The sequence below is a fragment of the Motacilla alba genome, chromosome 2, assembly GCF_015832195.1.
Source record: "Motacilla alba alba isolate MOTALB_02 chromosome 2, Motacilla_alba_V1.0_pri, whole genome shotgun sequence".
Classification (NCBI taxonomy): Eukaryota; Metazoa; Chordata; class Aves; order Passeriformes; family Motacillidae; genus Motacilla; species Motacilla alba.
The window spans coordinates 69,671,709-69,944,320 of NC_052017.1; the positions used below are offsets into that span (position 1 = coordinate 69,671,709).

At 42.0% G+C, this 272,612-nt stretch overlaps 8 protein-coding genes across 11 annotated transcripts in view; 4 read left to right on the plus strand and 4 right to left on the minus strand.

Annotated features, from left to right (window-relative positions):
• LOC119697058 (ovalbumin-like) overlaps nt 1-1,641 on the minus strand; it is a 6,780-nt gene extending 5,139 nt beyond the window's left edge. The window contains exons 1-2 of the mRNA XM_038127139.1: nt 1,507-1,641; nt 268-452 (exon numbers count right to left, since the gene is read on the minus strand). Coding sequence (XP_037983067.1) covers nt 268-435 — 168 coding nt within the window. The 5' untranslated portion in view covers nt 436-452; nt 1,507-1,641. The remainder of the gene's footprint in view (nt 1-267; nt 453-1,506) is intronic.
• Nucleotides 1,642-6,093: 4,452 nt separating this feature from the next.
• Nucleotides 6,094-10,087, minus strand: LOC119696950 (leukocyte elastase inhibitor A-like). The gene is made up of 6 exons (XM_038126910.1): nt 9,920-10,087; nt 8,612-8,779; nt 8,285-8,402; nt 7,832-7,974; nt 6,937-7,104; nt 6,094-6,787 (listed from the first exon to the last, which is right to left on the minus strand). The coding sequence occupies exons 1-6, from the start codon at nt 10,085-10,087 to the stop codon at nt 6,383-6,385; spliced, it is 1,170 nt and encodes a 389-aa protein (XP_037982838.1). The 3' UTR covers nt 6,094-6,382.
• Nucleotides 10,088-23,057: 12,970 nt separating this feature from the next.
• LOC119697055 (serpin B12-like) lies at nt 23,058-34,088 on the minus strand. 2 transcript variants are annotated; one of them, XM_038127136.1, is made up of 8 exons: nt 33,816-34,088; nt 28,576-28,753; nt 26,356-26,469; nt 25,879-26,010; nt 24,903-25,020; nt 24,221-24,363; nt 23,855-24,025; nt 23,058-23,731 (listed from the first exon to the last, which is right to left on the minus strand). In XM_038127136.1, the coding sequence occupies exons 2-8, from the start codon at nt 28,741-28,743 to the stop codon at nt 23,327-23,329; spliced, it is 1,251 nt and encodes a 416-aa protein (XP_037983064.1). In that variant the 5' UTR covers nt 28,744-28,753; nt 33,816-34,088; the 3' UTR covers nt 23,058-23,326. The 2 variants fall into 2 exon arrangements, with proteins under 2 accessions (XP_037983064.1, XP_037983063.1); XM_038127135.1 differs by having other exon boundaries at nt 28,576-28,756.
• Nucleotides 34,089-36,964: 2,876 nt separating this feature from the next.
• Nucleotides 36,965-52,370, minus strand: SERPINB5 (serpin family B member 5). Its single transcript, XM_038128009.1, has 7 exons — nt 52,215-52,370; nt 46,822-46,996; nt 44,136-44,273; nt 43,016-43,133; nt 41,710-41,852; nt 40,150-40,317; nt 36,965-38,911 (listed from the first exon to the last, which is right to left on the minus strand). Exons 2-7 carry the CDS (start codon nt 46,993-46,995, stop codon nt 38,519-38,521), a joined length of 1,134 nt encoding a protein of 377 aa, XP_037983937.1. The 5' UTR covers nt 46,996; nt 52,215-52,370; the 3' UTR covers nt 36,965-38,518.
• Nucleotides 52,371-63,624: 11,254 nt separating this feature from the next.
• VPS4B (vacuolar protein sorting 4 homolog B) lies at nt 63,625-82,910 on the plus strand. The gene is made up of 11 exons (XM_038128530.1): nt 63,625-63,807; nt 66,642-66,753; nt 68,141-68,291; nt 69,555-69,622; nt 71,295-71,414; nt 71,638-71,794; nt 72,991-73,139; nt 73,315-73,396; nt 75,385-75,604; nt 78,221-78,358; nt 80,213-82,910. Exons 1-11 carry the CDS (start codon nt 63,781-63,783, stop codon nt 80,312-80,314), a joined length of 1,326 nt encoding a protein of 441 aa, XP_037984458.1. The 5' UTR covers nt 63,625-63,780; the 3' UTR covers nt 80,315-82,910.
• Nucleotides 82,911-94,006: 11,096 nt separating this feature from the next.
• KDSR (3-ketodihydrosphingosine reductase) lies at nt 94,007-118,896 on the plus strand. The gene is made up of 10 exons (XM_038128377.1): nt 94,007-94,333; nt 101,348-101,437; nt 102,540-102,596; nt 107,449-107,514; nt 107,643-107,738; nt 108,692-108,883; nt 110,620-110,703; nt 113,054-113,137; nt 114,936-115,037; nt 115,399-118,896. The coding sequence occupies exons 1-10, from the start codon at nt 94,226-94,228 to the stop codon at nt 115,516-115,518; spliced, it is 999 nt and encodes a 332-aa protein (XP_037984305.1). The 5' UTR covers nt 94,007-94,225; the 3' UTR covers nt 115,519-118,896.
• A 7,366-nt stretch (nt 118,897-126,262) lies between these two features.
• BCL2 (BCL2 apoptosis regulator) lies at nt 126,263-223,052 on the plus strand. Of its 2 annotated transcripts, XM_038124904.1 has the most exons (3): nt 126,263-127,053; nt 127,609-128,198; nt 218,324-223,052. In XM_038124904.1, the coding sequence occupies exons 1-3, from the start codon at nt 126,984-126,986 to the stop codon at nt 218,456-218,458; spliced, it is 795 nt and encodes a 264-aa protein (XP_037980832.1). In that variant the 5' UTR covers nt 126,263-126,983; the 3' UTR covers nt 218,459-223,052. The 2 variants fall into 2 exon arrangements, with proteins under 2 accessions (XP_037980832.1, XP_037980840.1); XM_038124912.1 differs by having other exon boundaries at nt 126,263-128,198.
• A 20,400-nt stretch (nt 223,053-243,452) lies between these two features.
• LOC119695773 (MARVEL domain-containing protein 3-like) lies at nt 243,453-264,185 on the plus strand. Of its 2 annotated transcripts, none has more exons than XM_038124881.1 (4): nt 243,453-243,801; nt 244,917-245,072; nt 248,485-248,645; nt 262,175-264,184. In XM_038124881.1, the coding sequence occupies exons 2-4, from the start codon at nt 244,957-244,959 to the stop codon at nt 262,873-262,875; spliced, it is 978 nt and encodes a 325-aa protein (XP_037980809.1). In that variant the 5' UTR covers nt 243,453-243,801; nt 244,917-244,956; the 3' UTR covers nt 262,876-264,184. The 2 variants fall into 2 exon arrangements, with proteins under 2 accessions (XP_037980809.1, XP_037980818.1); XM_038124890.1 differs by lacking the exon at nt 243,453-243,801 and adding an exon at nt 243,843-244,737 and having other exon boundaries at nt 262,175-264,185.
• The last annotated feature ends 8,427 nt before the right edge of the window (nt 264,186-272,612 follow it).

Here is a 272,612-nt window from a genome sequence, read left to right on the forward strand (position 1 = left end):
TTGTCCCTTCCACCTGGAAGGAATCAGGTCTCTGAGATAATATAAGCTGAAGCAAGAGACCTGCCTTAACCATCCTCCAAAACTGCTCTTTCTTAATGAAAACCAAAGGTTGTTCTTGCCCTTCATGGGGAAATGTAATAACTGAAAAGTAGCTCCAGATTTTGGAAAGCCATTTTTTTGCTAGGCAGGTTTGGAAGATATAAATGGATAATCTGCTGCCTCTTTGAATAGGATCAAAGAGAGTTTGTACCCATTTATGTATCTTACCTTCTCCATCTGATGCTCGGTGTTATTTCTTGCTCCCAGATAGACCATGGCCAAGGCTGCGATCATGCTCAGAGGACAATAAAAGATGTTATCATGGGGATGGTGAAGTTTCACCTCTTTGAATACATCAAAACAAAATTCTGCATTTGCTGCACTGATGGAGCCCATTGTGAAATCAGCGTTTCCTAAAGCAAACAGAAATACAACTTTAGTCACAATGTGTAGTGATTGTTTTAAAGAGCATTGCCAATAGCCCAGAAACTGCCAGTTTATTGCTGGTTTTGTGATGCTGAACCCGTGAATGATGTGAAGCCTTACAAATTCTGTGATCATTAGAAATATTGAAACTCTTGATCCATTTACATATGGACATGTGTTTGTTTTCTTTCAACAAGATCCTCTCAGCAAGATAGTACCTTGTACTTGCCTTTTAGGAAATAGAAAATTTCATCCACCCTTCAATATGATAAATATAACATTGAATGAGTTTCCCTATGGCCATCCAGAGGGCTCTGAATGGTGTTTGAGGCAATGCAAATGTAATATTTCATTTCTTCTGTGGCTGCTCTCTGTCTTTAAATCAAATGTAGTTACTTACTACACTCTTTGTATACTTCTCACTGTTGCTTAGTACAACCAGACACAAATTTGGAGGTTGCTTTTCTGTAGTTTATAGCAATAATATGAGCTGTAAGACAGCTGCTTAGATGCTGGCATATAAATTTAGGGTTTTCCTGTGGTCCTGTTTCAGACATTCAATTGCTGCTGATGTCTTTTGGCACAATCATTCATGCATATATATGTGTGTCTGTGTGTGTGTGTGTGTGTGTGTGTGTATCTACACATAAATAAATAAATTAAATAAATAAATATATAAATAAATAAAATATAATATAATACATGGGTTTTGTCAGGGAGTGAGATTGAGAAAAAAGAAATACCTTTATTCCAAATTATCAGAATTATAAAAGGATAGTTTTAATGTGACAACAGGTTTTAAATGAAAAAGAACTACTTCTATTCAAGGCTGTGGTGCACAAGCCACATATTTTGCACACGCAAAAGTATTTGGCAGTCAAACAGTATAAGATATAATGAGAAGGCAAGGCAAAATTACTGTATATGCTGTCTTTTTACATACCTGTCTTATACTTACCTTAAGGTTCTTAAACATAATGCAATTTTTTCCATTTTAAAGAATACAAATTAAAAATTACATTTTCTTGGAAAAATACTTACCCCGCAAACTTCAAAGAGGCATGTAATAATAATCCAGCTTGCCAGCTGAAGCTAAACAGCAACCTGAGCTCTTGGTGATATATAGAGCATGATTTTGAGACACTCCCACTGTTGCCTTCAAGAAGTCATCTTCAAACACTGCCTTTTGTCACGATTCAGTGCACCTTGAAACATCGAGCAGGCCTATGTATTCTATCTGCAACAAGTCAATTTTATTTATTACGTAAAACCTGATTTAAAAATGAATGATTTAAGTTTTCGCTGTAACATTCTCTTGTCCTCAGAGGTGAGGCACTCTCAGTGCTGAAAGCACTCTAACACAGTATTCCCACCAATCAGGAAGGGAAAGGTGGATGCTGGGCTAACTGCTGAACATCTGATAGACTTGCAACAACTCACTGCAACATCTGTGCAGTGGAACAGAGGGAAGTTCCTCAAGAACAGTGGCCATCTGACCTTGCTAAAATAATATAATCCCAACTAAAGCCAGCTGCAGGATGGTCATTCTATTGAGAGAGGTTTGAAATGGATTTTTTTCCATATTAGAGCAAACTCAAAACTTTCTGTTTAGTTTTCAAGACTGAAAGGTTTTTGGTCTGACAAAATGCAGAAATATATTCCTGGAGTGTAGACTGGTGTGGTGTATGGCTTGTACTTGTTAAAAGCACAGCCACATCCATTTCCCTGCCTAGGTGAGCCTACAGTATTTTACCTGAGGTTGGACTATGAGGGTCTACAGCATGGGCATGCAGGAAGAGGGGAGAAAGGCTCTGAGGAGAAAGCACATTTTGCTAAAACCTCATTTTGATGAAAACATTTAGAGCAACAATGTTGAGATGACTTAAGGGCCTGAAGATGGGCATGGAAGAGGAAAAGATTTGAGGAACAGTCAGGAATTACATATTCCCTGGGCTGTAAGCCTGACCCCAGAGTGTTCAGGTATTCAGAAATTTATTTAAACTAGCCAGTGGTATTTAAAGAATGACTAAGAGTCAGCTTTTAATTTTCATTCTGTGCAGGTCATGGCAGCAAGGCCCATGGTACTTGCACAGGCCATTCCCATAGATCTTCCATACCTTGTAACTATGGCAGGTGAATAAACTACAGAATCTGTCTGCAGGAACATTCATGGTCTGTTAGACAACCATAATGCACAATATAAAATATAATTCAATTGTAACAAGCTATTACTCTTTATTAAATAATAGACTTGACTTGACGAGCAGTACAGAAACAAATCTGGCATCTGCAAAGGCCATAGAGGTGGATAATAAAATCCAAATTTGTACATGTTGAGTCACAGAGCGCACAGCAGTAAGTGCACCCTCTGTGAAAAGGAAAGGGAGCTGCTTTACCCTCAACAGTGTTCTTTGCCTTGCTGAAACGCAGGGATGTATGTGCAGAGCCTGCTAATTGGAGTGGATTTTAGTTTCCCCATTCAGAATGAGGATGGAAAAATCTGAAGCTAAGAAGGCGCTTTCCTCTGGTGCTGGCACAAACAAGGAGACCAAGGAGCTGGAAAAGCAGCTCTTTCCAATATTTCTCTGTTCTTATTTTCACGTGTAATTTCTTCTGGTTGCTCAGGAACTACTGAACAGTGTTTGAGAGTAATGTTTGTGCTTTCGGATGGCCTGTCTGTCTGTATTACACATTCTGTGTACACTGTGCCTGAGTATCTTTCTGACTGAGACCATAAGGAACCAGGACTTCCAACTATAAAACCTACTACCAGCTATATTTTGAGAAAAATAAACATTAATCTTCTTCATGGTGGGGGGGAGGGAGGAAGGTGAGGGAGAGGGTGGAGTGTGACTCAAGGCTGCCCTCTTTGGCTTTTTCAGTGACAATCCAAAAATCTTCCTTTGCCCTTCTTGCCTATCCACTGCAAAGCTTTTGAAGACATAATAAAAATTATGTTATACATAGGTACTAAGAAACTGTTTAAAGGAAAGCACAATTTCAGAGAAAACTGAGGAGAACTGAAACCATCAGAGGGAATCGAGTTCAGCAGAAATGTGAATATGTAAAGAGTTAGTTAGTAATCAGACTGTGGGAAGACACAGATGTTTCTATTGTGGGACAAATGTGTGTTACCTTACCATGGATCCCATGCAAATACTATTTGACATCTTTTGCTTTGCTTTTCGCCAGCCTACACTTTTGTAGGCTGTCATGTGTGCTGGTGTGGTTCAACACCTGGCACGGAGCATGTCCCTGGGGAGGGGGCAGTGGAATGCCCTTCAGGGCTACATCTGCTCCAGGCACCGTTTGGAGTTTCCAGCTTTTCTCTGCTTTGAGAGCTCTATTGCTTGGCATTGAACTTTTACAAACTACAGTTTCCCACAGGAGAAGCATTTGCTGTCAGAGTGGAGGGTTTACGGTCTATTTTTAAGTAAACACCCATGATTTTGTGGGAGCACTGTCCTCCACAGTAGGAGCTGCTGCCACTACACTAGCAGCAGGAGGCTACTTTCCAGCATCTGGTGTTTTTCACCACATTTTTTTCCTGTCTTGTAGATTAAAATGGCAATAAGGAAAACAGATTGCATAAGGAGAAGAGAAGAGTTTTTTAATTATAATTTATACTGTATTTTGTTGCAGGCTCTGAATTATCTAGATATCTCTGAAGTAACTTTTGGGGTTTTTTTTAAATAACAATATGAAGTTACTTCTGCTGTAGTAAAGTAAATGACATCCTTGTTTCAGCCACACCTTCCCCTTTCCTCACACATAAAATTCCTGTTGTAAGATTTGTGCTTTTTGGGATAATATCTTAAAGCACTTGCCTTTATCACATGAATGCTTTTTCTTTTACATTTTATCTGAAAATATCTAGGCCTGATTGTGCAAGCTAATAAATTCTAAATACTGTTAATTTCACTTTTTTTTTCTTTTAACCTAAGTAATTTTAATTGGAGACAAACCGGATATACACAGAATTCCAATGGCAGTTGTTGAAAAACATGTATAGCTGTTCTTTGAATACATTTTTTATCAAAGAGCTAACACCCTGTGTTTTGTGTTCTCTTACCAGCTAATTGGTATGAAAACTGTGTAATTTTACTAGTATATTTACTATATTTTACTATATTTACTATATTTTAATAATATATACTATATTTTATATATTATATAAATGTTATATAATACTTACTATATTTTAATAGTAATTTTACTATTTCAGGCTGTATTTCATACTGCAATTGCAGCCATTATGAGGTATCTCCAGACTACAATGGGTCTGCTTTATGCAGCAGTTCAATTTGTGTTGAGTACTGTAATTTACTATAATTTTTCCTGCATATCTCAGCATTTGGAAGAGTCCTTTGAGTCATCAGTTCTACAATGGTACCAGTATGCTCCCAAGTAACAGGGAAAGGAGAAATGAGTCATCAAAGGCTGGAATATTTTTCCCATAAAAGCAAGTATTCTTCATGTATCTGTGGATTTTGGATGTTACCTACTGCCAGACTGGGCAGGCTGCTCCCTTTTTGTGACCCTGTGCTATTCTTTCCTACCACCTACTCCACAACATCCAGGAGGTAGTTTTGGGAACTAGAGCATAATCAAGAAAATTAACTTTACCAGAAATTTTCCTCCTGATTTGCTTCCCAGAGAACTGCTCACCCCCAAGTCAGGCAACTAATAGTGGTCATGTAAAAGAGGGAGAAGATTCAGAGTTTATGTACCCTAATGGTGAATTGTCCAGTGCCTAAACTCAGCATGGTGAATATTTAAAAGTGGGAGATAGACTTCAGACTCATTTACATTTTTGGAAAGGATTGCCATTATTTTTACTTACTATATTAGACTATTCTCCTGTTTGCTTAATTCTGCAGACTACTACATTTACTATTTAGTTTGCAGTAGGTTTATCATGATAAATAGTAATAATAATAAATAATATACACGGAGTACCCATTTAAAAAACATCACTATAGATTTTTTTAATTTTAATGATTAATAAACTAGTTTGAACAAGAAACTCATGCTGTCTGAGGCCCAAACAGTCTGAGGCTCTTAGAAAACAGTCTGAGTCTGAGGCTCTTAGAAGTGAGAATGGCTGATCATTACTCAAAGTTTAATGTGGGAATTATGTGTCTCATTCCCAGCCATCACAGAGCAGGCCTTGTCAGAAAATTGTTCCATTATTCTGAAACCCTGCTTCTGTTATGTGGGAGTTTATGAGGAAGTTGAAGAACTTGGTCACACATACAGAGTTTTTCACCAAAAAAAAAAATTAAGTCTGCCCTTCTTGAGAGCAAGAAAAATTACACCAGAAAATCTTCTGTCTTCTCTGCTCTCTGAGAATAACCCCTGAGAGCTCCAGTTTGAAACGCTGCCCCCAATCAGTATTTAATAGGAAGCTCCAGGGGAATATTGTGATGCTGCCCTATAAAGTGGTATTTCCCTTGAAACCTTAGGTAGGTAAGGCTAAAAGAGACCAAGTACCTGAGGTTATGCTTTTAATGCAGATCCCTATCCTGTCTGCTTCTTGTGAGAGAAGGCATCACTTATCTTCAGGGCACTAAACTCATGGGTTTATTGGATCCCTACTGCATTAGGAAAGGCTCAAAGTAAAATTTTCTTCGCAAATATCTCTAGAGGACTACAGCTTTTTGGCAAATACCTCATAGTGTATTTTAAGGTAGATGTCATTTTCATGAGACCTCCTAAAAATAAAATATGCCTAAGATTCATGGGGTTTAGGGTTTTATCTTTAATTTGGGTCTTCTCAGATGGTCTTTTTATATCCTAAAGTCTGCTTTGCTGTAAAAAGTCCAGAGAAATGTCTTTTCTTTTGTCTTTTATCCTTATTGCTTGCCAGTTGGGATGTAAGTGGGGAGAAAGATCTAATTTCCAATATAACCTCCACTTAAGGAGAGGAATATCTTCCAAAGAAGAGAAGGGTGTTGGTTTGGTTGTGTCTGATGAAGAAGAGGAATGGATGGTCAGCTCTGAACTCACAAGTTACTGGGCAGCACAGAGGCATTGCAAGAAGCCCCGTGGAACAACCTGCTTCAGTGCCCTCTTCATTGACTTCCACGATTGTCTTCTGGATGGCCTTGGACACAACCAAGCCACCTTTCATAGAGATTCCTGACAAATCAGCTTTTCCCCAGTCAAAAACATTCATTACCCCCATCTCCTGGAGAGTGTTGTTGAGAACATAACTTTCCTCCATCTTGAACTGGGGCAGGTACACCTTCACTCTCAGTGGTTGCAGCGTAGCCGAGCTGGTCCATTCTGTGAGTTTTTCGTAGGTGAGGGCACATTCAAGCTGTAAGGTGGTATTGGGAGTAATGAGTGGCACCGTAATCAATGCAAGGAAGGGAAGTTCAGTTTTTCCCACTTGTCTTCTGACCACACTGGAGCAATGCTAAAGCATTGCTCTCTGTGTATGTTACTAGAGAGAAAATGAAGTGTTACCTGTTCTAGGCCAGTAAAGTCCTCACAGTCATCTTCAGGAAGAAGAATGAACATGCTCAGTTCATTATTGAAGTATTGGAGCTCTAAGACTTTTGTTTTCAGTTCCTCTATGATGGCCATGTTAAAATATCCTTCTTGAAACATCATCTGCACTTTCCTTCTCTCATTCTGGAATAAACACATTAAATGGAAAATACAGAAATTATCACCCTTTTAATTGGTTTCATCACTGAGGTTAGAGTTCAGCTCAAAAGCATAATTTAAACTGGTCATGGGTTTAGTATACTTGTAGTATTGATATGTTCCTCTCAACTGTAGTCCCAATGAAGTTATCCATTTTAGAAGCATAAAAACTAAATTTCCCTTTCAAATGGTGCCAAATTACTTTACTCACATCTTCATATTTCTTTGTTCTGGTGTGTCAGATGAGGAAACTGATACATCTTATGCAACCATAAATTAAATTCTTCATGAATAATGTATACATTCCCCTGAGATAATTTGTCTTTAATACTTTTTTCTCCCAGAAGCACACACTGTTCTGTTCATAAATAGTAGCAGAGAAGCAGAATCCTCACTTTCAATCTCAACAGCAGACTATTTTTGAAATAGCACCCTTAGTTGCAAAATCCCCAACAAAGTTAGTGCATGTACTCAGTGGATTTGGTCCAATGAGGATCTCAGCTGCACAAGAACCACTTCTGATATGAACTGGTACAAACATTTACATATCTGGTTAGGAAAACAGAGAGAAATACAGCCTTCTATTGTTCTCACTTAAGACCACTGTTTTTTCTTGGGATAACAGAGAGGAGAAAAGCCCCGATCTGTCATTAGAGGAGACAGATATCTGACCTCCATCCCCCAGCTGCTTCAGTTCCTGCCCGTACTGTACCTTGTTGAGGTGGAAATATGCTTCCTTAGTGTCTTCTTTCTTAAATTCTACTGCCCACTTTCCTTTAAAATATATAGCATTGACCAGGACAAGTACAGTAGAGGGATCAATAAAACCAGCAGCAAATAGGTCCTTGATTTTACCTTTAAAAATAATGAATTAAGACAAATTATTACTTTATTCCAGCAATCAGCTGACTTTGACTATTAATAGTGATTTCTTTTAAATTGACAAGTGGTATAATGTGTCAGACAAATATTTATGAACAGCTTTGGAACCAAGGAACTCAAGGCATTTTTGTTCCCCTTACTACATTTATTTCCTATTGAAAAGAAAAAAATTAGTGCTGGTGTTTAATATATAAAAATCTTGCTATCTTTGGGAAAAAAGTAGAGAGTGATATTCATAAGTGGTTCAATTGCAAACCAAAAAACCTGCACATTATTTCTTTACCTTTTGTTTCATTTTCAACCCAAAAGTTAATTTTGTCTCTGACTTCTTCTTCAGTGTATTTAAAATTTACTGGTTCCAGTTCTGCTCGATAGAATTTCTTTGTGGAATCCAAGTATTGCTGGAAAGTACAAATTGCAGAAGTTTATTGCAATGTGATCATTTTTATTAGATAGATAATTTCATGGCTTCAGGATAGTTCCATGTTGTAGATCAGCAAGAAAGATATTGGTAAAAAAGGCATATGACCCTCTGTGCTTCATGATGGAAAACATTCTGCTGAGCTCCCCACTTCCAGGAGCTGTAACAAGGGAGACCATGGTCACTCACCTGGAAGAATGGATAAGTAATTTCTCCAAAGAGCCTGTTGGCAATGGTGAGACAACAGCCTGGTCCAGGTTCACTGACTTCAGCCAACAGAGCCTGGAACTGGGAATGGACTCCTTCATCTTCTTCACACTTCAAACAGGAAAACAGATATTTCATGGTAGGCTTGAGCTTTCCTATGCAAAGTTGGACTTAAGGGTGAATTGCAGCCTCTCTCTGCATGCAAAACCCTACTCCACCCAGCTGATTCAGGCTCTGGAATAAATGCACCAGGACACCACCTCCTATTCCCCCTGTGCCACACATACGGAATGACAAAACAGTTTCCCTTCAGGCCCACACCTGTTCACCTCCAAACCACACCATATCCTACAGTGGTGTCCCTGTGCACACTAAGCAAAAGGCTGCTGGCTTAGAGACTGGGAGAAGCAAGCTCCAAGCTGTCTTTGGCATGCTCTGTAGGCAAACCTTTGCAGGTGGCAATTGAAGCACTTATCACATTTTAGATTGGCACTGCTGTTTTGATTAGAAACCCATAATGAGAAGGCTCAGCTGTTGAAATGTGTGATCTCACAAGGCCCCTTAAATAACTAATAAAGGAACAGAAATAAACAGGTCGGCAAATCTAGATGGAGAGGCTGATCAGCCCTGCTGTGCTTTCTGATTAAGTGATTGCCTTCAAGGAAAAAGGCTGACAAACTGGCTCCTGTTGATTCAGCTCAGAGCTGCAATTGTGTCTTACCTGCTCAGAAGTGTATCTGTTTTCCTGTCTCGTACTGCTCAAAACTTCTCTGAAATGAAAGACCTGCAATGTAAGTGTTGGGTGAATGCAGATGAGTGAAGGTACTTCAAAGCTAAAGCAGTGTTGCAAGCCTATCCCAAAACACAGCCAGACATAGGCCCTGTGGAAAGACCCCTTTGCTCTTTACCATAAAATCCTTGCAAGCGAACAAATAGTTTTAGGAGATGGTGAGTGCAAGAAATCTTTGAACTCTTTCTATATGAGAAAGGAGGCTTTGGGTGTCCACAGAAGGCAAAAAAACACATTAACGGTAAGGAACTCTTCTGAGCCATAAGAGTGCAGGGATACCTCCAAAACACTTTCTTTAGCACTGATGTGTTCGTTGAACAGTCAATTCAATGATAATGTGTAGTCTGAAGAAGTTTGGTATTATGTAAATACATAATGTATTTTTAAAAGGGCTTTCTGTGTGCATCAGCCCTTTGGATGTTTAGGAGCTGTATCAGATGGCACAATCAGCCTCTTGGCTCATATCTTGCCAGCCTTCCCTTTTCAGAGCAAAGCCCTACCTTCTCAATCTGCTCGAGTGTGCTGCCCCTGGCTCCAAGGACAACCATTCCAAAGGCAGCTGACAGACTTAGTGGGGAGAAGAAGATATTTTCATTTCTTTTTCTTTTGTTCAGCTCTCTGAAAAAGTCAAGACAGAACTTGGCGTTGGCTGCACTGAGAGAGCACATCGTGGCACTGTGATCACCTGAAATAAGGGTAAAAATAATTTAGGTTTCTCATCTTTACACCTGCTATGTTTAGACGCCCTGGTAAGGTTTTTTCCAATAGCTTGGCTGAATTATTCAGTACTTCGTGAAAATTCCCTGTTCATTACATTTGGGATTTCACAGTGAATCTGAAAACCAGCATCCTGAATAGCAGAAGAAACATATTTGCAGAAACAGTACTCGGAGTTGAGCTGCTTCTCCAGCTCAATCAATAGCTATATGGCCGCTTAGCCCTAACTTTGTCCTAACCAAATTTCCAGCTCAGTTTATATCCTGATCTTTGTGCCTGGAGTCCTCTAGGCATAGCACTTATTAATTACACCCTTGATCACATCTGACTCTTTGTTTCTCTCTGAAAACTTTATGTGTATTACTCAGCTGTGCCTCACGTACGTGTCCTTCTAAGGCTGGTTGCTTAACAAATGTTTGACAGGAAATGGAACTACAGACAGGCTCACTTAGTAAGATTTTGAGCAGAAACACATTGTGCATTAGTAGAAAATTCCAGACATATTTTTTTATCTGAAGCTTAAACTCTTTTTCCTGCAGCTTGAACTCTTTTTCCCAGATACCCTTCAGCTACAATCACAATTATTACTAGCAGATCATCTTGAATGTTCTGCAAAACTCTTCATATCTTAGACCTAGAACAGAGTTCCTTTCTCATTAAAGACTTCAAGTGCCTGCATCCAGTGAAGGGTTGTAGAAATATCTGATCATAAGTTCAGTATTTTAGAAGTTCCACTATTTTAAGTCATGCTTGGTTTGATTCTTACTGAGTCTGAATAATTTTCTTCACTCATGTAGTAAGCATATTTCCCCTATTACTCAAGAAGAATTAAATTATCCATATAAACATTTGAAAGATAGAGCACTATAGAAAGACTATGCTCTTATAAATTACCAGTCTGGGTCATACAGAAAAAGTGGCAAATGGTTTTAATCTTTAGAAGCACACTTGAAAAGCAGAAGTTTAGAATCACCACTGTACAAGTTAAGCACAGATTCATTACACAGCTCAACATTTTAATGTAATCCAAAACATTGTCACTTCCCCAAAATATGTCACATGCCATGTATATGTGCAGAGGAGGTATGTATATTAATGATGCACATATTGATCCTTAGATCCTAGTTCTGTCATTTAGAATTAAAGATCATGGAGATATTTACCTTCTCCTCGGTACTGACGGTGTCAACTTCACACTCGAGCTTCTTGATGGAGCTTCTGGAGCAATGGGATATAAAACCATTGCCACTCCCAGTGGCAGCATAAATTTCACTCATGATGAATCACATTCCTGTCTGTTGCAACCAGTTAGTATAATTAGAGGACCTGTTGTGGAATCTTGAATTTTTCTATATCCCTAGGAGTTCAGAAAGAAGTCACAATTTGAAATGCATACTAAGATGTAAAAAAAAAAAAAAAATCTTAGTTATAAAAAAGAAAGCAAACTCCTAGAACCAAAGGTGATTTCAGAGGGGTTTTCCACCTGTAAAAAAAATTACTTCTAAGAATTTTGTTGTGTTTTCACATCAGAAGTGGCACCAATGAATGCAACATACAGGTTTTGTAGTAGGAACAATTACACTGCTAAAACTAGCCCGCTGATTTAGTCCTGGGCTAAACTATACCTTAAGTTTAGCTCAGAACTTTCCATTACTCCTCATTTTGTCAGTGTCTCTGAGGACACTTGACCATTGTCTTATATTGCTTCAGCAAGGAAAAAAGGCTGCAGGGACAGAGCAACCTACTTGTAAGAAGTAGTATATTTCTGGTGTTATTTTCCTGAGATATTATCTTTCTTCACATTCAGGTTGATATGGTGTGTGGGTGGGCAAATGTTTGTATGAGTGTGTGCAAGCACTAACAACATTGTTTTGTAACAAGTACTTAGTTATCAGTACTAAGATACATTTACACGTCAACCCAACCAGATATTGGGCTTCTCTGGTATTTAGGAAACTCTGAAGGCAGTTTCCTATCAGTCATAAAGTACTCATGGGGTTTAATTCCCTTTCAGTTTGAATTTTCCCATAGCTATTTCTTGGGAGGAAATAGAAATTAAAAGCACACTGTTCATTCAAGCCCTGAGAACAAGAGAGTCAGACCTGCACAGATTTTGCCTGAAGCAATGAAAGTCGTGGAGTCTGGTTTAACTTGCTTAACACTGGGACAAGAAAATTTCCCAAAGAAGCATCTGGCTTGCTTTCCTGGTTTCTGGCTGCTCTCCACACAGTCACCTAAAAACCCACCTGCTGAGCCTGTTCCTCAGGGCTGAGCCCTGTCTGACCATCCAGGAGCCACTCCAGCAGTTATATCTGCACCTACCAAGCCGGGATCAAGGTCCGGCTGCATCCCCCACACCCACAGTCACACCAGATTTCCTTACCATCACAGAGCCTCAGACATCTCAATCCTTGAAATAATTTAATCATGGTGCAATAACAAAATATCAGCTCTAGCTGGTGCTTCCAAGGAGGGACCCCAAAGAAAGGACACGTTGGGCTTTTATACCCTCACAACCTAAGTGTGGGAAAGTCGAAGGTCCTTGGCTCCTGCTGCGTCTCTGAGTGCCTGGTTCCCTGGCCAGGCCACAGCTCCCAGGGCCCTTTGTTCTGCACTGGTTGGGCATTTCATGGCCCCTTGCCTGGGACTCCCACCCAGAGTCCAACTTGCAGCTGCACCCCGAGCTACCTGCACTGCATGGATTCCCTAACACTCAGCATTGTCATCAACAGGGAATTACAAACCAGAACTGGGCAGATGCTGTTCCCTTTCTTGTGGTGATGGGCTGTTCTCTGCAGTCTTATTTTGGGCACTAGGCACAGCTGGAGGAAAAATGTTGTGGATATAGGAGGGGGTAAGTATACAGGTAGGAGCTACAAGATGTAACTGTTCTAAATCAGTGTAGCATCCAGGTGTCTCCCAGAACAGAAATTAGATTTTTTTTGAGCAGCAAGACACAACCAAGTATTTGTCTTTCAGGAACCCTGGCAATTTTTAATCCAAATTATTGCAGTGAATGGAAAATTGTGATCCTGAAGCACAACGATTTATGGCCTTTGGACACAGGGTTATGTGCTGAAAGCCACAAGTACCCTTAAAATGCATTCTTCTGTGTAGGAATCTGTTAAAGCAAAGTTCAAGTTATCTAATATGCTTGCAGATTGAAACACTACTCTCTTAGCCCCTGCTTAGTTTACTAATACTTTTAACTGTCTTAAGTAAACAGGTTTCTCCAGGTTTCTTCATCATTGTTTGTTATTTCTCTGGTTTTGTAGATACTTTTTAATTCACTTTGAATTAATCTGAAGGATAACTATGGCTCCATTTTCCCATTTGGTGGATATTTATTTCACACAAATCATTTTTTGTTAGTGATCAAATTACAGACAATGGAGTTGGACAGGCCTTTCTTCCCAGAAAGGAGCACTCTCTGCTATTCTTCTAGTCTTCTGCTTTGCTGTTTTGCTCTCTTCTAGATTAGTTTAGTGTAGTTTACAGTGTGGCTTAGACAGAGATAGTGTTTTAATAGGAATGTCTGAGAAATCCAGGAGTTTTTGTTCAAGCAGATTGAAGGATCTTCTGAATTGTAGGTTTTGAGGAGACCCACTATGGAAATGCTTGCTGGGAAAGGCAAAGCTATAGCTCATCCTGCTGTTGAACAGAGGGCTGCATTTTCCAGATGTGACTGGGAGTCCCATTTTCTGTGACTCCCTTCTTGCTCTTTGAATAATGCAGAGGTTCATTGCAGGCCAGAGAAAAACAATGAGGATTGAAGAGGGTCACAGTAGTCTCAGAATCAGGAGACTCACTTTTATTCCTTTCCATTGATAACTTTGCTAAAAGGAAAGGATAAATAGCAGGAGGACTTTTTCTAAAGGTTACAGAGAACTAGTTGTTGTTGTGAAGTTGTGTGGAAAGGAAGATGAACATGTAAAAGCACTGCAAGTACAGAGGCACTGAGATAATTTGTTTCAGATAGTTAAACTACACTTTCAAGAATGCAAATTTCTGCCCTTTTAGCTAGTGGGCAGATGCTTGTCATAGTAAAGCTGCTTTAAGGCACAGAGGAATAGATTGCAGACTGACCTGCTTTCTACACCTAAAATTCCACAGATTTGCATAAGACTGTAAGTAGCACTACATCCTTACAGATAAGTTTTGCCCAGCACCATTTATCTGTGTGCAGTTATTTTGGCTGAAAGTCTCAAAATTTTACTTCACTTTCCAGGAACATTTTTTAATGTTTCTGATGGCCCTAGAGCCAGGACTAAGGGAATGAAGACTTCTCTATATGATTTTTAAACTACAAAGAGTTCTGATTACATGGATGAGATAAGCATTGGAAGGCCAAAGCAAGGAACAAAGATCCAGCTTGTCATGTCAGTCAGCAGAACACAACCTCACAGCAAAAAGCAATGACTCACTCTGTAAGCAGAACAGACCACCAGCATATTCCTTGTGATTATTCTTTGCTTCAAGAGAATGCAAGAAACTTGGATGCGTCTAGTTCTCCCTTGGCTTTTTCCTCACTGTTTGCAGCCATATGCTTCCCTTGCTATCAGCGTCTGCAGGACGTAGCAGGGAAGCAGATTCTTGTCAAGGAACCAGAGGCTGATCTCAAGTTTGACAGCAAAGGCTTTTCTTGTCCCTTTCATCTTACAAAATGCACATTCTGCTACCACCCTGCTCAGGTGGTAATTACAGAGTACCTGATTTGTCTGAGGTTGCCTGTGAGTAAAGGTACCATTAGATAAGTGGAGGTGCTGAATAGCAAGAGTAAAACAAGGACTCCTTTGATTTTCACTGGCCAAGAGGGACCCCCTCCCTGTTTGTCAGACATCTGCTACAACAAATAACAAGTCTTCTACAATATATCAGAGCAATTAGGGTGATAAAGTATCTGTGGTGATCCACAGAAACTTTAGCATGACAGAAAACATAGCTCTTGAAGTTGAGGAAATTGGAGATACTTCAGATGTTGCCGATGGTCTCTGTTCATTTGGGAAGCACCATATTAGCAGATTCTGATATTTATTTCTGTGATCCTCAGGTTGTGTGAGTCAAGTACCTATTGAAAACCAAGTGTCAGCTTATAAATAGCACTGCTGTCTGCTGACTCTCCATTACTGAATTTACTGGCAACAAGGTGCAAGAATTGATGAGTGTGAACTTTGCGGAGACCTGAGCCACCTCATGCTGGTCATTCAACTTACCGGGGAGAAGGTGAGCCCTGCACTGATGCTTTTCCAACTGAACTTCTTTGTGCACCAGAAGCTTTTCCACAAATGCAATAAATCTCATTTACTCCCCAGGGAAACTTAGACATGACACAAAATAGTCTTCATCTTTGTTTCACTTATCAGCATCCAAAAATAGCTCTAGCAATACAGCCAGTTCTGCCTGTTGCACCCTCTCTGCTCACACCCTTTCTCACTTGTTCATGAGCTTTGACTAACATTTGTAGGCAGGGATGTGTGCATGAGTCTTATTAACAGACTTCATACTGTAAGGTGATATGACTACACAGATAAATATTTCTGCATGATGACCCAGTTTTATAATACTGATTCAGGATTTGTGAGTGATCTTGTTTATAGTATTTCTGGATATCATTTCCTTGTGGCAATTTAAGTCATTTTATGAGCCAGATTTCTTTACTTGAATAGCAAGTGCAGCATTTTTTTAAGCTGTGTGATACAGAATGTCTGTAAGTATTCCTCTCTCTGCTCTGCCTCAGTGCATACTTTTTCTTGTCATTCATCATTGTGGGATGCAGTAGAAAGTAGGAAATTTCCTTTGCATTTTAAAAAACAGGCTGTTTTTCTATATTGCTTAGACAGTGAAATACTATCTGAAGTAATATCTGAAAGCAGATACTTTCATGCAATGGAGCTGTTGTTGTTGACTTTGGTTAGAAATGACAGAACTATGGCTGGAAGGATCTCTGTGATTCCTGGTGCACCAGCTGCCCTAAGGGGGGATGAAAGGTCTAGATTACAGTTGATCGGTGTTTGTTGAACCTGTTTTTGAAGCTTCTGGACAAAGTGTTTTCAAATCTCTGTTGCATTTCTGTTCTTCCTTATTCCTGAAGTTTTAACTCAACTTTGTCCTAAGTTGTCCTGACTGTAAATTAAAACAGTTGCATTCAGTTATACTTAAACTTCGATATGTGCTACTGGCTAAGTTGTTCAAATACTTATTAGTTAATTTATCCTTTGTACAAGATGTAGTATTTGGGAGTGTCTCCCTGGTCATAAAATGTAATTATTGTAGTTGTACTCATAACCAGGAACTTAACATTACACTAATCACACTACCCAAAACCTGTGGGTATTGTTAGCTACAGAGCTACTTTACCAAATTATGGACTTGGAAACCTGAAACATCCTTCAGGGCTGCTCAGCCCTGTAGCATATTGTATAATTTTCACCATTCTGAGGAGAAAGGTATTGCTTTTGGCCATCAGTCTGGATGTTAAAAAAAAAATTGTTCTTCCTCTTTCCTGTGACAATCCTTGTGGTATGATTTCCATAGCTAGTCAAATTATGCTGTGGTTCAGTAGTCCCATATATTATTTGCATAAATGTTAGTGCAGAAATTCTTTCCAGTCCTTACAGCTAGTTAAGTCAGATGTATCATAGGTCCAGAAATGAAGATTGTTTGCCAATATTGTGCGCAAATTTTTTTAGTGAATGAGTTTTGAAAACAAAATAAGATTTGAAAATACCCTTCCTAAGCTGCCAAGCACTGTGAAGCACAGGCAGGTGAATAATTTGAAAACACAGAGTCAAATTTTCAGTCAATGTAAAGTGACTCAGCTCCAACTGAGGTGTGAAAAGAGAATTTGTTTCCATGGAAAAAGGTTCCTCTTCAGGCCACAGAATAATACAGATGTGTAAATGCTATGTTTTCCACATACTGCCATGGAATTTGTACAATATATCATTTCTTCATTCTGCCATTCAAACTCCTACCTGCCTGGGGTAAACAAGGACTACTGAATTGTCCTGAAAATAAATTCTCTATATCTCTTCACATTTCTGCTTTCCCTCAGTTCCACTGATTTTTACCATTGATAAAGTTTTTGCTCTCATATTATCCTGGATAAAATTTGACAGCCCTTTTCTCTTCTGGCCTGCCTGTAACCCAGACACATCAGCTTGTGATTCCCAGATACTTGTGTATAATCTAATGGGGAACCTGTGACCAGCATCACTTACCAACACCCTTCATAAAACAAGGTACTCTTATTGCATAGATATTTAAGAAAACTTGACTTAAACACATTATGCATCCAAGAACCACTATGTCGTGCAGAACATGTAAAGTAGTCCCTGCTGCTGTGTTATTGAGTAACCACTGGATGCAAACAAGAATGTCTTGACAGAACATGATGTTCAATAGTTTTGGTGTTTGGCCTGGGACACCTGAGTGAAATTCACACACAGAAGAGCCTCACATTGTTCCAGATGAATGCAGTTATCTAACTACAACATGCTGATGAAGGGGCATAAAGGGTGGGTGAGAAATCATGACACAACACCTTCCCTTGCAACTCTGTGTGCCAGTGGAACAGAGATCCCTTGGTACAGAGGCACACACAGCCAGTGTTGCTGCTGGGGCAAAGTGCCATTTGGCCCTTTTCCTAAATCTCTTTCTTTTTTTTTTTTCTTTTTTTTTTTTGTACAAAGTAAACATTACTTTGTAAGTAAGCCATGGGAGGTAAACAGGATCTGGAACACCATCAAATGCCTGTGGGGTGACTTCAAAGCTCTGACCCTGCCAGCAAGCCTTCTCATTTTAGATTTGGGAAAGCTTCCCATATCTTCATGCACAGAACTGAAATTTACTGTATATTTAAGATGTAGTTAATTTTTTTCCTCCTGTATTTGTAAACCAGTAACAGGATGTACCCAGAAATATATTCTCCCTTTGTCTGCTTTTGTGCTACGTGGAGAAACAAAACTCTGTGTATTCATTTCTAAACTGAGACTTCAAGATGGCCCTTTTTTCTTCCTGCTCAGCTAGAGAACTGGGACTGATTCTAAGACACGAGTGTAAATCTATCCTAACTCCACCAATACCTGTTCACTGATGTTTTAATAGCTTATAAACACATTTTGTATAATTGAAAAAAATTGTGTAGGCACAATTAAACCAGAATTAGACCAGAATTGCTTCTGCAGTACAGTTCAGCACTGGCCAAAATATATCAACACTGTTTTAGCCAGAAATTCCAAAAGACCGCCATATAGGCTGCTATGAACACAGTCAGCTCCATCCCAGTCACACTCAGTGCACCCCAGTGCAGACATGAGACATCTGTATTAATGTATTCTGAAATTAATACTGTACTTTAGAGGGGCTTTCATCCATTATGGAATTCTGGATTGAGAAATACTTTCCCTTCAGCAGTCGTGTCTGTATTGTCCAGTAGGATTGTTTCCCACTCATCAGGCAGAGGGTCATAGAACTGGAAGGGTGAGAAATTATAGACTGACAACAATCTTCCTCCAAGGCCAGACACCTCGTAGTCTCCAAGGAGCACAGTTTTTCAGGCACATGGCAAACACCAGAGCACTGGAGAAGAATTTTCTTAGAAAGCTTCATGGTGATACCAAATATGCATTCATTATTATTTTCAGAATGACAGGTCAGAGAAATGAAGGTGAAAGACATTCAAGTTCTTGGTGGTGGTAAATTACACCTACTGTGCTTGTAGCTCATGGATGAAATACAACAGGCAAGAGACAAGATGTGGTAGAGGTTCAAAAGCATGGAGTGCCTAAGGCAACCTTCAAATCAAGGTTCAAAAAGCCATACCAAGTAAATGCTTTGAATATTTTTACTGCTGCCACACTTTACTGCTTCCAAAGGGAGGGCTTGGAGAGAGTGTCTGAGGAGAAGAGTGTGGGACAAATCTCTAGATATCTCCATGCCCAACATCTGCATGGAGACTTGCTCAGGACATGAACATGACCTGTGGGTTTCACTGCCTTCATGGTGGCCAAGAGCCTTCCCTCATGGTGGTGTTTAGGCACTGGAGATGGAATTTTTGGAGACATGTGGTAGGAAAGTGGGGGATTCAGCACTGAGCTGTCTGTGGCTTTGGACCTGGTGGCTGGGGACAGAGGCCTGTGACACCTCCTGGAGTGTGGCCCCACCGTCAGCCTTCTCATGTGGCTGAGGAGGGAAGGCATCATGCTGGACTTCTGATTTACACAGCACATCATCCAACTCTTTAGACAACCCCACTGCAATGGGAGATTTCATGGCTAAGAGTGAAATAAGAATTAAATAAGAATTAAATAAGCTCCGTTAAGTGTCTTCACTGGTTTGAGAAGAGCTCTAAACAGGAAAGGCCCATTATCATTTTTCCAGTTGTCTTGCTGAAGCAATATGGTTTTTTTTCTTGACTTCAAGAACATAGATATCTGGAAATGTCAGTGGAACTTGATAGCAACATGTTATTTAGGCCTTACTCCTTTCTACCACAGTATTGTGCTCTCTCTGTGCAGAAAGAAGCAGAACCTGCTCTACCGTTAGGGAGAACAACATCAGCCAAAGTAGAGACCGTTCTTGCTCGGATTGTGTTTGATCAACAAGAGGAACAGGTGGTCAGCTCTGAATTCATAAGGAATTATGGAGGAAAAACATTCTTTTGGTCACCCCTATAGCAGCAGCTGCCTCACTTCCTTCTTCATTAACTTCCCAAAGAAAACTCTTCCCCTATCTGCTCCAGCTAGCTCCACAGTCACTTTAATCTCCTCCATTTTTTTTTTTTCTAAAAGCTCTATTCTGTGTAAACACTGTCATGCAGTCAACATCCTGGGTTTTTTGCAAGAACTGCTACATGGCTTAGCAGGACTGACCAAGCTTCAGACACTGTGGTTCACTGAAGTACATCATACTGGATGTGGATTTTTCCCACAACACCACAGAAGTTAGACACTGGTATGGGAGCATAGCTGATGTTCTCAGTTCTGGATATTTGCTGCTGTACTCCAGCTATGGGTCTGATTTCCTGTACCCTAGGCCTAGACCACATTTTTCAGCAGAACAGTGCAGGGAACTTGAGGCATTGATGGTTATGGCTTGAAATGTATGTTGGCCTCCTGAGGCTTTTGTTGAGCTTCACAGTCATTGTCAGTCTGCACCTCTGGAAGGTTTGCACCGAGCAAACCAACAAGCAAATAAGGCAGCCAGGTGGAGTTGTTCCTGTCTGGGGTACAAGAGATACACCAAAGGCCCCTGGGCGTGACTTCCAGGATCCTTCATATTCATCACCATTCATGAGCAAGGAAATGGCTCCACGCTGCAAAATCACTCATCCTTCAACCCTGGAGGCTGCTCTGCATCACAAGCAGCAGTCAGTTTTTCCACAGTGTTTCCTCCTGGTGTCTGGAGGGTGGCTGTGGGCTGAGCAATGCCTATATTTTAGTCCAACAGGCACTGTGCTCAGCATTGCTCTGGGCAGAATATCGCATTTCTCACAGAGGACCAGCAGCTGAACCCATTGAGCAAAATGCAGCTGAGTCCCCACTAGATAACATGCAGTGATTGCATGAAAATATCACTGAGGGGACTTTTCTTGTTATGAAACTCTGGTTTGAGAAAACCTTTCCCCACAGTGGTCATCCCACTAAAATTTAGTATGATTCCTCACTGGGCAAGCTGAGGGCTGTGGAAAAGGCAGGACTGGTCATTGGTGGCCCACTTTAGGGAGAGCTTTGTGCTGACAGATTGCAGGGGAGAGAATTGAGAGGCAGCAGAGTGAGCTGTAGTGGGGGTCTCTTGGAAAAGGAGCTGTCAGGGTGTGAGTGGAGGCAGAGCAGCAGCTGGTCCTGTGAGGTTGCAGGCTGCAATTAGGTCTGTGCCAGAAGCTACCTGCCTCATGAGGCATTGCACAAGAAAATAAGGCATCCATCAGGATTGGCGAGAGAGGTCCTTTGGGGGTGCTTTTCCAGAGTGTTTAAAACTGTCAGTAAGTGTGTGGAAAAGCTGGACTCTGTTTCCAAACTGTAGCACTCAAGTGAGGCAGGATTGCAAAATAATCTTGGAGATGTGTAGGTGGCAGTGTTCTTACACAAAAGCTGTGACTTGCCATCCCATAACTAAGAATATCTAATTTCATGCCCGAGGATTCGGATGAAAAAGCTGCACAGCAGCACTCTCTGAAGAGCTGAGAGGAAGCTCACAGCTGACCTACTTCATTCACTATGTTCTTTTCTAAGCAAATATTTAAAAAGTGAAGAAAAATTCATGCTATCAGAAAAATATAGACAAAAATTCTTCCATAGCATTCTAGTTAGGATAGACACCTACATACAGACAATTTTTTCCTGTTACTGGACTAAAACAGGAATGGCACCAGACCCTGGAAACCAGAACTCATGTATAATGCAGTTATTGAACTGCAAAATTATCAGTTCTGGAATTCTCTTCTTGTGCCTTTAAGCTGCACTACTTCATGTAAGGACTTCAAAACGAAGGTGGGCAGTTTTGCCCTGCAGCCTATGCTAAAGCCTAGAGCCTGAGAGCACTTGGTGCATTCTCTTGAGAGCTGCAGGCTTGAATTCCAGCAAGGTTATGGGATACAGGCTCTTCACCTCCTGAGCCACATGAATTTCTCCACTACACAAGTTAGGTACTATTTTGAATTTAAAAAAACCAAACCAAACAAACAAAAAAAACCACAATAAAAAAAAACAAAACAAAAAGCCCAAACAAACAAAAAAGAAACAAAAACCCAAGCAAACAAAAACAAAAAAATAAAACAAAAAAAACCCACCCAAAAATAAAAACAGAAAAAAAAAGGAGTCATTTTAATGGCATTTTTCAGGAGCCCTATTTGAACAGCTTTCCCAAGGTCTGCTTTGACCTAGATGTTCTCCAGGAACTTACACCTCATCTTACTTTGCTCCTGAATTTCAACATGGGCAAAGCATCTAATTGCTCACATCAAGATAGTTCAGAGCAAGCAAAGGAAAATGCTAGCTGCTAGAAAATTTACAAAAAGAGAAAACAAAATGCCTACAAATTTTGGATGAGGGAATTTTTCTTTCAGATGACTTTTTGAATGTACAAGTTTAAAGCCAGCCTATGTTCTGTTTAATTAAATAATTTTTAATGTGTCTTCTCCTTTCTGAAGCCATATTTAATTCTGTGCATTAAATGTGTTATTCACTCATTCTCCATTATATATAAATTTAAAAAGCACATTACAAATGTTAATCTGTAAAACCTCATCCCTCTGAGGAAAACATCACTTATGTTAAACCAGTAAATTATCAGTAATGTTTCCCTATCAGCTGGAAAGAAGTTTAATTTTTTTCCCACAAACATTCCCAGGTAATATTTAACTGTGATTTCCATGATTTATACTTCACTTTAAAAAAACCCTTCCTCATTCTTCAAAGTATGGAGAGAGCTCTGTCACTCAGATTTGCATCTCAGAACTTCCAAATTCACCACTCAGCAACATGGGAAAAGTAAAACACATTTCTTGGAAATTCATTGCTACAGTGTTCCATATTGGTAACTTCAGTGGGATGCTTTGGACCATTTTTTTCCTATTCTTTGAAACCTTGAGATAAATAGCTTGATTAATCCCCAGATAAAAGATAGCTTTCTATACTATGCAAATAATTAACCATTTTTACAAATACAGGGGTTTTGTATCCTGTTCCTGCAGACACCATGCATACAAAATTCTCTTTGGAGTTGTTTGAGAACTTAACACAGACTTAGGAGAGGTTGTCCGGACAGGTGGTGGAGTCTCCATCTTTGGAGATATTCAAAAGGAATCTGAACTTGCTTTTGGGCAGCCAGCTGTAGATGGCCCTGCTCGTGCAGGGGAGGGAGATGGACCATATGACCTCCAGAGGTCCCTTCCCACTTCAACCCTATTGTCACCATGAGCCCATGTGCACATCAAGGAAACAAAGTGTTCTTTACATCCAGTGAGCTTAAGGTAAAATTTACTCATATTATGGATTCAGATCAATATTTACAATTCAAGGAGCCTAGTGTCACACCATTTGATTCATAGGTTCTAAACAAAACTGGCTGCAGTGATTATTTTGAAGAACAAACTAGCCATCAAAAGATTAAGAAAGCATTTGGGAGAAAAACACAATTTCCGCTTTTCATCCAGGTGCTCCTCACAGTATTAGAAAATGGTCCTGATTTTAAGGTGAACAGAGTTTGCCAAAGAAAACAATAGTATTGGTAGGATTGTGTCTAATAAAGAATAGGAAAGGGTGATTAGCCATGAACACCTCTGTGAGAGGCAGAGACCTCCTCACAATGGAAGCTCCTGTGCCAGCTGCCGCCACAGTGCCTTCCTCATTGACTTCCACATACGCCTTGTGGACAACGTTTGACAGCACCAGAGATTTTGCAAATGTCATTGCAGAAAGGTCAACTTTTGATTCAGTGAAGATGTCGGTCATCCCCATCTCTTGTAAAACCTCGTTGAGGTTAAAGGTGCCTTCCAGCTTGAATCGGGGCAGGTAAACCTCCACCGTTGTCTCAAACATGTTCTCTGAGGAGGCCCACAGCATTATATTTTCATAGGTGATTGCGCTTTCAATCTGTAAGATGAAGGGGAGAAGGAGACTAAAATAGGTGGGAAGCTTTGAAAAATTGAGATCTTTACCCAGTGTTTATTCAGACAACTGGCTTCCAGCCCTAGTCCGTGACATGTACTGCCTTACCTGCTCCAGCCCACTGACAGATCCATCAGCCACATCCCCTGGCAGCAGGATGATCATGCTCAGTGACTCCTGAGCATAAGGGAGTTCAAGGATCTGAGCACCCACCTCCTCAATGTAGCCCAGTTTAAATTTGCCTTTCTGATACATCATCTGCACAGGTTTCTTTCTGTTCTATTGAAAAGAAAATTACACAGTTAGGCAATACAACAACACCAACACCTCTACCCAACAAGGGAGGCAAGTTAAGTTCCCAACACACCCACAGCTTACACACAGGGCAGCTCAGCCCTGGACGTTGTTATGCTTGCTGCAACGCTCACAGTATCTAAGGTCAATAGTGTTAAGATTTACAGAAGGCAGATGTACCTGATTCAGTTTAAAATCCCTCTGAACTGTTTTTTCTTCCTCAAACTTGTGTTCCCAGGATGCTTTAAAGTAGATTACATTCACAAGCACCAGCAATGCATGTCCATCAATCACACCAGGTGCAAAGAGTTCCTTGATTTTACCTAAAGGGAATTTTGAAACACAGAAGTATTTGTTAGCTGTCATTAAAACTCTGGACTGAGACTCTGTTATTGGTCTATGAACTTAGATTTGGAAAAACTTAGAAACATAGTTCTCAGTTTATTCAAAGGACAAAAACAATATAGGTAAACAAATGGTAGATTCCTCTGCCCTGTAACCAGCCAGGGAGAATGGGGATAACCAAATTATCCCCTGGTGTTCTGAATCTGCATTTATGGCTGTTTGCAGGAGCAGTTTGTCTGGTCAAGGCTTGTAGTTTTTACTGCAATTATCAGGCCAGGTATAAGGGTGGGAATAAAAAATATTTTACAGCAAACATATCTTTAAGTCATAAATAATTTAGCTCGCGACTTACTCTAATATTTCAAGAGCAGATGGGAAGAAAAACTACCCTTAAACAGCCTAAGAGTGAACACACAGAAATGTGAACAAGTCTTTGCTTTTCCTACCCTGGAATTTCATTTGTTGAACCTATGTAGGAAGGCAGGAATACAATGGCTATAGTTTTGCTTTATTTTACCTTGTGTCTCACTTTCAACCCAAGCATTAATTTTTCTTCTGGCAGCTTCAACAGCACCATGAAAGTCCACTGTTTGCAGCATTGCTCCATACAGTTCTTTGCTACACATTAAAAATTGCTGCAAATCAAAATAAAGATTGTGAATTGGTCAAATCTATTAAGCACTTACTGCCTTTTGAAAGAAATCAATCTCTTGATAGTATTTTAGAAATAGTGAGGGACCTGTTGAATCTGTAAGGTAAAATTTCATTGTGGAAATATTAATTATCTGAAGTTTATTCAGAGGATCTTTGAAAAAGAGATTCTAATGCATAGGTCAAAAATGTAAATAAGTAAAAAGAAAACCAAAAGAATGAGTCTTGTCATGGAGGACTGCATAACTGAGGTTCGGATAAAAAAATCAAAGAAACAAAAAATTCAAGATGAGTTGTTTGATGCTTAAGTATCGAAATAATTGACAGAAAAGCGAAGATGTGACTAACAAGTTAGCCATGCCAAGTAGTCTCAAGACCACTCAGTCATTCAGTAGGAAAGGAGCAAGAAGTTCAGCAGAGCAGTCCTGTGCATGAACCTGTACAACCTTCCTGAAGATAAACCCTCTCCAAGCTTACTGCTGCCTCAGCTGTCTCACTTGCAAAACCTGAAGTAGGTAGTTTACAGACAGCTTGAATAGGATATTTTTGGCTGTAGGTTCTCCTCTGGCTGAGTGCACACATATGAATAATGTGCCAAAAATGAACATTATAATGTGCCTGCTTTATTTTTGCTCTATAGCCTTTCATATCCACAGGGTTGTTTGTTCCTGTTTGAGTTTTTTTGCTTTTTTAATGAAAGCATGGAAAGTTGACAGCCTCAAGAGCTATAGCTCCATGTAGCACATCACGTGCTCCAAAACACACACAAGAGGGACAACAGTGAGGCTCACAGTTACAGGGAAGCTTGAGGTCATGGCCACAGCAGTTAGCAGGTGACTTACCTGCTGGAGCTCAAATCCTTGTTGTATAAAGAGATTGTTGGCCAAGGTTAAAACGTATTTTTCACCAAGGTTTTGTAGTTGCAAAAGCAGCTCCTGGAACACTTTGTGGTTAAGGTCTCCCTCCTTGTTACACTGGGAATAGCACAAGCACAATAATTTAAATTATTCCTCTGTACAGCTTTGGTTGCTAATTTGCATCTTAATTAGATAACATTATATGGCTAGTTCCCGCTGTACTGAATTTAAATCCAACTTGTCCAAGCTTTGTAGCCGGATCCTCCTTCAGATGAGATCACTGAAGACTTTGGTATTGACTTACTGGCCCTTAATAAAATAAAACCTTGTATCAGTAATTTCCTAGAGGATTAGGCAGACTCTGAGCATGTGATCTTGACTCCCTCCAGTGGCAAACCCGAGAGTTTTACCCGCACTAACCTACCACGCAGTGAAGGCAGGGCTCTCCACCCAAGGACACACCTTAGAGAAAGAAGGCTGACTCCCCAGGCTTCCTTCTGGCCCCATTTCTGGGGCTGCACTCTCGTGATCAGATCCAAGACTCATTCTTCCTGCAGCTTTCCTGACATGGAGCACCTGCAGGTGAAGATGTCAAGTTATGTCAATTGTAACTGGGAAAAACCACATTCCTTGTTTAAAAGCTTTGCTGTCCCCTATTGGATAAGTAGTGTTGATTCATGAAAGATGTTTTAGCAGCTTCACTTATCAGCTGAAATGACAGACTTGAACTTGTTCATACATTCATGTTCAGACTCACTTTTCTATATTAACAAACCAAGAAGAACTTGCACTTAATCCCTCAAAATGTTACTCTTCCCTACCTCAAAATGTTTATATTTGATTTGTGTTTTTTATTGCTATATTTGATTTGTGTTTTCATTGCTACTGTTATCTTAAATTTCAAAACAAAAAGTTGCCCCAAGTAAAGAGACGAAAATTAATTTTCTTTAAAAACATCAAAACTGGCTTCTTGCAATCATTCTTAACATAAGCATCAGCTTAAGAAATAGATTAAAACCACAATGCTCTTGCTTCTCTTGTTTCATTCCTTGTTTCTACTATGCAAATACATCACTGAAAAATTTTCAGCAGTTTTTTTATTATAATAATAGATAGGTACATAGACTTACTCTCATTTTCTAGAGGATACTGATATTGAGCAATTCCCACTGCTTTCCTAAAATAAGCAGGAGTGCCTGTCTAAAGTAGTGATGTGGCAGGGTTATAGTAGCCAGGGGGCTGTAGGGGTGGTCTCTGCACAAAGAGAACAGACTCAGAGTGTCTGGGTGGGCACCTGGCAGCCACAGCAAAGGTGAACCCATCATACCCTGGTGAGAAGCTCTGCCTTAGGATTATTAGTCTTCTACCACTCATGGCAGAGAAGAAGAAAGAAAAAAAGAAAAGAGAAGAAAAGAAAGCAGAACTTGCACTGCAGGAAGTAAAGGCACAGTGACTGGAGGAGTGGTCTTCTCCATCCCCTCCTTGCCCAGCTGGGTCTCTGTGGGGTGACACATTTTGATTCTTCAATGTCCTAAGGAACAAGTGAGCTAATGCTTTCAGCCACCCAGGTGCAACCCCTTCAGGGGTCTGCAGCTCTCCCCACTGCCCACCCAGACTCTCAGTCTCAGGATTCTCGTAGCAACCACAAGAGGAAATGCAGGCCCATAATTCTGAAATAAAGCCTGACGTTCTGCCACAGGCTTGGGGAAAGCCAGAGCACCCCACTGTGCTGTATTGTGGGGTTTCCAGCCCCCGGATTGGGGTGACCCCAAAAGATGGAAAAGTCTGTCCTCCAACCCATGCCTTCAAAGAAAGACTCAATAGTCCTCTGTTGTCTGGTCTCAAGGTAGTTTATTGTTGGTTATCTAAAAGATCTTTTTCCTGAACTGCTGCGGCCCGTTCAGCAGATCAAAGGCACACTGCCCTCCCAGGGGGCTGGTGCCATCTTTTATATCATACATTACGTACTACATGTTTATACTTTTCCCCAATGCCTACTATCTATATTGAATGGTGACTTTCTACTCTAAACCAATCTGTGAGTGCCAACATCACCAAAGACATGGAGGCTAGGAAGGAGAAAGAAAGAGGACAGGGCACACTCAAATGCCTCCATCTTAAAACTCTTGACCCCCCATGTACAAAACTTGGACCCCTGCGTACAAGGCTTAAAACCCCCCTGTACGGCACTCAAAAATTCTTCCTTTCACTTTGAAACTACTTCTACTACAATACCTAAACTTGTGTGTGTGGCTTGTAATTCTTCATACAGAGTTAGTAATTTGCTCCATGGGCTAAGATCAAAACCCCACATGTGTCTTTGGCTGCATGCCAGGGTCTCAGAGCCCTCTGCCAGCGGCTCTGGCCATCCAGGACACCCAGAGGGATGTCCTGGGTTCCCACACTGTATCACCTCCCCTCAGTCACCCCTTGCTCTGTTCTCTTGCAGGGGGTACGATGAGACTCACACCAGCAGAGGCCAGGGATCATAGTGCTCCAAGCACAGCTGTGAAGGCAGCACCTGTGCCCGCGCTCATGCAGGTTTCCTGTGAGACGCTCACACGTGGGCCATGCTGGGATGCCCAACATTTCCTTTGAGGGAACAGCAAGCATTGTGGAAGCACCTCATAGCTTCATGGTTCATTCATACTCACCTCAAGCACATGGTTCATTCATACTCACTTTTTCTATCTGAGCAGCAGTGTTGTTTTTTGCACCAAGATGGATGAGGGCCAGGGCAACAGAGATGCTCATAGGAGAGAAGACAATATTTGTGCCCTCTGCACTTCTGTTGAGCTTTTTGTAGAGATCAAGGCAAAACTCAGTAACTGGTCTAGAAATGGAGTCCATCAGGAAGCTGCTGCTGAGTGGGAGCACAAAAGAATTAAGAAATTTAGTGCCGCTGGCCTAGCTAGACCACACTGTAAAGCATCTGTCTGCCCTGAGATTGTCCCATAGCTGGTTGTTGAACATAACATGTTCAACAACCTTCTATATCCTGATAGTTTTCTATATCCTGATAGTTTTGCTCAGCCTTGCACAGATCAGTCTATGATGCACAGCAGGAGCAAAGGAACAGAGGGTCTGCAAAAGGGACCCATGCTCACAGCATATGTACATTCCTCAGAAAGGACCTCAGAAAAAGTTCTGCCTTAGCCCATGCTGTGTCTTATTTCAACTTATGGTATTGAAATTAGACAGGTATGGATTAACATTTTCCTTCTCCACACTGGTTTGATGCACACACCTGCATCAACTCTTTCCTCTTAACAACATACATTAGTGATAGAGACCTGGTGACAGAAACTAAGCCTGCATACAACCATCTGTGGTAACCAGAGCTGTGGCAAGGGGGTTCCAAACAACAGATTTCTAAAAATAAAATCACTATTAATTAAATATCTTCATACATGAAAAAGGCTCATTAACAGCTATGAAGACTGAACTACATATGGAAACACTAACAGTTTGAAATACACTTTTAACTTCTAATAAGTTTTCCAGGCTTCAGAGATTGAGGCAGGATGCACAATTAAAAATTCCAAAAAAGCAATAGCCCAAGAGCCCTGAAGAGAAATCTGTGAGTTCCTGCTTAGTGATATGACAAGATGTGTGTCACTCTCTACTTTTGTACTAGAAACATGACAGTCTGATACCCCTCCCACAGGTCATTTATGTTCAATCCACTCCACTAAGAACAAGTAAGGACCAAGTTCAGCTTGGCCCTTTCAAGGAGGAGGCCATCTAAAAAACGGGTGATTAGAAACTCCTTTCCTGAATCTTAAGAGAATTGTAAAGGTGTTGTGTAGGTACCAGTGGGATCACACAAAATTTTCTGGATTCATTATACCAAAAAAAAATACACAAACCCCACATCACTTTCAGAATCAAACAAACATTTTGCACAACTAGCACTGGTCTGTGATCCAGAAAGATTATTTCTTTGGGGGAAAATACACAGCCACTGTATGGAGACAAGTCCTTCACGTCTCCTGTGACACAGATCTTGCTGGCTCTACCTTTCAGCCTGCACGGGGACCAGAATGGGTCAAGTCCAGAGAAAGCTGCCAGAGTTCCTCTCTTTTGGAAAAAGGAGTGAGTGCACACCTAAGTGGTTCTCCCCAGTGCCCAGAGATGGCCACAGCACAGCAGGCACTCTTCTGCAGCCCTGTCTGCCCTGAAACTGCAGCCTGCAAGGTGAGGTTATATGAGGAGCTCCAGTCTGTGTCACCAGAGGTTAAAGGTGGGAAGAGGCTAGTTCAAAGCTGAACTTCAGGATTTTTTATCAGCAGGACACTTGTACAGCCTGTCCTGGGCTGCTGATGCTCCTTTGAGACTTGGCTTGAGCCCTCTGGAGAAGGGGTTGCCTGGTGCTGGGGACCTGCAACCCATTCCAGCCAAAACTCTCCTGTCAGCCTCCTATTGAGGCCCCAGTTCTTCTACCACAGCCACAGCTCCCTCCCTTCACAGAGAGTCTGACCCCCACAGAGGTCTCTTTATGCAAAGAGCTGCTCAAATGCATTGCACTGTTCTCAAGATACAGCATGCATACTGTCTCCAGCTCAGCCATGAGCCAGGCATGACTTTGCATGGAAAGCTGGGACTCAGGTGCCAGAAGTTACCAGGGCATTAGGGGTTGATATGGCTCAGCCAAGGTACAACATTTATCTGTGGAACCATCTTCACTGCAGCAAGTGCCAGACAATGGGAATGAACTCAACTCACAGGAAAACAGACTGAGCCTAAAACAAACTGGCGCAGAGGCTTGGAAGAGATGAAAAAGTAAAGTTTCTAAATATATAAAGGTAAAACATTTGGCAAATGCTGACATTTCTTTCCATTTGACTAACAACTTAACAGCAACAATCAATGCTTCATCCTGTTTTTGAATGTGGAAAGAACCTGTCATGCTGAAAGAAAATTCATAGATGTTTCATACTGAGACTTTTGTTTTGCTCTGAAGTCCAGAAGTACTTCACATAAAGGCCCAATGCAAATGGACAAAACAGATGAGAAATATCCAAAGGGTTCTTTGCACAGACAAATCAAAGGTGAGTTTTATCTCATTAATTCTGAACACAGCTGGTTTAGCTCCTCTATTAGTGTATTTTTATGTAATATGGTTTTAATTTTCCTTTTAACGATGCAGTAATCTTACCACAAGACATTGCACTAAGTAATTTCTCTTTTTTTCCACCTTCATATCCTACTATCCACAACCTTCCAAAAACAAAACAGTGCATCTTTGGTGCTGAAGTTTATAGTGCTATACTTCCACGTCTCTTGAAAGATCTGAAATGGAGCTGTGAAATCGGACACAGTGAATGTAGGGCATGAAGCACTTTGTAGGTGTGTGCCACCTTCAGACAAAGTCAAGGAGCAAAAAAAAAAGAGTTAATAATCTTACTCAGTAGGAAGAAGGGAAAGGCTGAGTGCCTCCACCCCACCCTGCAGGGAAAGGCTTAGTGCCAAGAATGGAGGGAGAGCCCAGGATCTGGGAACAGGTTCTAAAGCGAGTGTCTGGCACACTGATGTGGCCACTCCTTCAGAAAAGCAGCAGGCTGTCACCAGGGAGACATCCTGGTGCAAACACTACAGCCAGCTCCATGGTTTTGTGAGTAGGAACTACTTAGAGAGCTGCCCTGGAAATCCAGAGAAAGGGGGGGCAGGTATAGGCTGGTGAAGGAACTTTCTTACTGCACAATGAAAGGATTTAGTGAACTTCCTTAATCTAAAATGGGGTGGTAACAAGTGTATGAATGATTTCACACCACAAAGCCTTCTGTGTAATGTGTGCAATAATTCAATCAGACTTTTGGAGCTACTGCAAGGTTCACAGCGTTTGGAGAACATCTACATGGTGGACAGCAAATGGTAATGTCACTTTTAAATAATCTTGGAGTGGTAAGGAGGGGTGATACAGGATCAAAAGCAGTGTTCCAGGAAGTTCCTACCTGCTGATCCACACTAGCCAAAGCACCTGTGCTGAGCATTATACGTAGTGCAGAGCCCCTGATGACAGGAGATCCTTTGCATGATGGTTCAGCAGTGTTTAACATAGTCTGGCAAATGAAATTACTGGCACTGCAATATGTGAGCAAGAAGGTACCCAGGAAAATAGCTTCCTTCAGAAGAAAGCACTGCATACCACAGACCTCGTAAAAATTACAAACTTCCTCCATGGCTGTGTGAAATGATGAACACCCCTTTTCTATAACTATTCATGATCTGTTCTCTCTTTATAGTTTGTTTCTGGCTAAGGTTAGATGAAATCAAAACAAAAACTATCAAAGAATAAAGAAACCTGTGCTGAAAGCCATCGTAATTAATGGTTGTGTTAGATTATATTATTCAGTCAACAGGAGGAGGCAGTAAATTGGGTGGAGAAGGTAAGAGACCTGTAGCCTTGCTGTTAAGGTAATTCTGTATTTCATACAAGTTAAGTAAGAAGGAACCTGTTTTGCCTGATGCCACATGACAATTCCCATTGCATGTTTGACTTATTCAATCTGCATCCCATAAAGGTGCCTTAATATACATTCATTTCTCATACACACAGGGAAATAGAATTGGCAGGAATTACATGGTCTATCCTAGAAAAAGACAATGTGACAGATAGTGCTGTCCCCTCACATGAAAATTGGTAGAAGTGACTTTCTTATTTTTCATGACCAAACAAAATAATATACAAAAATAAGTTTCGATGTGTTTCTGTGCTTATTTGGAATAAAATGGACAAACAGCACATAAGAAAAATTACATTTCCAATAACACAGCAATTCTGATCATCCCTAAATGGCACAACACATGCTTTAAATTAAAAACCAATGCATTTCAGTACAAAGCAGTTTTTCAAGGGAAATGGTGCCAAGTTCATTTTCCAAACAACCTAGCCTCTCAGTATGCTACTTTTATGCCAGAAAGCTTTTTCCTGACTGCTTTTATTAGTTTGCATCAGCCCCTCTGGTATCTTCTGCAACTCTTTCTAGCCCAGTTATTTCTGCATAAACAGGCATGGATGTGCATTGGCCTGTTACAGGCTGTAAGGTGGCAAGTTATTTGCTGTGCCTGTGAGCAGCTGCACAGGCTCCTCTTCAAGCTTCTAATCAGCATTGCCAAACCCAGGAGCTCATATTTTAATATTAAAGATTAGCACCCCCACTAGCAAAACAAAATCTGAATGCCACTCCACCCTTTCTCTTTTATAGCGTCATTGTTTAAGAACATAAACAACTTCCCTGGTAGTGGGGATCAGTGTAAAGGGGAAATGCCTTAGAACTCAGCCAAAAAATTGCCTGCCCTCTCTCTCATCTAGAGAACATTTAAAGGCTTTTGCATGTGCCATGGAAATGTGAGTAAAGAAGGAAAATTTAACTGCATTTATCATGCACCGGGTCAGGTTGCCCAGGTCACCAGCACCATCAATTTACATGAAGCCTGTTTCTACCAGAGTGAGTAGAGGTGCTCTGAAAGTGCCTGTACTTCAGCCCTTCCGGAGAGACAGGCAGAAAAATATCTACCTTCTCATACAACCCACTGAACTCATCAGTCTCATGGCAATTAGACTTTACTGGGTGGACAGAGAGGTTTTTGGGGAAATTTCAGATTCAGAAGCCTGTGAAATTTAGGCAAGAATTTTTAGATGTATCCCTAAAATCCTCATTCATGTCCCACTGAAGACCAGCTCCTTTTATGTGAGCTCTTGAGCCACCTGAATTTTAGCAGTGTGTTTTGCTGCCTGCAGCCTTTAAAGGTATCTCTCTGCCCAATATGTAAAAATGATGTTTACTTTACCAGCCTGTAGAGTACTTTGGATCAGGGAAAAAAAAAAAAAAGAAAAAAAAGAAAAAAAACCCCACAATTATTTTGGAAAAAAAAAAAAAAAGAGAGAAGAAAACAACAAAACAACATAGAATTTTTACCTTCTTGCCTGAAGAGGTTAAATGAAGAAGTGAACAGCTGAGTTCTGGAGCACGTTCCTGTGAATACTGTATTAAAAAAATTATCCCACTCTCTTGTGGGAAAGTTCAGCCTCTAACCAACGATTGCTGATAGCAGCATCTTGCTGTTAAATGCAAATGCCATTACCATGAAGTTTCCCCATAGAAGAATAGGAAACCTATATCTAGCAATATGCTATTAGCATTTCTCTCAAGCTGCCCAACAAGTCTGGCAGGCAATATCTGCTGGCAACATCTCCTGATGGCAATGCCAAGCCACTCTCGCTGGAAAACTGGTCATTAACCCTAAGAAGGCCATGACTGCACTGCTGTGCTTAGCCCCTTTCAAATTTTGATGGGGTCTGGCCTGGACAAAGGTGTGTGCAGGGTTCATGCCAAGATTGTTTGGAGCTGAGCTTGCTTGCAGAGATAGAGCAAATGAATGGGAAATGCATGAACTTTATATTGCCTACAGTCATCTCTCCCTCTCAGGTAAGGAGCTGGCGTTATGTGCGTGGAAGGAGCTTAATTAGAGAAGGGAAGAAATATTTCCTTGAACTGTAACAGGAATCCCCAGCCAGGGGGTATTCTTTTAAATCTTAAATCACTGGAGTTAAGAATAAAAGGTCAGGAGTGGTTGATCACTGAGGTTAAGTCTCCAGCATAAAGTGAGAACAAAGTAAAGAGATGGGAAGCACGGAGCTGCAGTAGCACAGTGTTTGATCTCTAATCACTACCACTGAACTCAGCTGCAGCACTGGATTATGGCACCTGGGCTCAGAGATCAGAGCTAAACTAGGGTTGTATGTGGCTTTGCAACACCAAAAATTTTATGTCTTTTCTCTCTCACCTCTTCTTTCTTCCCACAAAGCATAAAACTGGCTTTGGTTTGATAGGATACTTATGGTATCAAACATGGAAAGAGGAAGAAGGCCCTCGGCACCATCTTGCCCTGCCCATGCTTTCCTTCTAGGGCAGAAGCTAGACCATCCTCTTCTTTAGGCACAGCAGCATCCAGCTTTGCTGTTCCCCACTCCTCTGCCAAGGTCTCAGCCCAGCTGGCCAGGCTCCAGTGCTCCAGTACCCATCTGAAAACAGGAATCCATAAGCAATGGAAGATACAATCTCATTACTTCAGTTCTTTTCCTTTTTTGCTTCCATTTGCCATTCACTTTCTTGTTTCTGTTTTTTCTTCCTGCATGTTTCTGTAGCGCTCCTTAGTCTTCTTTCTCAGTTCTTTCTTTCTCTATTTTTAAATTTATTTATGAATGTTGCCTTACCATGTATCTTCTGATGCTTTTCTAGTCCATGCATCTTTTCAGTGACAACCTAAGTATTTTGAGTATCTTGCAAGATTTTCCTTCTTCCAATTTCTGTGTTTTCTCCCTTCCTTCTATATTGACATCATTCTTCCACTGAGTTATTTTGTTTGCTCTCTTATATATTCCCTCAGAGCTTCTGTGGCATCTGCTTAGTTGCTTTGCCTCAGGAAATGTCAATGTAGGTGCAAAATCTGTCTTTTCTGGTTCCTTAGGACAGCATATTCACAAAAATGTACTGCTTTTCCAGTGGGGCCAATTTGCCCTAAGTCGCAACTTCCCCACAAACCACTTTTGCTACCACAAGACATTGAGACATGTCCCTTCTCAACCAACTGCTGGGAGTAAGGAGCAGGCAGTGACTGTGCAGGTGAGCAAGTGATGAGGTGAGCAGGCACACAGCCCTGCAGTTTGCAACCATCTGCCAAAGCCAGCCACAGCTTGCTGTTTTCCACCAGGAGCATCATCCATCACTGGATAGTAATGGCCTGTTGAAAGGTGAGGTGGAACACCCTGTCAATGTGAGCAAGCCCTCAGCTATGCTCTCTTTCTCCATTGTGACCAACACCTTCCAGCACGTAAGAGCTCCTGCACACAAACTCCCACACGCGTTTTCCCATGTCCTCCCAGGTACTTTCTTGCCCAAGGACCAGAGGCCAGCAAAGGGTAGAATGAAAATAGTAGACTGTAACATGGTTTCTCACAGCAGCAGGACCCTCACGGATACTTCTCCCTCACAATGCTGCAAGGTGGAAAAGCTTCACACTGGGATTGGCAGAGAGAAGAGGCAGAAGTGAAAAATGAACCCGAGGCTTTAATGAGTAAGCCACCCTCTTCATAAATAACCAATAAGTGAGTTTGCTTTGTGTGGGCCAAGACAGCTTTGTATCTCTAACATCTGCTTGCCTAGCACAGGCTGGGATACCTTGGAATTAGTCAGGAGGTGAAGAAAGACGAGCCCCACCCTGAAGCAGTGTTTCTCTCTGCTCTCATGGGATAACCCTTCCTGGCCAAGCTATCACTAGGAAAAGAATGCTGTCATAAATTTGTGGGGATATGCCAAATCCTCTGATCAGCATTTAAACAGACTACAGCTTCCATTAAATGAGAAACTTGCTCCTGAACTGGAATGTTTTCAGAACCTGAAAAAAATGAGAAAGCAATGTCTGAGCTTTTCTGCTTTAGGAAATCTCATCCAGGAAGGAAAAGAGGGTTGGGACAATCTGCCAGAGGTTTTCATCAGTCTAGCAGACCAGCAGAGCTGTAGCAGTAAGTGTGAAATGGCCTGCTGGACAACTGGAACCACCTGACAAAGAGTCAGAGCCCAAGCACAAACTGTACAGTCCCTCTTCTCTATGCATGGACTACCTGTGCAGCTGCTTAGTCACCAACCCCATGCACAATGTACTGACCCACCTCCTACAGGAAAACCAGTAGAAGCCACAGTGACAACAGCCCTGGATACATCTAATCCCAGCCTCCAGAGCAGATCAGACAAGGATCGGGTGTATCAATCATTACCAGTCTTTCAGTAGCACTGAAGTTGAGCCAGTAAAGATCTTAGCAGCTAAGTCCTTCTCAGACAGGATGGGCTCACATAAATTGTTGTATTTTTTATTTTTCTGACCACTATCCTTGTGTCAGAACATCTGATGCATATCAGCAAAGACCCCCAGAGATCTGCAGGGTCTCACCTCCCATTGGTTCTGAGCCAAGTTAGTCTCCTCAGTACCCTCAAAGATATGGGCCAGAGACCTCAGTTAACCCTCTGGCACTAAAATGCCTTAGAAAACATTAAAGGTCTTCCAAGGGAACTACTGAATTATTGTGACTAAAGGCTTCTCATGGGTTGTTAAGTTCAAGAATCAAAACAGAGCTCCTGTCTCTAAATTCACAATAAGCAGTGCTCCGATGTTGAAAGTATGCATATTAGAGGTTGCTGAGTGTTCTCATTTAGAGATCTCTTTCCAGTTTCTTTCAGACCTGAGGCACCAAGAGGATTTCTCAAGTAGAATGCTTCCATCTTTTGAGGATACATAATTGAATTCTGCACAGATCCTTACCACCTAGTAACATAGTCCTGATTGGGAACTATCATCATGTGGCTCAGAAGGGCAATCCAGACATTCACTTAGTTGCTTTTTTTGGTTTTTTGACTTTGTGGCCTAAGTGAATCTGCTTATTTCCATTCCTGTAATTTATTGGAAGTCAGGCGTGAACACTGACACTGTCAATGAACACACAAGCTGACACTAGAGGTATTGTACATTTGACACAGGTTTTATAGTGCTTTATTCTGAACAGTATTTAGGTAAACGAGTACTGAACATATGCAGCAGGCAGGCTTTAGATAGAAATGAAATCTGATTACCATAATCTCTTGTGGAATTTGAAGACTAGTAATTACAATGTTAATTTCAGTCAAGTTGAAGTCCTTATTTCTTTCTCATGCCTTAGACATTGAGTAACTGTAAGGAGTTTCCTTAATGCTGAATCCAGATCTAGAAATGGCAGATAATCTGTGCATAAGAAGTGTGGTACTTCCAGTATTATTCCAAGTGTGTTCTATCCTTGATTTGCATAATGGTTTTTTCCTTAGGATATATACAAGATTCCTCTTATCCCATCTTCCATGTCTGAAGGGAATGAGTCAAAAAAGGCCACACAGCAGAGTTCAACTTCCCCAGTCTGGGAACTTCATGCTGAAGAGTCTTCTGGGGACACATATTGTCCCCATGATTTTTGCCTCTGGTGTCCACAGGCCTTGGTGTGGCTGCTGTTTCACAGATGCAAATCCTGATGCCAGCCTGAACTGTTGTAGCTATGCTGCAGAACTTGTCCACTTCTTCACGGGGTGCTGGCAGGGTCCAGTAGGGCACCCTGGACCACCAGAGTTTGGCCAGGTACAGAGGAAGAGCTATCATACCACATGTCCACGTTTCCCCTTTTAGGCATTAGGAATCCAGAGAGTGTGAGTCACAAGAGAGAGAGAGGTTTCACTAGGGAGTAGGAATACAGCTCTTCCTCCTAGAGCCATTTCCAGCTCCTGAGCTATCTTAAATCAGGCTCTCACTTCATTTGGGAAAAAAAATGTCACAGAGAAACAAAATGTTCTTGTTGCTGAAGCTGGGATACTTCTCAATAAAATATGGTGTGCTCTTCACAGTGGAAATTATTCCGCTAAAGGGGAGGAAACAAACGGAGAGAAACTACTTCTGCTGCATATGTAGAGTACATTGTATTACTCAGCCAATATATGAACCTCTTAGATTTCCTTTCAACGGTAATAGTCAGGAAGAAAAGCTTTACAGGAGTGTGCACCACCACAAATGTAATGGTGCTTTTTTTGTAATGAACATGCCCCGCTTAAGGAGAACAGAATCGGCCTGAAAGAATCACGTTGCGAGTTTTGTTGTGTCTAAACAAAAAGATAAATGGATGGTCAGCTTTAAATTCATCTTTGTGTTGCAGAATCCGATATCCAGGTACCTCTCGGGAGTCGCCACCTTGTTCATTAACTTCCAAGGAGACTTTATGGATGATCTTTGACACAACAACACCTTTTGTCTCACACATCTCAGAGAAATCTGATGTGCTCTCGTTGAAGATATTTGTCATTCCCAGGCTTTCCAGAAGTGGCTTCAGGTCATAGTCACCTTCCACACTAAACTTTGGAAGAAATACATTCACTTTGGTGTTGGCCATCATGCTGGGATTCGTCCACTGCAATAATGTCTCAGGGGTCAGTGCCTTTTCCAGCTGAAAACGTAAATGAACAAAGGAAATTAGTGAGCAGCCTGAGGAAAGTGAAAGGAGAAAAAAAAAGACCATTCCTGAACTTCTCACTCCTATCAAACCTCCAAAAAATAAAGTCCACAGGCAATTTTTTTTTGTTTTTGAATTCACAGCCATAGCATTTGGGCATAACATACTCCTAGTTATATTGATTCAAGTATGATTTAATCCATAGGACAGGCCTCTGGAGCAACTCTTCTGCATGTGCATGCTCTGGCAAGCTTTTGATAAGCAATCACCTCAACAGCCATATGAAGGAACCTGAGGAAGACAGTCCCTACCCAGGTTAAACCTGGCCAACTGGCAGAGATCCAAAAGCCTTTATTCCTGACCCTACAGAGAAATGAAATTGCTGGTATTTAGGACACAAAATCCAAACCCAGAGCCTGATCTCAATCAAACATGCAGCTGTTCAAACATTTTTTTTGTTTTTAAAATGAAAAGGGAGGAGGCAGAATGTGGGGCCACAACAAATTGGTACCACGAAAGGCCTCACTTGCATTTTATGATAGGTGTGTTCTGTAATTTACTCCAACATATAAAAGCATCTTACAGTTGCAAAAACAGATTCTTCCTGCCTTTAAAATTTGTGGCCAATTGCAGCAAATTAAAAAGGAGACTTGAGTAATCATCAGTCTTTTAATCCTTAAATAACTTTACTATTAATTAATATTATTAATTACTTATTCCTTAATAAACTTTGAATAGGGGTGAAAATATGTCATAACATTTTCATAGAGAAATGACTTAAGAAATTGTTGATCTTGAAAAAATGCCTCATTATTTTTCACATTTATATGCAATTGGTAATAAAAAACAGTCCATTTGCAGGCACCTCTGCTCAAAATTAAAACTTGGAGAAGTGTAAGACCTTAGTAAAATAAATCATGGACACATGTCAATTGAAAAACAATAAGGATACCAGAAATAAGAGCACTCCTGCACTTAACACTGTTTTCTGTGCATTCCCTATCTCGAGCAAAGCCTCATGTACAACCTCTCACTGGACACAGGGAAAACGATGATGCCACAAATATGAGAGGAGGAACAGAGAAGCATAATGAGATGGTGAATTCACAGGAAAGTCACTTTGTGTTTCCTTACGCATTGCTTCTAAAAATCAGAAACCTTCCATAAACATATGGCATTATATGGGCTGTTTCCAAGGGAAGTATCATAGCAATTCTATTTTTTTCTCTCACCTTCTCCAAGCCAGTGGTCTCGTCTTCAATCTCTTTGGGCAGGAGAATGAGCATGCTTAAATGTTTGTTAAGGCATGGGAGCTCAAGGATGGCAACGTTTAAATCTTTTACATAGCCCAGGCAAAAAGTAGCTTCCAGATTCATCATCTGCACTGGTTTAGTTTCAGTCTGCAAAACACAGAGGAAACACTCTATCATTCCTTTTAATTCACAGATAAGATGGTGACAGAGGAAAGTTTGTAGGCTAGCATGGAAGGGATACATTGAGTTACCACCAGAGAATTTGTTGGCTTTCACAGGTAATGAAAGCAACAGCAAGAGTTGGCTTTTTACAGTAGGCAACTTTCCAAACAAAAGTGGAACAGAATTCTACTTAATACAATAGCAACTTATGGGGACTATGCCTTAAAAGAGCAATTTATCTAACATTGGTGGCCCTTCATGCCTTTTCACTGAGTACTACCAACTACACTGTCTACAGGGCGTTGTAATGCTAGCAAGTGTCAAGCACTGAGCACAGCTCAATATTGAAGGTCAAGCTGTTCATTCCAATAATTGATATTTTGGTTCAGGAGTTGAAACAGAATCAGAAGAAATTTCAGGCTTACCTAAATCTCTAAGTTTTTGCTTTTGAATGAAATGAAACAGAACAAAAGAAAACATTTTACTTGATAGGGAAGACTTTAAAACTGTTCTGTCCACATGAAAGTGTTCAAAATTCAAATTCAGTGGAAAAAGTGTTACTTAGGGGGAAAAAAATCTTGAGATTTCACTTTAAAATTTTAGTGTTGATTGTGTGACTTTAAAAACTTTTTTAGCTGGAACTATTGGCTGATGAGGTAATTTAGGAATATTTTCAGTGAACCTGAAACTCTGACTTTGCTTATTCATCTCTATATGTGTGTCTGTGTATATTTGGAATATAATCTCTTTATCTCACAAATGTTGTGCAGCTTTATATCTTGGCTGTAAGTTTTCTGATTACAATGCTCATCACTGGTCACAGACTCCTGAATGCACCAGCCAGAGGTGCTGCTCTCACATGGACCTCATGGCTCAGCAGGACTGACATGCAGGAGCTGCAGGCCTGAGTCTGACTGGAAAGAGGGAAACTGATGAGATGACATCTCTGGAGAGGAAACCACAGGGCCAGGCACCTAAAGGTTGTACTCAAAGAGGTGACATATCTGTACATATTTCACCAGCTCAAGAAATGCAATGTGCTTCACCTCTGCTGGTTTTTGGATGCAGCCTCTGGTAACTGCAACCTTCCAATCTCTTGGAAAAAAGCGACCCATGAGAATTTGCATCTCCCTGCAGACAACAGCTGCTTCTGACCACTTGTACTCAGCTCATGTTGTCTTAACAGACTCCCAGGACAGTCTGGGACCCTTGAAACACTGTGTAAGATCAGATAGAGTCTAAGAATGCCATGGTAACACATATTTCTCATTTCTTTTTATTGGGATTTCCTTAGCTTTAGCTCAAAGTTTGCATTTTCATGAGAGAAAACCTTTCTTTTCTTTTTTTTTTTTTTTTTTTTTTCCCCCCGGAACATACCTTGTTGACTTTAAAAGGACATTCTTTGATCTCTGCCTCTGGGAACTTCTTCATCCAGTTTGTGACAAAATAAGCTGCATTAACTAGAAGGATCTGAGTCTGGTCACTTACACTGTCCTCATTCAAAACGTTCTCCATTTTTCCTGTGAACAGATTTACAATGGTTGTTAATACAACAATACATAAACAGTACATCAATTGTTTTGAGTGAATATGGTAACATTTCACTGAACTAAACACATTTGTGTCCTGCATCTCACTGATAAAATATTTTCTTTCTAATGGAATATTACAAAAAGGAGCACTTACTTAAAATTGCAGCTTAATTTTTGATGTGGGGTTTGGGATCAAGGCGGATCTTCTAAATGACATTTTTTGTTGGTTTATGCCGCATGTGATCAAAACTACATCTCCTGCTTTTGTTCAATACCTTAAAGAAGGCACTGAGTTTTCAGTGAAATTCAACAGGTTTAAGTGAAAAAATACTTTTGAGAGCAAGACTTGAAGGGAAGTTTCAAATTAGCAGCTACTCTTTTCTAGACTGACACATGAGAATAAAATAACCAGGATAACAAAAAAATGTCGCTCTGATTACAGTCGATATCCAAATACGACTTCAAAAGAGGATGTAAATGTCATGACCCACTCTCTCTGTTTTAGACCGGTTCAAGCACTGCCCTAAATGACCCTGAATTCAGAGCACTGGGAAGGCAAGTCCTGTCTTGGAGCTGCACAGGCAGGGCCAGGTGCATCCCCGTGGGCACCTGTGCCAGCCGGGAAGGACCGGACTCGTGCCCGCTGTTTCCATACTTGCACCACACGAGGGCAACAGGCGGCAACCAACGCCAGGGCCGCCTCTGCCGGGGCTTCCACAAGGTGGCAAATGAGAGACCCACCTCTGCCTGTGGCACCCTTGCTGGCAAAAGCATCTGAGATATTAATTACCAGCCTAAAACTCAGAGTCCAACGAGTACTTCCCATTACAATGAAGCTTTTAAAGGAATTAGAGGGTTCGATGTTTTGGTTTTACATGTTGTGATGCTCCACAGCCAGGACCCGTCATTCTCCCAGCCCATCCTGCTGCAGTCAAATGTGAGCAGCTTTCCCCAAGGCTAATGCAAGGTCAATCTCACATTTCCACCTTCAGAAGTGCTGCAGCAGTGAAGTCAGTGCTGCTAATCCTCATGAATCCAAATAGTAGGCCTAGTCTTCTTTCACTATGTATCTACTCCTAAAGAGGTGTCACAAGGATAAAGACCTTTCTCCAAAGAGGCAAACAGCATTCCCGAGGTTAAGCTGTACCCACCATCAGTCAGCTCTGAAAGGGATTTGTTGATTTTTTCTCGGGTTTCCTCAGTTTTTTCTTTGAACTCCACTAATTCCAGTTCAGATGGAAAAGGTCTCTTTGTGGAGTTGACAAAGTCCTGAAAGACACAAGAAACCGGTCATTCTTAGTGAAGTGCCATTGGGTAGTTGAGAAGTGCATTATTATTTGAGAAAAGGTATTAACTGCAGGAGACAACAAGGACATACACCTGCATCCAGTGCATCACTCCCAAGGTCGTTTTCAGACCAGTGGTGCTACATCAGCAGTAAAGTAACTTTGGTATTGCAGGAGTGACCGTGTTGCCAGAGTTTACAGGATAGAACAACCCTCAGTCCAGGCCTGAGCAAGACTGAAATAGAGGCCACCAGTCTGCTCCAGGCCATCATGTCTGTCCTCACCAGGGAAAACACTTATTGCTCTGGGTCCTGGCCTTGCTGTAGCAGAGGCTGAACAGCAGGTGATCTGATCACAGCATCACTGCAGCATGCTGAGTTTTCTGAAACACCTCCCTTAGGCTGATGTTTTCCTTGCTTGGGACTCTACTCAGAGACAACTTTGGGGGGAAAAACCCAACACACACAGCATTCTCGTCATTTTTTTGCAAAGTTCATAAGTTAAAAGGCCAAACACCACCTTCTCCACTTGTGTTGCTTCAATAGTCAGGCTTCTGCCTTCTCAGGGAGATTAGGAAAACTGAAGCTTATGCAGTAATTACTTGGGTGTGTGAACTGGACATACACTTGCACCACAAATTTTTTTTGTACTCATTTTCACTCATACTTGCAATGCAAAGACTTTGATGTGGCATAGAAGTTATGTTGCATTCAAAACTAAACTTGCTACTGACCTAAAGCATATTAATGAAAGAATTAAAAGTGTTGTAAGAGTTGCACAGCTTGGGGTCAAGCAGCAGACTCATCTATCCTCCTACAAACCTTTATGGCAGCAGACAATATTATGCTGTTTATCATTTGAGTCCAGTCAACCAACAACCAAAAGTATAAAAATTAATTTTAAATAACATTGCAGTCTGACACCATAATCCATCAACATGGTGGCCAAGTAATTCATAACACCAGGGTTTTCCTGCAGTACTTACTGTGGTAGGATTGAGAGACTTGTCTACAAAGAGCCGCTTAACCATTTTCAGTGCAAAGAAAGAGCTGAGTTTGGAAACATCTGAAGTTATTGTTTGAAACCCAAAAGAAACATCTTTGACATCTTGTAAATGGAGCACCTATTAAATGAAAATGATAAAACACTAAGCATCTTTTTTTATTAGTATTGTCTAAACATTCCTAACAGCTAAGCAAAAAATGTTACTTTGTGACCAGAGCTGTTGCTTTTTGTATTTAAGCTAATGACAGAGCCTCTCACTGTTGTTACTCAAAAATCATTTATGTATTTGATATGCTCACATAAATCTAAAAACCTGATCCTAACAGAACTTTCACCAAATGCATTTCTTTCCTATGAGCAATACAAAGAAACGAATAGAGCTGTTCATGCTGCTGATGTGACTTAGTCAACTAAAGCTCCATAGTATGGAGTCACAATGTTTTTGTCAAACTTACGTTCCCACCCAAAATTCTGAAGCTTTTAAAACAGACACATGAGGGTCCCAGATAATCTCCTTTCTAGAACTGGGCTATACCTTTAAAAATGCTTGACAGATCATCAAGTTTTCTGACTGCTGTGACTAATACGTGACATCACATGACATTTCAGCAAAAACTGATCAGATAAAGATAACTGTGTTTGGTTTTGTAGACAGAGTATATCCATGGGTAGGGCTGCTGACCCACACATGGCTACCTCCCAACTCCTGGGAATGACAAGTCCAGCTCTAGGAAATACTGGGATAATGATGCCTTTGTTTGAAAATAACCCTATAAATATGAATTCAACTTTTAATGCCTACTTATTACAGGCCCTTTGATGGTGGCTATTTCATTAAAGGAAGCCTGTCCACCCTCCTCACCTGCCTCAAATTGCCTTATGAAGCACAGCAGGCACTTGGGACCTTCTTTTCCTTTTGTACATCACTACTGCTCTTTCTCCCAGAACACATCACCTCTTCACAGGCAAAATTGCTGCTCTGCCTTAGTCACCCTTCCATACCCTCCCCTGTCCTTGCTCAGTGGGAGTAGAAGCAAATAAACTCCCATCACAGCAGCAGCACAGCTGTCATAGCTAACTCCAAGTCCATCTCCTTAGAAACAACTTTTTCAACTTATTTCCTTTTCCTCCAACAGTTTTATTTCTTTGCATGTTAAGTGCAGAAAACTTCTGTGCCTGGGAACGAGGCTGGAGGAGAAAGCTACTGCAGCTTCTCTACCTGGAAGAACTTTTGGGAGAGATTATATTCCAAATATACACAGACACAAGTTTGTTGACTGGTGTTCCAGAGTACAGCCGCCGATCTGGCTCCTTTTGTATCTAGTATTTAAAACCCAAGCACAAACTCAGGGGAAGGCAGAAGCTAGAATAGACATGGAAAATAGGAGATACTACACTTAAAAGCATACCAAGCACTCCTTAGCATCTGTAGTCAGCACTTTTTAAATACCACTAGAGAAATATGAAGCACAAGTGAGCTTGTGTAACAGAGCTCCACTTGCGGAGGTGCAGGTTAACTTGTTATTATGGAATGGTTCAAAGCAAATTGCAGACACAAGTGAAAGCAAAATAAGGGCAGGGTAATATTTTTAACTTTCTCACCAGAAAGACAACGCTTGAATTTTGAAATGGTAAGGGAGCTTCAGGGTACCATTTAAATTTAAATTTTAATTTTTTTCTTAATACTGTTTGGAAAAATGTGCAGGGCTTAGAAGATCCATTCCTGAAAGTCTTCAGTGCCAGGTTGGGTAAGGTCTAGGGCAACCTGATCTAGTGGAAGATGTTCCTGCCTGTGGCAAGGAGATTTAAGGTCCCTTCCCACAGAAATCATTCCATGATTCCATGACTTTCATGGACATATTGCTGTGCAGCTCTGTGAACAGCACAAGACTCCCTGTAATCTGTGGCATAAGCAGGGGCACAGAAGGCTGTGCTCAGGGGTACTTTCAGGGAATGAGAAACTACATGGAGGAATTTCCAAAGGAGGGAAAATACATTCAAATATGTAGAGAGTCTTTCAGAGGCAGGTGATAATCAGCATACAAATGCATACTTAATTTGCATTTTATGCACCTTTAGGTAACTGCAGAAACTGTGGGGACCCTCACAGGGATTAAAAGGATCCAGCTCAATCTCTGCTTACACAGAGGCAGCAGACAAGGCTGGAGGGTTGACTCCCTGCATCACAGGGTGAGCTCCATAAACTGATTGAATCATGACTGCCATGCTGGATCATGATGCTGGAAACCCCTTGAACATCATGAGCTGCTTGAAAGGAGAAACATGGACGAAATTGTGCCCCTCCTACTTTACCCACCTCCTCTTTACAGTATTGTGGGAGAAGGGGGGAAAGTCAGTGACAGGCCTGCTACACATACTTGCTGCTGACAGCAATGGCAAAATCATTTTCAATTCTATAAAGCTTAAGCATTCTTGAATAATGAAAAAACAGCGATCTAGAAAAATGCAGTGATCAAAGACAGAGTTTCACCCTTTTGTTGTGCAGGGCCATGGAGTGTGGAACCATTCAAGAAATTTGGATGGATGATTTCAAGTCTGTCTTACAAGGCAACCAGACATCCAGGAGAATGTTAATAAGAGTTAATAAGACCCCTACAACAAGCCATATAATTTTGCAGCCACAGAACAGGTTGCCGACAGCTTACCTGTTTCATCTGCTCTGCAGTATCACCTTTCGTAGCTTTATATGCCAGAGCCAGAGACGTTGAGGTACACAGTGGGGAAAAAATAATGTTGGCTGTTTTGTCCTTCTCACATAGCTTTTTGAACATATCAACTGCAAAGGCAGTGTTTGCTAGTTGCAGAGCGTCCATTGTCATCCTGAAATGGAAAAGGGAAAAGAGAGATGACTCAGGTTGTAAATCTAGTTCCTGCTGTGGTGGGGTTGGGTCAGAGCACTGAAAGAGGCTGGCACCAGTATCTGGACTGGATATCTTGAATTTTCAGAATGAAAGAGGAGAGGAGAGGAGAGGAGAGGAGAGGAGAGGAGAGGAGAGGAGAGGAGAGGAGAGGAGAGGAGAGGAGAGGAGAGGAGAGGAGAGGAGAGGAGAGGAGAGGAGAGGAGAGGAGAGGAGAGGAGAGGTTTAGTAATAGCCATCATCTTCAAGTGACAGCGGGCAATGCCACGTGTTATGTAGAGCCAGTATTATCAGAAGCACTTGAGAAAATCTGTGTGGGTCAGGGTGACCCACACACACTGAGTCAAACTGGATCACATATGAATTTAATCTGGTTTTAATTGATACTCTTAAAATGTGCCCACTCAGAAGGTAATTCACCTATGCTCTGGGCTCTCCTGGTTCTCAGACAGGTCTTTAATGGTCTCATAACTTCTCCATCTTGCTTCATGGCTAATTGTCCATTAAACCTTTAGCTTTGGTACATGTCCCTCCTTTCAGGGTTGATTATCCCTGGCCTCGCTAGAAGTCTCCAGAAAGCTGTCAGGTCCTGTACGTTGAGATTATTTTAGAAACCTAAAGGAGGCCCTCTAAAAATACTGCTGTGTGCCCACCCATCACTGTTTTAACTCAAAGGTTTCCCTAGCCACTCTCAGTACCTGCAGTTGCCACAAGGCTATTACATGACCATGTTACATGTTACATGTTACATGACCTGTGCAGTCAGGAAAGGCAAGGCACAGTTGCTGCTGTCCATGCTCTGGGAAAGCCAGAGACTATTCCCATCTTCCGGGCTGCTTTCACATACCCAGAGTTGCACTTTTGTATAAGCACATTTCTGTACATTTAAGCCAAGAAGGGTGAACCCCAGAATTTCAGTCAATAGCACAATTCTGGCTAGCACAATTCTGGCCAGCAATCACGCAGAAGATGACCCCTTTGGCATGGTGAATTTGACAGTACCATGCCCCCAATACCACATATCCTTAAAAAATGGAAACTGTTAAAACAGGTGCTAAATGGCTCCATCAAAGCTATTGACAGAGACAGAAAGGAAATGGAAGTTTTTGCATGTGTTATGCTGCCCAAATGTAGCTGAACATCTGACACCATTGTACAGAAACACTCTAGAGCAGCTGTGGTACTTGACAGTAGTAATGACTTCCAAATAATTTGTGGTAGTTATAAATTTTTATAACTTTTTTTTTTTTTTTTGTGGGAGTAACAGAATGGGCACGTAATTTGCCTGCAACACGGTAGAGAAAGAACTTTGATTTACTTGTAAGACCTGTTTGACTACAGAAGGCCTTTCACAAAATAAATGTCTTTATTTTTATTTTAATTAACTTATACATGTTCTTGGATCTTTTAGGGAGGGCAATTGTTTTACTTGACAACTAGTTTGTTTTGGGCTAAAACATGCAGCATAAAAGGTTAGTGAAATGCACAGCATTTAATCAAATTTTTAAAAAGCTACAGTAGCATTAAACCAAGGCTTTTTAAGTCAGAGTTTGAAAAGCACACCTAACCAGCCCTGCACTCTTGCAAAATGTTCAGACTGTTGGTGTTAGCAACAAACTGTTTGCTGACAAATCCCCTCCCACTGGGGGAAGAAAAAAAAAACCAAACAAGAAAAAGAATTTGTGTTGAAGACGGCAAACATTGAACATATTTCACTGGAGAAACTTATCCCCACATGAAAATACAGAGGAGTGTGCTTTGCAACATCCTGAGAGTTTGTCAGACTTGGAATTCGGAATGGGTCTGACTGGACTTGTCTCCCTCTTCCAGTACTCAGGCAGTCTCTGGCAGCTGCTTGGTAAAGAGGAATTTTCCATGAGAGATTCTATTTTACAGCATCAGCAGGCATGGAGCTGATGTCACAACGAGGTTCAGGAAACATCTCAGAGATCTCATGGGTGTAAAGAGAAGACCAAGCGCCAGCCTAGCACTGCAACCACCCACCTTGCTTACGCAGACACAATTTCTCAGGCATGAAAGCAACTAATTACCAGAAAAGTCAAACCTGCCAGCAACCATGGGCTCAGCACACACCTAAAGCAGAGAGAGCTTTAGGCAGGACAGTGGCAAAAGACAGAACAAGTTCGAAGGACTGAGAGTGCTGATGAGGGAGTAACTTGGAACAACGGGGCAAAGAGGCAAACATAAAATCATTCCTTTAAATGCCTCCTTGCAATTGCTCATCACAAATGCGCTCTTTTGTGCCTGTGCATGTCTTAAATAAATTCCCCTGCATAGGCTACCTACCTCATCTTTGCTATTAACTGAAACATTCTCACACTAACACACAATGCACTCCTATACTGTGTCTGTCAGCTTCTCAACCTCTCTCTCTCTGCCCCACCCCACTCCACCCCCCAAAACTGAAGATTTGGGGCAAGTACTAACTTCACAGGTATTTCTTACTGAGGAACTGGTGGAAAATTACCCAGAGAACCAAGAATGCGTCATTCAGTAAACATCTACCACCCTCAAAAAGACAAGTAATACAAAAAAATCTCATGAGTCATGCAGTACACCTGATAAACATTCAATTTGGAGTTTAATTTAATTTTAATGGAGTATATTATTTAGTATTAGCTGGCATGATATTGTTCTATTCAGGCCTCTAGATCTTCCTTACAGGGTCAAAATCAATATGACATCATACCCAATTAATATACCCCTTGTTCCTTTCTGGCTTAATGTTGACTTTGAGATGTAGATGCACTACCTGTGTTTCACTTCCTTAGGTTGCAAGACATTCAGAGTAAGAAAATAAAACAGGAAATTTTACATAATTGAATTAAATTCTTCCTTATGCCAGTTAAAAGCTGTACCATAGCTTAAAAACTCATCTGGACTCATGAGTAACTCATACTATTCATGCTGGATCATTTATTATAAAGTTTTCATGTTTCTTTTCAGTGAGAAAAACAGGAGTTACTTCATGGTGAACCTTTTATGTACCTTTGTTCATCCAGTAACTGCTGATACTCTCAAAGCTTCTTTGGAGGAGAGTGAAATTGTTTCTGGTAGTGGCAAAGCTCTCCCTTCTAATTTCTTACTTTCAATGCTACTATTGAAATAAGGACCATTCAGGGCATTTTGTTGGGGAAAAAAGCTCAATTGCACCCTTGACCTTGAATCATTGGCTGGATAGCAAAGAATAATCTCTATTCCACCATCTTTTTCAACTGGTCAGCCTGGTTTTTATTCTCCATTTATTAATGACTATTGTATTATATTACATTATATTATATTTAAGAGCTTACAACATTCATATTACTGAAAAGAATTTATAGTATTAAATATTAAAAAATCTTAAATCTCTTTAAAGCCTTGAGCACCCCAAGCCTTGCAAGTCCAGTAAAGCCAGTTCCAGCAAGGTGAGAAGGGCTGAGGCTCCTAGTGAGAGGAAAGCCCATTAGCTGCCCATTAACAGTCTCAGAAATCAGACATAGCTCCTGAGTCAGTAATGACAGGGAACCCCCAAACAGGGAGGAGTCAAAAAACTGAAAATGAAATTTTACAAAGGCCTTCTGCATGGATTCTTATTGGGTCCCTCCTTTCCCAGGAAAGCAGACTATCAGCATTTCCAGAAAGGCCAGCAGCACTGGGGCATCTTCTAAGCCCTTGGAGCTTGCGATCCACCCAACGTTATTTAAAACTGTGACTGTCACAGCATGAAAGAAACATTTTCAGATACAGAAGGGAGCTGTAAGGCTACAGAACCAGTTCAGAAAAACCTGATTTAAACTTGTTTATTGGTATAAGACACCATTTTTGCAACTACAACAACCCCCACTCAAAAAAAAAAAAAAAAAAAAAAAAACAAAAAAAGAACAGGGAGACTTTTTTAACCATCCGCTTACTAAGGGAAAATCTAAATATAACTTATATTCAAAAATATAATCACATAAATAGCAACATCTGTGTGCAAATGTCTGACAAGCCAAGTTAGTTGCATGGCAGGAATAATCCAATACAGCAGAACCAAGTATTTATTTTATTCTTCTCTTGGTTAAGCAGTCTTTCCAGGAGAAGACACCTGTAGCAGATAAAGCATAGACAGTGCTGGCTATCCAGTCCTGGGGGATATATTTGGTTTATATCTCAGGAGCTGTGAGTGCCAGTGCTGTAGTCTCTCCAGTCCAAACAAAATTCCAAGAGGATGCATTATATAAAACAACCCACATGCAAATTTCACAAGTGAGCCATTAATATTGAAAGTAAAGTAGATCAAGAGTTTAACATGACCCTACTTCAGCTCTTACTCAGCATACAGGGTACAAAGGAAATAAAAGATTTATCTGAGCCTTTTCTTCTTCTACAGAAATGACAACTCTCCACCTGGCAAATTACCTGGATAAAAACCAAGGACAAAATTTTGTCTGAAAAGACATCGAGGAGTGCAAGATAGCAGACTGATGTGGGACCAGAGTGTCTCATATGGTTGAGGAAAAAGCACTGTCAGCAACAGAGCGGGGAAAGTCACTCCAGGAAAGAAAGAAACAGAAACAAGGCACTGCAATATGCTTTGTTGTACTTCAATAGCCAATGAACTGTTCAAACTAAATGGTCACACTGAAAGTAAATTTGTAATTACTAGGCCTAAGCTCCTGTCCTTCACTTTAAACAAGTGCAGATTAGTCACTTGGTTAATAACTCGGAGCAAACAGAGCAGAGTGTACACACCTCTTCAGAAAACCAGGGGAATATTCCTTTCTAGCAGGGAGCTTACAAACCAACCTAAATCCTACTTTGGCATATGGAGGATTTTCATGGCATCATACACAACCTGCTTTTTCTAATATGGGAATAGCCATTTGCAATAAACCACCATATTTTAATAATTCCTAATGCCCTTGCTGTCTCACCTGCCAGATCTTATTCATGGCTTCCAATGAATCTTTCCAAAAAGAAAGAAACCTAGCATAGCAATTGCAGCAGTTTTGAAATTACACCAAAACAGTGTTGTTTGGGAAGGCAAAAAAGCTTCTTTGATTCCACATGTACATTTTTGGCACAAATTTCCTTATCCCACTCCCTCCATGCAATTACGTTTCACAGCCAAGATTTGTTAACTATTAGCTCAGCATAAATTAAAGTATCAGAGAAAGAAAAAAAGCTGTACTTACTTTGCAAGGCTATAATCCTGGTAAACGAATCAATGAAGTGAGCACAGCACGAAGAACCAGCTGCCCGTGCTGAAACCTTGCTGAGCAGAAGACTCTGTTACCTGCCTACTCATTGACACCACTCCCACTTTCCCAGCCTCAATTTGTGCACACACACACTCCCTCTCACTCTCGCTTTTTTTTCCCCTCCCTTAATCATTCTTCGCGGCAACTCCTACATTGGAGGAGCAAAATGATTCACACCAGAGTTGTCTTTGCCTGCCCAGCCGCTGAAGACAACAACAAGCTCTGGCAGGAAAGAGCAGCCCTGTGTGTTGCCTTCAGCAAGCGCAGTACAAAAGGCAGCAGACAAGAACCAACGAAGGAGCGAATGCAGGAGTTGATGAGCAATTTAAAGATCTTCTCAGCAAAACCAGCACTCCAAGAAACTCCAGTTGGGATTACCACTATTTGCAGAAAAATTGCAATCGTGAAAAAGAGACCCAGAAGAAAACCAAAACACTTAGAAGTGTGTGGCTAGGCACTTTGTATCTGTATATGCATTAAGACAGGATCTTAACTCTGCCCACGAGGCATATGTGTGTGTTTGGCTGCCTAAAAAGCCCAAGGTCAAACTGGAGTTAATGCTCAAGGGAAAACATCTTATTGCTGCAAAGCAAAGCTCCGTCCCATAAGCAGGCAGGTCTTCTGCAGGGGAGCAGCCTTCTCTGCTGCCAGCTGTCCCCAGAGGTGGTAGGGGAACAAAAAATCCCACCCCTTCCCTTCCAGAACGGACACCACTAGGTTCGTGTAAATACAGCCCACATTAGTACTGATGAACATGACAGGGTGGAAAAAGAAAGGGCCAGGGAGAGGTGCTGGTGCAACCCACCAGGTGTATTTTCTGTAATTTGAAATACATATGCTGCCCTTACCAAGTCCTGCCCCTGCTCCACACAATTCCCTGACTGGGCTGCCAAGCTGTCTGCAGTGGACAACACCAGCAAGTACCCCCGGGGAGGCCATGGCTGCCCCTCAGTGCCCATCAGGAAATGGCCCCACACCACAGGCACAGCTCGAGTTCACACCTCAGTAACCCCAGGAGGCCCTGCATATTTTTAGACTACAAAAAGCATAAGCAAGATAATTGAATCTGCTTTCAGGTTTGAAGTGCTGGTGTGCCCAGCTGCCCAAATGAAAGGGGTAGGACACCAAAGGATGCATTTTCACCTTGGTGACAGTGGGAATTGGGGAGATGGTATCTCCTTCTGGAACAACATGTTTCTATGTTGCTTTGAGCATAAATCAGGCCACACCACAGCATCCTGATTGGGTCCTACCCACGTTTCCTTCCAAGAGGCTCCTAAGCTCTTATTACCCAAATATTTTTTTTTTTTTTCTGTGATGAAGATGGAGTTCACCTTCCATCACTGCCAGACAGCAAATTTAATATTCATATCCTTTTCCATAACTGAATTCATAACAAAGACAGGGTGTGGATATGTTTAGGCAATTAAAATAAGATACAAGCCAGCTGGCTAAACTGTGCCATCTGGGACGTCGTTGTTATGTATCTAATTAAGCTTTCTGTAACAGAAATGTTTATGAAAATACACAATAATTTTGGCTGCCAGACTCTTCTCAGATGTCTGCAGGTAATCTAAAGCCAAGTGTTGACATCTCTGCAGAAGCAAGCCTTTTTTCAGACCCAGGTCCAACAAGTATAGTCACTGTGAAATGGCTCAGGAGCTCCTGGATAAGCTGAAAGGAGGTGGACAACAGGCAGACTGCCTTCAAAGAGACAGCACAACTCACCAGATCCATTTCCTTCTTACTGATAGGCAGGAAATACAGATATAAGTATGTGCCTCAAAGGGCTGGACAGTGGAAAAGGGAAAGGGCTCTGCATTGCCAAGATGGAGGTGTGTAAACATCACTTACACTTCACAGGGTAACTGCTCTGCGATGGCAGAGATCTGGCACCACGTAGCAGTACAGAATCCTTCAGTCTGACCTAGTTAGTGCTGAGAAATTAATTAATTCTGATCATGGTGCCATGAAACTAGTAATTACTGCTGCAATTGTTATGCTTCAAGTGAAGAAGTACACCGGCTCTGGTGTGAGTGACTCACGGGGCAGTTTTGCTTCCCCTAAGAATGGACAGTTTGGGCTCACTTGCTCTTGGAGGCGGTGTTAAAATTACTATAGTGACTTCCTGCTAGCTACTTATTCAGATTTATGGGAATTGCTGGTATATAACTGGGTGCTAGTTACAGCCCGACAAGAAAGATGTGTAAAAGCAGAAGATGCTAACTTGAAGAGTAAGAAGATGCTGAATCTCAGGTAGTTGAAGTTTGCACAGTACAAAAGTGAAGCAGTTGTCCCTGTGTCTGCATACACTCTTCCTCAGTCTGACTGAATAACAACCACATGTATCAGCATCCCCATGTCTTTCATTTACCTTTCACTAAATTAGTTCTGTTCAGTTTAATCTCAAAGTATTTTCAATTCCCACCTATTATGATTTATTTTTCTACCACCACAATAAAAAAATAGAACCAATAACAGGATTTTTCGTTATGAAAAAATAAAAATTATTTTTAAGCCCCCTGTGAATTGGACATCTCCTATCAAAAAATAGGTTAAAAGAATAAGGTAGAAACAATGGGCATGTGACATGGAACACTTTGAATCTTAGTGCGAAGCCTTTAGCACAGCCAAGTTACAGTCTACTGGCAAAGTAATAAAGGAGCTACTGTCCTCTTCCAGGTCTCAAGGAAAAGTCCAAAGTGTTGCTGGATGCTAGGATCCAGCAGTTACATTTGTGTGCCTGCATCTCTGAACTGGCATGCCAGACACACTTCATTGCAGAAGGGATGCAACCCACCAGGTGACTCTCCTGTTACTCAGCCTGCTCTCAGTCCTCACTCCCCTGGCTCTCCCTGCCACTCCCTCCTAGGAACACTGTTCCTACATGCTGCTGGAAAGGAAAAAAACACAGCTGCCTTCTTCCCACTCTTGCTGCTGGGAGGGAAAACTCTTGCTGCTCAATACAGCATGAAGAACTATTTCAATTACTTCAGAGGCTCAAAGCATCCACTGTAGTCTTTATCTTTCCTTCCCCCAATCACTAGCTCTTAGTGCATGTCTGATTGCAATTAATGCCCACATATTTAGAAGACCACATGGGGAATCAGTGACAAGTGGGACTGAATAATGAATAGACTAAAACTGGTGCACTCTTCCTATGCTTTCAGTCAAGAAAGACCTTCTAATCGAATTACAGCTTTCACAATAAGCTTTGGATCTTGCAAGGAAACCAGTGATAGGAGGTTATTTGTACACTTTTGTTTTGATTTAGTGGCCTACAGCTTTATTACAATTAGAAATATTCAAAGGGTGAGAAAGACTGCAGTAAACTGTAAACAAGTACACACAGCAGAGCTTTTCACAGTTTTCACATAGCATGGGTCTATATTACTATTCAATAACAGGAATAAGCCATAGCCAAAGTATTTTTCATTTCATAAGAAATGTGGGTAAAAGATCACATAGACCACAAGCTAATTTGAAATTAAAATAACATTATAATAACAAAGCATTACTCTATGTTTCCATTGAGAGAGACATAAACTGAACAGCAACAAACAGCCTATTTTTTTTTCCCTCCCAAGGCATCTTCACCAATACGTGTAAAGGATGGTGTCACATAGCTACACACTGAACCAACACATATGGTAGCAAAACAGTTTTCTTCAGACATCTCTGATGATGTAGAAGTATTACTCACCAGTGGTTACTTCTAATAACAGACAGGAAATTAATTTCTCATACTTCAATGTTTTCACTTTTGTGTTGGGTTTTTTGGGTATTTTTTTGTTTTGTTTTGTTTTGTTGTTTGTTTTTTTTTTGTGAGACTCTTCTGAACTCTTCTGAACGGGTATATGTTTCATTGGGGGAAAAAAAATGGAAACAGGCAATCAAACAGCTGACAGATTTCAGTGAGAACAAAGCCTTTAATTTGCTCGGTAGGAACTTAATGATTCTGTGTGCTGAGATAAGGTTGTTGAAGATTTGACTAATTTTCCCTAAAGGTGTTGCTTCCAACACTTAGTACCAGGCATAATGCTTAGTGTAAATCAACTTAATAAAAACACAGATTTGACTGACTACTTGGAATAGCCTCGCAATATAACTAGGAAATTGAAACACAGGGGGAAATTAATATATGCAAACCAGACTAAAAACTCTGACACATTACTCTGAAACTGTACGAAGATCAACTGCCGTGAAACAAAAGCAGAGACAATGCTTTGGATTAATTACTTCTCACCAAACACCTGTGATCCACTCCTTACATGAAAAAAAGTCAACTTTGAACCCATCCCTGTGTGCACTGCTGGTTCAGGGTGCCATCTCATGGGGACAAACATAATAGTCCTTTTCCTTTGTCACCAGTGCCTATTGTTACTGCATCACCTTCCTTTGCCAGGCTGAATCTGTGATTCAAAATCACCTGCCCTATTTTTGTCCCAGAAAAAATGCAAACGCACTCACATTTGTTATGTTTTCTCAGTATTTTTTTTCAATTTAGTGACATTTTCAACTGTTTGAAGTGTCACTCTCTAGTATTGTTTAGATGAAATCACTTAACCACAGGAGTGCTGCTATTAGGAATGCTTTCCCTACATATCCACAATTTCTTGTGCTTGATTACGGATTTGTGGAAAACCTCACTAGTGAATTATTGGCAGCATAATAATCCATCAGTAAATTCCAAACTGAGCATACGAGCAATTTTAGAATTATCTGCCTTCAAACAGCAAAATAAAATCCGTATGTGGATAAGATTGCTCTTGTCTATGTGGAAACTCTAGAGAGGGAGGAGATCACATTGACATAAGGTAAATTAGCTGAAGTATCCTTCCCTAAAGAAATAAAGGGACCAAGCAGCTCCCTCCCTCAGACACCAAACCAGTTTTAACTCAAGATTCAGCAGATTCTGGAAGGGATTACATGACCTTCATTGCTCACCCTAGAAGACCTGACTCTGACACAGTTTCTCTTTGAGCTCTGTGTTTTTTGTTCTACTCCCTTAGGTGCCTCCTTATCAGTATAGAGGAAGGGGGAATGAGACTTAGGGAATTTTCCCCCCCTTTTTTATCATCCATTGTCATCTGTAGATGAGTCACTTTCTTCTGTAATCCAAGTAGTTAACTCTGTGTGATTAATCTTGGTGAAGGCACATATTTTCCCAGGCTTGCTTAGTGCCTGTTCGCAGTCTGAATTTATGCACATTAAAGGAAAATAAAAGCTTAGAATTAATATTTGCTGAATATTTCATCGGAAATGGGCGTGACTTCACAGGCTAAATTTACTCCTCTTTTGTGTTTTTAGGGTAGGACAAAGGTCTTTGTTTATCCCAACATGCAGCTGAGACAAGGGGTGAACATGTTAATTCTTGCTTCTCCAGGTGAAAGGCAACCAAACCACTGTGTGGATTCTTATGCACAATCTGGAGAAACACACCCTGCACATTGTCTGTGCGACCAGTAGATTACAGAAGTTACACCTGCAAGCCTATCTTGACTCCCGGTTTTAAAATTCACAAATAACAGTCCAAAACTCCAGCTAATGCAAAATGCAAAGCTAGTGCCCCTGAAAGTGAGACAGCTATTCCCACAGTCAGTTGATTCAGCTCCTATGACCACTGACCTAGGACTGCAAGACTTGCACTACAAAACATGAAGAAAAGAATATTTTATTAGCCCATGATAGGAAAAGTATAAAAATGCTGTAAATTGTGAGACTCGGTTATATTTTACAAAAGAAAGTTCTAGGACTTGATAATAGACTTCCTCCATCTTACTTTCCCACTTACATTTACCCAGGCAATAGGTAGTCCACTGAAAACTAGTTTTCCTCAATCCTTCTGAGATCTAATGGTCCCACTAAGCTCTATGGGAAAACTTCAGAGGATACTGCATGTATATTACAAGCTAATAAACTTACTAGCACAATAACATTTACATTTATATAACAGGAGTAGGGCATTAAATTTCACAACACAAAAATGTAATAAGGAAAGATGTAATTACTTGTGGTAATGCAAATACTTACCTATTTGTCTATCTAAGGCCAACATTCAAAGTCCACTACAAATGTGGCTACTGACTTTAGTGGGTTTTGGGTAAAAAAAGGTCAACAGACTTCCTAGAGACAATTGTATTGAAAGGTGTGGAAGCACTGTACATGTGGAAGCACTATAGACAGGTTATGGTAGAATAATAGCCTGGTTCCAAGAGCTTCCTGCTTAAAATGAAAATGATTCTGCTAAGAGTGGCTTGGATCAAGAGAAAGTTAAATGACCTCTCTATCCAGTTTTTGCTCCTTTCCATACTTAATTAAAAGGCTTAGGGATTAATAAACAGGGATCCAGTAGGGAAATTCTAGCCCAGGAATCTCATGCAGACTACACTGCAGTAGCTCACAGCTAGTCTAGTCCCAGACCAGCTCTCTTTCTTCCCTTTATCACCTTAATCATTCAGACCACAAGCCACTCAGTTATGTTGGAAACACTGCTCTCTACAGTCACATAGGCAAAAGCCACTTTGAATTTAGCATGAAAATTAAGTCTGGAAGCATCAGAGACAGCCCATCAGTCTTAAAACTCACACAGATGAATCTCTGTTTTGCAACAGCCAAGTTCAGCTATTCTGCTGTATTTTGGAATGGCAAAAGTTATTCCTCTGTCATCTGTTTAGAGGAGGCTGGTAATACTTTAAAAAGGACCCACTGGAGCAGAACTGCTTTTATGCTTCTCCCTGCCTAACACAATTCAGATTTCTGGTACTCTGGCAACAGTAAACTCCATAGACTTTCTATTGCATAGGAGATTCATTGAAAGAAAATCTGGGTCAACTCACAGATTTGTGTCTTTTTTAAGACAGTGAGACACATGCTGTGACAACCAGCTGGCTTGAACTCTTTCATAACACAGGTTGTAGAAACTGATCTACCAATTTTATGAGACCCATGGTTTCTCTTTGGGTTACAGCATGTATTTTTGAAAAATCTGGCAGTGATCAAAACAGACCCCCAGCTGATGAGAGCATCTAGAATATCCTTAGGAGTTGTTCCAATTATTCTACAGGTCATCAAAATTTTAAATGAAGGCAGTATGAAGCAATATAAAGTGCACAGTCCAAACGTGAACATTTCTAAACTCAAAGAAACATTGGCTGGGGAACACTTTTTAAACTTTTAACAATAAAATCTCTGGGTGAATAGGGCTATATAAGGCTGTTAAGTCCTGTGACTACGAAAACGTTTCAGAAAGAAATGCTGCTGCACCAAACTCAACAATGCATAGCACAAAATCCCTGAACTCATATATGTGTAAAAGAGCTGGCAGATTCCAGCTGGCAAGATTGTGTATTTTAAATAAAAATGAGTCAACCAATACAGCCCTGAGGCCACATCTGCTCAACTGTACAAAAAGCCATCATCGAAGAGATTTTATTCCGTTCAATCTCAAAAAGTTATCAAGACCTAACAAATGAAATGATATGCAGAAAAGACCTAGGTGAAATGTTTGCCCTTGATCTCTCTACAGAATGCCCATGAGAGTCCCTGTCTGCTGAGTTCAAGACGAGAAAAACCTCAGAAATCTCCAGACTTATGCTCATAGAGGGCAAATATTGCCCTTGAAAATAACACATGAAAAGTTAAGAAAAATACTATTTCAGATTTCATTTTTATTCATGACAATTTCTGCTGTACTCATGTAACAGTAGGAAAAAAGTCCTGAAATTTACTATGCTAAATGTCATTCAAAAACACCGTAGTAGCAGTGGACTGTATATTTCACAGCTTGAGAAAACAAGCAACATTTTTATTTCTATACTCTGACAAAAGATCAAATTAACAACTTCAAAATGTGCCCTGAGTTATACCTGCAATCATTGCCATAGGCTATTTTCATACTGTGCTGGATTAATCTCAATATGAACTATAGGAATATACATCCTAAGTCATTCCATTGCCTGGAATAAACTAACTTAGTCCAGGAAACAACACATTTTGTATATACGCACACCTGATTTGAAATCAGTGTGCCTTCAAGGATTTACATATTTTGAATTTCCAAGTTTAAAAACTAAACCAGAAGTAGAGTGAAAATTAACATAACTAAGAAATATGAAGTGTATAGCTCAAAAGTGACAAATTTAAGTTTTCTTTTCCAGGTAGGTACAACCACACCCATTACTGTACAATGGCAGGAAATATTGTCACCATCCACCTCAGACCCAAAAGATTGGGTGGAGTTGGACGACCACGAACTCCTCAAAAACCAGGGCTTCAAGTCTTGCCCCAAAGCTCATTCTTGTCTCAAATGCCATAAAAGTAACATGGCTTTATTTTGTTGTTAGTCTTTCTGGTCCTGAATACAGCTTTAATTCTTTCCCTCCTAGACTCCATAGCTACACAACACCCTCTCTGCACCCAGAGCACTGAGTGCTTTAGGAATAAGAGCTCTTAGGACACAGCTCTCCTCCATAAGGCTGCTGTGGTTTCAGTGCTCTTGAAAGGGGTTATGTATGGCAGCCATCCACCTGGGAATACCACAGCAGCAGGACTCCCACAGGCCAGGCACTACCTAACAGGTAGAAAGGTTCCCAAAGACATCTGGTGGCTTGAAGTGCTCCTGCTTTTCAGTCCAGCATGGTTCAAGGTAGGGACGCAGCTGTACCAGGAGTGCATTGCAGGTCCTGTCCCAAGTGCATGAGCTCATTATGTGTACACCAAACTGGATTGAGGTGCTGCAAAGGAATTTGGACAACCTAAATTTTATTTGCTAGTGTTGCTACTGACAGCCTTTGTTACCTAGGTCAGATTGATCTGACCAGATTCAGCATCATTTCATCAGCTAGACAAATACAAAAAAAACAGAGGCTATATTTTCCTGCCTTCTCTATCTTGTCTGTCTGCACTGTAAAGGTCTCTAAGGCAGTGACTTCCCTTACCTGCATGGCTCTCACGTCATTTAGCTGATGCCAATCTCACTCTGATGGTAACATGAGTCATCCCTAGCCATCCCTCAGCTGCCACGGCAGAGGAGAATCATAGACACGACACCTGGCTGTGCTGTAGGCATGACTTGTTTTATTGATGTATCCATCTACTCTTGGCCCAAGGTATCCAGGCAACATGCAGTGTGCACCCCTTCCCTCCAAACAAAGGCATGGCAGCAGGAAGCATTCTCCACAACAGCTTACTCAGCCTTAGGAAACACAGATCATCAGTGCCTGTGCCACGTAATGCCATAGCAGTGTAAGCAATAATGCCCCAGGCAGTTATGGGATGGACTTAGATGAGGCCAGTAGGTACCCATATTAACACCTTTAATACGTTTTATTTTCATTACACTTGGTTGTACACAATCATTCTTAGAATATGGTAACACAGGAACTTCAGCAGTGGGAAGTATTAGATAATGCAGCTGTACTTGTCCCTCAAATTGAAGTAATGCCCTTAACATGACACTTCATTACCTTCTCAAGAAATAATCTTGATGTCATTACTCAGCATTCATCTAGTCTTTCCTCAGGCAAAACTAGCTGCGAAGTCAAATTATAGCAGGAATATTGTATGAGTAAGACTTAAGTAAGGAGTGCAAGATTTAGGCTGTCATCTGTAAATGACAGAGGTGCCTTTTCTGATTTACTTTCTTTAATCACATTTGCAGAAACCAGTCATTTTTTTCCGGAATTCCTTCTGGAAGCCAGTTCAGTGTGACTGGAGAGGCATACTTACACTCTTGTGAGGTACATATTATTTTAGACCTCAGTCTAAAACCTAAATATAACATTAAAGAATTAAAAATCATAGGCACAGATGACACAGAATTACTAGTAACAGGAACGAATCTGAGAATAGTCTGTTACACTAAGCAGAATGAGAAGGTAAAGCCAAAAAGGAAATTATACCCCAAGGAAGTAGCCTGTTTTAAATAAAAAGGAGGTTAAAAGTAGCCCAAAGGCTTCATGATGGCATAATCAACCATGAAAGAGCAAAAGGGATGGTTTTGCCTCATCCTTTGAAGATGGAATAAGAAAGAAATGGATATACGATTTTTAACCCAGTTTTCTTGACCCCCTCCCACCATTGGTGCTATGCTTGAATCCTGATGGCCACTCTGCTATTAGGTTCCTTTAGAAATCGTCTCTCCTTTCACTTTGGCCAATTTCAGTTGTCTTTAGCGGCAAATTCTCTTTACCGTCTCATTTCCCAAAGCCCGATTACATGACTTGGTCTTTCCTACATCATGTCTTCACACATTTGCAGTTGATCCAAGGAGAACAGCTGTTATTGACCATGTCTAAAAATCAACCAAAGCATCCCCAACTCGTGAGGACACTTAACCAAAATCAACTGCCAACCAGATGATTTAATGACTTAATGACTTAATTCACCACGACCTTCCCTGGTACAGGGGAAACTGTGGATGTGCCTTTTCCCCTTGTGCCCAGAGTACACAGCCTACTGACCATAGCAAAAAGGTTCAGAGGATTTTTATTCTTTTACAACAAAACGAAATAAAAAAAGTTACACTGGAATTATTAAGTCAAAGCTGCACTGTGGTAACTTGGAGGTCCTTGGAAGAATGGGGTTTATTACTGTTAAATTTGCCAGATACTTTTCTTTGCCCCAAAGGAATTAATGTACCAGAGGGGAAGATATGGCACTTATTTAGCAGATATCCCTACACCCATACAGCAAGCTGGAGCAGACGTCCCTACATCCATACAGCAAGCTGGCTTTCTTGAACTGGTTTGTAATTGCTTGTGTGCCGAGTCACTTCCTCCTCCCCACTCCGTAAGCATCGCGCGTCACCTGATCCTCGTCACTAACCCACGGGTGAGTGACACTTGCCCATGACTCTGTCATGATTGATTAAACAGGATCGGGCCTGTTTAATCCGGAGAAAAGAGGACTGAGAGGGGATCTTATTTAATGCATATAAATATCCCCATGGCAGGTGCCCAGAGGACGGTGCCAGACTCTTCTTGAGGGTGCCCAGCGACAGGACGGGGAGCAGTGGCCACCAAAAAAAAAAAAAAAAAAGAAAAAAAAAAAGAAAAAAAAGCACAAGTAGCCCCACTTCAACATGAAAAAGAACTTTACGAGGAGGGTGGCAGAGCAGTGGGACCGGCCGCCCAGGGAGGTCGTGGGCTCTCCTGTGGAGAGATTCCAAACCCCACCTGGGTGCGTTCCTGTGTCACCTGCTCCACGTGACTCTGGCTTGCCAGGGAGATCGCACCTGACGTTCCCCAGAGTTCCCTTCCCAGCCCGAGCACCCAGCGGGTGAGCGCGGGCCGGGGCGCACCCGCGGCCGGGGCGGGCGGGGCGCTCGGGGCGTGCCCGGAAGCGGAGGCGGAAGCGGCGCTGGGCGCTCGGTGCGGAAGCGGCGGCGGAGGCCGCGCTTTGGGTTCCGCGGGCGGCGGGGCAGGGGCGCTGCGCCACCGGCAGCCGGGCCCGCTCCCCGCGCCACTCTCCTCCCGCTCCCTCCCCTCGCCGCTCCGCCATGGCGGCCAACACCGGCAACCTGCAGGTACAGCGACGCCGGCCCTGCCCGGCGCGGGGCGGACCCGGCAAGCGGCGGCGGGCGGGGGGCGGTGCCAGGAAGGAGCGGGGCCGGGGGTGTCCCGGGCCGGGGCTACGGGCGGAGCCGGGGCACGGGGAGAGCGAACGCCCCCTGCTCAGCGGGCCGGGGCCACCGCCGGGAGGGCCGCGGGCACCGCAGCCGAGGGGGCGTGGGGGGGACTCGGCTTGGGCTCGGGGTGGCAGAGCCCGCGGCGTCAGCCCTCATCGCCCCGGGCCCTGAGACCCTGCGGAGGGGGTCCCGGGAAGGGGGCCCCTGGGGGCACCAGCCCTGCGGGACGCGGGCAGCGGGGCCTAGTGCCCGCCCGGGAAGCGCTGTTGCCGCTTCTGCTCTGGACGCGTGGTTTGGCTTGTGTTGCCGTAAGGCTGCTGGCGGCTGTAGGAAGCTCTTGCCTGCTCTGCTGTTCCGCTTGTGTTAACCCTCGGCTGCGGGGGTGTAATCGGTGCTGCGGCTGGCCGGCAAAACAGACCCCGCAGTGAAATAAGTGCGGTCCGAACAGCCCTTTTTTCTCTTCGGATGTTTGAACCGTGATCATTTTTGTACGCAGTGTTTACACTGCCGGTGTGATGTTTGCATTGGCAAAGCTAGAGGAGATGTTATAAGGTTCATAAGAAGCCGGAGAAGAATGACACCTCTTTAAGCTGACATTCTTTCCTTGGGTGATGTTCATCAAACTTTCCTTGGGTGATGTTTTATCAAACCCGTGGCCTGATAAAATATAGTTTGTGCCTCAGGGATAGTTAGAGCTGGTCATCTATGCCCTAGTTCATACAACTTTCTAATAATGTTTTCTGTTTGATAGCAGTGGTGTTCTTCACAGTAACAGGCTAAGATGCAGCTGATGTAATGAAGTGTTAGAGTTGAGAATCTAATAGCCAGGTAATAGTCTTTGGTTGTTTACAAAAAGAGAGTATAGCAAAACCAGGCAATACCTGATGCAGACTATTGCCTGTTTCAGAGGAGCAGGTCTGTGACGTGCCCTGTTTTCACACAGTTCTGTTTTAGCAGGTGATCTTTGCCATTTATTCTTGGGAATTAATGTCACATGCATCACTGTCTTTGTTGTACTGGATCCAGGGGGTTGCCCTGGATATTGGGCAGTAATACAGCTACTGGGCTGCCCTGTGGTAACTAAAATCACAGGCAGGACTTAAGAACTTTAATATGAAAATAACTGTTTGGGGGGTTAATTTTTGCTCTGTTGCTAGATTTGAATGGTGCACAGAGGTGCGTAAGGGAGTCAGCATAAAATGGGCAGCAAGGAGGCAGCTGTCCATTCATACCTGGGAAACTGCTCTTGAGCTCCCAGCCTCTCCAACAAGGAAAGACTTTGGTTCTGTTCCGAAGAAACAGATGCTTACAGTGCTCCAGCACTTGCCACAATAGAGCCATAGTCTGTTTAATTAGTTCATTGTTTTTAAATACCTTTGATTTCAAGTAGACCTGTTGAGATGATCTTTGCTTCCAAGACAGCAACACAAAGCAATATAACGCGATATTTTGCTGTTTCTTTCATGGCTGCTGTTAACTAGCTGTTTTCTGCCTGAAACACAGAAGAGTGTGGGTAGTGTATCTGTACACGTACAGTACAGTACAAGAGTATCTGTACTGGAATGTCCAGTGGAAGCTCCTTGCTGCAGTTAAAACTCTCAGCCTTGCTCCCTGACATTACATAATCATCCTGAGCATACTAGCAATGCTTAGGAAAGGGAAACACATGGGAAAAAATAGGTGAGGGACTGTAGAATATTTAGTTGGTGTTGGTTAATTCTGGCTGACTGCTTATTTTCAGCTTACATGAACTGGTGGTCAAAATGACAGTTTTAATTGTCTGGAAGTGGTATGGGCATTCCAAGAAGGAAAGTGTAATAAAAAGTAATAAGCACTTAAAAAGCGAGCAACGGAATAGTGGTGATACAATAAATCCACAGGGCAGTGTGTGCAATACAGTGGCTTAGATCTCAGTCGGATTTATTTGAAACTAGCTGAACAAATAAAGTAAAAATCCATTCATAGCTTTTCATAGAACTCTTTGATGCTTAAGATTTGGGTATGTTCTCTGTCAGTTTGGGGTTTTTTTTTTCTCCTTTCCCACCAGAGTGATAATTGGAATTTCTCACTAGGATATCAAGAATCTAAATTGTCCTAGAGAAGCTAAGCAACTGGTCTTTGAAGATGTCTCCAAGCATAATGTTTGAAGAGTGGTAGTGCTAGTTTCAGTGATTGTAATCAAGTACTTCCTATATTGACTTTGCTGTTTACAGGGTTTACTGATGTCATCAGTCATAGAATCATAGAATTGTTTAGGCTGGAAAAGATTGAGTCCAACCATTAACCCAGCACTGTCAAGTGCACCCCTAAACCACGCCTTAAACAGCATATCTGTATCATAGTTCAAAGTTTCGATGTCTGTGATAAAAAAACCCCAAGCCTTATAATGGATTTCCAAATCTTTCCATAAGAAATGCAAGAGATTGGTAAGACAGACTGCATAGACAAAATAGTAGTAGTTCCAGCTTAGTACACAGAAACTTGTCCCTCTGCCTTGCACTTCTCTGTGCGCTAGTAAATTTCAGCAGTTTGTAAATCCTACTGTTTGTAAAAGGATGGAAATATTGTGTTTTGTACAAAACACCATCTATGACAATCAATTGCCTTCAACTTTGACGGAGTGAATGTGGAGGAGCAGAAAAACTGGCCATCAAAGAACAGTAACAGTTTAAATGGTCTCTGATCACGCAAAATGCTCTTGTACAGCAATTAATTATTTGTTTGTGTTACAGAAAGCAATAGACCTTGCTAGCAAGGCAGCACAAGAAGATAAAGCAGGAAACTATGAGGAAGCCTTCCGCTTGTACCAACATGCCGTGCAGTATTTTCTCCATGTTGTTAAATGTAAGTGTGATGTGTTGGATGATTAAGTAGAGTTTAGTCGTCAGATTGCACAAGAGTAATCTCCTATGTTGACATCAGTATTTAAATTTTTGCTCTCATCAACAGTTGATACTTGCTAATTGTAGTTTGACTGAGGTCATATATTTTGCAGCTTTTACCTTTACTGTGTTGTGTGCTTGCTCCATTCTTGTAAGAAGTTAGATTATTTTTTACTTGTGTTTTGTTTTAGGTTTTTTTAAGACAGGAGGCAGGTGTTTGCTGTCTCTCCTCTGGACTTTTGTAGCAGTGTTTCAAGCTGGCCACTGCACGAGGAAATATGACAATAAGTACAGGGATCCCTGTATTTCTGTTGTGCTGAAAACCATGTTACACATGAAGTCTTTGCTGTATCTGCAGAGTGCTTTTTGCTCCTTTAATTCATGCCGCTTGCCCTTCTAAAGCCTCTCTGCTGACATTTTTTGCTCCTTAATGTCATAGTCTTGCTGTTTATCTTGGCCGAGAAAATGTATGAGATGGATTTGTATGTAACAATTTTTCTTCAGTTTCCATATTCTCGTTACTTTATGCCTTTTCACACTTCTGTGTCCCTTTTGTGCCACATTCAGTGTTTGTATGCAAGGAGTGGGCTTTCTTAATGTGGGTCGAGCCCTAATGTAGGTGGGCTAGGGTTGCTTGCCTGGCAAAAATACACTTACAGATCTTCATGATTTGAAAAAAATAGTTTTCTTTATAGTCCTTTATTATTAGGATAATCTGTGTTTATCACTTCCTGTCCATTTAAATCTTACAGACTTTCTCAGAATATCACTTTCTATGCTTTTAACAATATTGGTGTATTTTGGAAACTTAGCTGAAAAACCTGACTTGTCAAATTTTGATCGTTGGTTTGAAATACTGTAATAGTGATTATGAGAACAGTGTGGCTGTTGAAACACAGTTTTTTTCAGATGTTTTATGTAATGTTTCTTTATCTTTTAAAATTAGCAGGCTATGGAAGAGTCAAGTATGGTTCTAAATAAAAATTGCCTAGCACAAGCAGCTTCTTGATTAGCTATTTTAGAAAAGCAGTTATTAAGACAATGTCTAGCAGCTTGAAAGGCTGACAGAAAAGCTTCCAGTGCTGATGTCCTTAATCCTTTATAGTCAAATTCTAAGCCAAGGCAATGTTCAGGTGAATATTTGATATCTGTTACATGATGACATCCTTCTGGTCAGTTCTTTCCAAGGTGTAGTGAAAAAATAAGTAGTTGAGATGTTTGGTTATGTCATGAGCCCTGAGAGAGGTATGTTGATAAGAGATAAAGAAGTCAAACCTTTAGTCTTGTTTTTTGATTAATGCGCATGTGTTTTGCTGTTAACAAAGAATTGTTTATCTTCAAACTCTTAGATGAAGCACAGGGTGATAAAGCAAAACAAAGCATTAGAGCAAAATGTACAGAATACTTGGATCGAGCAGAAAAGCTGAAAGAATATCTGAAAAAGAGAGAAAAAACTGCACCAAAACCAGTTAAAGAGTCTGGTCCTGCTGAAGGAAAAGGGTATGTTTTTGGAGAAGGTAAAGCAAAATACTTCCTGAACTCAGCTTATTCTAAACTTCAACTATTCAAAGATCATTTTAACTTGTGTTTCTGAAATGCTTCAGATGACTACTAATGCTGAAGTACAGTGGGCTAATAAAAATAACTTGAATTAAAATTACAAGCATTTCTGTGCTTGTTTACTAAAATGTGAACGTTTGCATAGGAAATTCACTGAAGAATGAAAACTGCTTCCGTTGAATCCAATGATTATTGTATTTAATGGCAAGGACCCTGAGGACCTTTAAAGGCTTTCTGCATTTAAATACTTAGTAACTAAAATATAATTTCAGACTGGTCATTACTGGGGTTACTGAGTTTGATCTGTCTCACACTTGACAACAGATGAAAAGCCCTGTGTAGGGTAAAGTTCTGTAAGGTGGACTGAATCCTTCCAATGTGCTGCTGCTGCCTGGTCTCTCCACTGCTTCCCTTCTCTTAGATTTGTTTCTCACTTTGCATATCAGAGAGTTGAACAAGCAGAGCCACCCAAACAAGCCCAGCCTCCTTTGCCTTTGCTACTCCCTATATTGGGATAGGAGAGAGGAAGGATTCAGGATTATACCTTCTGGTGGGACTGCCCTTTCTAGGAGTCCTGAACAGCTAAAGTTGCTCAGTTGTCTCTTAAAACTTCACATGATCAGTCTTTTTCAGTGTCTGCTCATCTCATCAGCCTTATTTTTTTGAGCTGTACCATCTTCTGCTTATTTATAATAGAAGGAAATGGTAATACCACAAAGGCTACATGTATTTTCATGACCTCCACTCCAGCTGTTCCCTCTCTAGTCTCTTTTGCTTTAATTTCCAGTCTCTTTTGCTCTGATGAGAGTTTTGTAGTGCTAGATGGAATTGGCCAAGTCCTGTTGCATGTCCAGATAGTGGAAAAGTGCCAATGTCTACAAACAAACCATTCCAGCACCTCTGTGTTGCTGGATATAAGGGCTTGTATTTCCTAAAAGCTGGCTCAAAACAGATGAGAAGTGTGTTAAGAGGGCTCAGACCCTTAAGAGGAAGTCAAAATGGCAAAGGAGGGTGAATTGGAAAGCAATCGTAGAAAAGTGTGCTTCTGCTTTTCTACAGTCATGTAAACCTCTAGAGGTCTGAAAGCATCTCAATGTTTCTTTAATTCCTCAGCCTGGTGGGTTTTCTGCTTTTTGCATTCTGATTTTTATCCTAAGACAGAAGTCTGTCTTACTGTATTTCAACATTTTGTTTCCAAAACAGGAATGACAGTGATGGGGAAGGGGAATCAGAGGACCCTGAAAAAAAGAAGCTACAGAATCAACTTCAAGGTAATTTGAAGCATCCTGTTCTTTAAATAGGGATTACTTCAGTTAAGCAAGTTCCTATATTTTTGCCATCTAAATTTTATGGATTAACTTAATGTCTGTTAGTGGCTCAGCTAGTATGTAATCTTCACATGCAAAAGCATAGTCTTTATGGAAGTAAAGGGACTTGTGTGCCATGAACTTATACAGTGACTACATTGAACTGTATCTCCTGCACCCTGTACTTTATGTTAAAATTGTGTCACCTATCAAGCCAGCATTTTCCAACAGAAGTTGCAAAATCCCAGGTAGCTGTTGGCTAAACATTTAGTGGTTTTTTTTGCTCTGAAGTGCACTAGCATGTCGCCTAGAGGCTAAGGAAATGATGATACAAATACGTAGTGTAAGCAGAACTGTTTTCACAAAAAGACTGGAATCCATGTTTAGGAGTAAGAAACATGGATTCTTGCCCATTTATAATAACAGGCAGCATTTTCTCATATGCAGTGATGATGCTGTCCCAGTTCAGTAGCACAGTTTGGGTTTTTGAACGCTATTTTTATTTTGAACGTTTTTACAGAACACAGTCAGTGAAACAATGTATAGCAGCTACCAGCAGTTTGGTGTGCAGTAAAAAAGGAGGCTTTTTTACATTTATTTCCCTTTAATAATGAAGAACTGTTCAGAACTTCCCTACCAGAACATGCTTATGGATCTGAAGAAACCTCATTGTTCTCCTGTTTTTCACTGTGACAAAGATCAAATGCATTTACCAGATCTTGTGCCTGTGTAATTTCAGGAGCTGTTGTATCACCGCTGGAAACTGTGCTGTGCTTTTTCTACTTCTCTGCACATTATTTAATCCTATGCACAGTTGTAAGAGACAGTTTCCTGTTTTTTTAAAAAGTGACAGAAAATTGATGAGCATTGAACTCCTCTCCTGTCTCTCACTATACAGACTTCGTTTCTTACCACATAAATCTGACCTCAGATAGAAGTAGTGGCTAGGATTACAAGATCTAATATTATAGGTCTAATAACCTATTACTACCTGAGTTCCAAGTTTTCCCATCTAGAAGTAGTCGAGACAAAATTTTTACCATGCTAGACTAACCAATCTGAAGAGAAGGCTGAATTACAGTTTAATTGGCTGAACTCATTGACTGAGGAAGATGAGACTTGGTGCAAAACTTTGAATGTGCCTTAAGTAAGAAAATACTTCTACAGCTAAGCAGGATCCATATAACCTTTCTGATGCTTTTAGCCCTAGCTCTCAAACCTCTTTTCCATTAGATGATCCATTTGTTTTCTGCATCTCTGGAGATACCAACCAGTTACTTCATCTGCTGGAGAAACTTTAAAAAATCCTGAGCTAGTGCAGCTACATTGTTTAAAATTAAATTTCATTTTTTTTGGGAAGTGCAATGGTGGTTGAGTTATGAGATGGTGCCAGGACTTCGACTAACTCACAAATGCTCTTGTTACCCATGGTTTATTTTGGTAAAAAAAAAAGTGACAGATTTCTCTAAAAATAACATCCATTTGACTTACGGAATTCAGTGTTCCTATCATCTTAGAAATGCCTTGTTTTTATTCAGTATAGACATGGGTGTAGATTTCTTTTTTCACCAAATGGAATTTATTGTAATTGTAAAAAGATACGTACATCACTAACTTAGACAATCTTTTCTTACAGGAGCAATTGTTATGGAGAGACCAAATGTCAAATGGAGTGATGTTGCTGGCCTTGAAGGTGCCAAAGAGGCCCTTAAAGAAGCAGTCATCCTTCCCATTAAATTTCCACACCTGTTTACAGGTCAGGATTACAGCATTTATTTACTATTGGCCAGTCAGGACTGGCACTGGGGCCTGTGAAGTGTGTTGTGCTAATGTGTCACAGACTCAAGCTGATCTCTTAACAAAGAGATTTTGATCCATCTGACAGAAGTTTCATGGGTAGATGCTGAAAACCTCTGAGCACCCTAGAGGAGGATAATCAGAAAATAGTATTTTGAAAACTGCTGGTTTCTCTCTTGCAGGCAAGAGAACACCCTGGAGAGGGATTCTTCTATTTGGACCACCAGGAACAGGAAAGTCTTATTTAGCAAAAGCTGTGGCAACAGAAGCAAACAACTCTACCTTCTTCTCAGTATCTTCATCTGACCTTGTCTCAAAATGGTTAGGTGAAAGTGAAAAGTAAGTTGGAGTTGCCAGAGGTCCAGGAAAACATTGTCGAGAGGAAGTTATTATAGAGATAAGTTGCCATAAAGAATTTAAGAGAATGGTCTTGTCTTTTTAAAAACCATCTAGGCGTTTCTGTGCTTCATGCTGCAGTGCCATGTAAAGATACCATTATATGCTGCATTTTGAGAAACTCTTTTCAGTGCTCAAAAAGATTTTGGGAGCACTACAGAGCTCATGCTAACTCTCTCTTTGTTACTGTGTGATGTATGAAGAAGACCAAGAAGCTGGTGTGACATGGCTGCAGTCTAGAAGTCCAGGAATTAGTCCATCTAGTCTTCCAAAAGAGACTTCCTGAATTAATAAAAAGCTCTGGGTTTATAGGGAAAGGATTTTCATAGAATGATAAGCATACTTGTCATAACCATCACTTAATAGTTTGAAGTGTGGGACAACTGAGCAATACTGTTTAAAGCTGATAGAATGAGAAAGAAAGGTTAGTAGATCAAGTGAGTTATTTTTTTCCCCAGAAAGCTGGAAACCTTAAGCTGCTTTTCTTCTGTTGCAAAAGGAATACAGAAGTGGAGACTAGCTTGGCATTAGATTTTATGTTTGACTTCAGTTGATACTGTTGCCTGAGATTTAGTGCTGTAATATGAAGAATTTCCCAGCATGTTCCTATTTATTTTTCTTTTCTAAACTAGTAAATTGTGTTCATGAGAGAAGGCTAGGACTATATGGGGGTTGGTTTAGGTTGTTTTGTTTATTTGATTTGAAACCAATATTTCTTGTCATACAAAAATTATTTAGTAAGTGAAATTGTATAAAGTAAAGATACATGTTATTTCTTACAAAATCTCTGGAATTAATTTAAGTTAGAAATACTTAGAGAAAGATTCAAAAGAAAAAAGCTTTCTTAATTGGTGATTTTGTGTAGTCCAGGCTGTCATGTAGAAGTGTAAACCAAAAAAGGGCTTTATCTTGCAAAATCATGCCTGGAGCACTCTTAATTTTTTTTCATTATTCTGGGCTCTCTCATTCAGTGTAGTTTTGAGTCATGGAGCTGGAACAATGTTATGTCTTTGAGTAACTTTATGTTAATGCTTTTTCCCCCTTGCATTCTCTAAAGGAAATGACTGTATCACAATCTGAAGTTATGTGTTTCTGCTGTTGTAATTATTAATATAGCTGAAGCTGTTTCCTTCTTTAAGATTAGTGAAAAACTTGTTCCAGCTTGCCAGAGAAAACAAACCTTCTATCATCTTCATTGATGAGATAGATTCCCTCTGTGGGTCAAGAAGTGAAAACGAAAGCGAGGCTGCTAGACGGATAAAAACGGAATTTCTAGTCCAGATGCAAGGTAAGTTTATTTGGTTTTCAAAATCAGACAGAGAAATCGATGCATGTATTTTTAAGTGTAACTTGCATTAAAATACTAAAAATATCTGCAGTTCCACCCCATTAAATTTTGCTGGCTTTTTAAAGCAATCTCTGTTTATCATCTAAACTGTGAAATTATTTCTGCCCTGATACAGGGGTTGGTGTTGACAATGAAGGAATCTTGGTCTTAGGAGCAACAAACATACCTTGGGTTTTGGATTCTGCTATCAGGAGAAGGTATGATGGCATTTTTTTTCATGGTGTGCAATTCACAATGGGTGTGAGCTTTCAGCCAGAGTGCTTAAGGTGTTAATCCAGCTCGTGTTTGCAAACATGGTTAATGTTCTGCAACTCAATTCCATGAAGCAGACAGCTAAACTGATAGTCACTTGCCCCTTTAGAGAGAGGTAGGTTGTTTTGTCCTGTAGTTTATCTGTTTTTTTGGTTAGATGATTATGCTTGAAAAAACAGGAGTTTTCTGGTTGCTTTCTGGTTTTCTGAGGGGCTTAGGGGACAAGTTAGGAAGTACATGCCTCAGAAGGGCAAGAGAGGGTAGAGCTTTCCTTTTTGGCTAGTAACAAACTGGTGAGTAGCTTGAGTTTTTTCATGGAAGTGTAATCTTACAGAGAAATGCTGTTTTTCTGCCAGTCAGGCTTAACTTGTGATTTTTAACTGCTGTTTTGCAGATAAAGGACTTTTGCAGATACAGGACTGCCTGTACCTGATTATTTGGATTTGTCTCTGAGCTGCAGAGCAAGCACAGGACAGATACAGTTATGTGACAAATAGGATTATGTTGTGATGAGGACACAGCTTGGATAATGGCCATTTTTGTTGACTAAAGAATCATTGATTTTTCTTTGTGACTGACACTGACTTTTATTTATATACTGAATTCAAGCTGGCCATACTTCAGTTTGATTTGGGGTTGGACCAGGTCACCTTCAGATGTCACTTCTCATCTGCATGACTCTAGGGTTGTATGAGCCAGATTTAGAAGTGAAGGTATTGCTGAGAATTTCAAGTCATTATTGAAATTCCAGCTTTGGTTGGGATCCACAGTAAAAGACACACATGGACCTGATAGAGTGTGTTCAGAAGGGGGCCATGACAATGATCGGGACACCTTTCTTCTGAAGGCAGGTTGCAAGAGTGGGGCTGTTCAGCCTGGAGAAGAGAAGGATCCAGAGAGACCTTATTGTGGCCTTTCAGTATATAAAGGGAACTTACTAGAAGGGTGGAGAGATGTTCCTTGGTTTTTTTCCCAGGCTTGTTAATGCCAGGACAAGGGGCAGTTGTTCATACTGAAAGAGGATGGGTTTAGATTGGGCACAAGGAAGAAATTTTTTATGATGAGGGTGGTGAGACACTGGCATGGGTTGCCCAGAGAAGCTGTGGATCATTGGAAGTGTTCAAGGCCAGGCTGGATGGAGTATTGAGTAAGTTGGTCTAGGGGAAGGTCTAGGGGAGGGGGGGTTGGAAGCAGGGTTGGAACTAGACAATTTTCAAGGTCTCTCTCAACCCAAACCATTTTCTCATTCTCAGGAAAATTAAAGAGAAATTCCCTAGCTCTTTCCCACAAGACTTAAAGGAACTTGTACAACAATGGCTGTAATAAAATTAATTTTTCATGGATTTGAGCCACTTTGTCATGTATATCAGATTTATTGTCTTCAGCAGGATTTGGAGTTGCTCTTACTTTGTTGGTAAGAGGTAATCTCCACTCTGAGAACAGATGATGCTTCAAAGCAGGAACTGCTGTTACCAATATTTTCTTGAGAATGACTTCAAATTTACTTCCATCTATGGTGTTTTCTTAATTTAGTTTGGAGACTGTAGAAAGTTGTTGCATAAACTTGTTATCAGGCATTTCTTTCTTTGAGTGTGAAATCTGTTCAAATACACTTTAACATTTAAATACTTCTTCCTCTCAGTTTTTTCTTTTAAGACTCAAACTCTGCTGGAAAAGTGTCAGTCTGGAGAGAAGGATTTTGTAATGGAAAGGAAGCAGTTGTTATATTCTGGCTATTAGCTTATACTAACTAAAGTATTATTTATGAGAACAGGTTGCTGAATATTTGCATCAGATTTTTTTAAAGGTTTATTGTACTGAAACTGCTTTTTAATATTGCTAGAAGCAAGCTCATTTGCATGAGCTCTTTCCATTGTGCACCTGCATGAGTTGGCATCTTGGGAACGCTTTGTTTTTGTCTTTTTTAAACCAGGTTTGAGAAGCGTATTTATATTCCTTTACCTGAAGACCACGCCAGGGCTGCAATGTTCAAACTTCACCTTGGGTCAACTCCAAATGACCTAAAAGACTCAGATTATCGAGAGCTTGGGAAGAGAACTGATGGCTATTCTGGTGCAGATATAAGCATCATTGTCCGTGATGCATTGATGCAGCCTGTTAGAAAAGTGCAATCAGCGACTCACTTTAAAAAAGTAAGTAGGAATCAAAATTTTTCAAGTTACTTCATTTATGAAAACAGTCTTAATTTGAAAATTCCTTACAAATAAACTGAATTTGGTTTTGGGTAATACTGCGTGCTTATGAATGTCCCTTTTATTGACTGGGGAGAACTGTTCTTCCTTTTCCCGTACCCCCTCTAGTCCTGCCATAAGTCTGGTGGAGCTAATTTCTGAATATTCATGCTTTGACTCTTAATGTCTCCAGAGAGCGTTAAAAGCATTCCGTTTGCCATTTAAATGGCAATGTTACAGAAGTGCTTTTTTTCTATTTCAAGTTAAGTGGTTCTTAACATGCTGGGAAAAAAAAGAAAAGTATCCCTCATCCACTTGAGAACAGATGAATTGTACTTAAGCACATTCTATTTACTTGGCATATTTTTTAAACTGAAAAATTAAGGTTCTTGTAGAGTTCTGGTAGAAACATTGAATCAGTTACAGTAGTAAAGATGCAACACAACTGAGCAAGGTCTGTGTTTCATTTACACTGCTGTAATGTAAAAAACAGTTTACTTTTACATAGGTACACACCAAAGAGCCTATTCAAACTATATTGTTTGGCTTATCTTCCAGTTACCTCTACATGCTATGTATTGACTTAAGTAAGGTTTCTTCACAAAATTAGAATCTCAGAAACTTTATCTGTAAAACTTTACAGATAAAATCTCAGAAACTTTATCTGTATCAACCAGTTGGCATTCTTTACCACTGGTCTAAATGCATTACATCTGAGAATGTCTTTCCCCTGGAGAATTTGCACAGATGGGCCTTGTTCAGTCAAATTTATTGTTCCCTGAAAACTGTAAACTCTTAAATGGAAAAAAAGGAGTGTTAGTATCAATGGTTCTAAACAGAGGTTAAAATATATTCAATGTGTATCAGTTGCATATAATTTTATTTTGCTGTGTAGCCTATTTTAAAGTAGGCCCACAATAAAGGTACTTTTTGTTAACATTTTTAGTGCAAAGTTTGATTTTTACAGAAATTCATGGGTTTTGGGTGAAGGTGGGTCAGGATATTCTGCAGAAGTGCTAACTGCTGTAAAAGGAAACCTTAATTTGTTGCTTCTTAAAAGAGCCGGTGTGGTAGGAAAAACTTTAGATCCTAAGATGTCGAGTACCATGTATGTTGTGTTGGCAGCGGTTCTTTGTCATCTCAGTTACAATTACAGTTTTTTTACCAGTAACTCAACCTGACATAAAAGGGTTAAGGGCCCTGAACCAAACAGCTACACTCACTTTGAAGAGAGGCTCCTTTTTTCCAATGTGGTTTCTTCCAATGAACTCATTCAGCTTAAGATTCAAAGAGAAAGACACACTTAAATCCAGTATGGTCCAGAATATGAGAGGACAGGAAATTTAACTTCTGGGCATAACTCACAGTTACAATGCGATGTAAGCTGTATTTGTTGATAAATAAACAGTGACTTTGATATATCAAGGATTTTCTAGATGCTTCCTTCCCTTAAGCAGTGATGTCTGAAGTATTTATCTGTTGTTAACTTTACGTGACAATGGCATTTCTGGCTGAAGGGCTGTTAGCTTTTAGTGTTTAGTTCAAATTTGGAACAATCTGAGGCATGTTTCAGCTTGCCATGGAGCAATGAAATAACCTCAGTTGTCACAGTTTGTGGAACAACTTCAAAAGCGCTTCTTGCGTCTTAACTATTTTTGCTTCAGAAAATAAAAAAAAGGAAGGAAGAACCCCACAACTGTAATACTTTGAACACTCTGACATGAGCCTAGTTGATTCCACTTGTATTGTTAATGCTTTAATTGGATGCAGAGCTTTCCTCAGTTGTCAGTCATTAACTGTAAACCTTTCCTTGCCATGTGTGATAATGCAGGTTTGCCAGAGTGCAGTTTGAATATTACAATCTGCTGCCCAGCATCTTGCTCTAAATACAGCTTGGAACAGCAGATCCAGTTCTGTCCCTAGTCAGTCGGTGTGTTGTCCTTTAGCCTCTGTGTATGCTCCGCGTTCCCGTGGGTGTGTGGTGCTGCAGGGAACAGCGAGGGAAGGCAAAATCGTTGGTGTACTGCACAAAGGGAACAGATGCACGGAGCAGCTTTTTTGTGTCTGTCCGTCTGTCTGTGTGGGGAGGACAAAAAAAGGCTGTTTTGTTCTCCCGCTAGGTGGCGCTGTTTTCTACGGAGCGCTGCTCAGGTGGTGCCGGGAAAGGCGCTGGGAGTTTGGGAAGGCGGGATGTCACAGCGAAAAGCACTGGGAAGCCTTTAGAGAGCTGTTAACTAGCGATGAATGAACTCCTAAAGTGACCAGGGAGGAAGGGTAGTCTTCACCAAGCAGATTTCCTGGCATGTCAGTTTTCCACAGAAATCCTCAGCCTTAAGAGGATGTGGCTTCTGGGATTTGACCTGATGTGATTTTAAGTATCTGGCTACAGTTGCATGTTTTCAAGGTGAATAATACCTTGTACACTTGTACAATTTCTCTTTCGCAGGACATGTGTTCCCAATGGGTAGGGCATCTGCATAAAATCAAAGAATGGTTTTTGCTTGGGGTGCTGTTCAGCTTCTGGTTTCTGTCTTCGAAATAATAACTCACATAAACTGAGTGTTTTCTTATTTTTAGGTAAAAGGACCATCAGTGTCTAATCCAAATATGATGGTAGATTTATTCACCCCTTGCTCTCCAGGAGATCCTGGAGCCGAAGAAATGACATGGATGGACGTCCCAGGTGATAAATTACTGGAGCCTAGAGTTTCCATGGTAGGTATTCCTGTAGCATTTCTTTGTTATTTTGCAGAACTCTGAAAAGACTTGAAGATAAAGAGTCTTTTTCAGGACAATTGGATGAGATGTTCGTTTTCAGAAATGCTGGGCATACCCGATAACATTTCAATTCTCAACATAAATCACTACAGTATGGCATGCTATGAAAAAGACAGCTGTCTATCCCTGATAAGCATTTCTTATTCTTATCTGCTGGCACGCAGCTGCCATATTTTCATCCATAGACAGTATCTGCCTCTTGCACTGTTCTTTCACTTGGCTTTTATTCACTTAAAACCTTTAGGGTTCCTGCACCATGATACACTTTCTTCTCATCACTGTGGTATTAATACTGGGAAATGGAAAATTACATTCCCTGTAAATTAGGAAGTGATGTTCTATAGGTAAATATTGCCCATGAAATAGATACAAGTATAAAACCAAAATGTAAGAAGATTTTATATAATTTGATATAATTTATATTTATATATATTTATATTTATATACCATTATATCAAGCTACCATTTGATATAATGGTAGTCTAGGTTTAAATTTATTACAGGTGAAACAGCTCTTTCTGCTGTTTTCTTTGTGCACATGAAAATATTTGCTTTGGCCTAGGGAATAAAATATGTAAGACAGTTTTCAATTTTAGATCCTTGCTTAAGAAAAAAAAACAATTGCTGGACACTCATTCTGTATTTTTCCCCAAGAGCAGAAGAAGAAAATTTTGTATTAAAGTACAGAGTTTGTGAGAAGCACTTAATAGCAAATCTGTGTTGCTGTAGTTTCCTGTGTGCAAACAGTCTTGTAAGGAATTAAAGAAATCAATGCCTTTCATGGGGAATCACGGGCAATGCTTTGAAAATAGAACTGTCACCCTATTTCAGAAAATAATTTCCTGTGTGAATTTGCATACTGAGGAGGTAGAAAAAGATTTATGCAGGTGCAGGCCTGCCCTAAAACTTCTCTCTGCATGATCTAATTGGATTTTTAATCAGTTCTTCCTGGAATTAAAGACAGCAGGTCCTTGTGTGCTCCTAATGGTACCTGGGCACTGATGCACTACAGGCAGATGTTTCAGTGTCCAAAATCAGTTCTTGTCCTTAAAATATAAGGCTTTGATTCTTTTTGAGCAGGGTGCCTCTGGTCTGATGAGACAAATTTCATGTGTGGAAAACCATTATACTATTTTTTTTATTTTACCCGTAATTTATAGCAATATGAGGTGTTGGGCATCTACTTTTTTCAGTTGCCCTTGGCTGGGAATTGATTCGTTTTCTTTACCCTTTTTATTCATAGTGTATTTTAACTGCAGCTTTCAACGTCATAGACCTATGACTTTTTTTCGAAACTCCATTTCCTAGCATCTAAATATTTATCTAGGAAATTTACTGAGTTGAAGAGACAGAAATTACCAGTCAGGAGCAGTAAAACTTTGCTAGAGATGAATCACAAACTCGTGTTCTACATTGCTGGACTGTGAAGAGTACATGGGAACATCTGATTGTTTTCCACTTAATCTGCTGTAGTTAAACATGGGCTGAAAATAGTAACTGACCAAAGAAAAGTTCAGTTATTTTAAAAAAACGAGATGAATAAAACTTGAATGGATGAGTGGCTTAAACCTAAACCTGAGGTTATGATTTTGTTATTGGAAAACTCATTGACCTTTGTCTGTATTCAAAGGGTTAAAAGGCTGCCTCTGTGCAGAAGTGTTCAGGCTTACTTAAAGTTTTGTGTTAACAGGAACTTTTTAATGTTTTTTTTAATGTATATTGGTCATGGCATCAAAATTGCTAGCAGTGGTACTATACTTGTTTCTGAAAACATGTTTTTTTTTCTGACAGGCCGATATGCTCAGGTCGCTTGCTAGCACAAAACCAACAGTTAATGAACAGGACTTGGAGAAGTTAAAGAAGTTTACAGAAGACTTTGGTCAGGAAGGCTAAACCAAAGATATGTGTGAAGCATTAGAACCTTTTTTTTTCTTCTTTTTAAAATATTCTTGTGTCTATATTCATGGCACTTCAAATAAATGCCAATAAAATCCCCCTTTCTTACTTTGCAGAAGGAATAGAAGATACCTTTGCAAAGACCCTTAAGCTTTTGTATTGTATTGTTTTCCTCAGATGTCTTATTAAATGTCTTCTATTAAAAAATAATACAAAAATGCAATTTTAGGGTGAGACAGCAAAGTGATGTGGTAATGTCTAATAAATACTAGAAAGCTTTAAATTACTAGTTCCATATTAGGTAGTATATTAGACCTGGATACCAGTGAGTTTTAGTTTTTGACCTTACCTCCCAGTAAGGCCAAAAACCTTTTTAAGGGGCGGGAGAGAACATATTTGTCAGGTGTTTTCAATATCAGTCAATCAGCATATGTATTAATTGCTCTCATTTCATTTAGGAAAATGGCAACAAAATTTTCTAATCAAGCATTCTGCAAGTGTGGGTTTGCTGTTAAAGTAAGAAAGAAAACACTGTGAGGATAAGACTACACGGGCCAGTACTTTGACTAAATATTGATGGACCTGTTATTTGGCTTTTCTTCTGTGATGCTGTGTTAAAATTTTACCTTAAACAGCAAGCTTTGTTTTTAACTCTTTACTAGCTGGTACACACTGTCAGTATGCAATTTAACACAAGTTTGTTAAATGCAACTAACTCAGAAGGTGTTTTGCTGGCTCTTCTTTGGGGGTTGTTTGGATTTATTTTATTTGTTGTTTTGTTTTTTAAAATCTGGATTCTCTTCCTGGTGAAGTTTTGACTGAAGTTAGAAAAAAGCATTAGTAATGTTCTCTAAGATCCCATGTGTTGAGGCTGGCAAGGTATATGTAGTCTTTGAAGAATGTCTGGGAGGTATTTTGGGAAACAGCATACTTCACATGCAAGGAGATTAGAACAGATGTTTTAGCCACAGCCATTCCAGCGATAAATTAACCCAGAACCCCACTGGTAACTGTAGCATATAGGTTACATCAATTTAGTGCTTCAACTGGGAGAGAAGGCTGGCAGTTTAGTATAGAAGTAGCACTTCCATTGCTCTTTTTCTGCAGAACTGCAAATGGAGATGTGCCTGAATGTAACTTAAAACACTACAGCATCAGCATTGAGTTTGTGCCTTGTAAGTTTGCACTGGCTGTAGATATGAAACATCATTAGAATATCTAGAATACTATATCTTCCATTATCATTGTAAAACTCTATCCTGCAAATGTCTTGTTTAACTCACATTAAAAGAAATTTGCACATTTTAGGTGTGTATGTTCTATGTACATATGCACAAATATGATCATCTTTTGGTGGGGTTTGGTTTCTTCTATGTACATATTTTGTGTACTTTATAAAATCATAGGATGGGTGACATTTTCTGTACTTTAATTAAGTAAAATGTTGTAGTACGTCAGCTATGTCATTTGAGTATTCTTCAATGTTATGTTCTAGTTTTTACTGCTTTATTGTCTTCTCAGACTTTTGTTTCCATGTTTAATAGCCAAACAAAATAGTTAAATATTCTTTGATCTGCAAGGTGCTGAGCTTTTTTTTACTAACATGATGAAGCATTTTTTTCAAAATCCTTCAGTTACACAGCTTTACCTTTGTCTTACATCAGAATGTGTAAATGTGAATCAGTGGGCTGCAGATCTTTCTGACAGCTTTTGGGGGGATGGCAGGAAAAGGAGTGGGTGAGGGCAGGAATTCCAGCATAGGTACAGGCAACTATGGTTAGTAAATGTAATCCTTATCGCAACAAGATCTGGTTTGTAGTTTTCTCTTGTGAACACTTCAGAAGCGAGCCACATTCTAGCGTGGCTGTCCTTCAGAGGTTTGAAGCCACTGTCTGAAGTATTTATCTCTTGACCTTTTGAAAAATGAGAGTCCTTACTGCAATCTTGCAATCTTAAAATTCTCAGGAACATTTTTTGTTTATTTTTTCCTTTTTGTGGTAAGCTAATTTGTCCTATGGGCTTCCATATGCTTAACTGTATAATCTCATATCTTTAATGCAAAAGAAAAATATACTGTATGTTTTAAATTTACATCTTGCTGCTTGCTCAGATGACATCTGTAACAGAACCTTTACTATTTGATGTTGAAAGTTGTTTTTAGAAACATATTCCAAATAAACTTTGCTGCTTAGAATTGCAGCTACAAGGGCAACTTTTTGGTTTGCTGTCTTTGTAAAATTATGATAAATTTATATACATATCACCAAGGTTCTTCACCAAGTTATCCATAGCAGATGATAGCCTAACAAGGGAGTGTGCAAAATCACTTTTTAGTTTTCAGTGTTAATTGAAAATACTCTAAATCAAAGAATTCATGAAAGGCTGTATTTGCTTTGAATAATCAAAACCTCTGTAAATACTGGACAAAGTAGTTGTACATTTCTAATGAGGTCTGATCCTTGGTTGGTTAGCTTAGAAATTGTTTTCATACCTTCTGGTGTTACTGCTTACTCTGACTGTAAAATGAAAAAATGTCATATTCCTTCCTGTGTGTAAAATAATTTTTCAATTAAATCACTTCTGTATGTGCTTATGTCCTTCACAGATGGTTTCTTCACAGTGACATTAAGTTTTGGATTTCCTACCATTTGTGGTCTGTCTCGTGATGTACATACTTACAGGGTTAGAATAGCTCAGTAAATCAACTTATATTTTTTCCTGCATTCCCTGACTGATGTCAAGTTCCAAAGTCATTTGATTTATGTGTTGCCATTTTGTTCTTGTCTAGCATAACAAAAGCATACAAATCTTTTCAGTCTTCCATAAATCTCTTAAGTTTTTCATTTGGTTTGGTTTTTCAAGTCTGCTGGTCTTTGAATATACTCATATGCTTTTGTTTTAACTAGTGGAGCAGAACAAATGTAGCTGAGGGAGATAGTCTGGAATTGGCTTTTTTCATGTTCCTGCCTGTCAGAATTTGCTCTTTTTGTCAACTGAAGCAAAGAGGCTGCTGAATATTCTCTGGTCAGGTGTTTTTATCTACTTTTGGTGTTTATTTAGTGTTCTTAATAAGAATATTCCACATTTTTTGTTGTTCCTTGGAGGATTATCTTGACAGGAAGCTATTTAATAGTTCTGAATATGTTGAAATATGCAGGAACATCTTCATTTTGCTGTTTACTCTTTCCTTCCTCCAGAATGACAAGCTTCTTTCAAGATTGGCTTCCATACATGTTTTTGGTCTTAACCAGATTCACCCTAGTAATCATGGTTGACTTAAAGCCATTCCTGTAACTTACGTAAACTATTGCAAGAACTCAGTGGACTGTTTGTTTCATACTGTGCTGCTATTCCAGCAGATAATTAATTCTTATCAAAACATTGTTTCTTTTATTCTTGAGCAGTCAGCTTTTGTTGTAGCTCTTGTGGCATAGCTTCAGTGCTTACCCCTTCAATTTTTCTTTAGGTTTTTATTAACGTACTAATCTAGGGATTTTATTCCACAAATCCTCTGTCATCATAATTAGCTGCGTAAAAACTTTTTTAATTGGTCCTTCATCCTCTGTCCTGGCATTTGTGTAGTGACAGCCCAGGTATTAGATAAGATTGTCCTGTTTTTATCTTTTGGTCCCTGCGACCTAATTAGAATTCTTCCTCTCCCTCCCTACTTCTACATGCACACACACCCTTCTGATGGGAGTTTTTCTATTAGGTCGCTGGTTTGTGACATTTTCTGTTTACTTGCCTTTGCAGCCTTCCCACCTGAGAGGCTCCAACTTGATGAATAAACACTCAAGGATATTTCTTTCCTTTTTCATATCCCAAGTTCAGGGACACTGGATTTCCATCCATCCATGCCACCTGTGCATGGTACCTGCCACATGTGCAATCTGCCAGTCTTTTGCAGAAGTAATTGACATTTTTGGACTCATTCAGCTGAACTTCTCAACCATTACTCATAGAAACACAATAGAATGTCCTATCTGCATCACAGCAGGAGCTAGGTTCTCTTCTAAATGGCTTTGGTTGTGTTTTGAGACATCTCCAGGAAATAACTCACTGACACATGACACGGCCTGATGTTGATAATGCAGCCGGAGTTTTCTTTCCTGCTTGGTGACCTATTATCAGGCACTGTAACATGAATTGGCAGGACTTGCTTTTGCTTGCCCTCGCTCCTCCTCTGCTGCCTCAACTCATTTAAATCCAAGCTATTCAAGGCAGGGACTTTGCTTTCAAACATGCTCAGTGTCACATGCACTCTGTCAACTATAAACAGTAATTTCCTCTGACTCACTCTGTTGTTGGCCTGATGACCATCCACAGGTAATTTGTTACAAAAATCTCAGCTGGAGTAGTTGCCTTCTGCTGCTTCTCCGTCCATGTCTCAGCAGTAGCGAGTCAGCTAGGTGAGGGGCTGGGAAAGTGCCTATAAATATCACCATCTCATTCAGGAAATACAGCGGCAAGTGGGGACTGTTATTTGCAGCTGTGACTTAGGCTCTGGCAGAGGCAGGTGAATTGTTTGCCCAATAGAAAGTTAGGAAAATATTAAAAACTTATGAATGCAAATTATCATTTCTTCTTCCTCTCCTCCTTGAAGGCTGGAGCATGGGCTCTAGAAGGGAGGCTCTGACCTAGCAAGACTTTTGCTTTATGCAAGACTTTAGAAAATCTGGAAAAATTAGCTGATTACTGTTTTCAAATGTCCCATTTAAGTTGCCAGTTGAAATGCTCATGCTCTTGCCTGACTGAGCATGAGCTCACTTGAAGTCTTAATGATGTTTTAATTAATTAATCACAGCTATTAGTTGCTCCATAGACAACTGAACAGCACAGAAATGATTACTGTTTTAATCTTTACACCTGCTCTTGTTTTGCCGTGGACTGGTATGTTTGTGCCCTGCCTTGCCCTGTCACTATAATTTTAAAATGTTTTCTTTTTTGTTGGTGTTTTTCTTACCTGCCCAAAAAGCTCATGCCCACGATGCACGTGTCCCCTTTCAGTGTGAGAGCAAACAGGGCACTGTGCCTGCCTGACAGCAAAGCTGGTTTAGCTGCCGCATAGCTGAAGTTCCCACAGGAACTTCAGGACCTGCTGACAGAGCCTAAACCTTTCTCTTGAAGATAAAGTCCACTCTTTATCTTCACTGCCCCTTCACCTGCTTCAAGACAGAAGGGGTGCCCCTATAAAGACGCTGCCATGGCTCAAACTCACACAGCGTGCACACCCGTACGTAGGAACGCTGGTGACAAACACCTCGCAAACACACAGGGTCCTGTGTGACCACCCACCCGGTGCACACCAGGGAGGTGCTGCTAAGTTACCTCCATCCAGCACCTGGAGCGCTGCAAGCTTCCTGCACGTTCCAGGTTTAGGTGGGCTCAGTCCAGCTGGGAGCATTTATGGGGTTTCTGTGGGGCAGTGGGACATAGTGTTGTTCATTCTGAGCAGCCTGAGGCTCTACATGGGATAAATGAATCCACAGAAACACGTGTAGGGTTTGTGCTTCAGATCCCCTGGAGCTGGCCCAGGCTTGAAGTTGACTGGTGAACAAGGGCAGCGATGCTGACACTCAGGGCTCCTATGGGGTTTTGTCCTAGTTGTCAGCTGTGTAAAATGGTTTCCACAAGCTTTGAGGCTATTTGGCTTATTCTCTTGGGCCTTTTTTGTGTTAAGTGTGCTCGCTTCACTGCAGTACATACTGGAAATGCATGATGCTTCTTACAAGAAGAAAAAGGTTTTGATGAGAATTTTCCTTTGATGTGAATGTTAATTGGCAATTTTTGCCTGCCTCTACTGTTGCTTTTGACTAATTTTCTGGGGTTTTTGCTTTTTTTTTTTTTTAATTTCGGTTTCTTTCTTTTTTTGTCTGACTTACCACTCTGTCCTTCACACCATTTTTTTTTCCTTTCTCAAAAAGAAGATAAAGCACTGATTTCTTTTTAAATCCTGTTTCAAAGCTCTTTATGTTCCAATATTTCTCCAGTGTTTATAGCGAAGCAAGTTTATATCCAACAAAGCAGAAGCTGACAGAGTGTCTCTGATTTCTGTTTTTCCCTTCAAAGCGACAGGCCCATCTGTACACGCTGTCCTTTCCTGGGCTGACAGCAGGAAGGCAATGGGCTGTGCTGTTGTTAGAGGATGGAGACAGACTCGGAGGAGCACAAGCAACTCTGATGTACTTGGTAGCAGTGCAAGAGGGAGGAATGGTTGAATTGCTTGTGTTCAGCAACCTGTTTTGTACCTGTTTCTTGGGTTAGAGGGGGAAAACAGAGCTACATACAAGATGTCTTCTAAATTTCTATTGTGTAGCAGCAGCTTCTCTGCAGTGCATGCCAAAGATAAATTAGCAGGGACTGATGGCAAGGGCAGAGGTTGTGTAATTTCATTCAAGAAATAAACATCAGCCTCTTGCCAGTGCTGTCAATATCCGGTGTGTTACCTGGAACTGGAAACAGACTTAATTCATGTTAAAAGATTGAGCAAACAAAGCTGTCTGAATGACTTTGACAGAGAACCTGGCATGAACCTGGAGGAGGTAATTTCAGTTCTTCCAGTATTTTTAAGAGTGCAGCTATGAAGCAAAGAGCAATGGGAGCCTACGATGCTGTCCCACACAGCAACGTGGGGTAGGGCAAGCAGTTCTAGAAGCGAGAGTTGCCAGTGAGAGGCACAAATAAGTCCTGGGGAGCAATGTTGTAGTTTGCAAGCATAGCAGCTACCTAAGATCACCTACAAAAGGTATGTTCTTGAGAAAACCATAGGCCCACCAAGACTACAAATCATTAATTTGGCCTTTAGTAACAAGATCGAGTCATATCAACATGAATGTAATAGACATGGCTTAACTGGGGTGGTATAACTGGTAGCTGAGTTTTGAAGCAGAGAAGACTTAGAAGCATGTAGGACCTATCAATCTTTAAAGACTATGTGGAGGTGGCTTTCCAAAAGCACAATACAAAGCAGAAAATTATTCCTATTTTTGAAAAACACATTAGCAGCTTGGGCGGAGCAACTTAATCACCAAGTTGCTGAGTAGACATAGGCCAGAAGTTGCTGCAAGTTTTAACTACAAAAAAGTTCCCTATCTGGGTAAAAAGTGAAAGCATTCATGAAAATAATATCCAGGAAGGTAATGATGACAGTAATAGGAAAAGACTGTGTCTGAGGGAATGCAAAACATGATACAAACATTGAGCAAGCAATGCAGTAGCTTCAATGGCAATTCTTAAGCCTTTTCTGGCTGTTTTTTTGAAAACAGCCAGAAAAGGCTCCCTCCTTAGTTGTCCACCTAGAGTTTCTACATGAAAACCTAGAAAACTATAGTGGCCAGGAAACTAATTTCCCCATAGATGAAAGCTCTCTGTATTAAAGCTCTCCCTGTCACAGTATCATAATAGGAGCTTAGAAACCATAACAGCAGCAGCTGTGGATTTTCTAGACAAGTAGGGGCCAAGGGAACGTGAAGCCATGGCAATCCTCACATTACTCTTATCTGCATTTATTAAGCAAAGGGTGGGGGGGTGGGGCTCTCAAGCCTGTGAACCTCTTATTTTTCTCTCATTATCCAGTTTTCAGCAGGAGGTGTGTGTCACCCCACAGTAAGCACAGCACTGGCATCTTCTCCTCTTCCACAGATTCCCAGGCAATGCATATTTTTGATCCCGCTGGTCAGCAGATCCTTGGTTTATGCATTCAGCCATTCAGCTCTTCCTTAGGACTCTGGGGAAAGGGGGCAGCTGCAACCAGCTGGAGAACTGTGAGGCTAGGATAGGAGTTGCAGCTGACTTTGCTGGCAAAGGAGGAAAGGCAGTGCTGACAAGTGGAGGGCTGCAGAGGGAAGGTGTGGAAAGCCAGAGCAACTCCAGAAACGGCTGACATGTGTCACATCTTGAAACACTGCTGATTGTAAGAATGGCTTTACATTCGATTTTATGACAAAGACCTTCAAAGCACAAGCATTAAGCTTCCTCCAATAAAGACTATGGCATATCTGCACATTAGGAAAAGGACTGCCTTTCATTAGGAATAAAAGAACCCCCTTACCCAGCACTCAGGAGAAAATCATACTACACTGGAAAGGAAGGTGATCTTGGTAGAACTGCATTTTCAAACTCCACAGTGTATCACTTCTAATCCTAAAGTGCATTTTCCTATACATGTTCAGTGATTGTGGCCCAGTAGAGTGTTCCCGGGGATAAGTGCAATAAGGTGGGAGGGGCAGTGAGGCACTGGGGGTATTGTTACAGTGTCAGGTGAACACACAGTTGGTGTCTCTAGAGCTTCATCTAGTCAGACAACTGCTGTTATCTGTAATGTTAGCTGTGCTATCTTGTAACATGAACTTGCATTGTAATCATCTGCTTAAATATCATTTTTAGGTGATGAGACCAGTTGAGAGAGGGTGCTCATGTCAAGAGACAAAGTGGATGTCCCTGTGTAAAAGGCCTGCATTCACTTCTTGCACATACTTAAGTACGTTTTAGCTCTGAGCCTTTCAGTGCAGGGACGAGCCACATCCTCTTCCCTCCTGTGCCTGCTCGCTTTCAGCAGTACTTTTCCATGCCACCTGAGGAGAAGGTAGGCTGCTCAGCCTTCTCTTCCAACCCACAACCCACAGCATCCCTAGGAATATTTAGCAACTAAAGGAGTCTCATGTCCAAGTGTGAACAGCAAATTTTTCCCATGTGAGGTCTGGTATAAGTAGGTGTACCAAACGAAAAGAAACACTAAATGAAGTTCAAGATCATCTTGGTCCCAAGTTTAACTTATGTCTTTTCAAATTACTTGCTTTTACTACTGTGTTGTCAATAATTTTATTTCAATAGATCTAGTGCTCAGCATGCAAAATATCAGTAGAGTTACTTCTTCAGAATAAAATAAAAATTATAACATATAATTGTTCATAATTTACAAGTAGTTAATTCAGAATATTGTTTTCCTTTTTTTTTTTCTTTCTAACACCTATGCCAAACATGTTAAGCAGTTAAATAAGTTTTGAAGTACAGTATGAAGACAAAGTTTTGATTCAAACAGTGCTTTGAGCACTTCTGTTTCCACAGCGCTCCTCCCAATGCAGCTGCAGCAGCCCTGGGGAAGCAGGCTGGTGCCAGGGCTATATATGTACATGTCACCTGCTTTTGCAGCACCTGATCAAGCACCAACACCTCCTCTGCTCCCAGCAGGCAGCCCCTCTTCGACCTGAGCCCCGGCTGCCTACAAGCACCACCTGCCTGTGTGCACACAGCCCTGGGGAGTGATTCTGCAGCAGCCCCTGGGCCATCAGCCCTGCATATGTTCATTGTGGCATCGGCTGGTGGCTGTGAACACTGGGATCCAGCCCTGCTGCAAACAAGCACCTCCCGGGAGATACACAGAGTGCAGCAGCACAAGAAAATTCCTTCCAGGGAGACCCACAGGATTAGGCTGACATTTTTCCAGCAGAGGGGGTACCTGGACAGGGTGCTGTGGCCTGAGCACTGCTCTGGGAGCTGTGTGGCCCTGAAAGACAAAGACAATTCTGTGATCTCTGCCAGCACGAGCACCAGCACCAGCACATGAGCTGTTGTACAGTTATAGCGGGGCCAGTTTTTTGTTTGGAAAAGTGCAGCCAAGCAGACAACTTGGTGTGATACACATTTCAGTCACCCTACATTTGTCACCACCATATACTGGCCATCATTTCATTCCTCTTTCCCAAGTATCCTCTATAGATAATGGACAGGGACAGATATTATGTTAGATCCTTTTCTGATGGAGTACAGCAGCTCTCGAGTTCCTATTAACTATTCTTCTTCAAGAGGTAAGGGATCATGAAAGCTGCTTGACAGGAACCACCTATTTGCACTGCCATTATTCTAAAACCTCGAGTTTCCCAGGAATCTCAGAATTACTAACATGGCTCTTATGTCATGTAACCATTAATGCTAATTTCTTAAGAGGGCTGTTAGATGACACATCTATGCTTGCTACAAGAAAATAGAAGGAAGAAAAAGAGTAAAAGAGTAAGGGAAAGGCTAGAAAAGAAAGCAAGTTATTTTGGAAAGAGAAAATTAAAAAGTTATTTTGCTTGGCCATGGAAATTACTCTCTCACTGCTATTTCTTTCTCTAAATGCAGTAGGAGGGTTTGGATGGAAATCTCACCAAGGCATCTCCAGCTTTTTCACAGTGTAGCCTATGAGATCCTGATCTTCCCCTGCCTTTCCCAACAGGCAGAAAACAACCAGAAAATTCAGTAGATGAATAGTCAGGCACAAGTGATTCCAGAGGCTGGAGGCTGCAACCATGCTCTTCCAAAACTTCATCCCTTCTCCCAAAGGCCTCTGGAAGCGTGACACATTTCTTTTACATGTTGATGTGTTTTGGGAGCATGTATCTTTTAAGAGCAAAAGGATATTTCTAATATCAGCCATTTGTCCTGCAGTGTTATCAATTCAAAAACTTGTTTCCATGTTTAAATGTTTAAATGGAAAACATGTTTACTTTGATTCTACAGTTGTCACACTTTGGTTCATATTGAATATCTCAACCCACAAATTGTCACTGCAAAACTCTGTTGAAAGATTTAAATTAACAAATCTGAGGAAGCAGAAAACCACAGCTGCAACAGCTCTTATACTTTGCTTTCATCTACTTGTATTGTATTCTCTGTCCTTCTCTAAACACATCACTGTTGTATTGAAGCTTCTTCTGCAGATTAATTAGCAAAGTAATAAGTATGTTTTATCCATTCTTTATCCCTCCCCATCCTCAGGGTATATACAGACATTGGCCGGCTCACTATTGAAAATTATACACTTTGTGATGTTGTTTATGAAGGTCAGATTAATTAAGTATTGCTTTATGTATAACTGCAGTTTGGAGTGGTGTTATGATGTTTATGTTAGCATTCAATTTCCAGCTCCACAGTCATTGAGAAAACAGTTCTACTGTAAACAATTCCTTGTGCCAGGAATGCATTTCCTCAGTGAATGAGGTCATGTGAGATGAATACAAACCAGGTAACTCAGAGAGGGCAGACTTCAGTTTCCATTGGCATTATTTAAAATAATCAAAAAGCTTTGCTGGGGAATTCATTGGTAACTTGTATGGAGCTAATAAGGTGAATGCCTTTTGAATGCCTTTCTCACACAGAAGTCAATGCCACTTTATGATGCAGAGAGCAAAACAAGAGCAAACATTATCACAGCTGTACTGTCAATCCCAAGGTTGCTAAAATGGCCTCTTAGCCAGAAGAAAAAAGCAGTATGTTTTATTCCAAGAATTCTACTACAAGAGAAATTCCCTGTGAACATCTAACTGTGACTGACCAGGGCAATATCACAAATTCAAGGATTCTAAGGTCCCCTACCAATGTTTAACCTTCATTTTACTGGGAACTTAGTGCAGATGATTTTTTGCACTCATGTCCTCACCTCACCTGGATCTCAAGAGTTATATGGTGAAAGACCAATTTACTTCTGTCTGCTTTGCTCTATCTCTGTACTGCTGACATTTGAGCTTTGGAAGCCTCAACGTCTCTTGTGGTGGAAGTCTAGAAGCAGTCTATAGGAAACAGTCTATAGTTACTATCTGATTAATCTCCTCTTTTGTGTCAAATTGATGTTGTTGGAAAGACAGCACATATAGACTGTCCCATATATAAAAGAGGAAATAAACACATTTGGTGGCTGCTTTTTCCTGTCCACATCCTATTTTGACTTCTGCTAACAACATAATTGACATACTTTTCTTAGATGGATCACTAATCAACTTCCATGGATGTCACCCTAGCAGCTAGCATTTTTTCATTATGCACAGTATCCCTCTCACTTCCTTGTGCCTCCACCTCTGAAGCACTGGATTCAAAATGCCATCAAAGACATATTCCAGATCAATCCCATTTCAAGACTTATCCTTGGTTTTCTCATCCTTTTACTGCATCAAATACAGGTCCTTTGTTCTCACCCTAAAAACTGCATAATCCCTGCCCACAACTCTGTTTCCATTTCCACCTACTCACTACTTCTAATCTCCTCCTCTACAATATTACTTTCAACACCCTTCTGCACACCCTCTTGCCTAGGGGATTTTAGTTTTTCCTTTGTTTTGTTTTTTGTTTTTGTTGTTGTTTTTTGTTTGTTTGGTTGGTTTTGTTTTGGGGTTTTTTTGGGGGGGAACTATTTTGTACAAGCTAATTACTGCATATTAACTAGTGAGAAAAAGTAATCTGAGTTTTAAAGTTACAAATAATTATAACTTAAATGAAAATATCCTAAATAAATATCTAAATGTCTAAGTCAAATATACGGAATTATTTTACTTAGAGTGCTCTGGGTTTTTTGTTTGTTTGTTTGAATATTTGTTCCAATATTCTGCCTTAAAGCTGAAAACTGTGCTTTTATCTTCTTTTAACGTGAATAACATGAAAAACCTGTAGTTTCACTCAGCAGGGAACACTATGCTGAAAAGAATTTTGGACTTAGAAGAAGAGAGCAGCATGAGCTTCAATTGCAGCCAGCAGAACCCAGTGGAAATCAACCACTGTGCAAACCAAGTCCCACAGAACCTGCATCTGTTTTTACTGGAGCGATGATGTAAAACAGGCTTTAAAATATGCCGTGATCAAGTCTGTTAATCATCTTGCTTAAAGGGTTTATGCTTTCTACCTCACTGACACACGATATTTCCCATAGAAGGAAGAGCTCTCTGCCCTCATCTCGTTCCGAGTTGCAGGAACGTTCCGACACATCTCCACAATTTTCGTCATGTCAATTGGTAACCTCAGGCGATGTATTAACAAGTTGGTGTACGAACAGGTGCTTCGTTCTCTATACGAGAAGTCTGTGTAAAGACCTCGGAGCAACCTCCCAGGATCTGAAGGGAGCCCGCAGGGAAGACAGAGAGGGATTCTTTCTCAAGAGCTGTAGTGATAGGACAAAGGGGAATGGGTACAAACTGAAAGAGGGGAAATTTAGGTTGGATATACAGAACTGGATTACTGCGGGGGTGATGAGGCACTGGAACTGAGGCACTGAGGTTGCCCAGAGAAGCTGTGGATTATTCATGACTGATAGCATTCACGCTGGACGGGGCTTTCAGCAACATGTTCTAGTGGAAGGTGTTCCTGCCCACGGCAGGAGGCTGTATCGAGGTGATCTTTAAGGTCCCTTGGAACCCAAACCATTCTACCATTTTATGGTTAACCAACGTTAGGGGCTTTTTCCCCTTTCCGTCCTGAGGCGGGACCTTCCCTCCTCACGGACAGGGCATTCAGGGCGAGCTCCGAGCCCACGCCCCCGCGGCGAGCCGGCGCGCACCGCCCATCTCGGGGCGGGCGGCAGCGGCGAGCCCACGGGCCGGGCCGGGCCCGCCCTCACGCTGCCCTGCCGCTGGTACCGCCGCCAAGGCCGGGCTCTCCTGACCGGGGCCGCTCCTCGGTGCCCTCCGGAGAGGCCGCCACGGGCAGATACCCAGGGGGGCCGGTCGCGCAGCGCCGCCATCGCCCCGTAGGGGGCGCCCGCCGCGCCGGGAGCGGCTCCCGCTTCCCGCCGCCCTTTGCCTCCGTCCCTGACCCCGGGAGCGCCGCGGGCTCCAATCCGCGGGCCCGGCCCCGCCGCGCCGCCAACCCGCGCGCGCCCGCCCCCCGCCCGCCGGCCAATGGCGGCGCGCGGGCCCGCGCCCCGCCCCGGCAGCCAAAGGGGCGGCGGAGCGGCGGCCGGGCCCGGCCCCTCCTCCTGCGTCCGCCTCCTCCGCGCCGCGCTCGCTCCCGCTCCCGCCGCGGCAGCGCCGTCCCCGCCGGTCCCGCCGCGGCACGGGCAGCGGACGGGCGGCCCCGCGACCCCCGCGCCGCAGCACCCGCCCGAGCGGCTCGGCCCCCCGCCCGCCCGCCCGCTGCCCCTCCTCCGCCGTCGCAGCCCAAGCCATGCTGCTCCTGGCCGCCGCCTTCATCGTGGCCTTCGTCCTCCTCCTCTACATGGTGTCGCCGCTTATCAGCCCCAAGTCTCTGAAGCTGCCCGGCGCGCACGTCGTGGTGAGTGCGGCGCCCCTCGGGAGGGGCTCGGGGCGGGGGTCCGCGGTCGCCGTCCCGCTCCGCCGCGGGAGGAGGCAGCGGGCGGGCGCTGCCGCTCGGCCTCGGCGGCGGGATGGCTCCCGAGCCGCCCGCCCTGCGCCGGGAAGGGGAGGGAAGGAGGTGAGGAAGCCGCTTTCTCCGAGGTTGGGGCGCAGGCTGGGGGCAATACCCCCGGCGTACCCCGGGCATACCCCCCGGCGCCGCTGGCAGCCGGGGATATGGGTGAGGGAATCCCGCGGCAGGAACGGGGAGAGCGGGGAAAGGAGGTTTGGGGGCACCCGGAGCGGGGCTGGCGGCCGGGCAGCGCCAGCCTTGGGGTGCCCGCGGGTCCGAGAGGAATCGTGGAAAGCTGGCGGTGGCACCCCGAGCTACCAAAACACCGGGAGCCACAAGTCCCGGGTGATAAGGAAATGACCTGTCCCGATGGCTCTGACAACCGCTGCGTGTCCCGGTTGGCTTAAGGCGATGGTCTGAGTCACCATCTTCAATCTCAGCTCTGGCTTTTTGAGGCATTCCGTTTGTACTCTCCAAAGCCACCGGTTACCTCGAGTTTTCTTTTAGCATCTCGTAGGGTAATGACGTGGTGTATGTACGCACGCATAAACCAAAGGCCAAATCTATGATCTCCTTGGTCTAAAAAAACCAAAAGTCAGGTATAAGGAAATGGAAAAACCAATACAAAGGAAGTGGTCAGATGACACTTGGGCACCCTTTCATCTTTAAGCACATAGATATGGATGTCTTTGAGCGATATTTTGACAAGATGGTAGAAGGAAGTCTTTGGAAGAGCATACTGTTGAAAGAGTCCATGAGTAGTACATCACTGGAAGTTATATGAATTTGTGGCTTGGGGAGAGGAGGACAGAAGAAAGGGGAATACTACCCAGTTGTTTTCTGAGGCATCACAAAATAGTGAATTTGGGCACATGACAGCAAATTAGTTAAGTGGTTCAAAAGATTCAGGGTCCTAGAATCAGCTTTCTTAGTTTACCTCCAAATCTCCTGGGTATGTTTTGTGCAGAGAAGCTGCAGTTTACTGTTTGTTTAAATTTACTGTTAAGTGAGTAGTTTTGGTTTGGTTTTTTCATTATTATCCTTTGGAGTTCCTCTTTGGAGGATGGAGCTGTCCCCAGAATGATTAAAATGTTTCCAAGTTGCAACAGTGCTCCCCAGTTGCTTTATGCAGTAGGTGTTAACTTGGGTGCTGTAACTGGCTTTACAGCATCATATTCTGTGTGAGGTGTGTTCGAGGTTGCCTTAAGGTTCTTGGGTTATGGCTCTTTCCCTGTAGGAGTAATGATTATTAAGGCAAAGGTGAAGGAGACTTACACACTCTCTGTGACTTTGGTGAAGAAATAGAATAGCAAGCATAAAAAGTGAAATGGATTTTGCTTGGTTGGTTTTATTTATTTATATATCCAGTGATATAATGAAGTTTTGTTCATTCTATATCGTGATTAAACTCTTTTAAAGCTACTGTGCTGGCTCTTTCGATCAGAAGGGTTCATTTAAACAAATTCACAGTGAAAATGATGAGACTGTTCTTGTTGGAGAAGCCTCCCTGTAACCATTGCTGCTAATTAGCAGCTCAATTTGGTACTAGTAGAAGTCTGAAAAACAGTGTTCTTGCAAATCCTGTAAAGTTAGGAGTTCAGCTGGAAAACTAACTTTATGAATAAATCAATGATGAAAAATCTTACAGAAAGACTGTAAGATACATCCAACTACAAATACAAATCTGCAGGCAAACAGTTTTATTGATGTCACCACTTGTAGGACTGCTTGTTTTATTTTGACTTCAGTTATGCTCCTAAAGTGTTTATGCAAACTAATGAAATATGGAACAGTTGGTTTGAAGGTCACTAGTTCTTGGATGTGTAGATGCTGTTAATAATGCTGGACACTTGTACTTGTGGATTTCAGATTCCCCATTATCGTGCATTAGGAAAAGTATTGGATGATGGTAATGTAAATCAGAAATACTATTCAAGAAGACTTTCGATGTTATGTATGTAAAGTGAATTCTTTAATCGTATGGTGGGAGTGAACTTTCTGTGCTACCGAAATGACTGAGAGACTTCATGAAAATATTTAAGGACCGTAACATTATGTAAGGGCTTCTTTGAAGACTTCTCACAGAAAAAGATCAAAATCTGTTTAAGTATCAGGCCTCAGCTAAACCCACTGTTGAAATAAATAAAAGAATGACCTGCAAATTGTGTATATAGCTGGTTGAGCCCTTTCAACAGGGTGAGTGATTGTCATTGCACACTATAATTTTTCAAAATATACCTGAATAAATTGCTTTACTGAAGCAGAAAAAGTCGGTCTTCCCTAGAAACATTTCTTTCTACAGGTCTGTTGAAAGTATAATGAAATCTGTTACATTTCTGAAGGAAGGTCACTGGGCAATTTCAGAGGCTATTACATACCAGTTATTGAATTTTCAACCTAAGTCAGCATTCTTTTCACTCTTAATCCTTCTGAATAATTATTTCTCTTTATTCCTAGCAGTTATGGTTAGGAGATGTCTGAGTTATGGCTGAATAACTGAATCTGGCTGCCATTTGGGATAGGAATTTGAAGCAGAAAACTTGAGGTTTTTTTTTCTTTGTCCTCTCCCTCAGTCATTTGTGCATTTGCGTGACAGAAGCCCTTGCTGTGTTAGGCGAGACGTGGTTTCTGGAGAAATCGTAGAATTATAAGAGTCCCTTTTTCTTAGAAAAGGAGTGCTATTCAGAGTGAGAGTCTAGAGAACTCTAAATTACTCATCATCTAATCTTGTGGGTTACTCACCCCCTCTCCCCCCTCCCGTCCTTATCTGCTATGTATTTTCTTTACCCCAGCTAGCAACGTTAAATGATAAGGGCTTTCTCTGCTCTTAAATTGGCTCTGGCATTAGGTTTAGCTTATTTTAAACAAAATACTTCTTAGATGCTTAATACTTTTTTACTTCTTGCATGACTAGGAAAACATTCTCAAAGAAAGGGTGTAAAAGTTACTTTTTTGCTGTAGAGATGTGGCTTCATGTGTGGAACTTCTTTGTGCTTTGTGATTCAGAAGGCAGTTTAATACATTACTTATTTTGCCATTGGTTTTATCTCTCTCCTTTGGTCTTAGGCTACAGACTAGTACATGTCGCAGATTCTGTGAGAATAAGCTAGTATTTTGGTAGCTGGCTGTGACAGTAGACAGGAGTATGAAAATAGGCTAAGGCAGTCACCACTGCTTGCATTGAGCTCACTCAGAACACATTTAATTGCCCTTTTTTAGGGATGTTACACTTGCTCTCTATACATGTTCTCTCAAGTTTCTCTACAAGAGTTCTTGAGTGATGTTTAAAAACTCCATGCAGAAATATGAACGCTGATCTTCTCCCCTTGTTTCAGCCTTCATCTTTCTGAAACCAGGTTGAATTTCTGAGAAGAACCCAAACCCCTGAGGTCTCAGTGTTATCAATGCAGTTACCAAAGTTCGGATTAGCGATGGCAGGAAATGGAAAGACATTACCTGCTTGGAACTGCCTCCCATTCAGTTTGACAAGGGCCCTTTTTCATGTGGGTGTAGTTTAGGATGATCATGCTGAACCCTCCTGCATGTGGGTCATCTCTAGTCCAGTAATTTCCCCACTTCTGTGCAGAACCCGGCCTGGTGACTGTGGTCAGCTGTAAGGAAGGCCCATCTTGGTGTCTCAGCACCATCGTTCCTGTGTTGGGAGTGATAAGATCTGTGGTTTGGACACATCGGAGTGGTTGGACAAGAGGTCATTTTGAGTCTAGTCAGACGTGCTAACCACTCAGAGCCAATTAAAGGCATGTTCCGTTTCAGTAGATCCTTCTATCAGAGCACTGTCTAAAAGCATGAAGCCAGCTTGCATTCAGTTCTCAGTGAAAGTTATTAAGTTCTGTTGGAGATGCCATATCTAGTCTTGTTCATTCCTGACAGTTCAATTAATTTGGATTTGGACTTGTCATCAAATGAAGTGAATTTCCAGTATCTCAGATTTGAAGATCTAATAGATCAATTCTCTGTACCTCATGCCACTGTTTCCACTTATAAGGGGTAAATAAATCCTGTGACTCTTAAATATAGAACTCTGTTATCAAGGATCGCAGCTCAACAAGTTGGAGCCAGGTACTTTTTGGCATACGTAGTTTGGTACCTGTTCTTTTTAAGCATAGGAACAGCTTAGTAACACTGCTCAAGTGCTGCATTCTGAACATCTGAATTAATGCTAAGGTTTAATTGTGCCTTCTTGTCAAAATAGTAATCTGTGATTTGAGTTGCAGTGGCCACATTTTTATTTTTGGTAACTCCTCTGAGGCTGAGTTACAGTAAAATTTAAAAATGGAATCGGTGACAATTCAGATGTCCAGAATTAATGTGATGCAGTAGCAGTGTAGAACCATTAGCCACAAGGGTAAGTAATTGTAATAATGTTATCTTTAACAGAGTAGGTGTGTGCTCTTCTGTTAGTTCTGAGCATGTTAGGAACTTACATTCCTAACAGACCTCATAGATTTGCTTAGGTTAACTTCATTATAGTACAAAGCAAACTTTTCACTGGTGTTTGGTTGTTTGTTTTTTTTTTACTATTACAGTAGCACTCGTGGTGAATGCTCCTTAAAGATGTATTAGTAACAACCTCCCACGTGCTTGTAGCAGCCTCCCACCTAAATGCTAAAGTTCCCAGCTAATTGATATTGCACTTTATCATCGACCAATCTGACATGAGCTCTATCCAGTGTTCTTGGGTGTGACTGTAAATAAAAACTTCCTTTTTCTGTTCCTTGCATGACTTCAGACATTGTCTTTTTGAAGTGAACGTTAGCACTGTTTGACAAGCTGGAGGCTTGGTGCCAGTACCTTCACGTGCAGAGAATTCCTCAAGCACTGGTGTAGTTGACCCGTTCCTGATAGTCACCAGTTTGTGCTGGTAGTAATCAGCTGTCTCACCAAAAATTGGAATTGGAGCAGTCTTCCATGCCCATTGATTAGTGCTGGTGTACCTGCTGCTGATCTGTAGAAGCATCTCTCAAATACTGTGGATCTGAGGTCTGCCTGAATGTATCAAAACTATTTTCACCTTTTCAGATATGTATTGAAATACTGCAATCTATTTTAAGAATTTCAGTGTATTTATTGCTTCTTTCCCTAATAAATCATTAAATTAATTCTGTGATTCTGCTGAAGTGACAAATCAATAATTGACACTCGCACTCTTATGGACTTATTTACTCTGAAAGCTGTCGTTGGTTCGTAATACTGCAGGCAGGGTTTTGCATTTCCAGAACAGGACACACATCCTGGAGTTATCCTCAAAGGTTTGGGTAGTGTGAAGCTGATCTTGCAGAGTCAGTTAGAAGTTAATCTGAAGCAGTTCTCTCTAATAACAGAGGAAGCCTAAAGTGCCGAAATTAGTCTTTGTGAGGGCTACGCCCATTCTTGGCCCATTTACGGCTCAAGATGAGCCAGCCAGAAACTGTGGATTGTGTCGAAAATCTTTGCTAGGATTATTTTATTTGCACTAAGCTGTTTTTGAAGGCTAGTAGTAAAATACTCAAATGAAAGAAGAGTTTAGTGACTCATGGGAATGTATTTCTGACTCTTCCGACTTTACTGCCTCTGGGAGTGGAAAGAATTTTGAGGATAATGCATCTCTGAAAACAAAACTGAGACATTACCTAATGAGAAGACAACACAAGGCTTTTGATAGGATGTGTAGTTAGAGATCGGGATCTTTGCTGGTACACTAATTAGCTTAATGCCTCCATTTTCTTAAACTGGAGGAGGTAACGTTTCACTGGAGTCTTTGGAAAGGTTTTGATAAAGAGCAAAAGGTGATGATTTCCGAAGAAATCTGAATTTCATCTTCTTCCAGTTCTTCTGAACTCATTTCATCAATGTGTTTTTCTTTAAAATAACTGCTTCTAGGTGTTTTGTTCCAATATTTTCTCAATATGAGTTTTAATATGCTGCTTAAGGAAAATTCAGATAACTTGGGTATATAAGGAAGATAGAACCAATAGCACATGCAGAATGATACTAATCCAAGTCACCTAAAGATGTCAGGCAGACATTTTTATTTTAGTCGAAAAGAGAGGTCAGGATTGTCTTCTACATCTTGTTCCACAGGCAGTTCATAAGTAGGTTTATTGAGGGTAGTGAGAGAGGTGGTAAGGTGGTCACTTTTATGTCGGTATAATTTGTCAGGGTACACTCCTGCAGCATATGATGCAGGACTCTAGCCATCAACCTGTATTTGTCTAATGTTAATGAAATATTAACTTCTTGTTTGCATATAAGACTATCCAGATGTTACAGCTTGGAGGAAGAAGAAAAGGTTATGGAAATTTAGGTGCTGGCATCCCCAGTAAACTGAAATAGCAGGATGGAATGGGAGCAGTTGAAGGCTCTGACTGGGGGACTGAAAAATACACGACAAAGAGCAAATTGGTGAATTAATGGGATTTTTCCTTTAATAAGAAAGAAAATGTTTTCTGTTTGTGTTTACATGGTGACATCTTCAGAAAACAATCTGCAATAGCTGATTTTTACAAGTAGTTTCTACTGTAGCTAGGTATGAAGGGACAGTATGTAATGTAATGGCACTATCATGGCATTCATAGTGATTTCAGAATTCTAAGAAGACACTTTTAGAAGTAGCCTACAGAACATGTGAGAGCACCCACGTGGCAGTGGTCTAAGTGTGCCTGACAACAGAAATGACCAAAAATTACCACTGAGGTAAAACTGGTTTTAGGGTAGAAACAAAGGCTCATTGATCTATTCAGATCTTATGTTTCAGTCATACTCCTTAAGTAAGCTAACTTTAGTGCATCTCCTGCATTTGTATCTCATCGAGTGATGTTTTAACCTCAGTAATTTTTAGAATTTTCATGTGATTCAGCTCATGCATATGTGAGAATGGATGAGAATAGTGAACTAACACTGATATTTTCAAACAACTTTTAGGTAACTGGAGGCTCCAGTGGAATTGGAAAATGTATTGCTATTGAATGCTATAAGCAAGGTGCTTTCATAACACTGATTGCAAGGGATGAGGTAAGTGTATGTGTAATTTTACTGGCTAAACTGCTCACAAAATCTGTATAGATGGGGAATAATTTTGGAATTTATGATTATTCATACTACTTCAGTGTGTATTTTAAGGGGACCCTAAGCATTCCAAATTAATGCATTTGAATAGCAGAGGTGGCTGCATTTTTAAGAAGCATAGCCCAACAAGAAATTTGTGATCAGCTTGATTTAAAACTTCACCAGCGCTGTTGCTTTTGTTATTGGCATTTGTTATATCATTGTCTAGATTTGTGCCAGAGCACAAAATCAGGAAAACCCCTATGTTGGTTAAAACTGTGGAATTTCCCTACAGTAAGTGACATGTGGGAGTTTAATCATCTCTAAAATTCACAAAATGTACTGGTGTCTAATCAGCATTATATCATATTTTTTACTAGTGAAAAACTCTTCATCAAGACAGCTTTGGAAGAAAAATCATTGCTTTGTTGTTTTTTTTAGTGCTGTTTTTTAACTAAGAGGTATTTGGAATTTAATTGGAATTACTCTGTTTTCATAGCAGGCTGTTGTTTTATTTGTTGCAAAAAACCGTAATTATTCTGGAAATAAAAGCATTTAATTTTTTGGGTGTCCTCAGTCCCAGCTGATTTGATAATTTACTTACACTTCAGAACTTACTTTACATAATCTTGAATGTAGTCAGAATTAAGAGAATTTTTCTTGAAAGGATTATTACACTTTGAATTTACCAGATTTTTGGGATTTGGTGATTTCATGCCAGTGATTATTCTGAAGGAAGGTTTATGTAATATCACATAAATATAAAATAAAGCCAAAATAAATGAGAAGAATCAATACCTACAGTTTTGGGTGTTCTCTGTAGCATGAAACAAAAGTGTTAAATCTATGGAGGTCATTACTGGCTTTAGAACACAAAGTGAAAAACAGAGAAGTGAGTTCTTGATAAATTTCATGTTTTCATATCTTTGTAAGTCTTCAAAATGACAGTCAAATGCTCTTAACTAGTTGAGGATAACTTTGGGGGGCTTTAGGGCTTAAGCCTTATTGAAGTACGAGGACTAATCCTGCTCTCAGAACTATGTTTCAGTTGTCTTTGTGTCCATTTCAGAACAAGCTGTTGCAGACGAAGAAGGAAATAGAAAAATACTCTGTTAATGACAAGCAGGTAAGGTCACTGCCAAGAGGGGCTGTTGTGTGTTTTGTTTAAGACAGTGACTACAACACACAGCACAGTTCACTGGTTCTGTGTTTAAAACAAAGCTGTTTGACAAAACTGAGTGAGGACTCGGTATTTGGATTCAGGAATACCAGTCTGTTTACATGAGATGTTTTGAGCTCTTGCTATATTTGATGTTGCCTAGCTAGTGCATTAGCCTGCTTTTCTTAGAAAAAGATGTCTTCATCTGTAGGTGTAGAACGCTTTTTTGGATAGCTGCAATTTACTGTCACTTGATAAGCATTTTATTCTTTCAAATGAAGTGGAAGAGCCAATATTTTTTTTTCCTCAAATACCATGTTTTTTGCAATTCATAAATACAGCATCTGTCTTGGGAAAGAAGTTTAGTTGCTTGTTCCCAGGTTTATTTCACTATGTCATACTTTTGTTCCTTTTCCTGACTAATTCCTGTACCAGTTACACAAGTTAAATTTGTGAAGTTCAGAGACTGCTAAACATAGAAGCTGCTTTGCTGAATAGATAATGCACTTGTGCATGAGGGCAGTGGTTTAGAGCTTGCAGAAGTACTAACTTGGAATAGCTAAGCTTGCTCCATTCAAAACATGCAACCTTGAGGTGAAATAGTAAAATATCTTTTTCTTACTACTGATAATGAAGGGGAGAGGGGAAATAGTACTGACACTATTAACATCTTTGATTTCTTGTGTTCCAGAACTTTGTTGATCATAAAAGTAACTTAGTAGCTAAGTTCCTTTCATGTTCACAAATAAATGCAATTTATTTGTCCATAATTTTTAGGGGGCCCTCAGTCCTGATTTGATAATTTACTTACACTTGAGAACTTACTTCAAAGTTCTCAAGAACTTTAGAGATTTGAGTTGATAAATTAGATAGTCTGTTGAAAAGAAGCAATGAAAAAGCTGAATATTTGCCAGCAAAAATGTTGGTATAGTAGCTGATACAAAATTTTTAATACCTCCATTTATAAGATAAGATTCTGTCTTTGCTTCCTTATTTTTTTATTAAATGGCTCAAGCTTTTTTTTTTTCTTCCTGTGCATGCTGCCTTACTCAGATCAACTTTGTTTGAAAATCTAAGCTATTTGAGGTGAGGAGAAGCTGTATTTTGCCCATTAAAAAAATCCTGATAACCATTTTCTTTTAGCTGCTCTAGCAGTTTCCCAAGCTTAGCATTACAGTTAATCTCATGTCAAACACCGTGTCAGGATGTTCTTGTTAAAATCTAGTCCTAGCTTGATAGATGCTGACTTCTAAAAAGACTATTATTTGGTGCATGTACCTAGGAGTTTCAGTGAAAATCTCCAAAAGCACCTTCAAGGCTGAGCAAGCTCCAGTGTGGACTGACTAGGAGTTTTTTTGCAGAAGCAGTTTCAGGCTTGCAGCCAGGTTAAGCAGTTGGCAGCAGAGGTGGTGCGCAGGCTGGCTCCTCTGTAGCTGTTGGGTTGTGGACATGGTCTCAGGGAAGCCTGACTGACCTGAATGGAAAGAACAGAACTGGAGAAGGCAGGGAGTCTGGGGCAGAGCTGGCACTGGAACAATAGATCAAAAGCTGTAAAGTGACAGTAGATGAACAGAGAAGTTGTAGAAAAGGATTACTGAAAGGCTGTAGAGAAAAGTGATGCCTGGTATAGGTAACATACACTGACTGTAACCTTTAGTAGATCACAGAATCATGAAATGGTTTGGGCTGGAAGGCACTCTAAAGATTGTCTAGTTCCAATTCTCCTGCTCTTGGCAGGGACACTTTCCATTAGATCAAATTGCTCAGAGCCCCATCCAGCCTTGTCTGGAACACTTCCACGGGTGAGGCATCCACAGCTTCTCTAGGCAACGTGTGCCAGTGCCTCCCAGTAAAGAATTTTTACCTAGTATCTAATCTAAACCTACTGTCTTTCAGTTTGAAGCCATTTCCCCTTGTCCTATCATTACATGCCCCTCTTCAGCTTTCTTGTAGGCCCCCTTTAGATACTGAAACACAGCTGTAAGGTTTGCCTGAAGCCTTTTCCATGCTACACAACCCCTCTGTCAGCCTGTCTTCGTAAGACGGTTGTTCCAGCCCTCTGGTAATTTTTGTGGCCTCCTTTGGACTTGCTCCAACAGGTCTATGTCCTTCCTATGCTGTGGCCCCAGAGCTGGATGCAGTGTTCCAGGTGGGGTCTCACCAGAGCAGAGCAGAGGGGCAGAATCCCTTCTCTGGCCCTGCTGGCCACGGGGCTCTGCATGCAGCCCAGGACACGTTTGGCTTTCTGGGCTGTGAGTGCACATGGCTGGGTCATGTCCAGCCCCTCATCCACCAGCACCCCCAAGCAACCCCCAGTCCTTCTCATCAGGGCTGCTCTTAATCAGTTCATCTCCCAGCCTGCATCAATGTGGGGGGGAGGGGGGGATTGCCCCAATCCAGGTGCAGTACCTTGTACCTGGTCTTGTTGAACTTCATGAAATTCCCAAGAGCCCTCTTCTCAAGCTTGTCCAGGTTTCACAGGATGGCATCCTGTCCTTCGTGTGTGTCAGCTGCGCCACCAAGCTTGGTGTCACCTGCAAACTAACTGCAGATCAAGTTGTCTGTGTTGTTGAAGACACTGAGTGGTCCCGTGTCAAGAGGCAGCGATCCTCAGAAAAGATTACTGTTTTCTTGGGCATGCACTGTCACTGTTCAGCTCTTGGATACACACTTGAAACCAAGTTGCATTGACAACTAGAGTCTGGCCTATATCTACCCTTAATGTTTCACATTTGCATGTGATTTAGAGTGCTGATGGTGCAGCCTCTCTGGATGTAGGTGTGCACTGCAGCAAAATCCTTACCCTTAGAGTTTTTTCCCACTATTTTTAAAATCCTTTTTCTAATCTAGGATATTCTCAGTTACCTTACTGGGGGTGAGTTGATCTTTCATTAGGGAAGGCTTTATTAATGATCCAACATCACGCAATATTTAGAACAAAATATAATGAGCATGGCTGGGCGTAAGACAACTTCTGATGTCCTAGATGTGGATCTATGGTCCATATTTTGGAGTAAAAGTAATTAGTATGTGGTAGCAGAAAGAATGTATGATAATAGAAGCAAAGAGGTGAATTGTAAAATGTGACAGTAGTCAGTAAAAGCTGTGGTAGTTCCCGAGTGTGTTGTTCACAGTGTAACTAATCTATGCAATCTGTTAAATTATTAAATTGCTCCAATTTTTATGATTTACTTCATCCTCTCACTGGTCTTGGCAAAGACATCCAAATGATAATTCTGTGTTGTTTGCATTCAGCTGCTGTTTTGGTCTTAAACTTACGAAAAAGATAAATGTTTCCAAAATGTAATAAATGCCTTAAGGGGATTCCTGCCAATAACTTGTGCCACAAGTTTACTCTGCTGTCCAACTACACACAGTGCTGGGAGGCAGGAATAGCCAACCTGCTGTACAGGAATGGCAGGCAGATTCTGTTTATGCAGCTAAGAAGTGTCACAGTCTGACCAGGGGCAGGACTGACGAATCACTGGCTGCCAAAGCAGTTAGTTACACTGTGGTGAGCCTTTTTTTGTGTGTGACTGTTTGCCCACATGCTCCATGATAAGTGGTCGTGAGCATACTTTTTACAAACTACTGATGACTTTGTTTTATTTTATCTCTGACTTTTAAATTAATTGACCAAAGTAACAGAAAGGATAGAAGCTGGAACAAGAATACAGGAGTCCCTCCTATTATTGCAATAGGAGATGGCTTTTCTGCTCAAGATGAGGAATTGCCCCAGAGCTCTGTTGATGGCTTAGCAGAGAGAGTAGCTTATTTGTCAGTACATGCAGGAGTCTTACAGTTTGGAAGTGGTAACCCAAAAGAAGCAGTGCTTTTTTTGGCCAGAAATTGATTTGAAGGTGTTTGAAAACCTAGATTCTGAGACCATCTTGCTGAAAGTAGTCAGTAATTTCCAAGGAAAACAGGGCCTAACTTTTAGTTGCAAAAAAAACATACCACTATCACCTGTTTTCCTTCATCCTGCCTGCCCACCTTTCCCCTCTGCTTCTTTCTTCCCTGGTTCTTCTAATTTTTCTATATCTTTCAAACTAGACCTCTTAATGTCTGATTTTCAGACGATGTAAATATGTACACATGCCTTCACTTTTTTAGATGTTTATGACACTGTGCAATGAGTCAGTTTCTCATAGAATTTTTATTTTCATTTTGTCCTTGAGGCGTCCCAATTAAATATTATGCAACTAGATTTACTATTATTCTTTAAAAAAAAAAAAGAAATAAGGAGGTAGTGTGCATTGCAAGTACTAAAATTAGCGGGGTTTTAACACTCGCTTTCTAAATTTTTGAACAGATTTTTTTTTGCAGTGCTGGTGCTGCCGTTTCAGGGTAACGCTGCAACAGTGCCTTGCTATGAGGTCAAAACAACCATTTTTTTCTATAAAGATGAGCCTAAGCCATACAAATGGTTTGACATATGTTTAGCTGATGAAAGTTAAACATATCACTGGGGAATTTTGATTGTCTTAGTTAAAATAGATTTTACTTCATGTAAATAACTTGGTCAATGGTGTTTCCTAGTACAGTAAATTAGAAATTGTACTTTGCACGTGAGTCACTGCTTTGAAGATCATGAGTTGCTTATTTGTTCTTAATGTAATCTTTATTATATTAGAACCTGTGTGTGAGGGGGAGGAGCTTGGAGGTAGCAGAAACTGCTTTCTCCAGTGTGTAAGAAGTGCAGAATATATTGCTTTTTTTGTGGAAAAGATATGACATTGGGCTTGTTTCATTTTGAAAGGCTCTAAGTTAACAATTACTGGACTTAGTGTGTTGTGAAAATATGCTTTCACTTTTCTAGGTTGTACTCTGTATTTCCGTGGATGTGTCTAAAGACTATGAACAGGTGGAGAATGTTCTAAAACAGGTGAGAAAATAATTGATTCACCTACATATCTTGAGAAGCTTATCTATGTGTGTTGTATTTCTGTTGGATATAGTTTGTTATTTGGTTTTGCTCTTAAAGAATATCTTAACCTCTGTCCCTTCTTCCAGGCTCAGGAGAAATTGGGGCCAGTTGACATGCTTGTAAACTGTGCAGGAACATCAGTTACAGGAAAATTTGAGGATATTGAAGTGAATTCTTTTGAAGTGAGTGAGCATACTTTTTTATTTCATCATATGATGATTTCTTATTTAACCATTCTAACAATTAGATTGCATTCCTTTGTCTGCAGACTTGAACAGTGCTACACTTGACTTGTGCTAGCTGTCAGAATCTCTTCAGATTTGCAAAGGTTGCCTCTAACTTCTCCCCTAAGGATTTCACATTGTTTCATTTTTTTCTGTTGAAGATTTTTCAAAAATATTTTTAACCTGTTTAAGAAAAATGCAGCTGTTATCAGTGTTCAGTTCTGAGATGCACAAATTTTTTCAGCTTGAGAAGCTGCTGCTCTGATGAAAAGACAAAAAAGCCACCCCAAAATACCTGTATTTTGGTTACTTTTTGCCTGCAGCCCTCAGGCCTCCATTCATCTACAGACAATGCTGAATCATCTGAAGATACTAAATGGGCATAATTTTATAATAAGTTTGAAGCATTTTTTTGCTTGTATAGGTTAGCAGTTATGTCTTGTAGAGAATGAAATTAAAGAGTTCCCTTTATCCTGGCAAAGAATAAAATCTCTGAAACATGTAGATACATAGCATTTTTCCTGTTTCCTATTTTAGAAAGCTCTTTAAACTTTCAGTATGTTTTCATGCATCATGCATAAATGGATTGCTTCCTGGAGGCTGTTCAGGTTAGATTTTCCCTGAAATATTATTCTTTCTCCTTCAAGGCCATATGGTTCACAGTATTATCGGTATCCTGGATGCTATTAAGACTTACGGGATTTCTTTTGGCTTGGAGTGAGATTTTTAGCTATAAAACAGTTTATGAAGCTGTAGGATAGAAAACAGTTGTTTCTTTTGCCAGAACAGATCTGGTGAACTTGATTATTAAAGCAGACTGAAGTAGAGGTTTTTTTAATAGATAAGACCAAGCAGCTGAAGAATTCTGGATCTGAGGCTCAAATGCTCCAATATTGATATTGTTTGTACAGAGATTAATGGCAGTCAATTACCTGGGTAGTGTTTACCCAAGCCGAGCAGTAATCGCTACCATGAAGGAACGCAGAATGGGCAGGATTGTCTTTGTGTCGTCTCAGGCTGGCCAGTTAGGCCTGTTTGGATATACAGCTTATTCTCCCACGAAATTTGCTCTTCGAGGGTTGGCTGAAGCCCTGCAAATGGAGGTACGTGTGCGATGATTTCAAGTAATTTTGGTTGTAAACAGAGTTTGTTTTAACTGTCCTGTTTAGCACAACTCATTTTCATTTAAATAGATTGGGGGGGGCGGGTTTCTATTGTGCAGCATTGCTAATATCTGTGTGTTATTTGCCCTCATTTGGCAGCAGTATAGTCCTATTGCTCTGCATGGGTTGCAGAAACTAACCTGATATCAGTTGCATAAGAGGGAATAGATTGAATCTGTTCCTAAAACTGAGTATGACCACATGTGCAGACATTTTTAAAATCTTTTATTTTAATTAAAAGGACTAGATTTTTAAGACTTCTGATTAAAAGACTTCTTCGAGGTTCTAAGTGCAAAATGATATTGAAGGTATCACATGGATGCATGAGAGACAGGCCAGTGATTGCCAATTTGTTTGAGAGTTCATGGTAAATGGTATGTGAACCATATGAAACTGTAAAACTCCTAAGGTAGAATTTGAGGATTGTCCACCAAAACAAAAATTGGATTCACTCACCCTTCTATATTTTGATATATAGGAGCTTTTTATCCTGCAGTGATCTAAGCTTATGTTTAAGACCAAAACCAAACAAGACCAAAACCAAACAAACACTATTTTCATTGTTCAGTGGAACAAGGTGGGTAAATACATTGCAGTAAGAGATAAAACTGATTTGAAAATTACTTTTGTCATTTTCCTGTCAAGAATGTATATTTGAGTAATTATGTGTTTATATATAAAATGCCTTTGTTTGGTTCCAGACCCTTACATAGTCCCTGTCAAATGCCTTGATCAGGATAAGAATGTGGGGTAAAACTGCCTCTAATCACTTCTGGTCTGCCAAATAGAACAGTGTGAATGCAGGGTCTTTCTTCAGATTGGTGACAGATACTTTTGTGAAGACTGAATTATTCAAGACTAAAAATAGGGTCTTTATGGGTGTGTGTGGTGTGGTATTTCAGGAAGTGTTTTCAATATAGAGTGTTTCATAATATAAATAAAAATGCTCTAAGTTTTACAACATTTTGCTTTATCATAGCACTCTGAATATTTTTTTTCATTTGTATTGTGGTACAGATTTACATTATAGAAGTTTGAATAGGATTGCACTAAGTAATATAATTCTATGACATGTGCATACAAATACATAAATAAATACAATCCTTGATGTAAGACCTTCTATTTTCCCTCACATTTTCCAATTATTTTTTGTCTCCTTAGACTTTGACCCCTTGCAAGTTTATACCATGGGTTGAAAATGAGTACACTTGAGACTTGAGTACACTTCTTAAAGATAACAAATTTGAATTTTACATTTTTGTTGTTTTTTTCCTTGCTGAAAGCCTTTTTGGCCTTGTGTTTATAAATGTTGGGTACTGGTATTTGACAGTGGTTTAATCTTCTTTCAGAAATTTAAATTGGTAATATTATAGACCTAAACTGCTTTAATATTCTTTCTAAGTGTCTTGAAAACCACCAAGATTCATCAAATAATTTGCAAAGTTTTTAGGGACTTTTTTTTTTTTTTTAGAAAAAGCACCTTTTAAAAATCTTTGCTGTTTTGTTTCTCAGTTGACGAAGCTGCGAGTCTTGAAATTGCTGAGTACTTAACCCTAGAAGTAATTTGAATTGTTTTTTGCTGAACTTCTTAATTACAAGAGAAATTGATGAAATTATAAGGGACATGTAAAGGCTGTCAGTATTAAGATAACACTTAATGCTTTTGTAAAACACAGGTAAAACCTTACAATGTCTACATAACAGTGGCCTATCCTCCAGATACTGATACTCCTGGCTTTGCAGAAGAAAGTAAAACAAAGGTAAATTGTCCTTCAGTTTTTGAAATCAGCATTTTAAAACTATATTAAGATTTTAAAAAGTACTCTTAAACACTTCGATTTTACCAGTTTTTAACTACACAGAGTTATATAGCTTGTAGAATAATTTTATGTAGTTTCTTGTTCTGAGGCTTTAATACTTGCCTTTAAGATCTGAAACATTGCAAAGTGGTCCTGCCTGCAGTCAGAATATTGCTGTGGGATGGTAAACTGTAAAATCACTATTTGTTTTGATACTAAAGCCTAATTAACCAAAAATAATATTTTTGTTTTGCATCTTCGATAATGTGTGGCTGTTGTGCTAGATGTGACAGATGGAAGTAAACCTCATTTCCTTCAGGGGATCCTGCAACCAGATTACATTGTATGAAGCCATGTGATGACCCAGTTCAGTAATGGCTGTTCTCTAGTAGTACAGTAGAAAGGAAAGTCTCTGGCACTGTGTTCATAGTGGAAATGACAGTATTGCTTTTCAGAAAGGATGTGTCAGCAGCAGGAGGCCTTTCTCATTTTGATTACCTTAAAAGTGAAAGTTTTGACCTTTAGTCACTTCTTGTCATTTGCCATGTCCATACATGTGAAGTATAATTCCAAAAATCACGTTCGGGCCCCTTGTTCAGACTACAGCACCAGGTAACCAGAAAAAAAAATCTCTTTATTTTTTATTTGCATACTGTGAACTAGAAATCTGCTGTCTAAGGCTATCCTCTTTTTAACATGCACTATCACATACAATTGGAAATTGAGTTTTAATTCCATTTTGTCTTTCACCCTTTGAATAGGAATCAGTAGGGATTGTATAACACAATTCTTACTTCATCATTTCTTGATACAGATATTCTGTATTAAATGTATACTCCCACACATCCGCATAAAGTGCCAGAATTAGACATCTGCAGATGCTTGTGTAGCTTGCATATTCTCTAGGATTTTTAGCCTATTTCAGGGCACCAGCAGGCACCAGGAGAATGTACTGTTCATCTAAGATTTCTCTTTGAAAGAGATTCAGAGAGATTTATCTTATTTGTCAAAAAAGTCCTTTGTCTTTTAGGAGAGAATTATGCTTTGTTTTAGCCTACATGACCTCTTTTGATTACTTGCTCCTAGCATGATAGTGTACCTTAAATCTCTGCAATATTGCATTGCTCTGACATTTCAGATACTCATTTATTGTTGCATTTATTTAATACTACTGAATTAATATTAATATTTAATACTGCTTGGAACATATGCCTCCATCTTGCACCTCCTTCTTTTCCTCTGTAATTATTGAATGTAGTAGAAGAATATGTCAGGAGCTAGGATACAGCTTTCCTGTGTTTATTCAGTAAGTTTTGGGGTTTTTTTTTGAGGTGGCTGCCTCACAAATAACAGCCATGCCTTGGCCAACTGAGTAGCCAGATCAAGCATTTAATGGCTGATTTCTGCCTGCCTTATTCCCAACATGTCATTAACTTGAGCTGTCGCTCCTGAACAGCTGCTATTTTTTTCCCAGATTTAGGGTATTTCAATTACTGCTGATATCCCTATATCTCGTTCAGATTCGTTTGATACTGGCCAGTAAGCTCAAAAATAAATAAGGGGCTATGAAATGGAGATCTGATGACATGAGCCATATCACTGTAGGAATGCATGTAAAAGGTTTTTGTGTGTGATTTGTGCTGGCAAAGGCACTGATGTGCCCCTGGCCACCCTTAAAATACACATAGTAAAATAAATAAAATTCAGTGACCTTGGCTGATGAAATCAGAACTCATAATTCTGCAAATATTGGGCAATAGGCCTTTTTCTATGAAATTCAATTAATGTAGTACCTCGAATTGATGATGAGAAACCTGTAGTTGCTCAACTTTTCCCTAGAAGTGCTTTTTTTAAAAATAATAAACCGAGAACTAAACTAATCCCAGTATTAGAGTAGGCCTTAAAAAAAAAAGGCAAGCTGTTTTATAGGATCTGAAAATATTTCAGGCCTATCTTATACTTCATTTCTGGCAAAAAACGTTAATGAATGAGTGTAAGTATTGAGGAAAAATAGTTAAAGCATTTTGATAGCTTCTACTGAAAATAAAATACTTGGGGGAAAAAAACCCTCACTTTCATGGTAGTAATTAACTATATACAAAAAAGTACTACTCAAGGAAAAGTTGTCATTTCCCTTTGTGAAATTTGACTGTTATTTATGAACATGCTTATACCTTTGTTTAAATTGGTGTTTTAGGTGACACTTGCTAGCAGCGGTGTCATCTGTGACAAAAGACCCAAAATTTGACCCTCATGTTTTTCTCTTCTGTGTGTGCTTAGTCAAACTTAAACTGGTGTTTTTCTATTAAAGCCCTTGGAGACGAAGCTGATTTCTGAAACCTCATCTGTTTGCCAAGCAGAGCAAGTTGCCAGAGTTATAGTGAAAGATGCCATAGTAAGTAAATTGTGTTTTTTGAGCATGTTCTGTGTTGAAGAGACTGGGACTGAGACCATAAGATAATGGTTAAGCTAAATGCAAAAGCAATTAGCACAAAACATTTCTCTTAGGTTAGTTTGAACAAGAGCTGTTTTCTTTATTCTTCTTTTGCCACTGTGCCCACAAACGATTTTATACAGTCTCTCAGAAGTAAAAGGTATCTGAAGTTGTACACAGACAGATTAAAATGATGCATCAGTATGATGCAATGTCTCAAAGATGGATTATGACTGACTTGAAGGCACTAAACTCTATTGACTTTTTATGTATCAAATACCATTTGTCTAACCTCAAAAGCTTGTTGTACTCTCTTATTTTTCTTGAAGATGAGTTCATATAAAAATAATTTTACAATAAAGGAAGGCAGTTGACCTTTTTTGGCTTTTAATAGCTGAAGTATGTATTATGAGTGATTAAAATACATAAAATGCTGTTCTTAGTGTATTGCCTTTCTGAGGATTTTTTTTCAATGTTTTGTGCTAGGGAATGCCTGCATGCTTAATAAAGCACCTCAGAACAGAAACAAATATGATATTTCATGATCATAAAGCACACCCATTGAATCCTAAAATCTGCAATTACTTTGCAGTTCCAAATTCTCTTGATCTTCAACATGGTTTACATCTACAGCAGGTGTTCAATTATGAAGTTTTTACAGTGTTTTCACAAATACAGCACATAAACACAAAATTATGTCTGATTTTCTTTTAAAAGCAAGTACTACCTCAACAGAGTATTCTTCTCTGGTGATTAAGGAAAATTCATCTCCTCTCTCATCTTAAGCATCTGGTACATTTATACCATACTTTCTACACTTTGGATCTTTTAATAGTTCAGACATGGTCTTTATGCACTCCAGCCATCAGCAGAGAGACTGAAATAGAAACAAGAAGGTGTTTGTGTACTCTCAGGTGTATGTTGGGAAATAATCTGATCTAATAACCTCTACTACTTTGCATAGATTTACCCCTAACCCTGAATCAGGAACTCCACCTTTTCCCTTCACTTCCACATTCCATAGACTTAGTCCCACAATATTTCAGAAAGTCTGTCTGGCATAAAGTCAAATGAAAACAAAAGAGAGAAGCCTGGGAGCAAGAGCTGTAGAACTGCAATTTTACTGTTAAGTAATTAAAGTTGTTTGGTTGTTTGGGGTTTCTTCCTGGTATCGTCCCCTCCCCTTTTCTCTCCTCTGAATTGCTTAGCAAGCTGTGTCTTGCAGTTAAAAATCCTTGATGTAGGTGAAAGAGAACCTGCTACCTAGCATTTGAGATACACCCCCTTGCAAATATCATGTGATAAGCAAGCTAATTTTAACAAAAGGCAAGCTGTATTTGTCATACAGTTAGAGTAGTGGTTGGTGATCTGATAGAGTCAGGGTTTCATTCCATTTCTGAAATATGCTTACAGCTGTGAAGACTGTCATGTATTTTATACAGAAGTAAGCATGCCTCAAGAAGAAATTTACAACCTTTATGTCTTGTAAAAATCTGCAGTAATTTAGCACACTCTCTCTAAAGAGAAGTTTGCTTCCTTTTCCATTTTTAAATGAATGCCTTTTGAAATGTTGCTGTCTAGCCCAAAATATTTTGGAGTATTTTGCTTCTTAATTGTGGCAATATTTTTTACAATAAAGTATTTGTTGTTAGTGATATCAGTTATCTGTGTCCATCAAGAGTAGCTGTTGAAATAAGACACATCATGCTTTGCCACAACTGGGGAAATTACTTTTTGTTTTCTTAATCCTTCCCTCCAGCAAGGGAACTTCAACAGCTCAGTTGGATCAGATGGTTACATGCTGTCAATATTGACAAGTGGAATGTCACCAGTCACTTCTATTACTGAAGGTCTTCAGCAGGTAGGATTTGGGAAGTACCTGTTGTCATAATTTCTCGTAGTTCAAAATGATTTCAGAATGTAGAACATGATGCAAAAATGGATTATCTTTTCATCAAATGGCTGTTAATACTGTGGCACGTGGGTTTAGGAAACTGCAGTAGTATTTTCAAGCTGAAGCAGCAAGTTGGTGACTGAGCTGAGAGTATTCTCTGCTACTCAGTCCTGAGCTGTTACATAGTTAGCTTGGTTTGGTAAATTTGTTTTCTGAAGATAATATAACATGCCTGTCTAGAACTTTTTTTTTTTTAATTTTATGACTCAATAATATGGTGTAATCCGGGATCCAAAATGAATTGAAAGCTGTTTCTCTCTGTTTCCAGGTTGTTTGCATGGGCATTTTTCGCATCATTGGCCTATTTTACCTAGGAAGTTTTGACAGCATAGTTCGTCGCTGCATGATGCAAAGGGAAAAATCTGAAAGTGCAGATAAAACTGAGTAATCTTTACTTTGAGTGGAAAGAAGAATGTCAAGCAGTCCTGGACAGCTTGCTGCTTAAGTGGGACTCAGTTTTGCTCCTGAAGGATTTAGGCTGGAAGTTCTTGCATGTGTGACAGAGGAGTCCCTTCAAAAGCTATGAAAGAAAAAACAAAAGTACAAATCCAGAAAATGCCAAACTATGCAAAAGTGTGAATGAGGATTAGCTATCTTTTTTTTTTTGGTGATTTGAGTTGGAAAGAATTTGGAGAGCTCGTAAGTAATCTGCAGAGTAGAATTTGAGAATGGACTATGTGCGGTAATTCTGGACAAATACTTAAGTTTTCTCACTTTGGTGCTTATGGATGAAATAAGTACCATGACAGACTGGGCTGAAGTAGATTGAAGTCCCCTGAACAAGCTGGTACCTTTTGCTAACATTTTGGGACTGCTTTTGATTTAGAATGTTAACTTTTCCTTTGGCCAATCTACAGATCCTTCTGTCAATGACAGCTTTCCTTATTCTGTCCAACATACGACTGTGGAAACCTGAAGATCGCAAATATGTTTGTATGATCCAAGCTTTCTCAGTGTGGGAGTAATTAAAAAGTATGGTTTAATATATGCATACTTTCTAAAGGGAGATGAAGAACCCGTTCCCACAGAGAAATGCTAGGAGATGTGGTCGGGTCTGTAGCTCTTCTGGCCTTTGAAGTACATTGTGAACAACAACAACAAAAAAATCAAACCAGTATCAAATGTGTCAGTTATAACTCAGCATTTTAAGCCATTGAAACAATGTAGAATTTTTACAGATACCTAATCTGCCAGGTTTTGCTCTGGAAAGGAAAGTGGCTTAATGCTACTGTTATGAACATTAATTTCAAAGCTGCAAATGATGAGCCAAACCAGTAGTTGATGATATAATCAATTGTAATTAAAATGCCGGGCTCTTCCAGTAGCAGGAATGTAGCTTTTTAGGGCAGAGGGGTCAGGAGTGTCAGAATGGCCTTCCACACTGCATTTTATCACTGCACGGAAAAGCTTTCACATGAGAAATTACATAAAATACTCTCCTTATATGACCCACTTCTAATTTGTTTCATTTACATTATATGAAACAAGGCTGCTCAATAACTGCTTCAGAATACACAGAACCCAGTGTTTTTTTCTAATAAATCTTGTTTAACACTGAAAAAGCTTGATGCATAACAATGATGTTTTAAGGGTGCACTATGTATACAGTTTATTTAATGGACCACTATAGTATAAGTGCCTTGTGAGCTGCTTTTTTTTTCAAAAGCTGCATATTTTGTATTTGTTAGCACTGCTGTGTTTTCAATGTCATATTTCCATTTTCATTCAGTACTCTGAATCTAAAATTATGTGTAAAACTGGGCACTTTCACTTCTTTGACAGTAATATTTAACAACCAAAATAGGCAAAATGGATTGTTTTTGTTAAGAGATTCTCTATATCTATTTAAGAAGAGTTATTCAATTAAACTGAGATAAAAATTAATAGGTGGTTAACTGGAAAACCTTAGAATGTAATCTATTGAGGCTATTTTTTCCCTCTGAATTAGGTTGATCACTTTTCAAATTTTCTTCACATAGTCTAAACTTGCTTTAATACCTGGTTATAAACATATTTTTTGGAGAGGATCACATTGGCACTCTCATTTTAAGTGGTGAAAATTCATTAGATTGCAAATGTTGAAGCACTGTTGAATTCTTCACAAAGCCTGTGTTTTAGGTCCTGCCTCCTGATTTTGTTTAGATATGTGAATTTGTGCATGCCTATAATATAGTACTGATTTTGAGAATATAGTGTATTCCTGCATTTTTAAACGGCTTGGCTTCAGTGCAAAGAAATCCAGTGTGCATTTGTGTTTCCTGTGCTGCTTAATGTGAGTGACATAAAGGAGCATTTATCATACATCCATTGTCAACATTGCTGTGTTTCTTAAAGCAACATAACAATGCTATTCATAGAATCATGGAATGGTCTGGGTTGGAAGAGGCCTTAAAGATCATCTCGTTCCAACCCCCCTGCCATGAGCAGGGACACCTTCTACTAGACCAGGTGTCTCAAAGTTTCACCCAGCCTGGCCTTGGAACACTTCTTCAGACCCTATGATCTATGTTATTCTTGTTTTGATGCAAATCAAATATTCTTTTGACCACCTGGAAAAGATACCAAAATGGGTGAATTGGTTGTGTTGTAGTTTGAAAGAAATGCTTATGTAGGTGACTTGACACCAGCACAAGCTTGAAGGTCAGGACTTAAAACCAGTAAGCCTTTGGATACTTGAATTTTTGGATCTTCAACTTGGAATGTTAAAGGGTTTGCATTTAAGAAACATGACCCAGAAGGTCAGAGCACACACAACACTATGGCAGCTGGGCCTGTAAAGCTTTCAGGTTGGACATCTTGGATCGCCACTCACCTCCCAGTCGTGACTGATAGAATTCAGTGCAAGTATCTGGATAAGTAAGACTACCAGGTGAAAGTTATGGCCCTGATCTACAGACACTTCAGTTTTGCAGACCTGATTTTGCATAGTGTAAGTGGTTGTATTGACAGTGAAACTGTAGGTTGAACCCCTCAGCAACTGTGGAGGTTGGAACAAAGTATGTTTTTTAAAGCAAGAAGAATAATCTTTTTCATTGTTCTAGTTTGTGCTGTTGCAGGTTAATGATGTTAATTTTAGCTAATAGACTTCTCCACTGTTTTACTGTCAAAACAAGGTAAATTGTCAACTACAGCAACCTTTGGTGTAAATTTTGTTTTCTTATGCACATTATCTACCAATGTACTCATTTTAAGGTCCAATATAAAGTGAAGGAGATGCCTTGTAATCTTGTGGAAAAATGTTTAGCAGTTGAAAAACTCTTGCCAGTTTAAATGTTACAAAACCTCTGCATCGAAATGTTTTAGCAGTGTATTAGATCCGTGAAGATCTTCAAATAGGCTTTACTTTCTACTTACTGTCTAATTGTCAGTAATTTAAACACTTGTGCCATATAATTTGCTGTCTTGTCTCTTGTTTTCTTGGTCAGCCTTTAAGATTCAGTTTAGGCTTTGATAGTCTTTTCCATTCCATGTAGTTTCTAATGACTGTTTGCTTTATATACAGATTAATTATAATTTTACTTTTAGTTTACTTCACCAAGGTGTTCACGTGCAATTTAAATAGATTTAATATTTTAATGAGGAAAAAATATATAGGTGAATAAAGTTTATTTGCTGTGAAAAACTCTAGGCACTTTTAAATGGTAAAGATATATAGCATTATTTGTAAAAAGAAACTTTGTGCTTATTGCAACATCCTTTTTTGTGCCAGAACTGTAAACTAGTTTTCATATTTTATATTTCTCAAAATAAATGGAGAATCAACAAAGCCTGTAACTTTTAACTTCTTTGAGAGGATAAAGAGTAATGGATAAATTCATTTACAGGGCTTTGGTGTGGTGGGTTTTTTTAGTTTGGATTTTTCTTTTTTTGAACCTGAGATTAGCTCAGCAGGAGTCTCCTAATTTTTAGGACAGCAGAGGGGGCAACATGTCCTTCCATTTTAGCAGCTTAGGGCAGAGGCAAAAAAGGATGTAAAAAATTTGACTGAGCATTGTCAGCAGAGCCAGTATCCTCAAACTATAATGAAAGTGAAATTAAATTGACAAAACATGCCTTTGTTGCTGGAGGTACTGCCAGTGCTTGTGCTCTCTGGAAGTGCTTGAGAATCCTGAGGAGCCAAGCGATGCTCATTCTTCCTAGTGGAAAACAATAGAAGTAATAGTTCAGGCAGATATCTTTCTGTACCAGCACTGAGCATGCAGCTGTGTAGAAAATCACTGTATTATTTTGGAGTTCTGTGGTAGGAACCACAGGCTTGAGTGTGTAGCTTGCTCCCAGCATAATAGTAAGGGAAAAATAGTGCCAAGATACTTATTCTCAAAGTAAATTCAAAATCACAAATGCTCAATCTTTTAAAGAGACATTTGTAATAAATTATCAGAGAGACAGAATCAAAGATGGATTGAAGAAAGCGTATGCTGTCTAAAATGTGTTGCTAATGTTAATCTCTTTAATTCCCCAGCTTTCTAAGGTTTTAAATGGGAGATGGCCATTTTGCAGCTGGAGCTCCTGTTTTTTCCAGTTCAGTAAAAGTAGCAGACTAGATTTCTCCTCAATCTTTTTCATAATTTAGCCTTGTAAGTGAAATAAGATTATCTTGTAGTTCCATTTAATTGGGTTTTTTCCTGCCCAGCCAGTACCAGGCACATTGTAGAGTAGGTGTGTGCGTGATTGTCTGTCAAAAGCTGGTAGTAAAAACCTCATGAAGTAATTTCCTTTCCTCTGTCATTGGAGGGAGACTTCAAAAGGTGTCTGTCTTGCCATGCCTCTCATCCTCTCTTTTACTACTTTCAACCTAAGTTGCTCTAAATTGGTGGGAAAGGTTGACTGTGGGTGATGGTCTGCGGTGGGGGGAAATAATGCTGGTAAGCTTTTGGATGAAACTTGCACTGAAGGAAGTTGAAAGAGCAATTTTTTATTTTTTTTTTTAAACCCAAAAGATGCGTATCTAATTTATGGAGGGGAGGCGGGGCAGAATCTAATTTGATGTGGGAGATTCATTTCATAGACTTGATTGGGAAGGTTTGGTGTTTGCGGAAACCTTATGGATATAATGATGGATATAATACTAAGTCTCCTCTGTGGTAGAATACCACCAATCCAGTCTGAAATTTTCTTTTTTTTTTAAGTTTGAAAACAAGTTTGTTTTCAGCTTGGAGGGGAATCCCCATGTTAATTTTAAACCTTTCCAGTTCTAACTCTGAAGTTGATTCTGTAGTTGCACTGCTAGAGCAATGTAAATAAACATAAGAGCAAAACATACATGATTAGCACAATCATGCTACCAAGCACCAAGAATTAACTCCCCTGACCAAAAAAAGGTGTTAAATCTATAAAGATAGCAACTGTAAATAATGTATATAAAATTAGGTCTAAAATGAAATTTTTAATGACATAGGTTACTTGCAGCTGAGGGGAACAGACTTTTCAAAGCTAACAGGTGCTTCAAAGTTGTTAAAATTAAGTGTGCTGGTCTTTGTTTCAAAGCATTTACTCAAAAAAGTGTTTCCCCCCCTTTTCACTTGAAGAAATTTTAACAGGTGTAATAAAAGTTTATGAATCAGAGATGGATATTCCTGTTTGTCTAGAAGACTCTTTTGATTACCTATTCCTTCGTGCAAAACCTGCGTGCTTTGCTCCTCTGCAGTTTCATCTGGGAAGCTGGTGTCCAATCCTTTTCCACAGAGCAGAAAGACAGGGCATGGGCGGCACTGCCTCAGTCACGAGCACAGGTTGGTGTCTTGCGAAAGGTGACGGGACAGCTCAGCTCTTGTGAAGGCAAGACCCTATTGCCACATAGAGAAGTACAAGAGTACTGCCACAAGAGATGTCAAGGAAAGAGATATCCCGGGCCGTTTGCCTCCTTCCAATCCAAACCATGGGGCTTATGGATCCTGACAATAAGTGAAGATGATTGAGGGATGAGTACAGTAAAAGGCATCTGAAAGCCAGGAGCTGTTTGCTATGTTGGACCCTAAGGATATTATCCAAGTATCTCATCCAGCTGCCTTTCCTGATGAGCGCAATTAAACCCCATGAAATAAACCATAATTGCAGGTTGGGCGTGCTTTAAGTGTTTTACAGTAGCATTATCTGCTCTGTAAGCGCTTCCAGCCAAAAAGGATCCACTCCACACCTGCAGCATTTGCAACACCAGCAGGATAAAAGGCAATCTCCCATTTCAGGAATGCACTCTGAAGAAGTGAGGAAGTTTGCTCAGGTTAGCCTGCCACCATCCTGGTTAAGAACGAGGAAACTATGCATCCAGGCTTCCTCAGTAGTACCTTTTCCTATACTTTTTGCATGCAGAAAACTGATTTTTAAAGCGTTCTATGCAACAGACAGCTGCTTCCTAGGCAGCAATGCTGGGCCACACGTTGAGCAAACCAGATGATAGAGTCTAAGCAATAAATGGTGGCACCTGATAGCAGAGAGTTATGTGCATCCATGCAAGTCTCTACAAGAATATTGCTTTCAAGACACTTCATCCAGTTTGGCAGATACCATAGATCCATGGGTATTGTGGTCTCACGGACAGAAACAAACACGAAAGGCCATGTGGTTGGTGGTTAGTTTTACTCAGGGCAAGTTAGAAAGCTCTTGCAGGAACAAAAGGCATGCAGAGTAAATGAATGCTGGCCTGGGAGGGAGCAGCACTGAATGCCTGGAACTGAGGGAAGCACGGCCATAGTGGGTGGCACAGACAGACAAATACCTCACTGGACACGGCACCAAAAAGCATTTACAGAGCCATTGGCTGTGTGAGGAGCAGCTTGCTGATTTGCATATGTGCAAATTCCCCTCCTGTGGGCACAGTCTTAGTGGACTCTTTCAGTAAAGCCAGTGTTTAAGCTGTGCTCCAACATAAGGCAATGGACATCTTCTGATGTCGTAAGTGTATTTACCTATATTGCTCTAAATGCTTCTTTCAGGTCACTCAAATTTAGTTTACTGTTTTCGTGGGTTTTGGTTGGTGGTGATGGTGGTCTTGATTTTCTTCCAGAATAGAAAACCCCTGCAGATTTTCAGAAAAAAATGTGGCAATGTCCTTGCTCACTGTGAGTGCAAACACACATCCTGCTTGTTTCGTGCCTGCTCAGGCAGGGCTTTAAACAATCATTTGCTTCTCTCTTAAGTTTCCTGCGCATGAGCCAAGGAAATAAAAGGGTGGGCAGGTCACCAGGAACCAGGATTGCTGCTGAAAGCCTGTTGATGTTAACACAAAGGTACAGGGAAAAGGTGTCTGCTTTCAGGTTGTTGGGAAGTTTAGAGTTGCCAGACATTACAAACTTTTCTACATCATTTGTTAATAATACATCTGCTGTATAGTGGGCATCTGGGAGGCCACTGAAGAAAGAGCAGGCTTTCCAGGATCCTGTCTGGTCAGTTGCCAAGCATGGCTAAGAAAGCCATCTCAAGAAAATAATCTGTCCCTCATGCTACCAGACCTGACTGATGGCTGAATGGCAACGCTTTCACCTCTCTTTAGTGTCAAAAGAGCTTTCTGCAGGTGAGCTGCAGCTTGTATTCCTAATCAAGTTCCAATTCTTCATACAGCTAATTCTTGTAAGTCTGATTAACTTTGGTGGGCTGACTCACATAAAGGTAAATGTGTGTAGAAGGACTTGCAGGATCAGATCTTGACTAGTCAGCATCTTATTCTGGTACCTAAAAGCCCCGTGATTTCTTAGCTGACTTTGTGCACTGATTGCATGTTCCTTAATAAATCCTGAGCTTCTCTTGCCATTTCTTCCATCTCCCTCCAAAACCATATTGCCTTCGTTTTGGATGTCTTCTTAACTGTTGTTTTATCCTGCTGAGCTCAGACAAACAAGCAAGGTGAAAAGCAGTGCTGTGATGCAAACTCGTGACACTGTAATAGATGTTTATCACCCATTCAGGTAGCATAATTGCTTTTAAGATGCCGCTCCCTTCAATTAGAACCATACAGGTCAGATGCAATGCTTTTGACATTTAATGTTAAGAACAAGGCTTCAAATGTGCATAATTTTGTTTTGCTTTTTTACAGAGTCCCAATTTTTCATTCTTCAAGGCACAGTTTTTGTTTCCCATGTCTCAATGCTAATACCCTTGCTTAAAGCAAACGCTTCCCAGGATTTTCCCTTGTGTTTTTTATATTTTTTGGTGCAATCTCAGCTGTGTTTGGTGTTAGCAAGCTTTCTGGTGAACCATGACTACTATTTTCCTACTAAACTTTTTTTAAAAGCCGGGAGCTATCATTCCCATAACAAAGTGCTGAATGTGGAGCTGGTGAGGAAAAAGCATCATCACTAAATCCCTTTCAAACAGGGTATCTCATAAAATTTTGCTGTACCTTTCTCCCATCAGGAATCAGTTATAAATTATGAAACTCTTACTGACTGTGTCCTCAGTATACTCTGTCTATTTAGCTGGAATGAAATTTAGTGAAATGCTCATTTGCATTTCTACATGCAAAATACCTTTAAATACCATAAAATCCGTGATATTTTCAATTCCTCCTTACAAAATCCCATTGATTTTATATGCATCTGTCCCACACTGATTTACTCTTTGGGCTTTAAAACTGATCTTGCTAGAACATCATTGTGCACCTAGACAGGGTTTCTGTGTTACTCAACATCTCCGTCTGATGCATTTTCAGTTGCAGAACCAATTGCATTAGACTCAATCACCAGCACAGTGACAGACTGAGTGAGCATCCAGGCTGGTTATGGCCGTTCTGATTTCCTGTATCACTTGTTCCATTTAAACCATGGAAATCGTTACATGGAAATGTCAGGTTACTTTCAGTTTTGAGAGACCTCTTGTTCTTTGTTCTCTTTCGGTGAAAGAATATAAAGGTGATGATGTTACTTGGTTGACAGATCCCTTGTCTGCATTTCTGCCATCAGAAGCCATCCCTCAGCTCATCGCAAGCACCTTACTTTTGGGAGTCTTTCATATGGATGGAGATGAGACGTGCTTGTGGTCCATCATTAAACCATGCTGTGAGTTACATACTCGCCCTGGTGAGGTACAGCCCTTAGTCCACGATTTCTCAGAGCATCATCAGTCTTATCTGAACTCATTTCACTTGCTGTCCTGCAATCTCTGTCCCTCTTAACCCCCGAGAACTCAACCATCCACAGCCATCCCGTTTCACACATCGGCAGGCGGGAGTGCACACAGGACAGATGAGAGGGCACGGCCTGGCTCCCGCAGTTTCCCGGGCGGGTGTGAGGCCAGCGAGCTCCTCGCTCCCGCAGGGACGGAGCGGGGTCCCGGCTGTCGGGGCCGAGCCCGGGGCGAGCGGCGGCCGCTGGGTGGCAACAGCCGCCCGCCGGAGAGGAGAGAGAGGAGGGAGAGGAAGAGGAGACAGGAAGAGAGGGAGAGAGGGGAGGATGCTGGCACTAGGTATGGTGCCGAGTGCCTCCCCGTGCCCCCTTAAAAAACAGACGCCAGAAGGGTTAAACACCCTCAACGCCTCCTCAGGCACCTGGAAAGGCGCTGTTTCGTACATGTCAGAAACCAGTTTCGCGGTGCGGCCTCGAAACAAAACCCTGGATCACCGAGGGCACAGGTGAGCTCCGTTTAGGGGAATCCTTCTCGTTTGGACGCAGAGACTTCCCCTTCTTCTGTTGGAGGGACAGCTGCTCACCCTTCCCACACCAGTGCCATTTCCTCAGAGGAGCAGCCGCCCTGTGACATACGCTGATCGGTCCGTTCCTGAAGGAGCCATCTCTAAAAACAGACTTGGAAGGCAGGCTGCATTCATTCCCAGTGCCCCCTGTTCAAGAGAACTCATGGTCACAGCTTTGTTTATGCATGTTATTCCTTTTAGTTTCGGGGTAGTTTACACATGAGATTATCATCCCAATCACCCTTATGTCGACAAAACCTGGAAGAATTTACCAAACCTCTCTTTTCCCCTCCTGTATTGAGCAGAGAAAGGCGCCGGGAACGTCCTTTGCCCCTTCGGCTTGGCACTTCCCCGGTATGGTGCCCCATTTCAGCGAGGGCACCAGCAGCACACATCCCTGGCCCCCAATGTCGCTGCTCGGGATGGCGAGGGGGCTGAGCCATCGCTATTTCCCAGCTCCATGGGTTTAATCAGCTTTAAAGGTTAACTCTGCTTCTTTGGTCAACTCCGGATTGACCTCATCTTCAAGCAGCTCCTCAGTGCCTCTCTTCAATGTAAAAAAAAATCTTCAGGCCGGGGCACAGGGACAAACCTGAGCTCCGTTTGTACAAAAAGTCCTAAAACCTAACTGCCTGCCTGTCCCATCTCCTGGACACCGATCGGGGGGGCGGCTTGCGCGGAGCAGGTGTGCGGGACCCCGCATGGCCGGGGCCGCCGCCGGGAGGGGGGTACCCGCACTGCCGGGCCGGCGGGATCGGCGGCGCACGGGCTCCGCGGCCGCGCAGGGGCTGCGGCCAGCGCACACCCTCGAACCAAAATGCACGGAGCCCCGAACGCCTGCAGCGGGCCGCTTTGCTTTTAAAAAAGGTGTATTCTGACTTGGGTTTTTTTTTTTTTTCCTTTTTTTTTCTTTTTTTTTATCTCCATCCCCGTTTCATTTATTTAAAAATAATAAAAAAATTATTTAAATGAATCCGCGCGGAGCGGGACGCGCTCCGCCGCGGAGGGCCGGCAGCCCCCGGCCCCGCCGCCGCTTCTTCCGCACGGGCGGCGGTGGCGGCGCGGGCCGGCAGCACGGCCCGCGGCCCCGGAGCCTGCCGCCCCTCCGCGCCCGCGCCTCCGCCGCGCTCCGCGCCTCCTCCGCCGCCCCGCCGCCGGCCCCAGGCCCGCGCCGCGATGGAGGGCGGGCCCGGACCGCGGGGGGCTGCTCGCCTCCCCCCGCCGCTGCCTATTTTTCTTTTTTTTTTTTTTTTTTTAAGCACCCCCCCCTCCCCATTTCCCCCTTTTCTTGAATGAAGCGTGAGGCGGAGCTCTAGGAAACCACCGCGCCCGGCTACGCCGCGCGGGGCCGGAGCCTCCCCCTCGGGCTCCGCTCCTCCCCGCCTCTCCCCGCCCCCGCCGCTCCGCTCCGCTCCCCCCGCCGCTGCCGCCGCCGCCGCCGGGAGAGCTCCCCGCCCGCGCCCGCCGCCGCTCGGAGCCGCCGCTGCCGCCGCCGCCGTCCGGAGCCGCCGCTGCCGCCGCCGCCGCCGGCAGCAGCAGCGCGGAGCGCCCGGAGGAGCCGCCCCCAGCCGGCGGGGTGCGCGGGGCTGCGCGGGCGGGCGGGCGGGCGGGCAGCGGCGCCGCGGCCGCGGTCCCCATCGGCACCAGTCACACCGCACACACGCCCCGTCCGCGCCCCTCTTCGGCAGCGCCAGGGGCTCTTCCTCCGCCGATACAAAGCTGCTCGGGAAATGGCAGCAGTCAAAAGCAATTTTCCTTCTTTATTTTTATTTTCGTTTTTTAATTAATTTTTTTGCGCTCTTTCTTGTGAAAAAGAATTAATTTCCTAAATACATACATTTTTTAAAATTTTTTTAAAATTTTTTGGGTGTGTGCGTGCGTGTGTGTGGAAGCACCGGGTTCCTGCGATCGGTGTCTGAATGAAACTACGTAAATGCATATGTCTGTACGTTGCACTGGAGGGAAAAACAGAGCACTTCTGCGAGAGCTTGGATTCAAATGTGGTTCATCTGGTCTCCAGGATTTTCCGTCTCTTTGGGGTTGTTCGCCTTCTCGGTCTGCGAGGCGGGATTTTCTGAGCTTTGACACATCTTTGGAGATGTCTGTTAAACAGGAGTCTGGGAAAAAACATTTGAAATCGTAGAATTTTATTTTTTTTTTGCCCCTTTCCCATCCCCTTGTTGACTTGAAGCATCAAAGCAACCAGAACTTCACGCTTCTGAAGACTTGTGATGTTTGGATTTTATTGTTGCTATTTTTCTTTTAGAGGAAACTTGACAGAGGAACATATTTATAGTCCAAGTAAGTACTTTACAGAGGAAATTTAGTTTGTGTAACAAAAAAACCCAAAACCTAATGTTGAGGTTTCTAGCATAAAGTGCATTGGATTAACATCCATCCAAGGCTGCTTTAGCAAATTGTGTTGAATTGCAGTTTTTGCAGTGTGTGTTCGTCCGCTCCTTCGTGTCCGTGGTAGTCCAGCACCTAGGGGAGAATGCACCTGATTTTGAGTCGGTATAATATTTTTTAAGATGTATTTCAACACCGAGGAGGAAATGGTCCTAAAGTAAATTTATAATAAGTAATAAATGTGCACCTGGAAGTAAAGTATTTACAGCATTTTAATCCCTATTTATGCCGTGCATCTCAAACCAAGGAGGAAACACTGAGAAGACAAAAGTACCTCCGAGACCCCGAGAACTCCCCCACACCAGCATGAATGAAACCGTGTCCAATACAATAACTGGATTATAATTTTTGGTGTTATTAATTTTATTATTATTGGCTGCTTTACTTTTTTGGGTTCATCCTGCTCCTCTTCTTCCTCTCTCCCTTCCTCTTGCTGCTTCCTCGTGGGAATTATGGCTCATCCGGGGAGAAGAGGCTACGATAACCGGGAGATAGTGCTGAAGTACATCCACTATAAACTCTCTCAGAGGGGATACGACTGGCCTGCCAGCGAGGACAGGGCATCCCTGCCTCCAGGTCTCTCTGCTCCTGCTGCTGCTGCGGTTGCTGCTGCTGCTGGGACTTCCTCTGATCACACTGGGCTGGTGTCTCCGCACCCCGAGCCCCCCGGCTCGGCTGCTGCTAGCCACGCGCCCCCGGCCGAGGGGCTGCGCCCCGCACCCCAGGTCGTGCACCTCGTCCTGCGCCAGGCGGGGGATGAGTTCTCCCGACGCTACCAGAGGGACTTTGCCCAAATGTCTGGCCAGCTGCACCTGACGCCCTTCACGGCCAGGAGCCGCTTCGTGGCGGTGGTGGAGGAGCTCTTCCGAGATGGGGTTAACTGGGGCAGAATTGTGGCCTTCTTCGAGTTTGGCGGTGTGATGTGTGTGGAGAGCGTCAACCGGGAGATGTCTCACCTCGTGGACAGCATCGCCGCCTGGATGACTGAGTACCTGAACCGGCAGCTGCACAACTGGATCCAGGACAACGGAGGCTGGGTAAGTCCCCCGACTGCTCGGTTCCTCTCCCGGCTCCGGCCCGTGGCTGGTGGGACCCCGGGTTGGACAGTGACCGGGAGATTGCACTCGTGGGAGTAAAAGGTTTGCCCAGGGGGTGTCTGCAGTGGGATGTGCCAAAGCAGTGCAGGCCTTTTGCCAATTGTCACGTTTCACCTTGATGTGGGGTAGGGTGGAGTGGTTTGAGGTGAGGGGAACAGCTACAGCTTGTGAGCAAAAGGGGTGAGTAAAAGGGGTGAGCAGAAGGGGTGAGCAAGGCTCTGTCTTCATCAGCGGTGTCCACTTTCCCGTGGTCTCCACTTCTCCTGTCTGCCCTCACCTGTTGGCAGAACGGAGGCAGGTTCCCAGCCAAGGAGGGTCGTACAATGGAGTGGGAGGGGCAGCAGAGATGCCCATCCAGCTGCCAGGCAGAAGAGGCACACGCATTGTGGCTGGTCCCAGGCAGTGTCGGGACAGCAGGTGCCACCTGTGTGTGTGTGTGTGTGCATGCAGTATCCCTACCTGTGAGGGGTGATGTACCAGACTGGTGTGCCACAAACATGCGATCCTGGTGTTACCAGCAAGCAGGTGGCCATCAGTGACAGTGTCTGCAGCTGTAGTTGTCACTGGAGTGGGGTTTTATGGGAGAAGATATGTCTAGAGTGAAAAATCTTTGTCTTGAGATGAAACAAAGGTGCTGGGAGCCGTGTCTGTGGGATTGTTCTGGAAAATGAGTATTTGTTGTGATCTGATGGGTGGCTGTGTTTCTGGGGTAGAGATCACCTCTGTCTGGGGCAGGCTTCAGCATCAACTAGAAAGGGAAGCTTTCCACTTGTGGAAAATGGACAGCTTTTTCACTTGTAGTCAGTTAAAAGCTTTTCCTTTTTCTCTCTCCCTCTCCTTCCAGAACAAGTAACTGCATTGAATTAGAAGGGTATTTCTTTCCTTTTTTCCTTTATTAGTTGATGTACTGGAACAAAATGTGGTCCCAGCTGCTCTCCCACAAACCAAACCTGTTGTGTGTGTAGAGCTTATGATATTACTGCTTTGGAGGGAGAAATGGCAAAAGTTATACTGAAAAAGAAATCTATGTTGAGAGCTGGCATAACTGACCTAGAAATGGAGGTCAGCTAGATAGGAGGACCCTGGCAATTTCAGGTTCGGTCTCCTGTGAAATACAGAAAGCTGACTCAATTACACAGCACACCTTTAAGAGGTATAGGTAGAAAAATGTAAATTTTTCTGTATGTTTCCCAGTCAGCATGTTTTTCAACATGTTTGGTGTTTGTTAGCACTGAGTCTCTTGGTAAATCAGTGTTAGGCTAAATAATGTGCTGCCTGCCTCACCATCTCTGTTAAAAAACAAAGGTGTTGCCTTCCCTGCTGCTGACCCCACCTGACTAAAGGGGATTCGTGTCCAGGGATGCAGAGGACATCTGCTGCTGCTGTAACAGAGGGAGCAAGGCTTTGGGGCCCTTTTCTCAGCAGGAATCCACATTGCGCACCTCCCAGAGGAGTGCTGCTGATCCCTGGCTACAAGTCACACTGGAGGCAGGATTGTTCTCCTGCTCTCCTCTGCTTCCATCAAGAATTAAAAAAAAATCAAGATTCATGGGGCCAGAAGGGGGAGCAACAAATGTGTGTGTGTGTGTGTCTGTGTGTGTGTGTGTGTGTGTCTGTGTATTATATACAAATACGCACACATATACAGACACACATTTATGTATATACACACATACCCACAGCATGACTCCAGCACTTGGTTGTTGGGACCACACTTGGGAGAGGGAGGTCTATGCCCTGGCCCCTTAGTTCATGGATCACTACAGAGGGTTTGTTAGTGTTATGGGGGTCTTTTTTCACGAAACAGATAACTGGAGGAAAAAAAAAACCTGAATGGTTCAGGCTTTTGGAGACCTTGGCTTGTTCAGAGACGAGCAGCTAAAGGGTTAGGGATTTTGCGATTGCACTTCTGGGCTGGGATGCCTAACTTGTGCGTAAGTCCCTCCTCAGGCTGGAAGCCCGTCTGCGGAGCTGGGGCCCTCGGTTCGCTCCAGAGCCAGTGAAGTCATTCTGTTGACTCCAGTGAGCTTTGGATCAAATCGTAAGCATGCTGGAGATGTATTGTCCTGTGGGTGTGCTGGAGATGTATTGTCCTGTGGGTGTATTGTGTAAAGAGAAACATAAATAATGAATAAAACCGAGAATGTGAAAAGACAGGTGTTACCAGGCGTGATTGGCCAGAGGAGGTGAGTGCGAGAGCTGTTGCTCGACAGTTAAAAGTAAAAGAAACTCAGACTGTAAGAAAAGACTGCCTTTAAAAGGAAAGGATACTTCTTATCAATAGCCATTTAATTGTTTATTGAGGTTTCCTATCAACAAAAGCTTCAGAATTTGGATGCACATGATACCATTTACTGTCACTTGTTATTTGTAATGTACAAATGTACACATGGAAGATGTGCAGAATACTACCTGAAGGTGGCTTTTGCTTGTCTCTTTGGTATATGGCTGGTACCTTTGAGCCCTAGCATTATTAAACACAGGCAAAACCTTACAGCTGGTTACAAAGAACAAAAGACTAACATGAAGTTGCAAACACAGCTTTTGGGATCCTCTCTCCAGGCAGAAGAAATCAAGGAGGGCCTGGAGGAGTGGATTTTTCTTTTCTTCCTTTTTTCTTTTTCTAGATTTCAGGATCTGTCAGTGTAAAAGGATGCGCTAATATATGCGCTCGGTCTTCAACTTGGCTCTTGCACCATATGCCGTGTATGAACCTTATTCATAAATAGCTCTTCCAGAGTAGCTTTGTGTGTGGTCATGCTTGGTAGGACTTCAGCACAGCCTCTTGCAAGATCTCCCTGTCATGCAGGGTGCTACAACAGGCAGGAGCCCTGGCTGCTGTAGCCTTCTCCTCCTTTATATTTTGCCTCCTTGGTATTTTGTGGAGTGGTAAGTTTATTAGAGGCTACACAGTACCAGAGAAGTTAGTCATGAGAGCAGATTTTACGCAGTGGGTAATTTGGGCAACATGGGCCTTGTGTCTCATGAAGGGGCCTGTGCCTTACACTCAGGTCTGAAATTTGGTTGACGTGTTTTTCTTATTTGTCTGTTTGGTCTGAATCCATTCTGTAAGTTGGCAGTGTGTTTTCAGGATGTGAATTCTTTATATTGCAAGGGAAACAAAGAAGGAAAGCATATCGAAGGGCAGGGTGGGAGGAGGATATAGCTGGTGGAGTATAAATTTTAGGCACTAGACATCACTGATAATGGTGTCTGGGGTTGTTAATGCCCTTACAATACACGGCCTCATGGGTTTGTTCAAAACTTAGAAAAAGCAACAGATGGGGACTGCACGTAATCTGCATTATTAGCTTGTGGTTCTGGTGGCAAATAAATGCCGCTTTCAAAGATTTTCACTTTGGCCAGGATACCGCAATATTGTACTTTGGCCTGATAACATCTTAATTGTATTTAAAAAGAAAAAAGAGGAGAACTAGCTCATCTCTGCAATTTTGTGGTACTTGGTATAATATGTGCTCTCTGATTAAAAACTTAATGGCTTCATTTTAATTTCCAGAGCTGCAGAAGGACTGGCTTGGCAGTGGCCTGTCACACTTGGCAACTTTTTTTGACATTGACATGGGGAACACTGAAGGGATGCAGTTGGTGTGGGAGAAGCAACTGCAAGTTTGTCTTGCAGTGATGGGTTCCCTCTTTGGGCACAAAACCTAACAGACGTGGGAGCCATGCTTAGCTCTGGACACTTCTAGTCCAACATATGGCTTTCTCCCCAGTCTGTTCAAGAAAAAAACAAGAGCATGAGCACTACAGAAGGAGACACAGGCACCATCATATTTACACAGAAATGTATATTTTTGATGTAAAGTATGAAAAGAAGCCCGGGTGAGAGAACCAGAGAAAAAATTCAGCCAAGAAAACTTAATTTTAAATTACTGTATTTGCATTTGAACCGGGAATGCAATGGCCATGTGTTTTCATGTCATTCTGTTCCTTTATTGTGGTTCTTTATATTCTGCTCGAGAGTTAGGACCACATACAGGGAAGGATTTAGATGTCTGAAGTGGACCTTAGGTAGAGCATAAGCACTTATATACTTATATCCTCCTAGTGCCTGCCTAGCCAGAGTGGTGGTGGAAGTCCCTGGCTTCTCACTGTTCCTCACCCGAGCTAGTCAGGAGCTGCTTCTGCCATGAGAGAAGGGAGGCACTTTGGGGCTGTGTGGGGCACCATTCCCAAGAACCTCCATGTCCCAAAGCTGGCAGGCACCCTCTGGCCCAGCTGCTGTCACTTAGGTGCCATCCTCGCTTGCAAAAGCATCTGAGGAGAAGTCCGCACTTTTCCTGGAGGCTCCTTTGTTTAGGTCTGTCCTGAGCTTTGGCAATGGGACTTTCTCCATCCTAGCAGTGGGGCGTCACATCTCCAACATTTCTGGAGGTTTCACCTTCCAGATGGCTGCTGATTTTGCTGAGGTGTCTTCCCCTCTGGCAGCAGGGCTCCTTCTGATTCTACGAGGTGAGATTTCATTTGGTGGAGGAGGCAGAGCTAGGGTGTCTAATTCCTGCAGTCTGATGTGTTTTCTCAGGTGGCTGTCCACAGCCAAATGAATAAATGCTTCTTAGATGAACAACAAGACCCCAGCTTTCTCTTCTCCTGAGCTGACTGTCCTAATCACTGAGCTACCTCTTTTATTTTGTACCTATTAAATCATTAATTTAATTCTTTGGTTGGTGGCACAACTTGGAAAGGAAGCTGGGAGGATCTCTGTGTCCTGCAGTGGTTGATGGCTGTGTCATGAAGGTGAGGGATGGCAGAGGAATCTGCGTCCAGGACAGAGCTAGAGATCATGGATCGATGTGGCATAGGGCCCTTCCAGAGCTTTTGCGTGGGGCACTCACCAAAATCCCATCCCTTTTGGGCTCTGGATTTGGGCTGCTCTGCCAGGCACCCACCTGCAAAACACGCTGCTTCGTGTGCAAGTCCCAAGCAAAAGCCTCTTGTTCTTTCAGCGCAGGACTTCACCTTGCTTGCAGAGGGGTGCCACGTGCTTTGCCAAGGAGAGCATGGAGCAGAGGAGCTTTGACTTTCTTTAGCGGCGACGCGCGGCCTTGTAACGACTCAATCCCCAGTGGGGCTAACCCCAAGTCACTGTTTGACTGGCAAAAGGAAACTATCTGAAATCCACTCAGTTAACTAAGTGAATTGGCAGTTTCAAGTGTTGCACCTTCTAGGTCCTTTGCCAGTTTTTGTGGCTTTGTGGGTTTATAATCAAATTCTCAAAATATTATCAAAATATTTTTCTTTTTGCTGTTGCTAAAGAGAAAGAAGTGCATTCTGTGGAGGATCTGTGCTGAAGCAAGGAGAAGAGCTAGGACAGAAAGAGAAAATTATTGTGGTTCTCTAGTCCCTTTCATTTATAATAGCTTTCTCTGTAACTTGCAAAAACAGTGGGCTGCATATTTTCTCAGAAGTCTGGGTTTTTTCTAAAAAAACAAAAAAAAATATATTGACTGTGACCTTTAAAATTTCAGAACCAGGGGTCTCACTTGTGGAGATGATGTCATTTGCCTTGATCTTGCAAAGAACTGTAAAGTTCAAACAGCAATCCTATTAAAAAGTTTTACTTTACTTTCAATATTGAGAAATAAGTTTGTTCTGTGCGTGCACTAACACAGGCATCTCCCGAGCTGCTGTATTAGCTCTGCTGGACAGTAAGGAGCTTAGTTTTTTTGAGTATGTAGCTTGAAATTCAGAGCTGGTAATCCATGAAGAAAATCCAGTTGAATTTTTCTGCCGAGGCACAAGCGTTCCTCCGACGGCAAAGCACAGCTCTAGCAGGAGAATCACAAGACCTATGCAGTGATGTGTGAAATTGCATGTGGAGCAGAAGCATTTTCCCAGCGGCCAGATCCCAGGGCCCGGGCTTCCTGAGGCAGCATGGGAACTTTGTAGTGCATCGCCAGCGAACATTAAGCCCTCGTGCTCAATACAGGTGTCCTTGATGAGAGAGAGGGTCATCTCTCAGCAGGTTGGACCTGGCATGGTGGAGGGAGGTGGATGCAGAAACGGGAGTGGCACTCAGGTGTCGCTCTGAAACCTCTGCTGTGGTTTTGGTCTCGTGTGGTGGTTTGTGCCTGGTGCACAGAAAGCCAGCCTTGTGCTCTGCCATCGCCACCAAGGGGTGCTGGGCTGGGCCTTGGGGCAAGGGTGGCTGAAGTGGTGGCTCTCTGCTTGCTGGCGCCAGATGCCGGCAATCGTGCTGTGTCTTTGTCTCCCATCTTGCTCTGCAGCCCCCTTGCTGAGCCAGCCCAAAGCCTTTTATCATCACGGTCCTGCCCCGGGGCTCTGGTAAGGCAGTGGCCACTGGCTTCTGACCTGATGTCTGGGTAGCCCCAAACTAGGTCAGCAGCCTGGGAAGTCATGGAGCTAAAAAACAGTGTGAAAGACTTGATTGAATAATGACTATCCTGTTAGCAAAGAGGATTTTTACTTCTTGCCTGATTCATTTCCATCCCTTTTGGTGATCAGGGTGAGACGTTCCGGTTCCTTGCCTGTTTTTGCTTTCTGCTTCAAGGTGGAGCAGGAGTCCTCAGCTTCCTGACTGCCCCCTTCCACCCCTGCTGGTGGCACTGGGCACTGGGTGCTGGTCAGGGTGCTGGGCGCTGCCAACCGGCCCTCAGGAACTATGTGTGCCAGGTCTGGCCTTGCCCTGCCTGCCTCCATCCCTGTTTTATTTTCCTTCACACCCTTGGGAGGGTGGAGCCCAGCCCTGTTTGGTTTGTTGATTTTTTAAGCATAATTTATTTATGAGCACCTCGTGGCTGCCCTCCTGCTGATTTAGTAATAATAATAACAACATTTGTTACTCAGTGGCAGCAAAATACTGATTATTTCTAAGGGCAGTACCGGCCTGTTTTATTTTCCATTTCATATATAATAATAGGATGGATGAAGGTGTGCAATGCCATAAATCTTCTCTTCCCCAGCAGGATAACATCCAGGCCTTGGCAAACATGAATGCTGATGACAGATTTGAGGGATTTTTATTTTACTCTGGCTTTCAGTCTCATTAACAATCTGATGGCTTTTTTTTTTCGCCTTTTTTTTTTCCTTTTGGCTCCCAAAAGACTATGAAACCAGATAACTTTTCCAAATGCATCTGAAAGTCTGGAATTTATTTTCTGTTATTTTATCTTAATGTTAGTTTGCTGTCATAATTATTGTATATTGATAGACTTTGCAAAATTCCCCCTTGCTGGAAAGTTCCTTGCCAGTTTCTGGATTTTACAGTTAATGAGTAAGAAAACAAATCTGATGTTAGAAAGTGTTGCCATTGACTTCAATAGGAACAGGAAGAGGCACTTAATTGGACAATTGTAGTTGTGTTTACTTTGTATATGCGGCAAGAAAAATAAGATCAAATGAAAAAGCCACAGGTTTTCAGCTAATAGAGAAAACCAGCCTTTTCTGCAACACATGATTAACCTTTGGAAGTTGTTTTCATGGGAAAGCTGTGAGTGAAAGTACTGAGTTGCATTCAGGAAAGGTTTAGATACATATTTACAAGAGTAGGGAAAACATCTGTGCTGCTGTTTGAGTCAAATTCCTTGAAATGGCAGTCATACACCTTGGGGTAAATTTAACATTAGCTGCTGAAATCAGATCACCAGGTGCTGGGGGTAGAGCTTTCTCCAGGTAATGCTATTTCAAAATTATCAATTCCATTACTTGTCCCCCAGAGCACCTGGTGTTGGTCAGTGACCAGGGATACTGGGACGGATGCGTTGCTGGTCTCATCCATCCAGGGAATACTTACTCCTGCATGTGTTTTGTTAAGATAATTGTAACTGCACTTGGTGTGTTCCTAAGAGCACCCACATCACAGAATTTACTCCTGTGCTGACTGGAGTTCTGTTGTGCATTGCCATTTCTCATTTAAAGTTGCAAGCTGATCCTGCTTGTATTTGTCATCAAAGTTCTGCGAAAAGAACCAGGTGCTGGGTTAGTGGTTTGACTCATGATCTTAGAGGTCCTTTCCAACCTAAATGATTCTGTGATTCCATGATTTTGAGTTAGTTGAAAGAAATAGTCTGCATCCTTCAGTGTATACATAATTTTATTGCTATTTTATTTAGGAAGCATAAAAAGAATGATTCCGCTTTGCAGATTGAAAAGGCAGCTCAGTGGGTTTCAGGACACTCCAGTGACTAATTTAAGAATGTGGGCCAGGTACAATGAAAAAGGAAAGGACTCATTTTACCCCGCATAGTGACTGAAAGAGGCCATCACACAGTTGTTTGAGAAAGTAACTAAGAGTCAAAACTTAACTTCCTCTTCTTGCTCTAGTACTGAGTACACGATAGGAAATGGGGCAAATCACTAATATTGCTCTTTTTCAGTTAACCCATATATGAAATAGGTATTCTTGCTATACAGCACACAAGGTATGGGAAATTTGTTGTTGCCCATCGTGCTATCATGAATTGAGCTGATGGTCTATAATTTGAAAAAAAAGGAGTGATAGAAGGTACAATTTTGCACAAAATGTCCTTTTTAGTAATTTGGAGCTTAGAATAAAGCTCAAATCTGTAGCATTACATTTTGTCATTGCTGGAACTTGCTAGCCTGAGAAAGAGCAAAGTGAGTCAGATTGTGAAAGTATCTTGGGTGAGATTTGAGTGGAGAGAAGATAAAAGAAGGAAAATAAGTTCAATGGAAATTAGCTTAAACTTTTTCAGTTCCACTGTTTGGATATTTAGCAATCCTTGTGATGGAAGCAGATTAAAAAGATGGCTTTCAGGTGTTGATTTCTAGTTTTTATGTAGGGGAAGGATGAGCAGTGAGAAATGGCAAGTGAAAGTATTTGTGTTTTCCTTTAAGTATCAGCATAGTTCATTTGGTGTTTCAAGAAGGAATTTGTCTTTGCTTTGCTATTCCCACTGTATGAAAAAGCTGTCTGTGGCACTTCAGGAGTAGTATAGGTATATCATATGCACCTGTAGGAAGTATCTTCATGCACTCGTATTCTTGTGTTTCCATTCACAAGCTTCATTAAATGTTCAGATGCAAGCAGCAAAAGCAATTTGAAATTTTTTTTTTGAAAAGTGAATTGTAATCAAACCTTTTGGCTTAACCATGAGCTTGAAGTTACTCTTAACTATCTTGCTGAACTGAGGCTTAGGAGACAAAATTCTTATTACGTGCCTTGGAGAGACTTGCATGAGTCGCTAGAAAGATGGAATAAGACCAAAGACAGGAGTCCAGTGAAATCTATGGGACAGTCCTGTACTCTGTTTTTGTGATGGAATAACTATTGCAGGCTTGTCTCTAGCAGCATGAGCTCCTTTCTTAAAAATATTCTTCACATGTTCAGACTTGTTATAAGACGCAGTAGAGGATCCTATTTCTAATCTCTTATTTTTAATAGAGAAAAAAGAGTTAGCAATAAATTAAAGATAAATACTGTAGTAAATGAGTTGGCATTTCTATTAGCAGAATAAAGTGGTCAGTGCTGTAGATAGATAAAACCTGTTGAGGTTTCAGTCTCAAGAATGAACTCACAGCTTAGATAAAAAAAAACTGACTCTAAAAAATTGTAGTAATGACTCCCTCGCTCATAACTGAAGCAAATTCTACACTGTGCTCCAAGTGTCTGCAAATTTTTGCTCAAGTCAGACATATCCAAAGTCCCTCTCCTGAAGTGATCTGGCACATCACATTAAATCACACTCTCCAAATATCTAATCCTCTGTCTGCTGCTGGATGTGCAAGGTCCCAGATATAACTGAGAAGGAATCCTAATGCCTGTGTTATTTCCAGATTCCAGCTTGACCCATTCCTTTCTCTGTTTTCCAGATCTGCAGTAATTAGCAGCACTGCTGTGGAGCTTGGCTGAGGGAAAGGCTTTGCTCCTCACGGGGCTGGAGTGCCGCAGCAGGGCGCCCTGACAAGGGAGAAAATAAACCAATCTCTTGAAATGTCAGGTGGCAATCAAGGCTGCAAGTAAATGAGTCGGCCTGGAGTCTGTTCAGGCTTCTGCAGTAGCTCATGGCTGTCTGAAAAAAATCCCTGCAGTAGAAAATCCATGTATTTGGCTCTGGACTGAATGTGTGGAATCCTTGCCCATTTGGAGTCAATAGGTATTTTTTTTCAGTGTGGGTGCTAGAACCTGTGATGTCTAGCCTCACACAGCAGTGAGCGTGTGGACAGACCCAGAAAGGGATCAGTGAAGTGTTGTGCAGAGCCCTGGTTACAGTGCGTGGTTGGGCACAGCTGTGCGGTGGTGGAAAACTGGAGCAAGGCTGCCTCTGGCTTTTCCTTGCGAGTGCTTTTCAGCTCCCCAGGCATCCTCACTGAAAGGGGAGCCCGGGATGCCACACACATCCTTCTGAGTGTGCCTGTGTGGGACAGGGGTGGTAGTGTCCCACCAGGACCACAGCAGTTTTCTAGAAATTGGTCCTGCTCAGCTTGGCCAGTAAAGCTGTTCCTCAGCCCCAGGGGCAAGCTGGGGAGCCTTCCTGGTGCTCTAGGAGCATGAGAAGGGGGCCTTTCCACTCTGCTCTCAGTCTGGGTAGCGCAGGTGCTGGGGAAACCTGCCAAGGCATAACTTTGTACCTTTTTTCATACTTATTGAAGTGGATTCTTTCACAAGGGAATAGTGTATTTACTTTACAAGCGACTGGTTTTTTTTCCTGCCTTTAAAAAAAAAACAACTTTATTTTCCCCAACGCAATGAGAAGGATGCTTGTGACATGGTAGTACATCCTGCAGGCTGGGACTTCTGTGGGAGTTCAATGGACCGAAGGAAGAGGCAGCACTGGCCCTGTTAGGCTGTGTAAACTGGCCTAGGGTTTGTTTTAGAAAACTTGCTTGCTTTTTTTTTTTTTCCCCCATCTCTCTGCTTGCTTCTCTTCCCCCCTGCAGACACAATACATCATTCTTGCAAGCGCAACTGTTTAACTTTAATAACTGGCCTAGAGCAAAAACTGACAGTGGGAGAGGAGCTGTTTGGTTTGCAGTTGCTGACAGCTGGAATAAACTACCTGTTCTTTTGGAAGGGATGGACAGGCAGCTTGTTTGGTTTTCAGGAGACTTTGATCCCTAAAGAAACTCCTCTCAACAAAAGGAAATGACTGGAACTGTGGCAGCTCAGTGTTCCTGACTGCTCTTTGTATGTAAGGCTTCAAGTTCGATGGGGAAGTGCTGTGTGCAGATGTCCCTTGCCTCTGTACTTCAGACCTTTCTGCTGAGAGCAGCTCCTCATCCTGAAAGATCACTGTCACCAGTGCCTTGGGAGAGACTCAGAGTCCCGCTAAAATCAGTTTCCTATGATCAAGGTCCCCATCAGGCTGGTTTGACAGGAGCTCTTCAGAGTAGTTAAATGGCTTGTGTTCTCAAAACCCTGCCTTGAAGCAATGAAGGCTGAATGATTAAGTTAGAGATTAAATAATTTTGCAATGAATGGTTTTACCTCTGGCTCCTTAAGAAAGTCAGCCTTCTTACTTTGCCAGGTCTCGGAAGAAAATGGCAGCAGTCCCATTTCCTCTTCTCTTCCCTCAGGGCCTGCCACCCTTCTTATTTTTATTTTTTTCCTCCCAGAGCCATTAGACAACATGCAAATGGTTGTTAATAGGGCCAGAACAATACTGCATTCCCAGTGGGATCGTTAGGGTCTAAGGCACCATGTGCTAGCCCTCAGTGTGATACTAATTTTGGCTGTGTCTGCCCCAGGGTTTGGAGGTCAAGCGGAAGGGGGCTGTTGAGCACAAGCCCAAGCAGGACCTGTCCCTACAGCAGGCTCTGGCCAGCCTGTGCCTGGGGCTTCTCCTGACCCCCTGGTAAGCCTGGTGTGCCACAAGGCACTGGCTCCTTCCTCCAACTCTCCTGCTGCCTCACGGAAGGTTCCTCAGAGGGGACAAGTCCTCCCCTGCACAGGGACCTTGCCACCCTGAGCTTTGGTGCAGCGTCTCCAGCGGACAAGGACAGGTTGCGGGAGCTGAGGAGAGGATGCTCTACCCCCACATTTCCTTCCTCTGCCAGGCCCTTCCTCCCAGGAACCCTGAGAGTCCTCCCATGGAGGAACAAGTTGGCAATTAATCTTTCAACATTGGCTTTGGAAACTATATGGACTGTGTACCACAGCTCAGAGGGAAAGGAAGGGCAGCTGCCTTCAGGCCTTAGCCTTGAGCTGGGCTCTGTCTCTTGCCTGTGCTTTAAAGTCATGGGATTTTGCCATTGGAACTGTTGGCAGGGGGATTAGGGCATTTGCAAGACTCCTTTTGTAACACATTTTACAGGGAAGTGGTTGTAACTGTATTTGAAAGTGAATGTAGGGGACAAAAAAAAGTATGTCTGACATCACTGACTGAAGTAAAAGTAGAGGGAATTGGATGTCTCTGTCAAGACTTGGATTGCAAGTTCCTTTTCTCCTGCAAGACTTGCTGAGGGATTGTTATGCCTGCTACAGGGAAGAGGCTGAAATCCCCACCTTCATTGCACTTTGGCAAATGGCAAGACCTTAACATCATGTCTTCACCCTAGGTTTTGGTGGATGAACAAAATAAAAAAGGAATGCATTAGATTTTATAAAATACTTCCAAGTAGTAGTTTGACTGGGATTTTTTTTTTCCCCTTCTCTCTCTTTTTGACCTTGGCAAGGATTCTGTGCGCTCCTCCATGCTGGGAATTCAGGTGTGCTTACCTTTAAAAGGTAGCAATAGACTCACTAAAGTCTCTGACTTCCAGGGAAGCAGAATGAGAGGGCTAAAGCAGAAAGTGAAACTCTTTAAAAACACAAATGCAACAGAGCAGCTTTCTTTCATTTTCCCAACTAAGCATAATGCAAAAAAGTAAACAGTTGGCACAAATTACTAATACAGGTTTGCCAGGGGCCTGATCAAAACCACACTGAATTCAGCAGTATGTTTTGCATGAAGTTCAACAGGTTTTTTGCATCAGACTCGTTGCAAGGTAGAGAAGGATATTTTTTGAAAGAAAAATGCCATTTGAAAAAAATGTGGAAAATTCTCCAGCTCTACCTCCTACATGTTTCTATTGTCAAACAGTCACTGATCTTATTTTAGACTTGACCTTCGTGTTCTTTCCACAGCACACAGGCTGAATGACATGTTATTCAAGTTCTCAGACAATATTATGATATATCTGCTTTTATATTTAGCTGTAACTTTTATTCTCCTTATAAACAAACCCACCTAATGCAACCACCACCTATCCAGGGAAAGTATTTCCATTCCCCTCGGCTTAATTTGGACAAATTTGGCATGAAAACATTCAATAGTTCCATAATAACCTTTGCAACAGGATGCCTGCTGTGCTGACATGCAGGTCTAGAGTGACTTGTACCATGTGCCAGGAAATTGCATTCTTAAGAAAAATCTCGACATAAATTCTGAACAATCAACACTTAAATTTTGAGAAGTCTGGCAGCAAGCTGTTATCTGCCTCATGGGTTTTCACTTTAATGACTTTTTACTTTCTGAGCACTGCCTCTCTGTCCTTTATGCAGACTGTATGCACCCGGCCCCAGTAAGCTGAGCTTTGGAGAGTGGGAGAGGGGGCAATTCCCTTTTGTCGCTGTTGTGCATTCCAGCAGTGCACCTTGACATGGCAGGATGGCTTTTCTTACCAAAAGAAAGCAGAGCTTAGCTAGAAGTTACATAAATGGGCATTTAGCTCTCAGTGGGCATTCACACAGCTGCTGGCCTGCAGTGCAGTTCAGCCTTGCCTTCCCACCTGGCAAACTGGAAAGAATGGGAAGAGATGGAAGTACCATCAGATCCATCTATCCTAAATCAGCTAGGGGCATCCTTACCCTGGGACAGGATGGTTTGTTGAAGTGTGAGGGGACTGAAGACAGGAAAGAAAAGGTTCTCCTGTCTTGAGGTCTCTGAACACTTCATTCTTTTTTGCCCATCTCACTGCAAGTGGAACAAGCAAAGTGGAGCAGCATCGTAGAGATGCCCGTCTTCCAGAACTTCTGCCCTGCTGCCAGCTTGGACAAAGGCTCCATGATTCTCAAACATTACCCAAATCTCCATCATTCCTACTTAAGGGAGCAGCAGCATGGCTGGAAGACCTTTATGTGCCTTTCTGCCAAGACCTCCTAGGTATGCTTTACATGTTTTATCAGCAAGAAAGAAGTGGTTGTAGACAGAAACAACTGGATCCCTGAGCTTTGCTGTTAGGAGATTGGAAGAAAAATTGACAAGACACACAGAGCTCCTTAGGAAATAAAAAACCTGCTGGTTTTTGTGATGAGTTCAGTAAAGCAAAGGGCCAATTTAATCAGCAAAACATTAAATGGGGCTCTAGGAGGAGGCAGGGTTGGGAAGGGGCATTCCATGGATACGAACTTGAAGGAAAATGAAGGGCTGCGAAACCGTGTGAACTGAACCCCATCAGGGAAGACTTACTAAAACTTGAGCCAGGAAAAATTATAGAGTTCTATAAATAGCTAAATTGAAAATTGAATGCATTCGTGTGTGTGGATGCACACATCTATCTATGAAGTCATGTGTGTAACAGAAATACAGTAGTACTTCATGTGTCGAGGTTTTTTTAAGTAGTGGAAAATGTTTTAATGATTTTTTCTTTTTAAAATTTTTTTTCCTAGAGTCAGTACATTATGTTCTGTCCTTAGGGCCAAAAACACAAAGTGCCTATTTTCATGAGGAATCCTACAGAAGGAGGAAGGGAAAGTATTATGCAGTGAAGCAAGAGTATAGTAGCCATTCCACAGTGATTACACATCCAAGCAAAGCCTGCACTAGAAAACTCAAAAATATATTAGAAGCGGAAAACAAGATGTGTGAAGTGTTTCCTATTCCCTCCCCACACTTAATGACAACCAAACAAGCAGGGAGGTGGTCACGGAGTTTAATTTAACCCCTTGTATTTGGTAATACTGTATTTCAATGGCAGGCAGCAAGCATGTTATGTACACACTAGATTGAGGACTTCCTCTGCTTATTAATTTTGCTCCCTCAGAACTTTCAGTTATTTTCAGTATGTTAAAATAGTCCAGACATAAACCAGAAGTGACTGGAAGCACTAAATAATGCAGCAGACTTTGAAGAACTAAGGTAGTTTAAATGAATCCCAGTCTGAGCAGCTCCTTAATTAAAGTACAAAACTGTTTTTAGTTTTACACTAATAATTTGTGATTCCAAGTCTGACACCCCCCCCCCCCCTTTGATACCTTTCATTCATCCTGTCATGGTCAAATGATGAATGAAATCAGTCTTCTGGAAAAAAGAGCACTTTTCCATACAGAATTCAAACGAATTAAAGAATCTGTGCAGTTGTTCAATTTGATTTAAGAGCAGGACACAGTCTGGAGTGGTAATGCCCTCATACCACGAGGGAATCAGCTTTGTATTTGAGTCCCCTTTGCCGGCTTGTTTAATCGTTTATGATAACATCAGTAGCTTGGTAAATGATGTAATGGGAGTAAAATCAGGATGACCAACATAAACATCTGTCAGTGCATGTGAACATTTGATGTATGACCCCAGGGCCCAGTGCAGCAGTCAGTATCTTGGCAGGCAGTCCTTGGACATCCGCGTCAGTCGAGCTTTCAGGATCGCACGCCGGAGAGGATCCGCGTCCTCTGCTCGGTGCCGGTAACAGGGTATGTGATCTGGCTGCTCGGTGTCGGGTGTATTGCTTGGCAGCAGGTCCCCTCCTCGCTGTGGGCACAGCTCACCCCAGTGCCGAGGGTCAGGGCGAGGCATCGGCATCGCAGCGCTTTTCCCAGTGAGCCTCAGCTGGAACTTGGTGTTGGGCAGGCTCCTGCTGGTCCTGTGAGTGCAGGAGAGTTTTACAGAGGTAACCGAGGTTACTCTGAGTGGCCATGTAGTTTGAGATTCACAGTCCAATTTGCACCCAAAAAAATCAGCCTTGGGGTTTTTTGTGAATATAATTTCAGAGGAATGATTTCCCAGGCTTGGATTATGCTGGTGTTATTTTCATTCAAAATCATCCTGTCATCATGTTCTTGCATAGATTTGTAATTTTCTGAAAGCAAGCTGGCTGGTATGTTCATGCTGTTCATAAATCTTTTTCTTAAACTTTTTTCTTTTTAATGGAAGTCATGTGAGAAGCTAAAAGTATCTAATACAGACAAACATGTAAGGTACTGGATGTGTATACCCTCTGCAGAAATGGACAGAAAGGATGTGAAAATAAAATGTGTTACAGAGGAAGTGCAGAGCTAAGGGAACTCTGCCTGTTGCATTTTAGATTGAATTGTTCTTGGAAGGCAAAGTCTTTCTTGCAAAGGTAATACAGGTGAGAAATGCCAAGTGAAGAGTACAGGGGGATGGATGGTTTGGCTCCTTGGTCATCAGTGAGCCTCAGTGTAAGCAGACATGAAACTGTGGTTGGTCCCATGTGCCCACCCACTCACAGAGCAGCTTTGCTTTAAGGTGTGGAGATAGGGGAAAACTCTTCCCATTTATGCCACATCCCTGCTGTTATAGAAGTGGTTGCTTTCACACAAAAATTAGTAATTTTTAGATATTTTACTCCATTATAGTCCCTTCAAGGTACTGCACTCTTATAATTGAGTTCAAAAAGAGACTTTTATCAGTCAAGAGTAAGTACATGAAGTTGCAGAACATAGACTTCCTATTGCCAGGAGTTTTCAAAAGAGAGCTGGCAGCACCTCTTGTTTTTTTATTATGGATATAATATATAGAATCTATTTGCAGAGAGAATGAATAAGTTATATATTCTGTAGTTACTAGTATTTTTTTTTAGATAAAATGCAAGCCATTCAGAAATGCAACTTAAGCTTCATTAGTTAAAAATAAAACTATAGAAATAAATATAATTGCAAGCTAAAATATTTTATCTCTTTAAAGAGGCACTGCCCACTTTAAAAATTATCATATGTAGCTGAATCATAATGTTAAAATTAAAAGTGCCAGAACAGCACACAGTTATTCTAAATGAGAAGGAAGACTGGAAAAAGAAACCACCCCTCCTTGCCAGCAGTTGTGCACACATGCACCACATATGCCCAATTTGGTTTTTACAAAGTATGCTGTCAAGTGAATACTGTCATGTTCCCTGTTTAATCAGTTTCCTCTTTTATTTGTGCGCTGTTGTATATAAAAGGAAATCTGCTTGTAAAGTCAGGCTGTTTAATAATTCATTCAAAAATGATTAGAGTTCAAGGGGAAAGTTGTTCCTTTAAATGACTGAACCAAACAAGAAAAAAACATGGGTAACGGAGGTTGAAATTCACTTCTCCCAGGATTATGTATGGTATATTTAAATTCCATGTTCAGATCTAAAAACTTGGCTTAAAGTAGAATGTCAGTAGTTATCATCTTTATTCCCCTTTTGGGTAAACTTTATTTGTTCTGGTTCTTCAAAGGTGCTTTCTTAGGCAGTAGGATAAGAAAGATGATTTTTTTCTTTTGGTCTTTACATGTACTGTGTCTTCCCAAAACAGGCTGAAAAATCCCAGTTGGAATTATTTTTGCCAGCGGTAGTTTTCATCTTCTCTTCTGACTATGCTCTACAAAGTACCCCAGTACCCGTCGCTGGGAAATGTCCCCACTTTGGAGCTGGGTGCCGGGCAGGTGGCAGGCTGCGGTAAGGGTGGCGGGGTGCTGTGGAGGAGCTGGTGGCTGGGGTGGCAGGGCGCAGGACTGACCGGGCTTCAGCCCTCGGTGTGATTGCGCCTGTGCCCTGGGAAAGTTCTTGCAGTGGGTTTTTTATTCAATGTTTTCCCTCCTTTCTCTTGTGCAACAAAACAACTACCAAGGGCCTGGATTCAACAATGTGTTTAGACCAGAAACTCCCCTTTGAAATCCCTGTCAGCACTTTCCCAACATTAGCTTAAGCAATGAAACAACAGAGCATGGGGACACTGAAGCAGAGATGAGAGCCTGTGCATTGTACTGACTCTGGTCTCCAGAACTGTCCACGTGGCCCCAGAAAGCCTCTTTCTATTAATGGGAATATTTCCTTCAACTGCTTTGCTTTCCAGAAGCAGCCTAACCAGCTGTGACCCGCACTTGCAGTATTTGCTGGGGGCTGTTTTCCTGAGTGCTGCTCAGAGCTTGCATGGTGAGACACAAACCTTTCCAATCAGGGGAGGCTCAGCTGGGATGGTTTGCACTTCCCCCGTGCAAGTCCAGTCTGTTTGCATGTGATTAGCATGGGCACCATCCTTGGGGGTGCTGCTGTGCCTTGCACTTGGACTCTTGTCTCCCTGAAGCCACTCTAGAGTGCGTCAAGTAGTGGCATCCAGGTCACTCCAGTGTGATGATGCCACTTAGATGTGACTGAAGGCCAAAAGGTGATAAAGGTATGAAGAGAGATAGCACTTGTCAGATAGCACTCTGGTCAGCAGAGCCAAGGATATTTATAGGTCAGTGTCACACTTATGGTCAGGAACTCCTTGATCATGGGAATACATAATTTCATTTCTTGAGCCGGAACAGACTTAATCCAGGCTCCTGGTGTCACATGAGACGGTTCAAGTCTAAGCTTTAGATTTCTCAGCCTGGGAAGGAGTTTGGTAAGTTCCAGCAGTGTCATTGGGATATATCCACCTTGTTGTTAGTGCCAGAGGGACCCTGGACCTAGTGGGTCCATGGTTGTCTTGTAGGAATGGGCAAGTGGCGCCAGCTGTGACCTGCAGGCAGATAACCCAATTGATGCTAGGTACGGTACCAGCAGATGGTGCTGAAGAATGGATAGCACAGTTCCCAGGTTTTGCAAGGACCCGTTAAGACTTCTTGCCTTGTGGCATTTTGGGAGCTCCTTCACACCCGGCCTTTGTGTGAAGGTGGTATTGTCAGTTGGGCTCAACCTGGGCCCTGAGCTCTGAGCCAAACAGGTTATTGAGTATATCACAACCTTGGTTTCTCCTGCTGCATCAAAGATGTTGCATGTTTCAAAATTGTGCATGTTGCCACTATGACACTTCCTCTACCATGCATGCCCTGAAACTGCTTACTCACTGGCGATAAACAGCATTATTTAGTAGCTTATCCTAACGCCCAACAGCTGCTTGTTTTCATCGAAAGGCCAATGGTTATTGTCCTCCCGCTATTGCCTCTGCACTCTTCTGCACTCATGCTCTTGCCTCAGAAGACCTGCAGTCCGTGTGGGCATCATCCCAGTCCTAGCAGGCTCTCACTTGACCTTGGTACAATTTGAGTCAGATTCGAAGCCATCTTTTTTTCAGCCCAGGTGGTGTCCTACTTGCTACAGATCAGAAATGCTGGAGTTCATAACTGAGTAGGTCATTGCTATAATGTTTTCCATTTGAAGTAGGAAACTGTCTGAATGAGGGGGGGATAAAGTAGAATTTGAGATTGTTTCATGAAAAATAGATTCTGTATTTTACAAGTTTAATTATGACTGATTTTCCAGTTTTAGCTTTATATGCTTTTAATGTTGAGTCTAAATTAGGCCACAGGAAAAGGATGGTCTATCTTCAAAGAAACATTTAAGCTGATTGTGTTCTTCAGATTCACGGAAAACAGCTGTGGGTGTAGCAGTAGCTCTCAAGCTCTCTTCCATGCTAGCACACAAGATGCGGATGTGAGCTGGATACTTCTGCTGTGTGGGAGTTTGGAGGAGAGGCTCAATAAAACTGGTTGGCCAAATTACCAACAGAACTGTAGAGCTTGTAGAGCTTTTTAAGACCTTTTAGAGTACAGGAGCCAGGGGAAGTGGACAGGAGAAAAGGCATCCCACATCCTCCTCATGCAACTATGAAGCCTCTGATTTTCATGGGCAGAGACCACATTGCATAGATGGATGAATACATTCTTTTTCTTTGCTGCCTGTCCATTAAGAAAAGCTTATTTAAGTACATAATTATAATTTCTTTGATTGTAATGCAACCCTGTATGTATATATATATATATATATATGTATATCACCACAGATGGAAGGTGATACCACAGGGAGATCTCCTTTGGAAAACACGTGGTGGCTCTGCCAGCAGAGACTCTGATCACTAAAGTTATGTAGTGACTGTTCCAAGTTCTTAACAGCTTTTTATGCAGCTCATCCAGGAGTGTTAGTTAACCTGTACTGTTCATATTTGTAGTGACCTGTGCATAGGGGACTAACATATCTCACTAGACTACAGCTTGACATTTTTGATGTCATAGATATCCTATGATTTCTGTACTTGTGTTATTCAGAAATAGGTATGGAAGAGTTGCTCCAGAACAAGTCCATTAACCAGTAGTCTTTTTCTTTTGGAAAGAGGCCACATTACTCCTCAGCAGTCTTTTGGGTATTGCAGCACTGGTATTGGCTGAAGAGGAACAGAGCACTCCTATTGCAGAGCAAAAAGTGGCAACTCATAGAAGAATTCATAAATAGTTGCTCTTCAGTAATCCCACATGAAGCTGAGCTCTGTTCTTTCAGTGGACTCTGTGGATGTGCTGCAGGGCTTGATTTGGGCCTGCTGGAGACCTGTTGTCACAGTTTATGTTACGTAGTGGTGATCTGAATGGTGACTTCAGAAGCTCTTAGCTTCTGAACAAACTGAACAAGCTCTGTTTAAATAACCTCACAGGTATAGAAGGCTAGTTGATGTTTGGAATTGTCAGCAAATGACATTGAATTTTCAGCAAAATCATTGTATGTTTCCTACTGCTTCAAAGTACACATTCAGAGATCAGGATGCTTTGAGAATATTGAAAGTGCAGGGGTAACAGTGCTCATTTGTGAGGTGCCTTAGTTTTGTTTGGGCAGGCAGCTATTTGCTGCTTTGCCAGTGGTAACAGAAGGAATAGCTGGGCCTTGCAGAAACATGTGTTTCTCTTCTTTTGAGATGCTCCAGCTCTTTCAGCAAATATTAAAAAAAAAAATTAGAAAATATCTTAATTGTTTTGGTGCTATGGGTTTCATCAGCACCTGGAAGAGGAATGCAGTTCATAATTTAAAACCTTTCCAGTCTCCCTTCCAGCACAGGATGGTTGGTGTTTCTGAGAGGCTCTCTTCATGTGGGTGTCTGGAGAGGTCCTACAGCCCATTTGCTTGTTTTAAAGCTGAAAAATACAAGAAGTCATTTTGAGTGGTATTCATTCTACCTAATTTTCATAACATCCTGCCTCTGGGCAGGCTGCAGTGCCTTTGCATGGAGGACTGGTGCTATGGGAAAGTAACTGCTGAACCTCCCCAAAGCTCAGCCTCCCCAAAGCTATTTGCCCCGACCCTGAGCTGCAGCAATGATCAGGCCTTGTGGGCTGCAGTTCCCAAAAGCCAAGAGTTTTTATGTGACTTTTTCTGCAGCAAATTATGGTATTTCAGGACTTTGAATTACTCTTTGTCTCTTTGGACTTGCAAGTTACTGAGACGTAGGAAGCTGTCTTGTTTATTGTTCCCTCTCTCTCTTTCACATGACTTTTTCTTGAAGATCCAAGCAATTCTTCGGCAAAGTGTTAGATTCAACATTCTTTTTAAATTAAATGTGCTGAGGTGACCTAATCAGATGGTAGCTGGTTGACCACAGGAATGGGAACTACGATACTGTGTAATCTAGTTTAACGTTAATTCACTCTCTGACCTTAGGCAAACAGCTTAGTTGCTGCAAAATGGAATGATAATTCCTTTTAAATGTTGACAGAAAGTTGAGTAAATAAGCAAGTTCTACTCTCTGTTTGTCAGGCAGTCTTATTCTCAGAGGGACTTTAGATCTTCCATTATTTCAAATGACTTTGGAGTAAAGGGATGTAGCACAGGCATCTGGACCTCTGAGGACTTACTATGTTTTTCAATACTGATCCACATACCTCAGCTTTCTGGTGTGTGTGTGGTTCTGTGTCAGGATGGAGTGAGGAATTTGTGGTGGTTGGGCTGGGTGATCTTGGGGGTCTTTTCCAACCTGTGCTTCCATAACTCCTGGCCTTGTGTCCAAGAGCAGTGTCATTCACCATCTTACACCTTGTGGCATGTAAACACAAGAGGGATGGACGTCTTATTTCCCCTTCTGGCAGGAATGTGGCACTCAGTTCCATGGCATTTTTAGTTTTGAAGTAGTGCGTCTTTATACTAAATAATGACATAAATGAGCTCCATAGGGTTAAGAGCAGCAGTGACTTCATTTGCCACCAGTGAGTTTGCCTGAAACGTCCAGTGAAGCCTAAAGCAGACTACTTGCTGTTTAACACCCTGGTGATAAAACACCTCAGGACAGCAGAGCAGCCTTTACAGTTTTCTTTGTTTCTCAATTGTGTTTCTTAAACTTTGAAGTGCCATTTATTTTGATACCTGGTATTTTTCAGGCCACACTTTTATTTGGTGGGAATGGCATTAATGTGTATTAAAGGCAGAAAAGCCTGCGGAAATGGTTAGGAGTTATTCCCAGAATGTAAATAATTTCCTAAATTTTGAGCTCTACAAGTCTGATGTGTTTTAAATGGCCTTTTAGAGAGCAAAATGAAACTCAGTGTGGCATTTAACCAACAGTTTACAGAGGTGCTAGTTATTCCACTTGGCTATATTTAGGAGTCCAGGAAACAACAATGACAAAAAAAAATAGTGAAACACTCTTGCAAAAAAATTAAAGGAACAGTTTCAGCTATAAAACTGATGTCTGCAGCAAAAAACCACAGCTGCTAAATGTTACCAAATCATAATAATTGTGACAGAGTTACATCCCGATCTCTCTTTAAGACATCTTCACCCATGTGAAGGCCTCTTGATTTAAACAGCGCTCAGCAGCAGCAGGGAGGTTTGTTTTAGAGGATCCTGGTAAAATTGGACTGCTCATGTAAATCAAGGCTTATTTTTGCATTCCAAAAGGTGAAAAAGTCACATGAGGGGAGTGAGATGCAAGATGTGTGAAGAAACCTTTATACAGCGACTCCACGCTGGGGAAGTCTCAGCTGGATGCTGTGCCCTGCTTCGAACAAAAAAGCAGTTGACCACTGCGAGAGGGAGTTTGGGGACCCTCCCGTGGCTTGGGGAGCATCGTCTGCAAGGAAAGTCAGAGCAAACCTGCTTGTTTGCTCTGTGAAAAAGTGCAGAAGGCTAAAGGATGGAAGAAAAAGTCCTCAAATGAGTGAGAAGCAGACAGAGAGCAAAAGGGGCAAGAACAGAAGTGACAAAAAACACATAGGTGAGGGACCAGTGCTAGCTTAATGAAACCCAGCTTAGTACAGATGGAACAGTACAATTGATGTGTTTTAAGTGGGTATAATTAGTCCCTCTCCAGAAAATAAAGTAGGTGAAGTACTTAAGCTGATATTTTGCACTCTGCCTTATGAAATGATGTAACTTTTAACAATCTTTGAAATACTGATTGTGAATGAGTCACTGTTTCTCAAGGGCCTTGGTCAGCTGTTCCCATTTACTGGTCTGGAATCTCACTTTTATCATCCAGTCTCTCTGAGTTTCTCCTCATGTGTTCAAGACCAGGCTAATGTCAATATACTGAGATACTGTCATGGTATCATTGAGGTTGGAAATGCACTGTGATAGATGCTACTTAAATATATAGGGAGACAGAGTGACCTGCTTCTGCAGGTCTCTAGTTGAATTGTTTTCCTGCTACAGTACAGTTCATTAGGGCTGTGATTTCTTGTCACAGCACTTCTACAACCCTAGTATAAATGCAAATTTATCATCAAAAGGGTTTTGGGGTTTTTTTGCTGCAAGAAAGGGAGAATATTAATGTAAGCTTCCTTCCTTAATCTGCACTGTTCCCCAGGGTAATAGTCCACTCACCACCTGGGCTCACCTGTGCAATGAAGTTGCCTGTTAACCTGGTCAGCTCTTCCTCCTGCTGACCCAGCCTCAGCACAACTTTATGAACCCAAGAGGCATTGCAGTCTAGAGGGCACCTGCTTGAAATGGAGCATCCTGCAGCTGGCCGGACACAGACACTGTTGTTAGGGAGGGGAGGGAATTCCTTTCACCGGGCTGGTCTCGGCATCCTGCAGCCGTGCCTGAGGGAGAGCCTGGGAACGACTGTGTCAAAGAGTGGATGAACATTTAGCTCTCCTCTTTCTCCCCTACGACTTTCACCGCTGTTCAGTGGTGATTACTCGATTGGCAGAGCACCCCCTTTGCTCTGCTCTTGGGCAGGTAGCAAGTCATTCCACAAGCAAGCACCCTCTTTTGCCTGCCCTTCCTCCCACCCCCGGCCCCTTGCCACGAGCAGGTCGGCAGCAGTGGTCAGAGGCATCCTTAATGAGGTCCCTAGCTGCTCGCTGGGCTGATTTCGTTGTAGTTTTTAATAATGCGAGGTTATTTTGTTAGCGGCTTTACTTTCCAAGTCTTTTCCCCCTTCCAGCACCCCTAGGTACAGCTCTACTGGATCAGTTACCATCTGCTCCAGTGTTTGCATTTAGCCTGCAGGGCCTGTGATCTCAGAAATATTTCCTGTAAATGGGATCTCTCATGCCAGGCCTGTCACACAATAGATATATAATTGGATAAAACCTAAACTGAAAACAACAAACAAAGAGAAGAAAACTACATGTTGTGCCATACACAGCACGTGAGCTGGTCCAAAATGGGATACGCTCCTTGTTTATGTCTGAAGCTGCTCTCGTATGTCTTTTTTATTCCCTTTTGCTGTTGAACAAAATCAAATTAATGTAATAATTAAATTCCATAGTGCATTTTTTCTCTACTTACTCTGGAGCAGCTTGCGGTGTGCATGCAGAACAGCAGTAGTGCCACAGCAAATGCAGTTGCTAGGTTTTAAGTCTTGGCCCTAGTGTTGGATACCAGGTAGAGTCCATGTTGAAGTCACAAATCCTTCTCCTTCATCATTTGACTGTGTGCAGCATTTCTTGTTGGTTAGGAGGCAGGATGATGTTCCTGGGAACAGGGCTGGGCTCTGGGGGAAACAGTGGGCAAACCACAGGCAGCCGATCCCCTGGTCACTGAGAGCAAGGGTGAAGATGGTATCACTGATCCTTGCAAAGGAGAAAGAAATGCAAAATGACTTTCAATTCTTTAATCCCATTTTGAAGGCCTCCTGAGCAGGGGTACAGGTTTGTATAAGACGCATGCTGCCCTCTGGGACAGCTTGCCTTTTGGATTTGCCAACCTTTCTGCAAGAAGGCGGAGATGCTGAAAAACATCTGATGCAACGTATCCACACCTAAACTAAAAAGAAAACCCTAACTGATTGTATAAAACAGAAATTTTCACTGTGATTTTCCCCTTGCTCATACTGTGAATTTTCTTCTTCGTTGCTGCAAGAACAAACTGTGTGAGTTGTATTCGTGCTGTTATTCTGGTAGTAATGAGCTTACAAATACTTTTTCTGTTTTGTTGGAGGGACTGCAAATGCTCTACTCTAGTCATAGCTTGCAAAAGCTGCTCAGAAGTGCACTGCAGAATATAAAAAAAAGAATTGAACTCAGCTTCAGTCAAGACCAGTAATTGGTTTTCATACCAAAAAAATATCCCCAACCAAAAGCTGTTCATCTGTCTCTGGAAGATAAAAAAAAAAAAAAAAGCCCAGAGTTTGGATTTGATTGCCCTCCCCCTAAAGTAATAACAGTAATCCTAATAAATGGGCAGATTTATAAATTTTCACCAACAGACAGTGCCACGATGTTATAGTAACTTTGGTTTATTTATGATAAATGCAGTCTAAAGCACCAGAAATATAAACCTTGAATCCTTTATAATTCCAACATAAAAGGATTACATTTTATCAATATAGCTTATCTCCTAGCATTCTGCCTTTTTTATGAACTCACAAAACATGCATTTTGTCTTCTTTTCTGCCTTTTTTTTTAATCATAGCCAGCAATTTCTAAATCAAGAATACAGGCCTAGTGCTAGTGCCATTTTTGGTGATAGGCTGTTTTATTGATTTCCACAATGCTGGCATTTAATCAATAACAGTGGAATACAGGCCCATAAACTCACCCTTCCCAAAATAAAGTGGCCTGATTTTTCATAGCAGCTTCCATTTGCCTTTGAGTTGAACTGTAGGTTTAGTGGTTCAGGAAAAAAATCAGGTTTGATGAGCCTTAAAGAAACAAATAAACCAAGCCAGAAGCAATCAAAAGTACATGGGAGTTCATAAAAAGTGAGCCTTGGTTTCTTTGTCTAGAAGATTAACACTTCCTCAGGAGGGCTGTAATAGGATTGAGCCTTCCCCGTGGTACTTCAAAGACATGTGCTCCTGAAGACTTTTACTGAGTAACTTACAGTATTGTTGGAAGCTTTGCCTCTGCTTTCCTTCTGGTTTCTTTCAATACTTCGTGGAAGATCTGAACTGAAGATCATGTTACTCCTCCTTATTTTTATCCCCCAAACATTTTCCCTCTTCTGTATGCAAATTTTGTATCCTTAAAGAAAAAACAATTAAGTTGTGCAACAGTTGGAGATTTAAAATGTAAATATCCGTCTCTTTCATGTTGCTACTTCAGTACTTTCATGTCATATTTTTGCATTTAATGCTGTATAGTGAAATCCTTTCTTTTCTTTTAATTCAAAGAGACCCAGAGTGTGTATTTTTGTTACATTCACAGCTCTGTTCTTTCTCCAGGAGAACAAGCTGTAAGCTTTGATTTCCCAGGCATCTTGTACAGAGTTCAGCTCTTGGAGTTCATCTGTGGTTGTAATGTGCTGTCTCCTTTTCCCCAGACTGGTTCAGATGGTTAGGCTTTCCATGGTAGTGGACACCTTGAATTCCATCAGACTGGAGGCAGACAGAACCACTCCCTAGGTAGAAGTCAGCTGCTGGCCTGGAGATGGCCACCGCTCTGTGCTTAGAGGAAAGAAAGAAGCTGTATTAGGTGGGAGAAGCTGGTCTTGCGCATGGGTAGGGATGCTCTGCTGGTTTGGCTCCATTGCTAATAGGTCCTACCTCCTTGGGTTGGGCTGATTTGAAAAGTGAAGTTGTGGTGATCCAGCAACTTCCCTAGCTCCAGGGCTATGTGGTGCCCAGCCGGGCTCTCTGGTTCTCACTGTGGGTCTTACAGAGACATGAAGAGCCCATGTCCTGCTTAAATGCTTGCAATTGCTGTTTCTGGATCAGACCATGAGCTGATGTGCCTGAAGTGAGGCAGGGACCAGAGAATCAGGCCCAGGTACGTGAAGTCTTTGGCCAGTTGGCTGAATCACAGAATGAAACTTCCTCTCGATGCCTCTAGGAGACATCAAGAAAAGGACCAGAAAGTCCCCAAGCATCATGATAGTTTAATTCTTTTTCTTTCTATGATAAGTTTTGCTCTTGTACTGATTGAAATGAATGGGATTAGACAGGGAACACCATTTATGATTTAATTTCTCACTTCGAATGTGCTGTCAACCTCAGTAATTCTATTGCCAGGATTTCTCATAAAGCATCTTGGTATGCTAGTTAATACATTTAAATCTACTTTAAAAGCCTCTCTCTCTGAAGAGCAAATGGAGCCCTTCTTAGCATTCCTGATCAGCTTGCTTACGGGGAAGAAAACAGTTGTCCTTGCTGTATTGGCTGGCAAAGGGAGTTGCATTCTTACTCCATGTACTTTACTAATTTGTAATCTTTCATTCTAACTAGCTTGTTTCCATGTTCAAAAGATTCAGTTGTTTTAGTATCAGCCTTGACTAATAATGCGGTGCAGCAGCTCAATTTCGATGACCACAAATAAGCAAGCAAAAGTTGTACACTAATTCTGGTAGTCAGACGTACCCAAACAGAAGTTTCCTGCCCATATTCGTGTAAGTCCCACTAAAGCAGTCCCCTCTGCCCAGCCTCTGGGCCTGCTTGTCACCTAAGCCATTACCAGGAAACATTAAACAAGCCATGGAAAGTCCCCTTTGCTGGCACTTCTCACATTACTAAGCAGCACACAGGGGCTCCAGCTACAGGATGAATAATCCCAGAGTTTCCCAGTATGGCTTCAGGGTGGTGGGACTTGTCTCTGGGAGGGAATTGAGGGCTTTTTGGAGCAACTGGGTGGGGTGGAACACACTTCTTGTCCTCAGCCAAGGGGGAAGGGGTGGTGGGTACCTGGGGTGGTGGCCCAGCACTGCAGCTGATGACATTGTCCAGGTGCGACTCAGCGTGCAGCTGTGGCCTGTGTGATGGAGAGGGAATAGACGGTGTGTCAGTGACTTTCTTTTATGTCAGGAACGGGCTCCTGGTTTATTGCAGTCCTGTAAATTCTGCCTTTGCTTGCTGTAAATTAACCGCCGCATTAAGTGCAAAGTCCAGAAATAAAAGGGCATAAATAGTTGCATTTGAAAGCTGTATCATCGTCTGTAGATGTTTAAGTGGGGATTTTATCCGTTAGATTAGAAATACCACTTATCTCATCCTTCTGGATATTTTCACTACCCTTCTAACTTGGAGATAAATATCCCTTAATGGTTTTTTTATGTGTTTTATTTCTTTTTCCATGATGATCAGATCAGTTCTGACTGAAAATGAAGCCAATTATCAAGAACAATAAATAAAAAAGTGCATGTTGCTCCTTCTGCACTGAAAGAAAGAACAGTAAGTTGAGACAAAACAAATTTGGTTGCCAAGTCCAAGTACCAAAGGCAGCAAGGAGAACTCAGGCCCCATCCTAATTAAAGAGATCTAAACACAATGAAAACATATTGTACTGATGTCATATGTTAAAATATTTATAATTGCACAAAAAGGAATTGCAGTCTATTGAAAACATTTACAGAGCTCGCCATTTCTGCAAGCTAAAGAGAAGAAGGACTAAAGAGGACTGGTTTTGCTCAGCTGTGAAAGTTTTACTCTTCAGGTTTTTCCTGTGAGGTCCAACATTACCTTGCCACTTCCTCTTATCAGTCACTAAGATAAGCCAAGTGCACTGCTGACATTGTATCTGAAGGCAGGAGATTCTATCTGTCAGGAATTGCTGTTTCCCCTGGGCATTGCATTGCAGTTGGCTCTTCTGGAATAATTTCAGCTGCTGGGGAGCTGCTTGTAACGGGGAGGGGAGGCCCTTCATATCGATTCAGAATGCCAGGTTGGGTGTGGGAGGGCCAGGGGCTCCCAAAAGGAGAGGGATGTGCTGGAGGAGAGCAAGGCAGGCACTCTTCTCAGATACATTCAGCAGATTCAAGATTTGGCAAAAAGATGTACCTTTGCCTGCTTGCCACAGGGAAGTGGTGGGGGAAAGCTGACGTGTAGGAAGTCACGCTCCCTTTCAGCAAAACCAGAGAGGCAATAGGAAAAACCACAGACATATGTGTAGAGATCTTGAAAATGCTGGGAAGCTGGGCTGAACCAGTTTTCTGTAGTGTATGTGGCAGGGGTGGTGGGCAGAAGCCACTTGCAGTGCTCTGGAAGTCTGCTGTCTAAACGGGAATCCACCTGAGTACGTTGTGTGAACGAGATTCCCCCGTATATGTTCCCACAGAAGCCTATTGCAGATGTGCTCACTTAAATACTTTCTGTAGTATAAAAATAGGCTTTTGGCTGCACACCATGTACTCATTGGAGAAGGAACTTTTCAACTGTGGCTTAATTTAATATCTTCCTTGTTTGTGTTTATGTTCCTTGATATTGATTTCCATGTTTTTCTTCCTCAAATACTGGCGAGATCCTTTTAAGAGTAAATAATGCAAGCATCTTTCTAAGTTTCTCTAGAACTTTATGGCAACACGTGGACATGTTGAGACTTCTTACTAACATATCAAAGAGGAGCATTTATTAGTTAATGGTTTTATTAGGAATTCATGTTGCACCAGAAATGTGATTGGAACTTGAAATATTTAAAGCGTCATTTTAGGGAAATAAGAGTATCTTTGTTTAGCTAGTTAATGTCTACCTGTGGTATTTAATATGAAACGAAAAACCAGCTTGTCAGTCATACAAAGGAGGAAAAATGTCGCTACCTCTCTGGAATTATTAATGAGCCAAGAAATGCTATTGCATTTCTGTATGACTTTGCTGCACTTGGAAAAATTGACACTTTTTGTCAGAGAGAGATTGATAGCTCTGCAGGGGTTCAGGAAAGAACAAAAGCAGGTTAGTGGGGGAGTGCTAAAAAGGACGTGTATGAGGAAAGATGCCTGTTTTTCTAAGTGGCTGTGGGTCATGGTGAGGGGATGCAGACTACCCTACACCTGATCAGGATTACCCACTAAGGGCAGCTTGAAGGTTTAGTCAATTCCAGGTCAAAATTCGTGTCTGTGGGTGATTGTGGGGCTGTCCCCAAGGTAACACACTTGCTGGGGGGTGGAGACAGTGGCTGGAGCATGGTGCCACACAAAGGTGGCTGCGTGGCTTTCCAGTGGTGTGGAGGCAGTTCAGCCATGGGTGGCTGGAGCCACTGACTCTTGGTTAGCACAACTCATGTAATGAGGTCTGACAGTCAGAGCACAGCAGGGGCAGAAATGACATTGAAAAAGCCAAAATTTAGCTTAAGTGCCAAGGAAATCTTGCTACATTTAGGGCTTTGAGGGTTTAATATTGCCTCCTCAGGGAAGTGAAAGGTGGCAAGCAGTTTGCAAGTAATGAATGTAGATTGCTCTCTTAAAGCCAGAGCAAGAAGTGATGACCCCAAAAAGGGATGGATGATGGCTTAAGCCTCTGAAATACACTGTCTCTACCCCACACAGCAGTGGTTCTGTGTCTGTGGCACAGACATGGCCATGTTACCCCAGTCTAAATAGCACCTGACCCTTTCTTGGTCAGAAGATTTGGGGATTACTTGATGGCTTTTGTCTTTTTCTCTCGAAACAGTGCACAGCCAAAGCCATGTAATGCCTTGTTTCTCAGAGCTTCCTGACCCAGGTTTTCTGTCCGTGCTCCTGGCAGGATGGTGCTGGTGCCTGCTCTCCAGGAGGCCAGCCCAGGGCCCCAGCACGGCTCTTGGCTGGAGTAACGTGGCTGCTTGCCCTGCCCATTGAAGCAGACCTTAGCTTGCCCTTCTGCTACAGAAGTCCCGGGCTCTGTTCTCTATTTACTCCTACAACAACTCAATTAGTTTGATGGAAATGAGATGTCAAAATGCCCCAGGCTTTAGCGACTTACCCAATGTCACTCAGAAAGCTTTGGCAGGGCGGCTGCCTCCTGAAATCTACGTGCCCTCCAGCAATGGGCCATTTCTCCTCCTCACCTTCAGAGACAGCTCAGAGGAGTGGAAGTCTGAGGCATTCAAAGGACAATTACAAAAAAATCGCTTGTTTATTTAACTTTCTAACAATTTAATCAACATCCTATTATTCTAAGGAAGTTTAGATATGGCTCTATTTTTTTTCCTCTTCCTTAATTCAGCTTGACATATGCACTCCTGGGGTCAGTCCTTTTACACAAAGCTTCAGCCTTGGCAAGATAAATCTAGACTAACAGAGAATAAACATATTGATATGATTTGTTTAATGGTGTATGGACATATTCCTACAATTAAGGCTTACTATAAACGTAATTTGACTATAGGGCGAAAACCCCCCTCACTTACCTTCAAATACTGCCTGTGAGACCTGCCTAGCTGACGGATTACAGAGCAGGTTTTAAAGTGGACATGAAAAGAAAGCCAAATTCAGCTTTCCTGGCAATAATTGCCATGGAAAGAAGCTGGATTAGAGCAGCTGGAATAAAAAGTCAAGCACTAAAAGAAAAATGCTAATTACCGGTTTCTCTAATCATGTAAAATGAATGTTTTATGACATTTTAATATGATGCTTTTAGCCTTTCCTACTTTGTCAGTGCCAGCATCCTCTGAGCAGCTCATGGATGCTATAATTATGTGCTCTAAGCAATCAGCTGCATTGTGCCTTACCTGGCTGATTCAAGCTGAGCTGGAGACATCATATTCTGACTCAGTACTGTACCAACCACCACTCATTGGGAGGCAGAAATGAGGACACCAAAGCAGAGCCTCTTAGCATGTACTATAAGCTTTTGGAAGGGGATTTTTTATGGAAATCAAGCTTTGGGATCCATAGATGAACTTTGCATCTGAGGTGTTTCAACTTGATAAGCTATCTGAATGCAGGCTCTTGATATAGCTTATTAAAGATATATAGGCTAGTTATAATGTCTGGATAAAAACTGAGACCTCCACAAAGTTTAGGAGCACTAGGATCCCAGCTTTAAGGCCAACCTGCCCCTTCAGTAAGATGACAACTCTTCAGACACTTCTAAAATTAAATTTGCCTGCCATCAGCCCCTATCTGGTTTTGAGTGGGTTGATTATCGATTTATGTTTGATAAGGGTGCACTCATCTACCCTTTCCTTTTCTTAAGGCTTAAAGTTTTCCTAAGGCTGGCATTAATTCTCTATTGATGCCTAATTTAGGTGGTGAGATTGCCTTATTTACAAGCTGACTTGAGTGCACTACTATTGAAATTAAATCTGCACTTTAATTTCCCTCTTAATCTGTTTCTTCATCACAGAGAATCATTATTTCTTGATAATACTCTGTAGGAGGAGAAGGCTGCTGTTTCTATTTTAGCATTGCACCTCGGAGGTGCGGGATTTGGACTTAACGCATGTCTGTGAATTGCTAATTCCCTATATTTATTCAGGTATATGATTTTCAATAGTATGGGAAAGTAAGGGGGAAATACTCTGATTTTAAGTGGATGGTGCAGACTGTATACAACTGTTTTCCACCCTACCCCCATCAGGACACGAAACAGCTGGTATGTCTCTCCAGAGACTAATGTGCTGTCTCTAGCTCCATTTTGCCTTCATAAGCCTCAGGCATTACTCTATAAGTGCACTCCAGGAATTAAATTAATTTACAAGCTGAGGAATACGCTGTTTCTCCTTACTTACAGGTCTCAGATAGGACTGCTACTGTATGGCTGGGAGGGTAATGTGCACATTGCTGTTCAGACTAACTAGCATCTTCCCAGAGCAGTCATCACGCTGGGCAGGGCAAAGGCAGTCCTGCAGCCTGCACTCCCTCTGCCATGTCATTTCTGCTCCCAGTAATGTTAGCTCACTAGTGAGGTTGTCAGGAGATAGTTCAGATAGGCTGTGCCTCCCTTGGTCTTAGCCTTTATCCCTGCCATGCACAAGTTTCTTGATATACCAGTTTGGTTCTTTGCAATCATATCCATCCATACTTAGAACTAAGTAATTCTGAACTGTCTCCCTGGAAGATGATTACTTCTGGGACCTATCTTGTGTTTTTCTGGATAGAAAATGCAGTCAATGTCTGTCCTTGAACCAGTTCAAGTTCCAGCCCCAAATATGCACTAGCTGGCCATAACCAGCTAATGAAAGCAATCCATGTGTTTTTGTTCATGTCAGTAATAGCCTTGTCATTTGTAATTGCTGCAGTGGAGCAGTGGTTTCTCCCCCTTTGCCTAAGCCCTCATTGCCAGCGTGTATGTTTAGGTGCGCTGCTGTAGGGCTTCGTTCCTGATGTCCCTGGCATCCTTGTCTGCCTTCCTGCACGAGGTCCATCAACATATGCATTTAGTGCCCGCCCTCATTACCACTGAAATAAACCAGGACTTTCTTCCTGCCATCAGCTGGGATGGGATTTGACTTTGCAGTGAGACCAAGATAAAATCTGGTCTTCAAAGCTCTCCTGAGGGTCTGCACAATAGAGCAATTGGAAAGTAGGGAAGTATCTTGCTTCATACTGTATTATTCTATTAAAATAAGATTTTTGACACAATTGGGCCCTTATGTTTCTAAGTGCTGGGTACCTTTAATCTGGCTGGCATCCCCTCTTGGCGGGCTCAGCTGTCCTCCGATTGCTTTCCATCACGCAGCCAGCCCAGCAACTTGTGAAATCAATTGAGTGTTGTGCATCCAAAGTTTATTTTTCTGTTTCCATGTTTGTTGCTAGGGAGATTGGCTATACCTTGCCTCACACCCCTTCCAGTGAAACGCCAGTCACAGACGTGCTGTGGGTTATAAAGCAAAGCTGCACACCTCCATGGAGAGCGAGGGCACCGTCCCTGCTGCACGCTGCTGTTGGAAACCCAGCGGTCAAGCAGCAGTGTTCGAATTAGAAAAGCAATTTTTAAACTGCTGCAGAGCATAATTCATGTCATGGTGCAGGAATGCTGAAGGCTTTTTGATCTTTGTCATCATGGACCTAAAGGTGAAGGGCTTTTTTTCAGGGGAGTAGTTTCTTAAATCCCCAGAGAAAAGGTAACTATAACAATAAGGGAGCAGATGTGTGGGAGTAAATGCAGCTGTAACTCAATCCAGACGCTCTTCTGTATGTAGGGACATGAAGGGAATGTTCCAATAAAATTCACGTAATAAAAATCTGAGCCCCCCCCTTTTTTTTTTCTTGCTTAAACTTGGATTCACATGTGTAGAATTCCTGTGGACTTTGATGTGGATTGACATTAGCACCATACAAAACCAGGCTGTGAGAAAGATTTTTAACAGGCATGGGGTACTGGAAGGTAAATGATCTATGGAGACCTGCAAATTTTAATAGAAAAACACTTTCCCAATTAAAAAGAGTTTAGCAAACCAGATATTCAAGTGATGCAATCACCCTAGTAGGATGAACTAGCTGGTCTAGTAAAGAGTTTCTCCAACTTTCTGAAAGCAGGACTGCCTTTTGTCTCACCTGTTTTTGTGCCATCCTGAAAGGCATGCAGAAGCAGCTCAGCTCCTGGGGGAAAGGAGAGTGGAGGGAAGGGAGGGAAGGGAAGCTGTAGTCTGCTGGAGGTGCCTCCCCCCAGCCCAGGGTGAAGAGCTGCTGCCAGCAACTACAGGAGGAGAGCGGTGCTTTGCCGAAGGTTAAGGCTCCCTGCTCACTCTGCTCTGCTCTCTAACTCCAAGTTTAAACTCAACTAAATGAAGTTTCTCATGGTTGTTGCTGCCCTCTGGCACTTGCCGCCCCCTCACCTTGCTTTGAGTTGCCTGGGTTCACGATCAGCAGTGTGAGCAGCTCTCTTTCTTCTAAGAGAAAGGAATGGGCAGAGTGGCAGGGCAAGCCATGCACTCCTCCTTGTTTTCCTGTAGTTCAGTTTTCCTGTAGCTCTGTGCTGAATTAATTTTTTACCAGACAACTTACATTGCACAGTAGTGTATTTTGTTCTTGCCCCGTGTATGCTTCCGAACGCAGGCAGTACCAGACATTTCAGTGCGGCCAAAAGCGCCTTCCATCTGCCTCACAGCAGCTGAAATCCTCTTTGTATACAAAAACAATTTCATTGAACGCACACAAACCACGTTTGCGCTCGGGATGTAGCAGGAACACTGTGTCGTTGTCCCGGCAGGACATCTGTAGAGCCTCGCTTCTTCCTTCACGTGATGTCGCTCCCCATGCCCCCTGCACCCATCTCTCTCCTTGGCTGGGGAGGGCAGCAGCCTCGCACCCCGAAACCTCGCTGGCTGCTTCTGATTAGCCTGCTCAGCCATTGCTAGCCACGTGTGGGCTTGTGAGGGTGCCAGCGGTCACGGATTGTCTGCAGGGCACAGCACCAGTTGAACAGGCAGCACTGGGAGCATTTGCTGAGATGCTGGGTACCCATATAAGGCTCTTCTATGAGTCTGACTCTGACACAAGACTATTTAGTTAGTCTAAACTCCATCAAGCATCAGTTTGCATAACAATTTATCAGAGAAGTGTTTATTGATTGCTACATGAAAAAATGGTGAGCTCTCTGAAGCACTGGCTTTTTGTAGATTTTCTGAGAGAGGTATACATATTTGTACTTCATATAGCTGTTGCTTGGTTGAACATTATATTATTATTATTATTATTATTATTATTATTATTATTATTATGAGGAGGAGGAGGAGGAGGAGGAGGAGGAGGAGGAGGAGGAGGAGGAGGAGGAGGAGGAGGATGGGGAGGATGTTCAGTTTAAAGGAATAACTTGGGGCTTACTCAGGTCCTGTCTTACAGCTGTCTTTAGTGGGTGATGTCAGGAACTGAGAGAAATGTGGTTGTTACTGACTTGTTTGCAATTGTTTGGCCTTCTAACCATTTAAATATTTAGTTGTTATGCTACTTGCAGATGAAAATTCCAGTTCTTGTCCAAAGTTTCTTTGGAAGTATATGTACATAGATTATCTCCCTGGTGTCTTAACTGCAAATATGTAGCTAAATGTATCTCACTGTAGCTGGAAAGACTTTGCTGGAAGACTTTTTCATGTAGCAGACTACAAGTTACTCTTTCTTACTACTTTAGAAGATGTAACCTGGAACTGCTGATGTGCCATAATGCTCCTCTGCTTCTGTTCTGCTGTGTCAAGTGCGCTTGGTGCCCGTCACTACTCTGTGACAGGGAGATGCATCTGTCCAGGGGAAACAGGACACAGCAAAGGCTGTTTTGCATGGAGCTGCTTCACCCAAAACTGTCCTGCTGGGCACATCCCCCTTGAGCACCCACAGGTGATGCACTGCAATGCTGAGCATCTTTTGGCCCTTTTCTTAGGCATGTGTTGCTGCAGCTGAGGATGGTCTAAAACTCAGCGTTTGAGTATGCTCCAAATGTGCTGCTCTCTCTGCTCTATGCACCAGGCTAGGAAACCCAGGTCTTTCTGTGGTGTATTTTGATCACAGACCTTCCCACTTTTAGGAAATTTGGATTTGTTCATTTTACTATGTACAGCCATTGAAAATTTACTCCGTGTGGTTGGTGGAAATGTCGAGGCTGCGCTGGGCAGACAATGCCAGCTCTTACCCGGCAGGGGCTGGCACATGCCCACAGTCAGGCTCCGTTTCCCCTGTGCCCAGCACACAAAGGCTGCGATTCAGCCGCCTCCTGAGGCGCAGACGCGGCTTTTATGTACCTAAGGAGGCCCAGGAACCCAGAACGATTCAAATCCCACAGTTCAATGTCTAGCTGGCAAGGGGTGAAGTTGTTTTACATGCACTTTGCACAGATGGAAATGAGTACGGAATCGGTAGGAGGGTGCTAAAGGGGAAGCAGTAGACACAGTATGTTAGTCTCTCTTCGTTTATGTAGATAGCCTTAGTGTGTTTAGAGCTTTACACGGGATGAAAATGAAGAGGAGATATTAGGGACTGTTTTTTCAAGCCTTGGATTGAGTTTCTAAATCCTCTCCACTTATGGCTCCTTCTAAGTTCTGGGTCATTTGCCAGATACCTCAGGGAAACACGGTGACCCCACCTCTGTCTGCATCCTGGGGTGGGGACATTGCTGCCCTCCTGTTGAGCGTGGCAGCACAGTGATGGCAGCAAAGCTGTGCTTTCCCCTCTCCCTGTGGATACAGACAGGCAGGGATGCAGTCCATTATCTCAGGAGCCTTCAGAAAGCAGTTGCCCACCTCAGTGGCCAGTGTCCCACCAGAGGGGACAATGCCACTGGGTCAAAGGGAGGGTGGACTGCCCCACAGGTGTATCCCAGAAGTACCCTGTGCCACCAAGGTGGCCTCAGGGGCTGTCACCACTGCAGCCTGAGCAGTGCCAAAAAAAAAAGAAAAAAAAAAAAAAGAGAGGCTGTTTGGAGATAATCTGTAGATGTTCTTGTGCCCTCCGTGGACTGTACTGAAAAAAAGGAAATGTTTTTTCTTAAAGAATGAAACAAAAGGGGAAGATTGAACTATTGAAATCTAATCTGAGCAGAATTTATTTAACAATAACAATATCATTCTTTATGGTTTTATAACCTTAATGACTAATGAAGGGTGACAGGAAAGCATCACGGTTGCATTAGGATTTCCTTGCTAACCAACCTTGCTGTACCTGAGACACAAAGAAACTGAATGCTAAGTGGAGAGAGAAGGGTGGAAGAAAAGGAAAAGGGGGAGAAAGTAGGAAGTAAAGAAAAGATAAAGCATGAGACAAACACACTGAGAAAAAGACAAGATTAGTTCCATGGTCTGTACCAACAAAACTTTAGCAATCTTTCCTCAACTCAGTGTTTTAGCAATATAAAGCCAGACAGTTTAGCTTTTTGGTTTAGTGTTTGTAGCCACAAGAATGTGTATTATTTCCTTCTTACCCACAGTGTACTCAGAGTCATCCATCCAATACAGAAGTTAATCCCAAATAATCTTGTCACCCAGAATAGGGAAAGTGCCTTCAGTTTTACCACTCTTTATTCACTTTTTACTTACCTACATACTTCAGTAAAACTTGTGTTACAATGTTTTGGGGTTTATCACCCTCTCCTTGCCTCATTTTTAGAGAAATATCTTCCTTAGCATTAAATTAGCACTTACTGGCAGTTTTTCTGTCATGTCATAGCTCACAAACCTGGCATTGGAACAGACATGCTGAGAAGGAGTTAATTCATTGTAAAGTAAAATATAATATAATCTCTTTTCTAGATTTCAGAACTTAAGCAAAGGAAGACTCAAGGGCCTCTATATTATATTTTTTGTCAGCTGTTTATATAGAGAAGATATTATAAGGTTAGGAGTTGGTGGAAAGATGCATAGCTATATTCAGCTTTACCCATAACTACTGGCCCTGCCTGTACACCTGGCGAGGGATTTGTTCCATTATTATTATCAGCAATGCAGTAATTTGATGCTGTTATCAATAAAGTTGTCCATATAACTCAACAGGAGCAGTTCCCAGAGCTTTGATCTTTTTCTGACTGTATGTGTCACATCAGGTCACATCCAGAAGCTTTGTTTTGCAACTGAACAATGTAAGACCCGACTGCTTAAAGCAAGGAAACTGCACTTTAGGGCAAAGGAGAGAAGTCCGTCTCTGACCTCTGCACATCCACTAAGTCCATTTTTTGCTCAGAGGTTTTAAAATATGGGTTTTTTTAGAGAAACAGATTTAACAACGAAAACCACCTCTTTTCCTCCTGCCTGTGAAATCAAAGAATGAACAGTGCAGTTGTGCAAGTGCACTAATGACTTGCAACTTCACAGGCAGGAGGTCATCATTTCCCAGTTGCCAACCCTAAAGCCCTAAAGTTTTCTATGGCAGAGCAGTAACATATGGTGCAGAATGCCCAGGCTTTTAGTTTTAGTCACTGTGGTTTTCATCATGTAGGCTTTAAAACACTTGAATAAAAATCCCCAAGCTGTGCAGAACCTCCCTAAAACCTGTTGGTAGCAGTTTGGCATAAAACAAGGAGAATTTTTCACCCTGGGGATTGCCCATAAGAGTGAAATCAGTCATGAAATAGAAACTCACCAGTTTGAATTTGAGGCAGTCTATCTGTTGGCTTGCCTGAGGCACTTGCCACTGTGGGAGCAAAGATGCTTTTTATCTGTCTGCAGGTCTGCTCAGATACGCCTCTTGGGTTTCAGAGGCCTTTTGGGCTGCCATGTACGTTGGCAGCATTGCCAAGCCTTCCTTATAAGGGCTGAGTCTCATCCTGACCCATGTCCCTAAGACCTTCTCTTGTGGAGCTGGCTGCCGAGAAGTTTTTCGATTGTGGAGGAGTCTTCTGAAAGCTTAACACCAGTGCAGCCTAAAAAAATCAAAACCTGAGGCTCCACAAACCCCCTGGAATAACATTTTTTCCAAAACCCAACATGCTATTTTTAAGTTCATGGTTTGGAAGGGGTTTGGTCACATGGGAATCACTGGGGAGTCTCCCCGAGAGGGGAAACTCTGTCATCTCTGCAAATATTTCTTGCAGCTAGATCAGTACTGAGCTCCACCATCTTCTTTGGAATTGGACATTAAAAAGTAAAGTGAGCAACAGAGACAGAAGCAGCAGAGATTTGTGTCCAGCTGTAATATCAAAGTGAGCTTGACCTAGGAGCTATATGTTGTTTCAGGCAAGATTGGGTCTTAAAACAGCACACATTTGAGAAGAAACCCATCTGGCAAGAAAACACAAATGTAACTTCAGCCCCTCCTAAGGCATATGTACAAAGCTAGAACTACAGAAAAAGGCATGCTAGCTGCAAAGTTTGTTTATGTGTTTGCATTGTCTTCCTCACCATCTGAATGGAGAGACTTGATTTCAATTGTGTAGTGTGCCTGACAAAGTAGTAGTTTCTTCTTGAAGCATTTTCTGTTAAAACATAGGGGCTTTTTTGTTTGCTTTCTGTCAAGAGAAACTGTTGAGATTATGAAAATTAAGCATTTGATATTTTTGTAATTTCTGTCAAAGAATACTAGATAAAACTCTTCTGTTACTCGCCTTAGAAAGATGCATTTTAGAGTTTATCAAGTATTTAGTGGAGATGATGATGCTTTTCTGCATAGGATGAATTTGAGGTATCTAAAAGTTAGACATCCAACAGACAGACACTTTGAAAAGGTGATTCATCCGGTCCTAAGATAGGTGGTGCGAAATGAGATGAATCATCCAGGGAGCAAGTCTACATGAACACTTTGTTTAGACTTGCAGTTTTAAGGCAGCTCAAGCTAGGTAAAATACATCCCACCCTCCTTTCCATGACTTCTCTGAGTGGCTTCATGGTCCGAGCAGAGACCTGACTGCATGGGCTCAACAGTGTCACGCTTTGTCACTGACAGAGCTGTGTTTGTCCCTGCCTGCAAAATGGGCCCAATTCTATTTCCATAACCAGCAGATGACGTATGAGTGACAGAATCCACAAGCACTTAAAAAAATATCTTTGGATCTTCGGGCTAAATAGATAATATAAAAAGCCAAGGAGGATTACCATGACCTGGAAGACTACCCATTTATCTAATGGCAACAAAAATTATAATGATGGCAATTTTCATGGCTTTCTCCATTGTGGGAGAAAAGGGCTGTAAGATTTTCCTATTTCTCATTCCACTGTTATATTTAAAAATAATTAAAGCCATTCTGGCTAAGGGTGATATAATGCATATATTCAGAAGCAGGCTTTCAGTTTAATTTTTCCAGCTGGTGGGCCTGTTAGCCCATTTATTTGACTATTCTTCACACGTTGACTGAAATAGGTAATTGCTCTGTTCCCCCTGAGATTTCACGTCCATTTTTTCAGGCATGAAAGATATTAGGCTGTGTGTATTTTAAATTCAAATACACTGTAGGATAGATTTATGTCCTTAAACGCTATGCAGATCTAGCTATAATTCATTTCATATAGAACTGGAAAATGGATTAAAACAAGAGTGCTAGACAAGAAAATCCAGAGTCTTATCTGATGAGGCTGGAGTCCTTTAATCCTCACTCCTTGAAGTGACAGCAGTATCTCCCTTCATTTTATGTTCATTTCACATTTTTATCTTAATGGGAATGCAGGGTTGATTTGTTTGTTTGTTCTTAGATTTTTCAGTGTTTCTTTAATGGATTGCTGTGGGATTGTGGATAAGATACTGAAGGGGTGTAAATCAGGATATCTCTGCTGAACATGGTGGGGTTGTTTCAGTGAGTCCGGCAGTCGGCCTTGCAGGGTGGGTTGTGCAGACCCTCACCTTGACATGAACAGGCACCAAATAGTTTTGATAGTCGAAGGCTGTGTGCTGGTTGTATTCAGAGCTGGACCTGTGCCAGTGAAAGGTTGCTAAAGGAAAGAAGCAGCAAGAGTTTTAAGGTCCAATAGTTCATAAATCACCACGGATAGAAACACATGCTGTATCCCACAGGAACACTGGGATTATATTGTTGTACCATTATCCAAACAATGTTCTAGCTCCATACTATCTGAGGATACTAACCTTATATAAATAAAAGTCTTTATTCATGTATATATAGATAATACTTGTCATCTTAATTCAAATTTCAGCATGCTTTTGCTGTCGATTATGTCAGGACCTATCAGACATAACAACCCCCTTCTTCATACAGTTCAGAAACTCAGCATTTGGAATCTGCAAAGCAGGGGTTGCTAGTCCAAGGAAATTTTAGCTGCTGGGCTGATAAAATAATTTTGGATTTAAACAGCAGGGAAGAGATAGAAGGCAAGGATTCAAGGTGCTATTTAGTATCAAACGTGACTGAAGTACCTGATTTTCTCAGGTAAAACTCCTGCTTGCAGGATGTGTTAAGTTTCCTGAAATGAAACTGAAGGAAGGGAATTATGTGGTAAGAATTTCTGAATTGATATGCAGATGGTTTCCTATGTTTGTTTGGTTTTCACCAGCTGTTCTTGGATTACTAGTGTTGTATTTTTCATTTCCTAACAAGAGAGAATGGCATTTTCAGGTAAGAGGAAATCTTAATGGCCAAGGATTGCACAGTGTATAATATATACATGTGTGTATTTCCCCTAAGGCAAGTTTAATGTCTTCTCCATTTTTGACAAGCTGCAAACTCCATGACTTCCCTTCAATTTATTCTGGTGGAGTGTAGTTTTCTGGGTAATAAAATAGGGTTGCACTTACATTAAGTCCTTTGTTCAAGATTATTTATCTTGAACTTTGGAAATGATTGAACTAAACCCAAGTCTTTGCTTTACTTTTAAATGTGTGGGTGTTGCTCAGAAGCCTATTTCTTATTATTACTACTTAGGTAGTTTGCTCTGCTGTTAGTAAAAATACAATCCAGAAGAATGGTATGTCACTGTGTATTACAGTTGTCTTTCACACATACCTTGAAATTGTTTGATATTTTGTAGCTTTTTGAGGAGCTGGGTTAAAGTTTTCTTACCTATTTGCAGCTGCAAAAACTCCAGTTTGGCTTCTTGCTGTTTGGGAAAACATTCCAATATGTCACCATCTGGGAAAAGCATGAAATGCTGGCTGAGGCCTGGAACCCATTGATTTCATAGATATCTTGTCCTCCAAATATTTTTCCCATAAACATGAAGTTGCATCACACTTTCTGTTTTTTCCTTCTCCATCCCCCTCCCCTCCCATCCAAACACTTGCAATGGGGCAATGGGAAGAAAAATTTAATTGAACCCCCTTCTCCCACAGATACTTTGTTTGGGTACAGAGCTTGATTGGAGCATTTTCTTATCTTTTAAGGCCACTGTTGTCATTCATAATGAGCAGATAAAATAGATATGAGAAATTATGAACTACATATTTTCCAATGTACTTAATAGTAGAGGTTGTCTTAATCCCATACCCTTCTGGGGCAAGACTTTAGAACTTAATACCAGGAGAAATCATAATCCACAATTTAATATGGCTATTATCTGGTTTTAACTGTCTGTGAAGAAGATTAAATTCCAGATGGTAGAAGTTATAATCCAAGCCTGTTATGATCACCAAAATGAACCAAATAACCAAATGCAAAATGGTCTCACCAGAATTGTTTGCTCAGGAGCTTATCTGCTGTAGCCGCCATAAGATATGCAAAATATCAGAAGTATATGGGAAAGGATTCCACCAATGGTGCCCCTCACCAAAGCAAAGAGACAGCTGCTGTTAAGTAACATACTGGATAAGATGAAAGCATGTCCTAGATCATCATTGCAGACCAGCTTTTCAATCCCCTTTCTCCTGTCTATGAGCCATACCTTCCCTCATCATGTACATCAGCCTTTGGAGAGGAGGAGGGAAGGAATGGTGAGAGCAGTTTGGGAGAGGATGTGAAATAAATGCAAAGAATAAGTACTGTGCTGTGATGTTTGCCTGGTCACACTTAGAGAACTTGTTACTTAACTGTCAGGTTCTGCCAGAAGCTCCCAAGAAAACACCAGAAGCAGGGGAGAAATCAATTTCCAGCCTTGATGAGGTATGGGGCTCATCTGGCTGCATCACCCTGAGATGAAAGTGGGGACGGTAAAAATGCCATCCATGCCCATAGGTACCTTTGGTTTCCATCCCAAAGGCCTTGCAGTTGGACAGAGATTCGGCAGATGTGCTTTTAAGTTGTGCTAAGATTTATGGGTTAACAAAAGCTGCCATCTAATCAGTGGTTCTTACACTGCTTTCCTAGAAAATTGGACTGTGACATCCTTCTGAAACTGCATAGGTCAATTGTGAAAAGTAGGTAAGAGGAGCAGTTTACATTTTAATGGGCACTACCAGCAGAATTCATGCTGAATTATTCATTTGGAAACGATGTATGAAATGGGTAACACAACACACTTCTTTGGGTACATTGGGAGAAAGATTTCTTAAAACATAGCTCAGAAGCTGCATTTCAGAGAGATGTCAAAAACTATGCAGGATGCTCACATATGTGTCAAATACATGATAATACCTCCCATTAATAGTGGCTTCCCTGCACAGAAAAAAGCATAGCATGTCTTCATGTAGATAAGCAGACCTATTTCCATTTTTATTGAGGAAGAAATTGAGTTGCACGGAGGCAAAACGACTTATCTGCAGTTGCCCTTAATGGGAACTGGACAGGGCACAAAAGCAGGTTCCCCACTTCCCAGCTTATCTCCTGCGTGCCCCAGTTTTTCCAGTCATTCCAAAACATTGCCTCCCAGTCTGCTGCAGAGATTTCCCAGTAAACAAAGTTACTTCATGTAGTCACATGCAGGATCCCTAAAGGATTTTTTTTTAAAGGCTATGATTTATAATAGCCCCTTTTCAAGAACTAGCTGTGCTTAGGTGAGGTTAAATCAACGATTATTCCGAAGTCCTGTTTTCAGTGCAGGCTCTCCGGATGGTTGCTGATTTTGTTCCATTTAAAGCATTTTGTGGCATGAACTCACTTTGTTTCTGCCCACATCACTGCATTCCTGGGATGTTTTTCACAGGCCTTAGCAAGATCATCTGACAGCAACTAGTGAGGTCAATGAACTTTATACACAATTAAACACTTGAAGCTAGGAGAATTAATTGTTATTTTTTTCCCCTGCAAAGTTAGGGAAGGATACACGGTACGTTATAGTCTGTAACAGAGTCAATGTTATGTGTGGTAATCAAGCTAGTTTCACATGATTTAATGCTGAACAGAGTCAGAAAATGATTGCATCCTTTACATGGGCCTCACAGAGCAGTCACCACCCACACTGTTTATTCAGACTCGGAGCTCTGCCATTCACTGTTTAAGCCAGAGGAGGAAAAAAATCCCTTCGTGAATGCTCTTGAAGCCATGTATTCTCAGCGCAAAGTGGAGCTGGGGGGAGGAATCCAAATAAGGTTCTTCCAATTGCCGCAGTTGTACAGAGGTGAGATTTTCTTCGATCCTCCAGTGCCACAGTTAAGGAAGGATTATTTGGAGCTGGTGATATGGGGGCGAATCAAGCTAAGAATTTGTTGATGCCACTAAAATTTCCAGAGACAGCTGGGTAGCTTTTCTTCTCCCAGCTTTCCCATCTGTTACTACCTGAACAAAGAGGTAAAGTTACCTCTTCTGCTCTGTGCAAAATTGGTAGGGTTTGCTGAAAAGTCATGTGGTGGTGTGGATTTTGTTCAGCTTGTTTCTTTCAAGAGTGAAAAGTTTTTCTGCTGTCTTAAGCTTTAACTTTTTTGGTAAGAGAAGTGTTTGGAAAACACTTTGCTCCTTCATGCCTATCCATCTGTTACAAGGGAAACTATAACCAGAAAAGGTTGTGAGTGAGTATGCAAGACATCTATGACAGCCTAGTAAAATTTTATATGCATCCAGTGATAGTGTTTTTACTCCTTCTACAGCTGAACTTATCTCATCAGGAAGGCTTTTGCTACTCTTCCATTGATATTTTCCCTTTTACAGTTCTTCACATTTCTTCTGCGTAATCCCTTTCCTTTAAAAAAGGGATTCCTCACTTCCCCAGGCACTTATATTTTAAAGTTTCTACAGATCTAAGCAACTCTTTTAAATTTATATCTGCAAGTTTCTGAGGTTACAGAAATGCCAAGAGCATATCATCAGTTGGTCTAGAGATGTAAACTAGAGCACCACCAACACCAACAGGCCCATTAATTTTATGCAGCATTTAAACTTTTCATGTTCAGTGCTAGCTAATCTGAGTGGCAAGCATGAACTGTTTCTCATCAGAAACTGGTTCTGTGGCATGCTCTATCCAACTCATAATTTTGGGTCCATGAGCAGGAGATTTTGTTAGCCCCCTCCCCATCTTTAAGCTGCTCATCTGTTAGGTGGCTTTTTATTCCACTCTGATTTGTTTTGAATAAAAGAAACAAGTATTCCCTTGCTTAGTAAACTGCTTCTTATGATAATAGTTTTGTAAAATATAGTGATGTAGCATTAGACTGGAATCCTCATGTTTTCTTGATGCCTTGCAATTTTTCAAGACCCACTCCATTTGTGTATTCCTTTGGCTGGAATAATTTAATTCCAAGCTCAGGTATCTCATCCATTTTTCCATTTAAGAACTGATCATGAGATGTGCAATAACTGTGTCCACGTGCTTTTGTTCTTCTTGCCAAACTCTTGCTTCATAAATTAGAGCTTAGCCACGGTAAACCCTGGGATCTGGAGTGTCCTCCAGGTTGCCGTCTAAAAATACCTGGGGCATTTTTCCAGTCCACCAATATCTAATAAGATGGATTTCCTCATTGTAGTTAAATATTATGGGTGAAATTCTTCTCAGAGGAGCAGGAACGGAGCACTCGCTGACTTTAGGTGGTGCGGATCGGGGAATAAAACTTGTCCCAAGTGTCTCCCATTGGGAGTTTATGGGGCACTGTGAGCTTACAGAGAGCACACAGTGATTATTTTAGTCATTGTTTTCCTTGTTACTCAAAGCACTTACTTAAGGCAGTGCCTGGAGGGAAAGAAAGATAATTATCCCCAAACAGAAACCCCTTTAGATATAGTAAGGGTTTTTGAAGCAGTATTTATATTTCCAGCATAAGGCTGCTTTCCCACTTGCCTTTGAGATGTGACAGAAATGTTCCTCTCCTCCCGCCAGTGAATACGTTGCTAATACAGAATTCATTGGTACCAGAATTATACTTCTGTTTCCACACTGGGTCAGTTGAGTACTTTTAACCCATGTTTGCCTCATTCCTCAGCAGCCTGAAAATTGCAGTACGTAATATTTTGTCTTGGTCTACCTAGGTCAAACAAGCAATTGCACCTTCATTCCAGCCCTACGTACTTTGATAACAGGTGCCCTCCAAATCAGCTGGCTTGAGAGGGGAAAATTATTATTTGCTTTGTGAAGTGAGTGAACTTGATGTAGGAGTCTCTGTGGGATTAAATATCTTTATAGATACAAAATAATCATGTTTGATATGGAAAAGTGAGTCACCCAATGGTTTTGGTTTTTTCCTAGTCATTGCTGGAGTCTTTCCATTTTCTTCCCAGAGCTGTCCGCATTGTGGGGTCAGAGAGGAGTGCATGAAATCTTTGCCCAACTCAAGCCAATGAGGGTAGTAATTAGTAACTATGCAGTTCAGTGGTGCCCAGAGCCTATTTAGATCATGGCACAAACTACTGAATAGCTCCTCAAGGCTGTTCCTTGAGCAGCTCTGCCCCTGGGCCATTGGCAGGCATTGCCAGGCTGAGCTTGCACATCCTGCTTTTACACGGCCCCTGTCCTGCCTATAACTGTGTTTTGGTTTCTGTCCTCTGTGATCATAGCTCTCTTAACTTTCCTGAGGGCTCAGGGAGCTGGAAAACTGATTTTTCTGTTACTCACTGCTTATCACAGGCTCTGTCCCACTGGTATCTGCATGCCCTGCATGACTCTGTACCACTAAGATGTAGGCAGTTGTCATTTTACAGCTAATACTGCCCAAAATTACAAATAAATTCAAGGAAAATTTTAGCAATCGCTCTGAGGCTTTGGTACAGCCAGTGGCCACCTTACTCTGCAAAGAGTATCTTACTTATTACTTTTGAAATACTGAGACAGTTTTCAATTCTGCTGGATTTATTGCTGAATCCTGGCACTCACCTAACAATGGAGGCCAGAAACTGTCCAACTGTGGTCACCTGAAGCCTCTTCTGACAGGTAGGGTTTATTTGACTTCCCTTTGTCAGCTGGAGAAAAAAGTCCTTGCAAGCTGGGATTGAGAGTGGGGCTTGTTCAGGTAACACACAGCCCCCGACTCCTGTGAAGCACTGCCCCTAAGTGCTTCAGTGAAGCTGCTCTTTGCCTTCAGCAGGATTAAACCTAGACTGATTAGAAGTCTTTCCAGTCATCTAGAAAGCTCTGTATTGCTTTTAAAGTGTTAGAGTTTGCTAACAGAGCCCTCAGCTGAGTCTCTCTACCTTGTGATTCCTACCTTCAAGCAGATGCCTTCAAGAAGGCTGTGCTGGGACAAGACTTGTGTGCCCTTTGCCTCCTCTCCTGTTTTCTTTAGAAACGGTCAGACACATGTAAGCCTGGAGAAATGTAGGATGTGCCCCACAAGTCTCTCCTGAGGAACCCAGATTTGGATTGCACTGTGCAGGTGCAGGACTGTTAACTCCTATTTCTTCTTGACTATCTGAAATTGTGAAAAAAAAAAAACCCTCAGAAGTAATGTTGCTGGCAGCTTATCACATAGAATGTTAATGGGTTGGAATGGACCTTAAAAATCATCTAGTCCCAACCCTGGTGCCATGGGCAGGGACACCCCCCAACAGGTTGCTCAAGGCCTTGTCCAGCCTGGATTTTAACACTGCCAGGGTTGGGGCATCCAGAACCTCCTGGGCAACCTGTTCCAGTGTCTCACCATTCTCACAGACAATAATTTCTTCCTAATATTAAACCTAAATTTCCCCTCTTTCAATTTTTGCCCATTACTCCTTGTCCTAGCACTACAGTTCCTGATGAAGGGTCCCTCTCCATCTTCCCGTAGGCCCCCTTCAGGTACTGGAAGTTTGCTATGAGATCTCCATGCAACCTTCTCTTCTCCAGGCTGAACAGCCCCAACTCAGACGGTCTTCATAGGGGAGGGGCTCCAGTCCTCTTACCAGCTTTGTGTCCCTGCCAAAGTTCCAGGTCCTTTTATGCTGGGGACCCCAGAGCTGGATGCAGCACTCCAGGCGGGGTCTCACCAGAGCAGAGCAGAGGGGGAGAGTCCCCTCCTTTGACCTGCTGGCCACGCTCCTATGGATGCAGCCCAGGGTTCCATTGGCTGTCTGGGCTGGGAGCGCTCACTGCTGGCTCACGTTGAGTTTTCCATTAGCCATCACCACCAGGTCTTCTCCTCAGGACCTTCTCCTTCTCCTGCTCCCAATCACTTCTCTGCCCAACCTGTGGTGTTCCTGGGATTGCCCTGATCCATGCGCAGGACCCTGCACTTGGCTTTGTTAAACCTCAGGAGGTTTGCACGGGCCCAGCTCTCCAGCCTGTCCAGTCCCTCTGGATGCCATCCCCTCCCTCCAGCATGTCGACCACCCCACACAGCTCAGTGTTGGTGTCGTCGATGAACTTGCTGAGGGTGCCCTCGGCCCCACTGTCCATGTCACCAACAGGATGCTGAACAGCATCAGCCCCAGGACCGACCCCAGAGGGACACCACTGGTCACTGGTCTCCCTGTGGACAACGAGCCAATGACCACAACTCTTTGTGTGCAGCCATCCAGCCAGTTCTTTATCCCTAAGTGGTCCATGCATCAAATCCATGCCTCCAACTAGGAGACAAGGATAACATGCAGGACAGTGTCTAATGCTTTTCATAAGTCGAGATAGACAACGTCAGTTCCTCTGCCTCATCCGCCAACACTGTAGCTCCATAACAAGTCACCAAATTTGTCAGGCATGATTTCCCCTTGTGAAGCCACATTGGCTGTTACCAACCACCTCTTGATTTTCCATGTGCCTCAGTCTAGTTTCCAGGAGAATCTGCTGTATGATCAGGCATAGGAAAACATCTCCATGGTCTGTTTTGTTGTCCCATTCCATGAGCCTTGCCTTTCTCTCCCTCAGGGCAGAAGCTGCTTCGCCAAATACTGTTTTGCAGCTGCACAGCTATGGATACCACCTTTGGATACCAACACTCTGTAAGGGCTATTCATGCTTCTCCACTGGAAAAATGAAGTGAGCCTGAAGTGTCCCTGCCAACCTGGCAGTTCTGGTGGTAGCACTGGTTGTGCCTGAGACATATAATGAAGCCCAGACAAGCAGTAGCTTGTGGAGTTCACTAGTCCCACAGGTCCCTGCCAAGGGTTAAGTGTGGGCATTTTTAAAGTGTGTTTCTGAATCGGGATGCTTGCTTGTTTTGGAGACTGATTTATTTCCTCCTGTTCGTGTTTGGGATCAGAGCACTTGTTTCCTCTGACTCCTGATGCCTCTGCGGTCTCTTTGGACTGCAGCTCTGTGAGGAAGGGACTCTTAGTTTGCTGAGAAGCTGGCACAGTAAGGCTTCTTGGCATCACCATAGCCCAGAAGATCAATAATAATAAATAGTGAAGACATTACAGATGCCTTAAATCAAGCAGTCATATGGAAAAAGAGTTTGTGTTCCCCGTGGCTGTAACGTGTATGCCTTATAGGTGGGTCAGGAGATTGTGTTAGGAGTCCAAATGCCAGATGTGCATCTCAGAATCCTTGCTTTTGGATGGCAGAAGCTGGGGAGTGGAGGTGGAGGTGGGATTTCAGCCCCTTAATTCTATATAAATATAGCTCTGTGGTTTAATGTGCACAGCAGTAGCTCTGTGGTTTATCATTTACTGAGAACTATGCTTTTCTAAGAAAATGCTCTCTTCCTGGTGCATATCTAAGCCAAGGCCTCCGCTGTCATTTCGTAAACTGTAAGGATTACTCTTTAAAATAGCTGTTTGGTAGCAATAAGGCCAAACAATTGCCCGATTCACGCTGCAGGTGAGTTTAACAGAAATCATATTGACTAAAGCTAGTCTGAGCAAGACAGCAGTGTTGCATTTGAGTATTTGCCAAGAAAAACCTGTAAGTTCCTAAAACTGGCTGCAAGGACAAGGGATTAGGCTGTCCTTCCAAGTCTGTAAATAAGGTCCTCAGACACTTTTTCCACTTGGGAACATGAGCACAGACTGTTTATATTTTTTAAAGAAAAAATTTAAAAATACCATGATTTTGTAGATAGCAAACAGTCAGCTTTGCAGTTGCTCAGCTACCAGCATGTGGGTAGTTTGATGTTCTTTTCTAATCAGGAATGCATTGTGATACTGCTGTTCCTTGCAGTGAAAGGTCACTGCATTTTTAATTTATATTCACTGTTTGTATTTTTCTAATAAATCACACCCTCTGATAAACCAAATGACTAGAACCACAGAGCAAATGAAACTGTGAAACAAACCCTTTCCTGTTGCACCTGTACGGATCCTGAATTTCCAAAAAAAGGTGCATTTTCAGTGACATAATCAGCTATTGGGAGGTGGGTGCACTCAGTATAGCTTTGTGGCTTTGAGCTGCCAGAGTATTTTGTGGTGCTTGTTTGTAAGCACAGATATTTAGTTTCAGAATTAGTACAGGACCTGAGTAGTTGACAGCCCAAGCTGTTATGACTACACCACAATGCAGAAATATATTGAAGTGCAAGTTCCAAAAAGTACAACTTGATATTTATGATGCTGATAAAAAGCATCGTCTGCTCTATCTGTTCAGGAAAGACCAAAGCCACTGCTTTGTTGCTGGCCTTTATGCAATGCAACTCCCATGAAATGCTTCCATATAATGGATTATTGGTAGAGGGTCCTTTATTCTCTTTTCTTTCCTCTGTCCCTCCCTTAAAAAGAAAAGCAATCTGACTTTTATAGCTAAGGGCTTGCTTGTTTTCAAGTAATGACTGTTGAACTGGTGGAAAACTAGAACAAGGCGGGATTGAATCAGACTCAGAACTTCGTTTTGTCTCTGCTGGGTCACGCAGTGGGACAGTGCTTGGGTGCGGGAGGGACTGCGTCCAGGCTGGAGCTCCCTGGCTCTGAGCTGCTTGGCTTCACCTCTCCCCGGCATTCCCCTGCCGCTTAAGAAAATATTTCCATTTGTTCTCTCCAGGTACTTTATGGCAGTGCGACGTGGCCAGAGAATGAAGTCTTCCCTCTGTGAGAGAGGCAGGACAAATGTCCTTTATTTCAGTCGCTCTCTGCTTCTGGTGTTGAGCAAGCAGTCTCAGTTCTGGCACCTCTGAACTTCTGAGTACTTGCCTTTGCAAGTTTAGGCTTCCTTTGGTTGGAGAGGGTTTTTTTTGGATGTCCTGTTGCCGTAATTTACGTATAATTTTTTCCCTTAATGAAAAGAAGAGGAAAAGAGAAGACATACGCTTTGTTTTGCAGATTCAGCTGAGACACAAAGGGTGCATTGTTCTGACCTTCCCAGTATGCTGGTAAATTTTTTATATTGGCAAAAAGGGCCTGGACCTCAGAAGTCCTGAACACTTCTGGTTTCCCATACAAGAGCTGGGGCCTGCAGTGTGAGCCAAAACAAAATCTGGGAACTGTGATTGGCAGAATGAGCGTGTGCTGGCAGCCTGCGGGACAGAGAATTTTTTGGGGTGGCAGGGGAGCTTCCCAGCATGACTTGCCCTCTCCCCTGAGCACTGCTGCCCACTAGGCAATTGGATAGACCTCTATAGAAAATACTTGCAAGGCTCTGCAAGAGCCATTTGCAGTCATCTGAGTTTCCCCGCTGTGCTCTATGAGTCCCCAGCAAGCCGCCTGCCTCACCTCAGGTGCTGCAGCACTAGGCACGGTGCTGCCGAGCCTGGCTCTAAAGCTGTCAGGAAGATGCCTGGCTCTGATTTAGTGTCCCAGACCCCATGCATATGTCATGAGCGAGTTTGGTGTAGCAGAGAGCTGCCTCCATGAGTTGGTGGGAAACCTGCCTTGCAGCCAGAAATCCTGGTAACTTTGAGGGGTCCCAGGAGGTCTGGAAGGATCCGAACAGCTGAGCACAGCTGTGCTTAGGGTAGTGGGGGTTGAGCTCCTTTGCACCACTGACCCTCAGCTAATAAGGCCTAAGACAACAGGATTGGACAAAGGTAGCCCAAATATTATGTTCATTTTCTCCTTGCAGTATTTTTTTCTGGCAGCTGAAATGACTCCCTGAAGCAAGAGGTGTCATTTAAAACAGAGCAATTGTGAGTGCACAGATGCATCACTGGAGTTCAGAGGCAGCCTCCTACATCTGATGGGCAAAAGATTGTAACTGCGATTCACTTACAGGAGGGAAGGGCCCCATCCTCACTTATGGGGTTTATTTCCTTGATCAGAGGCATCTGGTTAAACTGCTGCTTTGCACTTTGCCTGTTGTTCGAAGTTTGAGAGGGAAGAAAACCTCTCCGCAGAAGATGCACAGCAGAGTTAGCAGGTGTTAAACCCTGTGTGTCAGTCAGGTATTGCAAGAGAAAGAGCAAAGGATATACTTTAGTTCTTCTGATGGAGTGTTTTCATATACTTTGTGCTCATTCAGAGGAACAACTTGCTTTTTAGTTTTATGTGGAACCAACTTTTACCATGAAATGTTTCACCTACATCCTTCCTCTCTTCCTCTGGGGTACACCCCTGCAGACCCAGGATTAGGACTTTGGCTGCAGCAGCAGGAATGCTGCAGGCTTGCCCTGGGACCTGTCCTGTCTGTGCTTTCTGCAGGAGCCCCTGTGAGGAGAGCCCAACTTTTGCCTCCTGTGGGAAATGCTTACAGGACCATTGGAGCTAGCAGGGCATGGGATGCCTCTGCCTGCCCCCACCCTGTTTCCCCAGGGCCAATGTGATTCCTGGTCCCTACTCACTACTCCAGGAGGGATGACACAGGTGCTTCTGGTCCCCTCCTGCCCCATCTCAGCAGTGGGCTGAGCACGAGCCCAAACAGAGGCATCTGCATCAAGGCACGGGGACCGCCGAGAGCCTGGTAAATGCTGGGGCGGAGGTAACCATAGATGGCTCTGATTCATTTGGCTTCCTGTCTCTCTCTAAGAAAAGGATGTAAATAGCCAAAAGCAGGGGATTCCAGTGAAAAGAGCAGGCGGGTGCCGTGCGGTGCTGCGCTGTGCCAGCTGTGGCACTCGGCCTCACGGAAAGCCGGTAGTGGTGAAAGCTGGGGTTCTCAGAAGTGGGGGAGGCGCGGGCTGCTGCTGCGCCGCATCGCCCCGTCGCATCAGAGAAGCTTCCTGCAGACGGAGGAGATCGTGGAAGGAAGAACCTCTGCAGCGCCCATGACCTCGCCCCTGACTGCAGGAGAGCTGTGTCCTCGCCCCTGCGCCCTGAGCAGTGGTGGTGCTGCTGGTGCCCTCGCAGCCAGGCAGGCATCCCTGTGTTTTGGCCAGCCCCCAGCACGGGGGAGGTCCCAAAGGATTGATGGCTGGAACTGCAGTGACATTTTTTCATGGGAACTTCATGTCTTGGGGCCACTGGCAGGGTAATGTGGGCAAGGTTCGTGTCCATACTTGGTGCTTATACCATGCCCATGAGTGTTGAACAACTGCCTCCTTACAGAAACACAGGCTGTCATCACCAGTGTTTTCTGTGTTGCTAATGCAATAGCAAATTGCAAAGATCCTACAGAGAGAGGCTCACACACCAGCATTCTGCTGCCATAGGAAGGCTGGTATCACTCTGGTCTTGGGGAATTGTCTGGGTGGTATCCTGGATCCAGCTATGCTCAAGATGCTTGGCAATGAGGCAGTGAGCTTCATATCTTCAATGAGGCAGTGAGAATGCTGAGGAGTCAATCCAAGAAAAGATGGCACAAAGGAGTTTCAGTTTTGTAGCACCAAGTGTGTGCCTTTAACTGATGTAACACAGTCAAGGGACTTGAGGTGTATCAGGCACCCACTGGCAGCCAACAGACATGGGTGTTCACCTGCCTGGCTTACCTGTGATAGTAATCTCTGTATAAATCCAACATCCCAGTAGTGTTTGGATAAGGAAGCAGGGAGGATGGCTCACAACATGGTGCTGTAATTGCCTGTTTGATGTCCAGCTTCATGCTCTTGTGTCAGGGAAAGTGTCACCTCTTTAATCAATTGTCTTTAAGGCTGTTACATCTGTGTTCTTCTTCTATGAAGACAGGGTGAGGCAGCTGGGGTTGTTCCATCTAGAATAGAGAAGGCTCTGGGGAGACCTTACAGCAGCCTTCTACCATCTAAAATGGGCCTGCAAGAAAACTGGAGAGAAACCTTTTACAAGCACATGCAGGGATAGGACAAAGGGTGATGGATAGATTCAAGGAAGAAATTCTTTACTGTAAGGGTGGTGAGGCACTGGTACAGGTTCCATCCCCAGAAGTGTTCAGTGCCAGGCTGGATGCAGCTTTGAACAATCTGGTGTAGTGGAAGGTGTTCTTACTTGTGGCAGGAGGTTGTAACTGGGTGATCTTTAAGGTCCCTCCCAGCCCAAACCATTCTTCTTCTGTGGTTCCATATGTAAAAGATGCAAAAATACAAGAGCTGGGGGCAGAACTGAGGCCCAAAGCAGTAATCTGGTGCAGAGTTTGAGATCTTTTTTGGAGTGCAGCTTTCTGAGACAAGGTTGCAGTGACAAAGCTTCTATCACTTTTGGGACCTGAGCATGGTTCATATGGGACAGGGTTGTTAATAGAGCTGTTCTTATTTAGAAGTAGCTTCGTATATAAGTGGAACTCAAAGAACTCATTTCTCTTCTATTTTCTGTACCATAAGCCTAAAATTTTTCTTTGTCAGTGGTGAAGTTGCATGCAGGAGAAGGTGAGAGGCACAGTGCTTTTTACAGGGAGCAGTAACCTTATACGAAATACATTCAAAGCACAGAGAAAAAGCAGGGGTGGGTAAGGAAGAGCTAGCTATATCGTCTAAGTGAGTGCTGTGGGGATGCTTCAAGGTGATAAACCTGTTCACCCATAATGAAATAATCAATGCAACAGATACTAGCAAACCCCCCAAAAATTTCACATACAGATTGGTTATTTAGGAATACATTTGTTAGTAGCAGACAAAGTTAATCAAGGTGATCTCTTTTCCTCACCATCTTCACTTCCCTGCCAATGCACTCCTATCCCTTTCAGACTGCTCAAAATGGATTCTGCTGCCTTCCTGTAAGAAATTCAAGCTCCACCTGTGTTTAATTAGATATTGGATAACCTGGGTTGTTGTATTACGAACATCTAGGCCAAAAGTCTAGAAAAACAAATCAGTCCAAGGTCAAAGTGCAATAGTTCCAATTTTAAGCCAAGTAAAGTGATAAAAGGTATAGAGAAAGACTCCTGAAAAATGTAAGAAAATTGTTAAAACCCCCCCCCCCCCATATTAAGTAAACTCTGTTGCTTGTATCTGCTGGCTTGTAACACATTTGTGATTACATAAAGTAACAAACATATAAAATGATCTTTCTCAAAGACACATGAAAATAAATAATTTTTGCAAGAAGTTCTTTTGCATTCTTTTTGGTGTTCTACAGGACATTTTAGATATACAAGGTAAATCCTACTTGCAGAAACCAAGGATAAAGACATTATTTTTCTTTAAATGCTCTGGCTGGTTTTTGAACAAAGGAAAGAAAGCACAGTGTGCACACTTGTAAAGGGAGTGCTCCAGTCATTATGCAGCATTTCCGTGGGCTAAGGTACCACACAGGGAGTGTGGGGATCTGCAATTTGCTGCTACCCCAGTGATGGAAAGTGGGACAGGCAGGGTTTGTAGGCAGCAGTGGTATCCTTACAGCATTGCTACCCCAGTGGATGGTGGTGGGGAACAGATGCACGTTTGGGCAGCCATTCTTTGTTGCAATTCATGCTGGATCTCACAGTGGTTCCTGGGTGAGGGCATCTGCTGCTCCATTATAGGGATTGTTCCTCCCTCTGTCTCAACAAATTAGCTGTGAGATGTGAAAACACTACAGCAGGTGGGGCTTGCTGCATTTTCTCCTCAGGATATTCAAACCCACAGTGTTGAGTTTGAAATGAAGCGAGTGGGCCACAATCCCTTTGGGCTGGGAGAGGGATGATCCCAAGTCCTCCCATATCCCTGCAGAGTGGGGTGAGCCCAGACCCCCTGGATTAGATCAGAGAGAAGTAGTTTTGGAAGGAAGAGGAAAGCACAGGCCTCTGGGTTATATTTTCTTCTTTGAAGGAAAGTAAGTGCTTCCAAATGTAAGTGTCTGAACTCCCTGAGGACCCAGGCATTGCTCTGCAATCCTGAGTTAACCCCACACTTTGGCCTTGGGGTGAGGGCATGGTTTGTCTCCCACATCTTCTCTGGTTTAGCTCATCGCTTAGCCAGCTGATTTCCACTTAGTCTTTTCCTAAATGTTTAAAATTCCCTCTGCTCCAAGCAGAGAAACCCCAGCTCCACACATGGGTTTGGCCAGACGCAAAGGCCAGCTGCTTGCTGGCTTGAGGCTGTCACGAATAAGGTTCTCCTCAGGCAAGGTAGGTAGGCATGTGTAATGGCAGGGGCTGATTAGAAAGCCTGTGGATTTGGCACCCTCTGCTTGGATATGTGAAGATGTCCTTAGCTGAAAGAAATCTTTCTCAGGATCTCCATGCCACAGGATTTTGTTTTACTAGCTGCAGGCCCAGTGCAACCCGTGCCTTGTCTACAGCTGATGAGCTTTGAAGTTCATTGCAAAACCTTCCAGCCTTCAGATGCTAAAATACATCACTCTTTCCCCCTGCCCACCCTAAGATTACAGCAGCCTAGCCCTTCCTCCTGTAACACCCACCCGGCTCTCCCTCCTTGCAGAGCTGTCACTATTGACAGTCTATGGCAGAACTGTCTTGCCTTTGATTTTTTCCCTTCGGAAAGGGGCTCAGGTCTAATGATGACACTCTGGTGGCCATAAACATCCTCATCTGCTGATCCAAGAGGTCTCCTGCCACACGTACGCCGCTCCTTAAGAACTTGTGGTCTCCTTTCACTGCAAAGGCTCAGTGAGTCAGCAAAGTTCCTTGGAGTGCTCATGTGCCTTCACAAAGAGATTTGTAAATACTGGACTTTGTTTTTGCAAAACAGCCAAGTAAAAGTTATCTGTTTATGATGTGATACCTGCAGTTGTATCTAAATACTTCGCAGCTTGCGTTTGTTAGGGCTGGCACAGTTCCTCAGCCTCCAGACCAACCCCAGTGCAGCTTTGCATGCCTTTCTGCCTTGAGATGAAGAACAGGTCTTACATTGCCACCTGCAACCTGGCTGGGAAATGAGCTTGCTAGAGGGTAGTTAAACTTGTTTCTGATCTGTGGGAAAGAGTAAGAGTCTCCTTACATCTGCAGAGGTTAGGAACACAGTGGCTATTAACTCACCTGGCCTACCTGCCTGTGTGTCATGCATAAGTTTCACCCACACGTTCATTTGCTAAGCTTGCAAGATTTTATATTGCAGTGTTTGGAGCCAAAAAGGGAGGGGAAAATGAAGCATCCCCAGATGGGCCCAGAAATATACTCCAGATGATCGATGCAGGTGATGGATCATAGTGATAGGCTTGTCTCCTGTGATGTGCAGGTTCCAAGCCACCTATGGGCCTGGTAATACAAGTCAGGACAGACAAACACAACATTGCGCCATGCTGTGTACCCCCAGCAGTCTCTTGCATGGCTCCCAATTGGTGCTTCCCCATGGGTAAGCCTTTCATGCACCTTTCAGTGGCTTGGGACCACGGAAAAAGGCATTCATCTTTTCACACCAGGCTCCTGTGGTGATTTCTAAATCCCTTACTAACTAGATATGTCTTTTTGGTTTTCCTCCGTGTTTTGTACTTGTGTTAACACTGCTTCTGTATGTTCTTTAGTATAAATGCCTTTCTGTCTAGACTAGCAGTTTTAGGCTTTTTTTGTCATGAATTTGCCTGTGGAATTGTGGCTGTCTTTTTATAAAACCATCCTTTTATCAATTATTTCTGTTGTTATTTTTTGTTGCCCCTCAGTTATGCTAATACGTCAAGTTTGGGTACACTGACGCATTTAAATTTATTTCATACATTTCCGTGGTTGATGTTTGATTCTACTTGATCCTAATATGGTCGTCATTATGCCCAGCCACCTGCTAAATCTTCAATCTGTAAACTTTTTTTATTTTTTGTCTATCTGAATGAGGTCAGTACTCATCTCAAGTGTGCTGGGTGCATGACCGTCTAAGGTATTTTTTGAATGACCACATTAGATCTCCAGCAAATATCTCTGAGGCTGAAGTCACCAATGATGGTAATTCCTCTCTCTACACATTACAAACAGATGGTTGAGAAGATGTTCCATTCACTGGTAAAATTTGTTCTGTAACAGATGCCTGCCAGCTGCCATTCCCTGCCCTGCTGCATGATTTTATAGAGCTAACGAGATTAAGAAACTGTTGAAATTGATTTTTGCTTCTAAATACAGCAGATCTGATTCTGAAAATGCAGGGAGGGCTCTGTCTCAGGTGGTGCAAGCTGGCGCAACTCCAGTGAAAAGTCAGTGGAGCTGAACCACTCTGCATCAGCCACGGTGCTGCTTTGAAGAGCAGCTCTCTTAAATGAAAGCGTCGGCATTAAGAAACTGACAACAGAAAGAAGTTTCCCAAGTAGAACAACAGCACAAAAATGGGAAAAAGGGAGAGTTTTGGGCAGTTTAAAAAACTACCCTTTGCTCATACCAGCAGTTCAAGACTGCTGATACATCTTGAAAAATGCCTTTCACTGGAAACTCCAGTACATCAGATAGCTCATTGCTCAGCCTCGGTGCTATGGCAGGAGGTTGTTTTGCAGCCTTCGAACTTGCTTGCTCATGAATCAATGCTTCCCACCTGTAGCCACTGGGGCTGAAGCCATGAAACCTCCCAGGCTGAAATCCTTCTGCTGATAAAAATCTAGATTGAACTCAGCATGAAGCTGTGGAAAAATGCAGATGTGTATTTTGAGAGTCCATGGTCAGACTTTGAACAATCAGATGAGTATTAGGAGGAAAAAAATGCAGTAGTTTAAAAATAACAGATCTACTGCGTGGCAGCCATAAAAGGAGATTTTAAGGAAAGGAACAGAAAATCATGCCAGACAAACGCATTAGGAATAGCAGTTAATATGGCATGTACTAATGACAACATATATATCCAAAATAGATGTGAGAACCTTACAGCCAGAGCACACTGTTGAAACTCCGTTAGTACAACATTCACCACATCTTCTTACCACTGCAGGCTTTTGCTGAATGGTACTACTGTTGCTTCTTCCTCCAGACAAAATTTAAACTTGGGTCAAAGCTGTAAACAGTTCTTAATTGAGTGATCCAGCTTAAAGCATTACAGGCTGCTTGAAAGCCTCTGTGACCTGACAGATTTGAATACTGAAAAACATGACATCAGAATGACCTTTCCTTCCGCACTGTTCTCACAGCTCCTTTCTTATCAGTAGATACTTGAATCTCTGCTGTCTTCCTAGTCTTAGTGCCTGATATACTGAGTTTGCTCCATCCGTCCATCCATCCATCCATCCATCCATCCATCCATCCATCCATCCATCCATCCCACTAGGACCTCTAGTTGCAGGGTCACTTATTCCCTCTCCTCTGTTTCATAAAGGGATGATAAGGCAGTGCCGGGTCTCAGCAGCATCCCCCAGCTATCCAGACACCGCTGTGGGCCTCCCAAACACCCTAATTCCCAGAGAACAGAACTCTGAGGTCTGTTGTGGTTTGAGATAACTGACAAAAGAGTTTGGGCCTGCCATTACCACCCCACAAACCCAGCCCATCTTAAATCACGGCCTGCTGCCTACATCAAAAGACCTTTGTGAAGAGCACAGTTGCTCCTCTGTAACTGTTCTACATGGAGCAGGTCATCAGCTGCTTATGAGCTTTCCTTCTGTTTCTGATTTTTTTTCTCAAAAAACCCCCACAGTATGAAGTAATGTTAGAAATAAATAGTCTCATCCTTCTCCCCTAATAATAGAAAGAGGAGCTTTGTTGGGCTACATGTGATTTTCTGTGTCAGCTCCTCACCTGGGAGTTCGAGTGGGTTTCCTACAAGTTACAGCAATTTCATTCAGCAAAATCTGAAATTAAACACTTTATTTTCTGTGAATCCACAGGATGATCTTTGAATTGCTGAGCTTTTCTCAAGGTGACTTTGAAATCTATCTTCCTTGCCCCAGCAATGAGATCTCTGTGCGCGGCATACAGCTGTGATAATCCCTGGAGAGTTTTGTCCAAGCCAAGAAATTAAGAGCCCCATCTAATGGGGTCACCGGCTGCTAATGAAGTTGCATGTTCATAAACTACAGCTACAGCTCTCAAGGGAGACTCCCCGTCATCCCTGCTTCGGGAGATGCAGTTTGTCTGTGTCATAGGAGCTCGTAGGACCTGTGGGAGCTGCTGGAGGCAATCTGCTGTGTGGGCTTTATTTTTAACCCCACCTCCCCAACCTCTAAGCAGGTTCTTCTTTCATTCCCAAATTGAACGGAACAGAGTTTTAATTTCGATGCCCTTGTCAATTTGTCAGCGGTAGTCAAATGAGAGGGGAGTTATTCAGGTTTTTTTCCTCCTGTGGAGGATCAAACAACAAATCTGTATAAGGAATTCCTGATGGAGAAGCCTAAAAGGAAGATTATGAATTTTCAAAGCCATGGCCTTGTAAACCAAGCGTCTCTGCAGACATCATGGAACAAGAGCTCATTAGGAGTAATCATCTAAAACCTGACTGAAATGTCTGTAGCTTTTCTGACTTACACCAGATGAAGATCTGATCCATTCACCTAGTTTTAAGTTCTTGTGGTGGAGACATAATTTCCTCTGCATGCTGTAACCATTGCTCTGCACTGTGACAAGCAAATGTTTATTGGGCTTTACAGGCCTCAGCAAGAGCTTATAGCACATCTCTTTATGGCATTTGTTTTGCTATAGATGATGTATGTTTTGGTGGGTTTGCTGGTGCTTTATTTGATGCTCAAGATCAATCATTTCTGAAACACACCTGTGACATTTTGGGAAAAACAACTTCCACTCACTCAGTACTAATCTATCATGTTGACTTTATTTCCGGCACAGCATACCAAGAGCAAACAACTTCCTACTACTCTGTGCTTTTCAGCTAAATGCCTTTTCCAAAAGGTTAGGGAAGTGCTTGTGTCATGGAAAAAACAGAATCCAGCTACGCAGGAAATAAAGAGGTGCAGTGGATCAGGCTTAATTGAGCACTTAACAGGCTCAGACTAGCCTGAGCTTACATTAACTGAAGCACTGAACCCATCCAAGCTGAACAGATGCAGGGCGTTGGGCTGTGCAGTTAAGATACACTTTAGCATGGGGTTCTTTATCTGCAGGTAGTAGCACATAGCCACCTGGGCAGACCCCTGGAAATGACTCCCCGCGTGGGCAGGGAAGAGGGGCCTTTTGCACCTGCACAAGGCAAGATGTTCTCAGGGTCCCTGTGTACAATATCCTCCTCTGCCTCTCTCAAGATGCAGCTAAGGTTGTTCCTCGTGCTTTTGTTTGGTTGGTTTATTTTTTTCTCAAATCTTTGTCCTATGAAAGAGGTTTTGGGGGATGTTCTCAGGTGGCTTGGAGGCAGAAGGGCTTGGGGATGATTTTGTCCTTTCTACAAGACCTTCTCTTACAGGCCTCTGATGTCTCACTAGTGTGATGCTACTTCTTCCTTTCTAAGGAGCCGCTGTCTCAGTCAGTGTGGGAATTGCCCCACAAATCCCCACCTGACTGGAAATAGTGCTTCTCAAGCTGAAAATAGTGCTTCTCAAGCTGAGAGTTAGTTTTTGCTAACTAGAGACTGTCACAGCTGTTGGTCATTCTGCAGTACTTTCTGCTAAACTTTATTTTTGATCTGGGGAAAAAACCCTGGCCCTGTGCACACTGTTAGCTCAGACAGGTGATAATGTGCCTGTCTTAGGTGATCAGAATGACAATTGGTATCATTACTATGCCTGCAGATAATTTAGGATTCATTAAAGTGAATGTTCAGGGGGGGAAAGTGCATGATTGCAGTTTAGCATTGTGGTATTACGGCATCCCTGGCTCTAGCAGGCAAATGAGGAACATTGTAGCTCAGCATTTTCTGGATTGTAGGGATCTATCTGTTGGCTTAGGCTTTGCAAAAATGTAAGTGGTATTTACAATTGCACTTGGCAATGAGCTGCTTTTTTCTGATACGAGTCCAAATGCTAGGGTTATAATTACTGTGAATGTTGCATCCTGCAATCTGGAAGCATAAGCAACATGCATCGGTCTGGTCTTCACAAAGAAATTGTTGAGGGCTGCAGTGGCCATCCCTGAGGAATCTTCCCATGGCCCTGAATTATGTAGCAAGCCCACATCTATGTAATCTCCTCTCCATACTGTTTCATTTTGCCTGCAATAACTGTATTAGACACTATTGCAGATTCACTCTGCAGGCTCATGCTGGTCCAGATGTAAGATGTGGGATTTATCATCTTCTAGGGACTAATTTTAAATACTTTAAACAAAATGGAAGGCCTTCAATAGGAAGGAGATGCACTTGAAAATAGATACTCTTTTATAGAGCAGTCTTGCAGGTCATATTATAGTCCTCGTAGTGATCAAGGGAGAGAGCACGCCTTGATTCTTGGGAGTAGCAGCATAAGGATTACACAAGTCTTTTTTGGAAGTCCTGATCTTGACAGTGATCTGTGTAGATGCATACCAGATCAAGCCAGAGCAAAGCCACATAGGCAGCCAACACCTAGAGACCTAAAAAAATACTACATTAATGCTTACAGTGACTGAGAGGGGTTGCCTAAATTTGGGGCTGGCATGGGTAAGATGACAACTAAGGTATGAATCACTCTGTGGGCCTGCTGTATGCTGTTGGCATTGAAGGGTTCCTTGTTGCCTGCTGCCAAGAGGTAAATCTGCACAAGGGATGGACGATGGACACCTCACAGGCTAAAACAGCACTTGAAATCTACTGGACTCAGTGGATGAAAACTGAAGCTAAAACCACAGCTGAAATATTGAGCCAGGCTATAAATAAAGTACCTGAGTGAACTGAAGAGAAATTGTTTTTAAAGGAACAGAGCAGAGGGAGAGACCCATGTACATGCCTTGCACTTCAGTGTTGGGATGCAGCTTGGCTGAGTATTTTTTCTGGTGGGTAATAGAGTGTGTGCTTACAAAAAATACATTTGAACAAACATGGATGCCACAATGTTAATGGGATGGGCTTTTTTTTTCCCATAAGCAATTTGCTAAGTTTTTCTGTAAAATCTGATTAACAAAAGTCCAAGTAACTGGTGCATTTCCTATGCCAAACACCTTTTCTTACAGACATACAGTCACAGAAAAGTAAGAGATTCTTACACAGGTAAGCTCACAGTCTTTATTTTATCTATAAGGAAAAAAGTCCCCTGAAAACTAAATAAATCTCAAAATATTCTTCTCTAGATTTTGGTTTTGCACTGTATTATGAATTTGGCAGAGCAGAAAATTTTTCAGCTAAGGATAGAGGGGTTTTTATACAGACAGACTTACTCTTTCTGTCCTGTGTGTCCCTACATGTGTCTTTATGTATGTATGTCATTTAGAGAAGAAAAAGATGAACTATACCCTCTTTGCTGAACTATACCCTAGTTAGCAAAGACTAACTCTCAGCTTGAAAAACATTATTTTCAGCTTGAGAACTTAGCTTTGTAATAAACTCAAACTAAAGTGAAGCCAGAGGAAGGCTGGCTGTGTGCTCAGCCTCTGCAGGTAGAGTCTCATTTCCAGCTTATTCTATAAACAGACTCTTTTCTTCTATTATTTAAAACTGCTCAGCTGCTTCTCTGCAAGAAAACAGCAAAGGCAATTGAGCACAGTCTTGGTCACGTAAGTGGCTCTTGTCGCAGAAGCTAGTTCGTATTCAGTGCTGTCCTAGTTTTTCTTTTCTCAATCCCATAAAGGTCCTTTTCAGAGTTGAAGAAATTCCAATTAATGAGCACTGGAATCAGTGTGTGAGCAAAAAAAAAGTACAGTATTTAGCATACTGCTACAAAATTATGGAAAATATTTACATACCTTTTAATGTCCTCTCATATTCTCTTAAGTTGTTGGGTTTTTCTCTAATTTTCATTTGACCATTTCAAGCATAACTAACATATTTTGCATTATTTTTACACTTCCAGCATCTACTCTGTAGAAACAGTGAACGCAAAGGTGCAGGTGGCTGAGTTCAAAAGATTAATTTGCTGAGGAGAACTAGGACTTTCCAACTGTATTTCTGTGCTTGAGTTTCTTAATAAAGCCACGGTGTTATCCTGAACTTAGGCTAACTCCATGGTTACGGTGGTGTCGATTAACCATAGTGTCAAAGAATCACTCAGCCTGGAGCAGCCAATACAGAGATTTTTAGTTTTCCTCTCCTCTTCATCCAAGCATGGAAAAGGGGGCAGGTTTCTCTGTGTTCTTGTTACACGTTATCTAAATATATCGATCACTTCCTCCGGACTCTTATCTGTTTGCTCTGCAGTGGCTGTGGTTCATTCACGCTGGGATTTGCAGGGAAGCTGAATGGATACAGCCACGTGAGAGGTACCGGTGGGCTGTTTCAAGCTGGGTTACACTGTGCCTGGCTTCTCTTTTGTTTCTTCTGGCTGGTTGTTTGACATCCGCCAGCCTCTCTGTTCATTAAGGCGGCGTGATGAATGGAAGGCAGCGAGTGTAATTGGGGCAGTTAGGGCCACCTGGTTCATAAATATAACAAACATCCACTAGTGCATCTCTTTCAGCACCACGTTTACCAGTGAAGTGCAAACTGACTGATAGTGAATGGAAATCATGAACTGATGTGAAGATTCTAGCAGTTCCCAGAGTCACACTGGCTCCTCTTGCCCCAGCCTTTTTTTACGGCCCTTAAAATAACATTTTCAAAGGTGGGGCTCCCCTAATAACAGAGGCTACATTCATGCAGCATTATTGTTTGTGGAGTTTTTACACTGGGATAAATTCATTAGAGTAGATCCTGCACAACGCCAAGGGTGGGTGTACCCAGCCATACAGAATTGAGCTGGTGGCTGGCACAGTGGTTTTTGTGCCATTTGTGCAATACGTGTGTGGCACAGGTAATTTGCTGGGGAAGGCAGGAGGAGGGGTTTGTGTGCCCCTGATAGTCCTTGTACAGAGAGGGGAGGAAGTTCAGCCCACAAGAGACTCAATACCAGCTGATTTAAACACCATCTTCACACTTCTCCTGAGCTGAGCTCTCCAGACCTGACTTGAGCAGTGCTACAGTGGGCAGAGATGTGGAGCCATCTCAAGTTGGAAGCATGGATATCCCACTTATGCCCAGGACTGGATAACATTGACTCGTAGATGTGACCTTGGACTCAGCAGTGATCAGTGAAAGCAGTGCTCACAGTGTATGGAACAGCCCCATGCTGGTCACTGAGGATAATGTCTTTAGCAGACTTTGCATCATGAAGCGGTTAATGAATTCTTTTGTAGTGAAAGGCTGGATTCAATAAAAGTTTCTGGGGCAAGTTACCATAGCCTGCCATACTACAGTGCGTCAGGCAGACCCTTGGTTTTTTTCCCTTTTCATTTATTTTTTCTTCCCCTTTTAATTTTAAATTGAGTGCAGCTGACTGCCTCCAATGCTGTTAACAATGGCACTTCTTTCCCTGGGACAATGTAACATTTAAAACAGATAAAAGCTCATGTGGGGCTAATAAAAGTTTGCCCCCATCCTCATTCCTGTAGGGCAAGTTTCCTCATCGTTAACATTTTAAGTAGCAGCTCTATGAATATGAATGTAATTGACTTTTACACGCTATTACTCATCAGCGGGTAACTCCGAACAGGCGGCACTGGAGGGATGTGCAGAGTCTCAAAGAAACTTTGTGGCCCAGCAGCAGGGGAGCAATGTTGTGCGAGATGAATCCTCAGCTGGGACTGGGAGGTCAGTGGGTGAATAACTGCGGGGACCAGAGTGCTGAGCATGGCAGCCCAGTGGCCCCAGTCCAGCAAAATGGAAGGACGCACAGAGGTGACCCTCAGCAGCCTGTGTGCTCCTTCTGGTGGTTGATGAAGAGAAGGGAGCAAGTCAGTGGGTTCCCATTCCAGATTTTCCATCAGAATTGCTCGTACAGGTTGGGTTAGGGGTCCAAATGAAACCCTCCTAGCACTGGTCTTTGGTCCCTATCAGGGACAAGGAAAGGCATATGACTTGCATACCTTATTGGATGGAATGCTAACAAATTCATCATTGTTAGTTTTCAAATTATTGAATACTAACAAAAATCCCTATTAGCAACATTATGATTTTGAAGGCACTGTAAAAGTGTTAGGTTTTATAAATGCCCTTCAAGGTGACTTCTTTCCTGATGAGTTTGTGCATGCTATATATGTGCTTTTACACAATCAGTCTAAATTCTCCTTCAGTCAGCAAACCAACTAGTTTTAAAGTAGTCTGTGTGTTGCAGGGACATGTATTTTGACTGTCCTCCCTGCAGAACTCAATCCAGAACATCCATGACTTTTCCTTCCTGGATTTTCCTTTGCCTGTGGTGATCTTTGGATTAGGCTCCATTGTGCTTTGCATATCTATGCATCTTTGTGAGGGGATTTTTTTTTCAATGGTTTTAAAGCCTTGGTCAGTGCTATGACAGGAAGGTGCCTCTGTTCTTTTCCTCCACCTCCTCCTAGTCTCTTTGTTGTTGGACAGTTCTTGGTTCTCCCCTCAGTTGCTGTTGGCTGTAGCTACCAAACCTGCCCACTGTGAGGCTGAGCCTCTGCCCTGCCCTTCCCACAAAAAACACAGGACCAAAGAGTTGGTGAATTATGCACTGTTTATATTTACAAATTTAGAAATACGATTGCTCCCCACCAATGTTTACCAATTATATATTCCAGCCAAAGCAGGCATGAGTCATTTTTTACCTTGCTCATAGAAAATTTAAAAAGCCTTAAACACCCACAAAATTTGCTTACTCTTCAGGTGTAGCCCCCGGAAGGGTGAGGACAGCTTCCGCCGTATTCTGGTAGGAAACATCACTGACATGACTATTGGGAAGTTGACCAGTGATGGGTGATGTGCAGAAAAATATGGAAAAGGCCATGAGGTCAGATGCTGAGGACAACTTTGAAAAAAATGCTGGGTTGCAAAAAGTGTGCTTGTTTTCAGCAAGGGCTTTTCATGACGTGTCGCCTGACGACTCTGCCTGGTGTTTGTAGAATTAAGCCAGTCTTTATCCACAAAGATAGGAAGTCAGATCTTTTGATGCACTAGTGGCCGTCAGCAAACTGATACAGATGGTCGTTTTGTTCAGAACAATGTGCACAAAAGTATCCCAGAGGTGCAGCTCAAAATACCCACATTGCTCTCGTGTGTCACTCCCTCTCTTTCCATTAATGCAAAATGACTCACAGGCTTGAAAAGGCAAACATTGATCAAAAGACCGAAGAGTGATTTACTGGTGCAGGATGGGACAAGATGTTGTTTTAGCCCAACAAACAGTAACTACATTTAGAGGTATTGCCAAGGGAGTCCGAGGCGGTGCTTGCTTACTAAATTGGGTAAAATGCAGGGATTTCACCAAATGCAAATGACAATGAACAATATGTATGACTCAATATATCCGCTATGCTTTCAATGTGCAGTCAGAGGGTGGTATAGCTGACCTTTTAAAGTGATGCTTTTCAAACCACATTGTTATGATTATCAAAGTGTTCATTTTAGAGTACAATATTTGGACCCACTCCTGTTAATTTTCTTGTGTATCATTTGAAGGCTGTTTTCCCCTCTGTTTATAAGAAAAGGACTTCCAGGCAACCCCTAGAGTGTCATACATTTATTTCTATGTCTAATCCGAGAGCGAAACTTGCCATCAGTTCTCCGAGGCTTGACACACACCTCTGGAGTACTTCAAGTCACATATGGAATTAGCTAAAATAAGTTGGATGGTAATTTTGTGAGACCTTCCTGTGTGCCAGAAATAGTCTTCAAGAACAATGTAGGGCAAGAAATATTCTCTGCTCTTTAGCCTCAGCTTCCTCCTATCTAAAAGCTGTCAGTGGCATCTCTGGCTGTGCAGAGCAGATCCCAGAATGGCTGCGGGGTGATTCCCATTTTGCAGTACTGTAAGGGAAAGAAAAGAATCTGGCATCATATTTGTAAATTGAAGTGTAGAAAAGTCTAAAAAAAGTAAAACAGTCGCAGCTCATAGTCAGCCCAAGGCCAGCAGGCAGACTGGAACAAGGCCCCAGCAAATCCAAGAGAGGCAGTTTTGCTGGGATGCATTTCCTCTCCGTCCTCCATCAGCCAAGCCAAAAACTTAACAGGAAAAAAATAAAAAGGAAGCCGTACAGAGCAATTTGGCTGCACAACTGGCTGCACTTATCACAGATAAATAGCCTGGGCCCAGCTTCTCCATGGTGTGAGGACTCAGTGCAGTGCTCAGGGGCTGGGTGAGACGCTGGGAAGCAGTGATGGCCACCACCCTGCTTCCCGCTGCTCATCCCTGAGCAGTCACACCTCCGGCCTGAGGGGTCTGGCACAGGCTGGGCCCACCACAGTTAAAGCACAGCTTTCCTGGAGCATGAGCTGTGATGCTCAGATACCCTATCAGGTGAAGAGTTAAGTACTAAAAAATAGCAGAATTTTGTATCAGGTCGAGGATGCCTTATTTTGATCATGGAGGTCAGACACAGACATGGGAATTCCCCCAAGCTGGTTTATTTGCAGATTTGTTCAGACAGTTTCTTTTTTTTTTTTTTTTTCTTTTTTTTTTGGTAACAAATCAGCCTGTTTTTTATAATAATCTCATCTTGAAACTTGAGAGGAAGGGAATGTATGGGTGAGCAGCTAATATCAGTGAGTTCTGGAAACTCCCTTTTTATGGTCGCTCTCATTTAGCAGCTGTTATGATACTTTCATTGCATTAAAAACTTACTTTACAAGACTGACAATAAATTAACTTCATCTCTTCCAGTAAAACTAGCTTCAGATCACAATAAGTTTGAAAAAAGAACTACTAAATAATATTAATATACAGACAACAGGGCTTTGGTCTAATATATCATGAAAAAATAAAGCATCAAAGGTGTTACGATTGACGAAGGCAAAGCTATTTTTCTTTACCGATATTCCCCTGGTTCAAATACTATTTTAAGAGTGTATATGTAGGATCTACTGACTCGTAGATGCAAACATCGGTTTAAAATTAATTTGAAAATATCTCTTTATATGAAGCAATATATTTACTGATTTAAATCATACCCATCTGGACATGTTTATCAAAATCAATCCTTGTCTACTATAAGCCATTTGCTGCCATTGCCACCCACTGGCCAGGGACAAACAACCATCCTGTTACTGACCCAGATCAACAAATATCCTGATTAAACAGACACATCTTGCTACATATCCAACTGCTTCCTCTAAGCATCTTGCCTTTAACACAAAATCTGGCCAGCTTTGTACAAAATGTATTTACTGTTTTTATCTTTAAAACATGAATCATAGTCTGGGAAGGAGGGGGCAGGGGGAGCCTGTTCTGCAGAACATGAACTCTGATCTATAGTTTCATCCTTCTGTCATCTCTTTAAATGTAATATCTAAAAACTGAAGGGTGTCATCCTTTTATGTTTCTGTAAGATGAGACACAGTTTTGGTAATGTGTAGTAAAATAATGAAACCGAATTAGAGACTGTAGGGAGCCATTTCTCTCACATAAGGGTCAGCATATATGGTAATACTTTGGATTAAGTACAAAATTACTACAGGACTGTAATAACTAACCTTGTTAATCTTTTCTCATTTTCTTAAGAGTAGATCAAAAAGAAATACAACAATCACAGCTTAATATTTGAATCCTTCTCTGCTTTAATCAGAGCCCTTTATATACTGTGATTGTGGGTGTTATTTTGTCCTAATATTACTAACAATTTTATTAATCGTGTCTGTTGTTGATTGGTTTACCACTTTCCTTCACAAATGATTTCAGGGTCCAATATTTAGGCCTTTTTTGGAAAACTGATACAAAAATTATTATTCTTAAAGGAGCTGCTCTTCCCTTAGGTACTCATGAACAAAAGCTAAACCAGGCCCTTGGACTTCTCTTGCCTGTGCCTTTCGGTACCATACCAGGTTCATACCACCAATGCTGAGACAGCCTTCTCTACAAACGAAAGGCAAAGAAAGGCGATAATGTTTTGTTCTCTGCATCATTAGTAAGGGGGAAGGAGGAGAAGAACTTAGCAGAACAACTGCATCTTTTGTTTTTAGGTTCTCTGGAACAATTCTGCCAGGCAGCGCATTTTCCCTCTGTTTCATTTGTCTTTGTTATTTTCCTATCTAATTAAAATTCTGCAGTGCCGTCATGAAATTGTTGTCCATTTAAGGTCACAAACAGCTTCTGTCCTAATGAAATATGAATTGCATTAGTTAATTGAATTGTGCACTTATTGTGTGTTGTGAATGGACTGAGCACACTTATATTCTTAACATATACTGAGCATTTTATCAGTTTAGGCAGTGTGTAGACATAGAAAATGCTGCTATCATTCTTTGCATCATAATTGGGAGATTTAATTGGCAATAGATGGAGCTAAGAAGAGTTTGTGAAGAACAAGAACTCTAAGATCTCACACAGGCATCTGCTAGCCGGGTTGAGATCGGCTCTTCAGTGGTCTGGGGTCAGGGCACAGTACCAAGCGGAAAACTCGAATAAACCCTTATTATGCACGGTGTCTCTGTGATGTCTGTCAAGATAGGAAGAACCAAGGGGGAGTAACAAAACATCTGTGGCCTTCTGCAGCAGGAGGCTTTCTGGGTTAAATGAACCTTGTAATTGAAACCCTCAGTGCACGGTCCAGACCGTTCTCTTCCAGGGTCTGCCCAGTCTCTGTGCAGATACTACCCCCATACCCCTGGTAACACAACAAGCTGAGCTCTGGGGTCCTTTTCACAGCTGGGAGGTGATTTCTTTGAACGGTGGGAAGACTCACTTTAGGATGTTGAGGACCTGATCAAAGTCAAATGAAAGCATGGGAACTCTTTCCATTGACCTCGGGGCTGTGGATGAAGCAGGTGCTTACAGGAAGTGTAGGCTCTGGCACTGAGCCTTTACAACATGGATGTTTTGCATCGGTAACCACTCAGTGGTGGACTCTACTAATGAACCAGAGTATTTTAGAGGATGGTCGTTAGCTGGGAAAACAGTAACAGAATACTGGATTCCATTTCCTTGCACAGGTCTTGATTTTTCACTTAGTTCTTCAGACTGCTCAGCATCGTACATACACACACATGTATTGTTGTGTGTCTATATATATACACATACATATGTGTAATATGCATATGTATATACATTTACACATATGTATATCTCCAGTATGTAGGCATTAGATTTATTTCCAGGGAAAAGTATCTTTGGATTCTGCATAATACTTCTGTAATATAGTAAATCTGAATATAGTATCTTCCAGATATCCTTGAGCTTGACAGGCATGGAGAGATGCCTTTTGTTCTGTCAAATAGTGCCTCCCTTAGCTTGAAATGGTACTTCATTCAACAGTAGGCTGAAAGGAAAGATAAGCAGTGTTCAGGTTGAAGAGTTGTTGAGAAATTTCTTCTTGTTGTTGTTATTTTCCACTCAAAAACTGAGGAGATATGCACATAGAAGTTTCTTTTACTATAGCAAAATAATGCGGGAATATAAAACCACTTAAGATAAACACAGCTAAAAAATGACTTGCCACAATACACAATTCACAAAGGGAAATACCATGACCGTTTTTACAAGAGAAACAGAGAGAAGAGTGTCTGTGCTTGATCTCAGCATGGACACCCCATTTGTGGGGACTTCCCAGCTCTGCACACACGCAGAGGCACTTGTCATTTCCCACTGTGGGTGATCCTCCACAGCTGCTGTAGCACTCACCTTCCAGGAACACTTCTCCATGGGCCCCAGACAAGCACTTTGTACCACCACCTACAGATGATACACCGAGATACAAAGATTAAATGAGGGATTCTGGTTCAGGTAGGTAGGCAAGGACTTTCCCCTGTATGCTTGATAGACGGGAAGAGAGGTTTCATCGGAGGGCAATGTGGGAATAGCCACATTATATGGCTGTTTCTCTGCATCACCTGGAAGAGTTCCTTTCTCAGTCATTGTAATTACTGAACCTAAGGGGATCTGCCTCTGGGTGTAGTTGTTGCATTACAGAAGTGCTTCAAGCAGATGAGTTTCCTGCACTCCCCAACTGTCCCGAGAGTCTCATACCTGCTTAAACTTCTGACTGAGGAGTTTCCCACCTAGTGCTCATATCACTTGGTTCTTTCCTCTCTCTCTCTCTCTCTCTCTCTCTCTCTCTCTCTCTGAATTTATTGCATTGGCCTCAGTACCGAGAGCTGTAGCTGAGCAACTGATGAATATCCTTGCCCGCATGAAAGGGTTCAGGAGGTGATTAAGAAGGGGTGGGTGTCTGTAATGGTTTGGTGAAGTCCTGACAGATTCACAGGCAGTGGGCAAATGACTGAGAGCGAAAGTGGTGGGATGGGGCGTGAAGGGTGATTGGCAGTGGTTGCTTAGTGGTCTGAAAAGGGGTGAGTGAAAGTACTTGGGGGAGGGCTGATGGTGGGAAAGACACTACTGTGTTACCCCGTGGCACACTACAGATGAACAAGCTGTATTCTCTTCTGTGAAGCAGTTTTAAAAGACTTGATGTCATTAAAAGTGCTCACGTACGTCTGTCTAAATTATATAATATAGTGCTGCATAATTAAGCAGGGGAGGAAATGAAAGAGATTCAAGGAAGGCTGAAAAATAAAAATAAACTGAGGAGTCCTCTAGGGAGAGAGAGAAGAAGCAAAGACTGATAAACTCCTGCAGACTGATGTGATTTTGCTGTCTTCTGTAGCACCATCATGTGAAGGGAGACAGTCTGTGTCCCTGCTCCTACGGGTGGCCTTCCATGAGGACACCTGTGCTCAGCCTGCCCCTCTGTCCCTGGCTCCAGCCACAGGATCCAGTTGCCCATCTATGGTGTGGTGAATCCTTTTCTGCCCCAGCACCATCAGCGACACTTATGTGGCCACTTCTAGCATTCCCTCCATCCTCAAACAGAGCGGGAATGCAGGGGTGGTCCTCAGAGCAGCCGGGAAGAGCGTCCTCCCCTGCTGTGATTAATTCAGTTAAAAACCCATGACTGACCCGTCACAGTGTCTGTGGCTGGACAAAGGAGTGAAGGCGGCCCTACGTAAACAGTAGCATTTTATACCCTGGCACATGGTTAAATTCTGTATTGTTGCCAGGGTTTTTTTGCTTTATTTTCAGTTAAGTAAGGAACAGAACTATCTTTTTTTTCTTTTTTTTTTTTTTTTAAACACAGCCTCTTCCCTTTATGTTACTGTCATTATATGTTGAATTATTATTCCTTTCATTTGGATAAAGCACATGAACAAAACCTAAATTTTGTTCTGTTCACTTTTTAGTTTTCATTAAATAGTTTATGAAAATGTTCCTACTAAGATTAAAGAATTTGCACATTCTTAAAATTTGGACTTCTTTTCTCAATCTTTCATTATGCCTTGCATTTAACTTACAGCATTTTTTTAATATTAAACAATCCCATTAATTTTGCAGATAAAAAGACATACTGGAATTTTTTTCTTAAGTTAAAGATGCTATGTTGCTTGTATAGAATTCTTTTTCAAATTTCTTTACAGTTCTTACTTTAGGAATCCATAGATTTTGTCTCAATCAAAGTCTTTTTGTTTGATGAACATGAAAAAAATAGAAGGATATCTTTATAAACACAAAAGGACACAAAAATCTCCTGCTCAGCTAACACATAATTATTTAAAATTGTCCATCTTTACTGGCATCATGATCAATCTACCACAGACTGTGTCCGTGTCTGTGCCTGCGCGGGGCACCACCTGCTTCAAATGAAGGCAAAGAAATGCCCAAGAGGTAGATTCAGGATCATGTCATCTCCCACCCTTCCCCCTGTCTTGTATGGTCCTTTTGAAGTTCTCACACTAATCCCAAAAATCAGAGATTTATTTAATCCTTCAAACAAAATCCTTTCATTATAATTATTATAATAATAACAACTATTATTGCTATTATTGTTATTGCCACCATTATTATTACTACTACTATCCCTATTATTTTGGACCGTTAACAGCTTTTGTTTACTGTAGAAATATTTACTTATTCTTTGAAGCTCACTAAACTCTTGTCTCAGCATTCTGTAGCAATTATCTAATTTAAATACTTTATATAATAAGATGGTCTAATTGAGGATGGCAGGCAAAAGTATGCTGTCTTACCAGCTTTGAATTTTCTGTCCTTCCTTATGTTATTGAAATTCCTCTATTTCTTGCTTGCATGATGAGGACCGGGAGTGCTGAATATCCATCTGCACATTCTCTCTCCCTGTCACTCACTGACTCCTTGTTCAGTTAGATGGCTACATTCCCAAATGGCTTGTTCCAGTGCTCTCCCTATTGAAAAGTTTCCTGTGTTCTTATAGTCTTATTGCTCTACTCTCATCCCTGTCAAATAAAGAGTGCAGAAAGTTCAAACACAATTTTTAGAATAGATTTCTTAAATCCCAACAGCATTAAGAAATTATTATCAGTGCAATGATTATTAATGCATAATATTAAAATTTTAGAAATGGGATCAGGAATATAACTGATTTTCCCTGTCCCCCTCCAGACTGTAGCTTTGTAGTGTATCTCTCGGCCCAAGATTTCCAATACTTGTCATGTGCCTAACTTCAGGCCACCAAGGCAGGAGGTCCCCACTGCGAAGCTCAGTCTACTCAGGTGTCTACTCATGTGTTTAGGAATCTAACTTGAAAGCATATTTTTTCAAGATTTAGGTGAGTGGGATACATTGCAGTGACAACGAGAAGGAACTCACGTGGGCTTTACAGTACTGACAGTTGTTTGCCCAGCCAAAAGGCAAACATTTTATTACCATAAGCAAGTAGATAAAAAGACAGTAACTCTTATTTTGATTATGGAACTGGTTAAAATATCTTACCTTAAGGACCCTTGATCTGACACAGCTTCTGCTTCTCTACTTTCAAATATTCTGAAGTCCCACAAATGTCTGTGACAAATTGAGGAAGCTCAGAAGCTGAAAGGTCATCTGGGAGGGGAAGGGTGGCTCTCAGGCATGAACTGGCCAAGGCTTTGCTTCAAGAAGCCAGTCCCCCTATGGCTGCAGACTGGGGGGTCAGATCATCCTTCTCTGGCAGACAATGCGACTCTTTGCAACTAAAGCTGGCTTTTGCCACTGGTCAGAATGAGACTGGTGAGGCAAACAGCCCCAGTTGTCCCCAGGAACACGGTCATGACGAGCATGAGCTCAGCAAGCTTCTTCATTTCAGCCAAAACCATGAGGCACTGGATGAACTTTTCTTACCAGTAAGTAAGAGAAATTGTCTGGGAAGTAACATCATTTGGCTAGACAGAAAACGCTGGTCCAAGACAGGGCAAATGGCTTTGACTCAGCTGTTCCCAGTTTCATATGCAAGTCTGATGAAGCAGTGAGGTCTGTGCCAGTTCTCAGTGTGGCCAGAACAGAATGTGCAAAAAGGTGTTTTAGTTTGTTAGATAGACAGTACAGTAATTGAGTGAAGGAGAGCCTAGAAAATGGAGAGGACCAGAACAGAAGTAGATCCTGCAAATAAGCCAGAAGTTATGAGCGTCTGGGGAACATATTAGTCAGATATGTCTATTAAAGACATCTGTATATATGGCAGCGTCTTGTGAATTCAGAGAACATGATGCCAATTACAACCATTGGAGAGTCGTAATTTTGGTAAATGTATAAAAGGGAATTCAGGAAAACTGGGAAGGTATCAGAAAAGGAGTTGAATAGCATAACTATTTAGACAACTGTAACAAGCTTAAAAGCAAAAGAACAATCAGAGCATTTTGCCATGGAGGATGATTTTAATAGCAGGGTGGTAGGGAAATGTAGTAGAAAAACAAAATTATCTACTTACAAACTGTTCAGGAAAGAAAGACTGGGCCGCGGAGGCAGAGGAAATACTCCTGTGTACAAGGATAACATGAACATTATTTAGCTGAACTGTAAGTGGGAAGGGCTGTGCAACTGAATCTCTGAAGACAAATAAATGAATGCTAAAGAAGAAATTCCAAAGCATTTTTACAACTTTTGAAAAGTAAAGACATTAGCAGGTCTTTGTTGCTAATATCCAGCTTAAGAAAAGGAAACAGAATGAGCATTGTTGAACTCAAAAGAATTGTTAACAGATTTGTGGTAATGGGGACTTGGGCTACTCCCCTAAGCCTGACCAAATAAATCAGGAGGCACACAAATTAGAAGAGCAATTTTCTTAACACTTGACACAACACTATCTTGAAAAAGTGAGAGACAGAAGGAAGAAAGTACTCTTAACTCGGGTATTAATCACAAACTGATTGTAGCTAACTCACTGAGTACTAACGCTGAGGTGTACCAGAAACCTAATTTGGGATGGCACTTCAGGGATCGAACTTTCACCTCTTTGAGGTGATGCTCTTTTTGTTTTCTTTAACCTCTGTGACATAAATATGTATTTTAACATGTAAAAATTCAACAAAGAGCAACTTCATCTTCTTCCTCCTAAATCTACTCTTAAAAATTCACCAATAAGTAATAAGGTACAGCTTTATAAGATGCTCCTCCTCCCGGGAGTGTGAAAGCCTTCAGAGAACTTCTCACATGGCTCAGCTGCTACCAGCTCCTTGATAAATCATACAGGTGTGCCGTGCCTTCCACACAGGAGGTTTTTGCATGCAGGTCTCCAGCTGTACAGTGCCCAGGTATCCCTGCTTTCTGAGCATGGTTTTGTGTTCACTTCGCAGCAAACCTGGCATAACTGGTGTTGGACTGAGCCTTATTTTAAGCATTCCTACCCGACCCCTGCTTGCTTCTAGAGGAACACCACCTCAGCTTGGGTTTCTTCGAGTCACAAACTGGGTCTTGAGCTGTCATTGAGTACTAGTCAGGGCTAGTCTCGCTGCAGGTTGCCGCTGTGTCACAGCACAACCTTGAAGAGTCCCTCTGGCACAGTGCCTGTGGTGACTTGGCTATTACATCCACCTAGGCTACGCTCAGCGTTGTAGCAGCCAACTGCAGTTAAAACCTGCTGGGACCACGGCTCAAGCATGATTAGCTGGCACAATGACAATCATGTATTTGTCTCCACTAACTTGTGCTCCATAGACAGGAATAAGCAATATACCATCAAGGAAAGACATAACTTGTGTATGGACAAATGCTTTGTGGAAACTCTGCGAGGCAACACTGAATGCCTGAAAGTGAATAGTGAGAAGAGAAGTAATGAAGGAACTAAGGTTAAACAGCAGAGAAAGAAGGGATCACACAAGAAATGGCAGAAGAAGCACGCACCAGAAGGAAAGCAACTACATGAACAAAGCATATAAAAAGCCCTCAATGTGTAGAAGGAATGCAAATTCAGAGGTACAATTTTGAAGTGAACACAGATGGCAAAATTAGACTGAAACCAACATACAAGGTCAGGTCAGTGTGAGAAGAGAATCTCTGTCCCTATCATGGTTCTTACATGTGTAGAAGGGCCATTTGGATGGGACAGAAAACCTTGGGCAAAAAGAATGCAAAGCAGATGTGTGTTGTTTTCCAATCAAAAGCCATCTATAACCTGTTCTTGAATATGTCTTTTTCTTCAAGCATAGTACATGGCAGTACATTATGGCATTAGTACATGACGGTATCACTGGTGACACTGAGAACACTGGCCTGTAATGAATCAAAAGAGTTGTTTCTTCTTTAACTAATTTGAACCTTTAATCTTCTTGCTTGTATGAATTCTTCTTTCTTTAGGTCAAAGTATTTAATAGGCTCAAGAAATAAATAAGGAAATAAATACCACAAATGCCATGGGGAACATTGAAATTAAAGTTTTCTAATGGTCAAATCAACTTAATGCTGTGATTACCAGCTCATTTCAGCTTCTTTCCCTCACCCTCCTCCCCCCAACTCTGTGGCTAAAGCTGTGGGAGTAAATAGCCTAAAAAAAGGAAGGTGCTTTGGTTTTCTTTTAGTTTCTTGATGCTTGTGTTACTCTAGGTGGGTGTTGAGGGTCTTTGTATTTTAATTGCTCTCACTGTGGACATAAAGGAACTTTAACAACACAAATATGAAAAATAGCCCAAAACATTGATCTGCATATTCTTCCCTATGTTTCATGCCCAGTTTGCACTCTACTGTGTGCCCCTGTTGCTGATGTATCTGACTTTTTTTATGGATGTAAATTATACTGGTGCAAACCCTTCTGTAGACAAAATCTTGCTGATACAACTGTCTCCCAGCAGCGCAACCTATTTCAGTTAATGAGTCAGAATACATTTTGATATCAGTATAAATGGTTCCTCCTGGGGGGAGGATTGCTTCTTTACTGTTAAAAGTATAGATAAGTTCTGAACTTTTCCCTTACTTGTTATTAAATCAATCAAACCCATATCTATTATTTCTCATTCAGAAAAAATACACTTTTTTTCATCTTTTTGACTGCTGGTCCCTGTCTGTGTTCTTGCTTCAAACCTATGGTCATCAGAAAAGGGTATATCTAAAATCTTCTTGAAAGCAGAAATTTTGTTTCAAGTGATGGTGACTGCAGGATCAAACACCTCCAATCCTAAAAGAGAAAGAAACAAAACTGACTCAAAAGTTTGAAGCTAACAAATGGTTTGTAGCTAGCTGAGAGACTTGTATTTAATATTGAGGAAGCAATGACTTTCGGGTCTCCAGTGGAGCATCTCCTAACCAGACAGACAGGCACACAACGAAATGAAGTCTTAATGCTGAGAACTTCTTGAGAACACTACAATAACATTCTGGCAGGCTGGGCTCCCTTGGCTCATGCACTCACTGCAATTTGAATGTCTCTTTCAGTTTAGCATGATGCTTGGCAAATTTCCCAACCTTACATTATCTGGGAAAGGAAGACAGGAGAAGCTGGTACATTCAGCTAATCTTTGAGGAAGCTTCTTTGCAGTTCGCTTGTAGCAAAAGTGTGGGCTGAAAGAGTGTAGAAGTGTCAGGACTGCAGCATAGCTAACTTGAAAAGGGTTTATCTGCCTTGCATCCAGGCATCAAGATGCTCAGATACCACAGCAATGTGTGTGGTATAAGAACCTAGATAGAAGATGATTAGATAGCAAATCAGACAGAATTTTGCATGTGATATCCTGAGTTTGTCTAAACTTATAGCAGCAACAGTTAATTATAGGAGGTTATGAAGGCAGCTTCTGGGTGGGTTTATGACACTTATACATTGGATTCTAGCCATAAAAAGCCAGCTGAGAGTTACCACTGTGGCAGAAAGCCCCTATTGTTGCAAAACTGATGGAAACCATCTTCGGGCCTTCCCACTTCAGGCTAGGAGCAGCAGATATTGGTGATGGAAAATCTAGGGGGAGAAGAAGCCTTTTGGCAGCAATGGCAGAACTCCAAGGAAGAGAGCGTCGAGATGTGCAAGGGACATCACCCGAAGAGGGACAGAAGCGGGAGGTGGTTGCACACAGGAGTTACTTGTGGTCATCCTCTAGATGATTGCTGTACCTGCTTACAGATCTAGTGCCTCTCCTTCCACCACACATGAATTCCTCAGCCCTTGTAATCACTTCCTCTGGCTCTTAAGCAAGGGCAGCTCTTTAATTGCAGATTAATGTGTTAATGAAATTCTTGAGGCTACGTTGAAGTGACTGGGCAGGAGAGACTGCTGCTTTCAGCAGCAGCTGCTGGCACAAGAGTCACAGCTCACGCTGCTCTATGGGGAAGGCAATGCCGTAAGCAGGAGCAGGATCCATCATTTTTTCTCCGGTACTGCCTCGGGGCACATCTACATGGCAGTGCGCAGCGCTGCACGGGGATTCTGGAGCTGCCTTTGAGCAGTAGTTGTGCTAGTTTTACAGCAGGAATATTCAGTCTGCCTGAAGTGCTATTCTAATATACCCACAGTGTTTGCACCGCTATCCCGGACCCTGAGGTAGCTTGATGAGTGCAAGGTGAGCTCTCTCTTATCCTCTGTAGAACTGTGCTCTGCTGTGTGCTCCCACCTGCTCTTAGAAGTATTAAAAAAATAAATTATGACATTTATGAAGGACTTTATATCAATTTTGATCTCTGGTTTCTGATCTGTGGGGTCTTATTTATTTTAGAAATTGAGGAAGCTTTCAAGGCCGATTTCATAGGTGATGCTTTTTTGTTTCCTTGGCTGACAGTCCTGGTTTTGTTTTATATTCTTTCCTCTGAGTATCTGAAATTTTGCATGAAATTTCCAACTTGCAAACGCCAACACATGGAGTAATTACCAATCTTTCCTGCCTAAGTTAACATTCTCCTTCCTTGTGCTCTTAGTTCAAGGTCACAATGATAGAATTTAATCCTTCATGAATTTTCATCCGACTTGCTGTCCACAAAAATTGTTGATTAAAAGATCCAATTTCCACTGGCATTCTCCCTTTCAAAGGATGTCAACAGGAAATATAAATGTGCAGCCCTTTGTGAATGATCTGCAAGGACATGCAGGCTTATGAAAAAAAAAAAGCAGCAGTTAGCTAAATCCTTTTATTTTCTGTTTTGAATGACTGGCCATAGGAATGCGGGCTAAGCTGTATTTCAGCTGTTCCCAAGGATGTGTATGTGTAACTTGTTGATAGTGGTTGGTACATCAGGCTCCAATGACAGCTACGTGACCACTCCGATGATCACTGTCCTGTAGCAGAACCAGCCCCTGCCTCCCCTCAAGAACACCAGGCATGAAAGAAAACAAAGAGGGATCTGTTTATTCAGAGGACTGGCACTCGTACCTCCTGCTTTTTACTGAGAAAAGAGAGATCCTAGGTCATTTCAGCTCTCGCTTTATTCTCCCAGCAACCATTAGGTTGTAAGGAACTGCATGACTTGCTCCAGCAATTGATGTGAATTTCTGATACCTGGGAGAGCTGAGACTTTTGCCATACAGGGCCTGTGGGGAATCTGATTGATAGGAGCAAAACTCAACACCCAGAACCAGCTTACTTCATTGGGAGCTACCCATTACCAACAAAAAGAAAGGAAAGCCCACCACAGTCTTAAAGCTTAAGCATTATGTTTTTAAAATCTCAGCAGTGTCCAAGGTATATGTCTTTCACAGTAAAAATTACTTGGAGTGTGCTGTGAATGCACAGACACAGATCAGTGCTGAACATCTGGTTAAAATAAATTACAGTCTTATTTTGCAAATAAAAATTCCTAGGGTCTACATGACAAAGTCTGGCCAGCACAACTATCTCATGGGGAAAAAATCACATCCCTAGCCTACAAAGATAGCTATTTTGGCATGATTCCCTTCCCCACTATGTAGACTTACATAGACTTAGACCAGAGAGGAGTCCTTTTGCCAGTGTAACTCACATTGTTTGGGAGGTACTTCAACCATGCTGGCAGGCTGCTGCAGCTGGTATAAGCCATGTTTCCATCAAGGAATATGGCCAGAACAGTGACACCAGCAAAGCCCCTGAAATACTTAAAGAATAGCATTTTTTCTCCTGCTGGCAGTGTCCAATATTTTTCAGTTTTAGAGCTTTCTGCTAAAAGGAAATATGCAGAATTTGTGCCCTTTCTTATATGATCAAGACATTATTTCTTGTTACAGAAGAATTAAAGTATACATATGGATAGGAGGTGTGTTGCCTTCCAACATCCTGGTGGTACTTCCTTTGAATGGGAGAAGATCCCAGTTCTCTTGCAGGATGTCTGTTACATGTTTTGGTGTTGGTTTTGGTGGTCAAGAGGCAGAGATGATTTGCCTTTTATTAAATCTTCATATTTTGGTTTTGTTGGGTGGCATTTAAATAAATCTATTGGTCATAGTTAATGAATTACAACTGTGTATGCAAATAAATTTGAGCTGTTTTGAATAGCAAAACAACGTCCTTTACTCTGTGACTTGGCTTGTATTCTTACACTCTTACTGGTCCTTTTTTTTTTCAAGTGGTCCTTGTTAGCTCTTACCTGATAACATTTACCAAAGAACTTTCTGGATTAACCCAAAAACTGAAGATTTACCAGCCCACTTTAACCCCTACGAGTTCCCCCATCTATAAGGCAAGTAATGCATAAAGCTGTCTTGGCTTAAAATTTCAGCTTTTTTGACAACAGTTTTCACCTGTCCCACTTCGTTCATTTTGTTCAAATTTCTAATTGCCTCAGTCTATGCAGACTCTGCTCATTTCTTTCCCTGCTCATTCACCCTTAGTTTCTCTACCAGAGAAACATTTTTGTGCAAGTGGTGAACAGGACAGAAAAGACTAAAAGTTGGGCGAGGGAAGGCATCCATTTAAAAACAAGCTCTTCTGAGCAGAGAACTTCCCCTTATTTTAATTTCCCATTATCACTTAGCTGTGAATTGATGAGAACATGGAGCGAGACACCAAGAGGCCCCATTCTCATGTACACTACATTGGAAGGGGAGAATTTTCAGCGTTCCATCAGACTGCCAGGACCTATCTGCCTCCCACAGCTCCTGGTGGGAGGGCTGACTTAGGAAATGGCAAAAGACAGAAATGACCAAAAAATGCTGCCTCTTCTCTGCCTCAAATAAGGCTTTTTCAGGTGAGCAGAAATGGTCTCAGCTGCTAATGAGGTGTAGGCTGCCAAAGAAAACACATGGGCAAATTCGTATTTTCCAGGTGGCTGGTGGTAGAAATGTAACTGTCCCTTGAAGTCTACAGCATGGCCTTTTTTTGCACTTACTCATTAAATTGCGGATTTATCGTGAGGTTACTTTAGCGTAATGCTAGCTGTGTTGTCTCACTGGCCCTGTAAATCAGTTGCTTGTCACAAGATTTATGAAAAAAAAAGTGCCTGCATCGAATCACACGAGGATTGGGTGGCACTTCTGCATGGCCTCTTGCTGCTGGAGCACCATGGAGCACCACGGAACACCATGGAACAGCCAGGCCACCACTCCAGCTCTGTGCTACTCTTGCTCAATGCTGAGCACGAGTTTGTCAAGCTGAAGGAGTTTGGATCAGAACTGAGTGTTGAAACAACAAACATGAGATGGAGCATATCCCTGAGGGATGTTAAAACAAGCAGCAGAAAAACGCATGACTGGTCCCTCGTGGTGCAGTTGATGGGACAACCTGCTCAGACCAGTCAGATTTCACCCATCTGGTTCACACGTGCACTCAGCCTTTTCTGGCCAAGGCCACCCTGAGCCAGGTCCCTCCCCAGGCTGACAGCTTTGCCACCTTGCTGCCTCTCTCTGCCTCCGCTCATAACTGTGCCTTGAGCCTGGCACCGCTGGATGCGCTTGTAAAATGAAAGCCTCCATGGCCTGGAGGACAAACACTGTGCCACAGCACCCTGAGCACTTCTACAAGCAGTTACTTTCATTTCCCATTTCCCAGGCGGTTACGTGATTTAACTCTTCTGCGGCAGCCCAAGAGCAGCCCGGGCAGCTGAAGCAGACAGGGAATATAATGGGGGATGTGTTCACATTTCCCTCTACTGTCAGTGCAGCACCCACTGTAGACAAATCTTCAGAGTTGCACTTTTAAATTAGCTGGGTTATTTGCAGGATAAGGGCACTCATATTGAAAGCCAGTCAGAAACATGACAGAGAATTTAAGTACGATTTAGAGAAAAACAGGCCTGCATTGACACTCAAGTTCCATTTTGTCATTTTTTTTTAAGCCATTCTGAAGATTTGACAGGGGTCTTAATGCATCCAGCCTCTTTTTGGAGGATGCTGGTACAAGAGCGACGTTACAGTGTGAGATGAGTCTCCCCAGCAGCTCTGTGACACTTGCTCTCTCCTTCAAAGGGATTCACAAATCCACAAATGGATGTCACTAAATTTACTGTTGCAGGGGAATGTAAACTCTTTAGACTAGGTTTGATAATTTGGGGAAGAATATGGTCCACTAATGATTTGGTTGTAGTGCAACTGAGATTCATGTGTAGGGACACATTTGTTTTCTAGGAAGAACAGTTTCTAGCACTCTATTTAAGTAAGATACCTTCAGAAAATTAAATAAAGCAGCAAATAGTTTGAGTAGGACTATCAACCTACAAAAGATCTCAAAATTGTGAAGGATCAAATAGAGCAGCTTTGACTGAGTTGTTTGAACACAGTACTTTGTCTAGAAGGCCTTCTTGCCTTCTTTTTCTCATAATTGCTAATAGTGCTTCCTCAGAAGTGGCACCCATCAAATACCACCAGCTAGCTGCTGCGGTGACATTACAGCTGTTATCCTAATGCCAGAAATACCTCATTTTATAGTGTGGGCCTTTCCAGGAATAAGAGAACGAGGCAGCCTCCATTAGGTCTGGGCTTTTGCATATTGCAGAACCACGTCTAAATGAATTAAATAGAGATGCCAAGACTAAATTACTGAAACAGTTCTCATGCTGACTTGGTTTGACAAGAATGTGGCCTAGTCTGAACACCGGCTGGATTTCCATCCAAGCTGAGTGATCAACACCTTACAAATCCTGTGTTTAAAGATGTGGCTTGACTATTCCTCAAAGCCTGGATTTACCCTTCATCCCGCAGGGGTCTGGAGAAAACCCACCTGCCAGCAGGGTCACTCTTTAGGAGCACAGACAGGAGGACTAGTCATCACCATTACTGTAACTACTCACATTTATGTATTTCTAAGCCTATGCATCATTTTCATGAGCAAACCTAACCACAGTCAGTCCTTGCTCCTTAGATGTCTCCATCTGACTGACATGTTCAGTCAGTCATGCAAATACTATTTCCACTAATGCCAGTTCACAGAGCCTTACAGTGAGAGTCCCAAAATCACAGGCTCACTGATGCAGGAATTTATACAAATAATATAAAGGACAAGGAACAAAGAAGTTAGGCAAGACTACTGTGATGAAAACAAGTTTTGTTCAAAGTCGGACACCTCAGACAACACCGGAGAAACAAAATTAAAAAGTGTATGCAGCCAGCATCCAATACATCAGCTGCAGACCTTAGACTGTGTCGGGTCTTGCAGAAACAGAGAATACAAAACAGAATAATAGAATCATAGCAGGTTGGACAAGATCTCTAACATCATTAAGTCCAACCATTAATCTAGCCCTGCTGTGTTCACCACTGAACTGTGTCTCCAAAATAGAACCAATTTCTACCATGAGCAAAGGTGAAGGGGGCAAGAAAAAACCCCAGATGGAAATCAGTTCAGGGGTTCATGTGCCAAAGCCACTCCCCAGGCAGGTTCTTTTTCCATGATCAGCAGGGCTTGCGTGGTGACACCTTCTTTTCCTTCCCATTATAATTTGTTAATGTGCACCTGGCAGGACTACCAGCATGTTGGCACTCCCAGGTGTAAAAGGATATCGGCCTCTCTAAAGATACGGACCTTGTGAAACACCACACCTCAGCACAGCACAGCACAGCACAGCCAGTGGCTGAGCCGCCCTTATTTGTACTCACGACTTAGGCTTGCATAAAAGACTCATAAACTCTTTGGGAAAAGAACAGCTACACATTTGTCTACTTTTTGTGTTCCAAGAACTTTTCTTGTTAGCTGCAAGATGACATTTTAATGAGGTTTCACGGCATAGAAAACATGGGACGATTTAACCAGCTCTGTCCACCCCCTCCCTCCCTCCCTCACTCCCCAAACTCTTTCTGAAATGAGTTACCATGCAGGAACAAAAGCTTTTATGAGAATTTATGTCATTCGTGTGGAGGCAGGGGGTGAGGTAAAGTCATTCAGCTGCCAAACCTTGGCATCAGAGTGTGTGCCATTCCCTCTCCTGCCCCATAGTGGGTGGCAAAGTGGCCTTGTTCAGACCTATGCAAGTTTCTTCAAAAGTCGGGGACTAGTGAGGGTTTGTTTGTTTGTTTGTTTTGGAGTCACAGAGAGGGCAGCGTAAAATAGCTGCGAGGCAATTCCCGTACAGTAAAATGGAAGTCTCTCTGGCTCTTCATTCAATACAATGTGGCTCAAGAGGATATCCTGCCAAACCAATGATAACGAGGGAAATAAAGTCACTTCCTCACCAGCTGTTTGATTCAGGTAGAAAAAGGAAGCGTTTACTTCCTCATGTTCGCTCTCCCTGCCGCCCCCTCGGTCAGAAATGCCAGGCAGAAATTGCCTTCTCCCTCCACATTTAGGGTAAGGAGCTGTCAGATCCATAATGCTTCTCTGGACTCAGCCTGTGGGCAGCACGTCCTCCTCTGTGGCCGAGGAGCTGTGCCTTGCCTCTCGGGCCGGGGTGCAAGCTGAGCTGTGAAAGGACCAAGGCTGAACAAAATTGGCTCATTCCACAAGCAAAGAATTCCCATGTAATTAAAGATGACATTTGTTTCTTGGATCAGAGCTGCCGAATTTGGGCCAGCAGAAGAGCGGGATAATGTGATCTCTTTGTTTTGAGGCTGCCCTGATTCAGTGCACTATTACACCTCCTAATCCTCCCAGAGTGACAAACTTCACTTCTGTCCTGGGCTCCCTGCAAATCCCTGGAACTCTGGCCAGGAACACACTCTGTCCTCCCTATATATAGTCCAGTGGGCAAGAAGGCAGTGAGGGGTGCCCTTGGGGCAATCCTCATGGCTTCCAGTCAAAGCAGGCAAGGTGAAGCAGGCATCTCGGGGGCTTTGGTGCCTAAGAGGAGCTCCGGCAGACCATCTTTCCCTTCTCCACTGCCACCTTTCTTGCTTCACAGAAACGGTCAACACAAATTTGCACAGTAAACCAGCAACAGACTGATTTGACTTAATAAAAGCTTCTTAGGAAATGGCTTTTTAAAAAGTTACAGAACTGAATGAAGAGTTCTTTTCCATATAATTTTTAACGGCCCTGATATAATTTTACATCCAGGATATAACTTCCCATTAAATTTTGAAGGTCTTAAAAGCAAGGTCTGCAACGATTTTCTTTCCAATTGAGTAAGACTTCCAGAAAGGTTGACCAAGCCAGAACTTGCCTCAGTCTATTTGCCAAGGGGACCCTTGCTTTCATTATAAGGAGTGCTTTTCAAAGGACACCAAGTGTTTCAAACAATTTTCCTAATCTTATTTATTTTAGCAGAGATTCTCTTATTTTAAACAGAGCAGTTTAGGTGACAAAAATCCAGTGACAAATACATGAGTTTACAGAAGACAAAACCTTATGAAAGGTTAAAATTCTGTTTAGGGTTCTCTTTGTGCTAAAATAGTTTTCAGCAGCGGGTCATACTTCCCTCCTCCCACCCCCCTTGTTTTAGTACATAAAATGGACATGTGTTTATTTAAAACAGGTTTGAAACTTAAACAAATAGTGACAGGCTGTTCAAACAAGCTTCGGAAATAGGCCTAATCAGAATGTTTGAGAAGGGGAGGGGGAACGATCATAAAGAGCTACTTGTAATATATAGTACAGACACCATTAGGTTGGGTTCATGTTATTGTTGTAATAATCTCGGACAAAAAAGTACTGCATGCTGCACATTTTTTGTTAACATTCCTCTTTTGAGCCATAGGTTGTGCCATATTTTTGTCTGGTGTCCAAGTTTTGCTGTTCTCTTCCGTCCATCTCAATACCCAGTACCAGAAGCTCTATGGAATCATTGGAAATGGTCTCACAGAAAAACTAGGAGAAATGTTCCTAAACTGGGATAGAAGGGAGGCACAAAGTACGCTCATTTTGATATTGATACTGTGTATGCATCAACTGTCATGAATATACAGAAGTGAGACCTTCCCCACAGAAAGAAAACCTTAACATTTAAATGTTTTCACATGACTTGCGTTTCCATGAGGTTTTTTTTTTTTTCATTTCCTCTCTTTTCCACCCATAATAATATCACCAAGTGTTGAACTTTACCCTTGCTGTATTTTTATAAAGCCCGATCTTGAACTCCCTATACAGAGAAGGCTCCCATGGAAGTCAGTGAGTCTGTACTGGCGACAACAGGATTTAGCCCAGTCTGTAACATTTTAGGATATTGTGTTACTTCATAGCCTTAAGGAGAAATAAAAGCAGCTTTCCAAAGAGCTGCACAGCAAACTGAGTGCGCTTTTTCAGCTCTGCAACAGCACAGCAGAATATTAAGGCCAGAGTTTGCAAATGTCTATGTCAAAAAACAGGCAGCTAAGCAAAAGTTGCCAATTTCTCTCTGAAATGAGGAGTTTGTATTAAAACATTCCATCCTCCCCACAAAAGGTTAAGCTGCTTTCACTTAAGAATATACCTTTGGAAATCCAAGTTGGAAAATGATTGCCTAAAGGAACAAGCGTTGAGAAATAGCAAGAGGCAGACGTGTTTTCACGTCACTCGGTTGGCCAGAGCCTGTGGCTGTTCTGCTATCAAGCCTCACCTACTTACATCCACTCTGACCTACAACATGCACCAATATTACTTAATGTAATAACACATTTTGGAAGCAAATATCTATTATTTATTTGAATCTCGCTCAGCGTCTAGTGAATAGAAGTCAAAATATTAAAAATCCTTACACGCCCTCTCGTGGTAAAACCACAAACGCGGCTCTTCTGACAATAACTAGAGATGCCTGATGAGGGAAGCTAATTTAACTACAAAATTTTATTGTCATTAACTTGGTTGGAAGGTTTACATCAATAATGGACATCTTTCTCTCCTCAGTTCCTGCTGTAAACCATAACAATATATGCATGCATTATTAGGAGACAGATATGCATTATTAGAAGACAGGTTAACTCCTAGCATAATAACATTGCAAAACAGCTAAAGGCACTATAACTTTAATAGAGAATGTGAACTTCTACCAAAAATGGGAAGTCTTAGGGTAATAAAAGTAGAGACAGAAACTATCACGTTAGATAGCTGTTTCATGGGCTTATTGCAATAGCTTGGGAGCAAACCTTAATTGGCAGCACAGTAAAAGAGTTGCCATAAATGATGCTATCAGTTTTGTCACATTTTTAAAGTCATTCAGCTTGGCTATTTACTGCTTTCGTGCCAAACAGTATGATTTATCTGTCTCTGAGGAATGCCCTGAAGCATCATGCTCGTTAGGAATTGCAGCCTGAAAGAAAGGCATTACGTGCAGAGTATCACCAATCCAGTCATTTGTCCAGTCAAATCCCACTGTATTTATGAGTCACTAAAACTTTATCTTTGCTACTTAAACAGCCTTTCCATTTGGTGCCTACGTGCATCAACCAGATTTTCCTGGAGCACTGGACCACGGCATGACCCTTTTTGGTGACAGTTGTGAAAGATTACCATAGGTGTAACACAACCCTATCACCTTCAGTTCATATGGAAGAAACATCTGTGGCTACTACACAAAGTCTTCTGAGCCCATCCCCAGGGAACCAAACAAATACTGCCTTATTTTCAATGAAGTTGACCTGCAATATAGATGCTCCTTATCCAGTGGAAATGACAGATTTGGAGAATGAAGGTTCATCTACTTCCTTTGCGTATGTTTGTATAGACAACATTTAGGACCCAAAATAGTGGTAATTTATATTTTAAAATGCTGGTTCTGTCTTTTCTGTTAGACTGGGCATGCCTAAAGCAGAAGTCACAACCTTAAGTAATTTCAGAAATATTTATAAAGAAATAGGCAGGAGAACTTCTTTTAAGCACACAAAACAGACCTCCCAAATCACTGTTTTAATAGGTTTGTGTGGTCTTCTTGTGCCAGGAGGATTGTTGGGTGATCCCCAAGGGTGAAGAAGTTGCCTCCCTTTCCCCATTCCCCTTGTCCCCCAAAAAACCGGTAACTGCAATTCTGATATTCCTTTTCTGACTATTTCCCTTTCTAGGATGCCTTTGTGGAGTTGTATGGCAACAGTATGAGGCCTTTGTTCGATTTCTCCTGGATCTCTCTGAAGACTATCCTAAGTCTGGTTCTGGTGGGAGCTTGCATCACTCTTGGCGCTTATCTCGGACATAAGTAGAGTCACCCAGTTTATTGTGGATTACAAAAGTCTTTCAAAACAACAAAATAATATTTTTTTTTCTGTAGCACAATATTTTATGAGCAAAGCAACTTCCCAGCGAAAGATTAAATCAGCTATTACTGCCAAAGGAAATATCATTTATTTTTACATTGCCGGAAAATTATTTATTAAAAGATATTTACATTTTAACCTGCTATTTTCAGAACCTCAGCAAGTTGTATCTGTCATCACATCATGTTGTTATTCTTAACTTTAATGAGCCCCAGAGTATTTTACGTTCCTTTTTTTTTTAATTAATGCCGCTGGCTGGATTATTTTATCTCTGAAGAGCGAATATACTGACAAAGACCTACCTGCTTACACTTACAAGGGCAGTTACTTGAGCTGCTAAAAACTGCCAAATTGTGTTGAATTTCCTAGCATTTTCCAAGAGGGATCTAAAAGACAAGGTCAGCATGAACAAAGTTCTCACCCTGTCCTGCTGGCAAGAACTGATGTAGTAAACAATTCAGCATGGTACATATGTGGAGTCAAGACAGAAACTTCTTGAAGGACACTCTGCTATCCCTACAGGAGAACAGTTGGAAATATGATTGCCTATGCCTTTTAAACACGTGTTTTCAAGTTACCAGCTGTGCCATCACATCATAATCACAATACCCACACAATACATGTCACCTTTTTTTTTAATAGAAGTGTGAAGTTAAATCTTTGGGGCTCGCAGGAAATTGCTGTTCCAATGATTTTCTCAGCAGCAAAATGTTTTTTGTGGCTATTGACACAGAAACATCAGGAGACCTTAAGTGCCTGCTTCAACAGAGCAGAGCTGGAGTCTGAAGACCTGACCTGTGTCCCACTTTAGTGGGCTCATATCTGCAACTAATCCTGCTTACTTACAGAGTTCCTCCAGGGTTTTGAAACCAATTAGATGTGGTCTCTAAATCCCTGAAAGTTGAAAAAGATCTTAATTTTATTTGGCAAAAAGCAGACCTCAGCTAAGTTACAGATTAGCTCTGACTATCCTTGTTTATCAAACTGGACACCAAAATGAAGTTCATACTCATAACAGGAAAGGAAAGTGAGATTTATCATCCTGCCCCTCGCCCTCAAAATATTTTCATGCAAATAGTCTCCTAAGACTTTCTACAGAAGCAAAGTTGATGAAGAAACTCAAAATCCTATCTCTGGACAGAGACTCTTTGACACCTCTCTTGTGCAGGTGCCTACTGTCATCTCAAGTGAAAATAGGGTGAAGGAAAAGGGGGAGTGGGAGGCGTGAAGTCATCTGCTCCTGTTACAAAATGCCATGCATGTGAAATTAATGCAGAGTACACAACACAGTTTTATAAACAGACCTGTGTTCAAAGCGGGGCTTTCCGTGAGCTCGACGGGGGCCAGGAGTCCCCTGGAAACCGAAGACTCTGAAGCGTCGAGTCCCAGGGGCTGCTCTGAGGCATGGAAATGTCCAGCTTCAAATGTTTTAAATCCTGCGCTTCTATTTTTTCTATGAAGCCTTCGAAATCTGGGATTTGTGGGTAAATGGATGTCCAGATATAAAAGGAAAGTTTGCAAAGCTCTGGATAAAATGTACCATACAATACATAAGTGCTCAAAGGGTGAAAAACACACAGTGAATAAACTGTAGCTCCAAAGCTCCAACCTCAAGATTTCAGCTGAATAACTTTGTGGCATTATATGCAAAATATCTCCAGTAACTCGGGAATGTAATATGTTCAATGTTAAGGCTGTAGTTGATATTGTGTCTTCAAAGCTGCTTTTATGTTTGGTTGGTTTTTTTAAGAGTTGTACATCTCAGCATTTTTACTGCTATTTAGTCGTGGCACCTACACTTTGTATGAGCAAAGATGGGGCAAGCTTACATTTCAGATTTGAAATTACTTAATTTTATAGAAACGTAGAAAGGAAATATTTCTAAGAAGACAAAAATGTGAACTATGCTTGATTAAAGGAAAAGGAAAAATCCTATCGTCAGACAAATAGTACCTGTAGTGCTTTCAGACTGCTTCTCTAAGAAGTGGGCATGGTCATGTAGGGGTTTTGTGAAAAATATTTCAAATCAGAGGAAATGAGGAGTATTGTGGATTGAGTGTGGGCTTTGTTTTTTATCTCAGCTTACAAACTGAATTAGTTTGCAGCCAATTGCACAATTGGAATTGGCTGCTATTGAGCTTATGTTTCATTTCACAATCTAGTCTTCGTTTCAATTTGTGCCCATATGCCCATTAAAGTTTATGAACTATTAGACCTCAAATTGTTTCAACATTGTTTGTTTTATTAAAGGTTTACATTGTCAAAAGTAAAAAATATCAATTCCAGTGCTGCTATAATACCAGGATAATTTGAATGGGGTTTTGGTTTTTAATACCTTCCAATGGCTAAAGTTTTTTAAAGCTGCTTTAGAAATAATATGAAGATGACACATGATACACAATTAAATGAATACTGAGGATTTTGTGTTCTGTTGTGTCTACTCACTGGACTTCCCAGTGTATTTGTTAGTACCAGGCAAAGAGAAGAGTCATGATGACTGTTGATGATTTTATTTTATTAAAGAGCTGATGGAGTTTTCCCATCCTGACTGCAGAATAGTACAGTATTGTGGCTGCATTAGGTATAATTATAGTTGATAATACATTTATTAAGAAAACATTTAGAAACATTGAATGTATATAAAAGCTTGAACTTCTTAAATAAAATCCTCTCTTCTCACTCCTGCATTTCTTTTGCAATAATTCCTGTCTTTCCTACTCTTCATTACACTTCCATGTAAGATTTTTTTTTCTCCACAAAATGCCTTACAGACTTCCATGCTCAAAGACTATGTTTCAGTGAAAACCCATCCTCTGTCACTGTGTGTGCACAGATATCTGACCACTCCCACCATATCCAAATTGTAGAAGAAAAAAGCAAAAGAAAAGGAAAAAAAAATTAAAAAGAGGGACACTTCTGAAGTGTTTAGGTGTAGAGAATCAGAGGTCAAAAGGGAAGGAAGAGGTCAGAAGTGGAGGGAAATAAAGAGATCACTGAAACATCTCCCTGCTGATGAGTGCTACCTGGAATTTGTTTCTCTTTCATCCTTTCCATTGAAAAAGGATGATATAAGAGCAGAGAAAAAGCTTGCAGAGACCCCACAATTATTTTTCACTATAGAACTTTGTTAATACTTTTTTAAAACAGCAAATGCATAGGCATCAAAAAGAAGTACTGGGTTTTGCTATATTCAGCTTAGGTGTCCTTAATTCTTTTTCACTCTATTTTTTAAAAAAATAATGAAGAAAAATATTTTCCTTCTGAAAAAATAATCTGTAGGCTCACCTGAGATCTGTCATAAATCAGTAACTTAGAAACAGATGAAAAAATTGTGCAAAAGTATTCTGAAATTAGAGGTGATGCAGAGGACATTTCATAATGGAACAAGCACTGGATCCACCAAAGGACTAATGGGGCTGTTGAGGTAACAGGGATATATATAGAGAGATGAGAAAGGGAGCTGGAAGATACGGAGAATGACATTGGTATGTAAGAAAATCTTCAGTTTCACATGTTGCAGGAGTTCACTCAAGATGGTCTGAAAATAACTGTTAACTAAAAGCAGCTACAAATGTGTGCATTACATGGCTACGATTACTAAAAATCTGCAATTACAAAATTACTGGTAAATTATTATAAAATTATCTAGTCTGTTAAAGTTCATCAGTTTGCTGTTATGATTGGGGATTATATAGCCTGAGTAGTTTTGCACTAAGAAGGAGCAATTATGAAGAAAGAAGTCTGAAACCAGATGTGCGAAGGTAACACGAAGGTGATGCAGTTCAAAGAACACGGTCCTAGTCCCCCCAGTCCACACAGTCTCCCCAGCTGAGGCAGCGAGAGTCTGGACTGCATGCTTTGACCCTGAAGCATGACACTGCTTAGCTGTGCACCTGCACTTCACAAACCTATTGATTAAAAGTATCGTGAAGTAGCATGTTTAAAGCCTTTCTTCTTTTTCCTCTATCTCTGAACAAACTAGCAAAATGATTTATTTCTATTACGAGGTTATGGCTCAGTACTATATGAAAAAGTATACATATTTTAATTTATGGGTATAAAAATTCTTTCTCATTGCAAAAGCCCAGCTTTATTTGTCATTCATATCTCTCTTTCCAACAAGGCTAAATGCAAGGTAGACAAAGGAGCTAATTTAATCTGTATTTGGTTTCAATCACACTTCTATACTAAGTTAATGCAGCTTCATCACACAATGAAATTATCTTCAAAAAGTAATACAGCATTAAGAGTTCCACACAAAAACTATATATTTTTATAATTTAAATAGCAGTTTTTTTCCTTTTCTTCTGAATATTTGAATTTTAATTATCACCAGCATAAATGTACATAAGCAGATATTGTTTATCCAGTACCTTTGGATGATGTATGTATGGTTATGTAGTTTGTCAGTTTATCATCATTTAATATGATTATGTTGTTCTTTGTCTTTAAAATGTTATAAGAACATGCTGCCATTAAACTTTCCATGTCTGTCTAGTTTATATTGTGAAAAAATAATAAAAGCACACTGTGAGATACTTGTTTTGCATTTGCATTGTTTAGGATTAGTCAATAAAAAGCTACTCAAACATTTTGGGTATAATCCCGTAAATGACACATAATGTTTCCTTCCAGATAGTTCTGTTCACCTGTTCTGCTCAGCAGTGGCCAGTACTCGCTAGCCTTGCTCATGAAGATGCAGTGACCCAGGTTTGAGCAGCTGCTGCTGTGTGAAATGCAGCCCCCCCGGTGTAGGCTGTGCTTTGGGACCCAAGGACAGCATCACCCTTTCTGCCCTCCCATTCATTTGATGCCTTGCAGAAAGTGCAGCAAGGCTCTTCCATTTATTTGCTAAAACTGGTTTTCATTCTTGCAACCATAAGCTGGAAATGCACATTAGCAAGTTTCAACAGGAGCAAAAGAAATATTTTTGTTACTGCTGAAGGTTTCCTACAGTTATGACCAGTTTCCAAAAAGTGTTTAGGTATTTTGCTTCTTACAGGCTCCTGTTAACTGGCTCTTGATTCACAGGGGTTGCCTCTTACCTTCTGTGGCTTTAATTCAGGTAGAACATAGCTAAATGTGTTCAGGTAATGAATATTTAACTGCTTTAAGAATTTAACCATCTTCGTGAGTGGGTTTTGCAGCCAAATGTGTACACTGTCATGGATGCACTTTTTATGTGCATGAAGTTCATAGTGCCTGAAGTTCATAGTTAAATGCTTTTCAAGCACAACTCGGGCACATGTGCAAAACATCTACCCCTCTGTCTGCGTCCATGAAGACAGAGAAGGTGAAGGAAGTCAGCCTGAAACTGAAAGAAGAGGCAACACAACAGAATGCAATGCTGGATTCTGTCCTCTGGGCTTTAACTGTCCAACAGAGAGCAAAGTTACTAAACCTTTGCAAGGTAGAAGGTAAACCACATTGCAGCAGGGCAAGTACTACCATTTCTCTCTGCCATTATTTTGTGAAATAAGAAGACAAGGTATTGGAGGAGAGCAGCCCCAGAACTGCATTTTTCTAGCTAAAACCTAATAAAGGAAGATGGGATTAAGTTTCCACAGGGAGTTCAGCAAAACCAGGTAAATTAGTTCAGAGATTCTCCTCTTTATGCCCAGTCAGATAACTCCAATTTTTCTTAAAAGTGAACAGATCAGCACCTGGATTAAATGCTTACCTTACCACTGGAACCAAGCACAGTGAGCAGATGGGGGGAACAGAAGAGGTCTGGATAAAGACAAAATGAGCCCTTAGACCTGATAAAAACTAAGGTGGGTTTTGGCTGTCTGAAAGTTAGGTAGAAGCACCCTAAGAAAAAAGTTTTGCTGGGCCAAAACCAGAAAGCTCCCTCCTCAAAACACTCCTGAGTGGTTTCAAGCACTGTAAGTCTCCACTGAAACTGCACGAGCAGCAGTGTGCAGTTGTCCCTCTGCAGCAACAGGCTCTCCATCCCATAGTACCTATAGCTCCTGCTTTTGTCCTCCTCAATTATTAAATATTTAATGGGAGTCTACAAGTGGTAGAAAGGGAAGTTCATTTCACTATGAATGGCTGGGTACCATGCATGGCAATAAAGTTTCACATAACAACTGACCCTCGGAGGAGCTAGCCTTCTGCTTGGAACTAACTTTTTGGTATCCAGAACTGCCTCTGAGGACGTTACCCTGGGCAAAAGACAACGGAGTCAAGATTTGTGCATTGCAAGAAACTGATTTGCACAGATGGACAAACAACAAAGCAGCTCTTGAAGCATTCCATCATAGGCTGTAGTTCACTGCAAGCAGCTCTTGAAGCATTCCATCATAGGCTGTAGTTCACTGCTCTTCACTACAATTGAGCACAAGTACTGAAAATGTCCAGAATGGATCGCTCAAATCTTAGGGGGATTTGTCAGGGATACATGTCAGTAAAAAACATGTATGTCTAATTTTTTTAAAGACTTCTAAAGGTGCAGACACACTCCTTGCTATCCTGAAATACACTGAAGAGTGTTTCTGGATTAGTTCCCCTGGAAGATGCCACTTCGTCTCCAGTGGGAGTACCTATTCTGGTACTGACCTATGCAACTCCCACTAAATGTACTTAGTTACCTCTTGGATATCCTGGAGAAACACATCAGCCTGCCCTCTTCTGCCTGTGTCCTCCAGAACTCTTACTACAAACACAATCACAATAGTGGGAATTCAATGCCTTGGTTGTGGTGAAAATTTGGACTCAGAAAAGGTCCTGGTCATGCATCTGAAAGTGTCCACTTGGAGCAGTACTGATGCAAACCTTTATAAAGCCACAGGTGACAGAGACAGAAGTCAGCCAATCTGTTTATTTGGGGATGAGATGGAAAAAGAGCCTCCTTCCCTTTCTTTGTCCACCTGATAAGCTGCAGGCACTTCTCTGCCTATGTGGTCGGAGATGCTCTCCAATGCCCTTGTTAATCATATCCTTGAGTTTTTTGCCTGTTTCAATTTCTCCCCACCTGTGCTCCCACTCCAAAAAATCTGCTGATCCTTAATATATCCGGTAAGTAAACTTTTCCCTTTCCTACCTGTGACTTCTAGATTATTACTCTTCTTACCCTTCTGGTAACACAACGACCCTTTGGGAGGTAAGGTGCAATATATGTGGATGACATTGCTCATGGATTATTAACAATAATGTTCAAAGTGCATTTTTCAGGCTGTGCTACTGTGAGCATGAATATCATGGAGGTCTCTGCATTGGCAGACTACCAGGATGGAGAGACACATTTCTGTCAAAGCAGCTACAGACCATGCTAAGGGGCTGTGGGGAGGATGAATGACACCTGATCCAGTACCATCTAGTTAGACTAGCACAGCTTTATCCCACTGTATCATGTTTGCATGGCAAGGTTTGGTAGCTGTGGGACTACAGGGGTGCCAGAAGCTTCCCCCATGTCCATTATAGCCAATGTCCACTGGCTCCAGGGTGGACCCACTGCTGGCCAAGGCTGAGCCCATCAGCAACGATGGCACCAACTCTAGGATAACTTATTTAAGGTGAGGGAGGAAAACCGCACAATTGCAGCTGGAGAGAGGACTCAGAATATGTGAGATAAACAGCTCTGTAGACACCAAGGTCTATGAAGAAGGAAGGGAAGGAGGTGCTTCAGGCACCCCTGCAGCCCGTGGTGCAGACCATGGTGAAGCAGATGTGCCCCTGCAGCCCATGGAGGTCCATGGTGGAGGAGAGATTCATCCACAGACCATGGAGAAGAGATTCACCCACAGACCATCAGAGCAGACGGATACACAAAGGTGTCTGTGACCCTATGAGAAGCCTGTGCTGGGGCAGGCTCCTGGCAGAACCTGCAGACCCATAGAGAGTGTGGGAGCCCGTGAGGTTTGCTGTAAAGACTTGTGACCCCCTGGGGGAACTCACACTAGAGCAGCCTGTTCCTGAAGGACTGCACCCCATGGAAGGGACCCACACTAGGGCAGTTTGTGAAGAACTCCAGCCCTTGGGAAGGACCCACATTGCAGAAGTTTGTGGAGGACTGTCTCCTGTTGGAGGGACCCCACATTGGAGCAGGGGAAGAGTGTGAGGAGTCCTCCACCTGAGGAGGAACAAGTGAAAGAGACAACATGTGATGAACTGAATACAACTCCTAACAGCAGTTCCTTTACATTGCTCAGGGGGAAGAAGGTAGAGAAAATTAGGAATGAAGTTGAGCCCAGGAAGAGGGGAGAGGTTGGGGGGGAAAATGTTTTTAAGGTTTGGTTTTATTACTTATTATACTAACATGATTTGATTGGCGATAAATTAAACTAATTTCCCCAAGTCAGGTCTGTTTTGCATGATGGTAATTGGTAAGTGATCTCTACCTGCCCTTAATCTTGAGCCAGGACCCTTTCATGATATTTTCTCTCTGCTGCCTGGCTGAGGACAGTGGTAGAGCAGCTTTGGTGGGCACCTGGCATCCAGCCAGGGTCAATCCACCATATCCATTCACCAAAAAGCCCTGTTGCAGAAAGTTTACTTACAGCAGTGGAGAAAACATTTAGTCAGCTTGACCCAGCAGGGGAAAGCTTACACTGGAGAAGCACTTTGTGTAATGAAATTGCATAAATGCATGCCATAGAACTACTTTATAGTCTTCCAAAAAACACTCTTTTAGTCAATTATCATGAATCCCAAAATTGGATGTATTGTTCCACTGACCCACAATAATCTTATGAACTGATGAGCACATCAGATGCAAACACATAAAAAGTCAATGAATGCAGTCTACATATTAGTGTGGCAACAACTTTGATACACCCTTTGTCTTTGCTGGGGCAACTACATCAGAAATTGTGAAAGGAGAAAATGCTGTGTTCAGAAAAAAACAACAGAAAAATTAGACTGTACATTACTGCTGCAGTGGAAGTAATCACCCCCGATTTACTTAAATTTTACTAAAAAAACCCTTCAAAACAAGTCACTTGTCAAAAAGCCTCTTGCTCTCAACTAGGTTCAACCCTCCAGTCACTAGAGGGACAACACACACCTCCAGTTGCCCAAGCATGAATGCTTAGCATACAAACTGCACAGCCTTTCACAGAATCATAGAACGATTTGGGTAGGGAGGGACCTTCAAAGATCATCTTCACCTTCAAAGTCCACTCCTGTCACGGGCAGGGACACCATTCACTAGATGAGATTTCACATACACTTCCAGGGATGGGATATCCATATATGACTGGATAGTTTGAAAAGAAGGCAAAAGAAAACAGCGAAAGATTGGAAAGTGAATCCACAAGTCTCATAAAACACGCCAACAGGCATCAAGGAACTTTGGAAATGCACTTCTTTAAAGACAGGGTCACTGGAAAAAGCTGAGAGGCATCACACCTCCCTACCTCTTACTGTGTCATACCACAGCACTGCCAATGGCAAACCAAGAGAATTTGGCTAAACAGCTCCTCTTCCTGGCCTCCACCCCCTCCACTGCCCTCCTCCCAGCAAACAGCAGAGGAACCCACCGGCAGGGCCCAGAAATGCCAAACACGTCAGCCAACCTCAGACAGGAGTTTTGGCAAGCCCACTTCCGCAGCGTAAAGATGCCAGCACCCTGTAATACACCAGGCAGGCGGCGCAGAGCCACGGAGCTGCAGGATAATTAATGCTGCCTTTCAGCAGGGAGCTGGGGCACAGACGTGCTCTGTAATGTTTGCATCGGAGCCCAGCCAGGAGCCTGGGCTGTCTGCTCCAGTGCCCAGATGCCGTGGCCTGAAAGGGACCACTGCCTGCACTGCTCTGTCGTCCGACAATGCTGCTTGAAGTCAAAGCTGGCAGCAAGCCAAAGTGTTCTCTCATGAGACTGTAAATTAATGTTGCTGAAGGAAGCTGGCTAGTAGTTCATGTGGCTCTGGGTTTGCTTTACATCTGGTGTCGAACTTTGAATTCCCTCTGCAGCTAGGAATAAAACAGGTGAGGTGCCTGGGCCACTCAGCACCCCCTACACATTACTAATTTCCTTTCATCCAGGCCCTTAAAAAAATCCCCGATCATGCTACAGTTTTGAAATGTTATAGGGTTGGGGTTTTGGGGTTTTGGTGGGTTTTTTGTTGGTTTTTTTTCTAAACTTAAAAAAGCAGCTGTTATTTCTCTCCAGGCTTTGCAAACATTCTTCCCATTAGGTAAGTCATTTACTGCTAGTGGCAGGCACAGCCTCCTCCAACTCACAACTCTAAAAGAAGCTGATACCTTTTGCACTTGAAAAATGTGGCTATGGAAAAGAAACAGAAGTATTTTAAACAAAGATGCTCATTTTCAGCTCCTCCTCACTCCTTCACCTCACAGACCAGGTACCTAATAAGCCCTTCATTCCCGCTGCCTACCACCTATATCAGCATGATTCCTTACCCCTGTGTTTTCATTGGGGACATGAAATCAATCTTTAACCAAGGACAAATAGCACTGCTTCTAGTTACATCCAAATAACAACTTCCAGTTCTGGAATTAGACCTCAGTGCCGTTACTTTGTAGTTGCTTTCTTGCTTTCTGCCAAGATGGAGGGGGAAAGGCAGGGCAGTCCAGAGGTCATAAAAGATATTCAAGAAGTATAAAAAGAAAAATTTATACAGCAACCTCCAAGAAGAGATGAGACAGCATCCAAGGTTCAGATAGGCTTAACCTCCTCTTCACATCACACGCTTTTGAAAGCATGTTACCCACTCGAGAACTACTCCAATCATCATCTGCTGGGAAACTCCCATTGATATTAACTGGAGCTAGGAAGAGAAATTTTCAGTACTTGCACTGCAAGTACTGATAGCTGCAGAACACCTTTAACTGCTACACAAGGCTATTCAACTCTCTGAGAAAAGCCTGGATCCTTCCTAAAATACCTTTACTTTTCTTAAGCTCAGGCTGATTGCGATGGGAAGCTATGTGGCAGGGGAAAAATCAGACAGCCATCCTGAATATTGCTCATCCCTTGTGAGGAGAAACCCCAGCTGTCCCTTGCAAGCTCCTTTGAAAGCAACATCAAAATCCAAAGTACAGTCAGAAATGTATTAGGAAAATGGACCCTGACACACAGCTGCAGCATGTGAGCATTGCACATGTGAGCATTGCACATGCAAGCAGAGATGTGCCCCAGACTAAGCACTACCCTTTGCTTTGCTTATTTTGCATACTTGACAAGTGATATATTACCTCATGCTTTCCCAAGTCTTTCTGGAAGTAGTTTCTCTATGTATCTCCAGAATGCCACCAACAAGTATATGACCAAAAAAATCTCAATTTGCTTGCCTTAAAATATTCAAGTTCTCCCCTACTGTAGAAATTGTATTTAAAAATTTAAAAAAAAAAGTCAAATAATTTTTTTGTTTTAGTAGATACTTGGAAAGAATTAGCTAGTCAAAAAGATATGTCACTTTTGGCAAACAGAAGTATACACACCCACATAAAAAAAAATCATTCTGTCCTTCATTTTCAACTGTATGTCCACTGCTGAATCATCCTTTAATTGCAGCTGACAATTGCACAGATGTCTGCAATGCAGTTTGCTTATAAAGACACATTCATTGCAATTAAATACATGACAGACTTCACACTTAGCAGTTGTCAACATAAGTTCATTAATGTGTCTTGAGTATCCACTTGCCCACCCCCACCCACTTCAAAACCGAAATTAAAACCCGCTTTTCTTCTGTCATCACATCCTCCAACAACTATCACCACTCACTCAAGTGTTAGGAAAATAAGTCACCGCTTTTTCCATAAAACCCATCAAAAATTGCTACTTCCAACAAAAGCAGTGTATAAACAAACTCAGTCACAAATGAAAGAAGCCATTTTCATTTCCTGAAGACCACATCTATTTATCTTCTTGACCCATCCAATTAAGTGGTATGATTCACCGATGACTAGTAGCACAAACATACATCCATGTGTTAAGTTCTGTCAAAACATTACAAAATTAGCAGAGAGCAGCTACTGTTGTAAATTTAATGATGTACCTGTGATGACTGTAGCTGGCAAAACAAATGTTCCAGCATTATAAGAGCCCCTTTAATACATAAATATTTCCTCTAAAAATTAATCTTGCACTCTTAGGAGACATTGTCTTTATTGGGTAGAAAAGACCTAAATGTTCTCACTTTTGAATGTAGGACAAGCTTATCTTATGTATGTGTAGGGCAGCAGGCCCAGTGGAGACAACAAATGGGATTCTAAGCAAGAATGCCCGTGTTTTGTATTTGTCTGCACAGGGATTGAGACTAGGAGGGAGTATGTCTACAGATGGAGCCAATTATCTGAAAACAAGAGATGTTCACAGATTTCAGTTTTTGATCAGAGACACCTATCAGTCAAAAACCTACTCGTGACTCATGCTAAGATTAGTTTTATATTATAACAAAGAATTAAACTGCCTCTTGGTGTCATTATTGAGAAGACTGATGTTCAACCTGCACTCCTGAATTTTGCCAACTTTGACATAAAGGTCTTTTGACTAGGACTTGGTTACAACACTGCTCAGTCTTCATACAGTGACTGGAATAGAAACAAAATGTTCAACTCTGGTAGCTCTTTATGAGGACTTGAACTGAGGGAAGACTCTAAGGTAGAGGAAGTCAGGTTCAGCAGGTCCTTCCTATTCATATTGGCCTTTGGATTTTGCCAGATGTCTGCATCTTTAAATGCTAGACAGAGCTAAGGGCGTTGTGAACCTTGTAAGGGTCAAGCCTTTGGTGACCTTCAGAGCCAGGAGGGCACTACACCCGAAGGGAATATTGATGCTAGCAGCTGGAGCACCAACAGAGGGAAATTTCCCTTCTTATTCAATTTAGGCTTAGTTGGAGTCCCTCCATTGATGTCTCACTGCGCTTCTTTGCTGTCTCCCCTCTTTTGCACTGCAGACGTGTGCACATACACAGCTGTAACTTCAGCCCCCAGTGCCAAAAAATGTCATCCTTATTGTCACCCATGTCTTCCTATCACCGGCTATCTGAACAAGAGCCTTTATCATCACAGATATGTGTCCTCATGAAACAATCAATGCTGTGAGAAAACATCTTCTCTGAGTTGCCCTCTGTCCTGCAGCTTCCCTTGTTTGGTGGGAAAATGGAACACAGTAAGGAAAGGAAATTATACAGCTGGAAGTTCCCCAGTAAACCTTGGAATAGTTCTTCAGTGGGAAAAAAACATCCATAGGAGTTATAAAATCACTCTAATATCAATGATATACTAATGACATATCTGTATTGCTGGAAGTGTGTGGTAAACGTTTCTTTTTAAATATCATTTGAATGTATGTAGGCAGTACTGTAAGACAAATTTGAATTTTGGCAAATGAAGACTTTCTATTACTCTGTATACGCAGCTAAGTAGAAATTCAAAATTACACACAGCAACATAAGAAAATAAGCAGTCAGACTGACAAAAGTGTGTGTGGTGGTGTTGTTTGGTTGAAAATGTATTTATTTTGCCCAAAAATCCATCTAAATGAAAAACCTTAATATGTTAACTATGATGCTGCTATTCTACCTGTATAATCAGCTTAATGTCTCTGAAGATCTAAAGTATAGTGTAGTGATTATGTGACTTCATCTTAATGCCAGCTTCAAATTAAGGGGAAAAATCACTTCTGTATGCCTCACAGAAACAAATAATTGCTTTAAATCTATCTTACTTGAAAGCAAGCTGTAAAGTCTCCAGTTTCAAAACAGACAGATCAATCTTATGCAATTTGTCTGGTTTCTAATTATTAATATAATTCATAATAAAAAGCATAAGGGGGTAGAATTAGGTGCTAGGAAAAGATGTTTGGGCACACGTCAACCACCAAAATGGATTAAGATCAGATGAAAAAGAGAGAACAGAACAGCTATTAAACTTCTGTCTCGTCTTCACTGGGGCTGTTGTTAGAAATTTGGAGTACAGCTGCACTTAATGAGTTTGTGTAAAAGCAGACATTATACAAATGGGAGAAAGTAGGAACTTCATCCAATTAGATAAGAGAATTGGCCAGCAGCCTCCAATGAACTGAAAAGCTCTTCCAACTTTAGGGATGAGAGCTAATTATAACTCTGTTTTTGTGTGTGTACAATGCTACTAAATTATTAAGAAATATTGTTCTGTCAAAAAACTATGTGATATACACTGACTTGATTATTACAGAGAGAGGATTTGCCAGAGACAGGGCTGGAAAGTGATTAGCCTTGATAAAAAGAGAAGTCATTTTGCCGTCAGACTTTAGGGTGCAAACAGCTTCTTTTCTTGAGTTTCTCCCAAAACTTGGGCAATCGGGCGGAATGGCAAGAATTTCAATTTCTTCCTCTTGGTACTTAGGATGCAAGGAAGAGAGGCTGACATAGGTAACTATGTGCCTGTTAAGAAAGGTAGCTCAAGAGATGTTCACTGTTCAAGCTAACACCCAACCCGGGATATTGTTTCCTTTATTTTCCTTTTTCTTTTAAACGCACAATAAGATGAAGAATCAGAAATAAGCTAGATATGAATGGGCACAAAGGTTCTCACTTTTGCTTGATAACAAATACCTTGTTCAGAGAGTAGACTGAGGTACAGAGAAAACAAGGAAATTATGTTCCATCTCCTCCTCCTTCGTCACTCCCAAACATGCCTCCTTAACACATGATACAACAACTACATTGGGTGTGCAACTCCCAGTAGCCATGGCCCAAACACCTTTTGGGTACCATGGCCAATTAAGTCCCCCAGCCAGCTCCAGAGTGTCCATCAAGTTGGGCAATTTTCAGGAAAGAAATTACAATTTATATAAGGAAAAAAAATCTGTGAGAGGGTATATGTGCTCACTCCTCCCTGCATGCTGAGGGCAGCAGGGACGGGAAGTGAAATTAGAGAATTTATTAACTCAGAAAACAGGTTCAAATTCTGGACCCCACTATTTCACTTCATTCATGTCTCCTTTGGAATAAGGGCTAACAACAACTGCCAAACAATGTCACTACTTATAGCCAAACACCCAAGTTCCATGCTTGCTGACAATCTGTGCACACTGTCCTTACGAGCATGAAATGTAGTTTGGTTTCTTTTCAGGACAAGGTAGAGCGACAGGGACTCTTTGAAAGAAGCCAGAAAAACAAGACAGAAAAATCCCAGAGCAGACAGAGCACACCGGAAGGCTGAGATTGCTAATGGGACAGCTGTAAACAAGGATGAAAGACTCAAATTCAAGATTAAAAAGGGGAGTGGGAAGAGTCCAGAAGAGCGCTGTTTAAATTTAGCCAAGCCATACTTCCAAACTAATATATTTTACTTCATCCTAGAAGCAAATAAAGAAATTAACTTAGATTTAAATCATCAGTAAGACAACCTCTCAAGAGACTTTCCACAATCTTTTGGACTTTGGAGGAAGACTACCAGTGCCAGTCCTAAAACTAACAGAGGCAAGAGAGAGGTTTAAGGCTCCTAAACACAGATTCAGCATGTCAATTCTGAAATACTAAATAAAAGTAATGATGTCTTATTCAACAAAAAACAAATCACCAAGAAATCAGCTTTCAGGGATCTACTAAACCGCCGCATTGTACTTGCTGAGAAAATTACCCAGCAGTTTTTTCTGAACTAAGAAATACAAATCAGTTTTGCTCAGCAAATGCAGGAGCCAAACTCTTCTATTGTGAGGGTTTCAATAGACACTCAAATAACTTTGACAGCAGCATGGAGGGGGAAGGGTGTTTCTGACCCAGTTTCGGTATTACAGCATTGCTTGGGTGATGGTGGTACGAGTGTTCACAGCAGAACCTCTTTTCTTCAATTTTCCTCTCCTCTTTGCCCACCATCACTTTGTTTAAATAATCTACAGATGTATCATGGCCACAAGAATATGGTTAATTGAGCTTAATGATTGCTGGCAGCTTCTTATATGCATTCAGCTGGTGATTGTTCAGCAGAGAGCCCTTTACACAGTGTGAGAGGAAAATTTGTTTTTTAATTTGTCTTTCTCATTTCATGGCCATTCTGAAAGCAGAGTTCTCATTTTTCCCTGAGATCTTTGCCCAAATCCTCTTAACATGCCGTGGGAAATTTTGAAGGTCAGGCCCTCTCCACCCAGTGGAACCTAAAAGATTTTTTTCTAGGCTCTTCATCAAGAAGTTTCTTGCTACTTCTCACACCACTGATCCAGAAGTTTCAACTAACCACTCATTTTTGTAGAGCAACAGAAGCCTAGAGAGTTAGGGAAGTGAACTACTGAACAAGTGGATAAATGCATGAAAGAAAGGCTTCACATACCCAGGCAGCAGGGAAATGGGGACTCCACATGTGCAGACACCTAAAGGCAGGAATATCTCAGGAATATCTCTGGCAGGAATATGCCTGCCAGAAAGCTAGGTAAGAGATGTGACAGATGAAATGGGATGAAAACACTGAAAATCTGAGCAAGAGAGGCAAAATCCAAAGGATGCCCATAAAGCTAAAGTCACAAGTTTTTTCCCCCAATGAGGGCTGAAATACACTTCTGAGTCTGAATATGAATAATGAAAATTTTCTCTTAAAAAAACCCTCACTGCTAGCCATGTTTCAATATGGTTTTCAACAGATCTTGAATTATTATGAACCTTTGCTTGTCTGCTTTTATATGTCACAAGCCATCACTAACCTGACAGCTCTCTGGCAGTCTTTCAAGCATCTTCAAAAATACAAAACTAATAACTTGCTTTTAATAACTAATAACTAATAACTTGCTTTTAATAACTAATAAACTAATCTTGCTATATGCATAACTAATCTTGCTTTTAATGTTTTCCCTACTTCCAGCTCCTAAACCAAAATCGAATTCAGAGATTTCAAAAGAGCAGAATCAGAAACAGATTTTCACAAATGTCCTGATAAAGAAAGCTGAAAGTAAAGAGTTATACTGTCAAAAGCAATGGCATACTGGGAAAAGAAAAACAGGAAAAATTTTATGTCAGACTGTAGGCTGCACAGTGGTGCATGCCACAGCCAGGGATAACTAGCCTTTGAGAAGCCCACAGATAATTCTGCTATACAGGGATCACACCAGGTGGGTCCCAGCGCAGGTGCATGAATCTGGGCGCTACTGCACAAGGAGAAGACAGGCCATGAAGGACGTGAGCCAGCAAGAATTGCTAAGGAGATCCCTGTTCTACTGGACAGTAAAGCAACCAAAGTCACAAGGAGCCACTGTGATCAGCCATAAGACCTCTTCCCAGCTCTCTCCCTCTCATTTTCCTTGGCTAATGAGTGATGTTCAAAGTGCTGGTGCATGTTTATTACAGTTAAGGAGATTGGTCACACTTGTACTAGTCAGGTAAAAGAAAAAAGAAAATACTAAGACTGGAGAGAGGAAAGCCTGGAAAAAGATGTAGTTTTATTTTTCCATAAACAAGAGATTAGCATACTCATTTCATTGGCAAAAGCAGGTCTCTCTTTCACTTTCTTTCCAGTTTTTTGTTTGTTTGTTAATTTATTTTTGCTTTGCTTTGGTTTTTTTGGTTGGTGCTTTTGTGGGTTTATTTGTTTGTTTGTTTATACTGGGGGGAAAGACCAATTTGAACATTTACATTATAAACCTTATAAACCTAAGCCATTTTTGTTCGAATCCAATAAATTTTACTTCACTTTCTCAAAATAATTACATTTTCTGCAAACATCTTGTATAATTTGAAAACTCATATTTGTTAAGAAAATAGCAGTGATAAAACCTTTTCACCATTTCTAGTGATTCCTTGTTTATGAGAATTGTGGCACTTCCCTGGAAATCGTTAGCTAGTACACTAACTTCAGTACTGTTAAGTTCCCTCAGGTGACACAACCATAATTTCCTCTGCTGCCAGAGACTTCCCTCTTGACTTTGGACTATTCACGTTGCCTTTGTGTTTCTCAAATCCAGCTATAAAATGGGTATAAAACTTGTACTCTACAGAATCACCACAGGCATGAAACCACTCACTACTTGAAGCTTTTGCATACTGTGGAGGAAGAAGGTATAGAATACATAAAAACTCACTTGAATTAGGCTTAAGAAAGATGCTGGGAGGATGATGGACCTGACTGAATTAGTATGCTCAACTGAGCAAAGCAGTGTTGCTTCCTGAATAACTAAAGCCTTAAGATGCTCTTAAGCTTGCAAACAGCACTACAAAATCTCTAATGGGTTACAGATAGGCAGGACTGCTGCTTTATATCTCAGCCACAAGAGAAGAATTATTCTGCTGCTCCAAAGGCTACAAACATGCAGCGGTTCAAGCAGACCAATAGGAAAAGCAGCCAGTACCACAGAGTAAAGACCGACAAAATAAACACCATCATTCCCAAAGCACTTGAATTTTCTCTCCAGTGGAAAAGCCAGGCACTGCTTTGCTTTGCCAATGGTATATGAAGAATTTGCTGCCTGATGCAGTGTGTCTGTGATGTCACTTCAACACTGGACATTTGTAGCTCTACTCCAGCAACTTAAAACATGTTTTCTGAACGTAGCCTTAGCTAAAAAACCTTTTCCTGTCTGGAACTGATCCTGTTCACTTGCTGGTCTTTGACATCCCTCATTTAGGTTCAGAGTGGTCTGTTTGCCCTTCTCTGAAGGTGGAAACAGGCCAGAGCTGAGCTCCACATGGCAAGGTCAGTAGCATCCCATACAGACACACGTTAACAGGGAACAGCCGAGAGCCCAGTGACCTCCTCCTCTGCCAATTACCAGCAGTACCTGGTACCGGAGCTAGCTGTGCAGGGGGGAAAGGGAGAAAAACTGAGAAAAAGCGAAGCCGATGATTAAGGAGTAAAGAATGGCAGATGAAACTAAAAATAGTCCCCTCGGCAGTTGTAAAGGAAATTCGTTTGACAGGAGGCTGCTTCTTTTGTCGAGAGTGGTTTGTTATGCAAGAGACGATACCAACACCGGCTCTTCTTATCTGGCTTGTCAGTTTAACTGACAAAAAGGAGCAGGGTTAACATCTCTGGAGCCACTGCCAGTCTCAACATTTGTTTGCTTTCATGCATGTCCGTGTTTTAAGAGGCAGCCCGGGGATTAATACCGTCCAGAAAGTGTGGTGCAAGCTCAGTTAGGCAATTCCACAAAAATCTTCAGAGTACTTACTTGTCATTAAAGGCAACAATTGAGCCCCTGCCTGTTTCTGGTTTTGTTCCCTTGCCTCCTGCTTCAGCCATCACATGGTGACTTTCCCGCACAACAGAAAACTGAATGCCCACAGTTTTTCCATGCACAGGCAGCAGAGGACAGCTGCCCCTACTCTGCTTTTCCAGTTCTCAAGATACATGACTCAAAACGTGCAGAGCCTCCTGGATACAAGAAAATGAAAAACTAAACCGAAGAAAGTTGTTTCATTTTCCCCCCCACTCCTTCCTGATGCTGAGCCTTTCAACAACTTACACCTCAATGTGCAAAGGTAAGAAGTAGGAAGGAAGAGGCTTTAAAAGAAACCACCTTAACACCTCCTTTCTTACAGAAGAGAAGCCACCATAAAACCAGGGGGAGAAGCAGCAAAAGTGAGGCTATCAGCAGCCTGCTGGCCAATTGCCCACATGACTGCAGGTGAGTCTGTATGTTCGTCATTAAGGTGCCTTCTGGCATGCTTGAAGGCTTTTGGAGAGAGCCTGGTGGTCACGGCTGCCAATATCTGCTGGTGAGGAGGTAAGCAAATCACAGCCTGTCCAAGTTAAACAAGTTAAAGCCAGGACTTCCAAAAACTCAAGTAACCCACATAAGCTGTGCAGGAGTGAGCACTTGGGTATGATGTAGGCGCAAGGGAAAACAGCTCTTATTTATCTTCTTTTCATTTGGCTTCCCTGAAGCATTCATTTTTAGACCCAGTATGCTGCAGTAAACCGTGGGTTAATTAGAAACAGGAGTCTCTCCTCTATTCCTATTTTTGGAGGAAATGTTCATCAGCACAAAGACAGCAATGCAGAAGTCCTGTCTCCTCGGTGAGTAACTGAAATCATCCTCTCTGTCTCAAACATCAAGGTCTTAAGCAGAAAAATAAGCAGAATAAGATAAAGTGGTGGAAAATCCTGGTTGAAAAGTATATAGCTGCTTTTTACTTCAGGTTTTAAATGTGCACTGTGTTGAAATATTGTGGGCTTCTTCTGAAAACTAACTTAGAAACAACTCAATCTATTTCCCGCTCAGTGAAGGAAGACCTTGGTGACAGATTCTGCCCTAAATCAAACCCACCTGCCATGAACTCCTTGGGCCACAGGATGCCACTGTTGCATTTCTTTTTCAGAAGGTCGAAAGAAAGAATGACAAATTGTTTGCATGAACAGGACACCTAACTTTAATACCTCCTTTACTTCTTAACACATACGATTGCTGAGGTTTAGAGCCCCACACAGACTATCCAGATGTAAATAGCTCAGAGCTGCACAGGAATATGCGTTTTCTTCAGGCACAAAACGGTTGAATACCTTTTAAGGCTCGATTACTGAACCCAGCACCTCGGTACCTTCATAAATTTTCAATGCAGGAGAAATCTTTCCAACGACTGCCCCAAGTGTTGACTCAAACTCTGATGGTTTTGTCCACAAAATAAATACCCTGTTATTGGATTTTATCTGTGTCCAGATGAGAAAAGAAAAACACTAGATGGGAGAGTAGATTAAATCAGAGAGAAGGCAGACTGCTCGTAATTGCTACCTCTTGTGAAAGAGCAAGAGCCCCTACCATGTTAATAAAACTTCATAAATATTTTAATAATATAAAATGGAATGCAATGTATTCATGCCAAGAGACATGGAAGTGGCCTGAGCTCCCAGATAGCTGCTCTCGCTGCAATTTTGTGCAATTTGCAAACTGGCACACAGAATCAGAAGCCCAGGACTACTGAGACCTCTGGAATGGTCAAGACAAAAGCACCGCCCAAAGGTCCACCAGTGTGAATTTTAGAGAAGTCAAGACTGCAGAGATCTACATAGGGTCTTAAAACCCTCTGAAAGCAAATTTTAGTCCTGACATATTTTCACATTGAAGTGGTAAATTATTACAGAAAACTAAGTATGGGGTTGCAGACAGTCTCCAAGATTTACACAGACAAGGGTTCCCCCAAGTTCAGCACAACACAGATGGAATTTGTGAGAATGGGCTGTTAAGAAATGAGGGAGAAATTTTAATGCTAACAGTTTCTCAAATTTCAAAAGCCATTTATGTTTTGCTCAACATTTTAGAAGGGAAAAAATGGTTTTAGCCTACTACAACTCCATTTAGGAACAGAGAAAAAGAAAATTAATGATAAGGTTTCAGATACATCTTGGGTGGCCAGCAACAGAAGAACTTGAGGAAAGCCAGCATGAAACTGACAGCTGTGGTGATGCAGAGCACTACTGAGGCTGGTGTTACAGCTCTGTACTTCAAGCTGATGTAAATATGAAGGGGCCCACAGATAACAGCCTTTTAGGATTCAAGGCTTCAATAGAAACATCCTCACTACCTCCAGCCTGTTTTGGATGTGTCCCAGAATCTGGCTATTCCACAGTCAGGGTCTAGATTCAGTGAGACAAAATCCCTCTCTTCAGAAAGCCATGTTGTAAGATCTCTAAATCAGAGCTAGACAATTACTCAGAAGATGCTGGGAAGTACTCAGCCTTGTAAGAGAAACAGCTACCAACCAAACAATTCACACATTTCCAAAGACAAAAACACACACCAAGGATATAATATTAAATCAGTCATGACTGTTTACATTTCTTTTGCTGAAGAAATTTTTTGTGTTGAGATTTTTCTTTTTGTCATTAGCACAGAAAAAATTTCACCACACATAACCAATTACTTAGTCCCCAAACTGAATTTACCTCCCATTCCAAAGACCAGGGATTTCAAAATCTCCTTAAGAAAGGGGAAAAAAAATAAAGCCTTCAATCCAAATTCTTTTCTCGTTGTTTATAACAATAAACAACAGATTTCATATAAAAGCAGCAGCATAAGGGTAGAAAATAGTGTTCCAAAGCTAATTTTAGTCCTGCTGATCTCAGGAGCTTAGTGTTCCTGTCAGACTGAACAGACTCCAGTGGTGCCCTGCCTGGCTGGCTGGAGAAATCTGTCCCTGGAGATCTATTTATAGCACCTTGTACCCTGTACCTAGATTAGGTTTTAGGTTTTTTGTTTTGTTTTGTTTCATTGTGTTTTGTTTTGTTTTGTTAGGCAGGAGCATGTATCCAGGACTACATTGATCCAGGACACAGATGTGACCTACTCGAGTAAATTACTGGGGGGAAAAAAAAAATCAAAACAGTTCACACTTCATTTTCTGCACATCAGCCCCTCTGGACTTCATCAGCTAGCCAAAATTCAGTCCCAAAGGTTATTTATATTACAAAGAGAAATTGATGACAGAATTGAGTGCATCTTTGATACAAACCCATCTGCTTACATACAACACAGCATCCATTCACCTGCAATAATGTAAAAAAAAAAAAAAAAGATCTGATCTTTTTCCTTGGTGGTTGTAATTTAAATTTAGCCAGAACAATATCTAATCCCTTCATGATTTTCTCCTTAGAAACACAATCCTACTCCTACATTTGGATGTTTCTCCCTAGTCAGCATGATTTTCTGCGGCTTGTTTTACTGGTTCTTATGTCATATATAGGCAACTCCAGCAGTCCCTACCTATCTTGTATTTTCTTATGAGTCTCCAGGGAAAAACCCTTATGTCATAGAGTTAAGGTTTTTTTTTTAATGTACATCTCACCTTGTAATTCTGTGTTGCTTGTCACCCCATTATTTCAACTACCTGGTTCCATAATGACTTTAAACTCTTCTAAATACTTACTTTGCCCACCAGCTTCACTGAATTTTACCCAGTTCATAATAGCATCCCTTCAGTTCCACCCAGTCTTCCAAACCAAAATGGCCACACCTGAACCCTTTCAGCCCAGAAGGAGAAATGCTTTAACAAAACTACTAGTTATGCTGCAAACTGTGCCTGTCAAGGATACTTTTATATTTCAGCCCCTACAAAAAAAATCTATTTCCAGCCATGACTCCTTGTGATTTTTCAACTGTTTGTATTAAACCTGCCCACCAGAAGAGAAATGTAATTCCTCATACCCTCCATCAAGAGCAGATATCCTCTGCTGGATGCAAATGATGAATCAATTTCCCAAATATTTGTTATCCAGACAGGAGAACAGAGTTCATGCAGGCACCCTAATCTTTGGGGTAAGATCTGCCAAACTAGCTTAAACAACCTTTAAATAGAAACAATAGGAATTAGAAACAAACAAAGCTACGAAACAGTAAAACACTCCTGCTGTTAGGCTGCCTTAGCTAGCCAGATGACAGCCCCAAACTGAGAAGGCGTAGTGACTGATGGGTAGTGGTGTCTCAATCTGCAGCTTCTCATCAGGGCTTCAGTTACAGTCACCACTCACTGCTGCCAAGAGAGGTAGCCCTCTTCCCCCATCCCTCCCCCAGTTTCTTCCCTGTGGGACATATGCTTCTGCCAAGTCCTTGCTCCAGTGCACATTTGATTGCAGCACAAAGCCAATTCAACTCACTAAAACAGCAGAAAGTAAATTGGTTTTGGCTGGAAAGCAAGCAGAACTGGATCATTATGTGATCAAGCAAGCACTAGAGTTGGTGCAAGACAGAGAGAAGAAGATGAAGTGTACAGCTGAAGGCAGGAACAGCAGAAGAGGTCTAGGCAAGGTGAGAATGGTAAACAGCAAAAGAAGCTGTTAACACAGCTCAGCCAGAGCAGGGAATCACACTCCTACCGCACTTCAAAACATGTGCTTTGAGCATTCAGTTCCTGTAGCTATCTCCTCATTTCAGGGACAGCAGCTCCTCTGTTACCTGTATGTTACCTACAGGGGATTTTGGATTTACCTCTGCCATGGGACTGCAGTAAAAGCTACATATCTTAGCCCAAACTCATGAAGCACTGGTACCCTGAGCTTGCTGCTGTGAAAGCCCTGGGAAGGAAAGGGATTTCCTGCTCCCAGCTTTTGTGCAGGACAGTGCCACAGCATAGGGAAGCTTTCCAAAGCTCAATATTAGCTGGGCATGGTGTCATGTTAATACCATCATCCTGTTTCCCAGGCATCGGCTGCTTTTGTGTACAGGACTGCACAACCAACAAGCCATTTGCTGCAATTCCAGTTCAAGAGCCTGTCCAGACTCTCTCCAAAAAGAGATTATAAATGCCAACAGAAGGCATCCTGAGGAGACCAGCACATTGTTCCTCTGTAAGAGAAACATCACAGGCTGGCAGCGAGGCGACAAAGCCCCTGCCGATACACCACAGGGAGGGATTTCAGCAGAGCACCAAGGAAGGAGAGACTGCTTGCACTCAAATGGCTGTTTATCCAAATCATGGCTCTGCACCAGAGGAGAGTTGCTTACCTCCCTGCGCAACCTGTCTAGTGCAACACAGGCCATTCCCACACACCTGCTCCTGGGCACAAGTTTCACCCATTATCTTTCACCTCCTTCTCTTCACACCCCCCCCCCCCCCCCAGTCTCCCATTCTGTGGGGCTTTCTGCCCTGAACCCTGCCAGTCAACGAAGGTGGCTTTAGAAAAACAATAAGGCAACCTGTAAGGACCTTGAATTTCAACTTTAATAATCTTCAGGTTTTATATCCTCTCGTGGTTACCAAATTCTTCCCCAGCACTGGGCATAGGGCACAGGGACATCATTTCATTAAATTAAACAAAGCCTGGGTTGTCCTGTGCTCCCGGACAGCAGCCCATCCCCATGACCCTCGTTCCTCTTCACTGAGGAGGAGGAAAGGGCAAGGAAGCTGGTGAAGGGTCTGGAGGGCACATCCCATGAGGAGTGCCTGAGGGAGCTGGGGGTGTTTAGCCTGGAGAAAAGGAGGCTCAGGGGTGACCTCTCTACAGCTGCCTGGGAGGAGGGTGTAGCCAGATGGGGGACGGCCTCTTCTCCCGGAGTAACCAGTGCAGAACAAAAGGACACGGCCTTAGGCTGTGCCAGGTGAGATTCAGGACATCAGGAAGAATTTCTTCACATGAAGAGTGATTAGACATTTGAATGGGCTGCCCAGTGAGGTGGCGGCCTCACCATCCCGGGCGGTATTTAAGGAAAGCCTGGAGGCGGCACTCAGTGCCTTGGTCTGGTTGACACGGCGGTGTTGGATCACAGACCGGACTTGATGATCTCAGAGATCTCCAGGTCATTTCCAACCAAACCGACTCTGTGATTTGGTAACTCTGCTCACCTTTCCCGGCTGCCTGGCGAGGCAGGAGCGGGCAGGGCCGCCCCGGGCAGGACCGGCGGGAGGCGGCCGGGCCGGGAGGGCGGTGCCGGCGGCGCCGGGAGCTGCTGCGGGGCGGGACGGAGCTCGGCGCTCCCTCAGGTGAGGGCCGGGGGTCGCGGGCCTTGGCCCCGGGGGAGCCGGCGGCGGGGGGCAGCGAAGGTGCCCGGCGGGAGGTGCCCGGTGTGTCCCGGTGTCACGGGGCAGCGCCCACGCCAGAGCGACCCCCGGGGCGCCACGGGGGTCTCGGGTCGGGTCGCTGCGGTGGCGCTGCGGCGGCGGCACCAGGAATCTTTCCCTGCGGAATGGCTCCTGCCCTCGGGGGAGGGCGCTGTCTCTTTCCCTCTTAGGTGTAAACAAAAATTAATTTATTCCTTTATATCATATTTTTGTATGTTTGTATTTATTTACTTTAAAACACCCAAAGGAGATGGAGGAAGATTGTCAGGCCTTGATCAGTGCAAATTAAACCGACTGCAGACACTTCTGCAGGGATGTTGAAGGGCTGTGATGAAGGCATATGAGTGTAAAGATTGCTCAGGTGTTTGAAGTCTGTTTCCCTGTTTTACAGGTTTGGGCTTAATCGTATCACACTTGAAAATATAAAGGCACTTTCAGCAAATAACAAACTGGTAGCATTTAATACGGAATTATCAGGGTATAGCTTCTTGCCAGCTTACTTTCAGCTTTGCCTGTACCTAATGTTTCTGTAAATCATAGGCAGTTTGGTAGTGACTCTGCTTACACCCACGGGTGCCCTCCTCTTAGAAACTCCCAGGACAAAGGTCACAGCCTGCTCTTCCAGACTTCCCTGTGCCAGTGGCAGCTGTGTGCACACTCGTGCAGTGCACTGGCACCTGCTGGGCTTAATGCTTTACCTGAGACACAACACTGCAGAAGACAAGATTCAGTTCTTGGTGGACACGATCCCTTGCCCTGGCAGCAAAGGCAGGAGAATCAGAGCAGACCTAGTAAATAATCCAAGTGTAATATATGTCAGGTACAGAAACATTGCACTTACTTGATGAAAAGGAAAAGGTAAAGAAAAATTTCCTGCTTTAATGAAGTTACTTTGTAGTTTAAAGAGTTTTACTTCCTTCACTTCTTAAAGAAGTCTATACTAATTTTGAATCAGCCTTTAATGGACGTGAGTGCTGGTCAATGAATAACTTTTGAGTGGAGCAATAAAATGAACTCGTTTTATTTCTCTGGCTCAGGAAGTTATTTTAGAAGGAGAGAATACATCAGAAAAACAAGATGTCTCATGCTGGGAGTCGATACCAAGATAAGCAATACTGGCACCATGAGAACCATAGATCTGATAGATACAAGGAAGACAGAAGAACAAGAAAACCATACCCATACAATGCAAGGTACGTCTTTATTTCCTCAGAGAAATAGATCACAGCAGTTCTATAATGTCTGCCTTCTCTCTGCTTTTAAATAGGCCTAATTTACAATAGTAAAGAAAGCTTTTACTCAGCTGTGAAAGCATGAGCATACTGCACTTGGAAGGGAGCTATTTTACACTTAGAAATTTAACCTTTTTTCTTTGGTTTGAGCTGGAGACAGGACAGAAAGATAGGCTGTGTAATACAGGCAGAGATGTGAATTTCGTGGGATGATCTGAATCAGGTTGGATGACAAGTAGGTGAAATGTGGCTGTGAGTCTCAGTACAGTTCCTGAAGACACTGGTCAGCAGGTGATGGCAAGCTGTGGCTTGCCAAATATGCACGGCTTAAATAAGAATATTACATGATTGAGACCAGCACAGGGACTTTGTGAGCTCTCAAGTTGCTGTGAACATGTTCTGTTAATCTGAAATAAAATTACTTTCAGTAGTCGCTGTCAATAGATGAGTGCTTGTTGAAGTGTCTAAGGCTGTTGGCAGCACTTGAGAGTGGGTCAGCCCCTACCACCACAATGAGCAGATCAACAAATGGGTTTCCAGTGCCAAATAAACTCTTAGGATATTGCACTCTCCTTCCAGCCTGGCCTGGCTGCAACACTCTAGACGTGAGCTTAGGCTGTTTTCCTTTTAGGTCATGCCAGTGTGTGGCTGCCCTGTAGGAGAGAGGTCTGTAGGTCTAAACACCGCTGGCAAATTTGCCATGGCAGCAGAGTGTTCATCTCTGCCACTTAGTCTCTGGGGATGTGATTGTAGGGGAATTTAAGAATAAAGGCAAACAGGGAGAGGACATAAATATAATGGAAAAGCTGAAAAGCTTTTTAATTGAAAAGCTGAAATACTAAAGTACTCCCTGATAATATGCATTTTCGTAAAGAAAACAGGATGACGATAAAAGGAGCAGAGAAGAGCGCTGTGTGGACTACAATACTTACGGCCATTACATAATTGTAATACATTACACTTGGATAGTGCTAAAACTATTGCATCGTGAAAATAGCTAATGAATTTTTTTTCTGTCTCTCTTAAATTATGAAAAATTGGTGAGAAATGGGAATAATGACCAGCCTAAGAATCATCCTCAGAGACTGAAGGCCTGTCCTTAGCAAAAGCAGAGATTGGCAGGCAATATAGCTAAATTGTCTTGAATATATTAGAAGTGAGAGCAGCTAATGCCAGTAACACATTAATAGCACAGTGGAGAGAAAAAGAAAAACCCAAAAGGGTTGGAGGTTTGATGTGGGCTTTTTTTTTTCTTTCATGTATAGCATAATACAAGCAATGTGTGAAAGGCTAGCAATAAATTAAACCACCACTTTTTAATAAAGCACTTCTCTGGATTTCTTGGTTTTGCTGTTAGTTTTATGTGTTTGGACTTGGAGATCGAAAATTGATGGATGGGCTGTAAAGGTTCACAGGCATCCCTGCATCCACCAGGGATTAGAGGAAGGGAAGCTGCAGTTGCAAATCTGTAACAGCCATGAAGATAATTCTTAGAGTCAAGTCACGCATCTGGGGGCCATCAGACCCCACTAAAACTGATTGAAAAACTTTTCTGTCATTGTTTTGAAGGAGTTTGGCTTAACCTAACGGCATTTCCTCTGCTTGCTTCTCATGGAGTTCTCATGGGTTTTGGTGAAAACTTTGGCTGATTGATCAGAAGACCAGCAGACCCTGTAATGAAATACATGGGAAGAATTTTGTGGAAGCTGTACTTTGGGTGCCTAATACTTTCATCCCTGATAAACTAGACTTTCTAGCCAGAGTATTTTCTCTTTCCAAATGCATTTCTGTCTGAAACTCCTACAGCAACCTTCCTCCCAGTGCTGAGGAGAATTACCTAGAATGGTAAAATCCTCAAGGAAAACAGCAGTAAAGGTGGCCAGAACAGGCCACAGTGAGAAAAAAAGACATCTAAAAAAAGGATTTTTTTTTTTCCTAAATGTACTCTGCTGCTGAACATTGAGGCGGGAGAGGGGGTTGGTTTGATTTTTTTGTCTTGTTTTGTTTTCTGGCAAGTAACAGGAAACAATAGAGAGAAGCAGCTGCATCAGAAGTACCAAAGGGATTGCTTTCAAGTTACTGGAAGTCTTATAAATCACACAGCTTATTTAATTTATGTGACACAGCTGCACAGGATGCTTTGGTAGTTGCACAAGACACAGGACAGAGGTCAGAAAAATCAGAAATGTTGCAGCCAAATAGAGCTGTTGGCAGCTCTAAACATGGAGATGTTAGCATTGGTCTTGTTATTGAATGTCTTAATTAAAATGTAAGAACTACAAAGAACATGATTTAATGTGGATGAACGAGATAATATTGAGTCTGGAATTGGATGAAGATAAACCTTAGTGAAGTGCAGCGATACTGGGAAACAAAACTACAGTTGAAAACGCTGATCTGTGGATAAGAACTTCAAGATTAAAAAAGAATACAAAGAAGACATTTAAAAATAATAATGCTGAATGAGACTTAAAATATCCTTTAATAACAAACTCATGCAGCTGTACCTTGAAAAAGGCAAGCTCCAATTCTTTAAAATGAGGGAGAAAATTTCTGTTAGGCCACACAAAAAATTTGCAGCCAATGTTTCTTTTAACTTGAGTATTAGCTCAGTTTAAATTGAAAATTGCACTTTTCCTATAAAATAACCAAAATCTCACCAACTTTAAAAATCATCAGGCTTCAGATATGGAGCTGTATGTCATTGCAGAAAACTGGACCATTGTATCAATGAAGAGACTAATTGGAGACAGGAGAAACAGATCTTTTTGGGGAGGAGGGTTGATTTTAGATTCTTCTTCAAATATCTTTGAGGACCTCAAAAATTTAAATAGGCTGGTTTTTTCCCTAGTTTAAAATCTTTATCTGTTTATTTTAATAGCTTTTATTGTTTTAAAAGACATCTTTGTGAGAGACACTAGTTGGAAGTACAAACACCCATTAAATAGTTGTGCTACTTTGCACATTTATTATGCCAAAATCTCTCTCATTTCTATTATCTGGCCTGCTATGGACTAGCTAAATTGTTTGGTTTTCATGAAAAAGCTGTTATTTCTTCTTTCTACCTTTTGCCAGTAAGCTAAGCAGTTCAGCCAGCCTACCCAGCGAGTACAATTTTTTCCAAAATAAGGACCACTGAATGGAAATATCCTTGTGAACATGGATTTATGCAAGTTTTTGGGATATTTGCTTTCAAAAGAGGCAAGAAAAAAAAGGTCAGATGTCTGTGAAGCAAGCTAGTTCCTTCCACTAACAGGAGCATCTGATAATTTCTCATGTTCTAATGTTCAGAAGAACATTAGAACATTAATTTCTCATGTTCAAGAGGGACTGTGACCTAATGTATAACCATCAGCTGTTTACTCCATTGTAGAGACATCCGAGGTGGCCAGCACTCAAGGACTACTCCTGTTTGCTCAGACCCTTACTCTAAAACCTCAGGAGCAGCACGGGAGTATTTTGGCCCACCACCAGAGTTTTATCCTCCCAAGGAAAGCTTCTCAATGAAGTGTTCAAAGGTATGCACAACAAGAGGTATGTGAGACTCTTACTGCCTGCCATCCACCCCTCTCCTTCCAAAGACTTCTCTTGGATTTGGTTTCTGTGTTTAGAGGCACAACAAAGTAAAGCTAGAGGAATATTAAAACAAAAGAAAACAAATGGGGAAAAAAAAACCCTACTAAAAAAAAAGGCCAGAAGGACCAAGAGAGTTAATGAATGGCATAACTGAGGGTAATGCCATTTTAGACATCTAAAGGCAATATTTATACACATATTTAGAAACTTGAAAATACATCTCTGGAATATGCAGCCAGAGCACCACAGCAGGTCATGTGTGTAATCAGCCAGTCTGTGCAAAAAGACTTAGCCTTTGGGATTTAGGAATAAAATAGACATTTGCATCTGTGAGCAGTTTAGAGATGGCTGTTGAAGGTTTGATGCTAGTTTGTTTCCCAGTCATTCTTCTCACACTTTTTATCAAATCTGGATTTTCTGCAGTTATCACTCAGACATCTTTATAAAGCATCATTGAGGGAGACAATTTTTTTTTCTGCACATAAATCAAATAAAACAGATTTGGAGAAATAACTTGGGTTTTTCTTAGGAAGAAAGCAACTGCAACAAGGACAGAAATGAGCCTTAATGTGGGAGGAAATCAGCCTTAGTAAACTCATTCCTGTAAACTGAAAAAAAGAAGTCGTTAAAATATTCATTATCCCTTGAAAGTTTTCCCTCTTTCAGGGCACTGATCATTCTCACCTTGTCTGTAGGAAAGCTCCACTGCAGTCTGAGTTGAACTTGCAGCTAGGTGCAAAGTCTTTGGCTGATGTCTATAAATAGACATTCAATGTCCTCCAGTAGAGAGAAAAGTGAAGAGATTAGCTGTTGGAAGTAAATTAAAGCACATAATGTTAGATTATTTCTTCTCTCCATGAAGGAAAGTTAAGTAGCACAATCAATTTAATATTTCTCTGTATGTAGATATGGGAACAATTGTAAGAGTGAGATGAACTATTTTGTGTTAAAAATATGTTATGCGTATTAGTATGTGGTTTGTTTTTCATCTTCAGATGTAACTGCAACTGTTAGTAAAGGTTTAGTGACATGGAGCCATACTGATACTTTATCCATGATAAAATTGTATCATCAGTTTTTTCTTTAAACAAACTGAATTATTTTAACTTGTCTGAAAAGCTGCATAAAACTCCATGCCCTATTTTATCAGAGCTTTAGAAAAATGGAGTGGCAGGCTAATTTTAGTTTCCAGTTTCACTGGTTGCTTGGACTTACGGATAGCTTAATGTGAATATCTGGGGTTTTTCCCCCCTGCATTTGCTTTTCATTATTTCAGTGCATTAAAGATAATTAAGATTTTTAAAATGTCCTAGTTTTGGATACATCAGTTGACTATGATGATTTTACTCCCACCCCTCCCCCAGGTATTGCTCTGTGTTTTCAAAAAATTTCATGTCTGAGATTGCAGTGGAGGAGGGAAAAGAGATCATGCAGAAAATAAACCCTTTTATTAGCAGCCTTATTTCAAAAAATGAAAATATATTGAAGATATAAGATTATGAGAATGTTACTACCCTGTTCAGTTTTTGGAAGTATCAAGATTTAGCAGACTTTACTGGAATTGTTTTGCAGAATTCTGTATTCCCTGCAGTTATGGTAGATGCTGTTAGTGAACTACATGGATTGTTTACTAAGAAGTCAGTATATGGGAGCTGCAACACTTTAGAGCATGAAAAGTTCCTGTAAAAACTTATTAACCTTCTTTTGCCAGTGATTTATCTGCACTCTGGTGAAATTTCCCCTTCCCAATCTCCATAATTTTAAAATAAACTAGACTCAAACAAGGCTGGGAAATCAAGTGATGAAACACAATCTTTCCCAAAGCAACAACTGAAATGTGAACCTTAGTTTCTGACGGTCCACTAAGTAGTTGAGCTTTGGGGCTTTTATCTTTTGCCTAGCACACCTAGGTTATGTTTCTTTATGCATTTTGAGCAGTTTAGCAAACTGCTAAAGCAGTTTAGCAAACTAGAGAGGAATTCCATACAACTAGAGCTCTGGATAGTATTTGCTTCACCCAGATAGTTCATCCATGTTTTTACCAGCTATATCCCAAAAAACTCAAGCTGAATTTGAGAAATAAACAGCTGGACTTTTTAGGGATCCTTTAAATAGCTTAGGACCCTAGGATGCATTAGGACCTCATTCTCCTATCTTTGTTATTCCCCCGTCCCTCCCTATTCCCTTCCCCTTTTTTTTTTTTCCCCTACAACCACATTAGGACAATATACCCAGTCCAAATATAATGGAAGAAAAAACTGATACTGACCCCTTTTGCTGGTAGGAACATTTGATACCATCTAAGAAACTTCAAAACATTCTGCTAATTTTTAATCCTTTCATCTTGAAAACAGAAGGGGGGAAAAAAGTCTGTTAAAACATTATATGAGGGTTACCTATTCAAAGCCATTCAGGTGGGATCACATGGATAGCAGTGCTGGATCATACAAGGCACTTCATCACTCTTCCTCCCAGAAAATGGACTAAAGTACAAACTTAGGAGGACCATCAAAGTTTGGACCAGTAGAGAGTAAGCTGTCTTCTGGAATAGACTCCAGACTTTGGATTGGTGGAATTTCCTGAATTGGAAGAGTGCACTCACATCTGTTGTGTTTAATACCTCTTTACAGACCTATGAAGTTTGTTTAATTCTCTGCTGAATCGCTTTTTTAAATGTTTGACCTTCACATTACCTTAAGATAAGGAGCTCCAGAGTTTCACTTGAAGTACTACTGTTTCATTCCTTAAAATGTTTTAAAGAAGGTGTTTCTGATTCTGATGGTATTCTAAATATGTAGTGATAATCTCGTATATTCAGCTTCTCTATGAGATTTATGGTTTTGAGTGAAGTCTTCCCTTTTTCCCTGTGCCCCTATTGCTTCTTCATGGATAGCCAGTTTTGGTCAGTTTTCCAGTCTTATACCTTTTCCAGGTCTACCACACCTTTTTGAAATAGGCTGACCAGAAATGCAGTAAAAATTCCATATAAATTCCAGAAAGAATCAGACATCTGCATAAAGGCTCTGGTTCTGTAATCCTATTCTAACGCTTCCTACCTTTTGTGTGGTGCTTGACTATCAGTGAACACTGAGCTGATGTCTTCAGAGAAAGCTTCCTGAAATGGCAATGTTTTGCTTAGAACCCATCTGCGTGCTCTGTCCACAGGGGCATCAGTGTTTGTGGGTATTTCTGTACAACCATGAAGTGGAGGTTGCTTATTAAACACTGATTTCATTAATTTCTCATTCAAAGCTTGATCTCTTAGCAGCCTACCAATTTTACTGTTGGCAAGCGTGAAGAAATTTTTATGATTATTGTTATTAAAGCAGACTTCACCATCTCAGTTTTCAGTCTTTTCAGTTCATTAGTCTGTGCATCCACCATAGTATTTTGGTATGTAGTTTTGAGCTGAACATGCTTGGAACCTCCACTTACAGGTCTTTGGGCCATATTGCAGAGCAAACCCTGGGTGCACAAACTGTATTTTCTTTGGACAAAACTAAATGAAAGGGTGAGCTGTAAGTACTAGCAGGCACTCTGTCCTTTGGAACAAACTAGAGCCGAAATGAAGTACTTCTCTCTCCCCAGAAAATGCCTGTCCTGTACCCCCTGTGTCTTCAACTCCACCTGACTCTGCAAATCCCCTCCCACTGTACTGCCAACATGGGCATACTGGTGACAGGCAGCACAAACCAGAGATTACTCCCTTAACTCTAGTTGCCTGAAAACTGGCTGTTTCCTTTTCATTATCCTTTAACCACTGCTAAGCAGTGAAGTGATTGTTTATCTTACAGGAGCTTGTGTAATTTAAGAGCACTACCTTTCTTCATATATCTGCTGATTCTTTTAAGTGACTTCCCTATAAAACTCTTGACTAGTCCCTGCTATGCCGTCTTTATGTCTAATTTCTGTATGTTGGGTAATTTTACACAGGAAAGCTACACTTGTGGGCCTGCAGATTACAGATCAAAAGGCAGTAGAAACAGAAGTGTGTCACCTTCTGTTTCTGCAGTAGTGAAGGAGATTTAGGGAACAGCTTTTAGACTGGTGTCAAACCGCCTAGATGCACGATATAATTTATGGGAATTTGAAATAAACTGTTTGTGATAAAGACAAATCTTTCATTAACTAAGGAACTGCTGCTTGCAGTAGCCATTTCTTACTGCTTATGCACAATATATTACATATGCCATTTAAAGCAGCACATGTTGAAAACAACAAGAGCTTTTTGACCTGGGGATTCTTAAGGCTGAAATTTTGTCAGAAGGAAGCATTCAATTTTCTTTTCACAATGCAGACAAAATTTCTGTAGTTCTTTCTTCTATGTAGAGAACCTAAATTAGTAATAATTTTGCCTTTCAAATAACCCCCCTAGATGTATTTAAAATATAACCAGATTCAGTGGTTTTGTTTAACAGATGGAATGAAAAAAGTGTTCAAGGCTGGCTGCCATCCTTCACCTCAGTGAGAGGAAAATCTGAGTTGAACCCAAGAGTGAATTGCTGCTCATAAATTGGTCTCAGATATTTGGTCACTTGACCTTCAAAACTTCTAATTTTCTTTTTATTATGTGTATTGGTGTGAAAGACGTGGAGCAATGCAATTCTTGGATAATGCCTCCTGTAGTTTCGCTTAAACAGTGAAGATAAACTTAAGTTTCTGCCATCGTTGGTCAGACTCAGAAAATTACTTGTGCTTTTGCCTTCTATAGAGTTGTACTGTGCTGGTCATGATTCCTGAGCAAATAACTTTTTTTTTAGGGTTTTTTTTTTTTTTTTTGGTGGTGGTTTTTGTTTTGTTTTTTTTTTTTAGTTTTTCAACTCATTTGGCCTTTAAGGGAGACAACAGTGAAAAGGTTACGAAACAGTTTGTGAGGGAGCAAGTATAATTGAATCCCTGTTCTTTGCTGCTATGAATACAGCTTTGCTCCTTGAATAGTGTTAGATTTCTTAAGCATATTGTAGGCACTTCCAAACAATCATGCCTTTAGCCTACATTCTAACATCCACAATTGTTAAAACCTTCAGACTAATTTCCTCTCAGAAAAAGACGGTATTATGGTTTGTAACAACATGAAAAGTCTCCAATTTCAAGCATAGCCAGGAGGAAATATCAAACTGAATTTATTTGGAGGAGGAAATAGAATAAGGGAGTAACAATGACTTTCTCCAGGATACATTCATGCACTAACAAGCCAGCATTAATTCAAATGTAAACATCTATAAGCTTTTGTTTTTACAAAACACAGTCAATTTTTCCCCCCTATAGCTATGCATGCTGGGAAATACAGATTAGAAAAAAAGACTGAGATGAAAAGTTAGCCAAGACACAGGGTTCACACTAATAGAAACTCGCTTTGAGTTATGCCATTGTTCTCAGCCATAATGCTGCTGTTGTTTCTTTGCTGTGTTATGTTGTGATACTGTTCCTCTTGGAGTCAGACATGGGAGCAGGAGGGGGAAAAACATTTTGTGGAGGACTCGTATCCCTTTCAGTGCTGTGGAGATGTTGGGGGAGAATAGTGGTCTGCAAGAGGCATTAGACTGAAGTGAAGAAATCTCCTGTAGCTTCAGGTATGCACATTCAAAAACACTGAAGGGTCATTAAATGTGCATAGTGCAGGTAACTCTGTGTGTGAAAACAAGCATTTGACAAGTACGTTCAGCAGCACGTTGCATCTTTCTGGCAATGCAGGACACCTTCATTCCTGTGGGGGCACCCAACAGGATTAGAAACTGTTGTGTTTTGTAGTCACCATCTTCACATTTTGCCCCCGCAGTGTGCTGTGCTTAGTTCCTTTAAATTATGCCCAAAGCTGCCGTACACTGTTCCTGTGGCAGTTAATATCCATGTATTTCTGCCTAAGAAGGGAGCACTAGGGTCCCCTATAGTCTCATTGTAATTAGAGAGCTTCCCCTTCTATCTTTTACGAAGTATATTTTAAAAACAGCGAGACTAACGAGACTAAATATAGCGAGGCTAACTTCAGACTCAGAGAGGCTGAAGTTGCCATCAAGTTTTTTAATCTTGTAATTGTGAAGACAGACGATATGAATAGTGGGAATTGGATGGAGCTGTGCAGATTAAAATAATCCCAGTTATTCAAAATGCTTAATTAAAGTAGCAGAGTAACAAGATACAGCAGCAGAGCTGCAGGTAACCTTCCTTCCTGTTCTGATGTTAAAGTATTTCATTTGGAGCTCAGTCCTCTTTACAGTGAAATACAAACAGCCTTGAGCAGTTGGCTCTATAAAAACACTCAGGAGAGCTGCACTACTTGTAGATGCCAAATCCTACCTTTAGCGAACTGTTGCCTTGCCAACACACGGGACTTCACTCTGCCCACATTTTCATATGAAATTATTTTCATCCACCTTTTGGCATTGTGCTAACATGTACACAATTGTTTTTAGAGAAGGGAGAGCTGCAACTGAGAGGACTCAATGAAGTTGGCAGGGGAAGATGCTGGCAAAGTTGCTATTAGCTGTTAGGTGTGTGTTAGACTCCAGTCCATGCTTCCCGTGCTGGCAAATCTTAGTTAGGTTTGCTTGCTGCCATTACAGAAGAGTTACGCCGTCTTTCCTGTGAGAGTACCAGGTTTGTCTTCCCTACATCTGACCCAGATTATGGGAACAAAGGGAAACTCTTCTCTTTAAAAAGTGGCTCACAAAGCAAATTGATACTGCAGACAGACTATCTATTGAATGTAGCTCTATTTCTTGAGCAAGTGAGCCTAGCTCTCTTAAAGGAGAAAAATCCACCCAGACAGGAATGTTGCTCACCAAGTGTGACAACGTACAATTAGTGAAGTGAATGAGAAGTTCGGGTTCACAGGTGCCTCCAACCTGACCCACCTTCAGCCAGACTATGATTACTTAAAGAGCAATAACACCCCAATCTTTGTACTTTCTAAAGGTGGCTCAGTTTCAGTTCAAACAGAGGGAGTGGCCATGGAAAGTTGGCTTACAGAACAAGAGCGGTTCATTGTTTTCTGAACTCCTTTTAAAAAAACTCCTGCAAGCTGGTTTCAATACCAAGACACTTGTTTACTACTTGAAAGAACTATTGGTACATTAGGAAAAAAAGGAAAAAAAAGGCCATTTCCTGAAATGTAGAATGTGAGGTGACCATACAGAGACCTACCAGTGCTACAAATAGAATACAGCCTTTTACAGTTGTTATATTTAAGCAGTACTGTCAAATACTACAGTTAAATGCAAGATCTTTTGCTTCCCACCCTCTCCAAAATTAGGAAAGATGACTCATGCTCAATTAGCAGGAGAGAAATCAAGAATATTCTAGAAGTGATGCTTTAAAGAACTACTGGGTACAAGTAAACCATAGCTGTTGTTCCCAGGCAAGGGCTGGGTTGCATTGAAACTGTCTTACAGTGGTGGGAAAATATGGAGATAGAGGATGATGTAGTAATTCTACAATTTAAGTCCACCCTTTCCTGTGAAAATTGGACAGCACTTTTTAGAAGATGGGAAGTTATTAAGCAGAAAGAATAAAGCAGGTGGGATAGTTGTTCTTTAAGGGAAAAGGATACACAGAAAAAACAGGATAATACATTTGGATCTGAGCACTCTGTGAATGCAGGACTTCTCTGAGTCATTAAAACCAAGGCTGGTCATCCTTTGAGATTTCCTAACAGAGTGATTATCTTGACTAAAGAGACACAAATTATTAAAAGGTAATAATAGAGGTTTTTGTTTTTCTAGAGCACATAAATAATTTAATTTTCCCAGTTTTAAACTATTTTTTCAGTGATTTCCAGTAAGATGGATATCTCAAATGAGCATAAGTGTGTTGGGCACATCCGTGCAATTTAAATGCAGTTGGCTCTGAGTATGTGCATCCCTTGGGTCCTCTGAAAAGCCAAGATTTTGTTGGTGTTACATTGCCTAATTCTTGTGTTTTAGGGTTGGGTTGTTTTTTTCTGCCTTTGATTTTAGCATGACTAAGTGAAAGCTAAGTCCCACCACTGGCTGAAGAACACAGAGACCTGCAAAAATAATAGTGATGTGGGGGCTTGGGGGGCACTTCTTTGTTTATGAAAAAGCTGTGTATTGCCCTTATTCTGCTTTAGTGAAGCTGATTGAATTCCTGTTACTGGTTTCAGTAAGATCTTATTTTTTACATAAAAGGAATAATACTGTTAGAAAGGTATTAAACCATCTTTGCATCCATATTATATCTTTGCTCTCTTGCAACTGTTGTCTTCATTTCTTTTTCCTTGTTTCGTTCTCCTCCTCTGTTTTGGTTTCTCTTCATTTCTGTCACATTTTGTCCCCTTCCAAAAGCAGAGCCAAAAACTGCTTTATAATGAAATTTTCTCCCCTTCTCCTTATCTTTTTCCTCCTGCTACCAACTTAGTTTAGCAGAGGGGTGACCAAAGCTGCATTAAGCTGTGCCTTCCGTCTCTGGGGGATGCTAAACCTGCACTGGCAAGAGATGTTCTCCATTTGAGATTCTTTTCAGCACTGACTGCTGCTTTTGTAAGTTGGTATATATGTTCAAAATACTTGTCTTCTCCTTTCTTAGGGGTAAAAAAAAAAAAAAAAAAAAAAAAAAAAAAAAAAAAAAAAAAAAAAAAAAAAAAAAACAAGAAGAAAGATTTCCTCTGAAAAGCAGAAAGCTACCCAAACTGGGGGTGGGGGAAAAGAATCAAAATACAACTTGCAGGAAAAAAGGCTTGGAGAAAGATTTTTTTATGTGTGTTGTAGTTTCTAACTCCTCTCTTCCCTTCTCCTGGAGCGACCCCTAATGGGATGTGACATGGGTACCACGGACCTGTGTGTCACCAGTCCTGACACTGGGATCCAGGTGTCCAAGGGTGGCAGCCACACACCCCCAGGACTTCCCCTGGGTCTGGCTGGTCCCAGTGTTACGTGGTCTGCAAAGGAAGTAGAGGGAGAAGGCAAGCCAAAATGGAGAATGGTAGACATAGAATATTCTGGAAGTTCACAGTGATGTTCACTGAAGAGGACTGAATGATACAAAAAGAGACAGGAGGAGGAGTCCATGTGCATTCAGCAGAGGAAGACGGTGATTTCTGTCCCAGATACATGGAGGGAGACACTTTGAAGGCCTTTTCCATTAGTATGGCCCTCATGGGATCAGGGGAGTTCAACAGAAAGAGCCAGAACTGTCTGTCCTGCAAATTCATTTATGGCAGCTGCAGAAACAAAGGAACAAGCAAGAATTGACCATTCTACTTTACATTCATGTACGTCTACTTTACACGCAACATGACCCCCACACCTGAATATCAGAGCTGTCCTGCCACAGTGCCTGGATGGAAATTCCTCTTTAGGGCTTCTGACATGAAACTTGAGTGCACAGCTGAGTTGCTGGGTACCACACATTCAGCCACAGTGTGGTCATATGAGGCAGAGCACGTGGATTGAACAGCTCACCTCACCTGAGAAGGGGAGTTTCTGGTCCTTCTGTGGTCCTGGCTGTTACTGCCCTTGCTAAACTCATGCCAACATGATTGCTCAGCAGATATGCTGTGAGTCACATCAAGAGGCTAAAGTTGCAGAACAAAACCAGCAGCACAAAAGAAAAGAGTTAAATAGTTTCCTGCTATTTTAATTTATTTGAACCACTCTTAGAAGGGCCTAATGTAGGGGTAAGGGAGAAAAGTAGTGACTGCCCAGCCAAGAGTGGGAGCTGTTAAAGTCAGCTGCCTGTGGGTCTGTACCCTTAACCAGCCCACCTGTCAGCTTTGCTGGATGGACAAGCCTACCATTGGACAGAAAGATAAAACCATTGTTCAGTGGTTGATGCCATGGAAATATCCCAGCAAGGAAAAGAAAAGGAAAGAAAAAGTGAATAGTACATAAACAGTATAAATTGGAAGGCTATATCATTGGATACAGCAGGAAGCGTACTCACAGCAAAAGACAACTGCAATCAAGCAAAATTAACAAGTAGGATACATTGAAGTTACTATCCACTGCAGATTTAGATTTTATAGAACTAATGAAACAATTTTCTGGAAATCTCTGGCAACATCCGCTTCTAGATTGCAGCCCTTCTCCTCACCTTCAGTGCAGGAAAGAAGCACAGGAAAGGAAATAGCAATCCAGGAGCCCTGACAGGACTCCTGTAACTTATTCAGTAAGGAGAGGGTTAGTTCCTAAAGCCAGCTGTTGACTGTGCTGATTTTAATACAAATACAAGTGTGCTGATTTCAATACAAATGAGTAACATTTTAGGTAAATCCAAAGATGTTGAACCTGAGAAAGGAAAAAAAAACCCTAAACCAAGAGAATTCTGAGCCGTTCAGACCTTTAGTTATTTTACACTTAAATCTTGCAATGCATTCATTGTTGCATGGGATTAGGGAATTACTGTAGAGATAAGCAACTTCCCTATAGGAAGACCTTTTGGTTTCTGCAGATACAACTTCAAGATGGCTAACTGGCCTGTGAAAGTAGAAATGGCAGGGCAGACTTGGAAGCGTAACTTGTAACTCAATCCTTTCCACCAGCAGCATGCTGCTTGACACAGGTCACTGCTAGGATGTGTGTCACCATACCTTGGCAGAGCTAAGATTCAAAACTTACCCGTCCTTTTATTCCTTACTTCTCTAATCTGTCTCTATTCTGTTATACGTGTAGGATTTTTTATCAGCTTGTAACTATCGCAGATTAGGACTGCAAGAGGCTTTTAGGGTTACTGGGTTGGAACATAGTGTAAGGCTTAATATTTCCATCAAAGCCCTGATGATTATACAACGTTTTAGGCATTTCCACTAATTGTCTGCTATGTTCATAAACCCAGCTGGCTGTCATCATAGACCTGTAATTCATTCTACATCCTGCTTATCATTTAAAAATTGTCTTTAATACAGGAGGCTTTGTTCTTGCACTTTCTTTTAAAAAATCCATGTTAATCCAAATGATACAAGTGATTGGTGAAGTAGCTGCTGCTGAACCTCTCTTCATTGTTTAGTCAGTCTAATCAATTCTACAGCAGGCATGTGTCACAACTGTGCAGGTACATACAAAACCTGTCCAACCTGAAAGCCCTGTCTAAGGAAATTTTTCAGGCATGCCTTTAAAGCATCTACTGCTGTGGTTAAAAATACAGTAGACCTGCACTGATCACATTTATCATCCCATTATCAGTCAGCTCAGCAAAGTTAAGGGGTGGCATAGAGGATGTGTGTGAACACATAAAAAGTTTTGGAGCAGCATTACAGAGGATTGGGGTAAGTTATAAATGTGGGGAGGTTAGCAGCAGGCAGTGACTACTTTGAGAACGGAAAATTGCCTTTTCCAAAGCTCAGCAAGGTGAGGTAGAGGAAAAGTTGATGCTCGGCAGGTCAGGGGGCCTCAGTATACACAGATAAAAAGGAAATTCTGAAGTCAGCAGCTGACTGATTATGAGTGCCCAACTACCAAGTGGCCAAACATACTTAAAATTTATGTTTCCCTTAATCAAATAGTCTTTCCTCCACGTAGACTTGTAAGAACTGTTTTCTGCTGGATCATCTATGAAATCAATAGTCAGCCTTTAAAAAGGGAAGTGCCCTCCTGCATCCAACACTGTCACACTGTCTAAGGACCCTGAGATTGTATTTGGAAGGTATAATGTAGAACTCAACTGAGCAAAAAAAACCCCACCTGATTGAGTTCTAATTAATGTTCTGCATACCTACTACTCTTTCAAAATAATATGAGCAGTCCTAGTAAAGTGATGACTCTTTACCTATTAAAAATGATGAGTCTTTTGGCTGCATTATTTGAATTCGGTACAATAAGTTCCGAATCCTAACTCCAGGGCCAAAAGTTAAATTTCTCTCTAGGTTTAGCTCCACAAATACCTCCTTTTGAAGTACTTGAAGCCTCCTGAAGAGATTTGGTAACCAGCACAGTAATTGCCCTGCTTCACAGAAATTGTTGTGCAGAAGGGTCAAAGAAAAGGCACACTGCCATGCAGAAATCAGCATCACCTCTGAAGAACACATACACAGAACTGCTCTCTTGGTTCCTCCTGAACAAGGGGAAAAATTTTGTCTGGTCTAACTAACACTACGTTCATGTGCAGAGCAAGCGGCAGCAGGATAGGACTCATTACCTTAGCCCTCTGTGGAGGGAGTAAGAAGGGGCAGAATGGGAATATCTGATAATCCGTCATTGTGGCTGTCACTGGCTTTCTTTGGTTGAAGCATCTGGCAACACAAGAGAGGAATTTGTTTAATTCCCTTGTGTTCTGCTTCAGCCCTTCCTTTTCAAGCCCATACAGCCTTGACAACAACTGAGCCATTGCTCAAGAGGGAAATGCCATGTGGATCAGCGCTGGTAGCATAAAATGAAAGTCTGTGTGCAAACCACAGATCCTGCTCCACTTTCAAGACAAATATAGGACCACTGTGTCAAGCATCTTACATTCTTGGCTGTCAGACAGCAATGGAATAATAAGATTTGCAATTCTGTAATTAACTTCAGAACTTTGGAGCAACATGCCTGACACGCTACGGGTTTTCATTTCCCCAGTAGGCAACTCTAGCTGTGCTACGCTTCAACATCCCTCATGTTTACTAATCTTAGTCTGACCCCTAGTGAGCTGTCACAGAATAATCAGATTTATCAAACATGAGGCAGCTTCCTGAGAGGCAGCTACCACAAAAATAAGTAATTTCTCCCCTTTTCAGTTCTGGGTTTTGTTTCTATATTTTCCCTTGAAGATACTTGGTTACTATTACTAGTAGCCTAACATAAGAAAAAGTGAAGAACCAACTCAGAAGTTATAAGGCTTTCTTCTGAAGGTCAGGGTGTAAAAGAGTGCATATGACCTAGTATCAAATTCACTTAATTTATTTCTGCATACAAGGTGGGTTTTGCATCCTTACCCTCCTTCTTTTTTTGGGTTTTTTCTTTGTGCAATCAGAAACTCCTTCTTCAGAGTTACGAGTGAGTTTTGTCTCTGAAGGAAATAAAGTGCAAGTTGCATCTGATAGTACGTTTAAATTAACAAATACCTTCACAGAAAAAAAAAAAAAGGTGTACGTTAAAATAGTAAATGTGTTTTGAAGGACTGAAGCAACTTGCAAGATTTTTCAAGTCCTTAGAAGCTTCTAGGTTTTTGTCAGCTTCAACCTCAGCATTTGTTCATACTGGATATTTCTTGCTCAGTGTGTTTATGCCAAGTAGTTACAGGCCAAAATATAATCACTGTGCGCTTGCCTTGGCAGTAACACAAGCACTGTAAAATTTTTATGGATTTTTTTCACTTCATGAAGATCCATCTATCAAGCACACTGACAAATTAAAAAAAGTAATTTGCCCAGCCTCCAAAATGTACCCGTGAGAGTTCAGGCTTCCCTTTTTTTTTTTTTCCAAGTGCTTTTCTGTAGCTGTAACCAAGAGGAATATCTCAGTACTCTCTGTCTATGATTTTGGTGTACTTCTGTCACCCACAGTTTGCACAAGATGGGGTTTTGACACCTATTCCCATTGTTCTGCTCCTTCCAGGCATTTTGAAGTTTGTGGAAATCACGGTTAACCTCCTGGTGCTGATTTGCGTGGGCGCTTCCCAAGCCTCCGTTGCAGGCTTCACGTCCCTCGGAGGCTTCGGATCCTTTAACCTGAATTCAGCCTACAGCCCCTTTGAGGGCACGGAGCTGCGGGAGGTGAGGGAGCTGGACATGCAGTTCACCCAGATGAGAGCCCCTTGCGTGTACGGCGGAGTGGCCTTCAGCTTAACAGCGGCCACGCTCACCCTCGTCTTCCTCGTCGTGGGGGCAAAACCCATCCATCAGCTCCGGACAGGGCTGCTGGTAGGTGAATGTGCCTTCAGCCTGCTGGCTGGCCTGGCGTACCTGGCGGCCGTGGGGCTCTACCTGCACTTCGTCAGGCAGGTGAACGCCACCGAGGTGTGCAGGAGGCGCGAGCGGCTCTACGCACGCCGTGGCTACACCTCCATGAACTGCGACGTCCAGGGTGGCGACGCGGCCGTCGGCCTCTTCGGGGTCGTCGCTTCCTGCCTGTACTTTGCCAGCTTTGTGCTCTGCATCCTTGCTATCCGCACCGTCCGGGCCTTCCAGAGCCATGTAGCCAAGGCTCAGCACAGCCCCAAGGGCAGCGTTAGAGACAGAAGCGTCAGAGACCACCACGCCGTGCACAGGACCTCTGAAAGCTCCCACAACGTCCAGGCTCTCGCCACGTTAGTGTGAAATCAGCTCTGGGACTGTGCCAGAGAACTGACGCTTCAGCAAAGGATGGACACTCGCAAACAGGCAGCCAGCCCACAGTATATATTCCTACAAGGCGCTGAAGTGTGTATTGAATCACCAATTGTAACCATACTGCTACAACATGATGTAATAAAACTGACATTGAGTGACTGTTTTAACAAGGATTTTTACACCGGTCTCTCAGGCTGGACTCCTGCATTTAAAATGCGTTTCATTGTAATGTTTTCATCCTGCACAGAGCAAATCCAAACAGCAGTGGGCTTTTAACAGGTTACAACTGCGTTGCTGCCAAACTTGAGCTAACAACCACTTCCTTTCCCTCTCCCATGACACAGGGAATTGAATACACAGCTAGGATGGGCAGCTTTCAACAGATCCTGTGTCTGTAGTGTGTCCTCTTCCTTTATCCTACAGTGCTTACAAAGCAAAGAACACCCGTGTGCTTCTCTGAATCCTGTCCGAAGTTACACTTGTAACCTGTTTTGCCTGGGCTAGTGAAGCGTTTTATCTTTGGAGTCACGGGGGTTTACACATGCCGATCATGTGCTCCCTGAGGAATGCCGCTGGGGGAAGTAGCTGCAATGTCAAAGGCAGCATTCAGGGTCCTTATCCAGTTTCCTGCTATGTTTTCCCATCTCACTGAGCACAGATCAGAACATGAGAGGCATCACACTAGTCAGGTATCAGCTTAGTAAAGATACCATTTGTGTCTGTAAGCACCTAAACGAGGTTTGGCTTGCTGACTCTGCAGGCAGTGGTGGGCAGAGCCTGAATCATGAACATGCTGCCTGCCCTGGGAATGCTGTAACAATGACAGAAAGTACATGTATCCTTCCAATATCTAAACAGGCAAAGCATGAGTGAACAGCAGTAATTGTATGCCCCAGGGTTGAGAAAATAAATTTAAGAGAACATCTTTCAAGAGTCCTTTGTTTGAGGCAGATGAAATAGATCACTGGTCTTCAAAGATGAGGGAGTGGGAGAAAGAAAAGGCTGTTCTTCAAGTGCATAAGATCTGTCAGCTTGAGAGGAGGGAAAGCTCTGGCCATTTTAATTCTTTTCAGTTTTGTCTGGCTCACAGTCATTGCCCAGATGAGGCTTTTTTGAACCACAGTAGAGCTTATTTACTGCATACTTCATACATACACATATGTATACACACACACACAGATCTCAAAGGATTGTGTTTGAGGCCAAACAAGAAAATGTTATGGTTCTGATTAGAAGTGATTACTTCTGAGCCTTTACAATAAGTGTCATTTGTATAATTCCTTAAACATCTCTTTAACACTTTGAACACCAACAAGCTCCATAGCATTATTATGCTTATAAAGAGACAGGAATAGAGTTTTTCCAAACTGAGTATGACTCACAATCATCATAGAGTCAGGAAATTAGGACTTTGATTTCTAGCTCTTTGCCAAAGCCCAGACCTTCTCTGGTATGCTGTAATCAGCTGCAAAGTCTGTTCCAGGGATGTCTGGCATGCAGCTAAAGCTGCAGCTGACCACTTGTTGGGCATTTCTGCCTGCACTCCTGTTCCGTGCTACCTCTACGCCCTGCACAGTTTGGAAGCAGGCTTAGTTACACAATGACACACTGTTATTAACTTACACAAACAACAGAAAAGCAGCACCTTGAAGTGACAAATTCAAAAGCTTAGAAAATGTTGCAAGTAAGAATGCATAAATTTAAATCAGTCCTTAAATGCATGCACAATACGAATTTTAATCTCAGGGCTTCTTACTCTGTCCCATTCATTTTTGGATGCTTGCCTGGCATTGCTGTGTAAAAGCACTAATTGTCTTGGGAGGGAGCATCAATTTCTTTTTCTTTTTTTTTTTTTTTTTGCTTGTCTCTTTATTCCTTGTGTCTGTGGTAAAGGCCTCATTTGCTGCAAGGTATTTCAGTCTTTGGAAAATGGTGCACAGAGCTCCACTGTACACTATTGCTGTGGTGTTCCTTGGACACCTGGGTCCCTCACAGTCCAAACTTTTTGGCTCCCTTTCCTGTTAGCAGGAGCAATTTTAATGTGTTTTACATGGAGACTCAAAATGTAGTTGCTGAATACAGGTGAGTCCCAGTCACATCCTCTCAGCTCTTCACCCAGTTGCTTCCCTGGGTGAAGCAACCCTCATCATCCCCTCTTGTTTGTAACTTTTACAGCCTGTTTATTCCTTATAACAAAACTAATCCCACTCTCTTTTAATCTAAAATGGTTCCCCCTTGTCCTGCCACTATAGGCTCTCTCCACATTTCTCCACATTTTTCAGCCCTGTTTTATATATTGAAAGACAAAAGGGTCTTCCCAGAGCCTTCTTTTCTTCAGGCTGAACAATCCCAACCCTCTCAGTCTGTCTTCATAGCCAGCCCTCTGATCATAGCTGGCCCTCCTATGGACTCTCCCCAAAAGGTCCATGTCCTTTCTGTGATGGTGAACCTCAAGCTGGATGCAGCACTCTGGATGGGGTCTCACCAGAGCAGAGCCCAGAGACAGAATTCCCCCCCTTCACCCTGCTGGCCATGCTGCTTTTGATGCAGCCCAGGATATGATTTGCTTTCTGGGCTGCAAGAGCACACTGTCAGTTCAAATCCATTTTTTTATGCACCATTTTTTATCCCCCCCTGTCCTTCTGCACAGGGCTGCTCTTGATCCCTTCAGCACCCAGTCTGTACTGATCCTGGTGATTGTCCCAATCCAGGTGCAGGACCTTGCACTTGGCCTTCTTTGAACTTCGTGAGGTTCACGTTGGCCCACTCCTTAGGCCTGGAAACCCTGACAGGTGGCTGTGGATGGCATCCCTTCCCTCAAGCATTCCAGCTGTCAGCCTGATGTCATCAACATGCTGAGGTCCCGAAATACTGCAAGCAAAGGGACCCCAAAGAAAGCCACAACCCAGTGATTGAGTTTCCTGAAAGTTTTGTGCCTTGAATGTTTCCTTCCTTGACACCATGAAGAAAGATTATTAGGAAATAATTGTGAAGAGGTAATACACAGTGCCATTTCCTCCATTCACCTTCACTGAAGGAAGTGGAGAGGAGAGGGGAAAAACCCAGAAATACTTCTCAGAGGACTAAAGCAGGAAAGAAGCAGCTGTCCTACCTGTTGGGGTGAAGGACAAGCCAAATGCCATCAGAATAATCCAAACCACCCTGCTTTCCAACCATAACACCATGCTTGATGTCCTCCAGAAGTCATGAAAGTCTTGATTGTGTGAGCTGGGAAGAGAGAGGTTTTCTAGCAGACACATGTGACTAAGGCCACAACAGGCTGTCTTCCCCAGCTGCCATTGCAGGTGGTCCTTCTTCCAGGGCAGATTAGCCTTCCCACTTTCTGCTGGAGATGGCTGTGCCTGACCATTGCCTCTGAGCAGTGACTGCCAGTTAGTACAGGACAATAATACACATTTGGACCAGGAAACAAAGGCAGGGCAAAAGGCTCCTGTCAGCCCTACCATTCCTTTGAGCCTTTCCCTGCTGCTTGCCCTGTGCACACGTGTCTGCATTGCCTGCGTGCAGCCTTCAAGGTCAGCCTTCAAGCTTGAAAACAAGCTCAGCTGTTTCTCTGGCACAGCCCCTGACAGCCTAATTCACCTGCAGCCAAAGGACTGCATACAGCCATCACCCTCAGTCCCTCTTTGGTAAGGGGGATCCTCAGGCTGTATCCAGCTTGCCCTCTGTGGCCACCACAGCTCCTCACCTGCTGTGAAAGAAGCAGGGATAGCAAAGGCTGAACCTGCCCTTCTCCAAGAGGCTGTCCTGGGGGTAAACAGCACAGCATCACCTCAAAGCCTTGGGTACAGCAAGAAGCCTTCTGGCACACCAAGCCTTTTCTGAACCTTCACAAAGAGGATTAAAATGGCCACCATCCCTGGAGACGTGAGGAAATGGATGCAGGTTGCAGGGTGAACTGGAGCTGCCTGGCAGAAGAAAAACCCCGCTGCAAATGACAGGTCACTAGTGAAAGGAACTGGGCTGAGTACCCCATTCATCTCAGAGTTACCTGTGAGACTCCTGGCCAGCCCCTTTGGATTTAAACCATCAATTTGCACCACTCTGCTTCAATGCGTGAGCAAACAGCTTTGGTCAGTCAGAGAGAAAAGCCTCCAGCTGAGCCTCCCAGCATTAGCTACCCACAGAGGGACCCCTCCCCACAGAAGATTCTCAGAGAAAAACAATCTGTCTGAAAAAAATGTGTCTCCATGCCCTAATCTTGAGGAGGAAACAAAGGACATAAGACATTTACGCTGAGAAGGACAGAAAGATTAAAAACAAAGAAAGTAGAGAGGAGGAAGGAGGGGAGGGAATGCTCTCCCCTGATCCTGCATCCCAACACTGAGTAGACTGCCATGAAAATTCCATCATGCTGGGCTGTACCTTTGAGTACCTATTTTCCTAGATGTGTCCTTTATTCAAACAAATTGATAAAACAGTTTAGTCTGGGGTAAGTCTTGTCCAAAAGAGAGCAAATCAACATCCAAGGACACAGGTCTCTTGTTTCAATGTGAAAGGCAAAAGTAGGGGGGTGGAGGACAACAAAGAGGAGAGAGGATGTTTACTCTTCCAAACAAGCTTTACATAACCTTTACATTTCTCAAATAATTCATGTATCTGGAATTGGAAATCTGGTGCTGCTGGAAGATCTGCATGTATTAGGGCATTGCCATCCTGCTGCAGAGCAGCTGTAAGGGGGAAGGACCCTTGCACCCATCCGCAGAAAGGAAATCTTCAAGTAAGCAGAAAGAAGCTCTCGTATTTTCTTAATGACAAAAGAAAATTAAAAGAAAACATTCCCAGCCAATAATACATTTTATCCCAATTTAAGCTTTCTCCATGAGTCTTCCAGAGAAGAGTTTGAGTGTATCCAATGTGCAGAAGCAACTAGGGACACAAACCAGTTGTGCAACAGCAGAAACTGAATTCAAGGCTTAGCATTAAGAAAAGCTGGTGTCTCAGTTTACATGGGAAACTGCTTTAAATTGATGAGAATACATACAGGGATTAGAGCACTAAAGAACAGTTTGAATTGAATTTTTCTTTCATAATCCATGTATTTTACTCCTAGTGCAAACTAGGCTTCATTAAAGTTACTCTTCTGGTAGTTTTCCACCAGAACTTACCTTCACCACAGAGTTAAGCAAAGCTACAGGTAACACATCAGACCTTCAGTAACTCAGATCCCTCAATCACATTTGCCGAACTTGGACGCCTCCTTTTCTGTTTCAAGAACTCAGGTAAGTTACTGAAGGGCACCACTGAAGTGCAGTGCTTATGACAGCTGTGACATTTGTCGTTACTCTTCTCCTTCAAATCATCCATCTCCCAGAAATGGTGGCGCTCAGGGTATTGCAGCAGCTTAACGCCAGCACAGCATAAAAACTGTCACAGATGCTCAGCATCACCCATCATAAATAAAACATGAGACCCCTCGCAAGGTCCACCAGTTGTCAAGGCGTTTGATGTAATTGGTTCGGGCGTGTGACAGTGCAAAACAGGCAACTCACAGGATGCCCTTCATTACTACAAATGGTCTATTGATTTCCAGGGATGACTTTCACACACAGATCTGCACCTGCTACTGCACTCCCCAAAACTCTCAGGCCATGCTGAAGGGCTCAAGTCTGGGAAATGCCTGCATGTGTTTTACAGGTAGTTTTTCAGAAGGATGTAGAAAGGCTCATGCGACAGATGCACACAGGTGCAAACAGGGTGTTTTCCTTGCTTCAGAGTGCAAAAATAATTCCCCAACAAGGTGGCCCGATCACGGAATCATTAAGGTTGGAAAAGACTTCCAAGATCATCTAGTCCAGCTATTAACCCAGCACTGCTGTGTTCACCACTAAACTGTGTCCTCAAGTGCCTACAGCCACATCTTTTGAAAACTTCCAGGGAGGGTGATGCCACCACTTCCCTGGGCAGCCTGCTTCAATGCCTGAGCACCCTTACGGTGAAGAAATTTTTCTAAACCTCCCTTGGTCCAACCTGAGGCCATTACCTCTCATTTTGTTACTTAGGAGGAGAGACGACCCCCACCTGGCTACACCCTCTTTTCATGCAGTTGTAGAGTGATAACATCTCCCGACCCTCCTGTTCTCCTAAACAAAGCAGCTCCCTCAGGTCAGACTTGTGCTCCAGACCTTCACCAGCTCCACTGCCCTTCTCTGGACATGCTTCAGCACTTGTGCTACTTAAAGGGGATTCAGATTTTTTGACTTGTGAATCAGCTCTTACAGTGAAGATTTGGCAGTTTATTGGTCCAAAATAAATAAGACATGCTGCGATCAAGATCTCATTGCACATGGTTTGCCAAGACTACCTGAGATCTTGCTAAGACCCTGTTTTACCTGGCAGCACTCGCTCTCCTGAGCAGTAGCAGGTGTGTGGCTTCTCTGGCTCCTTCAGCCCTCACATTCTTGTTTGGACTCACAGCAAATACTTGTAACACTCAGGAGGCTTCTGAGAGCTCTCAGTCTGTGCGAAGCAGACTCCTGCTATGTCTGTGTTGCTGCCTTCCTGCCTTCAATGCTTATCAGAAGAAAAGCTTTTCCGGGCCTCTGGTGCTCCTGCACGGCTCGCACGATGGGTGGGAGCACGAGGGTGCGGGATGCAGCCGTTCCACCGGCAAGGAGGAAGATGCAGCAGTGCTGGTCCTGTCCCGCGGTAACACGAGGGGGAGCCCTTGCAGCTCCCAAGTAATGCGGACAGCAGGAATACGCCTTTCCCCACCCCAAATATAAACGCTCCGTTCCTCGTCAGAAAAAAAAAAAAAAAAAAAAAAAAAAAAAAAAAAAAACAAAACAGGAGGCCTGAAAGCCATCTCTGATCATCTTCACAAGGACATTGGTCCTGGTTCAAACACGTGCAAGCCCACAGACCACTGTGGGGAGTGGGGAAGGTCTCTTGCTATGGATCCCCCCTTCCTAGACATCCCTATTTCTGATGGTGCAGGATGGTCTGGGGACATCCTTTCCCACGTTCTTATCTCCAAAGCATTCGAAAAATGCCAGGGAATGACTCTGCTGATACCTGAGCTGATTCTGAACAGCAAAGCAACAAATTCTGAAAATTTGTGGTCAAATTTGGCCCAACAGAAATGAGAGAACAGAAAAATCTCTTTACCCTTGTTAAATGCAACTACCATAGGTGACCTGGCAAAGCTTGCTTTCAGGGAGATTTGCTCCTTTCAGGAGGACAGCTTTGGCCACTTTAAAAAGACACAGCAGTTTTTGATCTTCCTTGCCACCCAGTTTTAAATACATCTGAGCAGAGCACTTCACTATGTATTCTATGCACTATTCTGTGCACTGTATGTCACTATATATACTGTAATTTCAGGACCAAGGTACTAACTGCAAGTGCACCTACTGCAAGATTTTTTTTTTCCACAAAATGTTAGTGTCTCTCTCCTTAAGAGGAATTAAAATGAAAAAGCATCTTACAAGTCACAGACTTCTGCTATACCAGTCTCTCTTCATAGTTCTGCATCCCAATTTCCTTTCAAGCATTCAACAGCATACATTTAATTAGCAAAACAATCCCATCTGTTCCACGAGTCAATACTGACAACTTTATGGTTAAAACACATTTATTTCTTTTGGTGCAGCTGTGCTGAATCTGACGAGGGGAGAAGAGCCTGCTGCGCTCAGAGCATTGTGTCTGGTGCCCAGGCTCTTGTCACAGGGTTGCTGGCACTGGGAGCTCCTGAAGGCCTCCAGAGCCCCGTCCCTGCCCACTGACAGCCCCTGGGACGCCCCTAAGTGACCTACATGCCCTAAACACAAACCTCCAAAGACAATTCTACAGAACCATTGGTAAATGATATGATGCCTTTTATGTCTGTTTCCTTAATTTTAATGAGAGACACAGAAGAACAAGCTCAAACAAAACCACCAAACACGCACCAGAGGCTGTGATGAGCAGCAGGACATTGGCACTGAGACCCTGATGGGCAACAGGGCAAGAAGAGCCAGCTGAACTTCATCCACCGGCAGGAACTACTTCCCAGCCTTGAGACTGCATACTTAATCCTCTCCCCCAAAGTCTGACGTGCAGGAATCCACACTCTGATTGTAAATCAGGCACCCTGAGTCTCCTACAGCAGAAAGCCTCAGGGGATCACTAGCTCCTGGGTCTCCCTCACTATGAGGGAGCAGACCGGTCCTGCCTGCCCCAGGTTTCTGTCACACTGCATTTATTATACAATAGCTTCCTCATGTTGTCATGCTTCTGATGAGCTCTTGCAGTTTTTTAAGTGTCTCCCTTTAGCTTACAATATTAAAAAAATATGGAAAAAGATGAGATAGTGTCTGCCTCATTCTCCTGCTTCAGTCTCAACCTAGAGGGCAAGCTTAGCTCATGGCATGAGATAAAAGGCAGGACGAGGTATCCAAGTCAACCGCAGGTGAATCCAAACTTGTCAGCCTGAGAAAGGATGATCTAAAGGATGAACTGTTGACCTCAACAGGAATGGAAATACAAATAAAACGGTCTGGATAAAAGCAGGGACCAAGCATTTAAACCAGGGACTTGGAGTAAACAAGGAACGTTTTCCACACTGATGTCCCAGATAAATGGTATACTGATTCTGCCTTGGGGCTGCGGTTAATCTATTTAATATTTGGGGATTTTCCACCCCCACCTTTTGATTGAAATGGCTGCAAAGAGTCACTTGCTCTCAGGCAGCAGACAAATTTTAACTTTCAGCTTTCCACAGAAGCAGCAGTCTTGTTAGGTAGGGCATTTGAACACTTACAGCATCAGTCTAAGGCACGGCAAAATGCAAGCAATCAGGAGGAAAGAGATTGGTTCACTAGCACCCCATGAAACCCTCAGTGCAAGCACGAAGGTAACAAATCTGTAAGACAAAGCAATTACTGCAACAATAGCAGACGTTAGCCCCAACCAAGTCACTTGAACTAACAAAGCAGGGCAGTACAGCAGGTTAACAGAGAAAAGTAAACTTAGAGTCATTTAACAGACGCCAAGACCGTCATGGTTCCAGCCCAGCCCAAAAGATATTTTTACAACCTTCTGGCCATGTAGCTCCCCCCTGCAGCCAAAGCTCTGAGGGATCTCACCCAACAGCACTGCTGAGAACTGTTTGGCTTGAGTGCCTTCTCCTCTTAGAAAAAGCACACCTCTCCACTAAGGGGCTGGCAGTGTCCAGGGAAATCGGGCAGATCAGGCTGAAGGTACTGTTCTGTTCACTCCTTTGAATACTACTGCTCTGCTTGAATTGATTCAAGCCCTCCTGCCCCCCAGACCAGCAACACCCTTCACGGGGTTATCCCAACCAACCCACTCAAGCGCATGTTTGCAAGCCCAGACCAGCAAGGCTGCACTCAGGAGGCACCATCCATGACTGGTGCAGAGATGCAGAAATTACCTTCAGAGCCAAGTGTGACACTTCATTAACACCCAGCCCCACACAGACACGCTTCCTAAGTAGCAAAGTTATGCTTAAAAAATAAATATGTGCAATTTGTTGGAAAATTACGTGTAAGAGCTGTAAACACAAAGGCTGATGAAGCTGAGCTTGGTACAAAGAGATTACTTGAAGCAAGACTTATGGGGCACTACAGTAGCAGCACATTCTGTAGCCAGGAGGGAGAAAACCCACATGGATGCAGCAGCACGCTCCAAGGCCAGTAAGGCAGAGGAAGACAATGCCACCATGGTGGTTGCCATCTCGGAGATGGTGGTGCCACACGCTGAAT

Bases quoted from the DNA above. Each gene is read 5' to 3' on its own strand.
- LOC119696950 (XM_038126910.1), bottom strand. From the start codon at position 10,087: ATGTGCTCTCTCAGTGCAGCCAACGCCAAGTTCTGTCTTGACTTTTTC. The intron at 8,780-9,919 runs GTAGGGCTTTGC...TGCATAGGAAAG, and splicing joins CACTCGAGCAGATTGAGAAG to CTCAAGCCTACCATGAAATA. The intron at 7,105-7,831 runs GTACAGTACGGG...TGTTTATTCCAG, and splicing joins CATATTTCCACCTCAACAAG to AATGAGAGAAGGAAAGTGCA.
- VPS4B (XM_038128530.1), top strand. From the start codon at position 63,781: ATGGCGGCCAACACCGGCAACCTGCAG. The intron at 69,623-71,294 runs GTAATTTGAAGC...CTTTTCTTACAG, and splicing joins GCTACAGAATCAACTTCAAG to GAGCAATTGTTATGGAGAGA. The intron at 71,795-72,990 runs GTAAGTTGGAGT...TCCTTCTTTAAG, and splicing joins TGGTTAGGTGAAAGTGAAAA to ATTAGTGAAAAACTTGTTCC.
- KDSR (XM_038128377.1), top strand. From the start codon at position 94,226: ATGCTGCTCCTGGCCGCCGCCTTCATCGTGGCCTTCGTCCTCCTCCTC. The intron at 101,438-102,539 runs GTAAGTGTATGT...TGTCCATTTCAG, and splicing joins CACTGATTGCAAGGGATGAG to AACAAGCTGTTGCAGACGAA. The intron at 108,884-110,619 runs GTACGTGTGCGA...TGTAAAACACAG, and splicing joins CTGAAGCCCTGCAAATGGAG to GTAAAACCTTACAATGTCTA.
- BCL2 (XM_038124904.1), top strand. From the start codon at position 126,984: ATGTTTGGATTTTATTGTTGCTATTTTTCTTTTAGAGGAAACTTGACA. The intron at 127,054-127,608 runs GTAAGTACTTTA...GCTTCCTCGTGG, and splicing joins GGAACATATTTATAGTCCAA to GAATTATGGCTCATCCGGGG. The intron at 128,199-218,323 runs GTAAGTCCCCCG...TTCCCTTTCTAG, and splicing joins TCCAGGACAACGGAGGCTGG to GATGCCTTTGTGGAGTTGTA.
- LOC119697055 (XM_038127136.1), bottom strand. From the start codon at position 28,743: ATGGACTCCATTTCTAGACCAGTTACTGAGTTTTGCCTTGATCTCTAC. The intron at 25,021-25,878 runs GTAAGTCACCTG...TTTGATTTGCAG, and splicing joins AAGGATTTGAGCTCCAGCAG to CAATTTTTAATGTGTAGCAA. The intron at 24,026-24,220 runs GTACATCTGCCT...TCTTTTCAATAG, and splicing joins GGGATTTTAAACTGAATCAG to AACAGAAAGAAACCTGTGCA.
- LOC119695773 (XM_038124881.1), top strand. From the start codon at position 244,957: ATGTCTCATGCTGGGAGTCGATACCAAGATAAGCAATACTGGCACCAT. The intron at 245,073-248,484 runs GTACGTCTTTAT...ACTCCATTGTAG, and splicing joins CCATACCCATACAATGCAAG to AGACATCCGAGGTGGCCAGC. The intron at 248,646-262,174 runs GTATGTGAGACT...TGCTCCTTCCAG, and splicing joins AAAGGTATGCACAACAAGAG to GCATTTTGAAGTTTGTGGAA.
- SERPINB5 (XM_038128009.1), bottom strand. From the start codon at position 46,995: ATGACAATGGACGCTCTGCAACTAGCAAACACTGCCTTTGCAGTTGAT. The intron at 43,134-44,135 runs GTAAGTACTGCA...TGTGTCTTTCAG, and splicing joins AGTCTCTCAATCCTACCACA to GACTTTGTCAACTCCACAAA. The intron at 38,912-40,149 runs GTGAGAGAAAAA...TTACGTTTTCAG, and splicing joins AGACCACTGGCTTGGAGAAG to CTGGAAAAGGCACTGACCCC.